The sequence below is a fragment of the Acinonyx jubatus genome, chromosome E2, assembly GCF_027475565.1.
Source record: "Acinonyx jubatus isolate Ajub_Pintada_27869175 chromosome E2, VMU_Ajub_asm_v1.0, whole genome shotgun sequence".
NCBI classification, from domain to species: Eukaryota; Metazoa; Chordata; class Mammalia; order Carnivora; family Felidae; genus Acinonyx; species Acinonyx jubatus.
The window spans coordinates 56,154,204-56,415,247 of record NC_069396.1 but is presented as its reverse complement, the minus strand read 5'-3'; the positions used below and the strand labels follow the sequence as shown (position 1 = coordinate 56,415,247).

At 40.9% G+C, this 261,044-nt stretch overlaps 4 protein-coding genes, 1 long non-coding RNA gene and 1 pseudogene across 9 annotated transcripts; 5 read left to right on the top strand and 1 right to left on the bottom strand.

Annotated features, from left to right (window-relative positions):
- Positions 1 to 6,200: 6,200 nt before the first annotated feature.
- Positions 6,201 to 8,309, top strand: LOC113593337 (vomeronasal type-1 receptor 2-like). The gene has a single exon (XM_053210652.1). The coding sequence runs from the start codon at positions 6,591 to 6,593 to the stop codon at positions 7,785 to 7,787; it is 1,197 nt and encodes a 398-aa protein (XP_053066627.1). The 5' UTR covers positions 6,201 to 6,590; the 3' UTR covers positions 7,788 to 8,309.
- A 27,771-nt stretch (positions 8,310 to 36,080) lies between these two features.
- Positions 36,081 to 260,034, top strand: LOC106980912 (KRAB domain-containing protein 5-like). 3 transcript variants are annotated; one of them, XM_053210702.1, is made up of 8 exons: positions 36,081 to 36,585; positions 47,182 to 47,274; positions 91,457 to 91,600; positions 95,058 to 95,184; positions 95,666 to 95,761; positions 251,247 to 251,373; positions 255,667 to 255,751; positions 259,049 to 260,034. In XM_053210702.1, exons 3-8 carry the CDS (start codon positions 91,586 to 91,588, stop codon positions 259,094 to 259,096), a joined length of 498 nt encoding a protein of 165 aa, XP_053066677.1. In that variant the 5' UTR covers positions 36,081 to 36,585; positions 47,182 to 47,274; positions 91,457 to 91,585; the 3' UTR covers positions 259,097 to 260,034. The 3 variants fall into 3 exon arrangements, with proteins under 3 accessions (XP_053066677.1, XP_053066678.1, XP_026893074.1); XM_053210703.1 differs by lacking the exon at positions 255,667 to 255,751 and having other exon boundaries at positions 36,084 to 36,585; XM_027037273.2 differs by lacking the exons at positions 251,247 to 251,373; positions 255,667 to 255,751; positions 259,049 to 260,034 and adding an exon at positions 136,614 to 137,212 and having other exon boundaries at positions 36,087 to 36,585.
- LOC106980851 (eukaryotic translation initiation factor 4E-like) lies at positions 59,875 to 61,162 on the top strand (annotated as a pseudogene).
- Positions 99,041 to 112,188, top strand: LOC128313240 (zinc finger protein 345-like). Its single transcript, XM_053210621.1, is given in 2 exon segments — positions 99,041 to 99,209; positions 107,963 to 112,188. A coding segment is annotated over 1 exon segment (2,082 nt). The 5' UTR covers positions 99,041 to 99,209; positions 107,963 to 108,075; the 3' UTR covers positions 110,158 to 112,188.
- On the top strand, positions 141,426 to 239,212 carry LOC128313250 (uncharacterized). The gene is made up of 2 exons (XR_008293688.1): positions 141,426 to 141,859; positions 238,423 to 239,212. It is a non-coding gene; the product is annotated as an uncharacterized LOC128313250 (long non-coding RNA).
- LOC106981983 (KRAB domain-containing protein 5-like) lies at positions 216,506 to 238,605 on the bottom strand. 3 transcript variants are annotated; one of them, XM_053210706.1, is made up of 4 exons: positions 238,467 to 238,605; positions 235,484 to 235,610; positions 234,889 to 234,984; positions 216,506 to 216,627 (listed from the first exon to the last, which is right to left on the bottom strand). In XM_053210706.1, the coding sequence occupies exons 1-4, from the start codon at positions 238,479 to 238,481 to the stop codon at positions 216,566 to 216,568; spliced, it is 300 nt and encodes a 99-aa protein (XP_053066681.1). In that variant the 5' UTR covers positions 238,482 to 238,605; the 3' UTR covers positions 216,506 to 216,565. The 3 variants fall into 3 exon arrangements, with proteins under 3 accessions (XP_053066681.1, XP_053066683.1, XP_053066684.1); XM_053210708.1 differs by lacking the exon at positions 216,506 to 216,627 and adding an exon at positions 217,311 to 217,345; XM_053210709.1 differs by lacking the exon at positions 216,506 to 216,627 and having other exon boundaries at positions 234,373 to 234,984.
- Positions 260,035 to 261,044: the final 1,010 nt, after the last annotated feature.

Genomic DNA, 261,044 nt, shown 5'->3' with positions numbered 1-261,044 from the left:
GAATAAATCGAATTTTACTTTTCTTTGTGATAAGAAACATCAAGTTCTGAGGCAAAAAAAAATATTAATGATGCCAACTACAATGTAGTTTTGTTGTTTCTTGGCTCTTATTATGCATGTTGTTATATTTCTGAATATTTGTCTGTTAGTCTATTCATGATCAACATAGAATCTTATAGGGCTAGCTACCTCTTTTTATTTGTTTGTTTGTTTGTTTGTTTGTTTATTTGCTTAATTTTAGAGAGTGCGAGTGGAGGAGGGGCAGAGGGAGACTCTTAAGCAGGCTCCATGCTCCGTGCAGAGCCCAACTCAGGGCTCAAACCCATAACCCTGAGATCATGACCCAAGCCAAAATCAAGAGTCAGACACTCAACCAACTGAGTCACCCAGGCGCCCCTCTTTTTTTTTTTTTTTAGAGTTCTCTTGGCTATCCTTATTTGTATTTTCATCCATAAGAGTTTTGCAGTAACATGCCTAGTTCTGAGAACTAACTGATGGTATCTGTACTGAGGTAAAATTACATTTTTAATCAGCTTAAGGACAACTGATGATTTTTATAACATTGAGTTTTTCTATCCAAGAGCATGATGTAATTTTTTCTATTTGCTTATGTCTACATGCATCTATTTCAGGAATTTTCTATGGTTTTTGTCACATATACTAAAAGTATTTTGTTAGATTTACTCCTAATTTGTATTTATTTATTATTATTTTTAAAAACATATTGAGTACTTAAACACTATATATATAATATATATAATAATATATAAATGTATATATATATATATTTTTTTTTAGAGAGAGAGAGAGAGAGAGTGCACATGAATGGGGTAGGGGCAGAGAGAGAGAGGGAGAGAGAGAATCCCAAGCAGGCTCCACACTGTCAGCACAGAGCCTGATGTGGGGCTCGAATTCATGAACCACAAGATCATGACCTGAGCCAAAGTCAGACACTTAACCAACTAAGCCACCCAAGCACCCCTATTTATTTATTTTTAAGTAAGCTCTACACCCAGGGTGAGATCAAGAGTCTCACACTCTACTGACTGAACCAGCCATGTGCCTCTATTCCTAGTTTATTTTATTGTGTTATTTTATTCTTTAAATAACTGTAATTCCCATCTCAATTGTAACTTGTAAATTATTATTTTTTGTACATTTGTAGATACCTGTTTTTTTGTATGTCAATAATATATTAGTTTACCAAATTATTTTTTTGCTATCAATTCCTTTTGTGTTGCCAAATATACAATTATATCTTTTGCTAACAGACTTTTATATATTCGTTTCAGTTCTTTAAAAAAAATTTTTTTTAATGTTTATTTATTTTTGAGAGAGGGAGACAGAGCACCAGCAGGGGAGGGGCAGAGAGAGAGGGAGACAAGAAGTCAAAGCAAGCTCTAGGTTCTGAATTGTCAGTGCAGAGCCTGAGGTGGGGTTTGAACTCACAAACAGTGGGATAATGACCTGAGCAGAAGTGGGTCGCTTAACCAACTGAGCCACCTAGGCACCCCTCTTTGTTTCAGTTCTTATGCCACTTTAACATGTCCTTGGCTAACCCTTCAATGCAATATCAACGGACTATAAAGTAATTGTGTATGTTTTAGTCTTATTCCTGACCTTAGTGGGAATCTTCCTAATTCATTCTCATGAGAACAATGAATGTTTAGTTTTGTCAAGTTAGCAAAGATCCATCAATTCCTAATTTTGAGTGTTTTAATTTAGCACTTGTTGAATTCTGCCAAGGGATGCTTTTGTGTCTATGAACATGGTCTCCTGATTTTATTTTTCTATCTATAAATACAAGGAATTTTATTAGTAGATTGTCTCATATTTAATCGTTCCTGAATTCAGTACATAAAATGCACTTAATCACAGTTGTGGTTTGAATTGTGTCCCCAGGAATATTTCAAGTTCAATCCCCATCAACCTGTGAATGTGACCTTATTTAGAAATAGGGTCTTTGCAGATGAAATCAAGGTAAGATGAGGTCATACTGAATTCAGATAGACAGAGGTCCAATGATTGGTGTCTCGGAAGAAGGCTAAGTAAAGGCACAGAGGGAAGAAGGTCATGTGATAACAGATACAAAGATTAGAGTTGTGGAGCTGTTGGCCAAGGAACTCCAAGGTTTTCTGGCAGCCAACAGAGGCTAGAAAGAGGCAAGAAAGTATTCCCCCTTAGAGCCTTCAGATAAAGCATGGTCCAAACAAAACAAAACAAGACAAAACAAAAAAAAGGCATGGTCCGCTGGCCACTTAAGCTTTGAACCTCTGGACTCCAGATCAAAGTTCTGTTGTTTTATGCCACCAAATTTTGTGGAAATTTGTTATAGAAGTCCTAGGGAACCATATATTATTTTTATATTATATTAGTAGTAGTATGTTTGCTATATTTTACTTGTTTCTATGTAGTCCTATGTAGAATCTTTTTGTAGTACTGTATTGCTACAAACTTTGTGACGTATTAGTATCGGTATTCTATTTGATTTATAAAATTCGTTTAGAAAATTTAATTCCTCTGCAATGCTCTTAAATAAATAGCAACATCTTGATATTTAAATGTGTTGCAGAACTTTCTGTTAAACAGCCTATCCTTTTTTGTTGTTGTTGTTGTTTGTTTGTTTGTTTGTGAGAAACTGCTTTATAAACTCTCATTCCTCTATGGATATTTTATTATTTAGAAGTTCTATCTCTAGGGGGCCTTGGTGGCTCAGTCAGTTACGAATCCTACTTCGGCTCAGGTCATGATCTCGTGATCGGTGGTTTCGAGCCTCTGTGCTGATAGCTCAGAGCCTGGAGCCTGCTTAGTGTTCTGTGTTTCCCCCCCCCCCCTCTTTCTCTGCCTCTCCCCTACTTGTGCTCTCTCCCTCTCTCTCAAAAACAAATAAATAAACATTAAAAAAAAGTTCTATCTCTACTTAAAAATGGCAAAGCATATTTTCCCAGAAAATTTTTATTTCATTTAGTTAATTTTTATTGAATTGGCCAAATGAAGCAAATGTTTTTGGTTTTGTTTTAATGTTTATTTATATTATTTCTGAGAGGGGGTGAGGGGCAGAGAGAGAGAAGGAGAGAGAGAATCCCAAGCAGGCTCCACACTGTCAGCTCAGAGCCTGACATGAGGCTCACTCTCACAAACCATGAGATCATGACCTGAGCCAAAATCAGGAGTCGGATATGGACGCTTAACCGACTGAGCCACCCAGGGACCCCTTGTTTTTGTTTTTCAAGTCAGTTATTGGTATAATGTTCTTCCTTTTGCACATGCCAAATGGAAAACCCTTTTCAGGTGCTTTGTGAGATTCTATTTCTCTGCCTAAAATTAGATAATGGTGGTACTCAGGGGTCTGCAGATTAATAAAGAATTATATTTTGGATAGACTATTTCCCTAGGGAAGTATGCACTCCAATGAGACACACACACATATATATATATATATATATTTCTCTGCCAGTTCCTCATGCTTCAGACTTCAACATATCCTGTCCACTTCAAGTGAGCCTTTGTCTACCCCCAAGAATCATGACACAGGGGGAGCCTCTCTCAAACCCTCCAATGGTCTCATTAGAAATGCTTACTAGAAACTTGTAATCATTTCCAGGAACTGAAAACCAGGGCAATGTTTTTCAGAATTATTCTCAGCTCCCCAAGTGGGAACCATCGCTGCCACTACAGGTGGAGTGGTAATTGCAGTGCTGCAGGGAGGGGAGGTCTCAGGATCACTACACATATCTCAGGGTTTGGCTGCCCCACTCCTGCATGCACTGGCTGCCAGGACCTTCACATGGAGCCCACTTTCTTGGTAGCAGGAGGGAGTCAGTTGAGGACTTCCAATTTCCAGCTGAGAGGCAGAATCTGCTAGGAAAGATGATGAATCACAAATCTGCGTAGGAGCTCATGTCTCAAAAAGCAGTTCTTTGGGGCTAAAAACTGAGCCAGTGCCAAAGCCACTAGAAGGAAGGTAAGTCCTGAGGCATGGGCTGAATTTGTGGGGAGACTGGAGGCTGCAGGTCCTACAACAGCAACCCCAGACAGCTGCTGATGTAAGTTAATGAAATCCTCACTGAAAGTGGTTCTTGGGATTTGACCAAGTGGCATTAAAATCCTCATTTTGGGGGGTGCCTGGGTGGCTCAGTATGTTAAGTATCTGACTCTTAGCTCAGGTGTTGATCTCAGGGTCATGAGTTCAAGCCCCACATTGGGCTCCACAGTGGGCATAGAGCCTACTTACAAAAAAAAAATCTTTATTTTAATGTAGTCAAAGACTGTAATTTGGACATTAATCTAATAATTAATATGATGTGCAAAGTTCACAGAGAATACTTCAAAAAGACCATACTTACATCAGGAAAAGTCTGTGCATATGATTGTTGGGGAGGAGAGGAAAAAATTTCTTCTACCCTTCTAGGTTCTTTGGCTGATCTAATAATCACATGAACATGACAGATTAACAGGAGAAATTTTTTATTAATGTCTATTTGTTTTTGAGAGACAGAGTGGGGGAGAGAGAGAGAGAGAGAGAGAGCAAGAAAATGAGGGAGGGGCAGAGGGACAGGAAGTCAGAGGATCCAAAGCAGGCTTGTGCTGACAGCAGAGAGCCTGATGTGGGGCTTGAACTCACAAACTGTGAAATCATGACCTGAGCCAAAGTCGGATGCCTAACTGGCTGAGCCACCCAGGCACCCGAAGGAAAGCAAATTTAGTTACAGACACGGGCCCCCTAAGAATATGAGACTCCGGGAACAAGTCAGGCAATGGAGGTTTATTTACCACTCTGAGCCAAGGAATGAGATAGGAGCCGGGGCTTCCAAAGGGAGGAGAGTAATAGGACAATGACAAGAGCAGATGTTCGGTAAGCAGATGTTCACCCTGCCATACAGATAGGTTTTCCAGAAAAAAAGATCTCTCGGACAAAAGTTCCCTTTCTGGGCCAGGCTCCCTATCTAAATTCTTTCAGGTCATTAAGGAGAAGGTAAAAGCTCTTCTGTGTCTTTGGGTTTTATAGACTCTGGCTCCAACTAATCCATATGCCAAAGTAGCACATTTTGGGGAGGCTTGTTCAGAATACCTTCATAATAAGTATGATGGAGCTAATTTATTTGCTCAATTCCCAGCAGAAGCAGCGTGGCTGAATTGCAATTGCTAAAACAGAATTATTTTCTCTGTAATTTGTGTGTGACGTCCTTAATGGAGATGGCAAAATGTGTGTCTACTGAAACTATCTGTGGTCTTTTGATCAAGATGAGATGATTTTGTCACCTGAAATTAAGAAAGGTCCTTTAATGCCAGAGTTGAAGGTTTCAGACAGCAGGAAAACAATTGGGGCTTCAGCAATTTTAAAGCATAAATATTTCTTGTGTTCTTTTTTTCTGGCTTAAAACCATTCCATATTATTACCAGGCTCTCTCTGCTCATCTCTCATCCATTTCAATTTATTGAATGCAAAAGATTTCATGACCCCAAATGACATTTCACATAATTTTTTTTTGCATTTTAATATCTTTCCCAAGTCAAATGTTAAAGTTTCAATTAGTTTTTCTAATGTAATAAGGTTATAGTCGCCTATACTCTAATGAGTATTAAATTACTTTCTACCCTAACATGTTTTGTCACTTACAGTAATATGTTCTATGATTTAGGGCACACTATAATTTTGTGCAATAATTTCTGTGATTACTGCCATTGCACTTAGTCCCTGACAAAAAATGAAGTTTTTCCTCTTAATGTCTTTATATTTTTCCATGTTCAATAAATCCAATCAATCAATCAATATTTTTTTAAAAAGGGGATGCCTGGGTGGCTCAGTTGGTTAAACATCCGACTTTAGCTTAGGTCATGATCTCACTGTTCATGAGTTTGAGCCCTGCATCAGGCTGTGCACTCTCAGCACTGAGCCTGCTTCAGATCTCTGTCTCCCTGTCTCTCTGCCCCTCCCTCGCTCTTGCATTGTCTCTCTCTCAAAAATAAATAAATAAACATTAAAAATAAATAAATAAATAAATTCAATCAAAATGTGGAAAATCATTCAATGCATCTACTCTCATTAAGAGTACTGAATTTTCATTTAAAAGTGTTAGAATATAAAATAAATACATAACCAAATGGCAAATTATTACAACAAAGTTTATACAAAACAATTTTTTTAATGTTTATATATTTATTTTGAAAAGGGGGGTGCAGAGAGGGAGAGAGAGAATTCCAAGTAGGCTCCGTACTGTCAGTGCAGAGCCCAACATAGAGCTCAGTCTCATGAACCACAAGATGATGATCTGAGCCAAAATCAAATGTTGGATGCTTAACTGACTGAGCTACCCAGGCACTCTTAAAACAAAGTAAATTTAAAATGTGACTGTATTTAACTACAACTACAAAATAATGTGGAAATATTATAGATGGCATAATATTAAAAAACAAAATGAGGTAGCTGTGAGAGTGTGGTATGATATTAAGTACCAGTGTCACTGTAATGAGGCTTCCTTGGTTTGATCCCTCACTACAACTTCCCCATACCTAAATTCCCCTTGTCTGTAAAAGGAGAATGATTTTAGTTTCTAGCTCACAAATTTGTGAGTATTAAATATTAGGCTATGCAAAGCATTAATAATAGTGGCTCATGCAGGTGCTCTGGTAAGATACAAATCAAACTTGGTAAATCTCTCCACAAGAAAATACATTACAGACGTGGATTTTTTGGAGGAATAACTGGACATGGAGATTTGGGGATTTCTGTTTCCATGAAAAATGTAGCCCACAACTCATGTTTTTACAGAAAAGCTCTGCGTGTGTATTTTGATGTCAAACTCTTGGAAAATGACAGAATGGCCTTCGGAGATTTGAAATTTGCAATGATCTTCCTGTTCCAGATAGTCGTTGGAGTTTGGGGAAATTTCTTGCTCTTATATCATTCTGTGACCCTTGCCTTCAGTGGATGCAAACCAAGGTCAACCGATTTAATTCTCAGGCACCTGACTGTAGCCAACTCCTTGGTCCTTCTCTCCAGAGGAATCCCAAGGACAATGGCAGCTTTTGGGTTAAGACATTTCCTCAATTATTTTGGATGCAAACTTGTTTTATACATTCACAGAGTGGCCAGGGGTGTGACCATTGGCACCATCTGTCTCCTGAGTGTCTTCCAGGCCATCACCATCAGCCCCAGAAACTCCAGGTGGGCGGAACTTAAAGCCAAAGCCCTGAAGTACATCGTGTCCTTCAATACCCTCTGCTGGGTCCTCCACATGCTGGTAAATTTTATTTTTCCAGTGTTTGCGACTGGCAGATGGAGTAACAAAACCGTCACAACGATGTTCTGTCCTACTCCGCTTCACGACAAAGTCTCAGACTCCACGTATACAGCATTGATAGCCTTTCATGATGTTTTATGTTTGGGGCTCATGTCCTGGGCTAGCGGCTCAATGGTGTTCATCCTGAACAGGCACAGGCAGCGGGTCCAACACATTCATAGGACCAAGGCCTCCCCAAGATCCTCCCCCGAGACCAGAGCCATCCACACCATCCTTTTTCTGGTAAGCACCTTTGTATCTTTGTACACCCTCTCCTTCATGTTTTATGTTTATCTGGCTCTTTGTGATAATCCCAATTGGTGGGTGGTGACCACCTCTATACTAATCACCACAGGATTCCCGACCGTCAGTCCCTTTGTTCTCATGAGCCGTAATCCCACTGTGTACAGGCTCTGCTCTTTCTGCTGTGGAAGAAAGACAGAATTCCCTGATCTCATCAGAAAAATACAAAATGGTTTGTTTGGGGCTGTGTTTAGTCATTGATGAAATCCTCTCACCCAAACCCTCAAGCACAATTATAAACCAGTGTCATCGTAGATAGACTAGTAAATAAGACAGACTGTGATTCTGTCCTAATAATAAGAAGTAAATGTTAGTAGTGGTAGTAAATAAAGTGTTACGTACTTACATAAGTGCAGTTCATCAAAAACTGCTGTGGAGAAATTCAGAGTCCGTGCAATGATAAAATGGTCGTGAAGGCATGTGAGATACTGAAAATGTTTTTGAGTGTCAGTTTCAATCTGATGTATTAAATTTTCCTAAAACTTAACTGGGCATGGAATTGTAAGGACAGTTCCCTAAAAAAGGAATTGCACGTGGGGTGATCCATCCAGAAGGAAGAGAGGCCTGGATGTTAATGCCAATGGCCGGGTGTGAAGCAGGAGAAACGTTACATTTCAGCTCTTGCAGAAATTAAAAGCCTTGTTTTAAATTTTGTCCCTCACCTCCTAAGGTAAATGGTGGTTTGAAACACAGTAGTGGCGGGGCGCCTGGGTGGCTCAGTCGGCTCAGTCAGTTAAGCGGGGACTTTGGCTCAGGTCATGATCTCGCGGTCCATGAGTTCGAGCCCCGCGTCGGGCTCTGTGCTGACAGCTCAGAGCCTGGAGCCTGTTTCAGATTCTGTGTCTCCCTCTCTCTGACCCTCCCCTGTTCATGCTCTCTCTCTCTCTCTCTGTCTCAAAAATAAATAAGTGTTAAAAAAAAATTTAAAAAAAAAAAAGAAACACAGTCGTGGTTATGGTGTAGATTAGCATATGAAAATGTTTTCAGGTAAACAGTGGAAGAATGAGCAATAGGGTCACTAAGAAGAGACAGAAAGATGTTAACGGCTGAAGTTTAAAAGAACAGCAGGCGGGAAGCAACAATTAAATAGAGATTTGGTACATGGGGAAAATAAAGGCATTTCTAGGGTCTGTAGAAGGAAGATTGCCCTGTAAAACCTTGATGCCAATTGGCTGTGTTGACAAGAAAAAGGTTTCAAGATGGACTCCTGAATTTTCAACCCGAGGAAACACATTTGTGGAGGAATTTTCTATTAAGCTTGAAGAAATAGAGGAGGCAAAAGATATGAGTCTGGTTAAGGATGAATTTTGTTTTTGAAATCACAAAGGGCATTAAAATACCTTCAAGGAAAAAATGGCTATGGTCTCAAACATGGGAAATATTGTAATGTAGCTATCTGTAATTATAAGCTGCAAAGTTTTAAAGTAAATGTTCTATTTTAAAATAATTTTAGGGGCGCCTGGGTGGCTCAGTCAGTTAAGCATCCAACTTTGGCTCAGGTCATGATCTCACGGTCCGTGAGTTGGAGGTCCGTGAGTTCGAGCCCTGCGTCAGGCTCTGTGCTGACAGCTTGGAACCTGGAGCCTGCTTCAGATTCTGTGTCTCCTTCTCTCTCTGATCCTCCCCCGTTCATGCTCTGTCTCTCTCTATCTCAAAAATAAATAAACGTTAAAAAATTTTTTTTAAATAATTTTACATTTGTAGGGGCTCGGCTGGCTTAGTTGGTAGAGCGTGTGCCTCTTGATCTTGGGGTCGTGAGCTCAAGCCCCACGTTGGGCACAGAGCTTACTCTAAAAAAAAAAAAAAAGTATTTATTTATTTTCACTAAAAAAGTTTTTTAGGTTCATTTATTTTTGAAAGAGAGAGAGAGAGAGAGAGAGAGGGAGAGAACAGTGCCTGAGTGGGGGAGGGGCAGAGAGAGGGAGACAGAATCCAAAGCAGGCTCCAGGCTCTGAGCTGTCAGCACAGAACCCGATGCGGGGCTCGAATTCATGAACAATGAGATCATGACCCAAGAGGAAGTCAGACACTTACTGACTGAGCCACCCAGGGCCCCCTAATTTATTTATTTATTTACTTTTAGATTTGCAGAAAAGTTGTGAAGATAATACAGAGATGTCTCAAATGCCTTCTATCCAGTCTCCTGTAATGTTACCATTGGATGTTACCGTGGTGCATTTGGTCTTTTTTCTCTTCCAAGGTCCAGTGTGGAATATCACAGTAGACTTTGTCATTGTGTCTCCCCAGTCTTCTCTATGACACTCTCTGAGTCTTTCCTTGGTTTTCAGGACCTTGACAGGTGTGAGAAATACTGGCAAGGCACTATTTTTTAATATATAGTTTATTTGTTTATTTTGAGAGGGAGAGGGAGGGCATGTGCGCATGAGCAGGGGAGGGGCAGAGAGAGGAGAGAGAGAAAATCCTTTTTCTTTTTTTAAACATTTTTTAACATTTATTTATTTTTGAGAGACAGATTATGAGCAGGAGAGAGGCAGAGAAAGAGGGAGACACAGAATTTGAAGCAGGCTCCAGGCTCTGAGCTGTCAGCACAGAGCCCAATGCAAGGTTCCAACCCACGAAATGTGAGATCATGACCTGAGCCGAGGTTGGACACTTAACCGACTGAGCCACCCAGGCGCCCCAGGAGAGAGAGAATCCTAAGCAGACTGTGCACTATCAGTGTAGAGCCTAACTCAGGGCTTGAACTCATGGAGCCCTCACAAATGGTGAGATCATGACCTGAGCTGAAGTCAAGAATCAGATGCTTAACTGACAGGCACCCCATGAATCTATTGTTTTCTTTTTAGAATTTTTTAATTTTTAAAAATTAATTTTAATGTTTATTTATTTTTTAGAGAGAGAGAGAAAGAGAGAGAGAGAGAGAGACAGAGTGGGAGCAGGGGAGGGGGAGAGAGAGAAGGTGACACAGAATCTGAAGCAGGCTCCAGGCTCCAGGCTGTCAGCACAGAGCCCAATGCGGGGCTTGAAACCATGAACCATGAGATCATGACCTGAGCCGAATTCGGGCACCTAACCAATTGAGCCACCCAGGCACCCCTCTGTTTTTCTGTTTTTTGTTTTTTAAATGGGGAGTGTGTGGCTTGCAGATTTCAAAAATGGGTATTTCTAATTTTGGAAATATTTTCATATAATTCTCTTTACATTATGAAACTAATGCAAAGTATCTAGGATTCTACACTTTTAAAAGCAGTAGGGTTAATTTGACCTTATAGATATTGAACTTTGTGCTACAAAATAAAGATATTTTCAGCTCACATGAGCACCAAAATACCTACCATATATTAGATCACAAGGGAGAAAATATATACATATATACTATGTTAGTATATATATATGTTTTTGTGTATATGTATATATAAATATATATACATGGTATTCATATAAATGTAATCATGTGTATATACACACGTATATACATACACACATATACGTATGCATATAATTGTTTCCTATCACTCAATAGTATTGCAGTATTATTCATTAAGGAATTTAAAAATAATACTGATTTCAATAATGGCAAAATGCTTTAATCTTAAAATCTATGCTAATTGTTTCACTGTTTAAAATTATGTAGAACCTATTTTCCATTTCTCTAGTTTAATTCTTGTAATTTATATCCATGAAAAAATCTAGTTGCATATAATTTTTAAAAAGTTTGACTTTAACAGGAGCAATTCCTGTGTTTCCTATGGTAATGGATATACATATATAAGTTTAGAATTACCTTCTTATTGTGTGCTCTACATTGAATCTAGTCTATTGTCTTGTTTTTCTATCTTTTTTTAAAAATTTATTTATTTTTGAGAGAGAGAGAGAAAGAGAGAGACAGAGAGAGACAGAGAGTGAGTGGGGGAGGGGCAGAGAGAGAGGGAGACACAAATCCGAAGCAGGCTCCAGGCTTCAACACGGGGCTTGAACTCACGAGTTGTGAGATCATGACCTGAGCCAACGTTGGACACTTAACAGACTCAGCTGCCTAGGCGCCCTGTCTTGTTTTTCTATCTTAACTCTTCTACATTTCTTTCTTTCTTTCTTTTTTTAAGATTTTATTTTTAAGTAATTTTTACATCCAACCTGGGACTTGAACTCACAACTCTGAGATCAAGAGTCACATGCTCCACCTACTGAGTCACGCAGGTACTTCTCCCAGACCCGTTTTTTTAGAATTTGTGATACCTATTAAAAAACAAAGACATGCGCACAGGTCCTAAGTACGCAGCAAATTTAAGAAATTCCAGAATCTGCATATACTTCTGTATGTAACTCCCAGATAAAGATACAGAAAATTGTTAACACTCAGAAGTCCCTGGTTCCCCTTCTCAGTCACCACCCCAAGGGCAAACACTATTCTAGCCTCTAAAAACACAGATCAGTTTTTCCTGTGTTTCATTTTATATAAACGGTATGGTACAGCATGAACTCTTTTCTATTTATCTTTTTTTATTCAATATGGGTGTTTGTGAATTTATCTATACCGTTGCATGGACCTTGCATTGCCATTATTGTGTAGTATTCCATTGTGTGAACATTAAACTATTGATTTAATTATTCTGTGGGGCGCCTGGGTGGCTCAGTCGGTTGAGCATCCGACTTTGGCTCAGGTCATGATCTTGCAGTTTGTGAGTTGGAGCCCCACATCAGCCTCTGGGCTGACGGTTCAGAGCCTGCTTTGGATCCTCTGTCCCTCTCACCCTGCCCCTCCCTGGCTTGCACTCTCCCAAAAATAAATAAATATTAAAAAAGTAATTATTCTACCATTTATGGGCAAGTGAGTTGTTTTCAGCTTGTGGCTGTTAGAAATAGTGCTGGTATGTAAATCCTAGAACTTGTGTTTTGGTGAGACATTGATACACGTATGAATCTATATTCAGTATATAGTAGTAGGAATAGTAGTGGAATCTTTGGGTCATAGATTTTCATCTTTTCATTTCTCTTAGACACTGCCAAATATTTGTGGACCAGGATTCCAATCAAATGGGACACTGTGGACTGAACCAAGCCTTGGGGGCTTGGGTTCTGGGTGAAACAGTTTGCTAACTCAAGTTCGCCTTCCCTGAACTAGGAAGCCAATTAGAGTGAGAGCTTGATGCAGAGGGAGGAGCTCAGAACCGAGAGAATTTATCTACGGCCCTCGAAAATGGTCAGGAAGAGAGAGAGGTCAGAGGGTTCGCAGGGACCCATGCCTGTGTTTCTCATTGTCCCCAAAGCTGTCAGAACTTTCCTATGGTCCTATTACTGCCACCTGTACTGTTAAAAAACAAAATTCAGGGGCACCTGGGTGACTCAGTTGGTTTAAGCTTCTCTCTCTCTTTTTTTCATGTTTATTTGTTTTTGAGATGGCACACGAGTGGGGGAGGGGCAGAGAGAGGGAGACACAATCCGAAGCAGGCTCCAGGCTCCGAGCTGTCAGCACAGAGCCCAATGTGAGGCTGGAACCCATAAACCATGAGATCATGACCTGAGCTGAAGTCAGACGCTTAACTGACTGAGCCACCCAGGCGCCCCGTGTCTGACTCTTGATTTCTGCTCAAGTCATGATCTCACGGTTCATGAGTTCAAGCCCTGCATCGGGCTCTGTGCTGGCAGCATGGGGCCTGCTTGGGATTTGCTCTCTCCTCTGCCCCTCTCTTTCTGTCCCTCCCTTGCTCGTGCGTGTGCACACGCGCTCTCTCTCTCAAAATTAATTTAAAAAAAAAACACAATTCAACAATTCAAACACAATTTAAAAGATACTATTTTAGGGGCGCCTGGGTGGCGCAGTCGGTTAAGCGTCCGACTTCAGCCAGGTCACGATCTCGCGGTCCGTGAGTTCGAGCCCCGCGTCGGGCTCTGCGCTGATGGCTCAGAGCCTGGAGCCTGTTTCCGATTCTGTGTCTCCCTCTCTCTCTGCCCCTCCCCCGTTCATGCTCTGTCTCTCTCTGTCCCAAAAATAAATAAACGTTGAAAAAAAAATTAAAAAAAAGATACTATTTTATGGTACGTGAATTGGGCATCATCCCATCCAGCAAATAGAAAGGAGCGCTGAGGAGCTGTACAAAATAAAAGACTTCTAGGCAGGAGAGAGCAGGACAAGGAAGTTGTACAAACACAGAGTGGATTGGTGTGGCGAGGCCACCTTTCTTTAAGTAACGGTAGGGGTCTGTGAGGCAGATTACTTCACTAGTGCCGAACAAGTGATTCCACACTGACGGGTTTCAGATCCCATTGCTGGGAGAGGCTGAAACTGCAATTAAGTTAGGGATTAAGTCTTGGTTTGGGAATGTGGGGCTGAGCATAAGTGACCCCAGTTTGGTCCTCTTGTCTCTTTTTTCACAACAGGTACCCATGTCACCATCTTGTTCTCTGTGATGCTGCAGAGGGAGGGGACATTAGGTACAGGGGGGTCTGGAAGCACCAAGTCTGCAGGTTACTTTCATGGATGGAACCAAGCCCGTGGTCCTGATTACTCTCTAGACACGAGGAGCTGTAAGATAAAGAAGGCAGCAGGGATCTTAGGGTGAAGAGCCAAAGGAGAATGAAATCTCCCTAGCATCCTGGGCAGACCCGTGGTAGCCTCACACAGTCCCTTGAATCCCTCCCAAATACTTGCCCAAGGGAAAGTGTAATATTGCTGCAACACCTGACTCTGTGCATTAAAATACGTCGCACTCCCTTAGAAAAAAATAACTCAAATTCGAGTGATCGGGTTTGGGAAGGAAGCTCCCATAACAGTATAGACAGAATCCTTTGGATGCTTTCAACATCCTGTTACTGTTCCTGCTTTAGAATTATAGTAGACATTGATGGGTTGCACTGTATATTTCCCTGTCTTACAAGTTTTAGAGGGAAGTATTCTCATTAGAGAGACGTGCAAGGAGAGAAGTGTTGGTAAGACCAAATCTCCTGCCACATGCCAGTGATGGACACAGCAGAATTTAGCATGGGTACCTCCAACCTTCAAGAGGCAAATTTTTCACTGTTTAGATGATCTTCTCTTTGTTGGTAGTTCTGGAGGTTCAGTCAATACCCTGTCTAGGATGTTATCACATCTCTGCCAGTAGAGTAGCCGGTAAAACATGGCAAAATTGGGGAGCCTGGGTGGCTCAGTCGGTTGAGCGTCCGACTTCAGCTTAGGTCACGATCTCGCGGTTCGTGGGTTCGAGCCCCGCGTCGGGCTCTGGGCTGATGGCTCAGAGCCTGGAGCCTGCTTCCGATTCTGTGTCTCCCTCTCTCTCTGCCCCTCCCCTGTTCATGCTGTGTCTCTCTCTGTCTCAAAAATAAATAAACGTTAAAAAAATTTAAAAAAAAACATGGCAAAATTGAAAGTCTGGGTTACCAATGAAAGGTTATTGGGACTAAGTAAAAATCTACAGTGTTTGAACCTTCCAGCAGTAAAGGAAAAATCTATTTTCTCTTTGGTACCCTGCTCTGGTCTGAATATTTGTGTCCCACCTGATTTTATATGGTAAAACCTAACTCCCACCTTGATGACATGAAGAGGTGAAGCCTTTAGGAGGTGAGTAGGTCATGAGGGCAGAGACCTCATGAGTGGGGTTAGTACCCTTATAAAAATGGCCTAGGGAAGCTCCCTTGCCCCTCCATCATTTGAGTACCTAGCCAGAAAATTCTGTCTATAAACCAGAAAATGGGTTCTCACCAGACACCGAATCTGCCAGTGTCTTGATCTCAGACTTCCCGGCCTCTACCCCTATGACAAAAACAAAAAAAAAAAGTCTGTTGTTGATAAACTACCCGGTCTCTGGCATTCCGTTTTAGCAGCTGAAATAGACTAAGACAAAAATTGGTAATGAGAATTGGGGTACACCTGTGAAACATCCCTAAACCTGTGGCATGGGAACAGCATGATGGATGGGGGCTGGAAGACTGTGGGAGAGCAGGGTAGAAAAAGCCTGCATCAGCACAAAAGGACCAGGAAGGGCGATTCTGGTGACAGCTCAGAAGAGAAGGGGAGACTGTAGGGGGACCTTAGTCTTCTTTTTTTTTTTTTTAATTTTTTTTAACGTTTATTTACTTTTGAGACAGAGAGAGAGCATGAATGGGGGGAGGGTCAGAGAGAGAGGGAGACACAGAATCAGAAGCAGGCTCCAGGCTCTGAGCCGTCAGCCCAGAGCCTGACGCGGGGCTTGAACTCGTGAACCACGAGATCATGACCTGAGCCGAAGTCGGACACTTAACCGACTGAGCCACCCAGGTGCCCCCCTTTTTTTTTTTAATTTTTTTAACGTTTATTTACTTTTGAGACAGAGAGACCTTAGTCTTCTTGAGAACACCTCAGTGGAAATACAGACAGCAGAGGCAGTTCTGGCGGGGTCCCAGACAGACATGAGGAACGCTTTATTAGAAGCTGGAGGACAGGTGTTGCTGTTACAATATGGAAAGCACTTGGCTGAATTGTGTTCCTGCCCTGATGTTTTGTACAGGGTAGACCTTGTGAGCGATGGAATTGGATCTTTGGCCGAGGAAAGGTGTAAGCAAAGTGTCAAAACAATAGTCTGTTTCCTCCTGGCTGCTTCTAGTAGAACGGGAGAAGAGAGAAATGATGTAAATATGGAATTGTCAATCCAGTCTTGGGGAAAGCAGTTTGCCCCATGTCCTCCCTTCTTTTATGGGTCCAAGAAGAGTTATTTTTAATCTGTTCAGTTTTTTACCTTTTGTTAGAATGAAATGGCAACTTTCAAGATCCTTATATGTGGAACTGGAAACCACAAATCCCCATTCTAAAGCCTGTCAAATTTGCAATTAGGTGGCATTAAGTATACTCACTTTTTTTTTTTAATTTTTTTTTTCAACGTTTATTTATTTCTGGGACAGAGAGAGACAGAGCATGAACGGGGGAGGGGCAGAGAGGGAGACACAGAATCGGAAGCAGGCTCCAGGCTCTGAGCCATCAGCCCAGAGCCTGACGCGGAGCTCGAACTCATGAACCGTGAGATCGTGACCTGGCTGAAGTCGGACGCTTAACCGACTGTGCCACCCAGGCGCCCCAACACATTTTTTAAAAAAAAATTTTAATGTTTATTTTTATTTTTGAGAGAGAGAGAGAGAAACAGAGAGTGCAAGCAGGGGAGGGGCAGAGAGGAAGGGAGACACAGAATCCGAAGCAGGCTCTAGGCTCTGAGCTGTCAGCACAGAGCCCAACGTGGGGCTTGAACTCACAAACAGTGAGATCATGACCTGGGCTAAAGTTGGCTGCTTAACTGACTGAGCCACCCAGGTGTGGAGACAAGAGACTCAGAATAGCCAACGCAGTATGGAAGGAGAAGAACAAAGTTGGAGGCCTGACACTACGTGGCTTCAAGACTTATAAAGCTGGAGTAATCAACACAAGGCTATGTTAGTGGAAGAACAACCTGGTAGAGGAATGCACATATTGTGATGAGTACCCAGGGATGTATGGAAGTGTTGAATATTGTACACCTGAAGCTAACGTAACACTGTATGTTAACTAACTGGAACTAAAATAAAAACTTAAAAAAGAATAGACCGATAGATCAATGGAACAGAATAGAGAACCCAGAAAGAGACCCCTCGTAAATGCAGTCAACTCATCTTTCACAATGAAGCAAAGAAAATACCAGTGGAGGAAAGATGGTCTTTTGAGCAAATGGTATTGAAAGAACTGGATATCTGCGTGAAGGAAAATGAATCTAGAAACTGACTTGACACCCTTCACAAAAACAAATTCAACAGGGCACCTGGGTGGTTCAGTTGGTTAAGCATCTGACTCTTGGTTTCAGCTCAGGTCATGATCTTACAGTTTGTGAGTTCGAGCCCCGTGTCCTGCTGGCTCCAAGCACTGACAGCTTGGAGGCTGCTTAGGATGCTCTCTCCCTCCCCCTCTGCCCCTCCCCTACTTGCTCTCTCTCTTTCTTTCTCAAAATAAATAAACAACAGCAACAATAGCAAAACCAAAATTAACTCAAAATGGACACAGACCTAAATGTAGAGTGAAAAATAACAAAACTCTGCATACATAACTGGAGAAAACCTTGATAACCTTGGATATATAATGAATGCTTTTTAAGTAAAACACTAGAGACAATGCATGAATGAAATTATTTTTTTATTAATATTTATTTATTTTTGGGAGAGCACAAGTGGGGGAGGGAGAGAGAGAGGGGAACAGAGGATCCAAAGCAGGCTCTGCACTGACAGTCTGACAGCAGCCAGCTCGAGGTGGGGCTCGAACTCACAAACTGTGAGATCATGACCTGAGCGGAAGACAGACGCTCAACTGACTGAGCTACCAAGGCACCCCAATTTATAAGCTAAACTTCATTAAAACTAAACACTTCTGGGGCACCTGGGTAGCTCATTCAGTTGAGTGTCTGACTCTTGGTTTTGGCTCAGGTCATGATCTCGAGGTTCATGAGGTCGAGCCCCACTTCAGGTTCTGTGTTGACAGCATAGAGACTGCTTGGGATTCTCGGTCTCTCTCTGTCTCTCTGCCCTGCCTCTGCTCTCTTTCTCTCAAAATAAATAAAAAAATTTTTAAAAAATAAGTATCTTGGGATATACTATGAGATACTCATAAATCACCTCATTTAATCTGGAAACTCCCATTTCTTCTCAGTTAAACCTTGCTTGTAGTTTGCTTTGGCTAATAGAGGATTCCTTCTCTGTTGGCCAGACATACTGGCTTTTGCAAGTGGAGGGTTTTTTTGTTTTGTTTTTTTAATGTATATTTGTTTTTGAGAAAGAGACAGAGCATGAGTGGCAGAGGGGCAGAGAGAAAGGGAGACACAGAATCCGAAGCAGGCTCCAGGCTCTGAGCTGTCAACATAGAGCCTGACGTGGGGCTCCAACCACAAACCGTGAGATCATGACCTGAGCTGGAGTCAGACGCTCAACCGACTGAGCCACCCAGGGGCCCCATCCCACAAGTGAAGGTGTTAATCGGGTCTTGGTCTTGTAAGTTTCCGCTGTATTCCGCACTCATGTCAGAGACCTCCTCTTCTTTATCACTTGTCCTTTGCTGTGGAAAACAAAAACAAGAATTGTATAGTTAATATAAGCTCTACTGTCTTAAGACTGTAAAATATAGCCCAGCACAAAGGATAAATGAAACAAAAACTTTCAAAGAAACACAAGACTCAGAAACAATAGCTGTTTTAGTTCTATCAGTGTGTGTCTCCAGAGTGTGTTTATTAGACCAAAAAAAAAAAAAATCATCATCCAGAAATAGATGTATAAGTTTCAAGCAATTAAAAATATTTCTTTATTTTTGGGAATGCCAGCTGGTGCAGCCACTCTGGAAAACAGTATGGAGGTTCCTCAAAAAACTAAAAATAGAACTACCCTACGACCCAGCAATTGCACTACTAGGCATTTATCCACAGGATACAGGTGTGCTGTTTCAAAGGGACACATGCACCCCCCTGTTTACAGCAGCACTATCAACAATAGCCAGAGTATGGAAAGAGCCGAAATGTCCATCGATGGATGAATGGATAAAGAACGTGTGGCATATATATACAACGGAGTATTACTGGGCAATCAAAAAGAATGAAATCTTGCCATTTGCAATTATGTGGATGGAACTGGAGGGTATTATGCTAAGTGAAATTAGTCAGAGAAAGACAAAAATCATATGGCTTCACTCATATGGGGACTTTAAGAGACAAAAAAGGTGAATATAAGGGAAAGAAAACAAAAATAATATAAAAACAGGGAGGGGGACAAAACAGAAGAGACATAAATATGGAGAACAAACTGAGGGTTACGAGAGGGGTTGTGGGAGGGGAATGGGCTAAATGGGTAAGGGGCACTAAGGAATCTACTCCTGAAATCATTGTTGCACTATATGCTAACTAATTTGGATGTAAATTTTAAAAAATAAAAAATAAAATTAAAAAAAATTCTTTATTTCAATGACAATGAAAAATTTCGACACCATCCCTTTTTAATATATTTTAAATTTTTTAATTAATTTATTTTTTAAAGGTTTATTTATTTATTTGGAGAGGGAGAGAGTGCACAAGCAGGGGAAGGGCAGAGAGAAAGTGGGAGAGAGAGAGAATCCCAAGCAGGCTCTGAGCTCCACATTGGGCCTTATGTGGGGCTCAATCTCATGATAGTGAGATCATGACCTCAGCCAAAATCAAAAGTTGGATGCTTAACCAACTAAGCCACATAGGCCCATATATATTTTTTAATTTTTGAAGAATATTTTATTTTTTATGTCATCTCTACCCCCAATGTGGGGCTGGAAGTCACCATCTCCAGATCAAGAATTGCATGCTCTACCAAGTGAGACAGCCAGCCATTTTTAATCTTTAAAAATTTAACTATTAGTGTCTTTTATCTCTTTTTAATTTATCAATTCTGTATTGGTATCTTCTTAACTTTTTTCCAATACTTTACTCAGTTTCAAAACCTGTTACGAACATTATTTTAGGGTTGTCCTCTATAGTTGTATGCTCCACTTAGACAAATTCGAGGTCAGATAATCTGGGGTAATGCTCAGGTTTTACAATTACTGGCAGTTTGCCAAGATATTCTTTTGAGTCATGAAGAATAATACCACTATTGCTCTCATAGATCATTTTTGTGATTTTATGGCTTAATTTATGAAAAGCTGTTAGAACGATATCTAGTACATAGTACATGTTCAAGAAGGATTGTTTCCATTCTTGATATTAGAACCTGTAATTTCCAGGACACCTGACTGGCTCAGTTGGTAGAGTGTGTGACTCTTCAGCTCAGGGTTGTGAGTTCAAGCTCCATGTTGGGCGTGGAGCCTACTTTAAAAGAAAAAAAAAGGGGGACGCCTGGGTGGCTCAGTTGGTTGAGTGGTCTGACTTCAGCTCAGGTCATGATCTTGCATCGGTGGGTTCCAGCCCTTGTTGGGCTCAGTGCTGACAGCTCAGAACCTGGAGCCTGCTTTGAATTCTGTGTTTTCCTCTCTCTCTGCCTGTACCCCTGCTCACGCTGTCTCTCAAAAAATAAAATAAAACGTTAAAAAAAAAAAAGAACTTGTAATTTTCACAGTACCCTTTCAGTTCAAAGTCATCCATGATTCTTTGATCTCTTTCTTATTCAAAAGTGTGGCTCTTGGACCAGAAGTAGAAATGTGGAGGGGCACCTGGTTGCCTCAGTGGAGCATGTGACTCTTGATCTCAGTGTGCTGAGTTGAAGCCCCATATTGGGTGTAGAGATTACTTCTATAAAATTTTTAAAAATGTGGAAACTCAGGAACCACCCCAAAATTTGTGAATCAGAATATAAGTATTAACAAGGTCTCCAGTTCACTGTTATACATATAACATTGGAGAAGTACACTTCTAACTCCTCATGACTTTCTCACTTGAGAATCACACACACTTTTCATGCACTCAAAATGTATATGTCTGTGTTGGTGCCTTAATTTTATAGTTTATGTTTCATAAAAATATAGTATCTACAGTATTTCTGTGGATCTTATATCATCTTTCCTCAGAGTTAGAAACTATAATAGAGAGTAATACTAAGTTAAATTCTCTTTTTTGTTTTTAAGTTTGTTTATTTTTGAGAGGGAGAGAGAGAGAGTGCACACAAGGAAGGGGGAGAGAGAGAGAGAGAGAGAGAGAGAGAGAGAGAGAGAGAGAATCCCAAGCAGGCTCCACACCAGCAGTGCAGAGCCTGATGCAGGGCTCAAACCCACGAACCGTGAGATCATGACCTGAGCCAAAGTTGGCCGCTTAACTGACTGAGCCATCTAGGCGCCCCTATTGTTGTCCGCCTCTTAAAGTCCAGTGTTTTGTTTTGTTTTGTTTTGTTTTTTACCACTAGTTTTTTACCTTTTTTTTTTTTAACTCATTAGTACTCAAAAGTGGAACTCAGGGTATGAAAAATTTAAATGTTCCTCTAACGTACTAAAGATGTTGTCAGAAAACAGTATTTTGGGGAATCACTTTTGAGAACCTTCTACAACATCCTCTCTTCTCTCCTGAGCAAAATACTGGATTGGAAATTGGAGAATCCCCAGCAAGACTCATGAGGGTCATGTTTTGTTTTTGTTTTTGTTTGTTTGTTTCTTTGTTTTCTTAGAAACAGGACTTGCTGTCTCTAAGCCAGACCTGGTCATCTTTTTGGACCAAAAGCAGGAGCCCTGGAATGGGAAGAGAAAGGAGACGGTAGCCACACGCCCAGGTAGCTGGGCATGAATGAAGTGGATGATGGAGGTGAGGTCCAAGGTCAGGGAGAAAGCCCCACCTTAAAATGTGGTTTGAGCAGCTTTGCTTCAGTAACATGATTTTTGAGAACACTAAGTTCATGTCTCTTGCTGTCACAGAGGGACATCTGCCCAACACTTATTGTGCTTGTATATATAGTTTTTTAAGGATTCTCCTTCAGCTCTAGAGTCTTTCATCGCATCCACAGTGAGGACCAGGGTCTCCCTGGGGGCCATGAGAGATTACATGATCTGGCTGCTCTTTGTTGCTCCTGGGTGTCTGGGGGAAATCTGCATATTTCTGAGGAACACTGTGCTAAGCCTTGTCTTATGTCCTTTTTCTCTTTCATGTTGGAAGTGTGTGAAGCGATATCAAGATAATACATTTATGTTGTATTCAGAATTTTGATGGTTAGATTTTCTTATTCTTGTTTTGCAATTCCCTAACAACGTGTTTCCTTGTTTTGTGGAAGGATCCCCAGACTTAGAGAATTGCGCTTTAGGTTTTTACATATATTTTAAGATTTTGGATCACCAATTTGGTATCCTTAAAGACAATGTGGGGATTAATTCAAATGTGTATAAGTCCTGTGTCTATTGCAAACAAAGCTATGTGTGTGTCTGCCTGTATAAGTATTATCCCTACTGTGTTCATGACTTATCTTGCTTATTTCTATTCTTGGTTAATGGTCAAAGTTTGCTTTATTTATCCTGCTTAGGTGAGTAGTCATGAAAATTGTCTTTTTTTTTCTTTAAATGTTTATTTTTTTTAATTTTAAAAATGTTTATTTATGTATTTATTTATTTATGAGAGAGAGAGGGTGTGCAAGCAGGGGTGGGCAATGAGAGAGAGGGAGACTTTGAATCCAAAGCGGGCTCCAGGCTCTGAGCTATTAGCACAGAGCTTGCCTGACACAGGGCTTGAACTCACCAACCATGAGATCATGACCTGAGCCGAACTTGGATGCTCAACCAACTGAGCCACCCAAGTGCCCCAAATGTTTATTTAGTTTTGAGAGAGAGAGAGAGAGAGAGAACATGTATGTGAACAGAGGAGGGACTGAGGGAGGGGGAGAGAGAATCCCAAGCAAGCTCTGTGCTGTCAGCGCAGAGCCCGATGTCGGGCTCCATTCCCCTGAACCATGAGATCATAACCTGAGCTAAGAGTTGGATGCTTAACACACTGAGCCACCCAGGTGCCCAGAAACCCAATACCTGTTAAACAACCACTTCCTGGGGTGCCTGGGTGGCTCAGTTGGCTAAGCATTCAACTTTAGCTCAGGTCATGGTCTCATGGTTCCTGAGTTCAAGCCCCACATTGGGCTTTCTGCGGTCAGCACAGAGGCCCCTTCAGATCCTCTGTTCCCAGTCTCTCTCTGCCCCTCCTCTGCTCACACTCTCTTTCTTAAAATAAACATTAAAAAACCAACCAACCAAACAAACAAACAAAACAATCACTTCTTCATTTCCCTCTACTCTAAGCCCCTGGCAAGAATCATTGTTATTTCCCTACCTATGAGGTTGACTACATACGATTATTCACATAAGTGGTTTCCTATGGCATTTGTGTGTTTTGACTGACTTTAGTCATATGCTTGAATTCTTTCTCTTTAGTTTTTGCATATCTATTACAGGTCTTTTTTTTAAGTGTTTTGCTTTATTTCGTTTTGAGAGAGGAAGCAGGGGAGGAGAGAGAGAGAGAGAGAGAGAGAGAGAATCCAAGCAGGCTCTTCACTGTCAGTACATGGAGCCTGATACAGTGCTGGGACTCATAAATCGCGGGACCAAGACCTGAACTGAAATCAAGAGTCGGTTGCTTAATCAACCAACTGAGCCACCAGGCGCCCCTCTATTACAGGTTTTTGATTGTGTTTACCATTAGGTTTATTTGTAACACACCCTACTCACACAGCAGTCTGTATTAGGTTGATGGTCACTCATGCTTGAACCATTCTAAATTAAAAAAAAAATTTTTGGGGCGCCTGGGTGGCTCAGTGGGCTGAGCGTCCGACTTTGGCTCAGGTCATGATCTCACAGTTCATGAGTTCGAGCCCTGCATCGGGCTCTGTGCTGACAGCTCGGAGCCTGGAGCCTGTTTCGGATTCTGTGTCTCCCTCTCCCTCTCTGCCCCTCCCCCGCTCATGCTCTGTCTCTCTCTCTCTCTCTGTCAAAAATAAATAAAAAATTAAAAAAAAAAAAATAAAAATAAAAAATAAAAAATTTTTTTTAATATTTACTTATTTTTGAGAGAGAGAGACAGAGTGTGAGCAGGGAAGGGGCAGAGAGAGAGGGAGACAGAGAATCCAAAGCAGGCTCCAGGCTCTGAGCTGTCAGCACAGAGCCTGAAGTGGGGCTTGAACTCATGAACTGTGAGATCATGACCTGAGCCAAAGTCGGTCACTTAACCAACTGAGCCACCCAGGTGCCCCTCTAAATTTTTTTTTAATGTTTATTTTTTGAGAGACAGAGAGAGAGAGACAGAGCACGAGCAGGGGAGGGGCAGAGAGAGAGGGAGACACAGAATCCGAAGCAGGCTCCAGGCTCTGAGCTGTCTGCACAGAGCCAGATGTGGGGCTTGAACTCACGAACTGTGAGATCATGACCTGAGCTGAAGTCGGACACTTACCCAACTGAGCCACCTGGGTGCCCCCCATTCTAAAAGCACTAAATTTTGGGGACGCCTGGGTGACTCCGTCGATTAAATGTCCAACTGCAGCCCAGGTCATGATCTCACGTTTCATGGGTTCCAGTCCCACATCAGGCTCTGGGCTGATGGCTCGGAGCCTGGAGCCTGCTTCGGATTCTGTGTCTCCCTCTCTGTCTCCCCCCTCCCCATTCCCACTCTGTCTCTCTCTCGCTCTCTCAAAAGTAAATAAACATTAAAAAAAAATGAAAAAAAAAATAAAAGCACTAAATTTTTACCTACCTACCCATGTTTTATGTATATGACATCATACTTTACATCTTGGAGAAGTTTCCTAAAGATTCTGAGCTTAGTAAATAAACTTCCTTCCCTTACACCTTAGTTGCTCTTCAAATGGTTCCTACTATGCTGCTTCGGCAGGATTGTTTGTTGTTTTGCCCTCCAGCTGTCCCAGAGCCCAGCCTGCCAATTTTTAAAGCTCCCAGTGTTAAGCCCCACTGACTGTAAAAACTTGTGATGTTATGCCCATCTGGTTTTCAAAGCCAGACGTCAGGGGACTCATCTTCTCAGTGCAGGTCCGCTGTGTCTGGCGTGCCTGGTGTGGGGTCTGTTCCTCTCCTTCCTCTATGTGTGTGGTCTTCCTCCCTTTTGTTGTTGATCTGGCTGGCTAGTTTGGTTACCCACCGCCCAGGACTCCACCCTTCCTACCCTTTTTTTTTTTTTTTTAATGTTTATTTTTGAGAGAGAGAGTGAGTGTGAGCTGGGGAGGAAGAGGCTCAGAGAGAGGGAGGGAGACAGAATCCCAAGCAGTGCTCCAACCCACAAGCCATGAAATCATGTCCTGAGCTGACGTCAGATGCTTAACCGACTGAGCCACCCAGGCACCTGCATTCCTACCTTCTTTGATGTGGCCTCCTCTCTACAATTAATTAATTGTAGAGTCTGCTGTAACAGTTTTAGGATTGTTTTCTGGATTATTGACACTGATGTGACTGTCATCTAGGTGTGTCTGTGGGATGAGGTGAGCCTAGGATTTTCCTCTGTCTTCCCATGTTCTCCATATATGGCCATTACTATATTGATATGGTTTCCTTCCAGTTCTAATTTGTGGAGTGTGTGTGTGTGTGGTTTTTTTTTTTTGTATCATTAAATTATGTCGAATATTGTCAAATTCCTTTTCTGTATTCATTGATATGATCATGAGGGTTTTCTTTTTTTTCACCTTAATTCTGTTAAGTCTTAGATTTCTTAAAAAAATTTTTTTTAAAAAATGTTTATTTATTTTTGAGAGAAAGAGAGAGAGGGAGAGATAGAGAGGGAGGTAAGGGCAGAGAGAGAGGGAGACACAGAAAATCCGAAGCAGGCTCCACGTGGGGTTTGAACTCATGAACCATGAGATCATGACCTGAGCTGAAGTTAGATGCTTAACTGACTAAGCCACCCAGGCGCCCCTTGTCTTACATTTCTTAATGTCCCTACATCAACACACCCCTTGAATTCCAAAAAGAATTTCCACATGTTTGTGGTGTATAATTTCAAAATGTGCTTTTGAATTCAGTTTGTTATATATTTTTTGAGAACTTTTGCATCAATATTCATCGTGAGTAGTAGTCTGTAATTTTCTTTGTAGTGTCTTTGTTTGGCTTTGATATCGGCCGATACTAGCCTTATAAAATTACACTCCACTTCCGGAAGTCTTTGATGAGAGGTGACATCATTTACTTATTATTTATTGTTATTATTACTTACTGTTTGCTTGACTTATCTAGTGAATTCATCTGGCTCAGGACTTTTTTTTGTTGGAAGTTTTTTTTTTTAATTACTTTTTCAATCTTCCTAGTAGATATAGATCTGTTGTGATTTTTTGTTTGTTTTAATTTCGTCAAGACAGAGTCCAGGATAGGTTGTATCTTTCTAGAAATTTTTACATACTTTTTTAGTATCCATTTGTTGACATATAATTGTTCATCTTCCCTCAAAATTATTTTATTTCTATGGCATCATTTATAACGTGTCTGTTTTTACTTTTGATTTTAGCTGAGTCTTCTCTCATTTATTCTTAATCTAGATAAGGGTGTGTCAATTTTGATCTTAAAAAAAAACTCTTTTATTGCTATTTTGCTATTTTGCCATACCCCATTTTATTTTTTTTCTGCTGTATTTTAAAATTATGTTCTTCCTGCTAATTTTGGACTTAGATTGTTCTTATTTTTCTACTCCCTTGAGATAAAAGTTTATGTTGTTCACTTGAGATATCTTATCTTTTGATGTAAGCATATGTCACTTAATTTTTTAATTTTTTTATTAAATTTTTTTTTAATGTTTATTTTTGAGAGAGACAGAGTATGAGCGGGGCAGGGGCAGAGAGAAAGGGAGTCACAGAATCCAAAGCAGGCTCCAGACTCTCAGCTGTCAGCACAGAGTCCGACGCGGGGCTCGAACTCACAGACTGTGAGATCATGACCTGAGCTGAAGTCGGACGCTCCACCAACTGAGCCACCCAGACACCCCATCATATGTTACTTTAAACTTCACCCTTGTTATTACTTTCTCTGAATCCCATAAGTTTTGGTATATTGTGTTTCATTTCAAGCATCTCAACATATTTTTTGATTTCTTATTTATTTTTATTTATATCCTATTTTATTTATTTTTATTTCTTATTTATTTTTAGAGGGAGAGCGTGCACCTGGGCACATGTACATGAAGCAGGGGAGGGGCAGAGAGAGGAGGGGAGAGAGAATCTCAAGCCGGCTCCACACCCAGCATGATCCCTCCATCCTGGGATCATGACCTGAGCTGAAATCAAAAGTTAGATGTTCAACTAACTGAGCCACCTAGGTGCCCCTCCTTTTTTACTTCTTTTTCAACCCATTGATTGGGCAAGAATGTGTTGTTCAGGTTCCACATATTTGGGGAGTTTCTAGATTTCCACCTGCTCTTGATTTTTGGATTCATTCAACTGTGGCCATAAAAGAGAAGTATATGATTTCAATCTTCTTAAATGTGTTAATACTTGCTTTGTAGGCAGCTCTTTCTTTTTCTTTTTTTTTTTTCTTTTTCTTTTTTTTAAACTTTTTTAACGTTCATTTATTTTTGAGACAGAGACAGAGCATGAACGGGGGAGGGTCAGAGAGAGAGGGAGACACAGAATCTGAAACAGGCTCCAGGCTCTGAGCTGTCAGCACAGAGCCCGACGCGGGGCTCGAACTCACGAACCGCGAGATCGTGACCTGAGCCGAAGTTGGACGCTCAACCGACTGAGCCACCCAGGCGCCCCGGCAGCTCTTTCTTTTTAAAAAAAAAAAAATTTTTTTTTAACATTTATTTTTTGAGTGGCAGAGACAGAGTATGAGTGGGAGAGGGGCAGAGGGAGAGGCAGTCACAGATTCTGAAGCAGGCTCCAGGCTCCAAGCTGTCAGCACAGAACCCGATGTAGGGCTCAAACTCACAAACCTTGAGATCGTGACCTGAGCCAAAGTCGGATGCTGAACAAACCGAATGAGCCACCCAGATGCCCCTGTAGGCAGCTCTTTTCTGCCTTGGGGTCCTGTTCCCATGCTTTAATAAAATCACCTTTTTGCACCAAAAACAAACAAACAAACAAAAACTCACTTGTTTTGTGAACAAACAGGTTATCTATACTGGAGAATGTTGTTCCATGTCTGATTGAGGACACGATGTATTCTAGTGTAGTTTAGTGGCGTCCTCGGTTTATGTCTGTTATAGCTAATTGTTGTATATTACGGTTCAAGTCCTCTCCTTATTGAACTTCTTTTTTTTCCTGTCAATAGAAATTGGGACAGTGACTTCTCCGACATGATGTGAGGGCTCAGAGCACAAAACGAACACGTCTTACGTGTGCATCCACTGGTGATCCAGAAATTAATTTTCATGGCGGGGGGGATTTCCCTGTGCATCAAGGAATAACCTCAGACACTTTCCCTTGGCTCCTTAGTCACCTATGAACACCTTTTTGGTGGGAAGGAGCAAGTGTCCTATTTCTTCGGAGCTGAGTGACTCAGTCTCTCACGCCAACTAACAACCTAGAAATTGTCCCAAAGCCTGGGTAAAGAGAGCTGGCAGTTACAGTGAAAGCCAGTTTAAATCCCAAGCCAGTTAAAGAGGGTAGCAACCCCAAGCGGTTGTCTAGGTTCCCAGGTTCTAGCGTGGGAAACTGAGGACTGAGACCCGATGCGTGCTCCCAGGGCCCACCACTCCCCCTTTGGGTTCCCAAGGGGACTGCACGCTATGGCGTGTCAGAGCAGGCCCAAGTAATTCAGAGCAGAGTGGGCAGCAGTAAGAACAGGTTCCCAGACCAGTTCTTCCAGTTCCCTTCTTCCCTGGAGAATAGACACATTAAAGCACGGAGACAGAAATTACATCGGCATTAAATCGACTCTCTTTCCCAAAGGAGGAATTTACCAGCCCCCCCCCCCCAAAAGCCACACTGTGCCGCGAAGACTCAATTTTGGGGTATCGCCGTTCCTCAGACTGTCCCTTCGTGGTCGCCACGATGATGCAGGTAGGCTGGGTCCGAGGACCCGCGAAGGGGTCCCGCAGCACCAGCCAGAAGGATGTCTGGCTAAGCACAGATTAGAAATCAAACCCAAGCCAGAAGGAGGTGAGACCAGAGTTTATTGAAGGTACGGAGAGAGCAGGAACAGACGGTATCTATAAGACTCAGAAAGGAAAGGAGAGAGAGAGAGAGAGAGAGAGAGAGAGAGAGAGAGAGAGAGAGAGAGAGAGTCTGTCTTACCTTTGCTTGGGGCCTGGGAATTTTTTTGAGGATTGTGGTCTGGTTTACATGTCCTCTTTGGCATCTGGGAACTGGTTAGAACAAACACAAGGGCACAGATGTCTAGCTTTGGCTGTCTCGAATATGCACGTGATGACTTCCTCTGGTCATTCTACCTGGTCCTTCCTTAGGTGTTATCCATTGTGCTGCAGGACTCCAAAGAAGTCATTAGCTCCTTGCCCCCTACAAGGAGGACGTACACTATTTGCGTTATGAGGCATGCGTAAACTTGGGGGTGCAGGTCCTGGCAAAAATAGAATCAGGAAAAGGAGCAAAAAGCAGATTTTTATGGAGTCCTTCAGGTTTCCTATCTGAGCACTACTTTTTCTATGTCATTCACCAGAACTCTGTCCTGTGGCCACTCTAAACAAAAATATATGCCTATACCACGAGTGGACACATTAGAACATCACTGGTACTCTTTCGTAGCATCTGACACAATGGCCATCACCCATTGCCCTGTAACAAACTTGTTACAAAGAGACCCTGTGATTTAGAATATGCTTTACCCAGATGCACGAGAATTTCATCATGTATGCAAATAATGGCTTATTTTTTTGGAGTGGGCAGGAAGAGCCATAGAACACTGCAATTATGTTATGATCTTATGGTAAAAATTATCGGTGTGGAGGAATAATATTCTTTTACCATTCATAATTATGCTAGCTGGTCAATAGATTTATTGTCTCTTTGACCATAAATCTGTGAGAAATAGATATGATAAAGAAAACTTGGGGGCACCTGGGTGGCTCAGTGGTTTAAGCGTCCGACTTCGGCTCAGGTCATGGTGTCGCAGTACGTGAGTTCGAGCGCCACATCAGGTTCTGTGCTGACAGCTCAGAGCCTAGGGCCTACTTCAATTCTGTGTCTCCTTCTCTCTCTGCCCCTCCCCCACTTGTGCCCTGTCTCCCTCTGTCTCTCAAAAATAAATAAATGTAAAAAAAAGAAAACTAATGTCTGGGCCTTCAGTTAGTAAGGGAATTCTCTAGAGAATTTGGGCTGGAGAAGTAGATTAGTGAGAAGTAACAAGATTTGTTTATACAGACTTCTCAGCTCTAAATTCTTTACCCCTGGTGATAAGAATGTCTCTATCTCTTGGAACTGGGAGGGCACCTTTCCCAAAGGAGACTGATTTCTTGCTTTCTGGAGACTGATGTTGGGTGGGGCGGGGGGGGGGGGGGTTCAGAATGTTGTTTTTGCATTTGCTGTTTCATATATCACTTTTAATTCAAAACAGTATGCCAAAGGAGTACATTTTAGGGCACCCTTGTCCCTTACACAAAGTTAGGAAGACAGACACCTCTTAGGCAGGAAGATCAGAAGCCTTGAGAACTCTCCCTCCAGGCCCCACTCAGATGCCTTCTCTTCTGAAGCTTTGTCTAGGCCTGGCCCCACCCTCATCTCTCCCCTCACTGAACAGATTAGAGGAGGTGAGAGTTTTGGTTTGCAGTTCGTCCTGCATTATAAGCAGCAAGAGTTAGGGGTCCCCAGCAAGAGAAAGGGGAGTCTTTTTTTTTTTTTAAGTCCCCAGCTATTTTCTGTGATCTGTGCCTCACAGGCTCTACTTGGTCTAGCATACTTCGTGCAAAACTTCCTAGGCGGTGTCAGAATTACAGAGCAATGCAAAAACCTTGGTAGTTGAGGATTTTAAGGGAACAAAGGGAAGACAGAAAGTATCAGTCTCTAGCCTTACCATATCAGAGACGATAAATCAGTGGCACATATTTCCAGTGCTGTTTGAAAAGTAAGCAAGGACCTGTATTCCTTTCCTGAGATAAGGGGCCCGAGGCCCCGTTCACTTTGCACTGGGTCTGCAAGCATACTCACTCAGCTCATCACCCCTTCCCCTGGTCTGAGGGTTACCTGGGCTTCATTATAATGTTAAAGTCTCCGCCCTAGGAGACCAGGCTTCAGGAACCTAACATAGGATGCACGTATAGGCATGTTTTCTAAGCATACTTGTGCAACCTCTGCCTGCCTTTACATGGCATGACACAACTCCTCATTCTTACTATTTATCCTAACCCTGAGTAAAAGGAACCCACTCACCCCTGCCCAGGGAGTCACTGCGTTGGGAGTTACTCCCAGTGATCTTTTTATTTGCTGCAAATAAAGTTTCCTCTGTGTGACAACTCCCCCTGGTGTAGGCTGTACTCTACTTGTGACTCACCCAGGAGCAAACTCCCCTTCATTTGGTTATAACAGCTCGGTTGTAGGTGCTCTACCAATACATGAGAGCAAAGAACTGTATGTTTTGGTGCCTAAATTTGTCTTTATTAGATTCCGTGCTTTGAGAGCCTACCCATTCACCACCCTGTTTCCTCTTTCTGAACATCCTATAGTTTCTCAAGTCTTAGTTTTTTTTTTTAATTTTTTAATGTTTATTTATTTTTGAGAGAGAGAGAGAGTGTGTGTGAGAGAGAGAGAGAGAGAGAGCGAGAGAGAAAGAGAGAGAGAGAAAGGGCCAGAGAGAGAGGAAGACACAGAATCTGAAGCAGGCTCCAGTCTCTGAGCTATCAGCATAGAGCCCGATGCAGGGCTCCAACCCACGAACTGCCAGATCGTGACCTAAGCCGAAGTCGGACACTTAACTGACTGAGCCACCCAGGCGCCCCTCAAGTCTTAGTTTTAAATTATTATTATTATTATTTTTTAATGTTTTATTTATTTTTGAGAGAGAGAGAGAGAGAGACCACGAGTCGGGGAGGAGCAGAGAGAGAGGGAGACACAGAATCCGAAACAGGCTCTGGGCTCTGAGCTCACAACGGGGCTCTGAGCCTGACGCGGGTCTCGAACTCACAAACTGTGAGATCATGACCTGAGCCGAAGCTGGACACTCAACCAACTGCGCCACCCAGGCGCCCCTAAAATTATTTTTAAAAATATTTATTTTTGGGGCGCCCGACTTCAGCCAGGTCACGATCTCGCGGTCCGTGAGTTCGAGCCCCGCGTTGGGCTCTGGGCTGATGGCTCAGATCCTGGAGCCTGTTTCCGATTCTGTGTCTCCCTCTCTCTCTGCCCCTACCCCGTTCATGCTCTGTCTCTCTCTGTCCCAAAAATAAATAAACGTTGAAAAAAAAAATTTTAAAAAAAATTTATTTTTGGGCACCTGGGTGGCTCAGTTGGTTGAGTGCCTGACTTTGGCTCAGGTCATGATCTCTCAGTCTGTGAGTTCGAGCCCTGTGTTGGGCTCTATGCTCTCAGCTCAGAGCCTGGAGCCTGCTCGGAAACTGTGTCTCTCTCTCTCTCTGCCCCTCCCCTGCTCATGCTCTGTCTCTCTCTCAAAAATAAATAAACTTTAAAAGAAACTTAAAAAATAATAAAATATTTATTTATTTTTGAGGGAGAAGGGGCAGAGAGACAGGGGGATAGTGGATCCAAAGCAGGCTCTGTGCTGACAGCAGGATGCCTAAGGCAGGGCTGGAACTCATGAACTGCAACAGCATGATCTGAGTCAGAGTCGGATGCTTAACCAACTGAGCCACCCAGGCGCCCCATTACTCAAGTTTTAAGACATGAATACAAATATACATTGTGAAATGATTATCACAATCAAGCTAATGAACATACCCTTCACCTCATATAGCTAACATTTGTGTGTATGTGTGGTGAGAACACTTAAGATGTTCTCTCCTAGTGAATTTCAAGTGTACAATACACTATTAATTATGGCCACAATGATGTGTATTAGACTTGTAACTGACCTATTTAGCGTGGCTCCTACCTCAGGAAATGGACAGGTAAGCCTGCCATGCAGGTGCACTGCCATGGCCAAGTGCTCTGTTCCAGGAAATCCCTACAGGGCTGGACAAATGTAAAGGGTAGCTCCTGGCTGGGTTTGCCAACAGTGTTGCTGAAATAACTCCCATCACCTCCTCACAAGAGAAGTTAATAACTCAAGAGACAAGGGATTGGGCAAAGAGAAAGGGAGAAATTTATTTGTGGGGGGGGGGAAGAGGCAGATGCAAGCCTTAACAACTGGCCTCTCTGCTAACAGGATGGACACCTAGTGTTTTATAGGGAGAGGGTCAGGGGGGCACTTGCGTGAGAATGGGCAGGGAGCACATGGTCATGCGTGGGGGCTGGTATGTGCTCAGCGCCTGATCACGAGCAGCACAGGGGAGGAAGTCTTGTAGGCATTCTGTTGCCATCAGGGCTTTTCTGCCCCAGCCATTGGAATGTCCCGGTCATTTCAAAACATCTTCATCAGTGCCTTAAAGACTGTGCTATAAGAACAATGGGCTTCAGTTGGAGCACGAGTGAAATGGTCTTGTCTATTTTATGGTTGTATTAAACATTTTTTTTAATGTTTTTTAAAATTTATTTTTGAGAGAGAGAGAGAGAACAAGCAGGGGAGGGGCAGAGAAAGAGGGGGACACAGAATTCAAAGCAGGCTCCAGGCTGTGAGCACAGAGCCCCACACAGGGCTCAAACTCACAAGTTGTGATATCATGGCCTGTGCCAAAGTCGGACGCTTAACGACCTGAGCCACCCAGGCACCCCTATTTCTGGTGTTGCCTGTTGGGGTCTGCAATTGAGTTAGAGGGCTGGCTAGCTGAGCTCCAATAATTATTTATCCTGCCTGAGTACCATTTGATTAGCATCTCAATATTTCTTCTGCCCTCAGCGCCTGATAACAAACATGCTAATCTTCACATTTATGATTTTAACTTTTTATGGGTTCCACATATACATACAGAATTGTTTTTTCCTGTGTGTGGCTTATTTAATTTAGCAAAGTGTCCTCTGGATACATCCTGTTGCTGCAAATGGAAATATTTCTTTCACTTTTGAGGCTGAACACACACACACACAACTTCAGAAGTATATTCAGGAGTATATATATATATATATATATATGCACACAAAATACTGTTTTTATTCATTGGAGGAGAGAATATGTGATGTCAAAATAAATCATTTTGTGGGGTGCCTGGGTGGCTCAGTCTGTTGAGCATCTGACTCTTGGTTTCGGCTCAGGTCATGATCTCACAGTTTGTTGAGTTCAAGCCCCACATCAGGTTCTGTGCTGACAGTGCAGAGCCTGCTTGGAATTCTCTCTCTTTGCCCCTCTGTCGCTCACTCTTTCTCTCTCTCTCAAGATAAATAAATAAACTTAAAAAAATAAAGGAATTAAAAAAATCACTTTGCATGTGGATTTTTTTGAGCTGAAGGCAATTAGGACCCAGCAGGCTCAGGTAATGTGATTTTGCCTCTAAGTTAACTGCTAGAAAGAAATTAGATAGGGGACCTCAACCAGGAAGAGAGCTAATACCAGAGATAATTTTTTTATCAGCAAGATTGGCCTGCCTGGTGTGGAAAACCTTTGCTAACATTTGCTCTTTCCTTTTTACTGTGAATTTATTAACCCCTTTTTGAAATTCTAAATCCCACCCCCCCCCCCATTTCTTACGTCAGAATGGCCAATAGGTATCATTTGCTTGTCCTTGAGCCTCCTATCTTTGAGGTTTCTGTAATGAAGAAATTAAATTTGTTTTTCTCCTGTGATTAATCTTTCTTTCTTTTTTACTTTTTCTTTTTTTTTTGAGTAGGCTCCACACTCAGCATGGAGCCCAACATGGGGCTTGAACTCATGACCCTGAGGTCAAGACCTGAGCTGAGATCAAGAGTTAGAGGCTTAACTGACTGAGCCACTCAGGCGCCCTTAATCTGTCTTATGTCAGTTTAATTATTAGACCAGCCAAAGAATCTAGAAGGAAGAGAAAAGTTTTCCTCTTCTACACATTCATCCCAATCAGCAGGACAACTGTAGCGAGACCATTTCATATTTTACAGTGGGAAACCACTTACTATTTTCTAGAATGCCTAGCATAAAGAAAAAAAAAATGACAACACCAAATTCCAGTGAAAACGTCGAGGAATTAGAGTTCTCATATCCTGCTAACGGGAGTGGAAGAGCTACATTCAACTCTGGAAAGCTGCTTGGCAGTTACTTATGAAAATAAACATTTCCCTACCGAAGGGGAGCATTTGGTCACCCGAACACATGCGCCTCTTCCGTTAAGAATTATTTTAGGCTGGTTATTTTAAAGAAACAGACAAAGGAAAAAGTCTGAAATCCGAAGTTCTGGTTTCCTTTTGTAAGAGGCATTTGCATTTATAAAGGAAAGCTCTATTTGTAAGGATGCCTCCCTCTGTAGCCCAGAGAGGGAGAATGTGCAAATCTCCAGAAACTGATCAATGGAGAAAGCATGGATTGAAAGCTGGACAACAACCGTAGGCTTGATCCTCGTGCTCTGCCTGGTCATCTCCCCAAATGCTTCCCAGTAGGATCACGCGTGGGGTTCCCCAAAGCATTACTGCTGCTGCCCACCCCCTCAGATTCCGTCACTCCGTCACTTGGTGTGGGTGGAAACAAGTGTTGTGTTAATGAAGCACTCTCCACGATTCTAAGTGAGGCCAGAGTTAAGCACGAGAGCTTCCCATCATTTTGTGGGAGTTGAGTGCAGGCTTTGGCTCAAGAAGAGGTAACAGGGTCTCCTCTCCATGAGTCGGGGAGGGCCGGTCAGGTCCCTACCGCACGCGTTCCTGCGCTGCAGAACTTGGGGGCCTCTGTAGGAAATGAGGCCCCTTGGAAGTCGCCGGGTGGTCTCTGGGGCCTCTCTCCAGCCCAGCCCCTCCCAAATAGATTGCTGAAGGGTCCCAAGAAAGAATTCAGGGACACATACAGCACAGCAAATGAGTGACACAAACAGGACAGCTTACTGAAACAAAGTACACTCTCAAGATGTGAGAGTAAGAGATCCCCGGGGGGGGGGGGAGGGGGGAGAGAGCTGGGGGCCCTGGGCTTTGGGTTTCCAAGGGTGATTGACAGTTGTTAACTAGGGGGTGGGCTATTTATTACTTGGGGTGGGAATTTCTTGCAAGCAGGGTTTCCGCGCCTTTTCTTCCTTATTTGGTCAGGCGTTTCCTGTCATGGCACCCGCCATCTTGGGCCTGTCTGGTTCGAGCTGGCTTCTCGTGGAGAGCGGCCCGCGTGGGCATCCGCCTCCCCTGCCAGGGGGCCACGCTCCCCTCCCCTCCCCTCCCCTGCAGGGAGCCCGTCGGAACAGACTCAGGGCCTACTGTGGCACCCAGAGGAGGAGAAAGGCAGGGGGTGCTCTCCCAGTAGGAGCTCAGGGAGTTTCTGAAACAGCTCAGGACACAAAGGACCAGGAAGTGGGGCCTCTTCTGCATTTCGGCGTCCTGCCTGCAGGCGAGCGGTTTGCTGCCGCCGCCGAGACGCCCTTCCGGTGCCTCTGAAGGCATTTTCTCCCGGCGCAGCTGCGACTTCTCCGCCAGTGCCTTCGGAGAAAGAGATCTGGAGGACGAGGAGAGGAAAAAAAACCCAAAAAACAAACAAGAAGGAATGGCTGGGTCCCAGGTAAGCCGTGCGGCCCACGTCAGAAGCCGTGTCATCTCTTTGTCCCGAAATTCCGTGCAAGGAGAAGTCGCCAAGGTCGGGGGCGCCTGGGTGGCCCAGTCGGTGGAGCTTTCTGGATTCTGGATTCCGGCTCAGGCCCCGGCCCCGGGGGGGTCGTGGGTTGGAGCCCCCTCCCCCCGCGTCCGGCCGCGGCTGAGCGTGGAGCCTGCTTGAGACTCTCTCGCTCTCCCCCTCCGCCCCTTCCTCGCGCGCGCGCACGCGTGGACGCGCTCGCTCTCAATTAAAAAAATTTTTTTTTTTTTTTTTTTGCAAATGTTGATTACGCTAGTTCTCCCGTTCCTGCCTTGTGAGCGTTTTCACCTATTTTTAGGAAGCTTTTTAAAAAGGATACTGACATTTTGCGCTTTAGAAAACCCTCCTCGGTTCCAGCGCCCTCTTTCCCTTCCCTCCAGCCCGGCTTCCAGCAGGACGTGAACAATTGTCACTCGGAACTGCTGTCTTGCGTGTATCGAAAATGTCCCCTCTGACCGATCCACAGGGAATTGCAAAGTTTTCTGTTGCGGAGGGGGCCGAGTCCTGGGAGATCGGGCAAGGGGAACATTTCACCGTTAGGTCCCATTTGGATGCTTTAACGGCTCTGGGTAGACCAGGATTAGGAAAATGCGGTTAAATAAGCAGAATGGATAAGTTTCCCGGAATAACTCGGAAAGTTCTGGAAAAGAGATAGTCTTCCCTGTTTAGAATGTGAAAGAAAGATGCTCTATTTAAAATACACGATTACGTTACAGGCCGTGGGAGCTCCGTGTGGCTGTAATTTGTATAAATCCCACTGTTTTCTAGTAATTAGATTCATATTCTGATTTACTTTTGGGGGGAACGAGAACACAGCGGTGATCATGTGTCCTTCCGTGTGCCTTAGGCACTGGTACTGGTTTGCTTCATTATGGCTGATGTTAATTAACTTCTTTTCCTTGGCTCATTGCTCTGTGACCGGGTCCTCCTCTACAGCATCGATATTTTCCATTATATCGTTCGTAAGGAGGTTCGGTGGAGTTACTGAAAGGTGCAGAAGCCTTCACGTTTAAACTGCAAACTCTTTTCTTCTTGTAGTTTCTGTTGGAAAATGAAGACTCTCACTTTTGTGAGAGTTGGAGACACTTCTGGCACCGTGTTTCTAAATAATTCAGGCCATTGTCCTGCAAGTTCCCGTTTTATTACATTTTACTCTGCACTCACGTCTCAGACACGCTCTCCTTGTATTTTCAGAAAAAAAGAATCACATTAATTGATTTATGTTTTAGCGCCATAAACTTCTAAAACCTAATATAGCATAAATGATTATTGAAACATTTTTTAATGAAATTCTAGACTCAAAAGCATTAGCTGTTTTTTTTCCAAATTTTTATTCAAATTCTAGGAAGTTTTTATACATATACATGTGTGTGTGTGTATATATATGTATATATGTGATATAGCTGTTTTCTTTATAGCGTTCTGTGTGTTTTCATAGTGTGATTAAAAGACATCATCCACACATGGGTTTATAAGTTTTACGCCATTGGAAATGTTTCTTAATTTAAGTTACCAGGACAGTTTTGTACTGTCACTTTTAATGTGTATATAATTACTTTTTACATGTATGGATCCTGTCTCGTTTCCATCACTCTTCTCAGATTTGACACCTTCATGAACATTGCTTTGGAGTCCTCTCTGTATATTGACCTGTGTGTCATTTTAGATCAACTCTAGGGCAGATAACCTGGATTAAAGCCTAATCCCTTCCATGTACTGGATGGTTGACAAAATATTCTCATAAAAAAGGAAGAATAATATGTTCTGTTAGATTATTAATACTTATTTGTGCATTAATTTATGAAAAAATCGTTAGAATGTCATCTAGTAACTGATATTGTTGGGCCATTTTTGCTATTCTAGTAGAACCTGCAATTGCGTTTAAATGCCTTCAGTTCCCAGTCCTCCAATACTGCTTGGAGTTCTACCTCTTTGTTATTAAAAAATGTATCCCTTGGGGCGCCTGGGTGGCTCAGTCGGTTAAGCGTCCGACTTCAGCTCAGGTCACGATCTCGCGGTCCGTGGGTTTGAGCCCCGCGTCGGGCTCTGGGCTGATGGCTCAGAGACTGGAGCCTGTTTCCGATTCTGTGTCTCCCTCTCTCTCTGCCCCTCCCCCATTCATTCTCTGTCTCTCTCCGTCTCAAAAATAAATAAAGGTTAAAAAAAAAATAAAAAAAAAAAATGTATCCCTTAGCCCACAGGCTACTGCCTGGAAAGAAATGGAGATCCCACCCCAGAACTCAACAGAATCTGCATTCAGGAAGATGTCCGTGCATTATTGTGAAATTCATACTCACATTAGAATTTGCTAAGTTACATCTGTAACCCACGAAAACTTTCCAAGAGACACAACGTATACTCTATGATAGAAATACGGTACTCAAAAATGTGTATGTCTGTGTTGATGCCTTCATTTCACAATTTATCTTGGGTAAACACAGTATATATAGTGGTTTTGTGGATCAGACGCCATCCTCTTAACTCAGAGTTTGAGAATACATCAGAGCATATTACTGGCTTAATTATCTTATGGATAAAGCAGGGAACACACGTAAGCCAGAACTAGTTGTCCTTAATATAATCAAAGTAACATGAGTTCACACCAGGTAAGAGTCACAGAGTGACTTTTAACAAAGTTAAAGGCGAACTTTACCTTTACACCAGGTAAAGTTGTGACACAAAGGGAACTTTATTTGCAGCACATAAGGAGATCCTTGGGAATAACTTCTGAAGCCTTGATTTCCCAAGCAAGGCTGAGTGGGTTCCTTTTATTTAGAGTTAGGATGGATGTTCAGAAAGGGGAGCCTTGTCATATTAGGTAGAGGCGGACATAAGGCCGTGCACATTCCATACGGAAACAGGTCTGTACTTTGTATGTTACATCAATGGGGCTTGTGCTCCTTGGGTGGAGATTTAGTATTATAATGAGGTGAAGATAATTGTCAGTCACCCTAAAGTCCGTCTGCAGGTGTGATTTGGAGGTTAAGCTCACGCTGGTGTCGGTGGCCGGGGCACTGGAGCTCTTTGTCAAGGCACTCATTGCTTGAGGTTCGGAAGTTTCCATTTCCATGATGCGAGGCTATGCCCATCAGGTCTCTTGCCCAAATTGAAAGATAAGCAGGAAGGAAGAGCTGAATGAAAATGTGGGATAAGGTTTCGTTGGGGACATGCAGGTGGGCAGTAGGGTCTAGCTGGTGACAAATCCCTCCTCTGGTTTCATTCTGCCCCTCGTTCTCGAGGGGCAATAGCAGAAGGTCCATCCTGGAGCTATACTTCCTGCTGGGCATGGGCATGGCATAAGGATTGGCTGAGGAGCAGAATTTCCCCTCAGCTAGATTTAAAAAAAAATTTTTTTTTTCAAATGTGTATTCAGTTTTGAGAGATGGAGAGAGACAGCATGAGTGGAGGAGGGGCAGACAGAGGGGGAGAACAGATTCCAAAGCAGGCTCCAGGCTCTGAGCTGTCAGCACAGAGCTGACGCAGGGCGTGAACCCACAGACCGCGAGATCAGGACCCAAGTTGGACGCGTAACCGACTGAGCCACCCAGGCGCCCTCCCTCAGCCAGTTTTAGATCTGCTTGTGGGTCCCCAAGCTCATGTAACCTCGTGTTACTACCGTTTGTAACTTTATGGTCTCTGAGCTTGGACACAAATTGTACCAAATTCGATGCAAGTGTGCAAGGTCCAAACAGCGAGAAGAGCAGTATTTTTTGTTAGTTTCCTTTTGCTATGTGATCTTACTGCTGTTTACTAGGGAAGTTATCCCCCAGGGATGGTCCACTGTGTTGATAGCTTTTGGCATCTCTAGGATAATAGTGACAAGAACTCACATTAAGAGAGTGTTCATTGTGACATCAGACCAGAGGAAGAGGGGGCTAGAACATTATTGTGCTATGTATTAACGATAAGCTGTGGTATTTATTACCCCTCATGGAGAGAGTGATTTAATCTGTTAAACGGGCCTGGCAGCAACCAGTAAGGCTGAAGAAATCAGAACAGAACTAGTATCATACAGATAGTGATTATGTTTTTCTTTTCCTTCTCTCTCTCTCTCTTTTTTAATGTTTATTTATTTTTGAGAAAGACAGAGTGCAAGTGGGGAGGCTCAGAGAGAGAGGGAGACACAGAATCTGAAGCAGGCTCCAGGCTCTGAGCTGTCAGCACAGAGCCCGACGCGGGGCTCGAACTCACGGGCCGCGAGATCATGACCTGAGTTGAAGTCGGTCGCCCAACTGACTGAGGCACCCAGGTGCGCCTCTCTCTCTTTCTTTTAATGTTTATTTATTTTTGTGAAACAGAGTGTGAGCGGGGGAGGGGCAGAGAGAGGGGAGACGGAATCCAACACAGGCTCCAGGCTCTGAGCTGTCAGCACAGAGCCTCACGCGGGGCTCGAACCCACAAACCGCAAGATCATGACCTGAGCCGAAGTTGGACGCTCAACCGACTGAGCCACCCAGGCACCCCTTTTGTTGTTGTTTTTAAACACAATTTTAAGTGTATTTCTTTATTTTGAGAGAGACAGAGCACAAGCTGGGGAGGAACAGAGAGAGAGGGAGAGAATCCCAAGCAGGCTTCCCACTGTAAGCACAGATCCCGATGCAGGGCTTGAACCCATGAACTGCGAGACCGTAACATGAGCTGAAACCAAGAGTCAGATGCTCAACAGACTGAGCCACCCAGGCACCCTGAGATTATTATGTTTTAAATTTGAGGACCTTTATCCATTGAGGTTCTCCTTATTTTGAGAGTGTCTCCAGAACAGAAGTTTCAGGTCAGTGAGTTGCTCACAGGAATATTGTCATCTGGTGCTCTGGCTCCCTGGGCCTCTGTGTAGATACTTTTTTTACTCTAATCTGGTGGATTCGAGAAGGTAGGATGCCTTCTAATTTGAAGGAAGAGCATGTGGTTAGTAGTACTGGGTGGGGCGCTGGCCAAGAGTATAGTCAGGGTAAAAATGGGGTGACCCACTTTTCCAAGTTTTTTTTTAAAGTTTATTTTTGAGACAGGGAGAGGGAGAGGGTGAACAGGGAAGGGACAGAGAGAGGAGGAGGGAGAGAATCCCAGTCAGGCTCCTCACTGTCAGTGCAGAGCCTGATGCAGAGCTCGGAGCTCGAACTCACGAAGTATGAGATCATGATCCAAGCCAAAATCAAGAGCCTGACGCTTAACTGACTGAGCCACCCAGGCATCCTTGTTTTTCCATATTTTGAGGTACATCAGTCTCCAGTTTCATTTGAGTGAAGCTTAGTTTCAGTGGGTAGTGGGAGGAAACCTCTCCATCACCTGCTGGGGATTAATTATTTGCTAAATGGCCGGACTTCTGGCTCTGGAGGGGGGGAGGCAGGTGGAGCATTTTGGAAAGTTCTCCCATACGTCATTTCAAATGGGCTGAGCTTTTAGTTTCTTTATTTTATTATTTTTAAGTTTAAATTTTTTTTTAAATGCTTATTTTTGAGAGAGAGAGATAGAGCATGAGCTGGGGCGGGGGGGGGGGGGGGGGAGACAGGATCTGAAAAGGGCTGTGCACTGACCCCAGAGAAAATGGGCAGAGCTTTCAGTTTGCCTGTTGGGGCTGCTCTGATTCTGGTGAGAGCTATTGGAACTAACTTTAACCTGTTTTCCTGTGTTTCCTGATAACGACTTTGCCAGAGTCTTTTTAGGGTTCTGTTAGCCCATTCTGTCTTCCCAGAAGAAGACTGAGAGGTCTCCAGGCAGAGTGTAAACCTCCACTTGATATTTAAGGGCTTGGCTACCTCAGAAATGATTTTTGATATAAACCAAAAAGGTTGTTCTGGATTGACCTTGGCAACCCAAATCAGGGAATTTTCTCCCTTATTAACGCCCTTTCTGGGGCTCCTGGGTGGCTCAGTTGGTTAAGCGTCGGACTCTTGATTTCGGCTCAGGTCATGATATCGTGGTTCGTGAGTTCAAACCCCACGTCTGGCTCTGTGCTGACAGCTCAGAGCCTGGAGCCCGCTTTGGATTCTGTCTCCCTCTCTCTCTGCCCCTCCCCTGCTCATGGTCTGTCTGTCTGTCTCTCTCTCTCTCTCTCAAAAATAAACATTAAAAAAACTTAAATTATTAAGGTCCTTTCTGCCTCACAGAGAAAGGCCTCAATCCATCCAGTGAATGTATCCACAAACACCCAAAGGTATCTGAACCCTCTGGGAGCAATTTGCCTTACACTAAGGTCCCTTCACCAACCCTCCCCAGACATTGCCCTTGGATTTGAGTTTCTCTAACTAAAGGGTGTACCAAAGGTCTGGTTTATCATTGTTTGCCTACAGTAGGCACATTGATTTGTTATTTTCTCGGTGACTTCCTTCATCGTTGGGGTGCTCATAATCTTTAGTAACCATAGGTATAAGGCTTCCTTACCATGGTGGGTTGAGGCAGGTGCACTCTTCAGGGAGTCTACAGCAGTCTTAGGTACCCAGATTCTCCAGTGGTTATTCATCATCCATCCTCTGGCTGGTGGGAACCATCCATAACCCAGCTTTACAGCCTCTTTTATCTCATTGTGGAAGCAGGACGGAGTGAGCTTACATGGTGGTAGAGAGGGAGTTACTGGAAAATGCAGAATCTCCCCAGACTTTGGTGTCCTTTTGGTGCTGCATCTGCAAAATTATTTTCCTCTGTTTCCTCTGAATTTCCTTTTTGAGGACTCGACGATGAACCACTGCCACTTGTTTAGGTGTGTGTATGGCTTCTAGCAGTCTGAGAATTACCTTGCCATATTTAATTTCTGCATGCTTGGTAGTTAGCAGTCTTCCCTCAACAAAAATGTAATCCTACTTGTCATTACCTTTCTTACCAAAAACACATACTACTTTCCTTCCATATAGACTTGCTTTCCTTACCATTTTTAGCAGTCTCAATTACACATATCAGAATTACAAGTTGTTTTTTTTTTAACGTTTATTTATTTTTGAGACAGAGAGAGAACATGAACGGGGGAGGGTCAGAGAGAGAGGGAGACACAGAATCTGAAGCAGGCTCCAGGACCTGAGCTGTTAGCACAGAGCCCGACGCGGGGCTCGAACTCACAGACTGAGATCATGACCTGAGCCGAAGTCGGACGCCTAACTGACTGAGCCACCCAGGTGCCCCCAGAATTTTAACGTTTAGGGGCACCTGGATGGCTCAGTCGGTTGAGCGTCCGACTTCGGCTCAGGTCATGATCTCATGGTTTGTGAGTTCGAGCCCCACATTGAGCTCTGTACTACCCTCTCTCTGCCCCTCCTCCACTCACACTCAGTTTCTCTCAAAAATAAAGTAAAAACATTAAAAAAAAAAGAATTTTAACATTTAGAAACCTGAATTTCTAGTAAAAAATAAGTACTACCCAATTGTGAACTGTCTGTTGCACCAGAATTCTTTAGATTGGCAAATTTATGAACATATGTCATAATTTCTAGAATAGTTTTTTTGATAGAATTATATATATATATGTAAATGTTTATTAATTTCTAAGAGAGAGAGAGAAAGAGAGAGAGAGGCAGAGCATGAACAAGGGAGAGGGGCAGAGAGAGAGGGAGACACAGAATCTGAAGCAGGCTCCAGGCTCCAAGCTGTCAGCACAGAGCCTGATGCAGGGCTCGAACCCATGATCCGTGAGATCATGACCTGAGTCGAAGTCGGATGTTTAACTGATTGAGCTACCCAGGCGCCCCAAGAACCTTTTTTTTTTTTAAATTTTTTTAACATTTATTTATTTTTGAGACAGAGAGAGACAGAGCATGAACAGGGGAGGGTCAGAGAGAGGGAGACACAGAATCTGAAACAGGCTCCAGCCTCTGAGCTGTCAGCACAGAGCTCGACGCGGGGCTTGAACTCATGGACCGCGAGATCATGCCCTGAGCCGAAGTCGGCCGCTTAACCGACTGAGCCACCCAGGCGCCCCCAAGAACCTTTTAATAAAGCATAAAACATGTGTACTTCCAGACCCAAATTTATCTCTAGTTTCTCTCTAATAAAACGAACAGATAAACCTAATGTTTAATAATCAGTGTTTCAGTATTCTGTCTTCTTTGGAAAAGACTTAGATATCCAGTGAGTTCAAACCAATTTATCATTTACTTGAGCAAAACTTCAGAGTGTTAGATTATCAAAGATTTTGTAAGCTAATTAAACATTCACCTATCAGTCTTTTTACTTATTGAACTTATTTACTCGTTAACAATTACCCATGAAAACTATGGGACAGACCGAATTTTAAGTTCTTTTTGGTGACAAATTGTAACAGATACAACGTGAACATGACTAGTAAATTCAGGTAGAACAAAGGTTAATTATCTCTTATTTTCAATGTTGATAACTCCAAAAGATCTGCCTATTTTAATGAAACCAACAAGCTTAAACTTTAGTTTACAAAAAATGATCCCAGATATGTGAATGTGAAAAACATTTGGCATATATGTATCATATGTATGACATTCTAATATATACACACACATACACACACACACACACGCGCGCGCGCATTTGTCTTTTGAACCGGTTAAATAGAGCTCTTACTTGTTCCAAGTGCCCGCTTTCAGTGACCCAGGGAGTTGCTGTCTCCTTTGTCTGGAGCTAGAAGGAAAGGAGGAAGTACTCAGGGTGGAGATTTAATCTGGGAACAAGAAGCCGACCAAACAACCAGGTGGGATGGAGATTTCAGTCTCAGACCTTAGCTCCTTCTCTGCTGGGTCACTCCCATTTTGCAAGGTTGGACCATCTCAAGCCTGTGAATGGCTGGGTCCTGTGATCTTCCGGGGATGTCTAGACTCAACTTGAAGGAGTATTCAGTTTTCCCCGGGTATTCTGAGCGTTATGCCGTCTTGCCCAGACTTTGTGGGACAGCTCTCCCCATTTACCTCTTAAAGCTGTGCCACAGACCTGGTATGGCTTATCCCAACAGAAATCCTTCTGAGTAATAGTACTCAGAATGGCCACTGGATTTCAGGGGCCGTCAGAACACAAGGCTAGCAGTCATAGGCGTGAAGAGTGAGCGCCCCCTCTGTCCCCCAAGGAATCTGCTTCCTGCCACAGTAACTTGAACAGGTTTAGCCAGAGTGACCTTGTGTTGACCACTGCTTCATCTGTTGGGAACCAGGGAAACAGAGACCAGAACCTGAGAAAGACACATGTGGATTGCCAGATTTGTAAGTGAACTAAAGTGAACTTGCTCCTTGGTGAGTCACAGACAGAAACGACACCAAGCAGAGTTGCCAACACAAGGGAAAGTTTATTTGTAGCAAATAAGGAGGTCACAGGGAATAACTTCTAAAGCCAAGACTCTGGAGCAAGAGTGAATGAGTTCCTTTTATTTAGGCTTAGGGTGAATATTTATTTTTCCCTTTTTTTAAAATTCAAATTTTACTTTATTATTACTATTTTTTAAATTTTTATTTATTTTTGAAAGAGAGACAGAGCATGAGTCGGGGAGGGGCAGAGAGAGAGGGAGACACAGAATCTGAAGCAGACTCCAGGCTCTGATCTGTCAGCACAGAGCCTGACGCGGGACTCAAACTGATGAACTGTGAGATCATGACCTGGGCTGAAGTCGGACGCTCAACTGACTGAGCCACCCAGGCGCCCCTATTTCATTATTATTTTTAAAAAAGTATTTATTCTTGGGGTGGCGGGCAGAGAGAGAGGGGGAAAGAGAGAGAATCTCAAGCAGGCTTAGCACTGTCAGTGCAGAGCCTGATGCAGGGCTTGAACTCACCAACCGTGAGATTTATGACCCGAGCTGAAATCAAGAGTCTGATGGTTATGTGACTGAGTCATCCAGGCGCCCCTAAAATTTAAATTTTAGTTAATGTACAGTGCAATATTGCTTCCAGGAGTAGGATTCAGTGATTCATCACTTCCATACAACACCCAGTACTCATCCCACCAAAGTGCCCTCCCCATCACCCATCTAGCCTGCCCCCCACCCACCTCCCTCTGTCAACCCTCAGTTTGTTCTCTATTATTAAGAGTCTCTTGTGGCTTATTGTCCTCTCTTCTCTCCCCTCCCCTTCTCATATGTTCATCTGTTTTCTTTCTTAAATTCCATGAGTGAAATCATATGATATTTGGCTTTGTCTGATTTATCTTTCTTAGCGTAATACATTGTAGCTCCATTCATGTCATTACAAATGGCAAGATGTCGTTCTTTTTGATAGCTAAGTAATATTCCTCTGTGTGTGTGTGTGTGTGTGTGTGTGTGTGTGTGTGTGTGTGTGTGTACACTCATGCACATGCACACACACATGTCACATCTTTATCCATTCATCACTTGATGGACATTTGGGCTTTTTCCATACTTTGGCTACTGCTGATAGTGCTGCTATAAACATCGGGGTTTGTGTGCCCTTTTGTATCTGTATTTTTGTATCCTTTTGATAAGTACCTAGTGCAATTGCTGGATGGTAGTATAGTTCTATTTTTAGATTTTCTAGAATTCTACAGTGTCCTCTTTTCTCTACTGAGCACAGTCGTGGATGGAAAGTTAGAATCTCCAGCAATACTCATATTCCTTTTTCTAATAAACAGATCTTGTGTCAAAGCCAGACCTGGCCATCTTTTTGGAGCAAGAGAAGGAGCTCAGGGATGTGAAGAGAGAGGAGAAGGTAGCCACACACTCAGGTAGGTGGGCATGAATGAAGCAGATGCCAGAGGAAGGGTTCAAATGTCAAGGAGCAAGGTAGACCTTATATTGTGGTTTAGGCAGCTCTCCTTGAATAGAAATAAGTCTGAGAAGGGTAGGTGTATTTCTCTTGCTGTCACAGAGGGACGCTTCCTGTCCAACACTCATCAGGCTCTTATATCCTCTGAGGATTCTCCTTTAGCTCTAGTGATGGTCCATCATGTCCACAGCATGGACAAAAGCCTCCTCGTGGATGGTGAGGGCCTCCATGATCTAAGTGCTTTTCCATTGCTTTTGGAGGCCTGCGGAAATCTGTGCGTATTTCTGAGGGTCTCTATGTTAAGTCATTTCTAAGTTCTGTTTTGCCTCCCGTCAGAAGTGTATGAGGATGTGGGGGCATATGGGGATTTGGTGCAGCAATCCCAGAAACAGTGGAGACAGATTTCACCTGTTTTCTGCTTTTTGATTTCCGGTCTTAGGGAGGCTTTAAACATAACTGTACAAAACTGAGACTGAGGAATTTCTGCAGATAACAAAGCACCTCCCTAAAATGAGAAAATCTAATGCTTTATTTCACTTCACAGTTTCCTTATTCTTTCTGGACTGACAGTAGAAATTGCAACTCAGTGTGTTCCAATTTCTCAATTGTTAAATAATTCAATGTTTCTATTTGTATCCTAGAGTTCCTACATAGGGTAATGCCATACAGGAGCTGGAACACTTAGAACTTAGAGCACATAAAGTGTGCCTGGGTGTCTCAGTCCTGACCCTTGATCTTGGCTCAGGTTGTGATCTTAAGGTTCCTGGGATCGAGCCCTGTGTTGGGCTCTGTGCTGACAGTGTGGAGCCTGCTTGGGATTCTGTCTCTCCCTTTCTGCCTCTTTCTCTCTCTCAAAAAAAAAATAAATAAACTTAAAAAAAAGAAATGAGTTGCATAATTAGTAAAAGTCTCATATTAAAAAAAATGTTTTGTTCACACATGTAATTTATTTCAAGAAAAATTAATCCTCAGGTTTTTCTTCTTTCCTGAGAGTGTGTCTGAATTTAATCCCCCAAGTTTATTTATTTATAGTTTTTTTAAGTTAATTTTGAGAGGGTGTGCATGCACAAGTGGGGGAGGGGCAGAGAGAGAGGGAGAGAGACAATCCCAAGCGCGGTCTACACTGTTAGCACAGAGCTTGACGCGGGGCTCAAACTCCCAAACCATGAGATCATGACCTGAGCCAAAATCAAGAGCCAGATGCTTCACCGACTGAGCCACCCAGGAGCCCCTCATCTCAGTATATTTTAAGACAGTGTGGGTTCAACTCAGCTATTCATCAGCTGTATATCCTTATATAAATAAATAAAATAAAATTATAAATAAATAAAATTAAATAAATAAATAAAATAAAAAATAAGTAAAATAAAAAAATAAATAAATAAAATAAAATTATAAATAACTAAAATAAAATAAATAAATAAAATTATGTATTTGTATAAATATCACCCATTTATACTTTGCCTGTGACTCATCTTGTTTCTTTCCATGGTTGGTGGTCAGTGAATGTTTTATGTCTAAGTGGGTTGTCATAGTAATGGAATTAATTTCCTCAAATACGGTTTTAGGACTAGAACCCAGTGATTCTTCACTTACATATGACACCCAGTGCTCATCCCAACAAGTGTCCTCCTTAATGCCCAACACCAGTTTAACCTGTCCCCCCACCCACCTCCCCTCCAGCAACCCTCAGTTTGTTCTCTAAATTTAAGAGTCTCTTGTGGTTTGTCTCCCTCTCCGTTTTTATCTTATTTTTCCTTCCCTTATGTTCATCCGTTTTGTTTTTTAAATTCCACATATGAGTGAAATCATACGATACTTATCTTTCCCTGACTGACTTATTTTGCTTAGCACAATACACTCTACTTCTATCCACTAAGTGTCGACTCTTGAGCTCAGTTCAGGTCTTGATCTCAGGGTCCTGCTTTCAAGCTCCGCCTTGGGTGTCGTGCTGGGCCTGAATTTCCTTAAAAAAAAAAAAAAAAAAAGAAATTCTGTAGTGGAAATGAAAACAACTTGTGCAACCTTATTACAACACTACAGGTTTCCATCATTGTGCAGATATTTGTATTTAGCAGAGACCTTTATATTCTCATGTGATTTTAGTTCCTGTATAGAATGCTTTTATTTCAGCTAGAAGGACTCCCTTTAATGTTTCTTGTAGGGCAGAGGTGTTTACTTGGGAAAGCCTCCATTGGTTCCAGGCTCTGAGCTGTCCGTACAGAGCCGGATGCAGGGCTTGAACTCATGAACCATGAGATCATGACCTTAGCTGAAGTCGGACGCCCAACCGACTGAGCCACCCAGGCACCCCATTGCTTCATTTTTGAAAAACAGTTTTGCCAGATACAGTATTCTTGGTTGGTATTTTTTGGTCTTTCTGCCCTTGAATATGTTATCCCATGCACTTCTTTTTATAAGGTCTGCTGAGAAAGCTGCTACTAATCTGATAGGAGCTATCTTATACTAGATGAGCTGTTTTTGTCAAGCTGTTTCAAAATTCTCTTCACCTGTGGTTTTTGCTAGGTTAATAATAATGTGTCACTGTGCTCCTGTCCTGACATTATCCTACTTAGAATTCACTGAGCTCCTTGAATTTGTCTCTTTCTTCCCAGGAAGGTGGGAAGTACAAGGCGGTCTTCAGTAGAGCTCTCTGCTCCCTTTCCCTGCCCTCTCCTTCTGCGGTCCCTTCAGTGTGCCTATCAGTCCACTTGTGGGTGTCCCATGAGTCCCTTAGACCCTTCTTCCACGTTTTTCTTTGCTCCTCTTCATAGATAATTTATTAAAAAAATACTTTTTTTTCTTCATAGATCATGTAAAACAAGATGTTTCGAAGATGTCTGCTTCTGCTTGGTCAAGTCTGTGTTGATTCTTTAGTGTGTTTTTTTAAATGTTTATTTATTTTTGAGAGAGAAAGTGAGAGCACAAGCAATGGAGGGGAAGAGAGAGGGGAACAGAGGATCTGAAGCGAGCTCCATGCTGTCAGAGGAGAGCTCAATGTGGAGCTCGAACTTGTGAACTATGAGATCATGACCTGAGCCAACCCTGGATGCTTAACCGTCTGAGCCACCCAGGCGCTCCGTGTTTATTTATTTTTGAGAGAGAGAGACAGACAGACAGACAGAGTGTGAGTGGGGGAGGGGCAGAGAGAGAGGAAGACACAGGATCTGAAGCAGGCTCCGGGCTCTGAGCTGTCAGCACAGAGCCCGATGTGGAGCTCGAACTCATGAACTGTGGGATCATGACCTGAGCTGAAGTCGGATGCTTAACTGACTGAGCCACCCAGGCGCCCCTGAACTTAATGTGTTTTAGTGAATATAACACTGGATGGTTTTTGATGTGTTAACACTGATGTGTAATAAATGATGGGTTATCCCTACGTTGGCCTTAGCCCGCCCCACCTTCATCAAGGCTGCAGGTAACCAGACAGTAACACAAAGTACACTTGAGCCTTGAACGACGTGGGTTTAAACTGTGGGTACCCTTACAGTCAGATTTTTTTTTTACAATACAGTACTGTAAATGTATTTTCTCTTCCTTCTGGTTTTATTTTCATTTTCTTTTCCTGAGCTTCCTTTATAGTAAGAATACCATATATAACATACATGCTATCTTTGATTGTGTATGTTTTCAGTAAGGTTTCTGGTCAAAAGTAGGCCATTAGAAGTTAAGTGTTGGGGAGTCAAAGTTATACATGGTCAGGTGCATAGGGGCTGGGGACCTCAACCCCCTCATGGTTCAAGGGTCACCTGTACTTGTTAATGCAATGGGGTGGCATCACCAGTAATCCCTTTTCCCAAGGGCCTTAAACCTCAAATTACTTGAGATTATTTTCCCCAAGTTTAGTATTGTACCTTTTCTTCCTTTTTGTAAGTACTGGGACATTGTGATGGTTACGATATAGGCGGTATAGATTTTTTTTTTAATGTTTTTATTTAGTTTTTGAGAGAGAGAGAGAGAGAGAGAGCGAGCAGGGGAGGAGCAGAGAGAGAGGGAGACACAGAATCCAAAGCAGGCTCCGGCTCTGAACTGTAAGCACAGAGCTCAACGCGGGGCTTGAACTCATGAACTGTGAGATCATGACCTGAGCCGAAGTCAGATGCTTAACTGACTGAACCACTCAGATGCCCCTGGAATGAGTATGTTTTTAAAAAAAATAAAATGCAAATCGTAGGTAAACAGCTCAATGGAATTTTGCAACCTGAGTAAATCTCTAAAAACCACTGAGATCAAGAAAGAGAATATTGTTTGTCCTGTAAAATTTTTCTTTAGCTCCTCAGTATAATTTCCCCCAAAGCTAGGCTCTCTTTTTACATGTAAGGTGATAGATTGCTGTCCTCATTTTTGTACTTTATATAAATGTAATCAGGCAACAGGCACTCTTTTCTGTTTGGTTTTTTTCTTTCCATATGTTGTTTGTGAATTTATCTGTCCTGCACGGTATTGTGTATCATTCATTAGAATGGATGGGTCCAATTCCATTGTGTGAATATCAAACAATTAATTGCATCATTTTACTCTTTTTTTAATTAAAAAAATTTTTTTGATGTTTATTTATTTTTGAGAGACAGCAAGTGAGTGAGAGGCAGAGAGAGAGGGGAGACACAGAATCCAAAGCAGGTCCAGCCTCGGAGCTGTCAGCACAGAGCCCGACGCGGGGCTCAAACTCATGAACAGTGAGATCATGACCTAAGCTGAAGTCAGATGCTTAACTGACTGAACCACCCAGGCGCCCTGCATCATTTTACTCTAAATGGGCATGTGGATGGATTTTGGTGTAGGACTGTCATGAATAGTACCGGTCTGTAAAACCTAGAACTTGTCTTTTAGTGGAACGTGCATTATAGGTTGGGAGGGAGTTAGTGGCAATTGCACAGTCTCCCCTTTTGACACAATTTTCCTTAGAAAAACATCAGAGATCAACATGGTTTCCTTCTAGCTGGAGTTTAAGCTCTGCTCTGGACCTTAGGTAGAAGTTTACTTCATACCTCATGAACCAGTCTTCATCTTCAGAATAGGTTAGTTCATTTGAACAGTTGTCTCATTTCAGGGGGTGGTCCTGCAACAGAGTCTTAAAGTTAAGCCTATATTGTGCAAGCAGTCGGGTAATTACTTATTAAGAGGCATTTCTGTGGGAACCAAAGAAAAACACAGCTTAATGCTTGGAGCAAATTATTATTTTTTTTTTAATTTTTTTTTAACGTTTATTTATTTCTGAGACAGAGAGAGAGCCAGAGCATGAGCAGGGGAGGGGCAGAGAGAGAGGGAGACACAGAATCTGAAATAGGCTCTAGGCTCTGAGCTGTCTGCACAGAGCCCGACGCGGGGCTCGAACTCACGGACCGCAAGATCATGACCTGAGCTGAAGTCAGATGCTTAACCAACTGAGCCACCCAGGTGCCCCAATGCTTGGAGCAAATTATAAACCCAGTGTCTGAGTCCTGAGTGCTGTCAGTGAGAGGATTTTTACATGTCAGGCTTGAAGCATCCTCCAATGGGGTAGGCTTGAAGCATCCTCCAATGGGGTAGGAGCGGACGGTGGGAATCTGATCGATTTTTCTGGCTTGTTCTTCAGATGTCTCTGGTGGTTCTTCTGAGTGGCCCACACAGCAGTAGGCAAGAAGATTATGTGAACCCGGGCTGTTGTGGGAATTTCCCTGAGGTCTACCTCAGTTGTCTAGCTTCAGTTTGCAGGGCTTCAGGAAAAAGGGCAATTTTAGTTCTCAGTGATTGCAAGCCAAGAGAATGAGAGAAAATTAGAAACCTTAGTTTGGACAGTCATAGCCAGATTTTTGAGGAAGCAAGTAGAATTCAGGATCCAGCCCAATTTATAGCCAGACAAAAACATTAAGAGACAGTTAATCAGAACTAGAGTCTGACACCCCCAAATATGTGTTACTAAAACAATTTTTTTTCTCCAAAATCACCCTCATTTCCATCAAAGATCTTCAAATGCAGACTAATAATGCATTTATTAAAGAATTCCAAGTTTAACAAATTTGGCCTAATTTACATAAACACAGCAAGAATAGTGCTTGGCCATATAGTTTTGTCTTTTGTTGTTGTTTTGTTTTGTTTTATGTCTGCTTTGCTGGAACTTCCCCTCTCCCCACCAAGATTTTATTTTTAAATAATCTCTACACCCACCGTGGGGCTTGAATTTACAACCCTGAGATCAAGAGTCAAATGCTCCACCAACTGAGCCAGCCAAGTGCCCCTGCTGAAACTTTCTATAAGAAATTTCAGACTGAAATTTCATAGTATCTCGAGACCAGGAGACAGGCCAAATATTTGCCATTACATTTGCTTGCAATACCTGTGATTTAGGTGAATTCCTCTTTTCTTGATGTCTCCCAGGTATCCTGAGGTTCCTGCACCTGTCAGGATGCGACATTCTTTTTTTTTTTTTTTTTTTAACGTTTATTTATTTTTGAGAGAGGGAGAGCATGATTGGGGGAGGGGCAGAGCAGGGGACACAGAGAATCCCAAGCAGGCTCTGCGCTGTCAGCACAGAGCCTAATGAGGAGCTTGAACTCACGAACTGTGAGATCATGACCTGAGCTGAAATTAAGAGTTGGATCTTAACCTATGGAGCCACCCAGGTGCCCCAAATGTTATTACATTTTAACAAGTTGCTAAATTCCCTAAGGCTGTCTTTGTAATCCATGACCTTTCTTTCCCTCTTCTTTTCTGCTTTGTTATTTTCCATAATTTTATCTTCTGCTTCTCTGCCTCATCCATCCTCGTTTTTATGGCCTTCATTTGGGTTTGCATATTGGTTATAGCGTCTTTATTTCAGCCTGACTAGACTTTAGTTCTTTTATCTCTGTAGAAAGAGATTCTTCAGTGTCTCCAGCTAGTATCCTTATAAGTTGTTTTAAATTCTAGTTCGTACATCTTCTATTTGTATTGATTAAATGGAGTGAATTACATCCATCTCATCATTTTGTTCAGGAAAGAAAAGAAAGAAAAACAAAAAGCAAACCAAAAACAAAACCCCAAGAAGTAGATCCTGGCTGTGTTTTGGTCTGCTTATTAAAATAGAGTCTCAGCGTGCCTGGGTGGCTCAGTCGGTTAAGCATCCAAATCTTGATTTTGGCTCAGGTCACGATCTCACAGTTCGCGAGTTTGAGCCCTGCATCGGGCTCAATGCTGACAGTGTAGAGCCTGGTTGGGATTCTCTCATCCCTCTCTCTGTCTCTCTGCCCCTCCCCTGCTTGCTCTCTCTGTCTCTCTCTCACAACAAATAAATGAACTTAAAAAATTATGTAAAAAATAGCATAATACATTTCTCTGGTGTCTTTTAAGTGCTTATTCATAACATGTTCCATGAGAGCATTTTATGACTGATTTAATTAATTTTGTTTGTTCACACTTACAGCCGTGTAATACATGCTAGTGGTTCAAGATAGTTGGTTTTCATGGGTGCACAGTCACAGTGTAAAATTATAGTCCTGTAGAAAGATCTTTTTTTTTTAATTTTCTTTTTATTTTATTTTTTTTTAACGTTTTATTTATTTTTGAGACAGGGAGAGACAGAGCATGAACAGGGGAGGGTCAGAGAGAGGGAGACACAGAATCCGAAACAGGTTCCAGGCTCTGAGCTGTCAGCACAGAGCCCGACGCGGGGCTCGAACTCATGGACTATGAGAACATGACCTGAGCCGAAGTCGGACGCTTAACCAACTGAGCCACCCAGGTGCCCCAAGAAAGCTCTTTTTTAATAAAACATCCCTTTTTATGTATAACTTCTTGGGTTAAATTTTCTGTTGTTCTGGTTATCCAGTTCCATAATAATGTGCTTTCTTTTTCATAGTACTTTTCCACAATATTATTTAGTTGCGTTTTGCTTTTTACCTATATCTTCTGTTTTGGATGACAATTTCAACTCATTACATTTTAAGATATTGTAGGGTTTAACTCAACTATGAATCAGCCATATTTCCTTTGCCAATAAAATTATGTTATGTATTTGCATAATTACCCATAATACTTTGTGACTCCTCTTGTCTGTTTTCTTGGTTAGTGGTCAGTCTATGTTTTATCATGGCTAGATGAGTTATTCTAATCATAGGATGAATTTTATCATCTCTTTTTTGATGAATTTATATTCTCTTTGTGAAAGAAACACTTTTATGAGTTGAGGGTTATTTTAGAAAATATTATATCTCTGTATCAAGTTTAGGTATTACATTTTATCCTTAATTGTGGTCCTAGACAGAGAGCATAAAATCTGCCATGTTAAGCATTAAAAAAATTTGTTTTATTTTTGTTTTTATTTTTTTAAGTTTGTTTATTTTTGAGAGAAAAAGACAGAGAGCGTGTGTGCGCGGGGCAGAGAGAAAGAAAAAGAATCCAAAGCAGGCTCTGTGCTGTCGGTCCCTGTGTACGCAGGGCTCAAACTCACAAACCATGATATCATGACCTGAGCTGAAAACAAGAGTCTGACGCTCAACCGACTGAGCCCCTCAGGTGCCCCACCACGTTAACCATTTTTAACAGTAGAGTCAAGTGTATTCACATTGTTGTAAAACTGATTTCTGGAATGACTTCATTTTCAAACCCCAAACTCAGTACCTATGTTAAACAGCCACTTCTCCATATCCCTCTGCCTGAGCCCCTGGCTGTAACTGTTTTTTCCCCCACAGCCCCCCTCCCCTGACGAGGTTGAGTACATTAGATTACTCTTGTAAATGGAATCCTGTAATATCTGAGATTTTTTTTTAATTAACTTATTTTATTAAAAAAATTTTTTTTTAACGTTTATTTATTTTTGAGACAGAGAGAGACAGAGCATGAACGGGGGAGGGTCAGAGAGAGGGAGACAGAATCTGAAACAGGCTCCAGGCTCCGAGCTGTCAGCACAGAGCCCGACGCGGGGCTCGACCTCATGGACTGCGAGATCGTGACCTGAGCCGAAGTCGGACGTCCAACCGACCGAGCCACCCAGGCGCCCCTCAACTTATTTTAATTAACATAATGCCCTCAGGTTTTACCTATGTTGTATGCTGTGATAACATCTTATTCTTTGTCAAGGCTGAATCATATTCCAGTTCATATATATGCTACATTCCCTTTATTTAGCCATACAAAGACATTTCTCTTGCTTCCCCTGTTACTTGGCTTTTGTAAATAGTGCTGTAATAAACTCGGTTTTGGAGATACCTATAGATCCTTTGATTTCTTCTCCTTGTATCTTTAGAAGTGGGGTGGCTGTGTTATGTGTTAATGTTGTTTGTTTTCCATAGTGGTTGCACCATTTGTAGCTCTTCTGGCAGTGTAGAATGGTTCTGGTTCTTGTCCCAGCCAACATTTGTTGATTTTGTTGTTTGATGGTGGCATCTTAATAAGCGTGAAGTGGTTTTTACTGTGGTTTGATTTGTGTTTCTCTAATACTTAGTGATTTAGAGTGTCTTTCAAATGCTTGTCTATTTGTGCTCTTGGTTTATGTCTACTGAATCCATTGTCTGTGTTTTAATTATACTGTATTTTTCATGTTGCAAGCCTTCTGTCTACATTCTGCAAGTTAACTCCTTATCCGCTAGATTCTTTGAAAAATTTCCTTCCATTGCACAGGTCATCTTTTTGTTCCATAGATTATGTCCTTAGACTTTTTCTGAATTCTGTACATTTTAGTGTGTTATGTTTTATTTCATTTGTCTCCAGATATTTTCTGATTGTTTTTTTGATTTTTTTTTTTTTTTGACCCATTGGTTATTCAGGAGTTTCTTAAACTTCTTCTTCTTTTTTTAAAGTGTATTTATTTATTTTGAGAGACAGCATAAGCCCAAGCAGGGGAGGGGCAGAGAGAGAAATGGAGAGAGAGAATCCCAAGCAGAGCCCAACGTGGGGCTCAAACTCCTGAACTGTGAGATCATGACCTGAGCCAAAATCAAGAGTCTGACGCTTAACCAACTTGGCTCAGTTGGTTGGGGCCCAGGTGCCCCAAGAGCTTCACAAACCATTTAAAATTGATATTGTCAATTGCCTTCAAAATCTCCTACTTAGGACCACCCCTGCACGTACTGTATGTCAGCAACATCCCACACTCTACCTTTTATGTTGTGTACTCTGTAACCTAGATTTATGATTTTTATGCTTTGGTTGAGAACAATCTTAGTAGCAGAAATAACATTGATTAGTGCTACCTCATTACAGTATTCAGGTTTGTGTATTTGTGGCAATATTTACATTTACCGGAGAACTCCGTATTTCCATGTGGTTGTAGTGTTTAGAATCCTTTTACTTCAAGTAGAAGAACTCTCTTTAACATTTCTTGTAGGGCAGATCTAGTGGTAAACTTCCACGGTTTGTACCCGAGAAAGCCTTCTTTTCTCCGTAGTAGAAGAACAGTTTTGCCAGGTAGGGCATTCTTGGTTGACATTTTTTATCTTTCTGCACTTGAATATATTATCCCACGTACCTCTTCCTATTAGGTCTGCTGAGAGCCCTGTTAATGATCTGGTAGGAGCTCTCTTGTACATGATGAATTACATTTGTCATGCTGTTTAAAAATTCTCTATTCACCTGTGCTTTTTGATAGGTTAATTAATTATGATGTGCCACTGTGTTCCTGTCTTGACATTTATCCTACTTTGAATTTGCTGAGTTACTTGAATTTGTCTCTTTCTTCCCATAAATGTGGGAAGTGGAAGGCATTAACTCTTCATGTAAGTTTTATTCTCCATTTCTCTCTTTTCATGGAGAACCCCTTAATATATAATAAATTACTCCCTATCTTAGTGTCCTGCAAGTCCCTTAGGCTCTGTCCTTTTCCATATTTTCTTATGTCAATGGAGAATTTAAAACAAGGGGCCTTTAAGATGTCTGATTCTTTCTTTTCCTTGGTGAATATTGCTTGTGAACCTGTAGCATATTTTTCTTTTTCTTTTTCTTTTTTTAATGTTTATTTATTTTTGAGGAGAGAGAGAGAGAGCATGAGCAGGGCAGGGGCAGAGAGAGAGAGAGAGAGAGACAGACAGAGAGAGGGAGGGAGACACAGAATCCGAAGCAGGCTCCAGGCTTCCAAGCTGTCAGCACAGAGCCCAACACGGGGCTTGAACTCACGAACTGTGAGATCATGGTCTGAGATGAAGTTGGACACTCAACCGACTGAGCCACCCAGGCGCCCCTGTAGTGTATTTTTTTTTTTAATTTTTTTTTAACGTGTATTCATTTTTGAGAGACACAGAGACAGCGTGTGAATGGGAGAAGGGCAGAGAGAGAGGGAGACACAGAATCCGAAGCAAGATCCAGGCTCCGAGCTGTCGGCGCAGAGCCCGATGTGGGGCTCGAACCCACGAACTGCGAGATCATGACCTGAGCCGAAGCCGGACACTCAACAGACTGAGCCACCCAGGCGCCCCTGTAGTGTATTTTTAAATTCAGTCACTGAACTGTTCAGCTCCCAATTTCTTTTTAGTTGTTTTTTATATTTTGTCTGTTGGGATTTTCATTTTGGTCGTGAGTAGTTTTCCAGATATGATTTGTTTACCTATTTGTTTTCTCATTTTTCTCCATGAGCATCTTTATGATTGTTATTTTGAATTCTTTGTCAGATAATTAATATTCTCTAGGGCCAGTTTTGGGTTTTATTTTTGGTCTTTTTTTTTTTTAATTTTTTTTTTTAATGTCTGTTTATTTTTGAGAGAGAGGCAGAGCACGAATGTGGTGGGGAGGAGGGAGTGGTGCAGAAAGAGAGGGAGGCACAGAATCTGAAGCAGGCTCCAGGCTGCACACTGTCAGCATGGATCCTGACGCGGGGCTCTAACCCACAAGCCATGAGATCGTGACCTGAGCCAAAGTCAGACGCTTAACCGACTGAGTCACCCAGGCGCCCCTATTTTTGGTCTTTTGGTTGGAACACATTTTTCTCTTTCTTTGTATACCTTGTGATCTTTCGCTGAGTTTTGGGAATTCAAAAAACCTCTGGTCCCAGGCTTCATGTACTTGCTTTGTACCGCAGAACAAAAATAACAGTCAACTACGCTAATAATCCTGGGGCCTGTCAGACCTAATCTGGGGATGTGTAATGTCTGTGTTTTTGTAATATCCCAGTTAAAAAAGGCTTTGTTGTTTCTTGTTTAGAGCCCATGATACATTACTGTCCCTGGTGTTTGTCTGCAGCTGTAGTCTCTCCAGTGTTTCAGTAAGTACTCAGCTTTTATTCTGAGCAACCACCACGACCATCTGTCTCCCCTCAGTGGAATCCTACAGTATCTGACTTTTTGTGAGTCATTTATTGCACTTAAAATAATGTTTTCAAGGTTTATCTAAGTTGTATCATGTGACAAAATCTATTTCCTTTCCAAAGGTGAAAAGTATTCATGGTGTGCGTATGCTACATTAAACAAATATTTATCTTTGAGAGGGAGAGAGAGGGGCAGAGAGAGGAGAGGGTCTGAAGCAGGCTCAGCACCGTCAGCAGAGAGCTGCTGTGGGGTTTGAACTCACAAGCCATGAGATCATGACCTGAGCCAAAGTCAGACGTTAAAACTGACTGAGCCACTCAGGCCTCCTCCACCATTTATTTTTTTTATTTTTAAAATTTTTTAATGTTTATTTATTTTTGAGAGAGAGAGTGAGAGAGAGAGAGAGATGGAACATGAGCAGGGAGGGGCAGAGAGAGGGAGACATTGAATCTGAAGCATGCTCCAGGCTCTGAGCTGTCAGCACAGACCCCAATGTAGGGCTTGAACTCACAAACCCTGAGACCATGACCTGAGCTGAAGTCGGAAGCTGAACAGACTGAGCCACCCAGGGGTCCCGCTCCTCCACTATTTTTAAAAAATGTTATTTATTTCTTTTGAGAGAGACAGAGTGAGAGGGCAAGGGGCAGAGAGAGAATCCCAAGCAGGCCCCACATTGTCTGTGCAGAGCCGGATGTGGGGCTTGAACTCCGAACTTGAGATCATGACCTGAGTTGAAATCACGAGTCAGACACTTGATGTGACTTGTGTCAGATCAGACACAAGATGGTGACTGTGGAACCGGAAACCACCCCTACTCCTAATCCCCACCCCCTTTCAGAAGAAGAAAAAACAGAATCTAATCAGGAGGGTGCTAACCCAGAACACTGTATTAAACTTCCTTTACAGAACAGATGGGCACTCTGGTTTTTTAAAAATGATAAAAGCAAAACTTGGCAAGCAAACCTTCGGCTGATCTCTAAGTTTGATACCGTTGAAGACTTTTGGGCTCTGTACAACCACATCCAGTTGTCTAGTAATTTAATGCCTGGCTGTGACTACTCACTTTTTGAGGATGGTATTGAGCCTGTGTGGGAAGATGAGAAAAATCAAACGAGGAGGACGATGGTTAATTACATCGAACGGCAGAGACGAAGTGATCTGGATGGCTTTTGGCTAGAGACACTGCCGTGCCTTATTGGAGAATCTTTCGAAGACTCCAGCGGTGATGTATGTGGAGCTGTTGTTAACGTTAGAGCTAAAGGTGACAAGAGAGCAATATGGACCACTGAATGTGAAAACAGAGAGGCTGTTACACATATAGGGAGGGCATACAAGGAAAGGTGAGGACTTCCTCCAAAGATAGTGATTGGTTATCAGTCCCATGCAGACATAGCTACTAAGAGCGACTCCACCACTAAAAACAGGTTTGCTGTTTGAGAAGACACCTTCTGAGTATTCTCATAGGAGACTGCGTCAAGCAGTCGAGATTTGGGAGCTGAACCAAAGCCTCTTCCAAAGTAGAGTGGACTGCATTTAAATTTGATTTCCATCTAAATGTTGCTAAGATATAAGAGAAGTCTCATTCGCCTTTGTCTTGTACTTCTGTGTTCGCTTTTTTTTGTTTGTTTGTTTGGCTAGAGTGTCCACTATCCCAATCAGAGAATTACGGTACACATCATCCCCAGAATCCATGAATGTGTTCCTGGCCCACTCTGTAATAGCTTAGTAGAATTACCATTATAAACACATTTTACACATCCACAATATTTAAAAAAGAACTTGCATTTCTGTAGCTTAAAGGAAAAAAAATTCTGTTTATGTTCCATTCTATGCAGGAGCATATTTTGCTGGTTTGGAAGACTATGATGCATACAGTTTTCTAGCAATTTTCTTTGTTTCTTTTTACAGCATTGTCTTTGCTGTACTCTTGCTGAGGGCTGCTAGATTTTAATTTATTTGTTTCCCTACTTGATAACGTTGGTGATTCTGATTTCAGTTTTTCATTTGTTTTGCTTTTGTTTTTTTCCTCATGTAACATTGGTGAAGGATCCAGGAATATGACACAAACATTAATTTTGTGCAAAAAAAAAAAAAAAAAAAGAGACACTTAACTGACTGAGCTACCCAGGTGCTCCTTCCTTCATGACTATTAATAGACTATAGATGGTTTTCTTTATACAAGGTTGTTGCTCAGAAATCCACCGATCATTCTGTAAAAACTCTCCTGTATCCTCTGAGTTGCTCTCTCTTGTTCCTTTAAAATCTTTTTGTTTGTGATACTTGGCAGTGTGATCGTATTGTGTATCTGTGTGGACGCCTTTTAGTTTATTTTATTTGGAATTCATTGCGCTTCTTGATTTTGTAGGTCTGTTTCTTTCCGCAGAGGAGAGACATTTAAGTCATTAATTGCTCATACAAGCTCTCTGCCCCCTTTTCTTTCTCAGTACCGTATTGGGTCCCCTTGATGCATATATTGGTTGACTTGATGGTGTTCAACGGGTCCCTCAGGCATTCGTCCCATGCCCACATTTTATTATATTTTTATCTAACATGATAATTTTAATAACTTGTCTTCAAGTTTTTTAGTTTTTTATTCTGCTTGATCAAGTCATAATTAATGCCTCTAGTGAATTTTCAAATTCAGTTATTATACTTAGCTCTCATTTTTTGTTCATTCCTTGATTTTCATACTCTTCCAGAATAGTTTCCATATTTTATTTAATTGATTTATTTACTCTTAGCTATTTAATCATCACTTAGATGGTTATTTTGAATTGTGTACCAAGTAATATAGATGCCCATTGCCTATAGCCACTTTCCGCAGATGTATCTTGTTTTTTTTTTTTTTTTAATTTTTTTTTTTTTTAACCTTTATTTATTTTTGAGACAGAGAGAGACAGAGCATGAACAGGGGAGGGACAGAGAGAGGGAGACACAGAATCTGAAACTGGCTCCAGGTTCTGAGCTGTCAGCACAGAGCCCGACGCAGTGCTCGAACTCACGGACCATGAGATCATGACCTGAGCCGAAGTCGGACACTTAACCACCTGAGCCACCCAGGCATCCCTGTATCTTGGTTTTTGGACTGTGCCATGTTTTTCTGTCTCTTTGTATGGTTTTTGATCTCTTGTTGAGATTTGGGAATTTAAACGAGCTATGTCTTCTAGTCTTTTTTTTTTTTTTAACGTTTATTTATTTTTGAGACAGAGAGACAGAGCATGAACAGGGGAGGGGCAGAGAGAGGGAGACACAGAATCCGAAGTGGGCTCCAGGCTCTGAGCTGTCAGCACAGAGCCCGACACGGGGCTCGAACTCACGGACCGTGAGATCATGACCTGAGCCAAAGTCGGACGCTCAACTGACTCAGCCACCCAGGCGCCCCTGTCTTCTAGTCTTTATGGACGTGGTTGTTTTCAGGAGAACACCAGTAACAGCCAGCTGGACTAGAATAATTGTATCTTCTCACACCTGTTTGGTCGTTGTACGTGTAACTTTCCAGTAACCAAAAATTTCTCTCTCTTAAACACGCATGATATCTCGCTCTCCCTGATGTCCATCTTCAGGACTACAGTTTCTCCGGTGCTAACACAGTATTCACCTTTTTGACTCATGACAACCAATGGTGCATTCATGCTATCTGCTGTTCTGTCTTGTACTCTGTGCCATGCAAAACGAAATAAGTTGATGCACTTGCACGAAAAGTCACAGATTGGGACACATCGTCCAATATTCTCTTTGTCTCCAAGGCAAAAAGGAGGGATTGAAAGTTTTCTCACGGTCATCACGTGGTGTGCTAGAGAAGGAAGACAACCCTTATGGGCACATGTGACAAACTTTCCTTCCCTTTTCAATGTGACTGTTCTTGATTTCACCTTTGATGGCTTGTTGTGACCTCTGGATTGGCTTATGGAGTCCCAAAAGTGCTCTTTGGATATATATTGTGTATATATTCATGTCTCCAATGAGGAATGAAGTCCTCATGGTTCCTACTCCATTATCTTGCTGACATTCTCGGATTGATTTTATCTTTGCATATTAGAGTTTATTTATTTGTTAAAATTTTTTTTAATGTTTATTTTTGAGAGAGAGAGAGAGAGAGAGCAAGTGGGGGGCAAGGCAGAGAGAGAGGGAGACACAGAATCCAAAGCAGACTCCAGACTCTGAGCTGTCAGCACAGAGCCCAACATGGGCTCATGAGCATGAGATCATGACCTGAGCCAAAGTCAGACGCTTAATGGACTGAGCTACCCAGGTGCCCCTGCATATTAGAATTTTTAAGTATACTCATCTGCGAGTAGTAAGGGCAATGAGTTTTCTTCTGTGTTATTTGATGTCTTTTATCTTCTCATGACATGCAGGCCTTCCGGCCAAAACCACACATAGAAACTTCATTGCAGAGTCTCAGTGGGGAGACATTCATGTAGTAGTGGCCTTGAGATTTTTCACTTGATAGACTAGGACGATGATGAAGACAGTGAAGGACAGCAGGGATTTTGTGAAGGACATATCCAAACTGAGACAAGTGGCCACAATAAGAATCTTCTTGCCAAAAATGATGAAGGCTATAAAACATTTTGGAAAAATTCCCTTTGTAAGTTGGCTACTTTTCCAAAACAGTGTGTTACTGCACGAGAAGACTCAGACCAAATATCTAAACGTTCAAGTTCATGGAAAGAAAAGTTGGAAAATGTGGAAAAGTACCCAGTGCATGCTGAAAATAATTCTTTGAACCATTTTGAAAATAGGGTTGGGTTGGCTTATCTAGTCAAATATTTCTGAACAGCAGTAATTTAAAAATGCTAAGTGGAATCAATTTGAGAGACCCTTTAGTGAGGGTTCTTTAGTCTTTTACCAACAAATAATCCCTCCTAGTTCAGAAATCTATAAACTTTAGGGGCGCCTGGGTGGCTCAGTCTGTTAAGTGTCTAACGCAGCTCGGGTCATGATCTCGTGGTTCGTGAATTCAGGCCTGTTGTTGGGCTCTCTGCCATCAGTGTGGAGCCCCCTTCAGATTCTCTGTCTCCCTCTCTCTCTCTGCACCTTTCTCTACTTGCTTGCACTTTCAAAAATAAATAAACTTAAAAAAAAAAAAAGAAACCTATAAACATCGTAAATGTGGGATGATCTTGAACCATTCTTCATTGCTCATTGAGCGTCAGAGAATGAATCATCATGAAGAACTTTACCTGTGTAGTAAAACTAGAACTTCAGTGAGTGATGTGGGAAACCAAATCAACTGAAAAATTAAATTTCTTTACTGCTTACGGTCCATTGAAACAGGCAGAGTGACCTTCCTCTGGGAGCTCAGCTGCCTGGATGTTGACACTTTGCTAAGGGAAAAGGGGAATCTTAGCTTAACATTATCCTGACCCCCCAGGATCCTGTTAAGTCTACTTTAACATAGAAAAATTCCTTTGGAAACTTCCTTTGTCTCTAACCTTACAAGATATATGCTGGCAATCATCCTCCAAGCATATGGGCTCTGATGTACATCTGAAGGGTCTCATGACTGATTTTTTACTAAACAGTGGTAAATGACCTTTTCTTACACAAAAGCTAACCCCCTCAGTGTCCTGGAAACCTTGCTTCCAAAATTCTGTAGAGACTTATGCCATCCCTAACCTCCCCCCAATCTGAATGTATATAATCAGTCATCTGTCACAACCCCAGTGCAGCTCTTTCTGCCCATGGGTCCTGTCCCATGCTTCAATAAAATCGCCTTTTTGCACTGAAGACATCTCAAGAATTCTTTTTTGGCCATTGGCTCTGGACCCCAACACTTCAAACCACATCATTTGGTGTCCTAACGTGGGGTTGAGCCTTCTCATTTGGACTCTGAGCCTTGGTGCAAACCTGAGGAGTATTATTTTCTATTCCTTTACTTTCATTTCAGGGGCCTTTCAAGGAGTATGGTCTATTGGAACACTTTCCTATGGATTGCTCAGGCTGCAATCCTCTATCTAGCCCGTGGCTACCCTATGGAGGAGAAAGCCTGCCTTTTGGCTGGAAGTTAGTACCTTGGCTACGATGGTAATAAGGCTCAGAAACTTGATGCCCTCTTTTGTATTCCTTTCCTTATACAAAGTTGTCTGTCTTGGGCACGGGACAGCCACTTGTGACTAGCATTGCTGCCAGTCTTAAGACTCCTATGTGAGTCCTCATGGTTCTAATGTGATCCTCTCCACATCCCTGGTCTAGCTACTTCGGGCTGCAGGACCTGCCCTGGAAGCCGGCCGAAACCAGTACCCGATTGAGTTAAATCCCAAGTGGGGGCCATTTCCTAGAGAGGTTGCTTGTAAAGACTACTTGTGATGGAATGTTGCTTAGACCATGATGGATTTCTATCTTTACCGTTTTCCATCAGTGTCCTCTGCTAACTACTTAGACTACCGAATTGGGTGATTTCCCCTTGTAAAACTGTTTTAGCATTTTCTATGGGTTAGAAAACAGCACAGGGGGATGCAAACTGGCGCAGCTACTCTGGAAAACAGTATGGAGGTTCCTCAAGAAATTAAAAATACAACTACCCTATGACCCAGCAATTGCAGTACTAAGTATTTACCCAAGGGATACAGGTATGCTGTTTTGAACGGGGACGTGCGCCCCAATGTTTATAGGAGCACTATCGACAATAGCCAAAGTATGGAAAGAGCCCGAATATCCATTGATAGATGAATGGATAAAGAAGATTTGGTATATGTATACAATGGAGTATTACTCGGCAATCAAAAAGAATGAAATCTTGCCATTTGCAAAACGTGGATGGAACTAGGAGGTATTATGCTAAGCGAAATTGGTCAGAGAAAGACATACCATATGACTTCGCTCGTGAGAACTTTAAGATACAAAACAGATGAACATAAGGGAAGGGAAGCAAAAATAATATAAAAACAAGGAAGGGGGATAAAACATAAGACATTTAAATATAGAGAACAAACGGAGGGTTGCTGGAGGGGTTGTGGGAGGGGGATGGGCTAAACAGATAAAGGGCATGAAGGAATCTACTCCTGAAATCTTCGTTGCACTATATACTAACTAACTTGGATGTAAATTAAAAAAATAAAAAGATTAAAAATAAAAACAACAGCACAGCCTTCATAGGAAGGCAGTAGTGCAGCCGTCACTAGAAGGCTTGGCCACCATAAGGCACGGTACTTCAGTCCGTTCAACAGGCACCCATCTGTAGCCTAGAGTGCGACGAGGAATGGGGGGAGACTAGCATCCTTCCTACGGGCCCTTTATGGCAGGCAGTGATCGTTCGAAGGATGCCGCCGGTTGCTTTCGACACAAGGAGCTGGGTGGGATTTTCGGTAATGGACCTTCTCTCTTCTTTAGTTCCCAAGGACTTATCCTTGGAATGCCTTTTAACCCACTGGAAACAGTTTGGATTGCAAAGTTTAGGAAAGAACTGATCTATAACACTGTATGGCTTCAGTAGGATCTATCAGATCTCTTCTATAGGAAACTGGGCAAATGGATGGAGGTGTACCCTAGGTTCAGGCCTTCAAGGCTGTAAAGGAGGATCCAGACCTAAGGGCCTGTTGGAGAATGTGTTTGGTTATTAGCCATGCCAGTAAACTCCCTCCTGACATATTGGATGATAATTACCTAAATAGGCCTCCTTCTAACTCAGAATTCAGGTTGCTGGAGGAAACAGGCCATCCCTAGCGAGGGGGACGCTGACCCTCTTTCACTGTTCCTCCTCCTAACAGACTCATGTTACCCTTGTTGTATGGGGGGGGGGGGGCTTCTCCCGCATCCATTTCCGGGGGTAATGGCTAAAACTGGGGCCAAGTGTGGTTAGTCTACCCCAGGATGGGGACTTTAAGGAATATCCCCAAGTAGGTGCCCAAACTCCCATTGTTTTGGGGAAATTCCCTGCCTTTTCCGGCCTGACATGGACAGCATATTTCCACATTGGTGGGGAAAAAAGCAAAACCAAACAAACCATGGTGCCTTCTCATCTGTCCCAGCTGATGAAGTTTAGAACCTTCTTTGTCTGCCTTCTGGTAGCACTTGTGTCTCTTCTGCCTCCCCTTCCCCTTTTCTTGGTAATGGACCTTCTCTCTTCTTCAGTTCCCAGGGACTTTCCCTTGGAATGCCTTTTCACCCACTGGAAACAATTTGGATTACAAAATTTAGGAAAGGACTGATCTGTAACACTGCATGGCCTCAGTGGGCTTTATCAGTTAGATCTCTTGTGCAGGAAATAGGGCAAATGGACAGTTACCCTAGGTCCAGGCCTTCAGGGCTGTAAGTCAGGATCTGGAACTAAGAGGCTCTGGCAGAACGTGTCTGGTCAGTAACCAGGCCAGTTAACTCCCTCCTGACATATCGGAGGATAATTGCCTAAACAGGCCTCCAAATAAACCCAGGTTGCTGGACAAAACACAGGCCATCCCTAATGAATGGGACGCTGACTCTCACTGTTCCTCTTAATAGATGTGGAGGCTTCTCTCCCGTTCATTTTCCAGGCTAATGGCTATAATTGGAGTCAGTATCTCTGGATGCGGACTTTCAGAAAGATTCCCAAACAGTTCCCAAAACTCCCTTTGTTTTGGGGAAATTCCCTGTCTTCTTCAGCCTGACATAGATGGCATATTTCCATTTTGGTAGAAAAAAAACATGGCATCTGCTCATCTGTCCAATCGGCTGAGGTTTAGAACTGGGAGCCCTCTTTCTCTGCCTTCTGGCAGCACCTCGCCTCTTCTGCCTCTCCCTCCTGTTTCTGTACCACTTGGAGTGCGGTCTATATAAGTGGTTCCTATACCATCCTTGGTGCCTCTGGCACCCATTGCCTTCTCCTCTTACCCTTGCTGTCAGGGAGCAAAGAGCATCCCCTTTGGGCCACCCACTTCAGATTTCCCCACCAGTGTCCCAGGTAAAAATTGACAATGGGGAACAAATTGACTTTTCTTTTCTTTTCTTTTCTTTTCTTTTCTTTTCTTTTCTTTTCTTTATTTTTTAAAGTTTATTTTTGACAGAGAGAGAGACAGAGAATGAGCAGGGGAGAGGCAGAGAGAGATGGAGACACAGACTCGGAAGCAGGCTCCAGGCTCTGAGTTGTCAGCACAGAGCCTGACGCGGGGCTCCAACTCACAAACTGCAAGATCATGACCTGAGCTGAAGTCAGATGCTCAACCAACTGAGCCACCCAGGCGCCCCACAAATTGACTTTTTAAAAAAATGTTTGTTTTTGAGAGAGAGACTGATCACGAGGAGGGGAGGGGCAGGGAGGGAGGGAGACACAGAATCTGAAGCAGGCCCCAGGCTCTGAGCTGTCAGCATAGAGCCCGATGTGGGACTTGAATCCACAAACTGCCAGATCATGACCTGAGCCAAAGTCAGACACTTAACTGACTGAGCCACCAGGTGCCCCTAAATTGATGGATTTTTGTGTGGACCCAGGTGGAACATAATTTGGTATTCAAACTTAAGTTTGTGGTTTAGTTAAAATAGACATGTCTAAATTTAGAGTTATCATCATTAAATATGACCCTTTCATTCCACCAATGTTTACTAAAGGTCAAATAAGCTCGTGTTCTCTGTTGCAATTTGTAATAAAAAGGTGACTTAAAGTAATGGTTGTGGTGCCTGGGTGGCTCAGTCAGTTAAGTGTCCGACTTCAGCTCAGGTTATGATCTTGGGGTTTGTGAGTTCGGGCCCTGTGTCGGGCTCTGTACTGACAGCTTGGAGCCTGGAGCCTGCTTCGGATTCCGTGTCTCCCTCTCTCTCTGCTCCTCCCCTGCTCACTTTCTGTCTCTCAATAATAAACGTTAAAAAATTAAAAAAAAAAATAACGGTTAACTTTGTCTCAAAGATTTCATGTGTAATTGTTAAGATAGCTTTCAAAGTTTTTGGTAACCTGAGACTTTAAAACTTTCCTTGGATTGAATTCATTGGATATCTATCTATGTGTTTTCCAAATAGGATAAGGCATTGATTACTAAACATAAGGTATATCTACTGTTGACTTCCTGTTGCTGAGAGACTAAGGATATTTGGGTCTGTTGGTAAACGTGCTTTCTGTTTGATTGATTCATGAATTTTCCATCTAAAGAATTCTGGTATAACAGTTCACAATTGGTTACTACTTAGTTCCCAGTGGAGACTAAAGTTCCTAAGAATGCTACATTCTGCTAAATGTAATTAAGACTGACGGAAGTAAAAGAAGCAACTCTGTATGTAGAAAAGTAGGAGATGTGTAAGAAAAATGTGAGGAATGAAAATACATTTTTGTTGAAGGTAATTTTGTCCTGGTTGTTTGGAGAGCAATGGCTTGGGACAAAATCTGAATGCAAAGGAAAGTTGTAGAAGGTTTGTGAAGAGAGATCTTTGGAAAGGAATTTTATGTGTGGTCAGGATGGACTAAAGTTGAAATGAATAGATTTTTAAAAACCACATTCTGGGGTGCCTGGGTGGCTCAGTCGGTTGAGCATCCGACCTCAGCTCAGGTCATGATCTTGCAGTTTGTGGGTTCGAGCTCCGCGTCGGGCTCTGTGCTGACAGCTCAGAGCCTGGAGTCTGCTTCTGCTTCTGTGTCTCCCCCTCTCTCGCCCCTCCCCTACTTGTGCTCTGTCTCTCTCTCTCAAAAATAAATAAACATTTTTTTTAAAATTAAAAAAAAATAAAAAGCACATTCTGTTTACTCTCTTGTTTAAAAGACAGAGTTTCCTGGATTGTTGGTTTTCTCTTGATAAGAAAATGTAAACAAAATGGTTTTCTTTTTTCTTTGTCAGCCTAGAAAAACCAGTTTCTGTGTTTTGACTTTATCAGGCCTTTGGTGATCCTAATCCTATTTAGGCATGTGCTTTAAAACTTTCTAAGGTTTTAACAAACTTCCCCAAGATTTAGATCTTAAAGGGAATCTTTTTGACTAATTAGTCTTGTTTCGTTGGTATGTTGTAGTTTAAGGTCATCAAGATGTGCAGGTTATGGAGGTGTTTGTGTTCTGTGTCACAGACATCACTGACTTTCCCTGTCAGTTGCACTATAATGAACTCTCAGTTCTTTAACAATGTCAATTTCTGGGTCCTTGTCATTTTAATTGTTCCAGTGCTCTTACAGAGCATATAAGGGGATTCATAAAAAGGACTTTTAGGACAAATACATATCTGTAAGATCTTAAAACTCAAATGGGTAAGAATTTCCAGAACTAAAACGGTTGCATTCAAATTGAAGAATTAGTGGGGCGCCTGGGTGGCTCAGTTGGTTAAACGTCTGACTTCGGCTCAGGTCATGATCTCGCGGTCCGTGAGTTCGAGCCCCTCGTTGGGCTCTGTGCTGACCGCTCAGAGCCTGGAGCCTGTTTCAGATTCTGTGTCTCCCTCTCTCTCTGACCCTCCCCTGTTCATACTCTGTCTCTCTCTGTCTCAAAAATAAATAAAAAAAGTTAAAAAAATAATTAAAAACAAAAACAAATTGAAGAATTAGTAACATGGGACAAAATGAACTAAAAAAAACGATTAGTTTTTATGACTCTTCTTTGAAACATTGCTGGTTCTCTAATGTTTGCTCTTCCAGATTAAGGAAACTTTCTCTTAAGGTATCTATGACTGACAAAAATATGATAAAATATTCCTTTGTGAAGAAATTGAAGCATTTAACTTTTCTCTCTACCTGAACCCTCTGAAATTCAAAAAGTCTCAGTGAGTATGCTTTCTTCCTTGGCAGTCATAGTTATTTGCAAAAGTTCCATAAAGAATCTATTCTCCTTGCAACAGGACACCATTAGAAACATTGGTTATTTTACCAAAGCTTTGACTGGAATGTCATATTTGAGAGGCATGCATAGACTCAGATATGACCAGATGTCTTTAAGGAATTGATGTTGACTTTATGAAACACGGAGCCAATGGTGCCTCTTGGGGATGTTGGCCTGATACCTTCTTACAAAGTTCCCAGCAGCCTCACCAGGTGAGTAGAGAATGTCACTTCCTGGCGAGTGCAGGAATCTGAGGATATCTTGGGGATCTTGAGCAGAGGAATTCACCCAAATATTGCAGGCATGTTTGGTGGCAAGTACTTGGCTTGGCTTCTGGCCTAGACAGGCTACTAAAAGTTCAATCTAGATTCCTCATGAGAAGTTCAAGTAAAGCAAATTAAACAAACAACTTTTTTTTTTAATGTTTATTTTTGAGACAGAGAGCACAAGCAGGGGAGGGGCAGAGAGAGACACACACAGAATCCTGCAGCAGGCTCCAGGCCCTGGGCTGTCAGCACAGAGCCCGATGTGGGGCTTGAACCTGTTAACTGTGAGATCATGACCTGAGCCAAAGTTGGACGCTCAACCGACTGAGCTACCTACGTGCCCCCCAAAAAGACTTTTTTAAATGTTTATTTTTGAGAGAGAGAGAGAGAGAGCGAAAGAACAGAGCACGAGTGGGGAAGGGGCAGAGAGTGGGGGAGACACAGAATCCAAAGCAGGCTCCAGGCTCTGAGCTGTCAGCACAGAGCCTGATGCAGGGCTTGAACTCACAAACAGCGAGATCATGATCTGAGCCGAAGTTGGACCTTAACTGACTGAACCACCCAGGCGCCCCTAAGTAAAACGATTTTAAAAGATCTGTATGGTCAATGACTATTCTTACTGAGTTTATGTAAATAATAGGCCAAGTTTGTTAAAAATTGGATTTGTTTTTCAATCAAATTAGTCCTCATTTGGCTCCCTCTGGAAATAAGGGTGATTATGGAGAGAAAAAACTATGTTTCAATAACTGATCTTTACGGATATTCAGTTCTGGTTGTTTGTTGTTTGCCCAGGCCGGACAATTTGAGGTGAACTTCAGAGAAATTGACACAATAGCTCATGTATAGACAGTCTTCATGCCTATTATTCTCTGGGGATAACAGGACTCTGTGGATATGTGAATATGTGAACAGCTGGAAAATGGGATAGATTCCTCAATAATTACGTCACTCAGCTATCACCTTGATCAGTTCTGTGTGGCTGGAATGGAAAAATTTCTCCTTAAAAGCCAGAGCGTACCCCACTCCGTGGGGTTAACTATGGACTTGTGGGCATAATGGATGACTAAACTTTCCTTATGATTGGACTGGATGGTGTACTTGGGGATGCCCTGATCTCCTGAGACAAGTCTTCTCGCACTTGTCAGTGATTCCTCATAATTAGGATACTGGTAAGGCTAGACCTCAAAGAGAGCTTCTTGATGGTTTTATTCCTTAGTCCTATTTGTCCCAGGAACCACCTCTGTTGATGTACAATTCCAAATAGAGGCTTTATCCAAGTACACAACAGCCCTCCTGGTAGAAGAAGCCTCGAAACTTAACAGTGGGACAGTCCCTGACAATAATGACTCCACATCAGGGCCAGAGTGCTTTGAGACCAAAGGCCACCAGTGGATGATGGGAGGTCGACTTACTAAATACCAGGCTATGCTCTTAGATATACCTCAAATAATACCTAACACTTGTCAAACTTAATTTTTTTTAATGTTTAATTTTGAGAGAGCGAGCGGCGTGTGGGCGCGAGTGGGGGAGGGGCGGAGAGAGAGAGAGGGGAACAGAGGATCTGAAGGAGGCTCACTGATTTCAGTGCTGATGATGTGGGACTCGAACTCATGAGCCGTGAGATCATGACACGAGCTGAAGTTGGATGCTTAACCGACTGAGCCACCCAGGCGCCCCTGCAGAAATTTCATGGGAGAAAAGGGCATAGGAAAAGCTGGATAGACTGTAGTCAGTCTGACTCAAACTGTTGAAGCCAAAGCCCTCCCAGCAAATAGATCTGCCCCAAAAGCAGCGATAACAGCACTCGTCTGTGCTTTAAAATTGGCATAGGACCTCAAAATATACTAAGTGTGCCTTCCTAATCTTACATGGGGCAATTTGGAAGAAAAGGGGATTATAATCAAGTCATAACAACTCCCCAGTCAAATATGGGCCCTAAGTGATTACTCTTCTTGAGGTTGTACACCTGTTGACGGAGGTGACTGTTATTCGCCTCAAAAGACAGCAAAAAGATATGGCCTTAGGATCTAAAGGAAACAATTTGGCAGGCCCTGCAGCCAAGTGGGCAGCACCAAATAAACAAATGCTAAGTCTTAAACCAGTCTAACTCCAGTAAAGTCCATAACATCAGTCTATTCAACACCGAGACATTCACATAGTCCAGGAACGAGTATGTTCAAAAAATGCACACGACTGGCTTGTTAATAGTGAGGGAAAAATCTTTATCCCCCCCACCTCCACCAAATAGCCAATGGAAGGTAAAACAGGGTTTACACCAGGCTTCTCATTTGAGTAGAAAGGCCATCGAGGTGACAAAAACCTTGCTAGGAGAAATTGTCCCTAGACTTGGATGACTTTGGTCTCCACAAAATGACAACAGACGATCTTTTTTAGTGTACAGATAACTTAGCAAACAGCTCAGGCCTTAAAAAATTAATTGCTATTTACTTTTGGCCTGGTATCCACAGTGCTCTGGAAAGGTGGCCCTCCAAAACCAAATGGCCCGTGATATCCTAACTGTAGTTCAAGGAGGCCCAGAATTAGATGATGAGCCCTGAATGGGACCCAGTGTGTGTGTGGCTCTAACTTGTGGCCATGGCTTCACCCAGGCTGGATAAGCCCCTGTACTTTGGGTTTTGCCTGGATGCATGGACCATTAGCAACCCAGCCGACCTTCTAAGTGTAAAACAACAGTGGACATGTTCTGTTTCATTGGCATGACCACCTTTGATCCCTCTTTGGGACTGGAGGATGTTGTTTGCTACATGGAAATAAGTACGTGGTCAAAGCCTTAAATGACACTCAAAGTAGCATTTCCCTGTTAAATACTGAAGGGACACAAATGCATAAGGCAGTTTTACAAAATAAAATGGCATTAGATGTTTTAACTGCTGCAGAAACGGGGACATGTGCTATCACAAAGACAGTGCTGGGCATACATTCCAGATTACTACAAACATATTTCTGGGTTTCTAACAGATGTGAATGCTCAAGTTGGCCCTTTAAATGATCCCTCTCTTTCCTTTAACGATTGGTCAAACTCTTGGATTCGAAGAAGATTTATGTCAACTATCAAAGGACTCTTTTTTGAGCTGCTTTTTCTTGTTGGTGTTCTAATCAGGTTTTGTTGATTTTTCCCATGTCTCTCCTCCACCTGGTGCCCAGACTCTTTGACTGCCATAGCTTCAGTCTGACAGATGATCCTTTCCACTTGAGAAGGTCCATACATGCGGTCTCCCTTGGACTCAGCTGCCTCTGGCTTTTTTAACTCCTATATATATAAGTCCCCAACTGACCAGTGTTGACTCATAGGTAGGGACATCTCTATGTCCCTTATTTGGCAGGAAGAAGCTACAGAAGATGAGACATTCCACCCTCATCACACTTAAAGATTTAAGGGTAAAGATTGTTAAGGGGGAATAATGGGGGAAACAAAGGCAATTAAAAAATTTCTTCACTGCCCACAGCCCCTTGACAAGTCCTTGAAACAAGCAGATTGACATTATTCTACGAGTTCAGCTGCCTTGATGTTGACACTTTGCTAAGGGAAAAAGAGAATTGTAGCTTAACATTATCTGCCCCCTCCCCCACCCCCTGCCCCCACAGGATTCTGTAAGTCTATTTTTTTAAAAAAAGTTTTTTTTTAACGTTTATTCATTTTTGAGAGACAGAGACAGAGTGCGAGCAGGGGAGGGCAGAGAGAGAGGGAGACACAGAATCTGAAGCAGGTTCCAGGCTCTGAGCTGTCAGCACAGAGCCCGATGTGGGGCTCGAACCTACGAACCATGAGATCATGACCTGATCCGAAGTCATATACTTAACCGACTGAGCCACTCAAGCACCCCCCTGTAAGTCCACTTTAACATATAACAGTTCCTTTGGAAACTTCCTTTATCTCCACCCCCACCCCAAGATCTATGTTGGCAATTATCTTCCAAGCTTATGACCCCCTGATATACATCTGAAGGGTCTTATGACTGAGTTTTTACTAAACAGTGGTAAATGACCTTTATTCCTAACAGCAGCTAGCTCCCTCAAGGTCCTAGAAACCTTGCTTCCAAAATTCTTTAGAGACTTACGCTATCCCTAACCCCCTCCAACCGGAACGTATATAATCAGTCATCCATCAACCCCGGTGCAGCTCTTTCTACCCATGGGTCCTGTCCCCGTGCTTTAATGAAAACAACTTTTTGCACCAAAGACAACTCAAGATTTCTTTCTTGGCCACTGGCTCCATCCCCAACACTTCAAACCACATCAGTGAGGACTCAAACCTCAAAAAGTACCAGGGCCTTTATAAATGGAGAGAGATCAGATCAATGCTGTTTATCTGAGAAAAAGTTTAACCAGGGCTCAAATTTTTTTTTTTTTTAAGTTTTATCTGTTTTGAGAGAGAGAATGCAAGTGAGAGAGGGCCAGAGAGAGAATACTAAGCAGGCTTCACACTGCTAGTGCAGAGCCTGATGAGGGGCTTGAACCCACGAACCATGAGATTATGAGCTGAGCCGAAGTCGGATGCTTAACCCACTGAGCCAGCCTAGGCGCCCCTAAAGATTTTAAGTAATCTCTATCTACATCCAATGTAGGGGTCAAACTCACAACCCCGAGATCAAGAGTTGTATGCTCTACTGAGTCAGCCCGGTGCCCCGTTTTCTTCATAACTTAAATGAATTCCTGGATGTTACTGAGGGCCAGATGCTGTCGAGTGACCGATTACTGAACTTTCTCATGCCTAAATTAGTGACAGTGGATAGTAAGTGGGGTACTGGGTGATGGAAATACTGAGGACATGTCTTGAAAATGTCACATGGCAGAGATGAGGAAGCCTCCTGGACACTGTAACAGGCAGAATCAGCAAGGTGAGTGCAGTGGTTCCATAGAGCACCAGTATGCCAGGTGCATAACCCCAACATAGGTTTAATTCGCTGTAGATGGATGACCTTCCAGTGATGCAGACGTTGCTGGCAGGTATGTCCCTCACTCCCACTCAGCCCCGTGATTAGTACCGTCTCATGGTCTGGGCTCTGTGCCAGGGACCGATTAGTTGAGGAGCAGGCAGTGAGCATTTCTGCTTCAAACAGCGCACCCAATCTTGGGCCAGAAATCTCCATGTTCCTTTACAGCTCTTGCTGCCCTTACACATGTTGGGTATGGAGTGGAAATAATTTCTGAGTTGTTTAAACCAATATTATGATGGTGGTGGGTAGCAGGTGGTGCTCACATTTAACATTGATAGAATGAAAATATAATAATTTCATTTTGTAGCTGTTAGTTTCTGTTCAGCTATACCAAGAAAAGAGTAACACTTGTATTAAATAAGAAAGAGAGGGAGCAATTGAGCGACATGCAGAGGGAGGGAGAGAGAGAGAAGTGGGACTTATCCCAAGGGGGGGCTCACCCAGTGTGGGGCTGAGCTCACCCAATACAGGACTCGAACTCACGAACGGTGGGATGATGACCTGAACCAGTGTCAGATGTTTCACTGACGCACCCGGGCACCCCTGTGTTTATCCTTGATTTCTCATGGCCTCAATAGGATTACCCACCATCAGGCATCAAACTGTGTCTCATGCATTAAGAAGGAATAAGGAAAGAGTCTGATAGTACATACAAATTTTGATTTGAGGTCATTTCTAATAAATTCAGGGAAGTCCTGCCTCCATAGACCCTTCTCCTCCATCTTATTAACCAGAGCTCTCCTGTAGCCACTGAAAGCAAAATCGCCTTTAGCACTAATGGACACAAACTCGTCATTGAAAATGACCATTTTTGCCTCCAGTGTGTCCCAGGATATGACTCAATGGCCATCACCTTTGGCACTGAAACAAGGTGTTAAAAAAAGGTGATCAAATTTAGAATGTACTTAACCCAGATGGAAAATTTCATCATGTATGCAGACAGATTGCTAATTCTTTATAGATGGGCTTGAACAGATATTCAACCCTGCACTTTAAGTTATTTAGGACTTTAGGGAAAACGTTGTTGGGGAGAAATAATTTCCTTTACCATTCAAGGTTCTTTTAGCTGGTCTAAGAATCAAATTGACTGAGACCAGTCATAGGAGACAAAAATCTCAAAGTTTAATTACATGCACATAAAAGCCCAATAATGAAATTGAAACCCATAGAAATAACCAATGCAAATAGTTTTTATACTTTGTAGAGAAAGAGACAATAAGTCTGTGAGGATTTGACAGCATAAAGGAAACCGCTGTTTGGGCCTTCAGGTAGTAAGGAATTAAGTGGAAATTGTGTAGTGGTAATAAATTAATGAAAAGTAAGGTTTGTTCATGCAGACCTCAGCTGTTTTCTGTCTTTGGTGACAGAATGTTTCTTTACCTCTTGGTGCTGGAAAGGTATCTATTACATGGAGACTGATGTTTCTGTTTTGCAATTAAATGTGAGTCAGTGTTCTTTTTGCATAGGCTGTTTCTTTTCTTTTTAATTTTTTTTGATGTTTATTTATTTTTGAGAGAGAGAAAGAAATAGAGCACGAGCAGGGAAGGGCAGAGAGAGAGACATACACAGAGTCCAAAGCAGGCTCCAGGCTCTGAGCTGTCAGCACAGAGCCTGATGTGGGGCTCAAACCCATGAACAGTGAGATCATGACCTGAGCCCAAGTCAGACACTCAACCGACTGAGCCACCCAGGTGCCCCAGGTGTAGGCTGTTTTGTAAGTGTCTTTAATTTCAAAATAATCAACAGGAGCACATTTTAGGGCAGCTCTTAAAATGTCATTGTCCCCTATACAAAGTCAGGAAGACAGAACTGGAAATATACCATAAGCAGGGAGATCAGAAGCCTAGAACCTTTATCCCCCCACAACCCCCACCTTCTGAAAATTTTCCAGGTCTGGCCCTACTCTGGGCTCTCCCTTCACACAAACAGATTAAAGGAGATCAAAAATTTGCTTGGCTGCCTATTCCCAACTGCAAAGTAAGTACTCACTTTTTGCTGAAACCCAAGTGCAGATATATAGGAACAGAGAACTACATATTTTGGTGCCTAAATTTCTGTCCTTTTTATTAAATTCTCTGCTTCTTGTGTTTCCTCTTTCAGCATCTTCTTTTCCATTCATGAATATCCAGTTGTTGTTGAAGGTTTAGAAAGTAAATATCCGTATATATTCTTAAGTTGTAACCCGAATGTGGTTTCACCTTTTGGTGGGGGTTGAGCCAAAAGACACCACCAAGCCAAAGAATAGGAAAAAGACAGGTTTTCCTTGCAACAAATAAGAACCCCAAGGACATTTCCTAAAATGGTGACTCCCCCAGACAAAAGACTTGGGGGAAGTTTTAAGCTAGTGGCATATGCATATTTATGAAGGGGCCTGGCAAAGGACATTTTAGTATACGCTCACTCAAAAGTCATCCCACGTTGGCAAGAGTCCAGATCCTGGTTGATTGAAGTCACAGGGCCACCGTGGGTGGTCATCATCCATTCTGTGGCTCTTTCAGTCTGGTATTTGGATGCTCAGAGGGGTTTAATTCCCCCAAAACCATTCAAGAATGTGTGTGAAGTCCATCTTTACTTTGGAAACAGCAGTGGAAGTTTTGCCGTGGGTTTATTATCTTTGTTATGACTAGACTATCTCCTGGCCTGGTAGTGCATATTTGTTTTTCCATTTGGCTGCCTTAAAATCATTAACTACTGATGTCTACTTTTCTGCAATTTTGACATATCCCAGGACATTCACCAAACATGTGCTTTGGGTAAGTAGTGCTGGTATAGATCCTAACATGGCTGGGGCTCTAAAGGGACTTGTCTTATGTTAGGAAATCTATGCCTTGTCTTCCTTTTTCTGTAGACCCCTAACCTTATCTGCCTACAGAACGATTACCACAATCCACCTAATGAGCCTATCCCTCAGCCCACAGAGTGAAGAATTTTCTGTGTGTGCTGAGGACACTTTAGATGCTCTCTCCTAGCAAGTTACAAGTGTCCAATACATTATAGTCACTCTGCTGTTACAGGAGAAGTCCAATACTTACTCATCAGCATGAGTGAACCTTGTAACATTCAACTTCAAAAATGAATACTACTGGGGTGCCTGGGTGGCTCAGTCGGTTAAGCGTCCAGCTTCGGCTCAGGTCATGATCTCGAGGGGTGTGAGTTTAATCCCGCTTCGGGCTCTGTGCTGACAGCTCAGAGCCTGGAGCCTGCTTCGGATTCCGTGTTTCCCTCTCTCTCTGCCCCTACCCCCTTGTGCTGCCTCTCTCTCTCTCACACACAAATAAATTAACATTAAAAAAAAGAAAAAAACCTACCAGTTATTTTACCAGCAGGAGAAGGGTTTATTTGAGAATAACAAAGAATTGTAATTAGGGATATATGTATGGGCTGTGGCAAAACCATAGGCAGGTCCAGGGAAGAAACAAGAGACATGCTTTTTTGAAGAGACAGGAGTAAGTTGGGAAGTCTGTTGTAAACTCGAAGTCCTTTAGACTAAATTGGTATTTTGAAGGACGGTGGATTTTCATTGGTTGAGCTGTTGGCTGGGAGAAATGAGAAAAACATCTCTTCCTGTGGCTGGAATAGTAGAGTATAAGCTACCTCCAAGGTCAGGTTTGTGGAAGGTCAAGACCTTCTCTTTGGATCTGCCATTGACTATGAGTGATAGGGTTTGAGAGCTCTCCCTGCTGAAACTTCCTGACTCCATTTTAGTGAGGGTTCCCACTACTTTCTCATTTTCTTTCCTTTTTTTTTTTTTTTTTTTGACGTTTATTTATTTTTGAGACAGAGAGAGACAGAGCACGAACGGGGAGGGGCAGAGAGAGAGGGAGACACAGAATCGGAAGCAGGCTCCAGGCTCTGAGCCATCATCAGCCCAGAGCCCGACGAGGGGCTCGAACTCACGGACCGTGAGATCGTGACCTGAGCTGAAGTCGGACGCCTAACCGACTGAGCCACCCAGGCGCCCCTCCTTTCTTTCTTTCTTTTTTTTTTTCTCTTAACATCCATTTTTGAGAATGAGAGAGACAGCGTGAGTGGGGGAGGGGCAGAGAGAGTGGGAGACAGAATCCGAAGCAGGCTCCAGGCTCTGAGCTGTCAGCCCAGAGCTTGATGCAGGGCTGAAATCCATGGACCACGAGATCATGACCTGAGCTGAAGTTGGATGCTTAACCGACTGAGCCACCCTGGCGTCCCTAACTTTCACATTTTCATTGGACCACTATCTCAACATTTCTAATACTCTCATCCTTGCTTTGATGATTTGAACTTTTTGAAGATTCTATGTGATTTCATGCAGTATTCTTTTTTTCTTTCTGTGTGCTGTATTTAATTCCACACAATATCCTCCAGTTTGTATGGACCAAGCCCAGGCTGCCCCATGACAGGCCGCTTTGGCAGAAAGCTCATTTTGAGTTAAAAAGCAATCTGCATCCAACAGATTCAGGAAATGTCTTTATCTCCCGCTTCATTGCCTAAAAAGAATTTAGATAGAGAAACTGCCCCAGGATGATTGCTGTCACCACACACAAATATACTGTGACATCAACTAGGTGTGATTAACAGTGAGGAACCTAGTATGGCCCGTTGGAGCAAAGTCCTCTATGCCCTATTTGTTTTTGAGTGGCTCAGAGAATATTTGTTTACCAAATATTTCCTCTCTTTCATCTTTCATTGAAGTGCCTGCCTTCTCTTTAAAGTCCCAGGCTCCTACTTTTCTTCTTCTCCTCAAATACGTATTAATTTATTTTGTCAGTCTTTGCAATTTTTACATGTGTGTGGAATCTCTGTACATACAGTTCAGATTTTACATTCTCCGGGTCTATCTCATGGCAATTTGATTCTTTAAAAAATTTTTTTAAAAAATATTTATTTTTTTTTGAGAGGGGAGAGAGACAGAGCATGAGCAGGGGAGGGGCGGAGAGAAAGGGAGACACAGATTCCGAAGCAGGCTCCAGTCTCCAGCTGACAGCAGAGAGCCTGATGCGGGGCTTGAACACACAAACCCCAAGATCATGACCTGAGTCAAAGTCAGATGCTCAACTGACTGAGCTATGCAAGTGCCCCGCCAATTTTATTCTTAGTCAACAGTCTGAACTTCTTAAGTTCCAGTTCAGGCTTTTGTATCTTCCTCTAATCCATATTTTGCTCCAATCTTATATAATCAGTGTTAAGGAAAAAACAAAACAAACAGAAAGGCAGGGCCCAGCATCTGTATTCTGGGGGAAATATGGGACACCTATTATCAAGCCCAAAAGTATGATGAAGATTAACTCACATACATGTTCCTGAGGTTCCCAGCACAGCACCATGTAACCTGTGTGTGTGCGTAGAGTGAGAGCTTAATGAACAGTTAATAACGTATCTATGTTATTGTCCAAATATGGTCTTTCTCAGACTATAACTGTTCTAAGCACTACAGTGGCTGCACACATATAACCCACTGACCTATCCTCGCTAGCTTATACCTTGACTAATTGTAGCTTCTTTGAGATTTCAACAGACCACTGATGCCTGGGAGACAAGGAACCCCATGTTCCTAGAAGATCAAACTTGACCATGGTAGGCAGTGGCCTTTTCTGATGCCAGCAAGTCTTGAGATCATATCGAGAATCATTCAGCGCTGTAGCATTCTTCCCCTGCACGTCAGTGTTCATTAGTTCCGTGTGCCTCCCCCTTAGAAACTCCCTGCTTGCTGTGTGACTTTGTAGATAGTCTTTGGACATAAGTCCACCATCTTCACCACTTGCCAGTCTCCTGAAAGAAGCAGATTTTCCTTTCCAACTGTGAAAATTGGTAATGGGATACCTCACTAAAATAGAGTCGGGGGGTTTGGCAGGAGGAGCTCTCTCTCCATACCACTGGTAGTCGTCTGCAGACCCAACAAGAAGGGGTGGACTTGATCTTGCTCATGGGTGCTACTCCTCTATTCCAGCCGAAGGAATAGACGCCTTCCTTATGCTTAAAAAATACTTTCTGGAGCACCTGGGTGGCTCAGTGGGTTAAGCGTCTGACTTCAGCTCAGGTCATGACCTCATGGTTCTCGAGTTCGAACCTTGCATCCAGCTCTTTGCTGTCAGTGTGGAGACCACTTTGGATTCTCGGTCTACCTCTGTATCTGCCCCTGGCTCAAACCCCACTCCCCCACCTCTCACTCTCTCTCAAAAAAAGAAATAAAAAATACTTTCCTTCTGCTTGGGCATCTGGCGGACTTAACCAGAGGTAATTTAGAACTCCGGTGGCCATTACTGGATTCTTTGAACTTTCCAAAGTTACTTTAATCAAAGCTGAGTTGCACAACTGTGATTCTGAAATCAACAAGACGGAATAGGATTTCTATTTTTGTATTTTGAAGGTTCCAAACCCTATCAAGAATGTGATATTGCCTCATTCTAACATATATATATAATTTTTCAATGAAATAAGGTAAGCAAACAATTAAAAGGATAAAAAAGAGTTGCTGATTTTTAGTTTTCTCCCCCACCTGCGATGTCAACAGATACTAACTAGGAAGCCACTTGTGCTCAGGCCCCACCTCCAGTACCATCTTCCTCTGCCCTCTCCCTTCCACATCTCCACTCTCATTCCATCCCTTTGCTGCACCTTCCTTTTCCTCTGAAGTTCACTCTGCTGCCTCCTCTCATGAACCTATTAAAACCTGCCCCTTTAAAGATGAGTCCTCTGAGGACCTAGGTCGACCCAAAGTTTCTTATGTTCTCTGGAGTAAGGCTGAACTTGGAGCCACAGTGAAAGAATTCCCTAAAGTGACTGAGGATGCCCATAATTGGTGAAGAATTTAACATGGTGATCCAACCTTCCAAACCTGGTTTCTCAACAACCTGGTTATTGGTGAGGGCCAGGCCATACACTGGATGGGAACATCCAGTGGGAGCATCATTAATAGGGCCTAAAGAAAGACTGCTGACTTTAGGCAAGACGTTAGAAGCGTCCCTGGAAGACCCCACCTATCGATTATAATGGCTTTTCCCAATCCTGTGGATCGGAACAAAATTCAGTCTTGTACACAAAAGCCCTATGAATCCCTTCATGATGATTACAATGAAGTCCAACTTCCTCCCTCCCTTCCCCTCCCTTCTTTTCCCCTCTCTTCCCCCCCATCTTCCCTTCACTTATGCCTCCTCCTCCCTCTTCCCCTCCCCTCCCTTCCCCTACCTCTCCTCTTTCCTTCCCTCTCCTCCCCAGCATTTAAACTCTATTTAGTTAACATACAGTGGAATATTGGTTTCAGGAATAGAATTCAGTGGTTTATCACTTAACATACAATATCCAGTGCTTGTCATAACAAGTGCCCTCCTTCATGCCCATCACCCATCTAACAGATTTCCCACCCACCTCCCTCCATTAACCCTGTTTGTTCTCTATAATTAAGAGGGAATTGTGATTTTTTTTCTTTTTTTGATCTTAATAGTAGAATTTAGTGATTCATCACTTATAACACCCAGTGCTCATCCCATCAAGTGCCCTTCTTTATACCCATCACCCATTTAGCCCATCCCCCCACCCAACACCCCTCCAGCAACCCTCACTTAATTTTCTGTATTTAAGAGTCACTTGTCCTTTGCCTTCCTCTGTTTTTATCTTCTTTTTCCTTCCCTTCCCCTATGTTTATCTGTTCTGTTTCTTAAATTCCACATGAGTGAAATCATAGGATATTTATCTTTTTCTGAGTGACTTATTTTGCTTAGCATAACTCTAGTTCCATCCATATTGTTGCAGATGACAAGATTTCATTTTTTTTGATTGCCGAATATATGTATGTACCAATATGCATTCCCACCAGGAGTGCAAGAGGGTTCCCCTTCTCCACATCCTTGCCAATACCTGCTGTTTCCTGAGTTGTTACTTTTAGCCAGTCTGACAGGTGTGAGGTTTTGATTTGTATTTCCCTGATGATGAGTGATGTTGAACATCTTTTCATATGTTGGTTGGCCATCTGGATGTCTTCTTTGGAAAAGTGTCTATTCATGTCTTTTGCCCATTTTTTTCACTGGATTATTTGTTGTGTGGTGAGCTTGATAAGTTCTTTATAGATTTTGGATACTAACCCTTTATCTAAAATGTCATTTGCAAATATCTTCTCCCATTCCATCGGTTTCCTTTTAGTTTTGATGATTGTTTCCAAGTCCAACATTTCTTTAAAGAAAATTCTAGTCTTTAGATGTGGAATTCACCCATATAGTAGTATTTAACTATGTTATGTAAATGGACTGATCCAGGATCTTTCTTTTTTAGTTACAAGGACCAAGATGGAACTGGACATTATGAACTTTGCAGACCAATTTGTTCTCACCCTTAGAGAAAAGATGGCTAAAATTTTCAGTATTCAATCCAGCAAATGAATACCCCTAAACAAAACTAGAAGCCTTGCTTCCACAATTAATGTAAGGAACCAGGACATTGGAAAAATGAATGTTACAAATTTAAGAGCCTAAGGTACCTTCAGCTCTTTTTTAGCCAACTTTTCCTTTCTTTCTTTTTTTAAGTTTATTTATTTTGAACAAAAGAGCGAGAGTGGGAGAGGGACAGAGAGAGAATCCCAGGCAGATTCTGCACTTTCAACACAGAGCCAGATGTGGGGCTTGAACCCACGAACCGTGAGATCATAACCTGAGCTGAAACCAAGATTCAGACACTTAACCAACTGAGCCAGCCAGGTGCCCCGCAAATGCATGATTTGTGAATTTAAAACCTTACAGAGTATTTTGGATAACACGTGTGGTTCTAAACAGTTCCTTAGAGATAACAATTCCGTTTTAAAGTGTTTTTGGGGGTGCCTGGGTGGCTCCATTGGTTAGGTGTCTGACTCTTGATTTCGGCTCAGGTCATGACCTGATGGTTCTTTGGTTTGAGCCACGCATCAGGACCTGCGTGGACAGTGTGGAGCTTGCTTAGGATTCTCGCCTTCTCTCTCTGCCCCTCCCTACTTCTGTTCTCTCTCTCTCTCTCTCTCTCACACACACACACACACACACAATAAAGAAATAAACTTTAAAAATATGTCCTTGAAGGTTTGTTATTCTTTCAAAACTTAACTATTGCTTCATGTTTATGTTCCCAAATACGCTAGGTTGTTTCGTTCAGCGCCCTTGCATAATATTACACTATTCTGCCCCATAGCAGAGAGAGGGAGCGAGCCTGCATGAGCATGGGGAGGGGCAAAGGGAGGGAGAGAATTTTACGTGGGCTCCATCCTTGGAGCCTGGTGGGATCATGAACTGAGCTGAAATCAAGGGTGGGACGCTCAATCTACAGAGCCACCCAAGTGCACCTAAAACATTGGTTTTATGCAGAATTTCAAGGTCTAAAATTTGTCTGATTTTTGTTTTAGAATTCCTGAACAATGCTTTCTTTTGTATGATAGGTTCCATAACATGAATTAATTTTTTCTTTTTGTTTTTTTTATCTATGTTTTATGTTTGTGCATAAGTTTTCAACTCAGTGCATTTTACCACAGTGTAGGGTTTAAATCAAATTGAAATCAGCTATATATCAATTCCCAATAAAGTTATGTATTTTTCTATATAAATATTACCCATACATTCTTTGCTTATGACTCACCTTGTTTCTTTCTCTTGGTTAGTGGGTCAGTGGTTGTTTTGTTCATTATGTATTTATGGATGAACGTATATGACTTTTGTGAGAGAAATACCTTCTTGAATTGAAGGTAATGTTTTAAAACTCAACTTGGTTGTATCAACTTTAGGTTTTGGGTTTTTTTGTTTTTTGTTTTTATGTTTAGTTTTTTAGAGACCGAGAGTATGCGTGCATGCCAGAGAGATACAGAGAGGGATTGAGAGAGAGAGAGAGGGAGAGAGAGAGGGGGAGAGAGAATCCCGAAAGCAGGCTCTGTACTGTCAGCACAGAGCCCAATCTGGGGCTGCATCTCAGGCACCATGGGATCATGACCTGAGCTGAAACCAGGAGTCAGATGCTTAACCCACTGAGCCACCCACACTCCCTTCAGCTTTAGGTTTTATATTTTACTTTTTTTTTTTAATGTTTATTTATTTTTGAGAGAGAGAGAGAGAGAGAGAGAGAGAACAAGCAGGAGAGGGGCAGAGAGGGAGGGAGGGAGGGAGAGAGAGAGAGAGAGCGAGCAAGAGAAAGAGAATCCAAAGCGGGCCCCAGGCTCTGAGCTGTCAGCACAGAGCCCAATGTGGGGCTTGAACCCACGAACCATGAGATCATGACCTGAGCCGAAGTTGGACGCTCAGTCGGAGCTTAACCGACTGAGCCACCCAGGCGCTCGTATATTTTACTCTTAATTGTGGTTGAAAACCTAAGTCCTGAAATTTATCTTTTTAACCATTTTGAACTGTGGTGTTAAGAATATTTACATTATTACAAAATGAATCCCTTTGAATTTCTCGTCTTACAAAAATGAAACTGAATACCTGTTACACAACTACTTCCACATTTGTATCTTTTTTTTTTGTTGTTTTGTTTTAATCTATTTATTTTGAGAGAGAGAGAGAGAGAGAGAGAGAGCAAGCATGAGCCAGGGAGGGGCAGAGAGAGAGAGAGAATCCCAAACAGGCTCACAGATCACTGTCCTCACAGATCCCAATGTAGCTCTCAAACCCATGAACCCTGAGATCATGACATGAGCTGAAACCAGGAGTTGGATGCTTAACCTACTGAGCCACCCAGATGCCCCCTTCCACATTTGTATCTATTCTAAACCCCAGGCAATTACATTTTGTTCCTTTCTTACTTTTTTGTTGCCACATTCCTTGTTTTCTCCCTTCCTTCATTCCTTCCTTTTTTCATGAGGTTCATTCCATTAGGTTAGTCACGTTAGTAATTCAGTGTCTGTGTGTCTCATTCATTTATTTCACTTAGCATAATGTCCTCACATTTGAAGTGTGTTGTTTAATTTGAAAGGATCTATTTCCTTTTTCAAGGTTGAGGATTATTCCGGTAATTTGGAGACCGTGTTTGAGATGTCCGTGCACTGCCTTCTCGGTGTTGGCCTCCCTGACGAAAATCCCTTTCTGGTTTTGCCACCACTCATTGCTCTGCTGTTAGCTGGTGTTCAGGGATGGGGTGCAAGAGCACGTGTCTCCAGGGTCCCAATCAGATCAGGTTTGGTCACTTGCTCCTGACAAAATCCAAAGGCAGAGAGACGAGAGGTGGTGAGACAAAGGAAGTTATTTCAGGGAGGCAGACACTGGGAAGATGGCTGACTAATGTCTCAGATTGTCTCCAATGTGCTAGAAATACTTCCAGGTTTATATAAGGGAAACAGGGGGGCAAAAGTGAGTGGGTGCCTGCAGGTTGACAGTGAAGGTTAAATCTGTCATTGTCTGGGAGTCAGTCCAGGGTGGGGTCTTTTGGCTCAGGGCAGTGCTTGTGGCTTGAGGGGTAATTCCAGTTCCCCTGAGGGATACTTTGTCCTCAGGGTCTTCCTCCTGAGCCAGGAGACAAGCTGGAAAGAACCCAGTGAGGAAGTTTGAGGTCAAAATTGAGGCAGCAAAAGTCCTCTGTCTTGCCCTTGGATTTGGTCAGCCATGAGTGGCAGAACTGGGTCTGTCTGGGGCCACTGGAACGAGGCGCTCCTGCACCCTTGGGTCCTGCTTACAAAGTCATTACCACAAAAGATCTAATAAACATCCCATACCTCCCACAATTAAGATTTTCTGTGTGGGGGCACCTGGGTGGCTCAGTCGATTGAGGGTCTGACTTTGGCTCAGGTAATGATCTCACGGTTTGTGAGTTCGAGCCCCGCGTCGGGCTCTGTGCTGACAGCCTGGAGCCTGCTTCAGATTCTGTGTCTTGCTCTCTCTCTGTTCCTCCCCTGCTCACGCTCTGTCTCTCTCTGTCTCAAAAATAAAAGTAAAACATTAAAAAAAAAAAAAGATTTTCTGTGTGTGTGTGTGTGTGTGTGTGTGTGTGTGTGGTGATGCTATGAAAATGTTGGGGTTCGGGAGTGAACAGACAAGAAAGAATTCTGGTCTTCAGTGCAAAGAGTGTGGTTTTAATAAAGCTCGGGGACAGGACCTGTGGGCAGAAAGAGCTGCACTGAGGTTAGTAGGAGTGGCTGAGGATATACTTTCAAGTTGGGAGGGGGTTAGGGACAGCCTAAGTCTCTGAGGAATTTGGAAGCAAGGTTTCAAGGAACTTGAGGGTCTAGATGTTATTAGGAAAAGGTCATTTATTACTGTCTAGTGAAGCCTCAGTCATGAGACCCTTCAGATGTGTATCAGTGGGCCATAAGCTTGGAGGGTAATTGCTACCATATGACTTGGGGAGTAGAGATAAAGGAAGGTTCCAAAAGGGTTTTTATGTGTTGAAGGAGAATTTACAGGATCCTGGAGTGGGGCTAATGTCACACAAAGGTTGCCTTTTGCCCTTGGCAAAGTGTCCACATTGAGGCAGGTGAGTTCCTGGAGGAAAAGCCACTCTGCCCGTCTCAACGACTTGTCAGTGGGCTGTGAGTCGTAAGAAAATAGTATTTTTTTCTTTTGCCTTTGTTCTCCACATCAGTGAGAACACTTGGATAGCCTCTTCTAGCAAATTTCAAGCGTAAACACACTAGTATGAGCTCTGGTCATCGAGATGTAAACGTGCAGTGCTTACTCATCCTGCATTAAGTAAATCTTGGACCAGTTGAATCAATGTCCGAGTATTTCCCTGTCCTCAGCCCCTGGCAACGAACATGCTAATCTTTTATAATTTTTGTCTCTTTTAGATTCCACATATATGTGATTTCCTACAGTATGTATTTTTCTGTGTGCGGCTTATTTAACTTGAGAAAAGGTGCTTTAAGTTTATTTTGTTGCTGCATAAGGAAGGATTTCCTTTATTTCTGAGGCTGATATACATCCCAAGAATAAATTAGATGAGGGACCTCTCTACCAGGAAAAGAGCTAATACCAGAGATTAACTTTTTTTTTTGAGATTAACTTTTTATATCATAAATAATTGCTTGCCTGGCATGGCAAACGTGTAACAAATATTTGTTTTCTTTTTCCTGTGAATGTATTTCCACCTTGTTGTAATTCTAAATCCCTACCCCCTTCTGCTTAATTCAAAATGGCATATAAGCATCAGCTGCCTGTGTTTGAGCCTGGTATCTTTGAGGTTCCCGTAATTAAGAAATTAGTTTTTTTCCTTTGTGAACCTGTCTTACATCATTGCAATTATTAGACCCACCAAAGAAGAGAGAACAGATGGAGAAAAATGTTTTCCTCTCCTGCACATTCATTCTGTTTTCAAAAACTGACCTCTGTGCTTCAGAGTCAAAAATAATAGCGTGAAGACAGAGTTTGGGATAAGACAGAGTTGGGGAACAGTAGCTTTCTTGCTTTGGGAGGCTGAGGAGGCTGAGGCTGGCTAGGGCCTTCAGAGCTGCAAGCCCACCCAGAGGCAGGGGCTGGGGGTTTGTAGGGAAATACAGGATCCATCCGGTTTCGACAGGAATTGTTTGTGTTGCCTGCCTTGTTCATCAGGTTTTCTGGGTGGTACCGGCTTCCTGAAGAAAAAGGCTAAATGAAAAGGGAGGAGGGGAGGTTTGTGGAAGAGAGGAAAAATTGGTATTTCGTTTAATGTCAAGACTTACTGATGCTTTAATGCAGTCATTTTGATTTTTGTTCAGCATTATGCTTTTAAGCGTATTCGACAGCTGTAGTAAGATCACTTCATGTTTTACAGTGAGAAAGCCCTGAATATTTTCTGGAAAGGCTAAAATAAAGGAAAAAGGATAACCCCAAATTAACACGAAAATTGGGAGGATTTAGAATTCCCATGTGTTACTGATGGGAGTGGAAAATACACGTTCGCTTTGGAAAACTGGCAGTGACTTAGGAAAATAAACACTTCCCTACTGAAGGGGGGGGGAAGCATTTTGTCAGCACAAAATATGTCTCTTTGCCCTAAGGATTATTCTCGGCTGGTTATTTTAAAGATCCAGCAGACAAATGAAAAGCTCTGAAACCTGGTGTAAATTTCCTTTTGTAAGAGGCATTTGCATGTATAAGGGGAGGCTGCATTTGAATGAGTGTCTCCCTCCGTGTAGAGAAAAGGGGGAGAATGTGTAAATCTCCAGAAACTCTGATCAGTGGAGGGGGCGTGGATTTAAATCTGGGTGACAATACCCATGGTTACTGATTTTTGCTTGGTCACTTCTCCAAATGCTTCCCAATAGGGTCACGTGTGGAGTTTGAAAAAAGGTATCAGCTGCCCTCCCCCTCCTATTCTGTCAATTGGTGTGGGTGGGAAGGATAGCAATTTTTTATTTGTTTTATTTTTATACATGCACGGTATTTTTTTTAAGAGAGGGGAGAGAGCGCTTGCGCAGGCGGGGGGGGGGGAGGGGCAGAGGGCGAGCGAGAATGTTAAGCAGGCTCCACGCTCCGAGCTGAGACCGACGCGTGGCTCAATCCCACCACCCTGGCATCATGATCTGAGCTGAAATTAAGAGCGGGACGCTAAACAGCTGAGTCTCCAGGCGCCCCAAGTATTTTTTTTTTTTTTTCTTAATTTAGAGCGAGAGAGAGAGAGAGAGAGACAGCGTGAGTGGGGGAGGGACAGAGCTAGAGAGAATCTTCAGCAGGCTCCCTGCTCCGCGTGCAACCCACAACCGGCTGGATCCCACGACCCTGGGATCATGACCTGAGCCGAAATCAGGAGTTGGAGGCAGAACCCACGGAGCCACCCTGGCGCGCCTCCCAACTGTTATTTTAATTAACTGCATCAGGTGATTCAGAATGAGGCCAGGGTTACGCGGGGCGGCTTCCCATTAATTTATGAACGTTGAGTGCAGGCTTTGGCTAAAGGAGAGGTAATGGGGTCTTCTCTGTAGGAGTTGGGGAGGGTGAGGTCCGTGCAGCACACGTTCCCATGCTGCAGTCTAATTTGGGGGTATCTGTGGGAGAAGAGGCCCCCTGCAAGTAGAGAAGGGGAAACTCAGAGCTAGGTCTCCAAGTGGGAGCTCAGAGTTCCTGAATAGCTCAGGACATAAAGGACTAGGAAGTTGGGCCGTTTTTGCATTACAATGTCCTGCCTGCAGGCGTGCAGTTAACTGGTGAAGAGGCTGTGTTGGTGGCTTTAAAGGCATTTTCTTCCTGATGCAACCGTGATTTCATCACTGAAATCAACCGAGCAAGAAATCTAGCGGACGAGGTGGAAGAAGAAGAAAATGGCCAGTTCTCAGGTAAGCCTGGCGTCCCACGTCAGAAGCCGCGTCCTCTTTCTCTCCTGAAATTCTGTGCTTTTAGAAATTGCAAATGTTGGTTCCTCTAGTCCTGATATTTCTGCTTTGTTTTCACCTGATTTTTTAAACCTTTTCAAAAATCATACTCCAGTTTAGGTCTTTAGAACACTGTTCCTGTATATTCCAGAGCCTTCTCTGTCCCCTTTGCGACCTGGGTTCCAGGAGGGCCTCGACAGTTGTCACTTGGAGTTAAAGTCCTGCAAGTATTGAAAATATTCCTTGTGACAGATCCCCAGGGGAAATTGGGGAGTTCAAAATTCCTATTGCTGATGGGGTCTGGCCCTGGTAGTTCATTCAAGGAAAAAAAACACTTCCCATTTAGGTCCACTTTGGATGCTTTATCAGCTCTGTGTAGATCCCGGACTAAGAAAATGAACATAAATACAAGATGGATATGAGGCCCAGAATAACTCCGAGAGTTCTGCAAATAAAAAAGGGCAGGCTTGGTCTTTAGAATGTGAAAAAGCTACTCTATTTAAAATATACCAGGTATTATAGGACATGGAAACGATATGTGATTGAAATTGGGATAAATCCACTGTTTTTTTTCATAATTAGATTTATCTTCTGATTTACTGTTAGGGAGCCACAAGAACACGCCAGTGATCATGTGACTTTCGGACACATCAAATCGTTTCCTTACAGCTGATGTTCTGTTGTTTAACTTGGCGCGGTGTTCTCCACCAGATTTCATTCACATATTCCCTTGTTTCATAAAGGACCTTAGATGGATTTGCTGAGCGATGTGCAGAAACCATCACATTTAAACTGGAAACTTTTTTCTCCTGAGTTTCTCTTTGCTTGTAGTTTCTGTTAAGGAGAACAAAGGCGAAAAAAACGTAGATACAATAAAATTTCCTGGCAACTTGCAGGTAGAGGCAAAAAACAACAACAATCTTAGCTTGACCATAGCAAGACCTTCAGGATCCCTTAAGTCCTCTTTAACATGTGAAAATTCCTGTACAAGCTTCTTACATCCCCAGAATTTAAAAGTAGATGATTATTTCTCTTCACTGTCTCAGTGCAGGTCCTGTCCCCATGCTTTAATGGAAGCAGCTTTTTGTAATGACTGTGTCTCAACAATTCTTCTTGACTTCTGGTTCCCGGGCCCACCCACATCGCCTCAGTTTACACACTTGTGTAGTAGAGATAGTGACTTCTGGGAATGGAGGTTCTAATTCAGTCAGACCTCCGTCCTGTAGGCTTCTATTTTACTCTACGCTCTTGTCACAGGCATCTCTTCTATTTACTTTCTGTTTTCAGCAAAAGAAGAACCACAGAATAAACATGTTTGAGTGTCTTAAAATCATGAAATAGATCCAAAAGGAGGATTGAAACAAAAGTCTTTGGTGAAATACTATGTTGTGGGATCCTTGAGCACAACTGTCAAGAAACAATTCTTGAGACGTTTTATGGTGCATGTTACTGATTATATTTCAGTAGCTTGGGAACAGGAACCTTGGGCAGAAAGAGCTGCAGGTTGGCTGTATGCAGCTGGGGGTTATCTGCAAAGTGCTCAAGTGGGAGGGGACATGTGGGGAGTATTAGATCATCAGTGTTTCTTGGAATTTCTACTTGGAAAGCTACTTTTGCAAGATTTTTCTGGTGCTTATCATTCATTTCGATACTAGCCATCGATGAGATGTATAAGCAGCCAGGAGACCCTGTAAGAATGCAGCAACCAGCACGTATTTGATCCTTAAGGAATCTATGCAGGCTAGAGAGCAGCTTTCTGGGCTGACGGTGAACAGTTTACTGCTTCTATCCATCACCATACTGGACTCAGATATAACAATTATTTCATTCTGTGTGTTCGTGTTGCCGTTGTGAATAAAAGAAGCATTGTCAGGCACAAAGAGATGAGTTTTATTGTCATTGAAAATGTTTAAGTCACCATGACCGTTTTCTACTCTGTCATTTTTAATGTGTATTTAATTACTTTCTAAATAAATGTATGGATGTGTGCAGGAAATGTAAAAAGGTACATCAATTTTGTGTGGATTGCTTGTTTCCATCACTCCTCAGGTTTGACACCTTTATGAACAATTTTATAGGGTCCTCTCTGTATACTGACCTGTGTGTCATTTTAGATCAACTGTAGGGCAGATGACTTGTAGGGCAGATAACCTGGGTTACAACCTGATCCCTTCTGTATATTGGATGTTTGACAAAATACTCCATGAAAATAAAAGAATAACGAGTTTGTTCTCTTAGAGTATTATTTATATTTCATTAGTTTACGAGAAACTTAGATGCTCACTGATAAGTATGAAATGCTCAGAAAAAATTGTTGGCTTTCTTGCTATTCTAGTAGAACCTGTAATTGCCATAAAACTCATTCAGTTACCAGCCCTCCAAGAATTCTTGCCTTGGAGTTCTACCTTTGTTATTCAAAAATGTATCCCTTGGCCCAAAGGCTAATGCCTTGTTAGAAATGCAGACTCAGATACCACTGCAAAAGTCCTGAACGGAACCTGCATTTTAACAAGATCTTTAATACACGGTATTAAAGTAGTGAAAGTAGTGAAATTCTCATTCACCTTAGAATTTGGTAAGCATATTTGTAACTCACTCAAACTTTCCATCTAAGAAATAGACACAACTTCTATATGATACAAATGCAGTATTTAAAAATGCATATTCCTGTATTGATGCCTTTATTTCACAAATCCTCTTGGGTAAACACACAGTGTTTACAATGTTTTTGTGAATCATATACCAGCCTGTTATCTCAAAATTAGAGAATACATGAGAACATATTACTGTCTTAAAAATCACTGCATAAAGCGAGAAATTCTCCTAGGCCAGAACCAGCTCTCTTAATATAACTACTAACATGAGTTCATTCTTTGCTGACTCACAGAGAGAAACTACACCAGCTGGGGTTGTCACGTAAAGGAAACTTGATTTTCAGCAAATTAGGAGAAAGAGAATAATTTCCAGAGCAGAGGCTCACTGAGGAATGGGGAATGGTTTCCTTTTATTTAAGATTAGGGTGGATATTGAGAAAGGAGATCCTTGCCGTCATATGTAGAGGTGAGTAATGGCAACTGTCACTCCTTGGGTTACTCTTTAGTCCATCTGCAATAGGTGTGAGTCAGGGGCTAAGTTCATATTGGGCCAGCCCAAGCTCTTCCTCGGGGCAGTCATTACCTTTTGTTGGATACTTTCTGTTTTCCCATAGGAGACTGAGTCCATGGGGGGTTTTGCCTGAAGTAGAAGATGGTAGAAAGAAGAGGTAAAGGAAATTGAGGGATTTAAGATCAGTGGGAACAAGCAGGTAAGCAATGAAAGTCAGGTCTTGGGGTCCAGCTGGTGACATTAACTCCCTCTTTCATCTTAGGTACCATTATGACCTCTGCCTGTGGTCACTTGGTAACTGTGGTATTCATTGCAGGAACTGCTGACGTTCAGGGATGTGGCCATAGAATTCTCTCAGGACGAGTGGGGATTCCTGAACGTCGTTCAGTGGGAACTGTACAGGGATGTGATGTTAGAGAACTACGGACACCTCCTTTTCTTGGGTGAGGATAACTCCTTCCAGACTTCCCAAACCACACTCAGGGTTTTGCTCCTTCCTTTGAAAAAGCTTCCTCTTTGCATGACTGGGATTCAGATCCCTGCAGTGAAGGAAAGAAGTAGGGGTTTGTAGATGTAGAGAAATACCTTCCTGATGTTTCCTTTTCAGCTTTAGCCTCCCCTTTCATGTAAGATCTTCATTTCTGTAGATTAGCGGCAATTATAAACATTGAATGGCATAAAATGGTACCTCCCACATGTTTGACTCCAAGTTCTCCCTCTTACTGTATCTAGTATTTGGAAGTGGAGGTCAAGATCTGAACATTGGAAATCCTTCCTGCATGCTGTAAAGGGACTTTTGGGCAATGGCTTTGGGAAATCATTTCCTAAAATTCTACACAGTGGCCTCTCTCGTCCGCTGAGCACAATAGTGGGTCGAAAGTTAGAATCCCTGTCAATACTCTGTTCCTTTTCTCTAATAAACAGGTCTTGCTGTGTCAAAGCCAGACCTGGTCATGTTTTTGGAGGAAAAGAAGGAGCTGTGTGATGTGAACGAAAAGGAAACCATAGCCACACCCCCAGGTAGGTGGGGATGAGTGAAGCAGATGACAGGTGAGGACCAGTCGTGAAGGAGGAAGATAGGCCTTAAAATGTGGTTTGAGCAGCTCTCCTTGAATGGAAATTAGCTAGTTTTATGTCTCTCACAGCGAGCCATCTGCTGTCTAACACCTCCAGCTCTTACATTCTTTGAGAATTCTCCTTCAGCTCCAGTGATGGTCCATCATGTCCACAGTGAGGGCCAGGAGGAGACTCCCCTTGGAGTATGAGGGCCTGCATATTCTGAGAGCTTCTCCATTGCTTTGAGGGCCCTGGGGAAGTTTCCATATTTCTGACGAACTCTATTCTAAGCTATTTCTAGGTTCTGTTTTGCCTCATGTGAGAAGTGTGTCAGGATAGTGGTGGCCATATTGGGGTTTGGTGCATAAACTCCGAGAACACTGGAGACAGATATCACATGTTTTCTTGTTTAACCTTTCCAATGTTATGGAGGCTTTAATCTTAATCATACAAAACTGAGACTCAGTAATTTCATCAGATAACAAAGCACCTCCCTAAAATAAGAAAATCTAATCCTTTATTTCACGTCAAAAGTTCATTTGTCTTTCTGTTAACTAAAATTAGGAATTTTCACTCTGCATTCCATTCCTCAATGGTGAAATAATTTAATGTATCTATGTGTATCCTAGAATTCCTACAGAAATTAATGCCCCAGGGGAGCTCCAACATTTAGAGCTTAGAACTCACAGCCTATCATAAAATCTCAATTATCACCATATTTCTTAATAATTGCATCATTTTATAATTTTATTTTATATAAGTTCTTGTGATTTTGTCATTTGTGTTCTTGTTTTCTGATTAGTTATATATGAGACTAATCACTAAATTTAAAAAGCCTTTTTTTTTTTTTCTTAATGTTTATTTATTTTTGAGAGAGAGGGAGACACAGAATCTGAAGCAGGCTTCAGGCTCTGAGCCGTCAGCACAGAGCCAGATGTGGGGCTCAATCCCACAAACCATGAGATCATGACCTGAGCTGAAGTCGGACACTCAACCGACTGAGCCACCCAGGCGCTCTGTTAATCTCTGAATTTTTAGATCAAAAGTTCTGATAGGCCATTGGCATATGCTTATAAGAAGTAAGGTGGATAATTAGTAAAACTGCCATATTTTAAAAAGCTTTTTTTGTAATGTAATTTTACTTCAGTAAAAAATAACCAATAATAGGTTTCTCTTCTGCTTTCCTCAGAATGTTTCTGAATTTAATCCCCAATATTTATTTTTCATAAAGTGATTGTCAACATATTTTACAGCTCTGGTGGTGTTTCATTATTTACAAATAAAAGAGGTTTATTTTGTCTGCTTGGTTCTAAAGAATGGATTATAGCCTCACATTCTGTGTAAGAGGAGGAATATTCTAATAACATAATACAATTTTTTAATGTCTTTTCAGTGCTTATTCGTAATATTCTTCATTAGAACTTTCCATGGTTGCTTTTAATGAATACTGTTTTTCATTTTACCATTGAGGAAGTCCTACCAGTAATTGAAAATGCTATTTTCTTAGGGGTACACAGTCATAGTTTAAAATTATAGTTATATAGAAGGTTGCCTTTTAAAAATTCATCTATTTAAAAAAAATTTTTTTTAAGTTTATTTTATTTTGAGAGAGAGAGAAAGAGCATGCAAGCAGGGGAGAGGCGTGGGGTGGGGGAACAGAGGATCTGAAGGAGACTCTACGATGACAACAGTGAGCCCAACATGGGGCTTGAACTCACGAACCACGAGATCATGACCTGAGCCGATGTCAGACACTCAACCGACTAAGCCAGCCAGGCGCCCCTCAACTATTTTTTATGTAGAATTTTTTTGGGGTAAATTTTGTCTTATTATGGTTTTGCAGTTGTGAATAATGTGTTTCCTTTGTTGGGCTCTTCCACAACACTATTTAGTTGTGATTTCATTTTTGCCTGTGTATTTTGTGGTAGGATGACAATTTTCAACTTAGATTTTAAGATACTGTGAGTTTAACTCAAGTATGAATCCACTTTATGCACTTTACCAGTAAAATTATGTATGTATTTGTATAAATATCGTGCACACATACTTCGTGACACACGTTGATTTTTTTCCCTTGGTTAATGTTCACTGAATGTTGTATCCTGTATACATGAATTGTCCTAATAGTATAATATTCTTCCCCTAAGGTCTACTGAGAATCCTACCAATAATCTTACAGGAGCTCCCTTGTATGAGATTCCTTTGTCATACTGTTTTGAAATTCTCTGATCACCTGTGAATTTTGATAGATTAATTATAATGTGTTAGTGGATTCATGTCTTGACATTTATCCTACTTAGAACTCATTGAGCTTCTTGAATTTGTCTCTTCTTGCCACATATGTTGGAAGTAGAAGCCTGTAGTTCTTCCTGTAAACTCTGCCCCCTCTCACTCTCCTCTCCTTATGAGGTTCCCTTAATGTATTTCTGGGTTCACTTGGTGGTGTCCCATGAATCCCTAGACTCTGTCCTTTTCCACCTTGTTCTTAGCTCCTCTCAATAGATCATTGACCAAGGGGTCTCTCAGTTAATCTGATCTTTCTTCTGCTGGATCACATCTGTTGGTGACCCCGTGGTGTATTTTTAAATTCCGTGATTATACCCTTCAGCTCCCAGTTTCTAGGGTGATTGATTGTTATACTTTTCATCTCTTTGGGTTTACATTTTGGTCATGCATAGTCTTCCTGACATCATTTAGTTCCCTGTTTTCTCTCCTCCCACGAGCATCTTCGTGATGGTTATTTGAATTCTTGGTCAGGTAATTAATAGTTCTTTTTTAATTTAGGGCCAGTTTTGGAGATTTATTTTATTCCTCTGATTGGAGTAGTTTTTCTACTTTGTATGCCTTGTGATCTTTTGTTCACATTTGGGAATTTAAGAAATAGCCTCTGAGCCCATTCTCCTGAACTTGATTTGTACAGGAGAACCCAAATCACAATAATCCTGGTGCTTGTCACATGTATTCTGGGCATTTGTGTTGTCTGAGTTTTTGTTAATTTCTCAGTTTACAGAGGTGGAGTTACTTCTTTAGAGCCTGTGATACCTTCCCCTCTCTGTCTTCAGCTCTGTAGTCTCTCCAATGTCTGGACAAATGCTCTCCTTGGGACTCAGCAGCCACCACAGTGTATCATTGGGTTCTCTCATTCTGTGTCACACGTGACAAAAAAACAAGTCCCCGGGCAGCTGCAAAGCAGCCAGATTATTGCTCCCACACAGTTCACGTAGGTCTTTCTTTCCTGAGCAGAGTTGAGACTTTTCTCACGGTCTTGCCCACGGAGTGCCAGGGAGAGTGAGCAGCTGTTGTGCACAACTGTCAAAAACTTTCCTTGTCCCTTCAGTGTGGTTCTTCTTCATTCATACTTGAATGCTTGTGCTGTGTTCTCCTAACTGGCTTCTAGAGCACTGAAAAAAGGGTAATGTGGTCAATTTTGTCTCCATGGAGGATCAAAGTCCTGATGCTTCCTATTTCTCCATTCTCCTAATGTCCTATGATGGGGGTTAATTTCGCACGTCAGTATTTTAATGACCATGCATATGAGTTTAGTAAGCAAGGTAACCTGTTTTGTATCTTTTCGTTGTGTCTCTCTGTAACCTCTTAGGCTTGTTGGCAAAGACAGGCAAAGAAGATTTGTTCTATAGAGTGCTGGGAATATATGGAAGCTGTTGCCCAAGTATTTATACTTAATGACAGGGATGATGATGGGGGTTGGTAAAGGGAACGAAGGATGTTCTGATGGATATAACCAAGCTGGGACAGTTATCCATAATGACATCCCTACTGCCAGAAGAGATCAAGGGTGTAAAACACTTCAGAGAACTGCACTTTAAGTCTGTTATATTTGCAGAGCAATGTCTTTGAACACAAGAACCAAAATCCATTTTTTAAACATACACATTCTCTTAAAGGACATTTGGAAAATCTGAAAGGCACCCAATCCGTCCTGAAAGTAACCATTTCAAACATAAAATTGGATTAATCGTTCACCGAGACATTTTGAAATGTTAGACTTTTTTTTTTTTTTTGAAATGTTAGACATTTCAAAATGAGGATAAAAATTCTAAATACGATTGATTTGAGAAAGTCTCTTCGGTGGGTTTCGTATTCCTCCACTAACACATAATCCCTTGTTCCAAAGTCTCTAATCTTGGTAAACGTGGTAGCATCTTTAACCAGATTTCACTGCTCAATAGTTATCACATAATACTTAGTTTGCAGCAAGTTTTCATGTGTTGTGAACATAGGGAGATCTTTAGTGAGGACTGCATCTTCCGTAACTAGTGAGGTATTTATAACGGAGACCTAACTTACCCATACAGTGAATCTGGGAAAATGCTAATCAAGGGTCAAATCCTAATAAACATCAGAGAACTCAGTCTGCAAAGAGCCCACATAAAAATAATAAATGTGGGGAAGTCTTTTACGAAAGTTCAAATCTTACTATGTACCACTGTATCCTTACTAAAGAGAAGACTTACAAATGTAGTAACTTTGGCAAAGCCTTTAACTTCAAAACCCACTCAATGGCAGAGATTTTACTCACTCGTTTATTCATTCATTTAAAGAGAGAGCGTGTGCGCAAGTCGGGTGGGGGGAGAGAGAATCTTAAGCAGCGTCTTAAGATGGAGCCCCTTGTGGGGCTTGATCTCCGGACCTTGAGATCATGACCTGAGCTGAAATCAAGATTCAAACACTTTACCATCGGATCCAACCAAGCTCCCCAACAGCACAGATTTTATAATGGGAAGAAATATTACACATCTACAAAATGTGGCAAAGCAGTAAAGTACTACTCAAAACTTCCAACCCGAAGTAGAACGTAGTGGGAAGAAGGCTGCCAAATGTAAACTATGATGTGACAAAGCCTTTAAACAGAACTACAGACTTTCTGAACATGAGACAACACATAATGGAGGAAAACCCTAAACTGCAAAGAATGTGGCAAAGCTGTTAACTCCTGATCAAAAGTTTTCAACAAGAGGTAATAACATCCTGGGGAGATACCTTGGGCTCCATGTCCCAAACCAAGATCATTACCTGAGCTTGAGATCAAGAGTTGGACTCTAAACACACTGAGCAAGTCAGGTGTCCCTACTTTTACTCTGAAATCATCTCACGCTATGCCTGTGTTACTTCCGTGCATGCAAAATGATTTGATTGTTGAGGGGCTCTTTTATGTTGAGGAATACACTCGTGCCTACATTTCGTTTCTTTTTCCTTTTTTTTTTTTTTTTTTTTGTTGACAAAGAGGGCACAAGTGAGGGAGGGGCAGAGAGAAGTGGGGTTTATGCTCACCCATTGGGGGACTTGAACTCATGACCTGAGCCAAAGTCAGACGCTTAACTGACGGATCCACCCAGGCACCTTCGTACCTACTTTTCCATGAAAGATCAAGGAGGCTGTTGTGTATATTGACTGTACAAAGGGGGGTCCACGTGGGGATCCTGTTTGTGGTTGACGTGTAAGAGTGACAAAGTCAGCATGAAGTAAGTGTTCAGGGCATCATTCTTTGCGTTAAAGTAAGACCGAGAAACTCAATTTTAAATAGTTTTGCCAGTTGCCGTTTAAGTAGGAAACATTGGAATTGCATCAAAATATGGATGTCTTCAAAATGGCCATTCGTGGAAGTCAAGAATATTAATTATGTGGTTGACATAAAGAAATGTTCACAAATATCTGAGGAAAGATTGGCTAACTTTTCCCGTAAAAGGGTGTAAAATTATCGTACATCCACATGTACTTGATTATTAGCCTCCGTTTGTAAAGCATGGGAAGCAGAACTCACAGATCATTCTATCAGAAGAAGAATGATTCTCTTTTATTTCTTTAATTTTTTTTAAGTTTATTTTATTTTGAGAGAGAGAAAGGGTCCCAAGCAGGCTCTCCACTGACAGCACAGAGCCTGATGCAGGGCTCGAAGTCGCAAACTATGAGATCATGACCTTAACCGACGTCAGACACTTAACCAACTGAGCCACACAGGCGCCCCAAGAAAGACTCTTGAATGCTTATAATGGGTATTTGACCAAGACTCCTACTGTGATCTTGTAGTGGTTTGCTGAGAGTGCTTTTGAAATTAAAAGAATTCTAAGCCATACCGACTGAATTCTCAATCGCTATTTATAAAATTTTCCTATTTTTCTTTGCTCTTGTTTCTGTGAGCATAGAGAACACAGATTTTTCTGGTTTTGATATGTGCAGAATGCAATAGGTTATATTAAGCTAAAGATAGGTTTTGGAGTCCCAGAACTAACTAGAAAGAAGTTCACGTGTGCCTATGTTTGTGGGTGTTTGTACCTAGATCTTCAGTAGGAAAGGAAATATTGCATCAAAAGAGATAATTTCCAAATTTCAAAACTGATGATTTTAGGGGCGCCTGGGTGGCTTGGTTGAGTGTCTGACTTCAGCTCAGGTCATGATCTCACTTTTCGTGAGTTCAAGCCCCACATCAGGCTCTGTGCTGATGGCTCAGAGCCTGGAGCCTGGTTCAGATTCTGTCTCTGTCTCTCTGCCCCTCCCCTGCTTGCACTCTGTCTCTGTCTTTCTCTAAAATATATTAAAAAATTGATGGTTTTCTAGCAAACAAAAATGTTAAGAGATACCTAATGGGAATAATTTTCTCTACATCGTATTGAAGTTATTTCTCTTAAATCTCATGTATCTCGGTTTGAAAATCTCTCCAGGCAAATCCTGTCTTGTCTACCTAGCTATTAATTGTATAACATCTCTGTTTTCCTTGTTCGGCTGTATATTAGTTGTTGCTCATATAACTTGCTCAGGGATTTTTAGAACAGTTTGCACAAAATGATGTGTTCAAAATTAATTTGAATATGGAAAGAATTGTTCAGGGAGTATATCCAATTCCATATAGTTTAATTGCTACATTTCACTTCTTCCTTCTGAATTGGAGAAGAACACTAAGAAAGATTTCTTTAGGGGACAGGGTGGTTCATTCAGTTAAGCCACTGATTCTTGACAACTCAGGTTGTGATCTCGGGGTCCTAAGATCCAGCCCCACGTCAGGCTCTATGCTGAGTATGGAGTCTGTTTGGTATTCTCTGTCTCTACCCACCCTCTCTCCCTCTCTGTCAAAATACACAAACATTAAAAAAGATTTCTTTAGTTACTGGTGTTTTTGCTTCTTGGAAGTGGCATCATCCAAGTTATTCACACTTTACTGTAACAATTTGATTAGGTGAAGAATTAATATTCTAATGTAGATACTGGGATTTGGATTTACCAAGATTTTTATGTTTTTACTTGTATTCCATTTTTTGTATTTTTCCTTATATTCTATTTAAAATTAAAAAAAAAAAACGTTTATTATTTTTGAGATTGAGAGAGAGACAGCAAGCAGGGAAGGGACAGAGAGAGGGACACACAGAATCAGATGCAGGCTCCAGGCTCTGAGCTGTTGGCACAGAGCCTGACGCGGGGCTTGAACTCATGGACCGCGAGATCGTGACCTGAGCTGTAGTCAGCTGCCCAACTGACTGAGCCACCCAGGCGCCCCTCCTTATATTCTATTTTTTATTATTTATTATGTTTTCCTGTATTCATACTAAGAAACTAATTTGACATTTAATTCTTCTTTTCTGTGAACACTGTGCTCAGTCACGTATTGCTTTAGCTAGAAATTAGAGCATGCTCTTTTTAAAACCATGGTTTATTTTATTTTATTATTTTCTTATTAAAAATTTTTTTAATGTTTATTTTTGAGAGAGAAAGCGCCAGCGCGTAAGCGGGGGAGGGGCAAAGAGAGAGGGAGTCACAGAATCCCAAGCAGGCTCCAGGCTCTGAGCCGTCACCACAGAGCCCAGTGTGGGGGCTTGAACTCACGAACCGTGAGGTCGTGACCTGAGCTGTAACTGAACCACCCAGGCACCCCATTTTTATTCCTTTCTTGAAATTTGGAATTTTTGTGTTTTATGTTTTATCCTCAGTTACCTCTTGTAGTGGATCAGTTCTGTGGTTTAATTGTGTTTCCATTCCCACAGTCACTTTGAAACCTGTGCATCTCCTCGAAGGTTGTGTCTGTACAACGGTCTGCGTGTTTCTCTTAGGTGAATTCACAGGCAGGCAGTCTGGGCTAAAACTCAGGTTCTGCTATTACTGAAGTTTTGTCAAGAGAGTCTTTTGAAAGATGAACAGTTCTCATAGGTTACTGTGGATTCATGGGTACGTTTATGAAAAAGTGTTATAATGGTATACAGTGTGTAGGAAATGTTCGAGAACCATTGTTTCTGTTCTCGACGTTAGAAGTTGTAATTTCTAGGGTCACCTGGGTGGCTCAGTCGGTTAAGTGTCCGACTTCGGCTCAGGTCATGATCTTGCGGTCTGTGAGTTCGAGCCCCGCGTCGGGCTCTGTGCTGACAGCTCGGAGCCTGGAGCCTGTTTCAGAGTCTGTGTCTCCCTCTCTCTGACCCTCCCCCGTTCATACTCTGTCTCTTTCTGTCTCAAAAAAAAAAAAAAAAACTTGTAATTTCTACAATAGTCTTTAAGTTCACAGTCATCCACGATTTCTTCTTTTTTTATGTTTATTTTTGGAACCTAAAACTGTGGCTCTTGGGGCATCTGGGTGGCTCAGTCCTATAAGCATCCGATTTTGGCTTAGGTCATGATCTCGTGGTTCATGAGTTCAAGCCCCGCATTGGGCTCTGTGCTGACAGCTCAGAGCCCTGGAGCCTGCTTTGGACTCTGTCTCTCTCTTTCTGCCCCTCCCCCACTCATGCTCTGTCTCTCTCTGTCTCTCAAAAAATGAATGAACGTTAAAAATTAAAAAGAAAAGAAACAAAAATATGGCTCTTGAGCCAAAGGTTGGCATCACTTTCAAGCTTATAAGAAATGTGGAGACTTGGAACCCACCTACAAATCCAAAGCAGAATATGAATTTTAACAAGATTGCCACTTTGTTCTCATACACGTTAACACTGGAGAAGTACGCATGTGACTCACCTACGTGTTTCCATTCCTCTATGCTTCTCTTTATGTTTGTAGTTCATTATTTTTATAGCTACGGATTTGTAGTTGCTTTCAATCAGGAAGTATGCTGCCAGCAACATGATCTCGATGTATTTTCAGGATTGCTCTGTGTATGTGTCATTCTGTAAAATCCATATAAATGTTAGGACAGACTTTGATCTTCCTGCCAAAAATGCGTTGGGATTTGATGGAAATTGTGTTACTTTCAGTCTTATGTTTTTGCTTATTCTGATCTCTATTTATTTTTAATTTTTCTTTGTCATTTCCTTCCTCAGCTCTGTTCTTTTCCTACTTCCTTGTAGTGTAGTGTTAAGTTGTTTATCTGAAATTTTTCTTTTTTTTTATTTTAATGTTTGTTCATTTTTGAGAGAGAGCACGCAAGCTGGGGAGGGATAGATTGAGAGAGAGGGAGACACAGACAGAATCTGAAGCAGGCTTCATGCTCCCAGCTGTCAGCATGGAGCAGGACTCGAACTCATGAACTGTGAGATCATGCCCTGAGCTGACGTTGGATGCTTAACTGACTGAACCCAGGTGCTGCTGAAATTTTTCTTAACATAAGCATTTATAGCATAAAAAAGTTTGAAAATGGGTTTCCTAGCAGGGAAAATTAGCAGAAATAAACAATACAAGGAATGACCAAAAAAATAAAATAACAGAAAAAAGAAATAATGATTTTTGAGGATTTTCTTAGATCATGTCATCTGTGAACAGATAGTTTTACTTTTTATATTGGATTCCTTTTTTGTATGTTTTCTTGCCTAACTGTTCTGACTAGAATATTCCAGTACTTTGTCGAACGGAAGTGGTGAAGTTGCTTCCTTACCGTGTTTATGATCACACAGGAGAAACTTTCAGTCTTTTATCTTTGAATATGTTAGATTTCAACTTTTGTAAGTTTGTGTTCTTTATTAGGTTGAGGTAGTTTCCTTCTGTTCCTACTTTTGAGTGCTGTAAATCATGAAACGCTTTCCAGTATGCTCACACACTCTTGTTCTGCGACAATTAAGAGCATCATGTCCTGTTTGATCTTCTCTTGGTTAATGTGCAGTCTTAAATTTCTTGATTTCTGTAAGTTGAAACACCCTTGAGTTACAGGAAGAATTCCCACTTGATTATGTTGTAAAATATTGAAGTGTGCTTTTGATTCATTTTGCTTTAATTTATTGTGGACTTTGTACTGAATATTCCTCACAGGTAGTACTTTGTAATCTTGTCTACTTGTAGTGTCTTCCTTTGGCTTTGATAACCAGGTGATTGTCGTGTCACAGAGAGTGTTTTGATAATTTATCTTCATTTCTTGGAAATGTTGGAGGAGATTGGAAGCACGCTCTCATTGTTTCATCTGTTTCTCATTAAATGAATCATCTGGCAGAGGACCTTTCATTGTTGAAAGTTTGTAGAAATTTCTTTAGTAGGACTCGTGGGTGGCTCAGTTGGTTAAGTATCAGACTTCAGCTCAGGTCATGATCTCGAGTCCTGGGTTCGAGCCTTGCATCAGGATCTGCGTTGACAACCTGGGGCCTGGTTGAAATTCTCCCTCCCTCTCTGTCCCCTCCCCCCCACTTTCCTTTCCCTCTCAAAACAAATAAATAAGCTTAAAAGAAAAATAACATTTCTTTATCAATCTAATCTACTTAGCTGTTGGCAGGTTGAGATTTTTTTTTTTTAATATATATATAGGGGCGCCTGGGTGGCTCAGTGAAGCGTCCGACTTCAGGTCATGATCTCACGGCCCGTGGGTTTGAGCCCCATGTTGGGCTCTGTGCTGACAGCTCAGAACCTGGAGCCTGATTTGTATTCTGTGTCTCCCTCTCTCTCTCTGCCCCTCCCCAGCTCGCATTCTGTCCCTGTCTCAAAAATTATATATATTTCTTATTTTATTTTATTTTTATATATTTCTCCATGATGGAGTCGGGTATGTTACACCTTTTGAAATTTATACTTATTTTTTTACAAGTAAGTTTTTTTTAAAGTTTATTTATTTTGAGAGAGAAAGAGAGTGCAACTTGGGGAGGAGCAGAAAGAGGAAGACAAGAGAATCTCAAGCAGGCTCTGCACTGTCAACATGGTGTCCAACATGGGGCTGGAACTCCTCAAACTGTGAGACCATGACCTGAGCTGAAACCGAGTCAGACATTAAACTGGCTGAGCCGCCCAGGCTCCCCAGAAGTCAATTTAATTTAATTTAATTTAATTTTTTTTTAGAGTGAGAAAGTACAGGGGTGGGAGAGCAGGGGAGGGGCAGAGATAGAGGGAGAGCATCTTAAGCAGACTCCACACTCCTCAGGCAGCCCCAGGTGGGCCTCTGTCTCACAACCCTGAGATGTTGACCTCAGCCATTTCAGATGTTTAACCAACTGAGTCATTTGGGCACCCCATATACACCGGTTCCTTCTTTTTTTTTTTTTTTTTTGGATACCTATTTGTGGGCATGGTCACCTCTTATAATTATTTTTGTTTCTGTCATATCAGTTTTTTTTAAAAAAAAAATTTTTTTTTTAACATTTATTTTTCAGACAGAGAGAGACAGAGCATGAACAGGGGAGGGTCAGAGAGAGAGGGACACAGAATCTGAAACAGGCTCCAAGCTCTGAGCTGTCAGCACAGAACCCAACGCGGGGCTCGAACTCACGGACCGCAATATCATGACCTGAGCCGAAGTCGGACGCTTAACCGACCGAGCCACCCAGGCGCCCCTCTGTCCTATCAGTTTTAATGTGTCTGCTTTCGCTTCTGATTGTACTTGGTCTTCTCTGTCCTTCTTTGCTGATTTAGTTACAGGTCTGTCATGTTTGTTGATCTTTTCTGAACACCGGCTCCTTTTCTTGTTGACACTGTCCCCTTTTTGCTATATCCTGTTTTGTTCATTTGTGGTTGATGTTTAGATTTCCTTCCTTCCGCTAACTTTGTTCTCAAACGGTACTTCTGACTTTTTGCCATATAGAAAAGCGACGTGTACTACAGGTGACGGTACTCCAGAATGATCTCTTAGGCTACGTGGTCAGCACGTTATATGCAAATTTCTGTGTGCCGGCAGAATGAGGTCCTGATGATTGCTTCTCAACCGTCTTGCTGAAGTTCTCCGATCGATTTTAATTTTGCATGTTAGAACTGGTCAGTGTATTTATCTGACAGTAGTTGGATAAAAATGATTTTATTTTTCTGTTATTTGATCTCTTTCAGCCGTATCTTCAAATGACACCCAGAGCTTGCTGCCAAAGCCGTGCATAGAATCTTGTTTTCAGAATGTGTCACTGGGTAGATATAAACAGAGTGCCCTTGAGAATTTACACTTAATGATAGACTGGGACAATGATGGAGAGAGTGCAGAGCATCCGAGATACGAAGGACGTATCCAAACAGAGATAACTGCCCATTATGAGAATCTCACCGCCCCAGACGGTGAAGGATATAAAACATTCTGGACGACATCCCTTTTTAAGTCAACTACTTCTGCAAAGCCTTGTGTTTCTGTAAGCAATGGTTCAAATCCAATGATCAAAGATACGTATATGCAGAATCCAAATTTGGAAAATCTAGAAAATTACCTAGTCCAGGCTGAAAATAATTATTTGAACCATTTTGAAAATAGGTTTGCATTGACCTTTCAGTCCAATATTTCTGAAAATCAGGGATTTAAAAATGAAGAAAAAAGCGCTATGTGGTATCAGTTTGAGAGTTCCTTCACTGAGGAGTCAACCCTGCAAAACTACCAGAGCATTTTCAATGAAAACATAATTGCTCAATACAGTGAATCTGAGAAGATATTTATCCAGGGGTCAAATGTTAATAAACATCTGATTACTCATTTTCCAGAGAACCATTTTGAGTGTAATAAATGGGAAGTCTTTTATCAAGGCTCCAACCTTATTATACATAAGAGTATGCATATGGGAGAGAATCCTTATAAATATAATGAATGTGACAAAGCTCTCAACCAGACCTCCAATGTTATTGATCATCAGAGAATGCATGTGGGAAAAAACTCATACAGACGTAATAAACCTGGGAACATGTATAGTCAGTCATCAAGACTGTATATACATAAGACAATTGGTGCTGGAGAGAAAAGTTACATTTGTAACGAATGTGGCAAGGTCTTTATCCACCACTCAAGCCTTACTCAACATCACAGAATTCATACTGGAGAGAATCTTTACAAATGTAATGAATGTGGAAAACTCTTTACCAGGCACTCACATCTTACTGAACATCACAGGATCCATACAGGAGAAAAACCGTACAAATGTCAAGAATGTGGGATGGCCTTTACCCAGCATGCAACCCTTGTTGGTCATTACAGAGTTCATACAGGTGAGAAACCTTACCAATGTAAAGAATGTGGCAAGACCTTTAAATGGCACTCAATCCTTAGTAAACATTACAGAACTCACACTGGAGAGAAACCTTACATATGTAAAGAATGTGGCAAGGCCTTTAGGCAGCACACAACCCTTACTCACCATTACAGAACTCATACTGGAGAGAAACCTTACCAATGTAAAGAATGTGGCCAAGCCTTTATCCAGCACTCCAACCTTACTCAACATCACAGAATTCATACGGGAGAGAAACCTTACCAATGTAATGAATGTGGCCAAGCTTTTAACCATCACTCATACCTTACCCAACATCACAGAATCCATACTGGAGAGAAACCTTACCAATGTAAAGAATGTGGCCAGTCCTTTAACCAGCACTCGAACCTGACTCGACATCACAGGATTCATACTGGAGAGAAACCTTTCAAATGTAAAGAATGTGGCCAGGCCTTTAACCAGCACTCACATCTTAATCAACATCACAGAATCCATACTAGAGAGAAACCTTTCCAATGTAAAGAATGTGGCCAGGCCTTTAACAGACACTCAAACCTTACTCAGCATCACAGAATTCATACAGGAGAGAAACCTTTCCAATGTAAAGAATGTGGCCAGGCCTTTAACAGGCACTCATACCTTACTCGACATCACAGAGTCCATACTGGAGAGAAACCTTACAAATGTAAAGTATGTGGCCAGGCCTTTAACAGGCACTCAAACCTTACTCGACATCACAGAATTCATACTGGAGAGAAACCTTACAAATGTGAAGAATGTGGCCACACCTTTATCCAGTATTCACATCTTATTCAACATCACAGAATACACACTTAAGAGAAACCTTACCAAAGTAAAGAATGTGACCAAACACTTAATCTCTGGTTAACCTTTACTCATTATCACGGAATTCACACTGGAGCAAACCTTACAAATCTAAAGAATGAGAAAACTATTAAGGACTTCTCAGCCCTTACTCCACATCAGAGAATTCTATTGGAGAGGAACCATACAAATGTCAAGAATGTAGGCCAACCTTTAAGCAATGCTAAACCCTGACTCCTGAACAGAGAAGTTATACTGGAGAGGAGTTTGCAAATATGAAGAATTTGGGAAGCCCTTTAATCAGAGGTCAAGCCTCATTCAACATCACAGAATTAATACTGGAGGAAAAATTTACCAATGTAAAGAATCTGGTAAGACTTTTAGGCTCAACCCTACTGAGCATCACAGACTTTATGCTGAGGAGAAACATTACAGAAGTAAAGAATGTGGCAATCCTGTAGCCGAAACTCACAATTTGTTCAACATCATAGCTATCTTAACAGTTTAGAAACCGTAACATGTAGAGAAAGTTGCAGTGCCTTTAACCGGAATCCAAATGCACACCAGATTCAATCCCTGAAAATGTAATGAATGAGCAAAGACCTTCATTTTAATGTACATTTTAGCAAACACCAGAGTGCATAGAGGAAAGTGACTTGAAAGATATAAATATTTAGGAAAATATTTAATTGAATATCAAATGTCAATAGAGGTGACAAATCAAGTGGCTAGCATTATGTCAGTCAACCTATTTAGACATTACATCAAAATACTCATTATAAGTAAAAATACAAAGCTAAACACTTAGATAATATATATGCTAATATGCTTCAAAAGCTTAAGTGGATGGATTTTTGCATAGGTATAATTAATTTCAATGTGTTTTTTTTTCTTACATTGACCCTGAGATATTTGACTAGCAAGTATTATTGTATTTCTGCTCTCAAATCGCAGAATTCATTCCTAGTGGGTGTGTGAAAGTATGTGGCTGATTGTTGATGCATCAAAGATATGAGATGTCTTTCATTAGGTGGGACTCCTGCATACCTAAATTTTCATGGAAGATGGAGGACAGTCTGATGTACAATATGAAGAAAATCTAAATGGAGATGCTATTTATGCTTATAATGAGATAGGTGTTCAGACCATCAATCTTCTCCATTTATTTAAAGTAAAACCTTTCCCGAATATGATAAGTATTTTTTATTTTACCAACTGGTATTTAAGAAAAAAGACATGGCAGTCTTGTAAAATACTGGCGTATCTTCATAACAGCTAAAATTCGATGTAGAGAATGTCAGTTGATGTGGTTGAAATGGATCAATCCTCGCAGATGTCAGAAAGGATAGCAAATGCTTCCCCCAAACGGCATATGATTTTTAGATAGACATTTTTTAAGAAGGACCTCAGGCCTGAAAATTATGGAAAGTACTATTTCCACATCATTATATCAGGAGACCCATGCTTTTTGAATGCCTGTATTCTGTATTTTGAAGAAGGGTTATAGAGTGGATTTGGAATGCATTACTTAGTCTATTTGTGAACTTAATATATTTTAGTTACTAAAACATAATGGTTTTTAACGTGTTCGCATGGATGTGTAATGAATGAAGTATTATCCCACCACCAATGTTAACCTATCTCATTTTTATTTAAGGTTGTAGGAAACTGATGATATGTATCACGTATTTGTAATGGAGTGGAATAATACACCTAGAAATCCATTTTCTCAGTGGCTTCAAAGTTTAAATAATGTGTGATTATTTTTTCCCTAGTTTCTCAATTGTATCATTTTCTCCTTTTCGGGACTAGTGGGATAGTACACGGATATATTATAGATTATATAGAGGTATTATAGACCGTTTAGCCCAAGGACTCCTTGTTGGTGCCACTTGGCAGCCATTTTGTATAGCCAGTAGTTTCGCAGGGACTTGAACTAACACCGGCCTTTTCTCACTAGTATGGTCCCTAGATAACACCCTGTAGAGTCACAAGTTAGTGTAACTTTTTTTTTTTTTATTGTTTATTTATTTATTTTGAGAGAGAGAGGGTGAGGGGCAGAGAGAGACGGAGACAGAAAACCCCAAGCAGGCTCTGTGCCAGCAGGGCAGAACCCAACCTGGGCCAAACTCACAAGCCTTAAGATCATGATATGAGTCCTTTAGCGGATTGAGTCACTCAGGCGACCCCTAGTGTAACTTCTGATATAACTTCTTCCCCCCCCCCCCCCAACTTTTCCCCTTGTGTGTCCCTTAGAGAAGATTCCCACAGAATTTACCTAAACCTATTGTAGTCAAGGACCCAATCTGGACCTTGCGCAGGGATTCTAAAGTACCACATTATGGCCCCAAATAAAGGTATGTGCCCCCAGTCATGGGGGGGAATGTTTTGATACTTAACATGAGGTAAGCATGTATGTATGACAATACTGGTTGAGTAGTAGATACCCATAAGTAGGGAAACATTCCAATGGGAGTGATATAGCCCCAGGTAAGAGCTAGATAACAGGATGAAGAATTGGCATAAATTCTGCCTGTGGAGAGAAGACACTTGAGTTACACAACTGACTCTCTGCATTTCAAAAAATAAAGCTTCTATTTTGTTTTATTTCCTAGTTATCTCTAGATCTCCAGTTCTGTTTTTCCTCATTTTTGTTTCCAGCTACATAAGCATCAAAAACATTTTCTGCCTGTGTTGGCAGCTAGAATGTCCTCACTGAAATCCTAAATGCGATCATAGAGATGTTTGGCCAGTGGGACACGGTACTTTTTTTTTTTTTATTAAATTATTTTTTTAACGTTTATTCATCATTGAGAGAGAGAGACAAAGCGTGAGCTGGGGAGGACTAGAGAGGGGGAAACAATCCAAAGCAGGCTCCAGGCTCCGAGCTGTCAGCACAGAGCCCGATGCGGGGCTCAAACTCAAACTGCAAGATCATGACCCAAGCCGAAGTCGGTTGCTCAACCAACTGAGCCACCCAGGTGCCCCCAGTGGGACACAGTATTAATTCAGACATTTAGCACTGGGATGTGGAATGAGAATATAAGTAAAACGTGACCATGACACCATCTTTAGAGAGATAAGACCTATGAAATGAAAATGTGAGGTACCCTTTCAATGTGGCAAGGGAACTGGAGGTGGCTCCCTTTTGTCACCAAAGTCATAGTCAGCTCTTGGTGGTGTCATCTAATGAGTAAATGTCACAGAGATGAGGATTTTGGAAATGGGGTGAGTTTCTGAGGATTAAGAAATTCATCTTTTATCTTCATGATTCAGTCGAATTGTGTGTTACTGAAGAACAGATTTTGGATGGCAATTACTGTGATTGCTCAGACATAGATCAGTGACAGTGGATGGAGGAGGGGGTAATGAATGGTGCACAGGTGTGGGCCTAGCTATAAAATGTCACATATAAGAGTAAATTTTGGAGATGAAGCCTTCCGGACACTAATAGGATCAGCAAGTCATGTGCTGTGGTTGGTCTCATCAAAGCACTAATATCCCAGGTATATAAGCCCATTTATGGTTAGATCCACTCTACGTGGGTGACGTTTTAGGGAAGCTGATGCATTGCTGTGAGGGACCTTCCTGTCTTCCGTCAGCCCATGATGAGTATAGTTCTGTGTTCTGATTCTTTCCAAGGCACAGAATTGTTGAAGTTGGAGAATTAGTGGCAGTGAGCATTTTTGATTCAAACAGTCCAGCACAAGTGTTCACTGACTAACGAACGAACAAGAAAGATACCGTCTATGTACACAGCGGAATATTACCCAGCCATAAAAAGCAATGAAATCTTGACATTTGCACTGACCTGGATGGAGGTAGAGTATTGTATAAACGAAAAAAATCAGAGAACTACCGTCTGATTTCAGTCGTGTGTGATAAAGAAACAAGCAAATGGGGAAAAAAGAAGCAAATCAAAAAATAGACTTAACTATATCGAAGAAACTGATGATTACCAGAATAGAGGTGGGTGGGTGGGGGCACGGGTTAAATAAGTGGTGGGAGTTACAGAGCGCACTTGTGTTGAGCACTGGGTGTTGTATGGAATTATACAATCACTTGTACACCTCAAACTAATATAGTGTATGTTAACTAACTGGAATTTAAATAAAACCTTTAAAAAATAGTTGTGTTTTTTGCAGATTTAAGCAAACATTTTCTCTTAACTGACTTGCAGGAGTTTAACAAAACCTACCTTGTAAACAAATTGAAACATTTATCTTTTCTCCCTACGGGTTGCCTCCAGAATTCAGAAACTCTCAGTGACTATTAGCAATAGTTGATTTGTTCTCATATAAATGCCTCATTTAATAACACTACTTGAAACTACAAGGCTTAGTTTGAAAATACAGCTGAATCCTTGCCTCGTGAAACTTCGACTAATTAAACTGACCTATTGTCAGGACTACAGTACCAGATCGAGGGTGTGAAAAATCTACCAGGTCAAGTTTTAATATGTGAACTACCATAGAAGTTGCAGATGGGGGAACTGAAGTGGTTTAGGACAACCTGCTCCGCCTGCCCCCACCCCTCCTCTCAGCCACAATATGCGACTTTGTCCCATTGATAATTTGAGGTGAAGGTACTTTGAACTTGTGGGCTCAAGAGAACTTTCCCCCTCCCTTAACCACACAGAAGAGTCTAAGTTGTATGGCTTTTCCCACAGTAAGAGTTACTAACCAAGATAAAGTTATCTGAGTGACACATCTGTGAGGTAGGACAAGCCTCTAGTTACCAAATATATACTCTTCTCACCCTGTGAAGTGCATTCCTTTCCTAGGAAGCTCCAGGCGCCTACCCTCTTTTCCTTAGTTCTGGATGACATAAGTGCCTCATCTTGCCTGACAGTCTTCGGAATTTCCACCTCTATGTGGCTTCCCTGTATATACACCTATTAAATTTGATGGTCTGTTAACCTGTCTCATGTCAATTTGATTCTTAGTCCAGCTAGAAGGATCTTTGAGGCAACAAGAATCCTTGTTCTCCAACAGGATTTGACTTAAATGCCTCATTTCTTGGCATTCCATTTCAAGTAGAAAAACATGGTGGAGCAGTAGGAAGTACTTCTAGAGGAGTTGGTTTTTTGAGCTCAGTTTTTGCCACGATTTCAGAGGGTTCCTTATTTACTGCATTGATACTATCTTGTGTTTTTTTTTTTTTTTAAACTTACAAGAAGCAGTCAAAATATGTGTCCCACTCGATTTGTTTAGTTGAATAGATGGCTCTCTGGAGGTGGTTGCATAAGTACACACGTTAAGTATTTCAAGGGTCCTCATTCAGGCCACTTGAGCATTCAAATCATCCTTAGTACAACTCTATTTAGATATTGCAAACATGTTCTCCATGTGTGTTAAACACGAGTTCCCACCAGATTGTTGGAAGGTCTCCAACAACTGTCTCCATCCTTTCCCCCATTTTAGTGATTTATTTTGATTCCTAGTGGGTTTAGGTGCTCAACACTACCTAAGGGGTTTTAGCTGTGAATGAATGTGCTAACTAGAGTGATGTTGCTCCTCCAAAAATTTGCTCCTGGAATTGGTTCATTATATTTTGTGTCTTGGTTTTCTCTGCATTTAGCCTGCCTAAATTCAAAGTGCTCAGCATGTTAAGTGGCTGATTCTTCTATGGTTCCCCTGAGAGAGTAACTAAATTATTTGTGACATGAATGGGAATCCCTGTGGGATGGCTGCAGGGTGCTGTTGACTCTGTCCCTGTCTAATGAGAAGAGCTAATGTCCTTTGTCTTGGGATTCATTCAGAATCTCATCTACAGAATGCATCAAGCATTTACATTGGCAAGACTGAAGAATTTTAAATTTCTTTTTTTTAATGTTTATTTTAGAGAGAGAGAGTCAGAGCACAAGGGGGAAGGGGCAGAGAGAGGAGACACAGAATCCAAAACAGGTTCCAGGCTCTGAGCCATCAGCACAGGGCCCAATGTGGGGCTTGAACTCATGGACTGTGAGATCATGACCTGAGCCAATTTTGGACGCTTAACCAACTGAGCCACCCAGGCACGCCAAGACTTTTAAATTTCTTTAAAAAGATTTTTTTTTAACATTTATTTATTATTGAGAGACAGAGAGACAGAGCAGGATCATGGGAGGGGCAGAGAGAGGGAGAGACAGAATCTGAAGCAGGCTCCAGGCTCTGAGCTGTCAGCACAGAGCCTGACGCGGGGCTCGAACTCACGGACCGTGAGATCATGACCTGAGCCGAAGTCAGTCGCCCAACCAACTGAGCCACCAGGCGCCCAAAGACTTTTAAATTTCTAAGAGGAAGAGTCATCTCTGCCACAGACCTGCAATCTGTTTTTTCCTGACTCTACAGTGTATGGCGGCCATGCAGTATTACAAAGGAAAATGATCATCTTTATTAGAGTCCTAACTGAACACCAGCGTATTGTGTAACATGCGGCTAATGGACTGCACATGGGGAGTTAGATCAGAAACAGTCCCCATTGCCAGTCAAGAAACAACACAAGCACAGACCCAGAACCACAAAGCCTCTTAGATTCTGAAACCAGAAGAGTACAAGTCCTCACCAAAATGAGTTTCTGATGAAACTCTAATAAAAAATGTCTGGTGTCATCACATACTGTTTATCAAAAGAGGTTTTTCCAGTCTGATGCCTTATTTCTCTCACTGGACAATGAAAGCATCATAGTCAAGTTATTTCACATCTTCCTTCATGGTCTCCTTAAAACTAAATTTTTGATGCATAGTCCGCTTAAATCTTTTTTTTTGTTTGTTTTGTTTTGTTTTGTGACGGTTTAATTATAAATTTTATCTTGTACTTGTAAAATAGAACAATTACTTCTGGCTTAAAGTTTTGCTTAGGTACGTATTTGTAGGTTGAGGCCAAACAGACACAATTTTGGGAAGGTGACCTTTCTGGTGTGTCTATTTCAGAACAAATGCAAAAGGGTTACAAATTAATATTTGAGTCCTAAAAAACCCCTTCCTTTATAAACGCATTATATTTGTTCCTCCTATAATGGGATATAGCAAACTAAAAATTTATATATATAGTATGTCAGCATTTCCTAGTAACTTCTCTTGAATCTATTTTTGTTTTTAGAATTATTTTTAGTTGAAAAAAATTTTTAATGTTTATTTTTGAGAGAGAGAGAGAGGGAGACACAATCTGAAGCGGACTCCAGGCTCTGAGCTGTCAGCACAGGGTACGATGCAGGGCTTGAATCCGCAAACCGCAAGATCATGACCTGAGCTGAAGTTGGACGCTTAACTGACTGAGCCACACAGGCACCCCATTATTTTTAGTTTTTTAAGTTTTCTAATATTTATTTTTAGAGGGGGGAGAAGGGGCTGAGAGAATCTGATGTAGGGCTCAATCTCACAGCACCCTGAGATCATGACCTGAGCCAAAATCGAGTCAGACACTTAACCAACTGAACCACCCAGGTGCCCTATTTTTAAGATTGAATGTTGTACAGCTGGGCAGTTATATTCCTCAGGCCAATACCATCTAGACTATATAAATGTATAAAATAAAATTTAAAATTCATTATTCTTCTATATTCAAGACTAAAGCACATAAATGCTAGTGTAGGGCTCAGAGGTGAAATATATTTCTCTTCAGTATTTGAGAAAATACGAAATCCTTTGAACAAAATCCAAGAAACATAATAATCCTAGCTGGTGACATTAAGGATAAAGGACCTCATTCACTCCTTCACGCAGTGATTTGTTGGTCCCAACTGATTTCCAAATTGGATCACTGTAGTGAGTTATCTATGCTGGAAACTCTGAAAGTCAGCTCTGGGATCCATATTTGTTTTGTGTTCTGCTCTATCAGCAAGAACGATAAATTTGATGGTATGATATTGGACGTGTCAGGAGCTTTAGTGACCGAGCAAAATGACGTCTCACTTTACTGTGACCTGTTTTCACTGTGTGTACTTTATGTATCTAATAATTATTTCACTACAAATTAAATTCTTGTTTCTTCATCTGTATTGTTATATATCTAATATTTTATTGCCGTGCAAATCAAATTGTGTATTACGAAAATCTCTCTGGATTTAAGCAGGTTTGAAATGTTATGTTACAAAAAAACATTTACAGTTAGCATTCAGCCTTCCATTGCACTTCATTGCCTTACTATTAGGATAAGTTAAATTCGAACACTTCTATTGTCCCCCAGCTCATCACAAATAATAGAAATGGTATGATTTTATGGCCTAAAGTGAAAGTGGAAAAAAAAGGAATAGAAAAATGATAGCAGATCTCTTTAAAAAAAAAAAAAAAAAAAAAACGCCATAGATCAACCAGATCTGCTCAGTGGTGAGTGTCTCAAAACTGTCCCCAGAACAAGTTTCTAGGAAGTTCCTGGATGGTGTGAGAAATAAGCCCCTCAACCCAATCAAAGGAGGGATGAGGAGACTCAGATCACAGTGAAGAAAGGCTTTACTCAACGTACTTGCAAGAGTGGTTTCTGCAGGATAGGCACACAGGGCACAGTCACAGCAGACAGTTTATCTCCTAGCATGCAAGTCCCTCCCCTGATTCTTCATTGGCTGAGCACTACAGGTAAGTCCCTCCCCTGGTTCCTCATTGGCTGAGCATTACAGAGGTTACAGCCTTACCCAAAGTTGCTTGTGCCCAGGTAGGGCAAAAAGTAGTCTGACTCAAAAAAGGGTGCATTCTCTGAGGTGACACAGGGACTTTCAGTCCCTCCTCCCTCTGTTCTTTGGCTCATGCTTATTGCAAAACCCACAAAAATAAGACCACTAAATGGAGAGGGGAAGAAGAACAAGGAAGTGAAGTGTCTGAGCATTTGGGACTCCAATGTGGGGGGAGGGGGGAGTCTGTACATATTTCCAATATGTTGTAAACCTATTATTAATTAGACTGCACAGCTTTTATTTGGTATTTCTGAAAATGATTCATCTCCCTTCTCACAATGGGACCTTGAGATGCCCCCACTGGCAGGGGCCAATGGATCATGGGCAGAACATCCACATGGGACTGGATTCCCTTTATGCTCACCAAAATAGTAACCAAAGCAAATGAGTTTGTCCACCATGTGCAGCAAGCCATAAAATCATACACTGGCCTTTTGCAGTGAACCAATTTAAGCTGTTTATTTGTGTGGACCCACCCAGGAGAAGGAGGAGCTAATGCTCAAAAGTCTTGAACTCCCCAGTGGCTTGCAAGTGAAGGCTTTTAAGGGGAAAATTGAGTTCAACAGTCCTCTGATGAGACAGAGCATGGGCTAGATTCAGGCCCCCTTAACATTGACCATGAAATCCAACATTGTTTGACTCCCTCCATTAGGGAAAAAAACAAAAACAAACAAACAAACAAAACTCTGCATCTCGAGTAGTTTATGTTGCAGGACTTCAGAGGGAGGATGCTTACTATGAACACTGGCAAAGACTGGTCCAAACCAGCGTGCGCCAAGATGGACTCTCCCTGACCTCTACACTTTTCTTTGTGCTGTGTCCCTTGTGACACTTTCCTTTGTGCTGCGTCCCTTCTTCTCAGGCACAAGATGCAATGAAACCTTGCCTGAAACTTCAATTTGGTTTGTGATCAATTTCTCTTGCTTAGAGAGCCCAAGGGCACAGTTTGGTTCATTGGCACTGAAAAGGTGGATGCCATCGATTGGAGACCCCTGAGGCCATGTTAGGAGATGTTACTTGATAACTTCTGCTGCCACTTTACCTGATATCATAGAGGTGTATTCCATCTCAAAAAACCGTGAATCAGAAAAGTGTCTTTTTTCTTTATGTTAAAGGTTTTATTGGATGCATCTGGTAGTTATATCTGCAAGGTAGTGCTGATTAATCCCTTGTAAACTAGTGGGGTTACATTCCTATTTCTTGAGTCGAGACTACATGTTCCTTGGCTGGTACATCTGTGCCTGGGGGCAGTATGACCTGTGCATTCTTTCATCTGAACTGACAAGATCAATGCCGGTGGCTTCATTGGACCAATTGTGTGTTGATACTCTCAGGGAGTGTGAATTTATTTCCGCTTTCAGGTCCTTCTACCTGGACAGAGAATCCAACTGAAATGAGAGATTAACAGGAGAAGATCAAATTAATGTAGTAATAGTAAATGTTCAAAAAGGATTGTAGCTTCCATTTTTCATATTCTAGTAGAACCCATAATTGCCATAAAAATCATTCCATTCAAGGGGCTCCTGGGTGGCTTATTCAGTTGAGCTTCCAACTTTGACTCAGGTCATGATCTCACGGTTCGTGAGTTCGAGCCCCATGTCTGACTCTGTGCTAACAGTGTTGAACCTGCTTGGGATTCTGTTTCCTTCTCCTTCTCCTTCCTTGTCTCTTCCTCTTAAGTAGGCACAATGCCCAACATGGGGCTTGAACCCACAACCCTGAGATTAAGAGTTGCATGCTCTTGGGGGCGCCTGGGCGGCTCAGTCAGTTAAGCGTCTGACTTCGGCTCAGGTCATGATCTCATGGCTTGTGAGTTTGAGCCCTGCATCAGGCTCTGTGCTGAGAGCTTGGAGCCTGGAGCCTGATTCAGATTCCCTCTCTCTCTCTCTCTCTCTCTCTCTCTCTCTCTCTCTCTGACTCTCCCCTGCTCACATTCTGTCTCTCTCTCTCAAAAGTAAATAAACATTAAAAAAAATTTTAAAAAAGGGATGCCTGCTTCAGATTCTGTGTCTCCCTGTCTCTCTGACATTCCCCTGCTTGTGTTCTCTTTCTCTCAAAAATAAATAAATGTTAAAAAAAAATCATTCCATTCAAACTCCTCAAATAACAATGTTTTGGGGAAATTATTTTCTAGAATTCTATAATAGCCTTTCTTCTCTAATGAGGACAATATTGGATTGAAAATTAAAGAATCTGTAACAAAACTCACATTCCCTTTTTTTTTTTTCAAAAACTTTTAATGTTTATTCATTTTTTTTGAGAGACAGAGAGACAGAGTGCAAGCAGGGTAGGGGCAGAGAGAGAGGGAGACACAGAATCCGAAGCAGGCTCCAGGCTCTGAGCTGCCAGCACAGAACCCAACGCGGGGCTTGAACTCATAGGCTGTGAGATCATTATCTGAGCCAAGTCAGATGCCCAACCTACTGAGCCACCCAGGTGCCCCTGTTACTTCTATTTAAATAAAAAAAAAAAAGTTTATTTATTCTGAGAGAGAAAGAGAGAGCAGGTAAGCATGAGCAGGGAACAGACAGAGAGAGAGAATCCCAAGCAGGATCCATACTGTCAGCATAGAGCCTGACACAGGACTCTATCCCAGGAACCATGAGATCATGACCTGAGCTGAAATCAAGAGTCAGATACTTAAATGACTGATCCACCGACGTGCCCTTGTTGTTGCTTGTAAAGGATGAATTACAGCCTTGGCATTCTGTGTAAAAGTGGGAGTGTCTCTAGTAACATTCTGTAGTGTCATTTAATGCTTGTAAAATTTTTATTAGAGCATTTTATGATTCAGTGAAAAGAATTTTCTGAGCAATTTATGGCATATAACATGCTACTGTTTCAAATGCTTGCTTGAGTGCCCACTCTGTTTAAAAATTATAGTTAGGGGCGCCTGGGTGGCTCAGTCGTTAAGCCTTCAACTGCAGCTCAGGTCATGATCTTGCAGTTTGTGAATTTGAGTCCCACGTTAGGCTCTGTGCTGACAGCTTAGAGCCTGGAGCCTGCTAAGGATTCTGTGTCTCCCTCTCTTTCTCTGCCCCTCCCCTGTTCACACTCTGTGTCTGTCTGTCTCTCTCTCTCTCTCAAAAACAAACATTAAGAAAAATCTTAAATTTATGGTATCTAGAAGGATCCTTTTATAAAATTATGGTATCTAGAAGGATCCTTTGTATGCTTTATTCAGAATTTTTTCAGTTAACATTTTACTTAATCTTGTTTTGCAATCCAATAACAAAGCTTTCTATTTTTTAAAGTTTATTTTGAGAGAGAGAGAGAGAGAGAGAGAGAGAGAGCATACGCATGCCCATGAGCAGACGAGGGGCACAGAGAGAGGGAGAGCATGAATTCCAAACACTGTCAGCATAATCCACACTGTCAGCATGGAGCCCCACACAGGGCTCAATCCCAGGAACTGCGAGATCATGACCTGAGCTGAAACCAAGGGTCAGATGCTGAACTGAGTCAATCACCCAGGCACCCCAGAGCTTCCTTTTTAATGATAGTTGCCACATCATTAATTAATTGTGCTTTTGTTTTTTATCTATGTTTTGTAATCTTGAATAACAATTTTCATTACAGTTGAGGACAGTGTAGGGTTTAATTCAAATAGCAATCAGCCATATGTCACTTGCCAATAAAATTATGTGTAAATTTATTTGTGTAAATATTACCCGTACATTGTTGTTTCATGACTTAACTTTGTTTGTTTGTTTTTTGGTTAGTTGTCGGTGGTTGTTTTATCCTGTTTTATCCCGGGTGAGTTGTCATAATAGAATTAATGTCATCATCTATTTGGGAATGAATTCATATTCTCTTTGGGAGAGAAACATCGTTTTGAATTGAACGTCATTTTGTTAAACTTTTATCTCTGTATCAATTTTAGGTGTCATAAATTATTATTAATTGTGGTCCAAAATATATGCCATGAAATTTACCATTTTAACAGTTTTTAACTGAAGTATTAAGTGTATTTACATTATTGCAAAACCCACCTCTTGAATTTTCTCATCTTGCAAAACTGAAACTCCATATCTGTTAAAGCAGCCACTTCCACATTTGTCTCTACTCTAAGCCGCTTGCTTGCCCTTCCTCCCTTCCTTCCTTCCTTCCCTCCTTCCTTCCTTCTCTCTCTCCCTACCTCCCCCCTTTTCCTTCCTTCCTCCCTTCCATCCTTCCTTCCTTCCCTCCTTCCTTCTCTTTCTCTCTCCCTCCCTCCCTTTCCTTCCTTCCCTCCTTCCTTCCTTCTTTCTCTCTCCCTCCCTCCCTTTCCTTCCTTCCCTCCTTCCTTCCTTCTTTCTCTCTCCCTCCCTCCCTTTCCTTCCTTCCTTCCTTCCTTCCTTCCTTCCTTCCTTCCTTCCTTCCTTCCTTCCTCCCTTCTTCATGAGGTTCAAGACATTAATTTAGCCACTTAAATGAAATCATACTGTATCTCTCTTTGTGACTCATAGATTTCACTTAATATAATATCATCACTTTTTAACCATGTTGTATAAAACGACAAGATGTGTTTCTTTTTTCAAAGCTGAATATGATGCTAGTGCATTTAAATGCTATATTTTCTTTATCCATTCATGAACATTTCTGTTGCTTGCATTTATTAGCTTTTCTGAATAATGCTGCTGCCCATCTGCTTGTGCAAATATCTCTTGCGGATCCTATTCTGAATTCTTTTGATTATATAGTCTCAAGTGGGATGGCTGGATCACGCGATAACATGATTTCAAAAGTTGTGAGGAAACTCCAGTCTGTTTTCCATAGTGGTCGCACCATTTGTATTTCCTCTAGCAGTCCATAGGGTTCCAATTTCTCCTCTTCCTTTCCAACACATGTAGCTTTTTTGTTCTTGTTTAATAGTGGGGGTGAACAAGTATGAAGTGACAACTCACTGTTTGATTTGTATTTCTCTAATGAATAATGATTTTGAGCATCTTTCCTGTGCTGGTCCATTTGTGTACCTTCCTTGGATTATGCCCATTCAATCCTTTGTCCAGTTTTTAATCATGCTAGTTGCTTTGTGTTTGTTGTTGCAAGAGTTCTCTATATATTCTAGATGTTAATTCATTATGCTCTGGAGGCTCTGCGAAAAATTTCCTTCCATTTCTCAGGTTGCCTTTTCACTGCACTGTTTCCTTAAAATTACTTTCTCTGGTTTCCATATGTGTGAATATATTGCATTTGATTTCCTTAGTCTCAAGGTATTTACTGGTTATTATTTTTTTTTAATTTCATTTTGACCCATTGATTGTTTCAGAGTGCATTGTTCAATTTCCAAGTATTTGTGGAATTTCCATTTTTCCACCTGCTATTCACTCTTAGTTTCTTTATGTGGTGGTCAAAGAAGACACTGGTATGATTTCATCATCTTAAATTTGTTAACTTGCTTTGGGGACACTTGGGTGGCTCAGTTGGTTAAGCATCTGACTCTCAATCTCAGCTCAGGTCTTGATATCAGGGTTGTGAGTTCAAGCCTCTACTTAAAAAAAAAAAAAATTCAAGAAGGCCTAAGCAAATTTGTTAACTTGTTTTGAAGGCAAACAGATTGTCTCTAATAGAGGATGTTCCGTGTGTGATTGAGAAGATTGTGTATTCTGTTCTTGCCTGGTGGAGTGATCTGTGTTACGTCCATTATATGTAATTGGTCTATAACATTGTTCAAGTACTCTCCTTCTTGGACTTGAATGTGGTCCTTCTATCCAGTTAAATCGAGGTATTACCCTCTGCTACTGTGCTGATGCTGTGTATTTCTTGCTTCACTTCTGTCTTTTGGGCTTCATATATATGAGATCTCTGGTGTTAGGTACACACATAATTGTTCTAGTACCTGGGTAATTTCATTCTTTTATCTACATATAATGTCGTTTTTTCTGTTCTGACACTCTATGAACTTAATGTATATTTGTCTGATATAAGTATGGCCACCCATGCCCTCTTTTGGTTTCCATTTGCCCGAATTGTCCTTTAAAAAATTTTTATTTTTACATTTATTCATTTTTAAGAGACAGAGACAGAGCACGAGTGGGAGAGGGGCAGAGAGAGAGGGAGACACAGAATCCGAAGCAGGCTCCAGGCTCTGAGCTGTCAGCACAGAGCCCGACGCAGGGCTCAAACTCATGAACCATGATTTCGTGACCTGAGCCAAAGTCGGAAGCTTAACCGACTGAGCCACCCAGGCGCCCCTGTTTATTTGTTTTTAATGGAAGGTGGTAAAGCATCCCTGTGGGTTCTGTCTGGAGCTTTCTGCTAGTCCTTAAAAAATCCTGAATTCTAGTTTTTTCCAGTATCTAGCAACAACTCCCCAAATTAACATCTTTAACTTTTTCCTTTTTGCCTTGGAATCATGAGAACTAAAACTTCTTTTTTTGAAGCTCTGCAAGCTGAAGCTGAGGAAAAATTACCACAACAGGTTACCTATGGGGAAGCTGCTCGCTGTATGAACCGCTCAGAAAGTTCATCACAACACCTGATACCATCATGAGAGACATTCTAAAATTTTTCAATGTTTATTCATTATTTTTGAGAGAGGGAGAGAGTGAGTGAGCAGGGGAGAGGCAGAGAGAGAGGGAGACACAGAATCTGAAGCAGGCTCCAGGCTCTGAGCTGTCAGCCCAGAGCCTGACACTGTGAGATCATGACCTCAGCCGAAGTCAGATGCTTAACCAACTGAGCCCCCCAGGCACCCCAGAAATATGCTTTTACCTCCTTTTACTTGCATCTTATGTGTGTCCTTAGATTTAATGTGACTCTTTTATAGCCAGGAGGATGTTGGATCTTGTGTTTTACTCACTCAGCCAATTTATGCCTTTTAATGCGGGGGTGGGGGAGTTTAATCTACATACAAAGTAATTCCTGAAAGAGAAGGACTATGGCTGCTATTTTCTCATAGATTTCTGTACTTCTTGTAGCTATTTTATCCCACCTTTCTTTTCTTCCTGTGTCCCGTTATGTTTCTTTGATGTTTGTAATGACATAACTTGATACCATTGTCATTTCCTTTTTATGTCTTCTACAGTTTTTTTTTTTGTTTGTTTTTTTTGTTGGTTACCATGGGGATTACTTAAAACCTCCCAAAGCTGTAAGAAACCATTTTAACCAGATATTGGCAGTAGCATACAAAACTCTACTACTTGGTGTGTCTGGGTGGCTCAGTCGGTTAAGCATCTGACTTCAGCTCAGGTCATGATCTCGTGGCTCATGAGTTCAAGCCCCACGTCCTGCTCTGTGCTGACAGCTCAGAGCCTGGAGCCTGCTTCAGATTCTGTGTCTCCCTCTCTTTCTGTCCGTCCGCTGCTCGCACTCTGTCTCTCTCTTAATAATGAATAAACATTAAAAAAAAAAAACTCTATTACTTATCCTGTCCATCCTTGCACCCACTTTATGTCACCAATAACCCCAATTCTCTCTTTTATGTGGTGTAGTCTATAATTTCGATACATCATTTTATACTTTCATTTTATTTTTTAAATTTTTGTCGTATAAAAAGAAGCAATTTGTGCTCCCTCAATTAAACATTCTAGGTTTCTATCTTTGTGTAAACATTTGCCAGAGAGCTTTATCGTATCATGTGGTTTTAGTTACTGTTTGGAGTCGATGCATTTTAACCAGAAAGACTTCCTTTAATGTTTCTTGTAGGGCAGGTCTAGTGGTTTTTACCTGGGGAATTCTTCATTTCTCTATTTTTGAAGGACAGTTGTGCCAGATGCACCACCTTTGGTTGATAGTTTCTGATCTTTCAGGACTTAATATATTATCTCATGTACTTCTTCATGTAAGTGCTGCTGAGAGACCATTCATATTCTTAGAGGAGCTCTGTTGCACAAGGTAAGTTGCTTTTCTCATGCTGTTGCAAAATTCTCTTTTCACTTGTGATTTTTTTAATTAAAAATTTAACAAAAAGTTTTTAAACGATTTTATTTATTTTTGAGAGACATAGTACGAGCACGGGAAGGGGAGAGAGAGAGACAGAGACACAGAATCTGAAGCGGCTCCAGGCTCTGAGCTGTCAGCACAGAGCCCGATGTGGGGCTCAAACCCACCAACCGTGAGATCATGACTTGAGCTGGAGTCGGAGGCTTAACCGACTGAGCCACCCAGGCGCCCCATGTGATTTTTTTTTAATGTTTGTTTATTTTTGAGAGAGCTCAAGTGGGGAAGGGGTGAAGAGAGGGGGACAGAGGATCTGAAGTGGACTCTGCTCTGGAAGCAGACAGTGCACTGCGGGGTTTGAACTCACTAACCACAAGACCATAACCTGAGCTGAAGTTAGACACTCAACCGACTGAGCCATCCAGGTGCCCCTCATTTGCAATTTTTGATGTTAATTATAATGTGCCACTGTGCCCATGTCTTGACATCTATCCTACTTAAAATTCACTGAGCTTCTTGGATATGTGTCTTTCTTTCCACAGTTGTGAGAAGGATAAGCCAGTAGCTCTTTATGTAAGTTCTCTGCCCCCTTTCACTCTCCTCGCCTTAGGGGGTCCCCTTAACATATATATTCTGAAAGGGAAGGACTTTCAGAATATATTCATCCACTTTTGGTGTCCCATAAGTCCCTTAGACTCTGTCCTTTTTCACATGTACTTTGCTCCCCTCAACGTATGATTTGGGGCATCTGGGTGGCTCAGTCAGTTGGGCCTCTGACTTCGGCTCCGGTCATGATCTTACAGCTCGTGGGTTCGAGCCCCGCTTCAGGCTTTGTGCTGACAGCTGGGAACCTGGAGCCTGCTTCAGATTCTGTGTCTCCCTCTCTCTCTCTGCTCCTCCCCTGCTCACATACTGTCTCTCTCTCTCTCAAAAAATAAACATTAAAAAATAAAAATAAAAAAAAACCCAAGGGGTCTTTAAGTTGTTTTATTCTTTCTTCTGTTTGATCGAGTCTGCTGACCCTTTAGTGTACTTTTAAATTCAGTTATCGTACTTTCAAGGTCCCAATTTCTGTTTGGTTGTTTTTTTATACTTACTTTCTGTCTCTTTGGATTCTCATTTTGGTCATGCATAATTTACCAGATATCATTTTAGTTACCTGTCTGCTTTCTCCTCTTCCTTCGTGAGCACCTTTATGATAGTTATTTTGAATCCTTTCTCAGGTAATTAATAGTTCTTTGTTAATTTAGAGCCAGTTTTGAAGTTTTATTTTGTTCCTTTGATTGGACCACATTCTTCTGTTTCCGTGTATGCCTTGCGATCTTTTGCTGAGGTTTGGGAATTTAAAAACCAGCCTCTGGTCCCAGGATATAGGCACTTGCTTTCTATGGAGAATAGAAATAACAGCCACTTGTGTAGTAAATCTGGGGCCTGTCAAACATATGCTGGGATGTGTAATGTCTGGGTGTAATTAAAGAAGTGTTTGTTGTTTCTTGTTCGGTGCACACCATGCATCCCTCTCCTGACGTTGCTCAGCTCTGCAGTCTCGCTGGTGTTTGAACGAGTACTTACCTGTTCTGAGGGTGGACAATACAATGCATCAAGAGGGTGTTCCCATTCCCTCAGCCCTCCACATCATGCATGAGACGGGCAGCCGCCATGAAGCCAGATTATTGCCCACACACATCACTCATATCTTCCTCTCCTGAGCAGAGTTGAGAGTTTTCTCATGGTCTTGTCAGAGAGTGCCAGGGAGAGAGAGCAGCTTTGGTGAGCAAGGGTAACAGATTTTCTTTCTTTTTTCAAACTGGTGGTTTTTCATTTGTGCTAGCCTGGAGGTGCCGTGTTCTCTCAACAGGCTTCTGGAGCACTCAAAAAGGCAATTTGGTGAGTTTGTATCTCCACAGAAGAGGAAAGTCCCGGTGCTTCCCTTTTCTCCATCTTCCTGATGTCCTATGATGGATATGAATTTTTTACATTAGCATTTTAAAGTATATACAGGTAGGTGTAGCAAGTGGGATAATTTCTTAGGTACTTTCTCAGTTATGTCTTCTTATGAAACCTGGGATATTTTTTAAATGATTTTTTAAAAATTAAATAATAAATGTTTATTTATTTTTGACAGAGAAGAGAGAGAGAGAGCAAGCATGAGCAGGGAAGGGGCAGAGAGAGACACACACACACAGAATCCAAAGCAGGCTCCAGGCTCTGAGCTGTCAGTACAGAGCCCGACACAGGACTCAAACTCATGAACTGTGAGACCATGACCTGAGCCAAAGTCGGACGCTCAACCGACTGAGCCACCCAGGTGCCCCAATAATTTTTTTAATGTTTATTCACTTTTGAGACAGAGAGAGAGAGAGAGAGAGAGACAGAGAGAGAGAGAGACAGAGAGAGAGAGAGATTGAGAATGAGCAGGGAAGGGGCAGAGAAAAAGGGAGACACGAATCCAAAGCAGGCTCCAGGCTCCAAGCTGTCAGCACCAAGCCAGATGTGAAGCCTGAACCCACGAACCATGAGATCATGACGTAGGCAGAAGTTGGATGCTCAAAGCCAACTGAGCATCCCAGGTGTGCTGTGACACCTGGGAGTTTTGACAAAGACAGGCAAAGAAGATTTATTCCATAAAGTGCTATTGGGAAGATATGGAAGCTGTGACTTTAAGAAAGCACAGTTCATGAAAGAGAAAGTGATTGAAGGGAGTGAAAGGCAGAATGAAGGTTATTATGGGTATAAGTAAACTTCTATGATGGACTCCTTACTGCCACAAGAGATGGGGTATAGAAAACATTTTGGGCAAAACCTGCTTTAAGACAGGTATGTTTGCAGAACAATGTCTTTATGAACACAAAGACCCAACTCCATTTCTTAAACGTACATATTCTCTGAGAAGAAATTTGGACCTTCTGGAAAGTCACCTGGTCCATACTGAAAGTAATGATTTGAACCATTTCAAATACAGGAAGGATTAATTATTCAAACTTTTCTTAATGTCGGAAAATTTTAAATGAAGATCAAAAGTCTAAAACAGGGGCATCTGGGTGGCTCAGCTAAGCGTGCGACTTTGGCTTAGGTCATGATCTAGCGGTCCGTGAGTTCGAGCCCCATATTGGTCTCTGTGCTGACAGCTCAGAGCCTGGAGCCTGCTTTGGATTCTGTGTCTCCGTCTCTCTCTGCCCCTTCCCCACTTGTGCTCTCTCTCTCTCTCTCTCTCAAAAACAAAAACATTAAATTTTTTTTTACAAATCCTTAAAAAATTAAACAACATAAATATATAGCACTTTTGGGGCACCTGGGTGGCTCAGTCAGTTGGGTGTCCAACTTCAGCTCAGGTCATGATCTCGCATGGTCTGTGAGTTTGATCCCCACGTGGGGCTCTGTGCTGACAGCTCAGAGCCTGGAACCTGTTTCAGATTCTGTGTCGCCCTCTCTGTCTCTGCCCCTCCCCCACTCAAGTTCTGTGTCTCTCTGTCTCAAAAATAAATAAGCATTAAATTTTTTTTAATTAAAAAAAGGAAATATCAGAAAGTCTTTTATCAAAGCTGAAGCTTTTTTGTATGTCATTGTATCCTTATCAAAGATTTATAAATGTAGTAAATGTGGCAAAGCTTTTAAATGGTTTTCAAAATTCACTCAAAAGCAGAGATGTCACACTGGGGAGAAACCTCACAAATGTACAGAATGTGGCAAAGCCTTTAATTAGCAAGCAAGCCTTTCTTAACATCAGAAAACACATACTGGGAAGAAATCTTACAGATGTAAAGAATTTCGTGAAGCTTTTAACCATTGCTTAAATTTTCTTTGACATCAGAGTATATGTACCCAGGAGAAATCCAACCAATATACAGGCTATAGCAAAGCCTTTCACCAAAACTACAACCTAAGTAAACCGAAGTAAACATCAGTGAGTGCTTACTAGGGACAAAACTTACAAATGTAAAGAAGGTGGCAAAGCCATTCCATGGAACTCAACATCAACTCATCAGAGGGTGTATCCTGGAAAGAAACCCTAGAAATGTAATGAATAGGGGAATACTTTTGTTTTAAATATACATTTCAGATAAGAAGAGGCTCATATAGCATTAAAAACCTCAAATATGTAAAAAATTGGCACTGTATATAATGAAAAAGAAATTCTGAATAAACATCTGAGAATTCATAGTGAAAAGCACTAAGCCTATTACCACTTTAAAGACAATAATCTAAATCATAATATTTATTGTAGAGAATAACCCAAAGTTAAAACACTTAGATCATTTTTAGGAGAGTCTTCAAAATGCATGGTTAGAGGCTCTACCCCTGTGCAGTTGAAATAGGTGTATTGTACTTGATTTCCCCAAATTTAACTGTTATTATAGACTGCTCTTGACCAGAAACCTTACTGAGAACATAAATAGTTTGATTGACACATATTTGGAATGTGAAAAGTAAAACCAAGGGAACCATAACTCTCAGATCATTACATCAGAGGAAGAAGACTGGTTGTTGAATGCTTGTAGTCTGTATTTTGACCAAGGATCCTACAGTAATTTTGCAGTGATTTATATGCATATAAATATTACAAATATTCATATTTATTTATATTTATAGTATATATTTTAAGGTTTATTTATTTATTTTGAGCAAGAGAAGAGCAAGCAGGGGAGGGGCAGAGAGAGAGGGAGAGAGAGAATCCCAAGCAGGCTCGGTGCTGTCAGCACGGAGTCAGACGTGGGGCTTGAGCTCACAATGAACTTGATATATATAATTTTTTTATTTAAAAATATTAAACTTTTTTTAGTGTTTATTCATTTTTGAGATAGAGAGAGAGAGAGCAGGGGAGGGGCAGAGAGAGAGGGAAACACAGAATCTGAAGCAGGTTCCAGGCTCTGAGCCATCAGCACAGAGCCTGATGCGGGGCTCAAATCCACAAACCACGAGATTATGACCTGAGCCGAAGCCCGATGACACTTAACTGACTGAGCCACCCAGGTGCCCCAAACTTGATATATTTTAATTAGTAAGCCCGAACGGATTTTCATGTGTTAGCACTGATGTGTAATGAATGAATTGTTTTCCTTGTACCAACCTTAACCCACTACATATTAAACAAGGTTGTAGTAAAGAGACTGTAATGACAAAGTACTGTTGACCCTTGAACACCATGGGTTCGAACCCATGTCCATGTTGCATGTCCACTGACAGGCATATTTTTTTACAGTAGAGTACTGTAAGTTCATTTTCCTTATGGTTTTCTTAATAACATTTTCTTTTCTCTACCTTATTTTATCATAATACCATATATAAAGCATATAATATAGATAATATGTGTTCATCTTGGGTTGTTTTGATATTTCTTTCAAGTGAACAAACATGGGACAGTGCTGAGTATGTAGCAGCTATAGTGTACTTAGGAAGATAACAGTATTCCATTGGGAGTAATGTTACTGCCCCAGGTCGGAGATGAAAAACATCCAGATGAAGTATTGGTATGAATTCTGCTTGTGGAAACAGGACATCTGTCCCTGGGCTGCACTACTGACTCTGAACCAGGAAGGTAAATTCTATTTGTTTTCTTTCCAAATCATCTCCAGTTCTTCTATGTCTCTTCATCTCCAAATCCCAGCAGCCTATGCATCACAGCTGCCCCCCTTCCACATCAGTCACTCAGGTCCTTTTAGGTTCTCATGAGTAGTTTGGAATTTTTCTGAGCAATGATCTTTAAACAGATCATTGGAGGTCATGTTTAAAATTTAAATACAATGTTGTCACCTCTTCATTGAGATAAGAGGACAGAGGTGTCAATGTGTCAATGGGCCACAGGTTTAACTCAGGCACTTGGCACTGAGACAGTTATGAAGGCAGATGAATCATAATGATGGTATCCTTTGAGGGGAACATAGGTCTACTGAAAGCAAATATGGAGAACTATTGAAATGTGGGACACAAATGGTAGGGAGTCTCTTTTAGTCACTGAAAGGGCTTAGGAAGCTACGTGTGATCAGCAAATGTGACAGAGATGGAGACTTGGGAAACGACGTGGGTTTCAGAGAAGTCAGATCCTTTCTTCATGATTTCATATGTCCCTGTTGCAGTGCTGAGGACAGGTGATGTTGGATGACAGAGATTACTGTACTTTTCAGGCTAACATCGGTGGCAGTGGATGGAGAGGGGTTGCTGGAAGATGGAAACGTTGTGGGCATAGCTTTCCCATGTCACATGGCAGAGTAGATGCTGGAAATGAGGAAGCCTTCTGGACGCTGGCAGGATCAGGAGGTGTGTGCTGTCCTTCCACAAAGCACTAGAATCTTAGGCACAGAACCCCAACATCAGTCTGATCCACTGTAGATGGATGACGTTCCAGTGAAGCTGATCCACAGCTGGCAGGAAACTCAGTTCTGCTTGAGCCCCATGATGGGTGTTCTACTGTGAGGATTGTGCAAGGTACTGATGAGTTGGGGGGCAGTTCATCAGCATACATTTCTGCCTTGGACAGTCCACCTAGTTTTTAGGCTAGATGCCCCTATGTTCATTCACCTCATACTTTATTTTTATCCCATCCTATGTGGAGCATTTCTGTCAGTTGTGGAAACTGAGATCATGAAGTTGGACAGCAGGCTATGCTCACATTTAACATTGGCATAACTGAAATATAATAATGGGGGTGCCTGGGTAGCTCAGTTGGTTAAGCATCCAACTCTTGCTTTCAGCTCAAGTAATGATCTCACCATTGTCAGATCTAACCCTGTGTCAGGCTCTGTGCTGACAACCCGGAGCCTGCTTGGGATTCTCTCTCTTTCTCTCTCTCTGTCTCTGCCCTTACCCACCCTCTCTCAAAATAAATAAATAAACTTAAAAAAAGAAATATAATGATGCATTTTTGGGTAATTGCTGCTTTGTGTTCAGCTATACCATGAAAAGGCCAATGTGTACTTATAGAAAAGAAGATGCATCATTTGGGTTATGTATACAGTGAGTAGGTAGATGTTTATATCTGATAAAGTGGCTCATACACCTTAGGGTGTGCTCTAGTTTTTCTATTTCTTCCTTGTGGTATTGTCCACCTGCAGACATTGTGCTCACACTTGCTCTCTCATGGCCAAAGATGCTTGCCCCACTGTCAGCCACCAAACTGTGTTGCACGCAGCAAAGACGGAGTGTAAATCTGATGGGACTTAGGGAATGTGTTTTCCAACCACTCCTTTTTCAGAGGGAAGGTCTTCCCTTTAAGGCACTTTTCTCTTCATCTCATTGAGAAGAACACTGCCATGTCACAACTCTAAGTAACAACTTATCTGTAACACAGGTGGACACATGAAATTTTGGGAATGGCCAGTGTTGCCTGAAGTATTTCAAGGCATCTGACACAAAGGACACCATGCCTTGAACTGGAATCAGATGTTCTGGAAACAACCTGAAATTTAGAGCAGGCCTACCCAGATTCACAATAATTTTATCATGTATGCAAATGGAGGACTAATTCCTCAGGGCTGGGCATGAAGAGCTGCTTAAGCCTGCGATTGGTCATGCTGTTATAGTAAAAATCATTAAATGCAGATTCATAGTGAGAAGAACTCTATATTCAACTCTATTACAAGTTATAGCATCTATTCAGGCTTGGCTATATGTGTTTCAAATGTTATTTGATGAAATATTTGAATAAATTCCCATTTACTCTAAGTTGGATTATTTTGATGAAAGAATGTGAAGACCAGTGTATTTGGGGGGTGATCTCAGGAAGCTCAGGGAGGGTCTTGAGAGAAGTAAGACATGGAAGACAAAAAAAGCCAGAAGAACCTATGATAAGGTCAGGTATACTTATGAATAAAGAAAATGTGCATGTTGTGTGCATGTGTGTGTGCGTGTGTGTGTGTGATATCACTAACATCGCCACAAATAGATGGTTTCAAAGAGTTACTTAACTCATGGATGACCTGTGACTCAGTTACTGCACAGGTTGTAAAATTTATCTTGCGTGAGGGTCCTCTGGTGTACTTGTAAGAATTTCAGATTTCTGAGCCATTTTTTCCCATGTCACCATTTTTTTTTTTAACGTTTATTTGTTTTTGAGACAGAGAGAGACACAGCATGAACGGGGGAGGGGCAGAGAGAGAGGGAGACACAGAATGGGAAGCAGGCTCCAGGCTCTGAGCCATCAGCCCAGAGTCCGACGCGGGGCTCGAACTCACGGACCGAGAGATCGTGACCTGAGCTGAAGTCGGACACTTAACCGACTGAGCCACCCAGGCGCCCCTCCATGTCACCATTTCAATAGTCTGGGCTGTAGCCCCCAATTTTCCATTCTCATAAGTTCTCAGGTGATGCCAGTGGGGCCTGTTTTGGGAATGTACTTTGAGAATGAAAATCTGGGTGCATAATTATGGTTGTCATCTTCAATAAAGTTATGAGTGCATCAAGAATGCAGTTAAAAGCACAGATGATCATGAATTATTTATGGGGGGGGACCCTGGTCTTGGTTCTCCAGATGTGAAAGTGGGCTCATATGTAGGCTGGGCTTCTCCTGTGTTTTAACCCTGGAAGTCAGACTTGTGTATCTGGTCCTCAGTAGTCAATTAAATTTCCACTCAGGTCATATGTGTGTTTCCAGGGCTGGAATGTACACTCTCAAGTCTCAGACCATGGAGGTTCCATGTGAAGACTTCTGGGTGAAGCATTGATTGTCAAACAGAGGAGAGAATCAAAGAACAGGTGTTTTTTCTGGAAGGCCATTTCAATTCCTCCTGTTGCTGTAGGTACCCAGGTTCAAATGTTGACCCTACCAATATTTAGATGATCACTAAATCTTTCTTGAACTAAATTATTTTGGTCAGTTGTAAAGAAAAGAAAAAACCTATTGTTTATTTTCTATGAAGGGAAAAACCCTGTCTTTCCCTACTGCGTTTCTCTCCTGTGTGTTACTCTTACTACACACACAGAACAATTTACTTCTTAGACTTCTGGTCATAAATATGGGGTGGGAGCTTTCCCCACAACTAGCAAGTCTCTAATACCACCTGGATATCCTGCAGTTTAACTCAATTTAAACACTGTTTACCCAGAGATGTTGTTAGGCCCTACAGGTAAGAGCACAGTCCCACAAGACTGCTCCCAACCCTCCCCTCACATACTTTCAGATACTATTCAAAAGCTCAGGCTATTACCCATATTTGTGAATGGCTGGTTGTAGATTAGATATTCTGATAATCTCTTCCTTGGGTTCCATCAACTTGCTGGAGAGGCTTGAAGACCTCAGGGAGACATTTATGCTTACTAGATTATTAAAGGATATGATAAAGGATACAGATGAACAGCCAGATGAAGAGATATGTAGTGTGAGGTTGGAGAAGTTCCCCCGCTCAGGAGCTTTTGTCCCCGTGAAGTTAGGGTGTGTCACCCTCCCTGTGTGAATGTGTTCAGCAGCCTGGAAACTGCAGACTCCATGCTATTGGGATTTAATGGGATTTTCTTCATGTAGGTATGACCAGTCATTAACTCCATTTGCAGCTTTTCTCCCTTCTCTGGAGTAAGGGGTGGGGGGAGATGAATGTAAATGTTCTAAGCTTCTGATCATAGTTTGGTCTTTCTAGTGGCCAGCCCCCTCCGCCCCCCCCCCCCCCGGAGCCCACCTAGAGTTGTTTCCATAGAACAAATGATGCATCTAGTGCTCTTATCACTTAAGATAAGTGATAATTATATTAGTCCAAATTCATAAAATCATGAACGTTAAAATCATTAGAACAAAGCATTAATGACAGTAGACCATACAGTGCAAACACTATATAACAACTTGGTGAGAACTGTAGATTTCATTTTTTACGGAAAAGGTAGCCCACAAGTCATGTTTCTATGCTGATTTTTTTCTGGTTTTGAATGTAAATATTGAACCCTGGAAAATGGCAGCTGAGAATGTGACGGAATGATCTTCCTGGTCCAGATCTTCACTGGACACCTGCAGGATTTCTACCTCTTATGTCATCATTTTACTTTACTGTGGTGGAACCAGGGCAAGTTTGAGAGGTTTTTATGAGTCATCTGAATGTAGCCAAGTGTTGGTCATTCCTTCTAGTGGAATCCCAGACACCTTGGCAGCCTTTGGTTTGAAACATTTTCTCTATGATTTTGGATGCAGACTTATATTCTAGTTTCAGAGTTTCCAGAGGTGAGTCCATTACCAACTCTGGTCCTTGACTGTCTACCAGGCCATCACCACCAATCCCAGGAACTCCAGGTGGGCAAAGCATTAAGTAACAGTCCCACATTCCATTGGCCCCTCCAATATCCTCTGCTGGATCCTACTTGACCTGGTAAATATCACAGTTGCTATGTATGTGTGTGACAAGAAGAACAAGAAATAGATCAGAACACCTAGTATCAGACCCTGTTCTGCTATACTTTGTAGCAAACACATAGACTTACTCTCTGCAGCATTCAGATGTACCCCAGATGTTTTCTCCTTAGGACTAATGGTTTTCATTCTGTGCACAAGCCAAGGGGCCAACATATTGATAGGAACAGTATCATACCTAGATCCTCCCCTGAGATAACAGCTACCCCAAGCATTCTTGTCCTAGGGACCATCTTTGTAATTTTTTATACATTCTCTTCCATTTTTGTAATTTTTCTCTTTTTCCTTAGACTATATGGAGGGAAGTGAACACCTGAGCCTTAATCAATGTGTGTCTCCCAACTGCCCGTCCCTTTATTCTTTTGAGAAATGACTACTGTGTTTCCATGTTCTTCTCTGTATCCTGGAGGAATTACAGGACTTCCTCATCTCATGAGAAAAGTGTAGTCTGTTTTTCTCATGAGAAAGTTTCTAGTCTGTTTTTCTCCATGTCAGTCAACATATATTCAAGCCTCACAGAGTGTATGTACAATTACAAGCCAGTCACATTGTATGTAAAACTGTGAATAATACAGAGAATCTATTTTAGTAATAAATGATAAATTATAGCCATACAATGAATCCTTTAATAATTATTATATAATTATCCATACAACTATGTTGTATTAATGGTTCCAGTAGATAAGGTCAGAGTCCAATCACGAATGAAAGAGTTTCTCCTGAAAGAATTCAGAGATACACGAAATATCTTCGAATGTGTATCTTTCAACCTGAGATATTATCTATGCCCAACATTTACCTGAGCATGGGGTTCTGAAGACAGTTCCACAAAATGGTTAACATGTTTGGGTCCTTCCAGAAACTAGTGTTACTGATAGTGCAGAGTCTCTAAGTGGCAACAAGCATAGGCCTTGAAACCTGCCACAGTAGGTCCTGCATTAATCCAAACTAAGGAGAGGAGAAGATCCTTTAAGAATGCAAGGTTAAGACTCAAAATATCTAGAACCATGACCACAACTACAGCTACCTGCAACTTCTGTTAACTGCAGTAGAGGCTTTTTACTCCAGAGAGCCCTGCTCAGGGAGAGAAAACATCCCAACTGCATCAGGGATACTGCTGTACCAGGACAGGCCTATGCTCTACCTGATGGCCCAGACTCAGCATAAGGTTTCTGGTACCTGGATCCCTGTGGGGGCATCAGGTCAGTCTCAATGGGGACATTCCCTCCAGTACTAGGGACTCTTAGGAATATTTGCGGATGTCCTGTATAGACTGGGGTTAGGTTGGCACCAGAATCTGAATCTGCTTCCATCTCAGAGAAAGAGGAGTCAGCCAGGGTTCCCTCCTCCCTCTATAGAAGGAATCTCCTTCATGGTGCCCAGGTGGGGGTCATTTCAGGTTCCTGGTACTGTGGTAAAGAACACTGAAAAAGTATAGGGATGCAAACAGAGTATTTCCATGGCATCTGGTCATTAGAAAAAAGATGGGGGCGCCTGGGTGGCTCAGTTGGTTAAACGTTGAACTCTTGATTTTGGCTCAGTTCATGATCTCAAGGTTTGTGGGAGCCCCCTGTTGGGCTCTGTGCTGATAGCTCAGGGCCTGCTTGGGATTCTTTCTCTTCCTCTCTCTCTGTCCCTCCCTGCTCACTCTCTCACTCTCTCTCAAAATAAATAAACATTAAAAAAAAAAAAAAGCAGATGAAAAGTCACGATCTCTACCATGCAGGAAATTTTAGGTTGGAGTAAGTGGGTACATTGTTGAATTTAGGATTGTGGAGTCAGTGAGTGGAAGAGGTGGGAACACAGGGGCCTTTGCTGAAGTTGGGCCACTTCCCTTTCTGTGTTGTGGTGTGAGTTCTGGTGTCACTTCTGATGGGTCATCTGTGGACCAAAGAGTTTTTATTAACAGTAGTAGTAGCATTTATTTTACATTCTTGTTAGGAATACAAGTTTTCTAATTGTCCCAGAAAATTGTAAGTGTTCATGTTAAGTTGCTTTTTGTTTTATTTTTATGAAATAGACAGGAAGTAGACTAAATAGGTTAAAATAGTATGAACTCCTGCTCTTTGGGTTAGGGTTAGGACTGACAGAGCAGGAAGTACCCAAGAGGGAGGAAGAATCTTCAGGCAGCTCCCTCCCTCCCCCAAACCAGATCCACTCCCTTCTGAGACTGCGTTCAGGTCTGGCCTGGCTCTGGGATCTCCTCTCTTCCCAGGATAGATTAGAGGAGGTCAGATTCTGAGTGGCTGCTCCTTTCATCTCTCTGGGGCCAGTGCTCACAATTCCCAAAACTCAGAATCCAATGAATGGGAGCAAAAGACTATATATTTTAGTGCCTTCATTTCTGTTTTTATCATTAAATCCTGTGCCTTTCACAGGATGCGTGAGTGAGCCTTTCACCCAGAATCCTGTTTTCCATTCGCGCAGGTTTAGTAGTCTCAGGTAACAAAATAGAAATACATGTATGCATTATGATAGGATTAAAACAATCTAGCTAATTAACATGCCCACCAACTTATATAGTTAGGATTTTTGACTTCTGATTTTTTAATTTTTGTTGAGAACATCTAAGACATACTCTCTTAGCAAATTTTTTATAAGTTTTTTTGTTTTGTTTTGTTTTGTTTTGTTTTTGAGAGACAGAGACAGAATACAAGCAAGGAGGAGGAGAAGAAAGAGGGAGACACAGAATCCAAAGCAGGCTCCAGGCTCCAGGCTCAGTACAGAGCCTAACACGGGGCTCGAATCCATGAACTATTGAGATCATGACCTGAGCCAAAGTCAGCTGCTTAACTGACTGAGCCACTCAGGCACCCCTCTTTAGCAAATTTCAAGTATAACAGACATATAATTATGTGTGGTCTCCATGCTGTATTTAGATCTCCAGAATGTATTCATCCTGTGTAACTGAAATTTTGTGCCATGTGACCAACATATCCCACTCCGCCCTCAGCCAGCTCCTGGCCATCACACTTCTACTCTGCTTTTAGGAGTTCAGTGTTGTTAGATTCCAGATATAATTGAGATAGTGCAGTATTTGACATTTTGTGTGGCTTATTCCACTTAGCATAACATCATCCAGGCTCACCTACATTGTCCCTTCCATTTTCATAAGGAAAATGTATATATATCTTGTATATAGATAGATAGATATTATATATTATACATTATTTATGATACATAATATATTGTAACATAAGTAATTATATAATAATTATATGTATATAGGTAACAAAATGTATAAGTAATTTAAGTAATTATATAATAAGTATATGACATATATATAGTATATAAATATATATCAAAAAATATAATACATATATATATATATCTATCACATTTTCTTTAACCACCCTTCCTAGAAAGCAGGGAAAATACAGTGAGATGACACTTCCTATTTTCTAAAAGGACTAAACTAGGGGGGAAAAAAAAACAACAAAATTGCTAACACCAATGTGAAGGAATTAAAATAATCATATATTGCTGATGACAGTGTATTACGTACAGAACTGGCGTTTAATTATAAACTCAAACATATTTCTATCCTGCTAAGAAAATGTAAACACAACAATGAAAATTCTCTGAATTTCTAATCTACCCTTCTTTTCTCTATTTTTTCATTCATCCATATTTTGGTTCTATACCAACTTTTTTTTTTTTTTTTCAGTTGATAGGGAAACAGAAGAGGCAGATAGGTGGGGGACCAGTATCTACATATTCGTGGTTATTATAGGACACCTGGTACCCAGTCTGCAGGGGACTATGTGGATTAAGTCACATCATATATGTGAGGTACCCAGCGTGGTGCACCATAACTTCCTTGTGAACACAAAATTAATGCTCAGTAAACACCGCAGTAATCAATGTATACATGTATTTTCCAAATAGAGTCTGGCTTAGACATTAGAGCATTCCAGAGCCTTCTTTCAGTAAACTTTAAAGCGCTGTGAAAGCATGTGGTCCTACAGGATAGTGATGGTGGTCTTTGCTGGGAACCAACAGTAAACTGACAACGGTGGAAAGTAAGTGATGAACTCTTGGCTGGGAACTCAGCAGGAGTTGTTTGTGTTGAGTCAGATGGTGGCTGTGGGCGGCTCAGGTGTGCTGTGCCTGCATTCTCTAGTGTAGTGCCACTAAACATGGGTCTCAGGAAGCAGCATGAGCACTAACAAGGAACTGGTGGAAGATGCCGATTCATGGACCCCATTCCAAACCTGCGGAATCACCATTTCTTCTATGGGACCTGGACACCACATGATTTATATGCACATGAAAATCTGAAAGCACCGAACTGCTTATGAGCCTGGGTTCACAATAAGCATCCCATGGTGAGATTTAAGAACCAGTATCACCTGTGCCCTCTGCCGGAGTCTGTCTATTGGTCAGGGTGAGAGCATCGGTGCTGCTTTAACTATGAGCTCCAGGTGACTTCTCAGGTGAGGCCAGGGTGATGCACGAGGATTCGCAGATGTATCTGGAAGGGCTGCGTCGGCCTTTCAGTAGAAAAGACGACGATAGTCTGTTCGGCGTGGACTTGGAAGGGGCAAGTTAGTGCAGCCCACTTTCTCTGAGCTGTGGCAGGATGTGTGGCTGTCTGTGGGAGGGGAGGACATCTGAAACTGGGAAGGAGAAACTCACAGGTAAGTGTCCACGCAGGAACTTTTTTTCTGAAGCTTTCCTGCGACAAAGTCAAGGAGAAGGCAGCGTTTTGTGCATTTCAAGATGCTGCTAGCTCTGAGGTGAAGACAGCAGAAGGGGAGGCTGTGCTGAGGCCTTTAAAGGGGAGGGGGAGGGAGGAGGAGGGAGGTGTCAGAAGGTCCCCTGCAGTGCTGTGACTGATGGGCGTTTATGCATTTATTTTACACAGCGTGATTCTGGATGGCCAGTCCCCGATCCCCGTCTGCTCTGTGGTTCTCTGTGTTGTGGGAGGTGCCGGACTCAGGTCCTTGGGGCGGGGTTCACCTGAATTCTGTTTGTGCGCATGTGTGAAGTTTTGGCACTAGGAAAAGCAGAAACGGGAGAGGGCATCAAAAACACTGGATAAGAACATAATCCTGAGGGAGGACTGGTTGCCAGCTCGTCTGAACTATGAACTCAGTTGTGAGTACTTGGTTGAAATGGGATTCAAGGCTGGTGAAGGGAGGAGCACAGGATTGCAGGCTTTAGTCCTGAGCGGGGCGTTGTGTGCCGGAGGTCTTTTGCGCGCGTGTGCGTAACTGGTGGGAAACTGCGCAGGCGCTGTGGGGAGCCATTACTGGGGTGAAGTCGGGGCAAGTGAGGGCAGAGTCCTCTTTGTTTCTTGTGCGCATGTGTGAAGGCGATCAAGGCGGGGCAGGGAAACGAGCCTGTTCCTTGCCCCGTTGGAAGTGGGCGAAATGTTTAGGCCACGGGAGGAAAGTGCTTAAAATGAAAGGTGGTACTGTGTAGTGTTAAGAGATGAACGGATGTACGTTCAAACTTTCAAGAATTAATCTGACGCGTTAATCTGTCGATTCAAATAGTTATGCATGCTCCGCTTATAGGAAATAGTGGTAAGGTTTTTACAGAGAGGATGTGGAAGCAGAGCAAGGAGAATGATTGGACATGCCTTAAGCGTTTGCCTTATTTTGAAGGCCTAGTTGGCTGTAATTGTTTGTTGTTAAGTTCATTTTCTTCCACTCCAGGGCAGTGACTGAATTAAGTTGTGGTTCGCTTACAGAGGCTACGGAGGCATTAGTCACCTCAGGCTATGGCTTCCCCGTTTAACAGTGGAAACACAGTTAGTAGGATGTTAAGCTTTCCCCTACCCCTTGTTAGCTACTGTCTACCCCTCATAAGGATGTGCAGTCATGATGGGGCAACAGTCTGAGGTCCCAGAACCACCCAGTTAAGTCACATGTGTACAAATCAAAGATCCACATTTCATGATATGTGTGATAGCAGAAGACAGAAACATTCAACTATGTAACTGTATAAGCAAACCAGGCGGTGTGCGCCAGGAGTCCTCTGCGCACGTGCAGAACTAGCGGAAACCTCTATGTGCGCAGGCATTGTGGGGAGCTATTACCAAGAGTGAAGTCTGGGTAAGTGAGGGGAGGTTCATTGGTGTCTGATGCGCATGTGCAAAAGTGGGACGTGAAGGACAGGGAAAGAGGTCACGGACTCTTATGCCCACAATGGAAGTGGGTAAGATATTCATGCCATGTGAGAAAAGTGGTCAAAATGGAAGGTGATACTGTGTGGTGTTAAATGATGAACTGATATGTAAATTCACATTTACAAGAGTTCATTTGGCCAGTTAAAATGATCTATTCAGAGGTTAGGCATACTCCACTTGTAGAAGGTAGTGATGAGGTTTTTACAGAGAAGATGTGGAAGCAAAGCAGAGAGAGTGTTTGGCTGGATATACCTTAAGCATTCGCCTTATTTTTGAAGCCCTAGTTGACTGTAATTGTCCTTAAGTTCATTTTCTTATGTTCCAGTGCAGTGACTGTGAATCAAGTTGTGATTTGCTTACAGAGGCTACTGAGGCATTAGAACCACTTCAGGCTGTGGCTTCCCTATTTAATTTCTTTGACAGTGCAAACCTAGTTGATAGGATATCACAGGTTTTTTTTTTTTTTTTCAGATTAATTTATTTTTTAATTTACATCCAAGTTAGTTGGCATATAGTGCAACAATGATTTCAGGAGTAGATTCCTTAATGCCTCTGCCCCATTTAGCCCATTCCCCCTCCCACGACCCCTCCAGTAACTCTCAATTTGTTTTCCATATTTATGAGTCTCTTCTGTTTTGTCCCCCTCCCTGTTTTTATATTATTTTTGTTTCTCTTCCCTTATGTTCATCTGTTTTGTCTCTTAAAGTCCTTATATGAGTGAAGTCATATGATATTTGTCTTTCTCTGACTAATTTTGCTTAGCATAATACCCTCCAGTTCCGTCCTCGTAGTTGCAAAAGGCCAGCTTTGCAAAAGTTGCTGGCTTTTACCATAAGACTGTAAATAACTGCAGGTTTATGCAGCTCTTCATCAGCAGATGTATGTAGAATAAATTTGCATGTAGAATAAATCCCTGTGCATGAAGTTTAAGGATATTCTAAATTCTAAGGGCTAATTTCAGGGCAAAGTGTGATGGCCTTTTTGTTAAATGCTGTGAAACAGTGCAGAGAACGAGAGCCATTTGCAAATATCTTATGTGTCCACCAGTGCTACGATTTCTTTTTCTTTTTTTTTCAATATATGAAATTTATTGTCAAAATGGTTTCCATACAACACCCAGTGCTACGATTTCTAATTGGACTAACCCATATATCACAATTCTGGTCAAAAACTTGGAGGGAGTAGTGACTTGGGGAAGAGGGCCTTCCCTGAATGAAAACAGAAGACTTCAGATCCAATTCTCTAAGTCCTATCAGATTTCCATTGCCTCCTTTGCTGCATGGAACATTGTTTGATGCATGTTGGTGGGGCAGGTACGCTGGGGCATGAGTGAGCAAGTATGAGGACAGTGATGGGCACAGAAAATGCCAGAGGGAAGAAATGAAAAATCAGAGTACGCTCTAGGGTGTCTGAGATTTTTGTTGTTGTCCATTATCTGTAAATTTTTTCTTTATTATTAATTTATAAAATTTACATCCAAGTTAGTTAGCATATAGTGCAACAATGATTTCAGGGGTAGATTCCTTGATGCCCCTTACCCATTTAGCCCATCCCCCACCCACAATCCCTCCAGTAACCCTCTGTTCTCCATAATTGAGAGTCTCTCATGTTTTGTCCCCCTCCCTGTTTTTACATTATTTTTGCTTCCCTTCTCTTGTGTTCATCTGTTCTGTGTCTTAAAGTCCTTACAAGAGTGAACTCATATATTTCTTTCTCTAATTTTGCTTAACATAATATCCTCTAGTTCTATCCATGTAGTTTCAATTGGCAAGATTTCATTCTTTTTGATTGCCAAGTAATAATCCATTGTGTGTGTATGTATGTATGTGTGTGTGTGTGTGTACATATATATATATATATATACACACACACACACACCACATCTTCTTTATCCATTCATCCATCGATGGACATTTGGGCTCTTTCCATACTTTGGCTATTGTTGACAGTGCTGCTAGAAACATTGGGGTGCATGTGCCTCTTTGAAACAGCACACCTGTATCCCTTGGATAAATACCTAGTAGTGCAATTGCTGGATTGCAGGGTAGTTCTATTTTTAATTTTTTGAGGAACCTCCATACCGTTTTCCAGAGTGGCTGTACCAGTTGGCATTCCCACCAGCAAGTCAAGAGAGATCCTCTTTCTCTGCATACTTGCTAACGTCCATTGTTACATGAGTTGTTAATGTTAGCTATTCTGACAGGTGTGAGGTGATATCTCATTGTGGTTTTGATTTGTATTTTCCCGATGATGAATGATGTTGAGCATTTTTTCACGTGTCGGTTGTCCGTCTGGATGTCTTCTTTGGAGAAGTGTCTATTCATGTCTTTTTCCCATTTCTTCACTGGATTATTTGTTTTCTGGGTGTTGAGTTTGAGAAGTTCTTTATAGATTTTGGATATTGACCCTTGATATATCGTTTGCAAATATCTTCTCCCATTCTGTTGGTTGCCTTTTAGTTTTGCTGATTGTTTCCTTTGCTGTGCAGAAGCTTTTAATTTTGATGAGGTCCCAATAGTTTATTTTTGCTTTTGTTTCCCTTGCCTCCAGAGACATGTTGAGTAAGAAGTTGCTGGGGCCGAGGACAAAGAGGCTTTTGCTTGCTTTCTCCTCTAGGATGTTGGTGGCTTCATGTCTTACATTCAGGTCTTTCATCCATTTTGAATTTATTTTTGTGTATGGTGTAAGAAAGTGGTCCAGGTTCATTTTTCTGCATGTCGCTGTTTTCCCAGCACCACTTGCTGAAGAGACTGTCTTTATTCCTTTGGATAGTCTTTCCTGCTTTGTCAAAGATTAGTTGGCCATACATTTTTGGGTTCTCTGTTCTTTTCCCTTGATCTGAGTGTCTGTTTTTGTGCCAGTACCATACTGTCTTGATAATTACAGCTTTGTGATACATCCTGAAGTCTGGAATTGTGATGCCTCCAGCTTCGATTTTCTTTCTCAAGATTGCTTTGTCTATTTGGGGTCTTTTCTGGTTCCATACAAATTTTAGGATTGTTTGTTCTAGCTCTGTGAAGAATGCTGGTGTTATTTTGATAAGGGATTGCCAGTTTTTTAATCCATTAGCAAGAGCAATTTAGAAATTGACCACCCTTTGTAAGAATGCACAGTCATGGTGGTGCAACTATCTCCTGTCCCAGAACCACCCAATTAAGTCACAGGTGTACAAATCAAAGTTGCAAATTTCATGCTGTGTGTGATAGCAGGAGATTGGTACATTCAACTGTATAAGTGTATAAACAACGGTGTTGTGTTTACAATTACTGTGGGATATGATGTGTTTTAGGAATGCAGTAAATCCTTTCTACTAGTGTGAAAACATCCATCTTCTTGTAACATTGGTTAAAGAAAGCAATAGATTGACAGTAAGTCTGTTATGATGATATTCATGTAAACATTGAAGCAAGTACAAATTATTTTAGTTTGTGGGTTAAAGAATTTCTTTTTTTTTTAAACATGAAATTTGTTGTCAAATTGGTTTCCATACAACACCCAGTGCTCATCCCAAAAGGTGCCCTCCTCAATACCCATTACCCACCCTCCCCTCCCTCCCCCCCCCCCCATCAACCCTCAGTTTGCTCTCTGTTTTTAAGAGTCTCTTATGCTTTGGCTCTCTCCCTCTCTAACCTCTTTTTTTGTTTTTCTTCCCCTTCCTCACGGACTTCTGTTAAGTTTCTCAGGATCCACATAAAAGTGAAAACATACGGTATCTGTCGGTCTCTGTGTGACTTATTTCGCTTAGCATAACACTCTCCAGTTCCATCCACATTGCTACAAAAGGCCATATTTCATTCTTTCTCATTGCCACGTAGTATTCCATTGTGTATGTAAACCACAATTTCTTTATCCATTCATCAGTTGATGGACATTTAGGCTCTTTCCATAATTTGGCTATTGTTGAGAGTGCTGCTATAAACATTGGGGTACAAGTGCCCCTGTGCATCAGTACTCCTGTATCCCTTGGGTAAATTCCTAGCAGTGCTATTGCTGGGTCATAGGGTAGGTCTATTTTTAATTTTTTGAGGAACGTCCACACTGTTTTCCAGAGCGGCTGCACCAATTTGCATTCCCACCAACAGTGCAAGAGGGTTCCCGTTTCTCCACATCCTCTCCAGCATCTATAGTCTCCTGATTTGTTCATTTTGGCCACTCTGACTGGCGTGAGGTGATATCTGAGTGTGGTTTTGATTTGTATTTCCCTGATGAGGAGCCACGTTGAGCATCTTTTCATGTGCCTGTTGGCCATCTGGATGTCTTCTTTAGGGAAGTGTCTATTCATGTTTTCTGCCTATTTCTTCACTGGATTATTTGTTTTTTGGGTGTGGAGTTTGGTGAGCTCTTTATAGATTTTGGATACTAGCCCTTTGTCTGATATGTCATTTGCAAATATCTTTTCCCATTCCATTGGTTGCCTTTTAGTTTTGTTGTTTCCTTTGCTGTGCAGAAGCTTTTTATCTTCATGTGGTCCCAATTGTTCATTTTTGTTTTTAATTCCCTTGCCTTTGGGGATGTGTCAAGTAAGAAATTGCTATGGCTGAGGTCAGAGAGGTCTCTTCCTGTTTTCTCCTCTAGGGTTTTGATGGTTTCCTGTCTCACATTCAGGTCCTTTTTCCATTTTGAGTTTGTTTTTATGAATGGTGTGAGAAAGTGGTCTAATTTCAATTTTCTGCATGTTGCTGTCCAGTTCTCCCAGCACCATTTGTTAAAGAGACTGTCTTTCTTCCATTGGATATTCTTTCCTGCTTTGTCAAAGATTAGTTGGCCATACGTTTGTGGGTCTAATTCTGGGGTTTCCATTCTATTCCATTGGCCTATGTGTCTGTTTTTGTGCCAATACCATGCTGTCTTGATGATGACAGCTTTGTAGTAGAAGCTAAAGTCTGGGATTGTGATGCCTCCTGCTTTGGTCTTCTTCTTCAAAATTCCTTTGGCTATTCGGGCCTTTTGTGGTTCCATACAAATTTTAAGATTGCTTGTTGTACCTTGGAGAAGAATGCTGGTGCAATTTTGATTGGGATTGCATTGAATGTGTAGATAGCTTTGGGTAGTATTGACATTTTAACAATATTTGTTCTTCCAATTCATGAACCTTGAATGTTTTTCCATTTCTTCATATTTTCTTCAATTTCCTTCATAAGCTTTCTATAGTTTGCAGCATACAGATCCTTTACATCTTTGGTTAGGCTTATTCCTTAGGTATTTTATGCTTCTTGGTGCAATTGTGAATGGGATCAGTTTCCTTATTTGTTTTTCTGTTGCTTCATTGTTAGTGTATAAGAATGCAACTGATTTCTGTACATTGATTTTGTATCCTGCGACTTTGCTGAGTTCATGTATCAGTTCTAGCAGACTTTTGGTGGAGTCTTTGGGGTTTTCCATGTATAATATCATGCCATCTGCAAAAAGTGAAAGCTTGACTTCATCTTTGCCAATTTTGATACCTTTGATTTCCTTTTGTTGTCTGACTGCTGATGTTAGCACTTCTAACACTATGTTAAACAACAGCAGTGAGAGTGGACATCCCTGTTGTGTTCCTGATCTCAGAGGGAAAGGTCTCAGTTTTTCCCCATTGAGGATGATACTAGCTGTGGGATTTTCATAAATGGCTTATGATGTTTATGTTCCTTCTATCCTGACTTTCTCGAGGGTTTTTATTAAGAAAGGATGCTGAATTTTGTCAAATGCTTTTTCTGCATCGACTGACAGGATCATATGGCTCTTTTCTTTTATTAATGTGATGTATCACATTGATTGATTTGCGAATGTTGAATCAGGCCTGCAGCCCAGGAATGAATCCCACCTGATCATGATCCCACCTGATCATTGTTTTTGTATGCTCTTGAATTCAATTTGCTAGTACGTTATTGAGAATTTTTTCATTCATATCCATCAGGGATATTGGCCTGTAGTTCTCTTTTTTTTCTGGGTCCCTGTCTGGTTTAGGAATCAAAGTAATGCTGGCTTCATAGAATGAGTCTGGAAGTTTTCCTTCCCTTTCTATTTTTGGAATAGCTTGAGAAGGATAGGTATTATTTCTGCTTTAAATGCCTGGTTGAATTCCCCAGGGGAGCCATCTAGGCCTGGACTCTTATTTGTTGGGAGATTTTTGATAACTGATTCAATTTTTTCGCTGGTTATGGGTCTGTTCAAGTTTTCTATTTCTTCCTGTTTGAGTTTTGGAAGTATGTGTGTGCTTAGGAATTTGTCCATTTCTTCCAGGTTGTCCAGTTTGTTGGCATATAATTTTTCATAGTATTCCCTGATAATTGCTTGTATTTCTGAGGGATTTGTTATAATTCCATTTTCATTCATGATTTTATCTATTTGGGTCATCTCCCTTTTCTTTTTGAGAAGCCTGGCTAGAGGTTTATCAGTTTTGTTTATTTTTTCAAAAACCAACTCTTGGTTTCATTGATCTGCTCTATAGTTTTTTTAGATTCTGTATTGTTCATTTCTGCTCTAATCTTTATTATTTGTCTTCTGCTAGGTTTGGGGTGTCTTTGCTGTTCTGCTTCTAGTTCCTTTAGGTGTGCTGTTAGATTTTGTATTTGCGATTTTTCTTGTTTCTTGAGATAGGCCTGGATTGCAATGTATTTTCCTCTCAGGACTGCCTTTGCTGCATCCCAAAGCATTTGGATTGTTGTATTTTCATTTTCATTTGTTTCCATATATTTTTAAATTTCTTCTCTAATTGCCTGGTTGACCCATTCATTCTTTAATAGGGTGTTCTTTAACCTCCATGCTTTTGGAAGTTTTCCAGACTTTTTCCTGTGGTTGATTTCAAGTTTCATAGCATTATGGTCTGAAAGTGTGCATGGTATGATTTCAATTCTTGTATACTTATGAAGAGCTGTTTTGTGACCCAGTATGTGATCTATCTTGGAGAATGTTCCATGTGCACTCGAGAAGGAAGTATATTCTGTTGGTTTGGGATGCAGAATTCTAAATGTATCTGTCAAGTCCATCTGATCCAATGTATCATTCAGGGCCCTTGTTTCTTTATCGATCCTGTGTCTAGATGATCTATCCATTGTTGTAAGTGGAGTATTAAAGTCCTCTGCAATGACCACATTCTTATCAACAAGGTTGCTTATGTTTGTGATGAATTGTTTTATATATTTGGGGGCTCCTGTATTTGGCGCATGGACATTTATAATTGTTAGCTCTTCCCAATGGATAGACCCTGTAATTATTATATAATGCCCTTGTTCATCTCTTATTACAGCATTTAATTTAAAGTCTAGTTTGTGTAGATAAAAGCATAGCTATTCCAGCTTTCTTTTGACTTCCAGTAGCATGACAGATAATTCTCCATCCCCTCACTTTCAGTCCGAAGGTGTCCTCAGGTCTAAAATGAGTCTCTTGTAGACAGCAAATAGATGGCTCTTGGTTGTTTTTTTTTTTTTTTTTTTTTTTAATCCATTCTGATACCCTATGTCTTTTTGTTGGAGCATTTAGTCCATTTTAATTCAGTGTTATTGTAGAAAGATATGGGTTTAGAGTCATTATGATGTCTGTAGGTTTCATGCTTGTAGTGATGTCTCTGGTACTTTGTCTCACAGGATCCCCCTTAGGATCTCTTGTAGGGCTGGTTTAGTGGTGATGAATTCCTTCAGTTTTTGTTTGGGAAGACCTTTATCTCTCCTATTCTCAATGGCAGACTTGCTGGATAAAGGATTCTCGGCTGCATATTTTTTCTGTTCATCACATTGAAGATTTCCTGCCGTTCCTCTCTGGCCTGCCAAGTTTCAGTAGAGTGATCCGTCACGAGTCTTATTGGTTTCCCTTTATATGTTAGAGCACGTTTATGCCTAGCTGCTTTCAGAATTTTCTCTTTATCCTTGTATTTTGCCAGTTTCACTATGATATGTCGTGCAGAAGATTGATTCAAGTTACATCTGAAGGGAGTTCTCTGTGCCTCTTGGATTTCAGTGCCTTTTTCCTTCCCCAGATCGGGGAAGTTCTCATCTATGATTTCTTGAAGGACACTTTCAGCACCTTTCCCTCTCTCTTCCTCCTCTGGAATAACAGTTATGCGTAGATCATTTCTCTTTGTGCATCACTTAGTTCTCTAATTTTCCCCTCATACTCCTGGATTTTTTTATCTCTCTTTTTCTCAGCTTCCTCTTTTCCCATAATTTTATCTTCTGGTTCACCTATTCTCTCCTCTGCCTTTTCAGTCCGAGCCCTGGTCATCTCCATTTTATTTTGCAGCTTGTTAATAGCATTTTTTAGCTCCTCCTGGCTGTTCCTTAGTCCCTTGATCTCTGTAGCAATAGATTCTCTGCTGTCCTGTATACTTTTTTCAGGCCCAGTGATTAATTTTATGACTATTATTCTAAATCTTTGTTTTGTTATATTGCTTACATCATTTTTGAGCAGTTCGTTAGCTGTTGCTACTTCCTGGAGTTTCTTTTGAGGATAATTCTTCCGTTTTGTCATTTTGGGTAGTCCCTGGAGTGGCGTGGAGCTGCAGGGCTCTTCCCCTGTGCTGTCTGGGGTAACTTGTGTTGGTGGGTGGGGCTGCAGTCAGACCCAATGTCTGTCCCCTGCCCACTGCTGGGGCTACAGTCAGACTGGTGTGTACCTTATCTTCCCCTCTCCCAGGGGCAGGACTCACTGTGGAGTGGTGTGGCCCCTCTCTGGGCTACTTGCACACTGCCAGGCTTGTGGTGCTGCTTCTGTGGGATCTGGTGTATTAGCTGGGCTGGATCCTCAAGGTGCACAGGGGTGGGAGGGGCAGACTCAGCTCACTTTGCCTTTGGTGGTCTGCCTCGGGAGGGCCCCTGTGGCACCAGGAGAGAGGCAGACCTGTCAGAGGGTTGGATCCACAGAAGCACAGTGTTGGGTGTTTGAGCGGTGCAAGCAAGTTCCCTCATGGGAACTGGTTCCCTTTGGGATTTTGGCTGGGGGGTGGGTGAGGGAGATGGCGCTGGTGAGCGCCTTTGTTCCCTGCCAAGCTGAGCTCTGTCCTCCAGGGCTCAACAACTCTCCCTCCCATTGTCCTCTACCCCTCCTGCTCTCGGAGCAGAGCTGTTGACTTATAACATTCCAGATGTTAAGTCCTGTTGGCTGTCAGAACACATGCTGTCCAGCCCCTCCATGTTTGCAAGCCAGACTCAGGGGCTCTGCCTTGCCAGGCGGTCTGCCCCTCCACCACCCTGGCTCCCTCCCGCCAGTCCGTGTAGCACACACCGCCTCTCTGCCCTTCCGACCCTCTTCTGTGGGCCTCTTGTCTATGCTTGGCTCCGGAGAGTCTATTCTGCTAGTCTTCGGGCAGTTTTCTGGGTTATTTAGGCAGATGTGGGTGGAATCTAAGTGGTCAGCAGGATGCAGTGAGCCCAGTGTCCTCCGACGCCGCCATCTTCCTTCTGACTCCTAACAAGTTTCAAATGAAATTTCAGGGGCACCTGGGTGGTTCAGTTGGTGAAGTACCTGGCTCTTGATTTTGGCTCAGGTCATGATCTAATAGGTCATGTGCTCCTTGCACTGATAGTGAGGAGCCTATTTGGGGTTCTCCCTGTCCCTCTCTCTCTCTGCCCTTCCTGTGCACGCTCTCTCTCTCAAATAAATAAACTTCAAATGAAACTTCACCTACACTCTTGGGGTGCCTGGGTGGCTCAGTTGGTTAAGCTTCTGACTTTTTTCAGGTGATGATCTCATGGTTCTTGGGTTCGAGCCCTGCATTGGGCTCTGTGCTGACAGCTCAGAGCCTGGAGCCTGCTTTGGATTCATTCCCTCCCCTCCCCTCCCCTCCCCTCCCCTCCCCGCTCATGCTCTGTCTCTCTCTGTGTCTCCTAAATAAACGTTAAGAAAAAAAGTTCACATGCACTCTGAAACTACACAAGAAGGAGGAATCCCTCAAACCAATGAGTTGTTCTATCTGAACACCAAACTATTACTAAATGGAGGTAATTAATGGATATTTTTATTTATTTAAATATTTGGTAGGTTTGGGGCACCTGGATGGCTCAGTCAGTTAATTGTCTGACTCTTGATTTCAGCTCAGGTCATTATCTCATGGTCAATGAGTCAGGTTCGTGTGGACAGCACAGACCCTGCTTGGAATTCTCTCCCTCTCTGTGCACTCTCTGTCTCTGTCTGTCTCTCAAGAAACATTAAAAAAAAAGTTTACCTGTGATTCTTTACTGTGTATTCCATTGAAAAGCTTACTGGGTATTTTATAGAGGTGAGGTTATTGACTCATGGGCTTAAATTAGAAACTTGACAATTGTGAATCAAATGCAAATGCGGTAATTAATGAGTAGGAGAATGAATTAATGACCTCCAATTGATCCCCTGCAAATTCCATCACCCCAGATCCAACCCTTCTCTCCACCCATCTCCATCCCCCCATTGTGACCTCAGTCTCTGTACCCCCCACGACATGTGGGTATCCATGAGACCCGACACTCTGCTTCCAAAGGATCCGTCTAGGTTTCCTCATTGCTTTTCTACATTCGTCTTGTTCACTTTGGACCTCAGTACCAATAAACCTCTTTTTTGCCTGATTCTAGAGCCTTTAATCCAAACTTCCTTCCATTGTCCCCCAAACCTCCGACCTCCGTTCCTTCTTCCTCCATTGCCATTTATTTCCCCACCCCTTAATTCTAATGTGTCAGCTCATTTATTGTGTCTTTTATGTCCACTGCCTTCAATATCCCAGCCATCATTTATCAGGAGTCCTTCATTTCCTCATGACCCTGCACCCATTACCCCCAGCCCTACACTTCCTGATACTTTCTCATCGGTCCTTAAGCCTACTGATGCCTACTGTTCTCCCAGCTCTGATGATCTGCCTCCACTCACATTTATTTCCTGTGCACATTGTTCCTCAGGCATCTTCTTGTCTTCTTATCCTTTATCTCTGGTTAGAGCACTGAATACCCCCAGGACTCCATTCATAAGCAACTGTCTCCCTTCCATCCCTGTGTTCTTTAGCCCTTCATAGACAGAAAGGTTTGACCTTTGTCGAAGGCCTTTGACCCAACCTTGCCTCCTAACTCTTTTTGCCAATTAATTTCTCATCCATTATCCCCCTTCTTGCCACGATTACCTTCACCCTCTTATTCCCTCAGTACACGTATCCCTCCTCTCTTTAATGTCCCTGCATACACTCCACTCCCAACCTCAAAACCCATAGTGCACTTTAACCCCTCAGTGACATTTAACTACCTAGTGCCTTTTAGCCATGTTGTGGATTACGTAGTGTGCCTCAAATAAATAGACTCAAGTCCTAACCCTCAGTATCTGTAATTGTAATCTTATTGAGCAACAGGATCTTTGCAGATCTAATCCAGTTAAAATGCAGTCATACTGGTTTGGGGTAAACCAAATTCAATGACCGCGGTCCTACTGAGAAGAAGGAAGTTTAGACAGACACAGAATGGTGTGTGATGATGAGAGCAGGGACTAAGAGATGCATCTAGAAGCCAAGCCAGGTTAAGGATAGCTGACAGTCCCCAGAGGTTAGAAAGAGGAAAGATTTAATTCTTAAGATAAGGTGTGCCCCTGCCAGCTCGAATTCAGACTTCTTTTTTTAATTTTTTAAATGTTCATATTTTATTTATTTATTTTTTAAACATTTATTTATTTTTGAGACAGAGAGAGACAGAGCATGAATGGGGGAGGGTCAGAGAGAGAGGAAGACACAGAATCCAAAGCAGGCTCCAGGCTCCGAGCTGTCAGCACAGAGCCCGACATGGGGCTCGAACCCACAGACTGCGAGATCATGACCTGAGCCGAAGTTGGACGCTTAACTGACTGAGCCACCCAGGCGCCCCTGTTCATGTTTTATTTTTGAGAGAGCGAGGATGAGCAGGGGAGGGGAAGAGAGAGAGGGGGACAGAGGATATGAAGCAGGTTCTGTGCTGCCCGCAGTGAGCCTGATGCAGGGCTTGAACTCACGACCTGAGATTGTGACCTGAACCGAAGTTGGACACCGAACTGACTGAGCCACTTAGGCACCCCTTGACTTCAGACTTCTAAGAACATCTGGAACTGTGAGACAGTAATTTTTCAGTGTGTTTAGACACCCAGGTGTGGTAATGTGTGACAGCAGCCCTAGGACCCTAATACATGTCCCGTTCTCTCTTCCCCTGTGGCTCTTTGACCCCAAGCCCCCAGGCTCTCTGCAGCTCCATTTATCCCTCTGCGTCTTTTGCCTGTGTCTTCTTTCTTACCCCACCGTATCCCTTCATGTCTTCGTGTCATGCACTGCACCCTAGAATGGGAATTCACTTTGTGAATATGGTCCTGGTGAAAGCTTGCTCTGTTGGAAGGAGTGTAAAGAGTGGAAAGAGCTTTTGTTTGCAGACATCTAGAGGGTTGTAGTTGATCTTTTTCCACATACAAACACTTTGTGGAGATACACTCCCCCATGTGGCTGAATGAGATTTTGTGAACCTGAGTGCGACTGTGAGATTGTGTCCTCATAAGTGTGTTTCATCATGAGTGTGTGGGTTGTGAGGCAGTCTCTATATGGTATATGGTCTGCATGGATGTTGGTGAATGTGGGACTAAGTGTGTGAGTATATAGGTGACTACGTGTGAGTATATGTGATTGTGTATTTGAATGTTTGAGTGTTAATGGAGGCTTGTATTTGTACCTGTCCATGTGTACATATGGTCTGTGTGTATAGTAGAATATAGTTATCCCCTATAACAACTTTAATCCATGCCTTGGCGATTGTGGTGACTTTGGAAAGGAGACCGGGATCAAATGTGGATTTGCGTCCTTGAAATCTGAAAGGATCAAATAATTTTTAATATTTGTTCAATATTAGGAAGTTAATGCCAACTACAAAAAAAGTGAGAAAGATAACTATTCAGTAGTCTTTATGTATAAATGCCCTTCACTGATTTTTTTTTTTAAATGGCAGAATCTGCTTACTAAACCTTTTCCTGTGGTGTTTTGTTTTGTTTTTGTTTTTGTTTTTGAGAGGCTCTTTTAGAACATTCATGCTCTTTATGAATATTCTGTTTAGAATTCTTTTTAATCCTGGGATCAATATTGTTAGATTATATTTTCCCACCACATGTTCATTTTATTTAATTTGCAAATTGATTTTCATTTGTTCAAATTAGCATAACAGAAATTATTGTCATTTCATTTTAATTGGTCTATTCCTGAGTCTATCGAGTTGTTTGATTGCTTTTCTCTACTTATGAATCATGGCACAGCTCAGTGGTCTGAAGATTAGGAAAGAACTGAAGTTCCAGTAGAAGAATTTCTCAGGAAAACCTAGAATCCACTGACACACACAAGCTTGGTGCCCATCCCTCATGTGTCAGACTTGAGCCTGGTCTGCTTCCCTCCATATGAGAGCATTTTTGCTCTCCAGGGATGATGGAAGAGAAACCCTTTCTCCTGAACACTCGTAACAGTCTGGTTGTAGTGTGTGACCTCATAATAGAAACTGGTAATTGGTAATTAGCAACTGACAAAAATATTTTACTTTTTATTTATTTTTGAGAGAGGGAGGGAGGAGGAGCGGAGGGGCAGAGAGAGGGAGACTGAGGATTCAAGGTGGGTTCGGTACTGACAGCAGAGAGCCTGATGTGGGGCTTGAACTCAAAAACCATGAGATTGTGGCTTGAGCTGAAGTCGGACGCTTAACAGACTGAGCCATCCAGGCGCCTCATGAGAAAACTATTTTGGAAAATATTCTAGGCTCCACAAGCTTCGAACCTCATTGTGGCAGAGGATCATATATATATATCATTATATATATATATATTTATGTCCTATATATATCATTATATATATCCTATATATCTATTTATATAATTTTACATACATATGTATATGCTGTGTATATCACTCTATATATCAGTATTAGTAGGTCAAAGTGATCTGTCTACTTCTTTGAATGCATAATATCTTGAATCAGGCTTACACTGTTGTTCCAGAGAAAGCTGTATTAAAATATTTCCTAAGAGTGGAGGAATATTCATTACGTTCCCATTGGAATCCAAAAGTCACAAACTCCCCATAGACAAAGACTTCCTCTCCTTAAGTGACTATGCAAAACCTTCAGATTTAATAACAACTTTATTACAGACTTTTTCACTTTGAAGATCATGAGTGCAAACCCTTAAAAGTCCTAATACTTATATGGTCAATTGATATAATCACTAAATAAAGCAAAACAAATTGCCTTTGATCCAAGACACTGTGTATAAGTTTCTCATATTCACTAGATACCTTTAAAAGATCAGCAAGTAAATCAGGGTTTGCTCTCCTTTAATGTAAGTTCATATATGGCCATTTTCATACAAATAAAATTTAAATATGCTAAGGTTCCTCCATAACTTCATACTTCAAATGAATGTCCTCTCTCTCGGATGGATGGTATGTTGACCCACCATTTCTCTGCTACCTTTGTGTGTCCATTTTTTCTTCAGTTTCTTGAATGATCATCTTCTATGTGATTCCTTATTGATAAAATTGTCCTAAATTCCCATTCCTAATTAACATCTGGGACATTTTGATTTGTCGCATTGAAAGTTACACACTCAGATATTTCTCTGTCATCTCCAGTTTGTTTTAGCACCTAATGTTTTATTAATGTATAGACTCTGGACTTTTCCACTGTAAGCATTAATAACATTAGAATTCTACAAGTCGACAACAAACACACAGAATTTCATTTACAATTGCTATTACAGTTTACTTTTCATTACTGGGGCAAAGCTCAATCTGTCTTGGTCACTGCTTGCCCGTAATGTGTTAAAAGAACTTAGGACTTGGCAGGAGACGAATGAATATAACATCAGAACGTTGTGTAAAACCTAGAATTCACATCTCTCTGATTATATTAGGAGGATTTGTATTCCTTCTCCAGTCCCAACAGAGCCCAGATAGATTGGAGTCATGACTCATGAGAAGAAAGGGGAGGACAGTTGGGAAACGTGCAGCAAATATGTGCAGAGATGTTCACCAGCAGTGATTGGGGTTATTAACAAGAGCAATATACACCTGGAAGATGGAGGGGAGGCTGTACAATGATATAAGGGTGCTCAAAAAGACAAGGATACTCTGGGTAGCTCTCGTCTCTGGGGACCTGATTTCTATGAAAGTGTTGGACTTGCTTCTTGTGTCAGGACAGCATAAAAATCGTGGAGCCACTGCCCCAGATCAGCCCCAGAGGTGTAACACCAGGGAATTATAACCATGCACAAATAGTGACATTGTGATTTCTCTATGAAATTTAGCAGAACAGTATCCAAAATATTTCTTCTTGATGATATTTTTCCTGTTCAGTTGGCCAGCCACAAATTATAGGGCAAATCTAATTTATCAGCATATGAAGCATCCTCTTAAGGGACATATAGGCCTGCATGTACTTGGGAGATTGCACTTTAAGGTCTGCCCACCTGGAGTTCCAAGGACTAATCATGATGGCCTGAAAGACACTCAAGAGGCAGGTGGTGCCAATGGACACACCCCTGCCCCCTGCAAACAAATTTCCATCCAAATTCGTTGAGAATATCTGTCAGCCCCAAAGCTGCCATTGTCTAGATGACTCCAAAGAATAACCAAAGAGTTGTCTATGGTCAGGTGTTTGAGAATCAGATCTGTGGACCTCAACCCGTTCCCAGTGGAATAAAAGGATATAATGGGAAAGAAGAAAGAAATTCCTCAGGATTTCAACTAACGTCTGTAATAGAAATATAAGTCCTGTTGTCAAGTGGCTGGAGGCCATTCAGCTGGCTTCCAGATGACTGAGATTCACCTTCATGTCCACACAGTCCTACATGGAAATGTGAGGCAGGACTTATATGGAGCACATCAACTGAAGCTGAGATTTCACATTTACTACTAGTTCCCACTGAAAAAGAAATTATTAAAATATAAGTCCTTTTGTTAAGAGGCTTCCAATCCTTGACCATATAAGACTTTAACTATTTATATGGGGGCACCTGCATGGCTCACTTGCTTAAACATCTGACTTTGGCTGAGGTCATAATCTTGCGTTCATGGCTTTGAGTCCCTCATGGGGCTGTCTGCTCTCAGCACAGAGTCTGCTTTGGTTCCTCTGTACCCCCCTTCTCTGTCTGCCCCTCCCCCACTCATGTATGCTCTCTGTCTCAAAAATATTTAAAAAATGAAGAATTTATATGAGTCACTGGTATGAACACTGTACACGTATTTTTAAAATCTTCGTAACTCCTTAATATAGGCCCACATGTAGTTTTCATTTGCAGAGGAAAATGAAGTAGGCACACAATGTTTAGCCAATATGTGAAAATGCATACACTGCTTAGGGGCAGAGTGGCTGGGGTTGTAGCAAAGATGATACTCTTATCTACTGTGCTATGCTAATAAATCATGACAGCTGGGTTTTCAAATAATTTATAGGGTTATTTAGTTTCTTATACCTTGACATTTTAGTTTAGGTTGATAGTTTTTCAACAGTTTTTTTCACGAGTTTTGTTTTGTTTTGTTTTTGGTATAAACATTCTGCAGATCAATATCAACTAGGGAAAAAGACTTGGGATTCTTATTAAGTTAGGTGAACTATTGCGGTAGAATAGGAAAAAGAATCTGCCCCATGACCAACTTGGATTTAATGAAAGCAGAATGACTCAATTATTTAATAAGACTCATTTGCTTGTATGCCAGGGTCAAAGTACAATGTTATATATCACAGTAATGGAACAATAATGTCACATAGGGTATCACATCCTTTGTTTCACTAACTGTAAGACCTGAAACTTCAATCTTTTATATACTCTTGTGTAGAAATGAAGTTTTGACTATTTTCAGATCACTTATTTCTCTATTCACACTTGAGGTAAATGAAACTTTCACCAATTGAGTGAGATGTGTGAAGTCTTGTGAATGGTAGAAAGTTGTGGAGAAATGCATGTTGAACTCGGGCTTGACACTAAGGTATTTTTAAACCAGAGAAAACATCACAAAATGCATATGAGCCTGACAGCAGCTCTATGAAACACATGGTGCAAAGTTTTTTCTGAATGCTCTTTATTTCCTACCTTCAACAGTCTCTCCATAATCATCACAAAACAGATACTCCGGTAGAGACAGAATCAATGTCCCCTTTACGTGCATCCTAACCCATAGTTAGAGAAAAATATTTTTATTTTAGAAACTTTCATTCAGAGACCGTTCTTGTATAAGATTACATGATTCCAAAAGATCAATCTGAGTCATGATTAGAAGCATGGATGTATTGCAGACACCCTTTGGTAATCCTGAAAAGTTAGTCAAAATAAACTCAAGAGATAGATTTAAGAAATGTAATCCTTAAGCATCTTAAAAATCAGATTTTATTACTTGGATTAAACACGAAAAAACACTGCCAGTAAGGAGTACAGTAAATTACATTAAGAGCCATCAGGGATTGGGGCACCTGGGTGGCTTAGTCAGTTCAGGATTGATCCTTGGCTCAGGTCATGATCTTACAGTTTATGGGTTTGAGCCCCTCATTGGGCTCCATGCTCTTAGTGCAAAGCCTGCTTAGGATTCTCTCTCCTCTCTCTCTGATCCTCCCCCACTCACACTTTGTCTCTCTCTCAAAATAAACTTAAAAAAGCCACTGGGGATTGCTATAGCGTCAAAAGCCCCATTCTCTCTACCAGCTCAGCTCATGCCTCAGGAATTTTCTTTATTCCTATGCAGCTTTTGAAGTGGAGTACAGTCTACCCCAGAATTCCATTTACTGACATGATCACTTACCCAGCTTGTTAATCTGCCTCCTTCCCTTACAGACTCTGTCCCTCACACTGAAACAGATAATATACTAGTGCCAGGAAGGTGTACCTAGTGTGAGGGTTGCAACTGCCCTTGCATGTGTGACAGGGAGGCAGCCAGACCCTGAGATACGGGTTTGTGATTCTATGACCTCATCTCCCTTCAGAACTGCAATTATCAGGGTGTCTGGGTGGTGTAGTCGATTAAGCATCTGACTTCTGCTCAGGTCATGATCTCACGGTTTGTGAATTCGAGCCCCATGTCATTTCCTGTAGTGCAGGCTTGGGGAACTGGAAGCTTTTATGGGGGGGAAGAATCCCTGTTGGTAACTACCAAAAACCATCACAACCTTCTGTTAGCATCTGTAAAGAGACCATTGTGGAGTTTAGGAGAGGCTCATTTTTTGCTTGATACCTGCAGGCAGACAGGATCTCCTATAGAGAAAAGGCAGTTCTGACATTTGACATGTGGTGGACTGAAAATGTAGCTCACTGACTGACTAGATTCCCTGCTTTGCTGAGCTGTTATTCTCCTGAAAAATGAATTCTTTACTAATTGGCAGACACAGAGGTGTACTATCTCTTAATTTGTGAGCAGAAACTTGGAATCTGACAACATACTTGATAGGGGTATTCAATGAGATATAAGTGAAAGGAGAACATGAAGCCACTCATGTGCATTAGAAATTATTAGATTCACTGCACAGCTCAATGCCAGTGAATTTTAAAGTTAGATGGTTAAAAATATTTTTTTTTGTGGGAAAATGTGATTGAGCAATATTGACCTCAATAATACAGGAAATCTAAATAAAACCATATCCACAAAAGAAAGAGAAGAAAGAACTAAACAAATGAAAGCACCATCATTAGATAGTTTTACAGATAGAATCTCCCCTTTAAAGAATATAAAAATTCAATTTTTCTCACTCAGTTCAGGAGGATTGAATAATTACCACACTCCTCTATACTTGTTGTTGAAACTAAAGTCATGGGCACTCATTACTATTATAAGAAATGAAATATAAAATCTGAGTTCACACCAGGGCACCTGGGTGGTTTAGTTGGTTAAGCATCAGGCTCTTGGTTTTGGTTCAGGTTATGAGATGGAGGTTGGCATCTGGCTCTGAGCTGGGTGTGGAGTCTGCTTAAGATTCTCTCTCTTTCCCCTCCTTTGGCCTTCTCCCCTGCTCGTGTGTGCTCTCTCTCTTTAAATATATATAAAATAAATATATGCCAACCTTGGTATTTCCAACTCGAAATTTGATTCTGGTTCACTGTGTAATTATCCTTGATTTCTAAGTCAGGAATTGGAGTCATGAGGGTGGAGAAATCACACTTAAACATAACACACTCGTGGACATGCATCCACACAACCAAAACCGGTCACTTACACATACATACACATGACCCTATGCTCTCTATCACAGCACTGTCATCCACACATTTACCATGACAGCATGTTCATATGTGGAAGAATAGTAATGCCTCCAGGACACAGGCTGAATGAAAAATGGCGCCTTTTGCACCTTTTATACTCTTTCTAAACCTGCAAAAACCACCAGGACAGCGTTCACAATGTGTATCATTTAAAGAGTGCAGTGACCATTGCCTCTTCAGGATGAGGTGCATGGCAGGAAAGCTGGAGTGTATAACAATGTAAGTGTAAGAAAGTGCAGGGTAAGAAAGAAGACACAGAAAGGGAAGCATAGGGAAAGATGGAACCCAGGGAGCATGGTGGTGAGGGACAGAGGGTACAAGGGGAGAGTGCAGATGGTCAAAGAATGGGGCTGAAGGGCACAGAGATTAAATCAGAGTGGGGCCACCTAGGTGGCTCAGTCGGTTAAGTGTCAGACTTTGGTTCAGATCATGATCTCCTCGTTCATGAGTTCGAGTCCCACAATGGGTTCTGTGCTGTCAGTGTGCAAAGACTGCTTCAGATCCTCTGTCTCCCTCTGTCTTTGCTCCCCCTGCCCCCCCCATCACACTCCTGTTATTTTTATCTCTTAAAAATAAACATTAAAAAAAACTATTGGGGGTTTTGAGGCCACAAGGGACAACCTATGCAAAGAAGTTAAATGGGGGACATTGGATGCTGAGGGCTAAAAAAAAATGCAGAGAATTATGGTAGCAAAGGGGATTACAGGGAATACTTCAACAGCACAAAAGACAACTGCATACTCTTTGTCTATACACATTGAAATTCGCCATGTAACCACATCTTCTTTCTCTGTGTATGTTTTTAGCATTTATTATGTGAGAATAATGTTGACCTTAAAAAGAAAAGTTATTTTGCCAGCAAAGTGGATCCATTTGGGAAAAGCAGAGAATTGCAAATAGGGACAAGCAAGCTATGGCAAACAGTAGCAAAGTGTGGAGAACAAAGTAGAGGAACACACTTTTCTAGAGGCATGGGGTTGGGAGGGCTGTTATAAACAAAATGTCCATTGGAGCAAACTGGGTGTTTGAAGTGTAGTGGCTTCTCATTGGTGAGTTGGGGCAATGTCTTGTTGGCTGGGCTGTTGACAGGCAAGGAGAAATCCTTTCTTCATCTTGCAGAGGAAGTAGAGTATAGGCTTCTTCCTGTTGGGGTCTGCAGTGGTAAAGCATGGGAGCGCCCCCTTCTGGCTGGCTGACTCAATTTCCGTGAAGTTTCCATTATTTAGTTTTACAGTAACATATAGGCATCTTGGTATCTTTCCCCTTCCAGCATCAGAATATTTTTCTCCTAACAAGAAGATCATTCTCATACATAACCACAGTATACTCATCACAGTCCAAACATTACCACTGCTATTATATATTCCTCTAGTAGGGAGTCTGCATACACATTTTCTCCCAGAGGTGCAATCATGGCTTATCTCCATGTTTTCATCTCCAGGATTCAATCATGGTACAAGGATTGCATTAGTCATCTTGACTCTTTTATCTCTAATATCTTTCCCCTGGAACAGTTCCTCCCCCCCCCCCCCCAATGTTGTGTGACACTGACAGTTTTGTGGAATGCACATCCCTGGTTTCTCACAATGTCCTGTAGTGTGAATTTTTCTTACTGTTTATCTTTAGAATCCAGTTCCAAGGATGAGTAACACTACTATACATACAATCCTATAACCCGCTTAGAATCTCACACCACAGTTGGATGCTACAGGTATTTTCCATTTGGGGTGATGCTTGGTTATACTAGAGACAGCCTGTCTGGGTCTGCAGGGCATAACAGAAAACTGTCAGATCAAGTTTCCTCTAGAAAAACTCAGACCAAGTGGTGGCCCCACCCTGGCCCTTCTCCCACACTCTCCCACGGCTCTGCCTTTCTAGAACAGCTCAGAGAACCACAGAGTTCAGGGCAGCCCCATTGCCTGATGGTCCAGGATTGGTGCTATCTCCTGACACCCGACTCAGAGAGAGGACCTAAATTTTGTGAGTGCATTTGTATCTTTCTGGCTAAAACATGTGCTTCAGGAGTACCTTGCAGCAACCCATCTTCCACTTTTAGCAAGCGTATTGATTGTCCTTCAAGGTGGAAACACACAAAATACATGAATGCAAGTGAATTCCCAAATCTCAAAATCTCTATTCTCTCCTTTGTCTTTTGCTTCTTAGACAAAAAGCCTTTTCTCTATCCTTCCCTTGTTCTTTTTTGAAAAGATGTCTTATTTATGGGGTGCCTGGGTGGTTCAGTCAGTTGGGCATCCGACTTCAGCTCAGGTGATGGTTTTGTGGCTCATGGGTTTGAGCCCCGCATCGGGCTCTGTGCTGACAGCTCAGAGCCTGGAGCCTGCTTAGGATTCTGTATCTCCTGCTCTCTCTCTTCCCCTCCCCTACTCATGCATTTTCTCTCTTTTCTTGTTCTTTTTTGAAAAGATGTCTTATTAATGGGGTGCCTGGGTGGCTCAGTCAGTTGGGCATCCGACTTCAGCTCAGGTGATGGTTTTGTGGCTCATGGGTTTGAGCCCCGCATCGGGCTCTGTGCTGACAGCTCAGAGCCTGGAGCCTGCTTAGGATTCTGTATCTCCTGCTCTCTCTCTTCCCCTCCCCTACTCATGCATTTTCTCTCTTTTCTTGTTCTTTTTTAAAAAGATGTCTTATTAATGGGGTGCCTGGGTGGCTCAGTCAGTTGGGCATCCGACTTCAGCTCAGGTGATGGTTTTGTGGCTCATGAGTTCGAGCCCTGCATCGAACAGCTCAGAGCCTGGAGCCTGCTTAGGATTCTGTATCTCCTGCTCTCTCTCTTCCCCTCCCCCCACTCATGCATTTTCTCTCTCTCTCTCTCTCTCTCTCTCTCTCTCTCTCACTCTCTCTCTCTCTCTCAGAAATAAATAAAAAACTCCCTCTTTATTTTGAGAGAGAGACAGCATGTGCATGTGTACATGAGTGGGGGAGGGGCAGAGAGAGAGGGACTCCCAAGCAGGCTCTGTGTTGTCATCTAGGACACAGGGCTCAATCTCATAAACTGTGAAATCACAGCCTGAGCCAAAATGAAGAGTCTTAACTGACTGAGCCACCCAGGCTTCCTTATCCTCTTCTTACTTATTTTCTCTCTCATGCAGGATCATTAGGATCAATAAAGTAAACAAAGAGACACAGAGACAGAGAAACTTTGCCCCCAGAATTTGTGGGCCAGCATCCAAGGCCCAGCACCCGGGGAAAGATGTAGATATGTAGTAACCAACTCCCATGGTAATGTCAGGATTGACTCACATAATGTGAAGTTCCCACACTATGTGCATCTTTCCACGTATGTGAGTGGATAGTAGATGCTCTATTTATGAATTTGTTTACTAAAGTATAGTTGACATACAATGTTACATTAGTTGCAAGTACACAATACAGACACTGGACAAGTTATGTTATGCTGTGCTCAGCATAAGTCTAAGCATATCTGTCATCATACGACACTATTAAAATATCGTTGCCTGTCTTTGCTGTGCTGTGCCTTTCATCTTCATGACTTTTTCATTCTGTAACCGGAAGGCTGTGCCTCCTACTCCCCCATTTTGCTATACCCTCTTCCCCTCCCTTCCCTTCTGGCAACCACCAGTTTGTTTCCAGAGACATTTATTTGATAAAAAAAAAAAAAATGGATGAATGAATGAATGTTGTTTCCCAAATACAGCCTTGTTCAGACACTACAATTGTCTCTTGTTCCCTCTCATTTTACAAAGGGCCAACTGAGAGCATGATCTCTTAAGGAAGTGTACAGACTTGTAGTGGGAACAAATAATATTTGTGTTGAAATATGTGGGTTAGTGAAACAGGCTCTAGTTTTCTCTGCCTTTTACTAAATCATAGCAACTATAAGTGGGGTCTGAGGTGACTAGCATCAGAACCATCTGAAGATGTGTACAAGTTCATTAGATTTATTCCCTTAGTAAATTTAAGTATGCAATGCATTATTATAACTATGGTCACCATGCTGTATATTAGGTCTCCAGAACTTATGAAAGTTTGTACCCTTGACAAACATTTCCCATTTCCCCCTGGCCCTTACCACCATAAAAAAGGAAGAAAGAGGGGCGCCTGGGTGGCGCAGTCGGATAAGCGACCAACTTCAGCCAGGTCACGGTCTCGCGGTCCGTGAGTTCGAGCCCCGCTTCAGGCTCTGGGCTGATGGCTCGGAGCCTGGAGCCTGTTTCCGATTCTGTGTCTCCCTCTCTCTCTGCCCCTCCCCCGTTCATGCTCTGTCTCTCTCTGTCCCAAAGATAAATAAAAAAAAAAAAAAAGGAAGAAAGAACTCTATGTGCAGTGAAGGATATGATAATTAGCTTGGTGTGGTAATCATATCACCGGGTATACATATACCAAAGTACCATTTGTATAACCTAGGCATATATAGTTTTTGGTCAGTCATATTTCAGTAGAGCTGAAACTAAGTAAAATTAGTTCCTGAGTTACAACAGAAAAAAGTATGAATTCATGGGCCCCACCTTGGACCAGCTGAATGTGGAGTTATTTCTAGAGTGTATTGTAAGCCCTGGGACAGTGAATGGGGTCATTGCTGAAGCATCAGCGATGTTCTGGTCTCAAGGCTGTAAGATGTGATAGCACCATGAGAACAGAGCCCCATGATCTCCCAGGGGCCAGTCAGGAGACTGACCCACTGTAACGACCTACCAGTTCTTGAAACCGCACATCTTTCCTGCATGCTTCCCCATAAACACCAGATGTGTGTTGGGTCTCTGGCTGATGCTCTTTGTGTTTTGCTCCCATGCTCTGACATTTTTTGATGTTTATACCTGGTGAGCATGGAATAAAGATTATGTGCAGTTTGTTGCTGCTGCTCTCTTGCTAGCAGAGGCAGCCCTGCATGTCCACTCAGTCTAAGTGTCTGAGAACTTTGTCTTCAGTGCGTGGCTACAAGCGGTGCCCAAACAGGGACCAGCAGAATCGACTAGCTCCCAGATACATACCTCCTCTCTCAAGCCCAGAAAGGGAAAAGGATGTTCTCTCATTCAGGTAGGAACTACTGGCACGCGATGCCCATAATGCTTATTTAGGTAGGATCCGGCGGCATTTGTTGCCTAATCTTTCCTGTTCCAATCAGGTGTGCAGAACCCCTCATCTTCTTGTCTCTTTTACTTGTGTTTTCATGATCGCCTGTCATGGGAGTTTCACTATCTAAACAGCAGAAGTAACTCCATATGCTTTTGCACTCATCAGGATGTAAAGGCCCAGACAGAGATTCAACCCAGTTGCTTTTTATAATTTATCAGCAATGCCCACGATCCTCCACTAAGGGGTCCCTTAAAGTGGCCAAATGGGGGCATGTAAGGCACTGCTTGAAAAGTGCTCTTCCGGGGCCCCTGGATGGCTCAGTCGGTTAAGCGGCCGACTTCGGCTCAGGTCATGATCTCACACTCCGTGAGTTCGAGCCCCGCGTCGGGCTCTGTGCTGACAGCTCAGAGCCTGGAGCCTGCTTCGGATTCTGTGTCTCCCTCTCTCTCTGCCCCTTCCCTGCTCATGCTCTGTCTCTCTCGGTCTCAAAAATAAATAAACATTAAAAAATTTTAAATAAAAAGTTTATTAAGAACAAGAGCTGCTCCTATCACTCAGGACATTCCAAGGGATTTAGGAACTCTGTCACAGATGAGATCGAAGACCAAATGTTGGACCGAAAGATGCCTCTAGTGCTCTTTTCACTTAAGGAACTACAAGGATATTAGGGGGCGCCTGGGTGGCTCACTAGTCAGTTAAGCGGCTGACTTCGGCCTGATCTCACGGTTCGTGGGTTCAAGCCCCGCGTGGGGCTCTGTGCTGACAGCTCAGAGCCTGGAGCCTGTTTCAGATTCTGTGTCTCCCTCTCTCTGACCCTGCCCCGTTCATGCTTTGTCTCTCTCTGTCTCAAAAATAAAATAAATGTTAAAAAAAAAAAAAGTGCTCTTGGCCCGGTAATGATCTCTCATTTACATACTTGGAACTTAAGCCACATTGCCATTCATGCTTTACAAAAAAAAAACCCTGATAAAAATAGTTGGCAGGACTTAATCCCCCTGCCCCCTTATTCACCTACCTCCTCCACCTCCTGTTACGGCTAGGACCCCAAAACACGTAGCCCCTGGCACATTGCCAAATATGTTTAAAGCCCTAACTGAAATTAATGCAGGACCCTCCTCTTCTTCCGTCTTCTCCTCTGGCCCCGCCAGAGGATCCTACATTAATGCCCTCAACTCCCTTCACTTTTTTGGTAGGATGCATGTTGAAAGAAAGACAAGAACAGGAAGGTTTTGCTATGGCCTTCCCCATTCCACGGGCTCAAGGTCAGGCACCTCAGCATGATCACCTCCTTTTCTAGATGTTTAAGGACCTCCACAAAAGCAAATGTCGAAATGGACTCTCAATCACCTTTACCAAGGGAATTAGGGATGGAATAGGGGGAGGATACCCTTGGGGTTCAATATTCCTTCTGGTTGCAAGAATTTAAAGATGCCTTACAAATTAGAGCTATGGAGAATTTAAAGAATGGAATACCTATTGAAATGGACATGCTTTTGGGAGAGGGTCCCTATATGACTGTAGAGGCTCAAATAAACACAGACGATAGAACTTTTCTCCAGATCTCAGATGCAGCATCTAAAGCTTGATGCTGTATCCCTGATGCTCAGACACCCATGGGTTCCTTAGCCACCATCCAGCAAGGCACAAATGAGCCCTATATGTCCTTTATTAAAAGATTATAGGGGCGCCTGGGTGGCGCAGTCGGTTAAGCGTCCAACTTCAGCCAGGTCACGATCTCGGGGTCCGTGAGTTCGAGCCCCGCGTCAGGCTCTGGGCTGATGGCTCAGAGCCTGGAGACTGTTTCCGATTCTGTGTCTCCCTCTCTCTCTGCCCCTCCCCCGTTCATGCTCTGTCTCTCTTTGTCCCAAAAATAAAATAAACGTTGAAAAAAAATTTAAAAAAATAAAAGATTATAAACTGCTATCTTAAGGTAGGTTGCTAGCACGGATGCTCAAAATGTTTTAACTCTTCAATTGGCATATGAAAGTACTAACCAGGATTGCTAGAGATCCTTGCTCCCTTAAAGGGATGGAACCCTAATATTGCTAAAATGATTAAAACTTGTCAAAATGTGGGGACTGAATCTTATAAAGCTGTGTTACTAGCCTCAACACTAAAACTCCCAAAATATTTTAAATATGGAAAACGAAACCGCCCTATTCAAAAAATGCCAAAAATGTAAAAAAAAAAAAAAAAAAAAAGGATTTCGTTGGGCCAATCATTGTAGATCGAGAATAGATTCCCGGGGTGCCTGGGTGGCTCAGTCGGTTAAGCATCCGACTTCGGCTCAGGTCATGATTTCACAGTCCGTGGGTTCGAGCCCCGTGTCGGGCTCTGTGCTGACAGCTCAGAGCCTGGAGCCTGTTTCGGATTCTGTGTCTCCCTCTCTCTCTGACCCTCCCCGGTTCATGCTCTGTCTCTCTCTGTCTCAAAAATAAATAAAACATTAAAAAAATTTTTTTCTTTGGGCCAATCAATGTAGATCAAGAATAGATTCCCAAGGTAACCCTATTCAGGGAAACTTGAGGAGGGACACAGACTCCCCTGCCCTGAAACAAAACGGGAGTCAGGCATCCCAAGTTCAGAACATGGATGCCAGGGAATGGATTCCCAAATCAATAAATAACCCCTTCGATCAAAACCTAGCCTAATCTCAGATCTCCTGGCTGCCACCTGCTTCATTTATACGTGGTAAATTTAACTGGTCCTACACCGATGAAATCAACGGTACTCTTTTATGTACTACCGGGCCATATATTTTCTTACTTGCATCTACAAGTCCAGATTTTAATGAGGTACATGGTATTTTCACAGGGAACAAAACATGGGTGACCCCTTGTTTCTCCACTACACACACATCACATTTACATATAACCTTTGTCTACACAGCTAAATAAAAGGCAAAGCTCAGATGCCAATCCAATTAAATCAGCCTTGGCAGGGGAGGGGGGTGTCCCCACTGCAACAGCTTGTCTCTGCATTACAAGAAAAAGAAAGAGAACCAAAACGTTTCTAGGCATTTTGTTGGTGGCTGTTTTGGCCATTACGGCACTAGCAGCAACAGCTGCCTGAGCAGACACCTCTCTAGCCATCTCCTTACAGACCACACATCAAATAAATCAATATATGCAAAATACCACATTAGATTTAGAAGAACAAGTGAGAGGGGCGCCTGGGTGGCTCAGTTGGTTGAGTGTCCGACTTCGGCTCAGGTCATGATCTCAGGGTCCGTGAGTTCGAGCCCCGCGTTGGGCTCTGTGCTGATAGCTCAGAGCCTGGAGCCTGCTTCGGATTCTGTGTCTCCCTCTCTCTCTGACCCTCCCCCGTTCATGCTCTGTCTCTCTCTGTCTCAAAAATAAATAAATGTTAAAAAAAAAATTAAAAAAAAATAGAAGAACAAGTGAGAATTGATCAATAAGTCCTTGCCCAACTTCAGGCATTCAAGGCCACTGTTGTCTGGGTAGGGGACCATCAACAGGTATTGTGGACCCGACCACAGCTTATATGTGACTTTGGTTTCACAACCTACTGTATCACTCCCACTTTATTCAATGAGTCCAGGGGCCAAATGCATAGACATCTTAATCAGGCATTTGGCTCACCCCTAAATGTCTCCATTGACAATGTAAAAATCAGGTTGCAAAAACAACTATGAGAGCTTCAGTGAGAAGGCCCACAGGACACAATTGACATCCTCAATGATATTTTTAACTGGATCAACCCCAAAAGACTGGTTGTGAGAAAATCTACACCTCATCCATTGAACTGAAGTCCAGTTGTATATGGAGTACATCTTGTGGAGTATTCATTATAAATGAGAGAAAAATGCTTACGCTTCAACTGAGGTATAACCCAGAACTTTGGCCTTGTGATCAGACAGACACTTTCCAGTGTGGTTCCAACAGCTGTTACTAGTGCAACATTTCTTTTTTGGACAAATATTTCAAATACTTCTGAATGAGAAGTTATGTTCTTTTATATTTACAATATGAATCCCTCTCTACAGAAACATACACTCGTATTTTCCTAGCTATAGAATTTTAAAACTTTTATAAATGCAGGGATGTATATGTAAAAGTATGCATGCCATTTTATGTGCATTTTTGCCATAACATGATGTAGATTTTCTCCTGTTATATTTTAGAGATGTTTTTACTAGTACTAAAAATAAAATGAGTACATACTTTAAAATATCCATGTATTTTCTTTTTTTTTTAATGTTTATTTTTGAGAGAGAGTGAGTGACAAAGTGCAAGTGGGCTAAGGCAGAGAGACAGGGAGACACAGAATCTGAAGCAGGCTCCAGGCTCTGAGTTGTCAACATAAAGCCCATGCAGGGCTCAAACCCGTGAACTGAGAGATCATGCCCTAAGCCAAAGTCAGATGCTCAACCACCTGAGCCACCAAGGCACCCCATAAATATGCATGTATTTTCTTATTGATCACATGTAAGTCATTTTTAATTTCCTCCATAGAAAGAATGCAGTGATGTGTTTCAGACAAATTTGTATATGTTGATTTCTGTGGATCGTAGAACATGAACTGTAGTTACTGCTTCAGAAGTGAATGAATTGAAATTTTTTATAGTATTGGACAGGAGCTCTTCCCTAAAGTTGCACTTATACCCTATTTTATGAATAATGTGTGAGTTTTTCCTCCTGGCCTCACAAACACTCTTTATTACCTCTCATTTCAATTTCAGCTATCATAAGGCTAAAAGTGATGTCTGTGTATTTATTTGTATTCCACTTTTTTGAGTTTATTTTTGAGAGAGCGAAAGAGAGAAAGCACAAGTGGGGGAGGGGCAGAGAGAGAGGGGGAGAGAGAGAGAATTCCAAGCAGGCTCTGTGCTGTCAGCACAGAGCCTAATGCAGGGCTTGAACTCACAAATCATGAGATCATGACCTGAGCTGAAATCAAGAGTCAGACACTTAACCAAGGTGCCTGCCCCTGTGTTCCACTTTCTAGCTACGAAACTGAGCAGTTTTCATTATGGAATATTCATGTGTATTCTATCAATTAACTTTTCCTATAGTTAGAAAAATAAGCTTTCAGTTGCAGAGGTATTTTTTATTTTCTAATCCTATTTAACAAAAAAATCAAACATTTCTAATTTATAAGATTGCTTAACTCTTTTCAGAAATTATTTGCAGTTTTTTCCATTTCGATTAGTTGATATTAAAGTTTGACTCAAATGACCCTGTATCACTTACTTTACACAGTCCATTTTGGAGAACACAGTAATTTCCTGCAAATTTTGGAGGTGCTTTTTTCTACTCTCCAATGTCTGTCTCCAGACAGTCTTCAGATTCTCTAGAATCAACCTCAGCTCTTCCCTGGGTCTCCAGCCTCCTGGTCATCTTTGTAGACTTCAGACTTGCCAGCTCTCCAATCGTGTTAGCCAATTGATTAAAGAAATCTTCCCATCTCACTATATATGTAGAGATATATAGAGAGACAGAGGTCTATTTCTATATATGATAGGCTATATCTATATTTTAATACTTATTAAAATATATTAGGGGCACCTGGGTGGCTCAGTTGGTTAAGCGTCCAACTTTGGCTCAGGTCATGGTCTCACAGGTCATGAGTTTGAGTCCTGTGTTGGGCTCTGTGCTGACAGCTCAGAGCCTGGAGTCTGCTTCAGATTCTGTGTCTCCCTCTCTCTCTCTCTCTCTGCCTCTCCCCTGGTGGCCCTTTGTTGCTCTCTGTCTCAAAATACTAAATAAACATTAAAAATTTAAAAAGCATAAAATATATTAAAAATACAAAACTAGGCACATAGATATCCATTCTGTTGATTTTGTTTCTTTGGAGAAAACTAATACAGAATTTAGTATATGTACATTTTCTTCATCCAACGTCAAAGTGTTGAATTTAACTCATACTACTAATTATACATGTTATGTCTAATTTGACAAAACTTCCTTCCCATGTGCTTTTCAAAATTGTTTTTTATGTCATCATACAAATTAAAACAGAGGAGAAAGTTAAATTCTAAATTCCATTTGAAATCTTACACGTGTGTGTGTGTGTGTGTCTGTGTGTATGTTTAATATTTAAATTTATGCAGTCTTTGAGATTTATCTAGGCAACTGACAATGGACACCAGTTACTTCCATGTCTTGGTTATTATGAATAATGTGGCATGTTGCTTATGTTTCACATATTTGTGAGTTTTCTAGTTTTGTACTTGTAATTGACTTCTAGTTTCATGCCATTGTGGTTGGAAGAGATGCTTGACAGGATTTCAGTCTTAAATTTATTAAGGTTTGTTTTGTGGACCAACATATAGTCTATACTGGAGAATGTTCCATGTGCACATGAGAAGAATGTGTTTTCTGGTGCTGTTGGATGCAATGTTGTAAGTCCATCTGCTTAATGTCACTGAAGTCTGAGGTTTTCTTACACATTTTCTGTTGGGATAATCTATTATTGTAGGTGCAGTATTGAAGTCCCCCACTGTTATATTGCTGTCTCTTTCTCTGATCTTGTCTGTTAATAGTTGTTTTACATATTTAGGTGCTTTTATGTTGGGTACATAAATATTTATAAAAGTATATCCTTTTCATTGAATTGATCCCTTTATTTTTTTTAAGAGAAAGCAGGCTATATTTATTTCAAAAACTATAAAAGATACAGTCTATCTTTTTTTTTCAATATATGAAATTTATTTTCAAATTGGTTTCCATACAACACCCAGTGCAAGAGGGTTCCCGTTTCTCCACATCCTTGTCAGCATCTGTAGTCTCCTGATTTGCTCATTTTAGCCACTCTGACAGGCATGAGGTCTCCACCCTCATTCTATCCTTTTGTTGCACCTTACTTTTGCTCTGAAGTGCCCTCTGTGTTCTCATCTCCTGAGTCTATTAAAACCAGCTCCTTAAAGTTGAGTCTTCTGAGGATCTAAGTGGACCCAAGTTTCCTAGGTTTCCCGGAGTAAGGCTGTACTTTGAGCCATAGTGAAAGAGTTCCCTAAGTGACCAAAGACCCCCATGGGTTTGCTGAAGGACTTAACATAGTTATTCATACTTACCAAGATGATTTCTCCGATTTATATCAATTGGTCCACCTGTTTGTTGGTGTGGGGTAGGCCAAACTTGGGATGAAACTAGTCCACTGGGAACATCATAAATAGGATTTAAAGAAACAGACTGCTGACTTTTGGCAGGATGCTAAAGAAGTCACTGGAAGACCCCTCCAATCCGATCCCAAACCCGTGGATCGGAAAAAAATTCAGGCTTGTACACAGAAGTCTGATGAATTCCTTCATGATGACTATAGTCAAATCCAACTTGTCTTTAAAGAAAATTTTGATCTTTAGATGTTGAATCCACCCATGTAGCATTAACTATGTTTATTAATGGACTATTTCAGCATCTTTCCCTTTTAGTTAAAGGACCAGGATGGAGTGGGACACTATGTCCAACCATATTTAATTAACCTGGCAGACCAGATTGCCCACAGCCTGGATAAGTCACCTAGAGAAAGATGGCTAAATATTTTCAATATTCAACTCCAGCAAATGAATGCCCATAAACAAAACTGGAAAGCCTTTTTCCTGCAATTACTGCAAGGAACCAGGACATTGGAAAAAAAGTGTTATAAATTTAAGAGCCTCAGGCACCTTAAGCTCTTGAGCTGACTTTTTCAGTGTCTTCCTAATTCACAATGGCAGTACTCTAATGAACTACAGGGGCTCTTTCCAACCCTCCATCTCAGTTTGCTTGGAGAAACCACTCTCCACATTGGGAATAAATCTGTGTCTGCCTTACTGACTTCTGAGCTGCACTCTTCGTGCTCAAATCCAGTGCTACAAGCAACCCCTGCCTCAGAGAACTAAAACAGTCCAAAGAATACAGGTCTTCAATAAATATCCATGGGTCCCTGTCAATGAACCTATTTTTTGTATCTAGGCCCTTTGAGCATTACATACCCATTTCTCAGTTCATCTGCCCCAATTCATTTACTGGGATTTCTTCAAAAAGTAGCATGCAAGAATTTCTTTCTCGGGGCGCCTGGGTGGTACAGTCAGTTAAGCGTCCAACTTCATCTCAGGTCATATCTCACGGTTTGTGGTACTGAGCCCCGCGTTGGGCTGTGTGCTGACAGCTCAGAGCTTGGAGTCTGCTTTGTATTCTGTGTCTCCCTTTCTGTCTGTCAAAAATATAAACATAAAAAAATAAAACTAGTCTATTTATTTTGAGAGAGAATGAAAGAGCAGTGGAGGCACACACAGAGAGGGAGAGAATGAATCTCAAGTGGGATCTTAGTTGTCAGTGAAGAGCCCAGTGCAGGGTTCTGTTTCACAAACTGTGAGATCATAACCTGAGCCAAAATCAAGAGTTGGATGCTTAACTGACTGAGCCACCCAGGTGCCCCAAGGGGAAAAGAATTCTAGAATTTGACAGTAGTAAGCTCAATTGGAAACAAAGGGGAAATAAATGATGCTTCAATGTGTTTTCTATGTCTCTGATGGCACAATAGCTCAGGTTAGGGGTTCTGAGTATTTATTCCTACTGGATCAGCTACCATTCTCTTTATGAAGAAAATGTTCAACTGATATTGGCACAATCCACAGTGCACCTACCATTAAGATTCAACTAGATGCCCCCCACCAAATCTCTGCCTAGAATTACTGCCCTACAATTAGTGCCTGAGGGTACCAAACCCATAATGGAGCATTGTAAGTCTCAGGGCCCTCTTATTCCCTACACCAGTCCATGTAACACCCCTGTTTTACGGCTGAGAAAACTGAAAGGCTGAGGATGAAAGTTTTTCCAGGACCTCTGAGCAATAAATAACACTCTCATCTGTCAACATCCTGCTGTTCTCAACCCTCATATGCCAGTAACATCCATTCCCACTAAAATTTTCAGTGTAATTGACCCATGCAGTGCTTTTAAAAAAAATTCCAGTTGATAAGGATAGCCAGTATCTTTTTACCTTCACTTGGGAGGAAAGGCAACACACCTGGTCAGTAATGCCTCAGGGTTCGACAGAGGGTCCATCCTATTTGTCACAAACCTTGAAGGTCGATTTGAATGACATAAAGTTTTCTGCAGGCTCTCCTGTATATGGTGTATATATGATTTACTTATCTGCTCACTTCTCAAGCTTGTTCACATGAAGACATCTTGTACCTGTTGAAACTTTTGGCATTAAAGAGACATAAAATCTCCTCCGCCCCCCCCCCCCAAAAAAAGAAAATATTGCCATTTGCTCAGATTCAGGTTACATATTTAGGGCACCTGCTCTCAGAACAAGGACTACATTTGGATCCAAGTAGAAGTGAAGACATCCTGAATTTCCCCAATCCTAAAAGTAAGCACCAATTATGAGGATTTCTTGGAGCTTTCTGGTTATCTGAAATTGGATTCTCCTTTAGGTCTCAGCCTGCATATACTTTACTAAAAAAACAAACAAACCTAATCCTATTATTTTGAAAGGAGGGGATGACATAGGCTTTGAGACTTTAAAGGAAAGTCTAAACAATACCCCTACTTGGACATCTGAATTATCAATTTCCTTTTTTCCATTTTGTATATGTTACAGAGGAAATGGCCTTGGAATGCTCACCCAAAAACGTGGGGACTGTTATTGCCCAGTAGGGTATTATAGACATTGACTGGACCCTGTGGCATGGGGATATCATTTCTGCCACTGCCCTTTAGTTAAGGCCACTGAATAAACAGTCATAGGGTCCCCTTTGACAACATTGTGCTCCCAAACTCCAGGGAATGGATTCTTGAATCCATGTAACATGTCTAAAGAAAGCACCGGAACCTAACTGGACCAACACACCATCTGATGATATGAAAGTAAAGATTTCCTGGAATTAAAACAGACAACATCTGGGCTGACAGCTTTCCCAGGATGTCCAGGCTAGACCTATGTAATTTTTCTCAATACTTTTTTTTTCACTCTCTTTTCTGGAAAGAAAATGCCCTTTTCCTCAACTTCCCAATCTCTTGCAAAAGGAGGAACGTCTTTTGATTATGGCCTTTTCAGAAAAAGCCTCATTATGATCCTGTGAGCATTTCTGAAGGATTAGAAGATGAGAATTCACAGTTGTTGTTTTTTCCCCCATAACTATGAACCTACTCTGGATTCTTATCCAAATGCATGGTTTTGGAATTTAAAACTTCACAGAGTATTATGGATAACACATGTGGTTTTAAACAGTTCCTTAGAGATAACAGTTCTGTTTTAAAAGGTCTTTGAGGGGTGCCTGGGTGGCTCAGTTGGTTAAGCATCTGACTTTTGATCTCAGCTCAGATCTTGATCTCAAGGTCATGCATCCAAACCCCATGCTGGGTGTGGAGCCTACTTAAAAAGTCTTTGAAAATATGCTATTCTTGCAAAAATTTCATTAACTATTGCTGCATGTTTATACATGTAGTGTATGTTCCTGAATATGCTAGGTTATTTCATTCAGTGCACTCCCATAGTATTACACTACTTTGCCTCATAGCCACTTTAAGAGATGACTTCCAGAAGGTTTTCATAGAGAGAAACATTTCTTCCCTAAGTTCAGAAAAATGCTAGTAAATATTTCAGGACCCTTTCAGACCTAGGGTCCTGGTTTAGAACCAACATACAGTTTGGAATTATCAGTTGCTTTTGATTTGTAATTGCTATCAATCTTTTACAAGAAAGGTGTACCCAATAAGTTGATGGTGGCTAAATACTTAGTCTTGAGAAGTTACAAACTTCAGATGTGAGTCACCTGAGAGTTTTTTCTTTCTAACCACGCCCCCCCCCCCAACACTCAAATGTGGCTTCAGTGATTTCCAACTGCTGAATACTTTCCTTTGTGACCTGAGACATGACAACCAGGAAGCCTTCCTGGCCCTGAGAGACAAAACCACTCAATATAATGAACCAGACTGTTGGTCAGTGATGCTTTCAAGGAAAGATCTCGATCATCAAGGAGGAATGTGAAACTTAATAATGGAAAACCTCACTAAAACAGTCTGCGGCTTTTGGCAAGGGGAACTTAAAGCCCTTATATTTAGCGTAATAGTGGGAACACTATATTAATACATATTAAATTTCTCTAGTGTCTTTTAAATGTTTAGTCATTAAACTGTTCCTTTAAACTGTTGCGTTTCCTGTGGAATGTTCCTGCCCTACAATATACACCCATGATTCCTAGTGTTTGACCGTAATAAGTTCACAGTCATGGTTAAGACTTACATTATATGGAAGAAATCTTGTTAGTAGTACATCTGTGTCGTATCCAGAATTGAGGTGGTGAAGTTTGTCTTGTTTTTCCATTTGCAACTGCGTGTCTTCTGTTTTTGTTAGGATCCACAATATTAGTTTTTGTGCTTTAGTTTTTCACGCATATACAGGATAAGTTTCTTTTTGTAAGTTGTAAGTTTCCTTTTGTCTCCCTGTGTGTAGCAGAAAGCAAAAGAATGTAAATCTCTAGAAACTCTGATCAGTGGAGAAGGTAGGGGTTTAAATCTGGACAACCATAGCCTTGGTTACTGTGCTTTGCCTGGTCACCTCCCCAAATGCTTCCCAATAGGATCATATGTGGAGTTTGAAAAATGCTCATATCTTGTGCTGTCCCCCACAGATTCCATCAATTTTTGTTGGGTGGAAAGGACAGAGTTCTTCAAGTGCTCCAGGTGATCTAAATGAGGCCAGGGTTAAGCAGGAAGGCTTCCCATCAATTTATGAGAATTGAGTGCAGGCTTTGACTCAAGGACCCTTTAACGGGGTCTCTGCTTCAGGGGGAGGGTCAGGTTCATAAAGCACACTGTTCCTATGCTATAGCAGAATTTGTGGGTGTCTATGGGAGGAGAAGCCACCTGAAAGCAGAGAAAGAAAGCTCAGGGATTGATCTACAAGTAGAAGCTCAGAGTTTCTGAATACCTCCTGACACAAAGGACCAGGAATTTTGCATTACTAAGTCCTGCCAGTGAGCAGTTCACTGGTGAAGAGGCTGTGTTGGTGGCTTTAAAGACATATTCTCCCGATGCAGCTGGGATTTCACCACAAAACCCACCCAAGAAATAAATCTAGAGAATGAGGTGAAAGAAGAAGAAATGGCCAGTTCTCAGTTAAGCCTTGTGTCCCACGTTGGAAGCTGCATCATCTTTTTCTCCCAAAATTCTATGCATTTAGAAATTGCAAATGTTGATATTTCTACTTCTGATATTTCTGCCTTATGTTTTCACCTAATTTTTAAATCTTTTCAGAAATGATACTCAAGATTAGGTCTTTAGAACTCACTTCTTCCCTGTAAACTAGAGACTTCTCTCCATTCTCCAACCTGGCTTCCAGTAGGGCATCAACAGTTGTCACTTTTAATTAAAGTCCTGCAAGTATGAAAATACTCCCTTTATGACAGATCCATAGGGGAAGGTGTTGAGTTTAAGATTCCTGTTGCTGATGGGGTCTTGCTGATGGGGTCTAGTCCTGGGACTCAAGGAAAACTGTTCCCAGGGCACCTGGTTGGCTCAGGTCATGATCTCATGTTTTGTGAGTTCAAGCCCTACATCGGGCCCTGTGCTGACAGGGAGCCTGTTAGCTTGCTTCAGATTCCGTGTCTCCCTCTCTCTCTGCCTTTCCCCTGCTTGCTCACTCTCTCTCTCTCTAAAAAGAAAGGAAGAAAGAAAGAAAAAGGAAGAAAACAAAACTGTTCCCATTTAGAATTGATCTGGATGCTTTATCAGCTCTGTGTAGACCAGGATGAAGAAAATGAACAAATGCACAGGACAGATATGAGGCCCAGATTAACTTGGAAAGTTCTGGGAAAAAAAGGCATTCTTAGTCTTTGGAATGTGAAAAAGATACTCTTTAAAATATAGTAGCTATTGGGAATGCAAGCTGGTGCAGTCACTCTGGAAAACAGTATGGAGGTTCCTCAAAAAATTAAAAATACAACTACCCTGTGACCCAGCAATTGCACTGCTAGGTATTTATCCAAGGGATACAGGTGTGCTGTTTTGAAGGGACATATACACCCCAATGTTTATAGCAGGACTATCAACAATAGCCAAAGTATGGAAAGAGCCCAAAATGTCCACCAATGGATGAATGGATAAAGAAGATGTGGTATACATAAACAATGGAGTATTACTCGGCAATCAAAAAGAATGAAATCTTGCCATTTGCAACCACGTGGATGGAACTGGAGGGTATTATGGTAAGCAAAATTAGTCAGAGAAAGACAAATATCATATGACTTCACTCATATGAGGACTTTAAGACACAGAACAGATGAGCAAAAGGGAAGGGAAGCAAAAATAATATAAAAACAGGGAGGGGGACAAAACATAAGAGACTTAAATATGGAGAACAAACAGAGGGTTACTGGAGGGGTCGTGGGAGGCGGGATGGGCTAAATGTGTAAGGGGCATTAAGGAACCTACTCCTGAAATCATTGTTGCACTATATGCTAACTAATTTGGATGTAAATTAAAAATAAAACAAAAAAAAATATATAGCAGCTATTATAGGACTATAATGGGATTGGAATTTGGATAAATCCACTGAATTCTCATAATTAGATTTATATTTTGACTTACTGTTTGGCGGCCACAAGCACGCACCAGTGATCGTGTATCCTCAGAGTGCCTTAGGCACTGATAGCAAATTGTTTCCTTACAGCTGATGTTACCTTCTTTTATTGGCATCGTGTTCTCTGCCAGATTTCTCTCCTGTAATATTCATATTTTCCCTCTTATCATTCATAAGGATCTTAGGTGGATGCATTGAGAGATGTGCAGAAACCATCACATTTATTATTTTTTTTAGATCTTCAAATTTACTTTGAATTTTGTTTTTTAAAACCATCCTTGACAAATACATCAGTGAGGAATTGCATTCAGCTCCTAATAACAGAGATGCACCTAAAGTGAGTGAGTAGTCCGAGGATAGTATAGTGGCTTCTGAAGTTACTAGGGACTTGGGCTTCCTTGATCTTTTCCCTTTACTATCCCCTTCCCCCCGCTTTACCCCTAAATATAATTTGTCAAGTTAGCTAACATACAGTATATACAGTGTGCTCTTGGTTTCAGGAGTAGATTTCAATGACTCATTGCTTACATACAACACCCAGTGCTCATCCCAACAAGCGACCTCCTCAATGCCCATCACCGATTTCCCCCCCTCCACTCCCCCCATCAACCCTCAGTTTATTCTCTGTATTTAAGAGTCTCTTATGGTTTGCCTCCCTCTCCATTTGAAACTGTTTTTCCCCCTTCCCTTCTCCCATGTTCTTCTTTTAAGTTTCTCAAATTTCACATATGAGTGAAAACATATGGTATCTTTTTCTGACTGACGTATTTCACTTAGCATAATACCCTCCAGTTCCATCCACGTTGTTGCAAATGGTAAGATTTCATTCTTTCTCATTGCCAAGTACTATTCCATTGTGTATATAAACCACGTCTTCTTCTTTTTTGAAATGGTATATACCATATTTATTAATTCAGAATTGCTAAAGTTTATTCAAATTCTCCAATTGCTCTTTCTCACTTGGAGAATGTTCTGTTTTTTTAAATTAATTAATTAATTTACACCCAAGTTACCATATAGTGCAACAATGATTTCAGGAGTAGATTCCTTAGTGCCCCTTACCCATTTAGCCCATCCACCCTCCCACAACTCCTCCAGCAACCCTCTGTTTGTTCTCCATATTTAAGAGTCTCTTATGTTTTGTCCCCCTCCCTGTTTTATATTATTTTTGTTTCCCTTCACTTATGTTCATCTTTTTTGTCTCTTAAAGTCCTCCTATGAGTGAAGTCATATGATATTTGTCTTTCTCTAATTTTGCTTAGCATAATACCCTCCAGTTCCATCCACGTAGTTGCAAATGGCAAGATTTCATTCTTTTTGATTGCCAAGTAATACTCTATTGTGTGTGTGTGTGTGTGTGTGTGTGTGTATACACATACACACCACATCTTTATCCATTTATCCATTGGTGGACATTTGGGCTCTTTCCATACTCTGGCTATTGTTGATAGTGCTGCTGTAAACTTTGGGGTGCATGTGCCCCTTTGAAACAGCACACCTGTATCCCTTGGATAAATACCTAGTAGTGCAATTGCTGGGTCACAGGGTAGTTGTATTTTTAATTTTTTGAGGAACCTCCATACTGTTTTCCAAAGTGGCTGTACCAGTTTGCATTCCCACCAGCATTGTAAAAGAGATCTTCTTTCTCCACGTCCTTGCCAACATCTGTTGTTTCCTGAGTTGTTAATTTTAGCCACTCTGACCAGTGTGAGGGGGTATCTCAATGTGGTTTTGATTTGTGTTTCCCTGATGATGAGTGACATTGAGCATCTTTTCATGTGTCTGGTGACCATCTGTATGTCTTCTTTGGAAAAGTGTCTATTCATGTCTATTCATGTCTTCTACCCATTTCTTCACCTAATTGCTTGCTTTTTGGGCATTGAATTTGGTAAGTTCTTTATAGATTTTGGATACTAACCCTTTATCTGATATGTCATTTGCCATATCCATCGGTTGCCTTTTAGTTTTGCTGATTGTTTCCTTTGCTGTGCAGAAACTTTTTATCTTGGTGAGGCTCCAATAGTTCACTTTTGCTTTTGTTCCCCTTGCCTCCAGAGATGGGTTGAGTAAGAAGTTGCTGTGGCCGAGGTCATAGAGGTTTTTGCCTGCTTTCTCCTCTAGGATGTTGATGGCTTCCTGTCTTACATTCAGGTCTTTCATCCATTTTGAATTTATTTTTGTGTATGGTGTAAGAAAGTGGTCCAGGTTCATTTTTCTGCATGTCGCTATCCAGTTTTCCCAGCTCCACTTGCTGAAGAGACTGTCTTTATTCCATTGGATATTCTTTCCTGCTTTGTCAAAGATTAGTTGGCCATACGTTTGTGGGTCCATTTGTGAGTTATCTATTGTGTTACATTAATCTCATTGTCTGTTCTTGTGCCAGTACCATCCTGTCTTGATGATTACAGCTTTGCAGTGCATCTTGAAGTCTGGGATTGTGATGCCTCCAGCTTTGGTTTTCTTTTTCAAGATTGCTTTGGCTATTTGGGGTCTTTTCTGGTTCCATATAAATTTTAGGATTGTTTGATCTCTGTGAAGAATGCTGGTGTTATTTTGGTAGAGATTGCCTTGAATAAGTGAATAACTTTGGGTAGTATTGATATTTCAACAATATTTGTTCTTCCAATCCAGAAGCATGGAATATTTTTCCATTTTTTTGTGTCTTTTTCAATTTCTTTCATAAACTTTCTGTAGTTTTCAGTGTGCAGATTTTTCACCTCTTTGGTTAGGTTTACTCCCAGATATTTTATGATTTTTGGTGCAATTGTAAATGGGATAAATTCGTTCATTTCTCTGTTACTTCATTACTGGTTTATAGGAATGTAAGTGATTTCTGTGCATTGATTTTATATCCTGTGATTTTGCTGAATTCGTAGATCAGTTCTAGCAGATTTTTGGTGGAATCTTTTGGGTTTTCCATGTAGAGTATCATGTGATCTGCGAAGACTGAAAGTTTGACTTTCTCCTGGCCGATTTGGATGCCTTTTACTCTTTTGTGTTTTCTGATTTCTGAGACTAAGACTTCCAGTACTATGTTGAACAACAGTGGCAAGAGTGGACATCCCTGTCGTGTTGCTGACCTTGGGGAAATCTCTCAGCTTTTCCCCATTGAGGATAATATTAGCAGTGGGTCTTTCATATATGGCTTTTATGATCTTGAGGTATGATCCTTCTATTTGTACTTTGTTTTTTATCAAGAAAGGATGCTGTATTTTGTCAAATGCTTTCTCTGCATCTATTGAGAGGACCTTGTGGTTCTTGTCCTTTCTTTTACTATATGATGTATCACATTGATTGTTTTGTAGGTATTGAACTAGCCCTGCATTCCAGGTATAAATCCCACTTGGTTGTGGTGAATAATTTTTTTAATGTATTGTTGGATCTGGTTTGCTAGTATCTTGTTGAGGATTTTCACATCCATGTTCATCAGGGAAATTGGTCTGTAGTTCTACTTTCCCACACTTTTCTATGGTCTACTTAGTAGATAAGACAACTGAAAGACCCCTTGTTTTAAACTATTTTTTTTATTCTGTTTGATCAAGTCTGTTGCTGACCACTTACTTAGTGTATTTTTAAATTCAGTGATTGTACTCTTCAGCTCTCAATTTCTAGTTGATTATTGTTATAATTTCTGTATGTTTGGATTTTCATTTTGGCCACACACAGTTTTCCTGATATCATTTAGTTACCTAGCTGTTTTCTCTTCTTCCTCCAGGAGTATCTTTATGATGGTCATTTGAATTCTTTGTCAGGCAATTAATAGTTCTTTATTGACTTAGGACAAGTTTTTGAGATTATTTTGTTCCTCTGATTGGAACATGTCTTTCTATTTCTTTGACTGCCTTGTGATCTTTTGTTAACATTTGGGAATTAAAAACACTGCCTCTGTGCTCAGGCTTATGGGCTTGCTTTTACAGAGGAACTCAAATTATAGTAATGCTGGGGACTGTCACATATGTTTTGGGCATTTGTAATGTCTGAGTTTTGTAATTTCCCAGTTTAATAAAGCGTAGTTACTTGAGAGCACATGATAACTTCCTCTCTCTGCAGCTCTATTGTCCCACCATTGTTTGAACAAATGCCACATTTTATTGGAGCAGTCACCAGAGCGCATCCACAGGGTGCTCTCATTCCCTGCATTTTCCATGTCATGCACGACAGAAGTCTCTCAGGCAGCTGCAAAGAAACTAGATCATTGAACAAACACATCAGTTTTATCAGTCTTGCCATGGAGTGCCAGGGAGAGTGAGCAGATGTTGTGGGCAAGTGTCGCAAACTTTCCTTGTCTCTTTGATGTGGCTCCTTGTTTGTACCTTCCTGGGTGTGCCATGTTCTCCCAACTGGCTTGTAGAGCACTGAAAAAGATAATTTGGTACATTTTTTACTCATGGAAGAACAAAGTCCTGGAACTTCCTATTTCTCTATTCTGCTGATGTCCTATGATGGGTACTAATTTTGTGCTTTAGCATTTTCACGTATATGTATGTGAGTGTAGGAAGTGGGTTATCTTATTTTATATATTTTGCTTGTATCTTTCCATAACACCCTTGGCTTGTTGGCAAAGGCAAGCACAGGAGATTCATTCCATAGACTGATGTTGGAAAGATATGGAAGCTGTGGCCCTGAGTATTTATACTGAATGGGGACAATAATGGGGGGAGTAAAGGGCAGAAAGGATGTTAGGATGGATATAACCAAACTGAGACAATTACCCAGAATGAAATCCTCACTGCCCGAAGAGATCAAGGATATAAAACAATGGGGGGGGGGGGAGTCAACGTTAAGCCAGTTATATTTTACACAATGCTGTCTTTGAATGCAAAGACCCAAATCCATTTTTTAAACATACATGTTTTCTGAAAGGACATTTGGAAATTTTGGAAAGTCACCTAATCCATGGTGAAGGTAATCATTCAAACCATTTCAGATATAAGAATGGATTAATCATTCACTGAAACATTTCTGAAAATTAGATATTTTAAAATGAAGATGAAAATTATAAGTGTGATTGATTTGAGAAGTCCTTTTTGGAGGGCTCACTTTTCTTCCACCAACACATGATCCCTCCTTGTTCCAAAGTCTCTAATTTTGATAAACACAGAAGGGTCTTTATGCAAACATCACAGTTCAATAGTTATCACATAATACTTAATTTGGAACAAGTTTTTATGTGTTGTGAATTTAGGAAGATCTTTAGTGAGGACTCCATCTCCCATAATTACCGAGGTCTTTATAATGGAAACAGAAATTAACAATGCAGTGAATCTGGGTGAAATGTTAAGGGTCACATCCTAATAAACATCAGAGAACTCAATTTCCAGACAACAGTATAAAAGTAATAAATGTGGGAAAGTCTGTTACAAAAGCTCAAATCTTATTATACAGCATTGTATCCTCACTGGAGAGAAGACTTAGAAATGTAGTAACTATGGCAAAGGTTTTAACTTGTGTTTAAACTTATTCAACAGCAGAGATTTTATAATAGGAATAAAACTTAAAAATGGATAACATGTGGCAAAAGCACTAACTACCCTCTCAAAACTTACCAACCTAAGGTAATATATAGTGGGAGATGGTTGACAAATGTAAAATAGAATGTGACAAAAACTTTAAGCAGAACTGCAAACTTTCCGAACATCAGAGGGTGCATACTAGAGAGAAACCATAAAATTTAAAGAAGGTGGCAAAGCATTTAACTCATAAAACATTCAATGTGAGATAATACATCCTGGGAAGATATTTAAAATTGTCAGGAATATTGGCAAGACCTTTATCTGGAACTGAGTCTTGTGTATATAGTCTTTATGATCTTAAGGTATGCTGGTTCTACCCTTACTTTCTTGTGGGTTTTTATCAAGAAAGGATGCTGTATTTTGTCAAATACTTTTTCTGCATCTATTGAGAGGATAATGTGATTCTTACCCTTTCTTTTATTATGTGATGTATCACATTGATTGATTTGTGGGTATTGAACCAGCCCTGCATCCTAGAAATAAATCCCACTTCATCATGGTGAATAATTTTTTTAATGTATTGTTGGATCTGGTTTGCTAGTATCTTGTTGAGAATTTTTTGAATTCATGTTCATCAGGGTAATTAGTCTGTAGTTCTCCTTTTTAGTGGGGTCTTTGGTTTTGGAATCAAGGTCATGCTGGCCTCATAGAATGAGTTTGGAAGTATTCCTTCCATTTCTATTTCTTGGAACAGCTTCAAGAGAATAGGTGTTAACTCTTCTTTAAATGTTTTGTAGAATTCCCCTGGAAAGGCATCTGGCCCTGGACTCTTGTTTGTTGGGAGATTTCTGATTACTGATTCCATTTCTTTACTGGTTATGAGTCTGTTCAAATGTTCTGTTTCTTCCTGTTTCAGTTTTGGTAGTTTATATGTTTCTAGGAGTTTGTCCTTTTCTTCCAGATTGCCCAATTTGTTGGCATATAATTACCCATAATATTCTCTTATTATTGTTTGTATTTCTGTGGTGTTGGTTGTGATTTCTCCCTTTTCATTTGTGATTTTATTTATTTGGGTCCTTTCCTTTTCGTTTTGGTCAAAGTGGCTAGGGGTTTATCGATTTTGTAAATTCTTCCAAAGAACCAGCTCCTGGTTTCACTGATCTGTTCTGTTTTTTTTTTTTTTTATATCATTGATTGATACTCTTATCTTTATTATTTCCCTTCTTCTGGTTTTGGGATTTATTTGCTATTCTTTTTCCAGCTCTTTTAGGTGTAAGGTTAGGTTGCATACCTGAGGCCTTTCTTCCTTCTTTTAAAAACTTAAAAAAAAAAAATATATATATATATATATATATATATATATATATATATTTTTTTTTTTTTTTTTTTTTTTTTTTTTTGAGAGAGAGCATGAGTAGGGGAGGGGTAGGGAGAGAGGGAGACACAGAATCTGAAGCAGGCTCCAGGCTCTGAACTGTCAACACAGAGCCTGATGCAGGGCTAACCCACAAATCACGAGCCTAATGACCTGAGGTGAAGTTTTCATTTTCATTGACTTTAATGGACTTTTAAATTTCCTCTTTCATTTCTTTTTAAGCCATTCTTTCTTTAGTAGGATGTTCTTTAATCTCCAAGATTTCATGGGCTTTTCAAATTTTCCTTGTGGTAGATTTCAAGTTTGATAACGTTGTGATCTGAAAATATGCAAGGTATGACCTCAGTCTTTTTTCTTCCTTCCTTCCTTCCTTCCTTCCTTCCTTCCTTCCTTCCTTCCTTCCTTCCTTCCTTCCTTTCTTTCTTCTTTCTCTTGTTGAGAGCTGGTTTGTGACCCAGTATGTGATCTATTCTGGAGAATGATCCATGTGTACTCTAAGAATAATGTGTATTCTGTTTTAGGATGGAATGTTCTGAATATATCTGTTAAGTCCATCCAGTCTAGTGTGTCATTCAAAGCCACCGTTTCCTTGTTGATTTCCTCCTTAAATGATCTGTCCATTGTTGTAAGTGGGGTATTGAAGTCCCCTACTAATTATTACGGTATTATCAGTGAGTTTCTTCATGTTCATGATTAATTGATTTATATATTTTTGTTCTAGCATGTTGGGGGCACAAATATTCACAATTGTTAGATCTTCTTCGTGGATAGACTCCTTAATTATGATATAATGCCCTTCTTCATCTCTTGTTACAATCCTTATTTTAAAATCTAGTTTGTCTGATGTAAGTATGGCTACTCCAGCTTTCTTTTGACAGCCATTAGTATGATAGATGCTTCTCTATGTCTACTTTCAATCTGCAGATGTATTTAGGTCTAAAATGAGTCTCTTGTAAGCAACACATAGATGTGTCTTGTTTTCTTATCCATTCTGATACCCAGTGTCTTTTGAATGGAGCATTTTGTCCATTCACATTTAGAGTGAGTACTAAAAGGTAGGAATTTAGTGCCGTTGCATTGCCTGTAGAGTTGGTGTTTCTGGTGATGTTCTCTGGGCCTTTCTAGTCTTTGTTGCTTTTGGTCTTTTTGTTTTGTTTCATCTTTCTCCACTCAATGAATCCCCTTAAAATTTTTTGCAGGGCTGGTTTAGTGGTCATGAACTCCTTTAGTTTTTGTTTGGGAAACTCTTTATCTGTCTTTCTACTTTGAATGACAGCCTTGCTGGATAAAGAATTCTTTTTTATTTTATTTTATTTTATTTTATTTTATTTTATTTTATTTTATTTATTATTTTTTTAATATATGAAATTTATTGTCAAATTGGTTTCAATACAACACCCAGTGCTCATCCCAAAAGATGCCCTATTCAATACCTATCACCTACCCTCCCCTCCCTCCCACCTGCCATCAATCCTCAGTTCTCAGTTTTTAAGAGTCTCTTATGCTTTGGCTCTCTCCCACTCTAACCTCTTTTTTTTTTTTTCCTTCCCCTCCCCCATGGGTTTCTGTCAAGTTTCTCAGGATCCACATAAGAGTGAAACCATATGGTATCTGTCTTTCTCTGTATGGCTTATTTCACTTAGCATCACACTCTCCAGTTCCATCCACGTTGCTACAAAGGGCCAGATTTCATTCTTTCTCATTGCCACGTAGTACTCCATTGTGTATATAAACCACAATTTCTTTATCCATTCATCAGTTGATGGACATTTAGGCTCTTTCCACAATTTGGCTATTGTTGAGAGTGCTGCTATAAACATTGGGGTACAAGTGCCCCTATGCATCAGTACTCCTGTATCCCTTGGGTAAATTCCTAGCAGTGCTATTGCTGGGTCATAGGGTAGGTGTATTTTTAATTTTTTGAGGAACCTACACAGTGTTTAGGATAAAGAATTCTTGGCTGCAAATTTTTCTGATTAAGCATGTTGATTGTATCCTGCCACTCCTTTCTGGCCTGACAAGTTTCTGTTGATAGGTCTGCTGTAAACCTGATGTGTCTTCCCTTATAGGTTAAGGAATTTTTTTCCCTTGCTGCTTTCATAATTCTTGCCTTGTCTGTGTATTTTGTGTGTTTGACTATGATATGCCTTGGTAAAGGTCGTTTTTTTGTTGATTCTAATGGGAGTTCTCTGTACTTATGGTAGTTTGATGTCTGTGTTCTTCCCCATATTAAGGAAGTTTTCCACTATAGTTTGCCCACATAAACCTTCTTCCCCATTTTCTCTCTCTTCATCTTCCGGGACTTCTATGATTTGGATGTTACTCCCTTTTAATAAATCACTGAGTTCTCCAAGTCTTGTGTCATGATCTTTTGCCTTTGTTTCCCTCTCTTTTTTCTGCTCATTATTCTCCATAATTTTATCTTCTATATCACTGATTCGCTGTTCTGCTTCATCCATCCTTGCTGTAATGGCATCTATTCAATGCAATAATTGCATCTTGGTTATAGCATTTTTAAGTTCAGCTAGGCTAGATTTTATTTCTTTTATCTCTGAAGAAAGGGATTCTGTGGTGTCTTTTATGCTTTTTTCAACCCCAGCTAGTTTTCTTAATATCATGGTTCTAAATTCTAGTGTAGACATCTTATATCTGTGTTGATTAAGTCCCTATCATTTTTTTCTGTTCTTTCTTTTTGGGTGAATTCCTTCATTTTGTCTTTTTGGAGGAAAAAAAGTTAATAAAAAATATAAAGAAATTTAAAACAAACAAAAAAATCAAATAAAGGAAACTAGATTCTAGGTGTGTTTCAGTCTGCTTGTTGAAAGAAGCTTGATAGAATAGAGAAAAAAGGGAAGGGAAAGAAAAAAGGAAAATATTTAAAAATTAAAAAAAATTATAGAATAAGGTATTATAGAATAAAACAATGAAAATAAAGAAAATAAATATTTTAAAAAATAAAAATAATAAAAATAAATTTTTCTTTATTCAAGGAAGAGAAAGAAAATAAAGAAAAAAAACAATTTAAGCAAAAACAGAAGTAAAGAAAAAGAATAAATGAATCAGCAAACAGAATGAAATCCAAACGAAGTCACATACAGTTTTCCCTAGAACTGAAACTACTAAACACTTTATAGTCTGTATCCTAAGCAAGTGGAATGACTTGTGCTGGACTTCTAGGGTATGTGCTTGGAAGGGGAAGTTGGGCGGGGCTTTGTTTAATGGCTCCCTTCTCCACTAAGTGGCACTGCTTAGCTTACTGGAGTGGATCAGTGTGCATGTGCACATGAATGTGCATGGGAGAGGTGGAAATGGCTTCACCCAGTTCCCTAGTCTTTGGTACAGGAAATTTGCACTCTCACTGACCTTCGATCAAGCACTCCTTCTTTTTGTCTCAGGCCTCCCTCCACTCCCTGTCTCTACCCTGTCCATGTTCAAGCTGTCTGCCTGCCAGGTGGTACCTCCCTCCAGAGTTTTATCTCACATGGACTTGTGTTTCAAAACACCACACTTCAGCAACTCCTGCGGTTTGGACCTAAACTGACTTTCTAGGGGAGGGTCTTGCTGAGCATTGGCTGAGTGCCAGCTTGCCCCAGAAAATGTTCATGCGATCATGCAGTGGTAAAGTTTCCAAGATTATGGCCAACACATAGCCAGCTTCAGGTTTAACTGCACTCGGTGTCTTTGTCCCAATACCAAGAAATGTGGCTGCTCTCTGGGGTCTCCTGGGACTTTTGCCTGTGGGGAGGCCATATGGCCTCTACCAAATGCCCTCTAAGCAGGGGAACTGCTTTTTCCCATGTGGCACATGGACCCCTCAGGCCGTGCTGTGTGCTCTTGGGGTTTTGCCTACTTCCTCACCAGAGCACCACCAGGCACTGAGCTCTGAAACATCAGCCGCTGCCCTCCAGTGCTTATAGAATCCTGGTGGTGTTGAAACCCCCTCCTTTCTTCCCATCAATGGTTTTGGGGAACATTTTTTGTTCAGTTCCCTGTGAAGGTTTTCACTCTTTGTTTTTCTCTCCAGCTACTTTCGGGGAGGGGGAGTGCTTTTCTTCACAATCCCAATGTATCATACTCTCCCTCTTTCTCTTTGTCTCTCTGTCCTCTTTCTATAAAAATGGTTCCCTACTCTATGTGGCTTTTCTCTTCCTCAGTTCACCTCTGCAGATCATGTACCTGCCGAGTTTTGTGGCTAAAGTTAGGCAGATAGTTGTGTTAATCTTCAGATCAATTTCCTAGGTGTTCAAAATGGTTTGGTGCTGATCTAGCTTCATTTCAGGGATGAGATAAGTGCAGGCTCTCCCTGCTGCTTTGCCATTTTAACTCCTCCAGTCCACATCTTCTATTTCCATTCATCAGTTGATGGACATTTGGAGTCTTTCCATACTTTGGCTATTGTTGATAGTGCTGCTATAAACATAGAAGTGCATGTGACCCTTCAAATCAGCATTTTTGTATCCTTTGGATGATTTCCTAACAGTGCAATTGCTAGGTCATAGGGTAGTTCTATTTTTAATTTTTTGAAAAAATTCCACACTGTTTTCCATAGTGGCTGCATCAGTTTGCATTCCCACCAACAGTGCGAGAGGGTTCCCCTTTCTCCACATCCTTGCCAACAGGTTTCCGGAGATGTTAATTTTAGCCATTCTGATAGGTGTGAGGTGATATCTCATTATTTTGATTTATATTTCCCTGATGATGAGTTATGTGGAGCATCTTTTTACGTGTCTGTTTGTGATAAGTTCTTTACACATTTTGGATATTAATCCTTTATCCAATATGTCATTTGCAAATACCTTCTCCCATTCTGTCAGTTCCCTTTTAGTTCTTTGTTTCCTTTTCTACTTAGAAGATTTTTATTTTGATGAGGTCCCAATAGTTCAGTTTTGCTTTTGTTTCCCTTGCCTCCAGAGACATATTGAGTTGCTGCGGTTGAGGTCAAAGAGATTGCTGCCTGTTTTCTCTTCTAGGATTTTGATGGCTTCCTGTCTCACATTTCCTTTAGGTCTTTCATCCATTTTGAGTTTATTTTTGTATATGGTGTAATAAAATGGTTCAGTTTCATTCTTCCTGTTGCTGTCCAGTTTTCCTAGCACCATTTGTTAAAGAGACTATTTTCCATTGGATATTCTTTCCTGCTTTGTCAAAGATTAGGTGGCAATATATTTGTGGGTTTATTTCTGGGTTCTCTATTCTGTTCCATTGATCTATGTGTCTGTTTTTGTGCCAATACCATACTGTCTTGATGATTACAGCTTTGTAATACAGGTTAAAGTCTGGGATTGTGATGCCTCAAGCTTTGGTTTTCTTTTTCAACATTACTTTGGATATTTGGAGTATTTTGTGGTTCCATACCTACTTTAGGATTGTTTGTTCTAGCTCTGTGGAGAATGCTGGTTCTATTTTGATAGGGATTACATTGAATATGTACATCACTTAGGGTAGTATTGACATTTTAACAATATTCTTCCACTCCATGAGCATGTAATGTTTTTCCATCTGTTTGTGTCTTCAAGTTCTTTCATAGTTTCTATAGTTTTCAGTATACAGATCTTTTGCCTCCTTGGTTAGGTTTATTCCTCAGTGTTTTATGAGTTTTAGTGCAATTATAAATGGAATCGATTCCTTGATATCTCTATTGCTTCATTATTGGTGTACAGAAATGCACCTGATTTCTGTACATTGATTTTATATCCTGCGACTTTCCTGAATTCATGGATCAGCTCTGGAAGTTTTTTGGTAGAGTCTTGTGAGTTTTCCATGTAGAGTATCATGTCATCTGTGAAGAGTGAAAATTTGACTTTTTCTTTGCCAACTGGGATGCCTTTTATTTTATTTTACATTTATTTATGTTTGAGAGAGCACAAGTGGGGGAGGGGCAGAGAGAGAGAGACACAGAATCCGAAGCAGGCTCCAGGCTTTGAGCCAACAGCACAGAGCCTGATGTGGGGCTCGAACCCATGAACCATGAGATCATGACCTGAGCTGAAGTCAGTCGCCTAACCAACTGAGCCACCCAGGCGCCCCAGGATGCCTTTTATTTTGTATTGTTTTCTGATTGCTGAGGCTAGGACTTCCATCACTATGTTAAACAACGCTGGTGGGAGTGGACATCCCTGGGGTATTCCTGACCTCAGGGAAGACTCAGTTTTTCCCCATTGAGGATGATATTAGCTGTGGGCCTTTCATGTATGGCTTTTATGATGTTAAGGTATGTTCCTTCTATCCTGACTTTCTTGAGGATCTTTATTCAGAAGTGTTGCTGTATTTTGTCAAATGCTTTTTCTGCATCTATTGACAGGATTATGTGGTTCTTATTCCTTTCTTTTATTAATGTGATGTATCCTGTTGATTGATTTGTAAATATTTAGCCAGCCCTGCAGTCTAGGAATGAATCCCTATTGTTGACCTGAAGCCTTACCTAGAACATTGCCAGTGAATCATCGCATTCTTTTCTTTGTTGTCTGTCTTATAAATGGTATTGTTATAATTAAGTAAGCTTGAGAAAACAAAAGATTAAGGAACCTATAATGAAAACATATTTACAGTAGTTCATTGGATTTATATTTAAAATAATCTGTATAAATGGATGCACACTGTTTAAACCCATGTTCTTGAATGATCAGCTATATTTTGGAGATGCCTGAAAGGATCAAGGGGTAATGGATATCTGGAGAAGGATAATTATTCTTTTCTTCTATCGACCATATCTGAGGGTTTTTTTTTTGCATGGCATATTTTATTATTAAAATTTTTTTTAATGTTTAGTTACTTTTGAAACAGAGACAGAGCGAGAGCAGGGGAGGGACAGAGAGAGAAGGAGACACAGAATCTGAAGCAGGCTCCAGGCTCTGAGCTGTCAGCACCGAGCCGGATGTGGGGCTCCAACTGACAAATGGCAAGATCATGACCTAGGCCAAAGTCGGAAGCTCAAACGACTGAGCCACCCAGGCGCCCCTGCATGACATATTTTATTAGTTTTACTCATAGATCATCTCATGCTATGGCTTTATTGCTTATGTCATGCAAAATGATTTGACTGTTGTCTCACAGACACGAGGGGCTCTTTTATGATGGGAAATGCATGCTGACCTACTTTGACTTGGAAGATTAAGGACACTGTTAGGTACTACATGTGAAGGAAATCTACATGGGGATGCTTTTTGTGATTGATATATAACAATGATATCAGTCACCAAGAAGTATTCAGGGTATTATTCTTTGCATGCAAGTGAGACAGAAACATTCTGAATTTAAATGTTTTTCCAGTTAGTGTATAGAAAAAATACAGTAGCAGCTCATAAAGATCTGAGTATATCTTCATAATAGCATTTATTACAAGTGAAGAATATTAGTTATGTAGTTGGAATAAAGAGATTTTCACAGATATCTGAGGAAAGTATAGCTAACTCTTCTGTAAAGGGGTGAAAGATGATTATCAATCTACTTTTACTCAATAATTAGCCTTAATTCGAACATCATGGAGAGTACAACTCACAAATCAATACATATGGGGAAAAAGAATGATTCTTGAAAGACTTTAATGTGCATTTTGACCAAGGATCATACAGTGATTTTGCAGTGGTTTCTTAAGAGTACATTTGAAATTAATATATGCTCATTAATAAGCCGGAATGGATTTTAATATGTTAACTCTGATTTATAATGAAAGAAGTGGTGTCCTACTGCAACCTTAGCCTGCCCCATCTTCATCAAGGTTGCAAGTAAACAGGAACACAAAGCACACTTGACCCTTGTACAACATGGGTTTGAACTGTGTGAGTCCAACTTACAGGAAGATTTATTTATAGTACAGTAGTGTAAATGTATGTACTCTTCCTTTTGATTTCCTTAATATTTTCTTTTGATGAGTTTCCTTGATGGTAGGAAAACCATAATGAACACGTATAAAATGTGAAGTATATTTTAATTGACTACTTTTCTTCTCAGTAGTAGGCTATTAAAATGATGTGTTGGGGAGTCAAACTTGTACACGGATTTTCAACTGCGTGGGTGGTGGGTACATTGAACCCCTGCATTCAAGAGTCACTGGTACTTGTTTAAGCAGTGGGATGCTATCACTAATGATCTCTTTGCCCAGTGGCCTTAAACCTCAAATTATTTGAAGTTAATTTTCCCAAAGTTTACATATTATATCTTCCTTTTTGTAAGTGATGGGGCATTAGGAGCTTTTAATAAGGATGACATAGGAGTATTATTGAGAATGTAGCTGAACTATTCCCGGATACTGCTGCTTTGCAATCCATTTTGTATAAACAGTCTGGCTGCAGGGGGTTTGAACTGACTCTAGCTCCACCCAGTAGCAAACTCACTAGATAACAGCCCCACAGTCACAAGCAAACAGAAGTTCCTGATAGGAGTTCCCTAATCATCATTTGTATAAGAGTGTCCACTCTCAGTATATGCATTCACCTTGCACATCCTTTGGAGAGGACCCCTGCAGAAAGCATCTGCCATTCTCCACTGATTTTGAGGTCAACTGTACATTCTAGACTTAGCCCAGGAGCTCCACAGCCCTCCAACCATGCACCCCCAAAAAGGCATCTGCCCAGTTCCTGACATTCTCTCTGCCTGCACTCAACCTTAACCTCTACATCTTGCCCCTCATGACATATTGTACACATCCTCCATGGCCTATGAGTAGTAAATTGTTTCTTTTTTGTTTATTGATCCTTGGCTCACAAAATAATGCACAGCGGTTCTACTTAACAACTGCTAATTAAACAAATTCACTACAAATCCAAGACCTCTCTACAGATTCTTAGTCACGATTTGAAATCTTAACCTATGTGTTTTGTTCTGTTTTTTTTTTTTAGTGTAGTTTTTGTGAGCATATGGAACCCAGATTTTTACAGTTTTGAAATGCACAGAATGCAATATATTATGTTAAGCTAAAGATGGATTTTGGAATAACAGTACTAATAAGGAAGAAGAATGCGTGTGTATGCAAACCAAGGTCTTTAGAGGGAATGGGAATATTTGTTGAAATGAGGATATTTTAAATCTCAAAACTGATAATTTCCTGACAACCAAAATGTTATGGATTTATAAAAACAGGAATACTTCTCTACATTGTTTGTATTGAATTTATGTCTCCTAAATCTCTGCCTATCTTGGTTTGAGAATCTCCCCATGCAAATCCTGTCTTGTCTACCTTGTTAATATTCTTGTAGAATCTATTCTGTTTCCACATTCCATGAACTTTTGCTTCTATGAGTGGCGCAGGGATTTTAAGATTCTCTTGCATGAAATGACATGGTGTTCAAATATTAATTTGAATATGGGAGTAATTCTATAGGGAGCATATTAAATTCCATGTAATTTATTTGATACATTTCCTTCCTACTCAATGGGAGAAGAACACTGAATAAGATTTCTTTAGTTACTATTCCTTTCCCTTCTTGGGAGTGACCTCATCCAAGATATTCACTTTAGTGAAAAAATTTGATGAGGTGAAAACTTGGAGATTCATGAGTCATGGGTTGTGTTCACCTTTATTTGAAGGAAACAAACATGCACAGTGCTGAGGGCTTAGTAGATGTTCTAAATGTAGGAAGAAAACAGTATTCTGTTAAGAGTGATGATGCAGCCCAAGATAAGAGGTTAAAAAAACATCTAGGCTGAAGCATTGGCATAAATTCTTCTTATGGGGAAGGACATCTGACCTAGGCTGCACAAGTGACTCTGAATTATAGAAGGATAAATTTTACTCATTTTCTTTCCAAATCTGCTCTGGTTTGTCTGTCTCCTCATCTCCATTCCAATGATGTAGCCATCACAACTTTTCTTTCCTGTGTTAGATAGATTCTCCCCCTGCCATGAAATCCATGCAGGCTCTTCTTGTTTCTTAGTAGCTTATAGTTTTCAAAAAATTTTATTTCATCATCTTAGGGAGACAAAAAGAGAGAATGGAGAAGGGACAGAGTAGGGAAGAGAGAGAACCCCAAGCAGGATTTGCACTGTCAGCACCGAACCTGATGCAGGGCTCAAACTCTCAAACCATGAGATCATGACCTGAGCTGAAGTCAGGTGCTAAACTGACTGAACCACCCAGGCACCTCTAGAATTTTTTAATATAATGGGAAATGGTTGCTAATTGGATCAATTGAGCCATCTCTAATATTTCAGTACAGTCTTATCACCACTTAAATAGAAGGAACAGGAAAACAATCGTCTACAGGATTACTTAGGCAATTGGTATGGAGAGAGTTATGAGGACAGATAAAACATTAGGATAGTATGCTTTGAGAGGAAGATAGATCCTACAAAAACAAATGTGGAAAGCTCCTGAAATGTGATGAAAGCTCTGACAAGAAGCTCTCTTTGATCGCTGCAAGATCATAGGACAATTCTTGTGATGAACAAATGTGACGTAGATGGGAACTTGGGAACCAACCTGGTGGTTTTCTGGGATCGAGGGATGTCAGATCCTTTTCTCATGATTAAACAATTTTCTAGTGGTACTTTGGAGCAGATGCTGTTGGGTGCTATAGATAACTGCACTTTCCCAGGCCCAGTTTTGTAGAGGTTGATGGAGTGGGGAACATTATGGGCATAGCTTGAAGATGTCACATGACAGAGTTGGTGTTAAAGATGCAAAAGGCTACTGGACACTAATAGAACCAGCAAGGCATATGGGTAGTTCCTCAAAGCACCGGCATCCCAGGTATATAAGCCCAACATAGGTCTGATCCATTGTTGATGGGTGACCTTCCAAGGATCCTGACCCACAGCTGGCAGAGACCTCCCTCACATCCACTTAGCCCTGTGTTGAGTATAGTCTTGCTCCAAACTATGTGCAGAGCACTGATTCCTTGGGAAGCTGGTCACCAGTCACTGGCACTGAGCATATTTCTGCTCTAAACAGCCTTCCCAGTTTTTAGGCTAGATGTCCCTATGTTGTTTCATGGCCTAGGCTGTCCTTGCACCCATTTGGACCTGAGTGGAAAGAGGATTTTTATCAGTTGTAGAACCCAATAAAATAAAGTAGGGTAGCATGCTCTACACACCTTTCACATTGGTTCAATGGAAGGACAAGAATTCATTTTCAATACCTGTTATTTTGGGGTATTGAGATTTCCCCAGTGATGTCTAATGTGAATAGTTGCCAGCTGAGCTTACTCTGAGAAGTACTTACTCTGAGAAGTATCTACATTGTTACAAACGGTAAGAAAGGACAACAAAAGCAGAAACATCTGGTTACCATGGTGGAAGAGGGAGGGAGAATGGGCAAAATTGGTAAATGGGATAGGGAAGGACAGGCTTCCAGTTAGGGAATTATATCATCATGACTTATTAAGACACAACACAGGGAATACATTCGATGGTATTATAACAGCACTGTATGGTGACATATGGTAGCTCACTTGTGGTGAGCCTAATTAACCCTGTAGAGTTGTCAAATGACCAAGTTGTACATCTGAACTGCTGTAACATTGTGTGTCAAGTATACTTGAAGAGAACACAGAGAAAACAAACTAGATACCAATCCACATGTACATGTATAGGTCAAACATTTTGTTAAGAAGTTGTCTGTAACGAAAGCTAGCCTACTCTCTAAATCATGCTCATCCTAGGTGTTCATAGTAAGATGCAGACTTAGGAAAGCTAATTTATCTTTATCAAAATGGAGATAAAGGTAAATTGCTGGAGGACAGGCAGGCCATGGGAGAGGGGAGAGTGTGTCCCGCTGAGTGGAAAGGTGAATAGGAACATCTGAGGAGTCTGGAGTCCTCATTGGCTGAGAAGCCCAGGAGATACATGAAGAACAGTGATTTCTGTGAAAGCTTCTCAAATTGTTTGCCCTGCCGTGTGCTCTTTCTCATCTCTCCTCTCCTAAAGTGCCTGTAATAATAGGTACATGTCTTCTGAAGGCTTTTCTGTATAAGTGGGTCCTTTTGGGAAAATGCCAAAGAGCAACTAAACTTCATGTCTATGCTCATTTTAGTCAAAGTGAGATTTTGGGTAGGAACCTGAGTTGAAAACACAAGACATCCTGTAGCATGAAGCTGTGGGAGTTACTAAAAGGACAGGGAAAACTTGATATTTTTAAAGGCTATGGAATTGATGGGCGCCAAGCTAAGATTGCAACTTTGCAATCAGAAGCAGTTGTACCTGCATTACTGGGTAAAAGAGGCAACTATTTCCAAGAATATGTTTGGCATGGTGACTAGAAGAAGGAGAAATAAAAGTGGTTGACCAAGTTCTCCATGCAAGGATGGAGGCAGCTTGAATGAAAAGAGGAGAGAGAAGGGCCTTAGGCTCACCTATTTTGTCCTCTTCCCCGTGTTTAAGCATCCTTTGAAACTGTTCATTTCCTGTGATGCAGGCCTGTGACATACGTTCTACAGCCTAGAAGGGGCAGTGAACTTCTGATTATAGAAGTATTTTGTGATTTTGTTTCATTTTGTAAACACACTTAGTGCCCATGACTGAACTCAAGCTGGATTTTGTGGACACTTGATTGAACCTGTTGGTTCCCACTTGAGGTGTGCCTCTTCCCTCTCTTTTTCTACCACCTCGAAAGGATTCACATTTTTATCGTTCTTTGGTTAAACCTGAGAGACAAATGAGGTTAGGGAGCCATAGATTCAGTTGGCATTAAATAAACTCTGCCTTTCCTCTTCTATCTGACTGGATGAATAACATTTGTTTTTTTTATTTTTTTTATTTTTATTTTTATTTTTTTTGGGGGACAGAGAGAGACAGAGCATGAACGGGGGAGGGGCAGAGAGAGAGGGAGACACAGAATCGGAAACAGGCTCCAGGCTCCAAGCCATCAGCCCAGAGCCCGACACGGGGCTCGAACTCACGGACCGCGAGATCCTGACCTGGCTGAAGTCGGACGCTTAACCGACTGCGCCACCCAGGCGCCCCAAACATTTGTATGGAGAGGTACCTTGCTCTGGGCACACTGAGGAAAGAATACAAGAACATCCTGAGATGAAAAAAACATCTCATCCTGAGAGAAAAACATTAGACATCAGTCAGCAGGAGAACTGGGACTCCTGTCAACATGTTTGCACGTTTACTTTTAGATTGTGATTTACTTACTTGCTGCTCTGGACATGTATTTCCCAGCAGTTATTATATGCCCTTTCAAGAATGCTAGGCACCTGACACCTTTTGTGAATCATCACGGGTCTCTGCACTTCATTTGCTCTCTGCTCTCAGCAAGATCCCTCCATGATAGGTTAATATTTTTTCCCATGTAACGTTAAATCCCTTGGGAGGATTTACTGAAAGATGTGCATAAATCACCTCATTGAAGCTGGAAATTCGCTTCTGTGAGTCATGTTGTTTTTAGTCTCTTTAGAAAATGAAGGCTCTCTCTTATGTTTGCTGGAGATACTAGTGTAGGAAGTGGAATTTGTAAATCAGTCAGGCCTTGCTGCTGAAAGTTTCCATTGGATTCTATACTCATGTCACAGATGGACTGTCGCTTATCACTTCGCTGTTGCTCTAAAAAAAAAAAGCATCATATATACACAACTGTCTTAAATATGTAAAATATAATTCAGCAGAAAAGACCAATGAGACAGAACTTTGAAAACCCTAGGGAATTCACAAATAATAGCTATGTCCATTATATCAATGTGTTGTTCTCTGTGGTGTGTTGGGGGGACGCAAAAAGCTTCCACCACAAATAGATCTGTATGTTTTAAGCCCCTGAAAACATTTTTTGGTTTCAGTGACCAAAACAGTTTAATTCTATCACACTTGTTTTTTTTTTTTTTTTTTTTTCATTTGTAATTTTCATATTTTGTGTTGTATCTTTACTGCCCTCTTTTGGTTGATGAGTTCTGTGGTTCAGTGGTGTTTGTGTTACCTCTTTCACTTTGGAACCTACTCTGAACCTTCTTTTAGGGTTTCCTCTGTATAGTGGTCTGTGTGTTCCATTAGACAAATTCAAAGTCAGACAATCTGAGCTAAAACTCAAGCTCCACTATGACTACAGTTTTTCCAACATATTCTTGTGAAAGATGAAAATCACATCAGACGTTCACATCGGTCACCATGGATTCCTGGGGGAATTTATGAAAAAGTGTTAGAATGGTTTGTACTGTGTAGGAAATGTTCAAGGAAAATTGTTGTTACTGTTCTTGAGGTCACAATTTGTACTTTCCACAATAATCTTTAATTTCAAAGTCATCATGATTGTTCCTTTTTTCTTTTTTCCTTTTTTGTTTTCTTTTGGAATTAAAATCATGTCTCTTGAAATTACTATGTAGCGTCACTCGCAATTTGAGAGAAATATGGAAATTCACACTCCAGTCAGAAATCAAAGTCACAATATGAATTTAATGAGGTCTTCAGTTCATTGTCATAAACATTAACGTGAAGAAGTCAGGTCTAGCTCGTCATCACTTGTCCATTATTCTATGCCTGTCATTGTGTCTGAAGGATGTTATGTTGATAACTATGGCTTTGTAATATGGTTTATTTTTTTATTTTTATTTTTTAGAAGACCGATCCTTTTATTATTTTATTTTTAAATATTAAATCTACTGTCAAATTGGTTTCCATACAACACCCAGTGCTCATCCCAAGTGGCCTCCTCAATGCCCATCGCCCACCCTCCCAGCCCCATCAACACTCAGTTTATTCTCAGTTTTTAAGAGTCTCTTATGGTTTGGCACCCTCCCTCTCTAACTTTTTTTTTCTTCCCCTCCCCCATGGTCTTAAGTTTCTCAGGATTCACATAGGAGTGAAAACATATGGAATCTGTCCTTTTCTGTATGACTTATTTCACTTAGCATAACACTCTCCAGTTCCATCCACGTTGCTACAAAAGGCCATATTTCATTCTTTCTCATTGCCAAGTAGCATTCCTTTGTGTATATAAACCACAATTTCTTTATCCATTCATCAGCTGATGGACATTTAGGCTCTTTCCATAATTTAGCTATTGTTGAAAGTGCTGCTATAAACATTGGGGTACAAGTGCCCCTATGCATCAGTACTCCTGTATCCCTTGGGTAAATTCCTAGCAGTGCTATTGCTGGGTCATAGGGTAGGTCTATTTTTAATTTTTTGAGGAACCTCCACACTGTTTTCCAGAGCAGTTGCACCAGTTTGCATTCCCACCAACAGTGCAAGAGGGTTCCCGTTTCTCCACATCCTCGCCAGCATCTATAGTCTCCTGATTTGTTCATTTTAGCCACTCTGACTGGCGTGAGGTGGTATCTCAGTGTGGTTTTGATTTGTATTTCCCTGATGAGGAGCAACGTTGAGCATCTTTTCATGTGTCTGTTGGCCATCTGGATGTCATCTTTAGAGAAGTGTCTATTCATGTTTTCTGCCCATTTCTTCACTGGATTTTTTGTTTTTCGGGTGTGGAGTTTGGTGAGTTCTTTATAGATTTTTGGATACTAGTCCTTTGTCTGATATGTCATTTGCAAATATCTTTTCCCATTCCATTGGTTGCCCTTTAGTTTTGTTGTTTGTTTCCTTTGCAGTGCAGAAGCTTTTTATCTTGGTGAGGTCCCAATAGTTCATTTTTGCTTTTAATTCCCTTGCCTTTGGAGATGTGTCCAGTAAGAACTTGCTGCGGCTGAGGTCAGAGAGGTTTTTTCCTGCTTTCTCCTCTAGGGTTTTGATGGTTTCCTATCTCACATTCAGGTCCTTTATCCATTTTGAGTTTATTTTTGTGAATGGTGTGAGAAAGTGGTCTAGTTTCATTCTTCTGCATGTTGCTGTCCAGCAGCAGGTTGCTCTCCCAGCACCATTTGTTAAAGAGACTGTCTTTCTTCCATTGGATATTCTTTCCTGCTTTGTCAAAGATTAGTTGGCCATATTTTTGTGGGTCTAGTTCTGGGGTTTCTGTTCTGTTGGTCTATGTGTCTGTTTTTGTGCCAATATCATGCTGTCTTGATGATTACAACTTTGTATAGAGGCTAAAGTCTGGGATTGTGATGCCTCCCGCTTTGGTCGTCTTCTTCAAAATTACTTTGGCTATTCGGGGTCTTTTGTGGTTTTATACAAATTTTAGGATTGCTTGTTCTAGCTTGGAGAAGAATGCTGGTGCAATTTTGATTGGGATTGCATTGAATGTGTAGATAGCTCTGGGTAGTATTGACATTTTAACAATATTTCTCCAATCCATGAGCATGGAATGTTTTCCATTTCTTTATATCTTCTTCAATTTCCTTCATAAGCTTTCTATAGTTTTCAGCATACAGATCTTTTACATCTTTGGTTAGGTTTATTCCTAGGTATTTTATGCTTCTTGGTGCAATTGTGAATGGGTTCAGTTTCTTTGTCTTTCTGTTGTCTCATTATTAGTGTATAAGAATGCAACTGATTTCTGTACATTAATTTTGTATCCTGCGACTGCTGAATTCATGTATCAGTTCTAGCAGACTTTTGGAGTGTATTGGGTTTTCCATGTATAATATCATGTCATTTGCAAAAAGTGAAAGCTTGACTTCATCTTTGCCAATTTTGATGCCTTTGATTTCCTTTTGTTGTCTGATTGCTGATGCTAGAACTTCCAACACTATGTTAAACACCAGAGGTGAGAGTGGACATCCCTGTCGCATTCCTGATCTCAGGGGGAAAGCTCTCAGTTTTTCCCCATTGAGGATGATGTTAGCTGTGGGATTTTCATAAATGGCTTATGATGTTTAAGTATGTTTCTTCTATCCCGACTTTCTCGAGGGTTTTTATTAAGAAACGATGCTGAATTTTGTCAAATGCTTTTTCTGCATCGATTGACAGGATCATATGGTTCTTTTATTAATGTGATGTATCACATCGATTGATTTGCAAATGTTGAACCAGGCCTGCAGCCCAGGAATGAATCCCTCTTGATCATGGTGAATAATTCTTTTTATATGCTGTTGAATTCGATTTGCTAGTATCTTGTTGAGAATTTTTGCATCCATATTCATCAGGGATATTGGCCTGTAGTTCTCTTTTTTTACTGCATCTCTGTCTGGTTTGGGAATCAAAGTAATGCTGGCTTCATAGAATAAGTCTGGAAGTTTTCTTTCCCTATTTTTTGGAACAGCTTGAGAAGGATAGGTATTATCTCTGCTTTAAATGCCTGGTTGAATTCCCCAGGGGAGCCATCTAGGCCTGGACTCTTATTTGTTGGGAGATTTTTGATAACTGATTCAATTTTTTCGCTGGTTATGGGTCTGTTCAAGTTTTCTATTTCTTCCTGTTTGAGTTTTGGAAGTGTGTGTGTGCTTAAGAATTTGTCCATTTCTTCCAGGTTGTCCAGTTTGTTGGCATATAATTTTTCATAGTATTCCCTGATAATTGCTTGTATTTCTGAGGGATTGATTGTAATAATTCCATTTTCATTCATGATTTTATCTGTTTGGGTCATCTCCCATTTCTTTTTGAGAAGCCTAGCTAGAGGTTTATCAAATTTGTTTATTTCTTCAAAAAACCAACTCTTGGTTTCATTGATCTGCTCTACAGTTTTTTTTTTTTTTAGATTCTATATTGTTTATTTCTGCTCTAATCTTTATTTCTTCTTCTGCTGGGTTGGGGTGTCTTTGCTCTTCTGCTTCTAGTTCCTTTAGGTGTGCTGTTAGCTTTTGTATTTGGGATTTTTCTTGTTTCTTGAGATAGGCCTGGATTGCAATGTATTTTCCTCTCAGGACTGCCTTCACTGCATCCCAAAGCATTTGGATTGTTGTACTTTCATTTTCGTTTGTTTCCATATATTTTTAAATTTCTTCTCTAATTGCCTGGTTGACCCATTCATTCTTTAGTAGGGTGTTCTTTAACCTCCATGCTTTTGGAGGTTTTCCAGACTTTTTCCTGTGGTTGATTTCAAGTTTCATAGCATTATGGTCTGAAAGTGTGCATGGTATGATCTCCATTCTTGTATACTTATGAAGAGCTGTTTTGTGACCCAGTATGTGATCTATCTTGGAGAATGTTCCATATGCACTCAAGAAGAAAGTATATTCTGTTGCTTTGGGATGCAGAGTTCTAAATGTATCTGTCAAGTCCATCTGATCCAATGTATCATTTAGGGCCCTTGTTTCTTTATCGATCCTGTGTCTAGGTGATCTATCCATTGTTGTAAGTGGAGTATTAAAGTCCCCTGCAATGACCACATTCTTAACAAGGTTGCTTATGTTTGTGATTGTTTTATATATTTGGGGGCTCCCATATTTGGCGCATAGACATTTATAATTGTTAGCTCTTCCTGATGGATAGAGCCTGTAATTATTATATAATGCCCTTGTTCATCTCTTATTACAGCATTTAATTTAAAGTCTAGTTTGTCTAGATAAAAGCATCGCTATTCCAGCTTTCTTTTGACTTCCAGTAGCATGACAGATAATTCTCCATCCCCTCACTTTCAATCTGAAGATGTCCTCAGGTCTAAAATGAGTCTTGTAGACAGCAAATAGATTTTTTTTTAATCGATTCTGATACCCTATGTCTTTTTGTTGAAGCATTTAGTCCATTTACATTCAGTGTTATTATAGAAAGATATGGGTTTAGAGTCATTGTGATGTCTGTAGGTTTCATGCTTGTAGTGATGTCTCTGGTCCTTTGTGGTCCTTGCAACATTTCACTCACAGAATCCCCCTTAGGATCTCTTGTAGGGCTGGTTTAGTGGTGATGAATTCCTTCAGGTTTTGTTTGGGAAAACCTTTATTTCTCCTTCTATTCTGAATGACAGGATTGCTGGATGAAGGATTCTTGGTTGCATATTTTTCCTGTTTATCACATTGAAGATTTCCTGCCATTCCCCTCTGGCTTGCCAGGTGACAGTAGATAGGTCTGCTACTACCCCTATGTGTCAACCTTTTTATGTTAAGTCCTGTTTATCCCTAGCTTCTTTCAGAATTCTCTATTTATTCTTGTATTTTGCCAGTTTCACTATGATATGTTGTGCAGAAGATCAATTCGAGTTACTTCTGAAAGGAGTTCTCTGTGTCTCCTGGATTTCAGTGTCTATTTCCTTCCCCACTGGGGAAGTTCTCAGCTATGATTTGTTCAAGTACTCCTTTGGCCCCTTTCTCTCTTCTTCTGGAACTCCCATGATATGAATTTTGTTCCATTTCATTGAGTCACTTAGTTCTCTAATTCTCTTCTCATGATCCAGAATTTTTTAATCTCTTTTTTTCTTGGCTTCATCCTTTCCCATAACTTTATCTCTCTTTTACCTGTTCTCCCCTCTGCCTCTTCAAGCCATGCTGTGACCACCTCCATTTTATTTTGTACCTTATTTATAGCATTTTTAATTAATCATTACTATTTTTTAACTCCTTGATCTCTGCAGCAATAGATTCTGTCTTTTTTCAAGCCCAGCGATTAATCTTATGACTATTATTCTAAATTCTTGTTCAGTTATATTGCTTATATCTGTTTTAAGCAATTCTTTTGCTGTCATTTCTTCCTGGAGTTTCTTTGGAGGAGGATTCTTCTGTTTCATCATTTTGGGTAGTTTTGTCTCCTTTATGTATTTAAAACCTTGTTATGTGCTCTGCACCTGTGAGCACTGCCCTATTAAAGGGGGGGGGGGGTCGTCATACACTGTCCAGGGCCTGGCCCTTTAGGAGCTGTTTTTTGGAGAGTGTTAATTGCTCTCTGTTGTTGTGACTTTGGTTATTTTATTTCGTGACTCGTAGGGATGATTTGGACCCTCCACCAGGTGTGCTTTGATTTGTTCCTTGACATAGCCCTGGAAAGGAAAACAGACAGCAAACAAAAACACACAAATAAATAATACAAAGGAAGAAAAAAACCCAAAGCAAAAAACCAGAAACACCAGCTACAAGCAAAGAACAGGGTGGTGGTGGTGCTGATGGAAGAGCACATACAAAGAGAGAAGTGACAGGGCAGGGAAAAATAATGGTTGAAATGATGGAATCTTCACAGATATCAGGAAGAGAATAGCTAACTCTTTCCTAAAATGACATGCCATTGTATTTTCACTTTTAAGGCCTTTAAGAGTTTTAGTATGCAACATACGCTGTTAACAACTTAAAATAGGCTCTTGTAAGATGTCTTCATAGAGCCTCATTATAACCACAAAGCAAAAACCTGTAGTAGATACACAAAAGAGAAAAGAACTGAAGTTTACCATTCTAGAAAATCATCAAATTACAAAGGTAAAGAGCAAATGAGGAAGAAAGGGGCCAATGATTCTAGAACAGCTGGAAAACAAGGAGGAGAATGACAACAGTAACTCCATACCTGTATCAACTCCATACCTGTATCAATACTTAAATGTAAAGGGACTAAATTCTCCAATCAGAAGATATACATTGGCTGGATGGAAAGAAATACAAGACCCAACTGTATGCCTCCTTCAAGAGACTCTAGATTTGGAAACACACTCAGATGTAAGTCTAGGCGGGGAAAAAGATATTTCATACAAATGGAAACCACGAGAAAGTGGGGGTAGCTATGCTTACATTAGACAAAATAGATTTTAAGATTGCTCTAAGACACAGTGAATGTCAGTATAAAATAAAGGGATCACTTTCTGAACATTTTTAGTTAAGTGGTTGACAGAATGGCAGTAAAGTTTTCCCCAATTTTGGTTTTGAAGGGCACAAATATGTGTGTGTGTGTAACTATATACATGAATACATATATCTCATGTAGTCTTACCACTTTTAAAACCAACACCTTTTCACATGAATGGTGATGTTTGTCCAGCTACCTCAATTGCAGCTTGTATAATTTTTAAAAATGTTTACTTATTTTTGAGAGAGAGAGGGAAACAGAGGATTGAAAGCAGGCTCTCTGCTCACAGCAGAGAGCCTGATGCTGATCTTGACCTAATGAACCATGAGACACGACCTGAGCCAAAGTTGGACACTTAGCTGACTGAGCCACCCAGGCACCCCTAGCTTGTGTAGTGTTTATGAACATCTCTATCTTCTGTCTCCCTTGAATGGTTAGTTGAGATTCAAAACCTATTTCTGTGTTTAGAGAGTTGGGGACAAAAAAGAACACTGGATGACAATTTGAGAAAAATGTATTGCTTCCAGAATTTGATGGGTGTGGGGAAATACTGTTGGAAAGAAAATCTTGGTAATTTACTCTACCAAGCAGGCAATTGATCAAAACCAACTTGCACAGGTTAATAAATCTTTTTCACAGTATTTTTTTCTAACATCTTGCTATTATACGTTGCATATTTTTTCATGTTATTTAATTTACATTGTTATCTGCTTTTTAAAGTTGCCAAATAGATTATTTGTCCTTTCAGATAGGTTAGTATAATACCCCCTCAGTAAGATTTCTGATATTAATTTCTGGGAAGTTTGTATACAATTGCAAATGATTGACTTTTTATGGGTCATTTTTGCAATATGGATTTATTTCAGGTTGGGTTCTTTCTGAAATGTAAGGCTTTCTTATGAGAAGATATACATTCTACTTAGTTCACACTTTTTAGACTACATTATATGGACAAAATGTTTTATACATCATATACATATTCACTAAATATAAAACATTTATTCCTTTAATGTTGGAGAAAGATAGCAACAAACATATACAAACCTACAGCTTTAATGTAACAGAAATGAGAAGTACAATTGTTAGCTTTTTGGTCCTTGAAGTAAATAATAATCTCTTTGTGCATTGGAATATTGTTGCTTTGACCAAAATTTGGATACATGAGTCACTTACTTTTAAAAAAGTAATTTTGTTTGAAGATATATCTATTTGCACAACAATAAAAGATCACTATATAACTTGCTTTCCCTAATAAAAAGAAAATTAAATAAAGGAGTCTATAAAGGAGTCCATTCAATAAAAGCATATAAATACTTATGCACCGATGATAAAAGCACCTAAATACATAAAGCAACTATTAGCAAACAAGACGAAGTAGACAGTAATACAATAGCAGGGGACTTTGATACTGCACCTTGAATAATGGGTAGATTATTCAGACAGAAAATCCATAAGGAGACCTCAGACTTCAGTGACATTAAGCAGATGGAGTTACAAATATCCATCCAATAGCAAAAAAAACCCAAAACAAATGAAAAAACATTCTCACGTGTATGTGTAACATTATCTGGTACAGATTATATGTTGGTCCACGAAAACAGTTTTAATAAATTTAAGACTGAAATCTTGTCAACCATCTTTCCTGACTACAATAGCATGAAATGAAGTCAATATTCACTAACGTAAAAAATAACATGCACCATAACAGCCAAGACATGGAAATAACATGTCCATTGTCAGAGGAGTAGATAATGTGGTGTATATATACAATACATATTGTCTATGATGAACAAGACTATTGCCTATTTGAAAATTGGTATAATGGGAAGCGTTAAAAAATTTTATCACAAAAAATTTATAGTTGTGATGTGATGTGAATATTAACTTATATATTGCAAAACATGTTAACATAATGTTAAATGTCAGTATCTCACTGAAAAAAAGTTAAACAGATGAGTGGTCACTTAGTCATAAGGATAAGAGGGTGGTGATAGCTGAAGAGTATGAGGTTTCTTTAGGAGGTGATGAAATGTCCTAAAATTAACAATGGCTTGCTTGCTTCTACATATGAATTGGTTAAAAACCATCAATTGTACATATTAAGTAGGTAAATTATTCAACATGTAAATTATATCCTAATCTGTATAAAAAGAACCTCAAATAAATTTCTGCACAAGACCACCTGGTATTAAGGACAAATATCAAAGACTACATAAATTCAAATATTCATTAAACACATAAGTGTAAAATTTCAAATGGAGTTTAGGATTTAACTTCTGTTTTCATTTTTGTGCTAATACAATGTTTATTTTTAAGAGGGAGGGAGAGAGTGCGTGCAAATAAGCGGGGGGAGGGGCAGAGTGAGAGGGGAACAGTGGATCCAAAGGAGGCTCTGCACTGACAGCAGAGTGCTTGATGTGAGGCAAACTCCTGAACCATGAGATCATGACCTGATCCAAAGTCAGACACTCAACCAATTGAGCCACTCAGGTGCCCCACAAAAATAATTTTGAAAAGCACATGGGAAGGAAGGTTTTTCAAATTAGACATGACATGTATAATTATTTGCGTGAGTCAAGTTCAACAGTTAGATTTTGGATGAAGGAAATGTACATATGCTAAAATCCATATTAGTTTTCTCCAAAGAAATAATCAATAGAATGGATATCTATATATGTATTTTTGTATCTATATTTCTATAGACCTATATAGAAGTATGGCTTATCATATATAGAAATAGGTATCTATCTCTCATTATATGTCTGCATATATAGAGAAGAGGGGAAGACTTCTTTAATGAATTGGCTAACATGGTTGTGAGAGCTGGAAATTCTAAAGTCTGCAAAGACCAGTAGGCTGGAGACCCAGCAAAGAGCTAATGTTGAAGTTTGAGAATATGGAGACAGTCTGGACACAGACATAGGTGAGTAGCAAAAAGCACTTCTGAAATTTACAGGTAATTACTATGTTCTCTAGAATGGACCGTCTAGCAAGTGGTGTGTGCTTACTTGGTAAATATAATCTTATAAATTAGAATATTGTGACTGTATGAGAATACACAGCATTTTCAAGTATGCACTAGTGTATATCTTCCACTAAAGACAAAAATCAGGATTATGGTACGATGTATACATTTAACAATATAATCTAGGCTGATACAACGTGTGCCCCTGGAAGTAAGCAGCACTGCCACCTTAGGTGGAGATGTGTGGCATGAAAATGAGGAGTGATACAGTGGGGGTAAGAAAGAGGGCACAGAGATAAATGGAGTTGCAAAGACCCTAGATGCTTGGGGTAATAGAGGCACAGGGAAAGAGAAGACGGGACCTGTGTTAGTTTCCTAGGGCTCCTGTCACACAGTACCACAAGTTAGTGTCTAAACACACTGAGAAATTACTGTCTCACAGTTCTGGAGGTTCTTAGAAGTTTGAACTGTTGGCAGGGCCATACTTTATCTCAAGAATTGAGTCTTTCTTCTAACTTCTGGGGACTGTCAGCTCTCCTTGGCCTAGGCTGGACAGTAGATGCATCACTCAGTCCCTGCCTTCATCATCACACATCCTTCAGAGTGTCTCTAAATTTTCCTCATAAGGATACCAGTTATTGGGTTAGAGTTGACCTGATTCTAGTATGACCTCATTTTACTTGATTACATCTGCAAAGATCCTATTGCCCAATAAGTTTACATTTACAGGAACTTGAGGGTTATGACTTAAGCATATATATTTGAGGCACACTATGTAATCCATAACAGGGCTAAAAGGGACTAGTTAAATGTTATCAAGGGTTAAAGTGCAGTACAGGATTTAAGGTTGGGGTGTATACAGGGACATTAAGTATATGATTGATATGTTTGGAGAGGGAGTAAGAGGGTGAAGGAAATCCTAGGAAAGGGATCATGGATGAGGAAAACATTGGGTCAAAGGCACACAAACCTTTCTGCCTATGAAGGGTTGAAGAACAAGGGGGTAGAAGGAAGATAGTTGGCTTGTGAATGGAGTCTTGGGGGTATTCAGTGCTCCAAACCGAGATAAAGGGTGGGAAGGAAAGATGATGTGTGGAGAACATAAAGGGCACCATCAGAGTTTGTCCAACAGTGGGCATCAGTAGGCTGAAGGGCCCATGAGAAAGTATCAGGGAGTATAGGTTTGTCGGTATTAGGTGCAGGTTCATGAGGAAACTAAGGACTCCTGATAATTGATGCCTGGGACATTGAGGGCAGTGGACATAAAAAATGGGCTGAAGTCATTGGAATGGGAGGGAAGATAAATGGCAATGGAAAAAGGAGGATGTTTGGGCTGAGGGTGCTAGGATCAGGCAAATCAGGTTTTATTGGTCTAGAGGTCTAAAGTGCACCTATAAATAAGTAAAATTCACCTTATAGATGAACAGTGAAGAAGACTAGGAGGGTCATTTGCAGGGAAAAAGTTAGGTTTCATGCAAATCTAATGGTCCCAGGGATAGAGAGATTGAGGTCACAGGAAGGGTAGAGAGGAGGCAGGAGAAGGAGAGATCTGGGGTGATGAAATTTGCAGGTGTTCATGTGGAGGGCACAAATTCATCCTACTCATTAATTCTCTGATTTACATATGACACAATTTATAATTTCAGCACATAAGGCAATAACTTACTTCTATAAAATACCCAGTAATCCTTTCAATTGAATAGACAGTAAAGGACCACAGGCAAAATTTGAGTAAACAGTGAGACTCAACATTTTCGCTTCTTTGAGGATACCATGCGCAAGGTTTGACCATGGAAGAGATCATGTGGAAACCATGAGAAGAAAGTGGATTCTGCCAACAATCTCAAAGGTCCTGGGAGTGACTGGTGACCTAGAGGCTCCTGAGAAGATCCAATACCTCATGAAACTTTGATTTTTAACTACATAGGGCCCTAAACAGAAAGCCCAGCCAAGTCCACTGAAATTCAGACTTGTTAATAACAGAATTACTTTTTTATTACTTTCCTACCTATGTGCAACTGAATATGATAGTGATAGAAAAGAACTCCACACAGGCATATCATTAACTGTAAAATGAAAATTATAAACTTCAGATCTTGAGACATAACCATTGGTGAGATTGAGTTAAATCATCCCTCTTATGCAATTTCACATATACTCTGAAATTGCATAACACACACAGACACTAAAATATTTTGTACCTGGTTCAATGTTATTGTCATATGAGACTTACTGTGGATCAAATTGTTTACCTTAATGCTACACGAAGGGGTCTTTTCACACTACTAGAAATGGATTTACTGCAACACAAAAACACATCATACCTCACGGTAATTGTAAAGGAGACCTTGTTGCAACATTCATGTTTATGGAATTATGCAATTGAATATTACCCTTGCAAACTGATATTAAAAAAAAACCTAAAATATACTACTAACTACATGTCCTCTGTTAAAAAGGGAAGCCATTAGAATCAGGTGGCTCAACTGTTTCAGATTCTGTGTCTGTCTATGCCCCTCCCCCACTCATGCTCTGTCTCCCTCTGTCTCAAAATAAACATTAAAAAAAAGAATCAGGTGGCTCAAATGCCTCAGCAGCTTCTGTAGGCAAACCATAACTTAATTTACCGTCAATGCTCTGGTTAGAAGAAAAGAACAATTAGTCAACAAGGCCTTCCAAAAATAAGGCAACTGCTTAAGGTATATCCAATCAAACACTATCCTTCCTGTACTTCCACAGCCTCTCTATAAAAGCCTCACTGCTAGCTCTTGCAGGTGGAGCATGCCTAAACACTTGAACAGGCAAATAACTGGTCAAATTAACTCTTGAAAATTGGAATATACATCAGTTCATCTTTTAATACACACAGTATCACCTCATTTTGAGCACTTTCTCATGAGGCATAAACCTCCATCCCACGTTGTAAACGGGCAGCTGACGCCGTGTGACATCTTTCCCTCCCCGCCCCGCCCACTTTTGCACATGCACATTAGCTACCAATGCGACTCTACCTTCACTTGCCCAGACTTCACCTTTGTTAATGGCTTCCCACAGTGCCTGCGCAGATAGTTTCCCACCCAGTGCTATACATGCACAGAGAGGACTTCTGGCACACACAGCCCCGCTCAGGACCAAAACCTGCAGTCATGTGCTCCTCCCTTCATCAGGCCACGTATCCAGAACACCAGCATTGAATCCCAACTCAACCGTGCACACACCTGAGTTCACAGTTCAGATGAACTGGGACCAGTGTGTATGAACAGACTAGTTGTCCCTCTGATCAGTGTTGTTATTACACCTAGTTTTTGATACCCTCTCCTGCTTCTGTCTTTCCTAGTAGCAAAACGCCACATGTGCACAATAAGAATGCAGGTGAGCCCCTCAAAGACCTGAGTCCAACACCTGCCACAATGCAGAAGACTCCATAAAAATGATGTATCTAAATTGTAGAATACAGCACATAAAATAGAGAAGTTGGGATAAGGGTGACAAAGTGGGTACAGAGGTGGAAGTGACAGGTAGTAGAGTTTTGTAGGCTATTACCAATATCAGGTTAAAATGGTTTGTTACAGCTTTGAGAGATTTTTATTCCCATGATCAACAAACAAAGAACAAACTTACAGAACTCATAAAAAGGAAATAAGAATAATATCAAAGAATGTCATTACAAACATAAAATAAACATAATGGGACACAGAGGAAAAGTGGGATAAAATAGCCACACGAATTACAGAAAACTGAAACAGCAGCAGCAGTCCTTCCCTCTCAGTAATTATTTTGACTCTAAGTAAATTAAACTCCCTTCATTAAAAGACACAAATTGGCTGAGTGAATAAAACACAATATCCAACAACCTCCTGTCTACAAGAGAGTCACATTAAATCTAATGACACACATAAGATGCAAGGAAAAGTATGTAAAAGGATCTCATGCAAATGGAAACCAAAAGAGGGCATGAGTGACCATGCTAATATCAGACAAATACAAATTAAGTTGATGGAGAGTCAGAAAGGAAAAAAAGGACTTTGTTTTGAAATGAATGAAATTCCCCAGATACTATAACAATTATAAGTGCACCTAATATCAAAGATCCCATATATGTGATGTACACAAGATAGAATTGAACCAAGAAATAAACAGCATCATAAAAATAGAGGTTAATACCTCACTTCAACTGGATACAAAGACCACATTCAAGTTCAATAAGGACAGCACTTGAACAATATTACAGGCTAATTGCATATAATGGACATATACAGACCACTCCACCAAACAAGAGCAGAAATCACACATGGAGCATTCTCTACTCGAGACAACCTGTTAGTTTACAACACAATTCATAAGAAACTTAAGATGAAAATCAGACAGTATCTTTTTGACCACAATGGAATGAAACTAGGAATGAATAGCAGATGGAAAATTGGAAATTCCACCAATATTTGGAAATTGAACAACATACTCTTGAACAACCAGTGGGTGAAAATGAAATTAAAAAATAACCAGTAATTATGTGGAAACTAATGAAATAAAACACAAAATATTGAAGCATATAGCATTCAGAGAAAATTATTCTAAAGAAACATTCAGTGATAAAAAGTCAACCTGTGTAATAAAAGGACATTTTTTTTTTTGCAAAGCCTCTAGAGCAAAAGGAATTAATATCTATTATATAGAAAGCACTCATGCAACAACAACCATAAAGTATCTAGCATGACAAAGGATTTAATGGATATAATCCAAGGAAAATATACAAATGGATAGACATATGAAAGATGCTCAAAATCACCATTCATTAAAGAAATACAAATCAAACAGTGAGTTATTACCTCATGCCTCTTTGGATCCCACCGTTAATCAAGAACAACAAAAACTACATGTGTAGGAAAGGACGAGGAGAAAATGGAACTCTTATGCACTGCTAGAAGAAACACAAATGGCTCAACCATTATGGAAAACAGAATGGAGGTTTGTTGAAAATTTCAAATTGTATTATTATATGATCTAGCCATCCCACTTGAAAATATATAACCAAAAGAATTCAAAGTAAGATGTGCAAGACATATTTGCACAGGCAGATTCATAGCAGCATTATTTAGAAAAGCCAATGATAAATGTGACAGAAATGTGCAAGAATGGATAAAGAAAATGTAGAGTATACATACACTGGAATAATATTAGCCTTTGAAAAAAAGACACATATTCTCACATTATACAACATGGTTAAAGCATGATGATATTATGTTAAGTGAAATAAACAACTCAGAGAAATACACCATGATTTCAGTTAAGTGACTAATGTCCTGAACCTGATAAAAAAGGAAGAAAGGAAGGATGGAAGGAAGGAAGGAAAGGAGATGACAGACTGAAAGAAAGATTGATTGCCAGGGGCTTAGACTAGAGACAAATATATAACTTGTTTAACAGGTATTAAGTTTCAGTTTTGCAAGATGAGAACATTTCAGAGATTGGTTTTGCAGTAATGTAAGTACACTTAACACTACAGTTAAAAAAAAGGTTGAAATGGTAAATTCTATGGCATATGTTTCTGACTAAAATTATGGATAAATCATGATACCTAAAATTGATAATGATGACTTAAAAAAAGTTACCTTCAATTCCAAAATGTGCTTGCTTCACAAAGAGGATATAAATTCATCCACTAATAGATGATGACGATAATGCCATATGACAGCTTATCCAGGATAAAACAGCCATTGACAACTAAGAAAAAAGAAAAGTCATGAACCAACAATGTATGGGTAATATTTACACATACAAATACACATATAAATTTATTGGCAATTGACAGTGGCTGATTCCTATTTGAAGTAAAACCTACACTGTCCAAATGTACTCAACTGAAAATTGTTATCCAAAAATATAAAACATACATTTAAAAAAACAATTACTATTGTGGCAACTATCATTAAAAAGGAAGATTTGTAGAAAGGATAAGGACAATATGATCCTCTCAAGAGATGGAGAAAAAGCATATGAAAAAATACAGGATCCTTTCTTGATAAAAATTCTCAAGAAAGTAGGAATAGGGGCGCCTGGGTGGCTCAGTTAGTTGAGCATCTGAGTGTTGATTTTGACTCAGGTCATGATACCAGGGTTGTGGGATCAAGCCCTGCATTAGGTGCTATGCTGATAGCACAGAGCCTGCTTGGAATTCTCTCCCCCCACCCCTGCTCTCTGCCCCTCCCCTGCTCATGCTCTTTCTCTCCCGCTCTCTCAAAATAAATAAATAAACTTGAAAAGTTATATACAAATATAAAAAGTAGGGATGCAAATATACCTCAACAGCATAGAAGTCATATACAGAAGACTCACAACTATCATCCTCAATGGGGGGAAACTGCGATCTTTTCCCTTAAGGTCAGGAACACAACAGGGATGTCCACTCCCACCACAGTTGTTTAACACAGTACTGGAAGTCCTAGCCTCAACAATCAGACAACAAAGAGAAAAGGCATCTAAATTACCAAGGAAGATGTCCAACTTTCACTCTTCGCAGATAACATGATACTCTATGTAGAAATCCTGAAAGACTCCACCAAAACATTGCTAGAAGTGATACATGAATTGACAAAAGTTGCAGAACATAAAATCACACAGAAATCTGTTGCATTGCTAGAGGCGCCTGTGTGGCTCATTTGGTCAAGTATCCAACCCTTCATTTGGGTTAGGTCATGATCTCATGGTCCCTGAGTTCAAACCCTGCATCAGGCTCTGTGCTGTCAGTGTGGAGCCAGCTTAATATTCTCTCTTTCTCTCTGCCTCTCCCCCTTGCATGCATGTTCTTTCTCTCCCTTAAAATAAATATGAAAAGAAAAGAAAAATCCATGCATTTCTATACACCAGTGATGAAGCAGCAAAAAGAGGAAGCAAGGAATTGATCCCAGTTGCAATTGCACCAAAAATCATAAGATACCTAGGAATAAACCTAACCAAAGTTTGCATTCTGAAAACTGTAGAACACTTATTAATGTAATTGAAAAACACTCAAAGAAATGGAAAAGCATCCCATGCTCATGGTTTACAAGAATAAATGCTGTTAAAATGTCTGTACTATCCAAACAGCCTTATCCCTAATCCCCTTCAATGCAATCCCTAACAAAATAATACCAATACAAATTTTTCACAGAGCTAGAACAAACCATTCTATATTTGTAGGGAACAAGGAAGGACCCCAAATAGCCAAAGTAATGCTGAAAAAGAAAAGTAAAGCGAGAGACATCACAATTTTGAACTTTGGGCTGTATTACAAAGCTGTAATCATCAAGAGAGTATGGTATACTGCCACAAAAACAGACACATAAACGGAAGAGAGAAAACACAGAAATTGACCCACAACTATAAAGCCAACTAATCTTTGACAAAGTAGGAATGAATATCCAGTGGAAAAAAGTCTCTTCAATAAATGGTGTTGGGAAAACTGGACAGAGACATGCAGAAGAATGAACCTGGACCACTTTCTTACACCATACACAAAATAAATTCAAAATGGATGAAAGACGGGGCACCTGGGTGGCTCAGTCGGTTAAGCATATGACCTCAGCTCAGGTCATGATCTCAAGGTTCATGAGTTCAATCCCCAAATGGAGCTCTGTGCTGAGAGCTCAGAGCCTGGAGCCTGCTTCACATTCTGTGTCTCCCTCTCTCTGCCCCTCCCCAGCTTGAACTGTCTCTCTCTCTCTCAAAAATAAATACACATTAAATAATTTTTAAAAAATGGATGAAAGACCTAAATGTGAGACAGGAAACCATCAAAATCCTACAGGAGAACATAGGTAGCAACTTCTTTGACATGGTCTGCAGCAACTTCTTACTGGACACATTGCCAAAGGCAAGAGAAACAAAAGCAAAAATGAACTACTGGGACCTCATCAGGATAAAAAGCTTCTGCACAGCAAAAGAAATGGTCAACAAAACAAAAAGACAACCTACTAAAGAGAAGAAGATATTTGCAAATGACAGAAAACTAGTAACCAAAATATATTAAAAAACTTATCAATCTCAATACCCCCCAAAATAAATAACCCAGTTAAGAAATGGGTAGGAGACATGAACAGACATTTTTCAAAGACATCCAGATAGCCAACAGACATATGAAAAGGTGTTGAACATCACTCATCATCAGGGAAATACAAATCAAAACCACAATGAGATACCACCTCATGCCTATCAGAATGGCTAAAATTAACAAGTCAGGAAACAACAGATGTTGGTGAGGAGGCAGAAAAGGGGAACTCTCCTGCACTGTTGGTGGGAATGCAGACTGGTGCAGCTGCTATGGAAAACAGTATGGAGTTTCCTCAAAAAGTTAAAATTACATTCAGCAATTGCACTGCTAGGTATGTATCCAAAAGATACAACAATGCTGATTCGAAGAGGCACATGCACCCTAATATTTGTAGCAGCACTATCAACAATAACCAAACTATGGAGAGAGCCCAAATGTCCATTGACTGGTGAATGGATAAAGAAGACATGGTATGTATACATGGTGGAATATTATTCAGCCATCAAAAAGGATGAAATCTTGCTATTTCCAAGGATGTGGATGGAACTAGAGTGTATTATGCTAGGTGATATAAGTCAGTCAGAGAAAGACAAATACCCTATGAATTCCCTCATATGTGGAATTTAAGAAGCAAAACAGATGAATGTGCTAGAAGGGAAGGAAAAATAAACTGAGTTGAAAATAGGCGAATCATAAGAGTCTTTTAACTATAGAGAACAAACTGAGGGTTGGTGGAGGGGAGGGAGTGCAGGGATGGGCTAAATGGATGCTGGGCATAAGGAGGGGACTTGTTGTAATGAGCACAAGGTGTCATATGTAAGTGATGAGTCACTGAATACCACTCCTGAGAACCAATGCTACACTATATGTTAACTAACTTGAATTTAAATAAAACCTTGGAAGAAAAAAAAGATCATAATTTAAAATAAAGCTATTTTTGTTTTACAAAAAAAGGAAGTTTGTTATTGAACTGGAATTCAAGACTAAGGGAAATTGTAACCAAAAAACTTCTGAATAAAAGATATTCTATTATAAAAGGATCCTTCCTAATAACTATAATTTTAAACTGACACTATGCACTCAAGAAAAACAAGCATTTGAAGCACTACATGTGTTATGACATAAATTGCCCAGAACGGGGCACCTGGTGGCTCAATCAGTTGGTTTGGCTCAGGACATGATCTCACAGTTTGTGGGATCCAGCTTTGCCTTGGGCTCCTCACTGAGATCAGAGAGCCTGCTTGGGATTTTCTCTGTCTCTGCCTCTCCCCCACTCATAGGCATGCATGTGCTCACTCTTTTTCTCAAAATAAATAAACATTAAAAAAATAAATTTCTCAGAAAATTCATTACAGCCAATCATAAAATGCTGTAATAAAATTTTTATAAGCATTTAAATGACAATAAATGATTAAGAGATAATCTCACTTTTACACAGAATGTCAAGGATATTTTTCATCCATTGGAAGCAACAACAAGAAGACGACGACATTTTTGAATAAGAAATACCATGAGTGTGTAAACTATGCTGAACATCACTGCTATGTATGTGTATATATGTGTATGTATGTACATGTATATATAAACCTTTGGGTATTATACCACAGTTAGGATACATTTTGAGAAAAATGGATGAAAATGTTGATGATTAATATTTGCCTCAAGGGAAGTTTATATTTATGAATAAACATTGTAATAAATATAAGGTTTTTAGTAATTATTGAGCTCACTTCTTATAAAACATATACACATTCAAGCATGTTAGGATCTAAAATCACAGTTGATAGACAACCTGGAAGAAATGGACAAATTCCTAAACACCCACACACTTCCAAAACTCAAACAGGAAGAAATAGAAAGCTTGAACAGACCCATAACCAGCGGAGGAGTTGAATCAGTTATCAAAAATCTCCCAATAAATAAGAGTCCAGGACCAGATGGCTTCCCAGGGGAATTCTACCATACATTTAAAATAGAGATAATACCTATCCTTCTCAAGCTATTTCAAAAAATAGAAAGGGATGGAAAACTTCCAGACTCATTCTATGAAGCCAGCATTACTTTGATTCCTAAACCAGACACCCAGTAAAAAAAAAAGAGAACTACAGGCCAATATCCCTGATGAATATGGATGCAAAAATTCTCAATAAGATACTAGCAAATCGAATTCAACAGCATATAAAAAGAATTATTCACCATGATCAAGTGGGATTCATCCCTGGGCTGCAGGCCTGGTTCAACATTTGCAAATCAATCAATGTGATAAAAGATTAATTAAAAATAAGATTAATAAAAGATCATTAATAAAAGATAAGAGCCATATGATCCTGTCAATCGATGCAGAAAAAGCATTTGACAAAAATCAGCATTGTTTCTTAATAAAAACCCTCGAGAAAGTTGGAATAGAAGGAACATACTTAAACATCATAAAAGCCACTTATCAAAAGCTAACAGCTAATATCATCCTCGGGAAAAACTGAGAGCTTTCTCCCTGAGATCAGGAACACGACAGGGATGTCCACTCTTACTGCTGTTGTTTAACATAGTGTTGGAAGTGCTAGCATCAGCAATCAGACAACAAAAGGAAATCAAGGGCATCAAAATTGGCAAAAATGAAGTCAAGCTTTCACTTTTTGCAGATGACATATTATACATGGAAAACCCTCAGACTCAACCAAAAGTCTGCTAGAACTGATACATGAATTCGGCAAAGCTGCAGGAATCAATGTACAGAAATCAGTTGCATTCTTATACACTAACAATAAAGCAACAGAAAGACAAAGAAACTGATCCCATTCACAATTGCACCAAGAAGCATAAAACACCTAGGAATAAACCTAACGAAAGATGTAAAAGATCTGTATGCTGAAAACTATAGAAAGCTTATGAAGGAAATTGAAGAAGATATAAAGAAATGGAAAGACATTCCCTGCTCATGGATTGGAAGAATAAATATTGTTAAAATGTCAATACTACCCAAAGCTAACTACACATTCAATGCAATCCCAATCAAAATTGCACCAGCATTCTTCTCCAAGCTAGAACAAGCAATCCTAAAATTTGTATGGAACCACAAACGGCCCTGAATAGCCAAAGTAATTTTGAAGAAGACGACCAAAGCAGGAGGCATCACAATCCCAGACTTTAGCCTCTACTACAAAGCTGTCATCATCAAGACAGCATGGTATTGGCACAAAAACAGACACATAGGCCAATGGAATAGAATAGAAACCCCAGAATTAGACCCACAAAAATATGGCCAACTAATCTTTGACAAAGCAGGAAAGAATATCCAATGGAAAAAAGACAGTCTCTTTAAAAAATGGTGCTGGGAGAACTGGACAGCAACATGCAGAAGGATGAAACTAGACCACTTTCTTACACCATTTACAAAAATAAACTCAAAATGGATAAAGGACCTGAGTGTGAGACAGGAAACCATCAAAACCCTAGAGGAGAAAGCAGGAAAAGACCTCTCTGACCTCAGCCACAGCAATTTCTTACTTGACACCTCTCCAAAGGCAAGGGAATTAAAAACAAAAATGAACTATTGGGACCTCACCAAGATAAAAAGCTTCTGCACAGCAAAGGAAACAACAAAACTAAAAGGCAACCAACGGAATGGGAAAAGATATTTGCAAATGACATATCGGACAAAGGACTAGTATCCAAAATCTATAAAGAGCTCACCAAACTCCACACCCGAAAAACAAATAATCCAATGAAGAAACAGGAAGAAAACATGAATAGACACTTCTCTAAAGAAGACATCCAGATGGCCAACAGGCACTTGAAAAGATGCTCAACGTTGCTCATCAGGGAAATACAAATCAAAACCACACTTAGATATCACCTCACACCAGTCAGAGTGGCTAAAATGAACAAAACAGGCTATAGATGCTGGTGAGGATGTAGAAAAACACGAACCCTCTTGCACTGTTGGTGGGAATGCAAACTGGTGCAACTGCTCTGGAAAACAGTGTGGAGGTTCCTCAAAAAATTAAAAATAGACCTACCCTATGACCCAGCAGTAGCACTGCTAGGAATTTACCCAAGGGATACAGGAGTGCTGATGCATAGGGGCACTTGTACCCCAATGTTCATAGCAGCACTCTCAACAATAGCTAAATTATGGAAAGAGCCTAAATGTCCATCAACTGACAAATGGATAAAGAAATTGTGGTTTATATATACAATGGAATACTACCTGGCAATGAGAAAGAATGAAATATGGCCTTTTGTAACAGCATGGATGGAACTGGAGAGTGTTATGCTAAGTGAAATAAGTCATACAGAGAAAGACAGATTCCATATATTTTCACTCCTATGTGGATCCTGAGAAACTTAACAGAAGACCATGGGGGAATGGAAGGAGAAAAAAATGGTTAGAGAGGGAGGGAGCCAAACCATAACAGACTCTTAAAAACTGAGAACAAACTGAGGGTTTATGGGGGGTGGAAGGGAGGGATGGGTGGGTGATGGGTATTGAGGAGGCACCTATTGGGATGAGCATTGGGTGTTGTATGGAAACCAATTTGACAATAAATTTCATTAAAAAAATAAAATCTCAGTTGAATTTCAGAAAACACTAATTAAAAAATGAAAACATAGAGAACACAGTCACAGGATCTTCATATATAAGCAAGACAAAATTAGAAAATCATTCTTATTAAGAAACGTAACAATCAACTTCTGTCATGAAGGAAAAATGGAACTTAAAAAATCGCTTAGCATAGAGTTCCTGAGAAAATTGTACAGATTTCCCAAGACCTGCAAAAGCCATAGAAAAGCAGACAGATCATGGAGGCCCTCACAGGTTATGGCAAGTTCTTTGCCCCTCACTGTGAATATGATGGAAGACCAAGGGAGAAGAAGAGAATTTTAGAGGATGTAAAAGCTTGGCGCAAATTAGATAGGATTGTATATCGGTTACAGCAAGATTAATGAACTGAAGCTTCTCAAAAGTTATTTCCATTCGAACCACATTATAAGGTGTGGTCTCCTCCTTCACCTTTGGACCTGTGTCATCTGCTTAATTCATTCCCACCTAACTGTATGTAAAGCTACTTTCTCTTCACATCCCAGGGCTTCTTCTTTGCTCCAAAAAGGTGACCATGTCAGGCATAAGATATAGCAAGACCCATTTATTTTAAAAATAGGAATATGAGTTTTGTTGGTAATCCTCTAATTTTCAATCCAGTTTGTCCAGAGAAGACAATGTAGAATTCTAGAAAATTATTTCCCAAAACACTGTTATTTCTTGAGTTTGAATGGAATGATTTTCATGGCAATTGTAAGGTCTACTGGAATACGAAGAATGACAACATTCATTTTTAAACATTAGTCATTAGATAGCATTATAACAATTTTTATAAGTTAATACAAAAAAAGAGACACCAAAAAATTTGAGACCAACATTTTTTTCTCTTTTATGACAGCTAAACAACCAATAAGTGGAAGAAAATAGCTGTTAACCAAGGTTATCTTAGAGTTTATCTAACATGACACACAGCTCTATATGCAAAGACTATGGTAAAGCAATGTTCTGTAGGGGCCAAGGGCAGGCTGTCCCAAGAAGGGACACTTTGGCATGAAAACTTTTGGGGGTTAAAGCAATTGACATACTGTAGGCCCAAGAGAATAAAAAAATCCTTATTTACATTTATTTATTTTTTCAGAAACAGAGTGAGACAAAGCATGAGCAGGGGAGGGACAGAGAGAGAAGGAGACACAGAATCTGAAGCAGGCTCCAGGCTCTGAGCAAGCCGTCAGCCCAGAGGCTGATGTGGGGCTCAGAGCCTGATGCAGGGCTCGAACCCATGAATTGTGAGATCATGACCTGAGCCAAAGTGGGATGCTCAACCGACTGAGCCACCCAGGCGCCCCAAGAGAATTTTTAAAAAGTAGGTTACATGCTCAGTGTGGAGCCAAATGTGGGGCTTGAACTCAAGACCAGGAGATCAAGACCTGAGCAGAGATCAAGAGTCAGATGTTCAACTGACTGAGCCACACAGATGCCCCCCACCGCACCCCAAAGAAACTTCTTCCCCTCTCTTAACTATACAGAAGAATAAAAACTTGGGGTCGTTCACAGAGTATTATTACCAGAGATAAATTTTATCTGAGTCACCCATTTGTGTGAAAAGGCAAACATCTAATTACCAAAAATCTGCTCTTCGTATCGCCCTGTGAAGGGCATTTCTCCACCTCAAAGCCCCAGACCCTCCTCCTTACTTCAGGATGACATGTATACCTCAAATTGCTTGACTCTTTTTGGGATTTCCATGTCTGTGAGGGTTTCTTGTACTTATAAAACTTAATTTGCCCTCCTCCTGTTAATCTGTCTCATTTCAATTGGATTCTTAGTCTAGCTGGAAGGTCCTTGAAGGGGATAGAAATTTGTGCTAACAGTATTAACACCAAATTGATCTAATGAAGCCAGCATTGATCTTGTCAGTTCAGATGAAAGAATGCACACTTCACGTCATATTGCACGGCCATACCAGACGGGGAACATGTAGCCCAGACTCAAGATACAGGAAGGTAACCCCACTAGTTTACAAATAGTTATTCAATACAGCACTATAACTACCGCATGTACCTAACTGAACCTCTAATATAAAGAAGAAAGATATTTTTCTGACTCAAAGGCTTTTGAGATGGAATACATCTGTGGGGTATCAGGTAAAGTGGCAGCAGAAGTTATCAAGTAACGTATGCTAACATGGCCTCATGGATCTCCAATCAACGACATCCACCTTCTCGGTGATATTGAACCAAACCATGCCCTTGAGCTTTCTAAGCAATAGAAATGGATAATAAACTAAATCAGAGTTTCAGGCAAGGTTTCTTTGGGGATTATGCTGGAGAAGAAGGGAGAAAGCACAAAGGAAAGTGTCCTCAGTCAGACTCCCCAAGTAGAGGTCAGGGAGAGTCCATCATGGCAGACCCTGGTTTGGTCCAGTCTTTGCCAGTGTTCATAGTAAGCATCCTCTGAATTACTGCAACACAAACTATTCAATAGGCAGAGAGTTTTAGCTTGCTTTCTTTTCTTTTATCTTGGCAGCCAAAGAGTGCTGGATTTCATGGCCAGTGTTGCGGAGGCATGAGTCTAATCTCTGCTGTATCTTGTCAGAAGAAGGCTTGAACTCAGCTTTCCCCTTATAAACTTTCACTTGCAAGCCACTGGAGACTTTAGGACTTTTGAACATTAATTTCTCCTTCTCCTGGGTGGGGCCACACAAATAGCTTAAATTGGTTCCCTGCAAGAGCTCAGTGTATGATTTTATTGGCATACTGTGCACGGTGCACAAACTCTCATTTGCTTTGGGTACTATTTTGGTGTGCATAAAGGGAACCCAGTCCCATGTAGATGTTCTGCCCATGATTGTTTGACCCCTGGACAGTGGGAGCATCTCAAGGTCCCATCCAGCAGCTGACCAGATCTTGTTGGCCTATGGCACTTTAATTTTTTTATTTTTGAGATCCACTATAATTATCCTTTTTTCTTTTTCCCAGTTTCATCTTAGAAGTGTATGCAATTTCTATGATCTGTAATGAGCTAAGGACAATACATGTGTTCAAATTCACCTTATTTGAAAAGGCACTGAAGGATGATGGAAGGCTGAATTCTAACTGTAGATATTTTTGTTTTTTGTAACATAGCATTTTCTAATCTGCTTAAATCCAGAGAGATTTTTATTACACAATCTTGTTTGCATCTCAATAAAATATTATATATATAACAATACAGGTGAAGAAACAAGAGCTTAGTACGTAATGAAATAAATATTAGATACACAAATCACATATAGTGAAAAATGGGTCACAATAAAGTGGATACATCATTTTGCTCAACCATTAAAGAAAGCCCTTGACATGTCCAATTTCACACAATCAAAATTTTCAATCTTGCTGATTTAAGCAAAACACAAAACAAGTAAAGATCACAGGGCTGACTTTCAGAGGTACCAGCATAACTTATTACAGTGATCAATTTGGAAAACAGTAGGGACCAGTAAATCACTGCATGAAAGAGTGAATGAAGTCCTTTTTCCTTAGTGTCAGCAGGTAGTATTATTGTTTCTTAGATTTTCTTCAAAGGACTTCTCATTTTCTCAGATATTCAAGAGAAATATATTGCACCTCTGAGCCCTGCACAAGGATGTATGTGTTTTGCTCTTGAATATAGAAGACTGATGAGTATCAAAAATGTATTTTATAGGCTTTTACAGTCTGGATAGTATTGGCCTGAAGTGTATAACTGCCCAGCCTGTATAATGCTGGATATTAAAAATGGATTCAAGAGAAACTACTAGAAAATGCTGACATATTATAAATACAGTTGTTATTTTGATATATCCCAGAACCCGAAGTAATGCATTTATAAAGCAAGGAGTTTTTTAGGATTCTAGTATTTGTGACCCTTTTCTGATATTAGACATATCACAAATGTCACCTGCCCAAGACTCTGCATTTGGTTTCAAACAACAAAGCTATACATAAGCAAATATAAGTCGAAAGCAACTGTTACATTTTAGGCACAGAATAACATTTAGAATTAAGCTATCATGAACACACACAACACACACACACAAGAGGAGTTCAAAAATATTGAGCATATCAAAAAGTTAGCTGTAAGATGACTATGAAGGAAAATGCGAAATGACTCAAGTATGGTTCTTTCATTTTGCAATGAGAGAAATTAAGCCTCTTCCTGGGAAAACCTCTCTTGGTAAATAACTTAGGACAACACCAGAGAAATTTCTTATTACTTTGCTGCAGTTTCATCATAAACTCATTTTGGTGAGGACTAGTCCTTTTCTGGTTACGAAAGTTTACAGAATCTGAGAGGTCTTATGGTTCTGGATCTGTGATTATATTAAAAATTTTTTGTTTTTGTCTTTTTTTTTCTGTTTGTTTTGGCTAGCAATGGGAAATGAAATTTCTGATCTAGCTCTCCATGTGCAGTCCATTAGGCTGTATGTTACACAATAAGCTGGTGTTCAGTTAGGACTCTAATAAAGGATGATCATTTTCCTTTGGAATACTGCATGGCCACAATACACTTTAGAGAGTCAGGAAAGCACAGATTATTGGTCTGTGGCAGAGATGACTCTTCTTCTTAGATTTTTAAAATTCTTCACAGTGTTGTCAATGTAAATGCTTGACGCATTCTGTACATGAGATTCTGAATGAATCCCAAGACAAAGGACATTAGCTCTTCTCATTAGACAGGGGCAGAGTCAACAGCACCCAGCAGCCATCCCACAGGGATTCCCATTCACCACACAAATAATTTAGTTGCTCTCTCAGGGAAAGCATCAAAGAATCAGCCACTTAACATGCTGAGCACTTTGAATTTAGGCAGGCTAAGTCCAGAGAAATATACAAAATACACAAATACACAAAATACGATCAACCAACTCCAGGGCGACATCTGCAGGAGGAAAGTCACTCTAGCAATTCATTCACAGCTGAGACCCCTTAGATTGTGCTGAGCATTTAAACCCACTAGGATGGAAAATAAACCATCACAATGGGGAAAAAGGATGGAGAACCACCTTCCAACCATCTGGTGGGATCGTTTAACACACATGGATGACATATTTGCAAATACCTAAATAAATAGAAAATTATACTAAGGATGATTTTTAAAAGTTTCTTTGAAATGTTTTTTGAATGAGAGAGACAGAGGCAGAGAGAGAATCCCAAGCAGGCTCCACACTCAGCATGAAGTGCAACCTAGGCCTTAATTTCTCACTCATGACATCATGACCTGAACCAAAATCAAGAGTTAGACGCTTAACCGTTTGAGCCACCCAGGCACCCCTACACTAAGGATGATTTGAATGGTCAAAGAGAACCCTTGAAATACATAATTTGTGTATTTATACATCCACTTCCAGAGAGCCATCTACTCAACTAAACAAATCGAGTGAGATGCATATTTTGACTGCTACTTAGAAGCTTTTAAAGAAAACACTGACAAGATAGTATCCATACAGGAAAAAAATACGGAACCTTCTGAAATAGTGACAAAAACTGAGCTCAAAAATATCAACTCCTCTAGAAGACTTCCTACTGCTCCACCATGTTTTTATACTTGAAATGGGATGCCAGGAATGAGGTATTAAAGTCAAATCCCCTGTCAAGAACAAGGATTCTTGTCACCTCAAAGATACTTCTAGCTGGACCCAGAATCAAATTGATGTGGCACAGACTGACAGGAGAAAATCAAATTTAACAGGTGTATATACAGGGAATCCACATAAACATGGAAATTCCAAAGTCTGTCAGGCAAGATGAGGTACATATGTCAGCCTGAACTAAATAAAAAGGGGTAGAGGCCTGGAGCTTCCTGGGAAGGAATGCATTTCACAGGATGATAAGAACACCAGTTTCATAATTAGATGATTGTCCTACCTCACAGAGGTAGGTCACTGAGATAAACTTTGGCTCTGTTAGTAACTCTTACTCTGGGAAATATACCTCAATTTAGATTCTTCTGTATGGGTAAGGAAGGGATAGTAAGGTTCTCTTGACCCTGCAGGTTCTCAAGTACCTTCATCTCAAATTATCCACAGGACACTGTGGCATATTGTGGCAGTAGGAGGTGGAAAGGCTGTCCTAAACCCCTTCCATTCCCCCCATATGGAATTTCCTTGGGAGTTTCATGTAGTAAAAGTTGATGTGATAGATTCTTTCATGTCAATGATCTAGCATTTTAATCATGACAATAGATACGTTAGTCAAACTCATTTTAGGAGGCAACGAGATAGGTATATTTTCCAAGTTAGCCCTGTGGTTCAAGTAATTTTAATAAATGATGCATTTATGTGAAAACAAACCAAGAACATTAGATCAACAGTTAACCCAGTTTCTGACTTCTAAGGGTAAACCAGTAGAGCAGATATCTAGATGTCAGACCTGAACCATCTTCAGATACAGTGAAGGCAGGCAGGGGCAACCTGACAAATCTTCCTGGTATAGTTCAAATGTCTCTGGCAATATAGACTAATACTGTCTATATTTGAGCTATTACAGCAATTTCTTTAAAAATTTTTTAATTTTTTTTTTTTTTTTGAGAGAGTGAGAGCAAGCCAGGGAAGGGCAGAGAGAGGAGGAAACACAGAATCTGAAACAGGCTTCAGGCTCCAAGCTGTCAGCACAGAGCCCAATGCGGGGCTTGAACTCACAAACCATGAGATCATGACCTGAGATGAAGTCGAGACGCTTAACTGACTGAGCCACCCAGGTGACCCTGTTATGGCAATTTCTTTACATAAAATTACATATATTAAAGTTTTCAGAGCTTCAGGAAAAAAGACAGTTTTGGTTCTCAAATGATTCCAAGTCAGAAAGGTAGGAGACAGGGGTGCCTGGGAGGCTCAGTTGGTTAAGCATCCGACTTTGGCTCAGGTCATGATCTCGTAGTTAGTGAGTTTGAGTCCTGTGTTGGGCTCTGTGCTGACAGCTCAGAGCCTAGAGCCTGCTTTTTTTTTTTTTTTTTAATATATGAAATTTATTGTCAAATTGGTTTCCATACAACACCCAGTGCTCATCCCAAAAGGTGCCCTCCTCAATACCCATCACCCACCCTCTCCTCCCTCCCACCCCCCATCAACCCTCAGTTTGTTCTCAGTTTTTAACAGTCTCTTATGCTTTGGCCTAGAGCCTGCTTCTAATTCTGTCTATCTCTCTGTTCCTCTCCTGCTCACACTCTGTCTCTCTCTTAAAAATAAACATTAAAAAATAAAAAAAAAACACAGGAGACAAATCAAATGTTACTTTGGGGGGTTCCACATGGGTGGCTCAGTTCATTAAGCATCTGACTCTTGTCTTTGGTTCTTGACTTTGGTTCAGGTCATCATCTCACTCTTCCTGGGATGGAGCCCTGCTTTGGGTTCTGTGCTGACAGTGGAGAGCTTGCATGGTAACCTCTCTCTCCCTCTCTCTCTGTCCCTCCCTCACTCCTGCACTCCCTCGAAATAAATAACCAAATATATTTTTTTAAATGTTACTTGGGGATTTGTAGCCAGGCATTGGAGGACACTAGAAGAAATCGGGATCTCATCCAGTTTATGATGAATAGTATTGAAATCTATTATCTACAGAGAGATGTTATTGAAACATTTTTCTGGGTAACAACCCCTATTCTTAACAAACATAGTCAAATAAACACTAATTTGATTGCAAACTAAATTTAAGAAAAAACAACAACAACATAGCTTGCTTATTTACGTAAGTGCAGCAGAAACAGATGTTTGACCTATAGAGATTCTTTAAAACCAGCTTTACGGGAACTTTTCATAAGGAATCACTAGGTTGAATTTTTTTTTTAAGTTAAAAACAAAACAAAACAGAACAAAACACATAGGTTAAGACTTCAAATAGTGACTAAGAATCTGTATAGAGGTCTTAGATTTGTAGTGAATTTGTTTAATTAGCAGTTGTTAAGTAGAACGGCTGAGCATTATTTTGTGAGCCAAGGATCAATAAACAAAAAAGAAATAATTGACTACTCATAGAGCATGGAGGATGTATATAATATGTCATGAGGGGCAACATGGAGTGGTCAAGGTTGAGTACAGGCAGAGAGAATGGCAGGAAATGGGGCAGAAGCCTTTTTTGGGGTGCATGGTTGGAGGGCTGTGGAGCTCCTGGGCTAAGTCTAGAATGTACAGTTGACCTCAAAATGAGTGGAGAATGACAGATGCTCTCTGCGGGGGTCTTCTCTAAGGGATGTGCAAGGTAAATATACTGAGAGTGGGCACTCTTATACAAATGCTATTGGGGAATTCCTATCAGGAACTTCTATTTGCTTGTGACTGTGGGGCTGTTATCTAGTGAGTTTGCTATTGGGTGGAGCTACAGTCAGTTCAAACCCCCTGCAGTCAGCCTGGTTATATAAAATGGATTCCAAGGCAGTAGTATCATGCAATTTCCCATTCTCACTCTCAATAATACTTCCATATCATCCTTATTAAAAGCTTCTAATGCCCCATCACTTACAAAAAGGAAGGTATAATATATAAACTTTGGGAAAATTAAGTTCAAATAATTTGAGGTTTAAGGCCACTGGGAAAATAGATTATTAGTGATATCACCCCACTGCTTAAACAAGCACAAGTGACCCTTGAATAAGGCAGGAGTTTAGATTGTAGCCTGACACAGGGCTCAATCTTATGACCCTGAATTCATCACCTGAGCCAAAAATCAAGACTCAGATCCTCAACAGAGTGAGTCACTCAGGCACCCTGGAGGTAGAGATGTTGAAAGATTAGTTTCAATTCAAAAAAACGATTCTCTCATGCAAGGAGAATATAAAGTCACCAATAATAAATGATGAAATTTTCTATCATGACAACTCACCAAGACATTAGTTATCTATTATTATGACAATTCACCTAGAGATGATAAAACATTCACTGACTACTAACTATGGAAAGACATAAACAAGATGAGTCACAAGTATTTATGGGTCATATTTTTACAGAAATACATACATAGTTTTACTGGTAAAGGGCATGGTTGATTCAGAGTTGACTTAAACTCACATGGTCTTAAAATGTAGATGAACATTGTCATCTGTAATGAAAAATGAACACAGGCAAATGAAAATACAACTAACTAATGTATGGAAAGTCCCATATAAAAGAAAGCACTTATAGAATGCAAAACCAGAATAAGACAAAATTTAAACCCTAACAGTGTACATCAAAGAAATAGATTAATCCTTTCAAAGGAAAACTACTATATAACTATAATTTTAAACTGTGTCTATTGACCAATGAAAAAGGAGCATTTGAATTATTGGCATGTCTTCATTGACAGTAAAACAGGAAAGTATTCATTAAAATCATCCATAAAAGTGGGAATGCAAGCTGGTGCAGCCACTCTGGAAAACAGTATGGAGGTTCCTCAAAAAACTAAAAAAAACACTACCCTACAACGTAGCAATTACTCTACTAGGCATTTATCCAAAGGGTACAGGTGTGCTGTTTTGAAGGGACACAAGCACCCCCATGTTTATAGCAGCACTATCAATAATACCCCAAGTATGGAAAGAGCCCAAATGTCCATCTATGGATGAATGGATAAAGAAGATGTGGTGTATATATACAACGGAGTATTACTTGGTAATCAAAAAGAATGAAATCTTGCCATTTGCAGCTACATGGATGGAACTGGGGGGTATTATGCTAAGTGAAATTAGAGAAAGACAAAAGTCCTATGACTTCACTCATAGGAGGACTTTAAGAGAAAACTGATGAACATAGAGAAGGGAAACAAAAACAATACAAAAACAGGGAGGGGGACAAAATATAAGAGACTCACAAATATGGAGAAGAGAGGGTTGCCAGAGGGTTTGTGTGTGTGGTGGGATGGGCTAAATAGATAAGGGGCACTAAGGAATCTACTCCTGAAATCACTGTTGCACTATATGGTAACTAATTTGGATGTTAATTTAAAGAAAATTAATAATAAAATTTTTAAAATGTAAAAAAAATTAACCATACAAGGCTTTAATGAAAAATTTTACAGTAAGCACTTAAAAGATATTAAAAATATATTATTTTCTTAATATATTCCTCTTCTTACACAGAGTGTAAGGGTATAATCCATTCTTTAGAACCAAGCTAACAAAAAGCTTTCCTTTCTGAATAAACAAACAGTGCCAACGTAAAATACACTGACAATCACTTTATAAACAAATAAATACTTGGGATGAAATTCAGATACGTTCTGAGGAAAGTAGAATAATCTCATGATTAATTTTTTTCCTGAAGTAAAATTACATATATGAAGAATCCCTTATTATATATATGGAATTTTACTAATTATCTACATTACTTCCTTTTTTAAAAAATGTGTATTTATTATTGAGAGCAAGAGAGCACATGGGCAGAGGAAGGACAAAGAGAGGGGACAGATGATCTAAAGCATGGTTCCACCTGACAGCAGAGAGCACCATACTAGGCTCAGATTCACCAAGTGTGAGGCCATGAACTGATCCAGTCCAATGCTCAATTGACTGAGCCACTCAGGTGCCCCATACCTCATTTCTTATAGGGCACATACACATGTCATACAGAAGTTTTGATTCAAAACAGAGGTGCATCTCCTATACCATTAATAGAGAGTGAAACACATATGAAAAAGTCACAGGAACTTCCTACAAGACAAAATTACAAAATGATGCAGTTACTAGGGAATAAAGGTAATGATGGAGACTTTATTATAGGTTGTGAGATCTAACTTCTCAATGTTCTAGCTCCCTTATGGCATTAATATGTAGGAATGCTAGGATACACATAGATACATTAAATTATTTCACCACTGAGCAATGGAACACATGGAGTGGATTTTTCAAATTTTAGTTAATACAAAGACAAATTAACTTTGATGTGAAAAAAAGGATTATATTTTCTCATTTGAGGGACTTGTTCTGTGATCTTATGAAATTACTGAGCCTCAGTTGTGCACAATTCAGATAAAATCCTCTGGAACTTTGGAAATCCTAAACCAGAAAACATGTGATCTCTGTCTCCAGTGTTCCCAGGACTTCTGCATCAAACCCCAATGTGCCCACCACTACCTTGACACAATTGTCACAAGAAGAAAAACAGAATTTAGAAATGACTTAGCATAGAGTTCCTCACAATTACAGAGAGATCCTCTAGGGCTCTCACAGCAATGGAAAAGCTCTCAGATTATGGAGGTCCTCACCGTGGATATGGCAGACCTTCCCTGGAGCTGAAGGAAAATCCTTGAAGAATCAAAAAGCATGATTTGTTAGTTACCAGATGTCCCTCTGTGAGAGGGAAAGACATAAAACTCGGCTTCGCAAATGAATTTCTATTCAAGGAGAGCTACATGAACAAAATTTTAAGATCTATTTTCGTCCTTCACATTTGGACCTCACCTGTGTCATGTGCTTCACTCCCACCTACCTGAGTGTGAGGCTACTGTCTCCTTTCTCTTCACACCCCACAGCTCCTCCTCTTGCTCCAAAACGATGACCAGGTCTGGTTTTGATACAATGAGACCTGTTTATCAGAAGAAAGGAATAGAAATACTGCTGGAGATTCTACCTTTCAACTCAGTATTGTACTCAGCAGACAAGAGAGGACAATGAAGAATTCTAAAAAATGATTTCCCAAACACTGTTGCCCAAGAAAGAGCCCCTTTAGAACATGCAGGAGGAGCTTTAAATATTCACATCATGACCTGCCTTCCAAGTGCTACCAACAAAATAAGCAGTAAAAGTTGGAGTTTAAGATGTGGGCTATACCATCTTTTGCCACTCAATGTTTAGAATTGCCATCAATCTACAGAAATGATGATGGCACCTTTAAAAAGGGAGGCTGAAGTTGAAAAGAAAACATCATGAAGATATTTCTCTACATCTACAAATCCCCATTTCCTTCCCTTGCTGCAGGGATCTGAATCCCAGTCATACAAAGAGGAAGCTTCCAAGAGACAGTCTTCAAAGGAACGAACAAAACCCGAGCTGGGTTTGGGAAATCTAGAAGGAGATATCCTCACCCAAGAAGAGGAGGTGTCCATAGGTCTCTAACATCACATCCCTGAACAGCTCCCTCTGACTGTGATTCAGGCATCCCCACTCCTCCTGAGAGAATTCGATGGCCACGTCCCTGAAGGTCAGCAGTGTCTGCAATAAAAACCACAGTTATGAAGTGGCCATTGGCAGAGTTCATAATGGTACCTAAGATGCAAGAGGGAGTAATGTCACCAGCTAGACTCCAAGAGTTGTTCTTCACTGCTTACCTACTTGTACCCATGGACCATACTCCATCATTTTACTTCACCTCTTTTTTCTACCTTATCTTTTACTTCTGGCAAAACACCCTATGGGCACAGTCTCCTGTCATGGAAACAGAAAACATTCAACAAAATGGAATGACCGCCCCAAGGAAGAGCTTGGGCAGGCCAACTTTGCGCTTAACCCCCGACTCATACCTATGCAGATGGACGACTGGGTTAACTCATGGAGTGAGGACTGTTACCTTGACCCCCCGTGCAATACCCAAATCTCCACCCAAGGGGGAGCACAAACCTCATTTACATAACACACAGCCTATATACGGAAGTGTTTTCTTAAGGCACGTATGCCGCCTTATGCCCAGTTCGGGAAAATGACATGGCTCCACTTCCTAATTGTCCACCCGAATCTTAAATAAAAGGAAATAATCACGCCCCTCCCTCTTGCTCTGTGCATCTCTCCTTTGGAAGCTATTCCCTCTGATCTGCTTATTGGCTGCAAATCAAGGTTCCTGTGTGTGACAACCTCAGGTGCTGCACTTTCTATCTACGACTCTATTATATTTGAGGATTTTAACACACAAACATGTCAAGTATGTGAATCTTGTTTTCATTTCCTGAAAATATAAAGCAGTAAATAGAAGGGTATTTCTGTGACCAAAGTGTGGAGGTAAACTTCCTTGGACTTTCTTTCATTTTTTGTCATTTTATCATGTTTTGCTGTTTTCTCCTTTTTTTTCTCCACCTGGTGATGAGACCCTTTCAGTGGCAGAACTTCAAGGGGACAGATTACTCTTTCTAATCACAGAAACTCCCACATGTTATCAACTCTAAAGGCAGCTGCCTTGCCTTTCCAACTCCTGCTAAATTCTCAACTGGCCAACCTTCACTCATCGGTAGGAACTGATTCAGCAGGAAGAAACTACTGAAGAGGAGACCTTCCATCTTTAACAACCTTAAAGATGTAAAGGCTGTAATTTGTTCAAGCAGGGAAATGTGACCATCAATTAAATTTCCTTACACCTTGGAGCCAATGATAGGCACCTGCAGACAATGCAGAATATGCCCTTCCTCAAGGAAATAACTGCTTTCATTCCTCAAAGTTTAATTTTTATTAAATACTTGAGACATGCAGAATATGACATTCTTTCATCAATGGGCATCAAGGTAGGTGTAAGGAAATTTAATGGAAGCTACATTTGTTTTGGCTTTGTTCTCCTCACCAGAAACTGCAAGCAAAGAGAAACCCAGAAGAATACAGTTTCCAGCTGAAATGTGATGGCTTCTGCACATTGCTCAGTAAATCTAAGATCCTTAGCAAAGATCGTGTGGGGGGTGAGGGGGGGAAAAGGATGAATGTTATAAGGGAGAGATCTGGCAGAGTGAACCAGGCCAGTTAAAGAAGTGAACACGAAGTGTAAGGAAACAAATTGCTATCAGTGCCTAAGACACACCAAAGGACACATGATCCCTGGTGTGTTCTGTTGGCCCCCAAACAGTGAATCTGATAGTCTAATTATGAGAGAATACAGTGGATTTATACAAACTTCAGTCACATATACTTTCAGTAGAGGCTGCTTTGAGGCAAACAGGCTTGAGCACCAGATTGTAGAGGAGTCCACAGGGCCCACCTGGCTGAAGAGAGGCAGGCCCAACAGGTGACCTGCCTTAAAATATCTATAGGCCCTAACGAACTAACAAATGGGTACTTACAACCAGGCAGCATTACCACATGAGGGCAAATTCCATAAGTCACCATACAAACTCATCTTCCCCCTGCAAAATCAGCCCCAAGTCACTGCCTCAAGGCAGGAGCCTCTCCTCTGCTGTGCTTCCCACCACTCCCTTGAGGTGTATTCATAAATCTAATGTCTTATTCTGCCAGAGGTGAATTCTTTTCACCACTCATGCCCTCGGCTTCCACAGGATCAGTGACCCATATTTGGGAGCCCCCATCTGAATGGGAGAAGCACCACATTTAGACGGCTGTTTCCTTGTCCTGTATGTCTAGTATATTTTAAACCCAGTTTCTTTTTCACATTTTAAAAACCAAGACTTCCCACCTCTCCCCCACCCACCCAGTTTTTAACTTTCCAAGTTGTTCTGGGCCTTGTATCAAGACTGTGTATTTTGTATTTATTTTTTAGTGCAAAAAGTTGGTCTCATTATGGTATAAGGAGAGGACCTGTGGGCACCAAGAGCCACAGTGGGGTTGTGAAGAGTGGACTACTGCAGCCAGGGGAGGGAAAGGCAAAAGGAGGTCTCCAGAAGATTCCCATATGCTAAAGAGGACTCGTAAGATACTGGGGGGCTTGTATTTTTCATTTTCTTCATCCTGCTCTACAGACGGGTACTAAATGGGGAACTAAAGGGGAACGGTTCTCCTCGACTGAAATCCCAGCACCAGACCCCATCAGCAACAGGAATCTTGGACTCAACAACTTCCCCTTTGGATCTGTCCTAAAGGGAATGTTTGCAATACTTGCAGGACTTTAATCTCAAAGTGACAAGTGTTGACGTCCTAGTGAAAGCCTGGTTGGAGAATGTAGAGAAGACTCCTGGTTATAGGGGAGAAGAGTTCTAAAGACCTAACCTTGAGTATCGTTCCTGAGAAGGTTGTAAAGCTTTGGTGAAAACATAAGGCAGAAACACCAAACACAGAGAAATCAACATTTGTGGTTTCTAAATGCATGGAATTTTAGGGGGAAAAGATGACACGGCCTCCGACCTGGAACACCAGGCTTACCTGAGAGCTGGCCATTTCTTCTTCTTTCCCCTCGTCCTCTAGATTTCTTTCTCAGAAGGTATTTGTGGAGAAATCACAGCTGCATCAGGAGAAAATGCCCTTAAGGCACCAACAGAACGTCTTCACCAGAAAAGTGCTCACTGGCAGGCAGGACTTTGAAATGCAGGAGGACCAAACTTCCTAGTTTTTTGTGTCAGGAGCTTTTCAGAAACGGAGACTACGTACTTGGAGCCCAACCTCTGAGTTTTCCTTCTATAGTTTCAGTGGCTTCCACTCCCACAGACACCCACAAATTCTGCTACAGCATAGGAACGGTGTGCTACGCAGACCTAATCCTCCCACACTCACGTAGAGGAGACCCTGTAACCTCTCCTTGAGCAAAAGCCTGCACTCAAATCTCATAAATTAATGGGAAGCCTTGCCAACTGACTCTGGCCTCAGGGAGAATCACCTGGAGCACTTAATTAAGCCAACACTGTTGTTTCAATCCACACCAATTGACAGAATCTGAGGAGGGGGGCAACAGCAAGGGTCGGTTTTGAAACGCCACATGGGATCCCTTTGGGAACCATTTGGGGAAGTAAGGAAGGCTATGGTTATTATCCAGGTTTAAACCCATTTCTTCTCCAGTGATCAGAGTTTCTGGACATTGGAAAAAAGAGAGTTACAAATTTAAGAGCCAAACACACCTTCAGCTCTTTAGCCGACTTTTTCCATGTCTTCCTAATTCCCAATGACAGAGCTCCCAGGAACCACAGGCATCTTCCTAGTCCTCCCTGTCAATTGGCTTGGAGAAACTACTCTGTACCTGGGCATAAACTTGTCTTTGTCCTTATTGACATCTGAGCTACACTCTTAGTGCTCAAACCCAGTGCTACCAGCAGCCCCTGCCTCAGAGAACTAAAACAGTTAAAAAAACATGGGTCTCCCATAAATAGCAATGGGTCCCAGTCTATGAATTTATTCCTTTCTGTCTAGGTCTTTTGAGCATTACACACCCATTTATCCTTAGTTCACTTGCCCCAATTCATTTACTAGACTGAGATTTCTTTGGAAAATATCATGCCAGAAATTCTTTTTGCCACCAAGGGAAAATATCTAGAATTTGACAGTAGTAACCACATTTGGAAAGAAGGGGAAATAAATGACATTTCAACATGTTTTCTAAGCTCTATCTCTGATGGCACTTTAGCTGAGGTTAGTGGTACTGATCAAATGATCAGTCCTATTCGATGAGCTACCAACCTTCTTGTGAGGAAAATGTTCAACTGATATTGGCACACTCCACAGTGCATCACTCATCAAGCTTCAAATAGATCCGTCAAAATCTCTGCCCTAAATTAATCATTGCCCCATAAATAAGGAAACCCAACAGGACACCAAGCACATAATAGAGGAATACAAGGCTTAGGCCCTAGATCAATGGTCACACTCAAGCCATCTTGGGCCACAGCTGCATCGAAGGCCAGGACTTCGGACCATGGCAGCCATGGGGTCAGGGGCTGGAGAGCATGGGGTGGAGGTTCCAGGGGATAGGAGGTTCCTGGGAAGGAGAGTCCTGGCAAGGGAAGGGGATACTAGTCCCTGTATGACCCCTATTGTACCTGAGAGAAAACCCAAAGGCTGAGGATGGAAGTTTGATTAGGACCCCTGAGCAAAAAATAACATTGCTATCTGTCTTTATCTTTTGTTGCCAACATTCATCCACTAGTGATGTCGATTCCCACTGAAAACTGATTGTTCCCTGAAACACCCATGCAGTCCTTTTCAAAATAGTCCAGTTGATAAGGATAGCCAGTATCTTTTTACCTTCGCTTGGGAGGAATGGCAATACACCTGTTGAGTAATGCCTCAGGGTTCCACAGAGGGTCCATTCTATATGTGACAACCTTAAATGTTATACTACATGACAGTAAGTTTTCTGCAGTGTCTCCCATGTTATAGTATGTACATAATTTCATTCTCTGCTGCCCTTCTCAAGGTTCTTTGCATGACACCAGCATACACCTGTGAAAACTTGTGGCTTTAAAGAGACATCAGGTGCCCAAAGAAAAATTGCAGTTTGCTCAAAACCAGCTTAGATATTTAAGTCACCTGCTGTCAGAACAAGGACTACATTTCAAGACATCCTGGAAATCAAAAACCTGAAACTAAGTACCAATTCTGAGACTCTCTGGGACTGTTTGTTCATTTCTGAAGTTTGATTCCATACTTCTCTCTTACAGTTGAAAGTGCATATGCTTTACTAAAACAGGACAAACCTTACCCAATTATTTGAAAAGAGGGAGATGACACAGTAATTGATACTTGAATGAAAAGTCTAAATCTATAAAAGCTTCTCAAAGTCAACACCCACAAATCAAGCAACCCAGATAAGAAATGGGCAAAAGACATGAATAGACAGTTTTTGAGAGAAGATAGCCAGAATGCTAACAGACACATGTAAAGATGATCAACATCCCTCATCATCATGGCAACACAAATCAAAACACGGACGAGATAGCACTTCCCACCTGCCAAAATGGGTAAAATTAACAACACAAGAAACCACAGGGGTTGGTGAGGATGAAGAGAAGGGGAATCCTGTTGCACTGTAGGTGGGAAAGCAAAGTGGTGCAGCAGCCATTCAGGAGAACAGTATGAGGTTTTAAAATAACTAAAAATGGAATTAGAGGTGCTTGGGTTCCTCAGTTGGTGGAGGGTCTAACTCTTGATTTTGCTCAGGTCTTGATCTCAGAGGCATGGGTCAAGCCCCACATGGGGCTCCAAAGTGAGTATGGAGCCTCTCTTCCTCTCTCTGCTACTCCCACACTCACACTTGCTCACAATCTCCCTCAAATAAATAAACATTAAAAACAAAGAAAAACTTTGTGTCAGTTCATGGTGGCCAAAATAGGAAACTTGTATGATTTAACTCTTCCTCAATTTCTTAAGACTTTTTTTTTTTTTTTTGCAGACTCTGCACATCATCTATACTGGATGATGATCCTTATACCTCAGATATTTTGCCTTTAGCACTCATTGATGGTTTCAGCTGTGCATGCACAAGCTGAGGGACCAACCTACTGATAGGAAAAGTATCACAAGTAGATAGTCTCCTGAAATAGCTACCAAACATCCTTGTCCTAGGGAGCGTCCTTTATACCCGGTAACTTTTTATACCCTGTCTTCCATCATTACAATTTTTCTCTTTTTCATTAGGCCACCTGGAAGCAAGTAAACAACTGGGGCTTAATCAAGGCATTTCCCCCAACTGTCAGGACATTTATCTTGAGAGACAATCACTATGTGTTCAGGCTCTTCTCTGTAGCCTGGAGAAATTACAAAACCTCCCCATCTCATGAGGAAAATATAGTCTGTTGTTCTTCCTGTCAGTGATTTATATATTCATGCCTCCAAGAGTGTTATGTTCAATTACACGTCAGTGACCTTGTAAGTAAAATTGTGACTAAAGTAATCTATTCTAGGGATGCTTGGGTGGCACAAGTCAGTTAAGCCTCAGAGTCTTGATCTTGGCTAAGGTCCTGTTTTCATGGTTTGAGTTCCAGCCCCACATCAGGCTCTGTGCTAAAGGTGTGGAGCCTGCATGGGATTCTGTCTTCCCTTCCCTGTCCCCTCCCCCTCTTTGCTCTTTCTCCCTCTCTCTCTCTCACACACACACTGAATAAATTAATTAAAATAAACAAAAAATGTAATCTATTCTAGTAATAAATAATAAATTACAGGCATAAAATGAACCCTTTTATAATTATCATATAAGTAGCTGTTCAATATGTTGTTAATGGTCCCAGCAATAAGGCCAGAATCTTATCAGTAATATAACAGTTTGTCCTGTAATATTGAAGAAATACTTTAAATTATCTTTGAATGTGTAACTTTCAATATGAGAGATTATAGTTGTCCAACATTTATCTGGGCATGGGGTTTGAAGACTGTTGCACAAAGACAGTTCAAAGGTCCTTCAAGAAATACGGTTAAGGGAAACTGTTTCTGAATTTTAATGTGACTGACCACAGGTGAAGGTGTAGGGAAAGCTAGGTTTTAGGGAATGCAGGCATTCGAGACCAAGTGTTGAACATTGTGCCTTGTGTCCTAGGAGAAATGTTGACGTCTTGATAGATGAAATGCTCAAGGAAATCCATTAGCATGATTAAGTGTTTTCAGTTATAATTGTAATAGTGAACTGCCTAGGACAGAAGAAAATGCAGGTGGATGTGTCAGCTGATACATATAAAAAGAATGGTGGTAGGTAGTCAGTAATTAATAGACATTTCCAGTTTGAGGAACTGAAATGGATAGATGTGCTGAAGTTCACTTGGTCTATATTGAGCTTTGATGTCAATTGACTCTTTTGAAAATAAACAGGTTACAAGGATTGTTTTTGCCAGTCTCAGTTTTATTAAAAATGTTCACTTACTTGAGAGAGAGAAAGAGAGGAGAGAGAGAGAGAGAGAGAGAGAGAGAGAGCAAGTGAGAACCAGGGAGGGGCAGAGAGAGAGGGACAAAGAGAATCCCAAACAGGCTCTGCACTGTCAGAGCAGAGCCTGATGTGCAGCTTGATCTCACAATCCCTGATCTCACAAACAAAACCAAGAGATGCTCAACCAACTGAGCCACCCAGTCTCATGTCAATTTCTTAGTTCAACCTGAACAACCGGAAAGGGACAGGAATTCTGACACCCCCAAAAGGGGATAGGACATTCTTGCTCCATAGGAGTTTCAGGAGCCAACCCATTCATCACCCTGTTTTCTATTTCTGAACATCTAGAGGTCAGTCAAGTGTTAAAAAGTAAATATACATAGACTTTGTGAAATGGAAAGAGGACCCAGCAGTGCCTTCCACTGTCTCTCTTTTGACCTTCGTCTGTCCTTTCTAGCTGATTCCATTCTTCTTTCCAGGTCAGCATTTAGCTGAGGAAGAAGCCCCAGCAGGCAAAGCATCCCAGGATGGGAAAGGAAACTACCCCCTCCAGCAACAGGCACTGCCCTGAGCCAGCAAGACCCCACATGCCTCACAGCAATGCAGTCATTGGCCTGGCCTTCACCACCTGCATGTACCACCACCCTTCGTCCTACATTTTCTTTATATAAACGTGGAAGGATTTTCAGCAGGTTGGGGACAGTGTTTGAGATGTTGGTCACCTCTCTTCTCAGTGTTGGCCTCCGTGAAGAAAATCTCCTTCTTGTTTTATCACCATTCATCTCGCCGGTGTTCTTGCCGACTCCGGGGGTCCCACACAGACCGGTTTGGCCACTTACCACTGACAAAATCCAAAGGCAGAGAGATGAGAGGTGGCGAAACACGAGAGGAAGTTATTTCAGGGAGGCTGACACTGCAAAGATGGCTGAATAACGTCTCAAGGACTGTCTCCAAAGTGCTGGATACACTTCCAGGTTTATGGAAGGGAAAAGGGGAGAGGTGGGTGGAGGGGCAAAAGGAGTCAGGACCTGCAGGTAGACAGTGAAGTCTGTCATTGTCCTGGAGTCAATCCAGGGTGGGGTCTTTCTGGCTCAGGGCAGTCTTTGAGGCGTGAGGGGTAGTTCCAGTTCCCCTGAGGGATACTTTGTCTTCAGGGTCTTCCTCCTGAGCCAGGAGACAAGCTGGAAGGAACCCAGTGAGGAAGTCTGAGGTCAAAATTGAGGCAGCAAAAGTCCTCTGTCTTGCCCTTGGATTTGGGCAGCCATGAGTGGCAGAACTGGGTCTGTCTGGGGCCACTGGAACCAGGTGCTCCTGTACCCTTGGGTCCTGCTTACAAAGTCATTACCACAATCTATCCAATAAACATGTCCCTCATCTCCCATTGTTAATACGTGTGTGTGTGTACATGTGTGTGCCGAGAACACTTCCGATAGCCTCTCTTAGCAAATCTCAAGGGTACAATACACTAGTATTAACCATACTCACCGAGGTGTAAACATTCACTGCTTACACATCCTGTGTTATTAGTGCTTTTTGCCACTTGACCAACATCTAAACATTTCCCCCATCCTCAGCCCCTGGCAACAAACATGCTAATCTTTAATAATTTGCCTTTTTTAAGATTTGCATGTATGTGATTTCATACAGTATATATTTTTCTGTGTGTGGCTTATTTAACTTAACAAAATATCTTCTAGCAACCTCTAAGTTGCTGGAAATGGAAAAATGTCCTTCTTTTCTGAGGCTGATACATATACCAAGAATAAATTAGATGAGGGACCTCTACTAGGAAGGAGTTAATAGCAGAGATGAACCTTTAATTTTTATTTATTTTTTTAAATAGTTTATTGATTTATTTTGAGAGAGAGAGCGAGAGAGAGAAACAGAGAGAGAACGAGCAGGGTTGGAGCAGATAGGGAGACAGAGGATCTGAAGTGGGCTCTGTGCTGACAGCAGAGAGCCCGATGTGGGGCTCAAACTAACCAACTGCTAGTTCATGACCGAAGCCAAGGAGGGACACTTAACTGACTGAGCCATTCAGGTGACCCCTGCGATGAACATTTTATAGAGTTATCTGCCTGGCAGGGCAAACATATGTTTGATAAACATTTGCTCTTTCCTTCTTCTTTGAATGCACTTCCTACTTTTTGAGATGTAAATCCCTATCCCCTCCTCCTTAATTCAAAATGGTATATAAGTATCAACTGCCTGACTTTGAGTCTCATCATCTTTAAGCTTCTCATAACTAAGATGTTATTTTTTTTTCTGTCTTGTGACCGTGCCTTATATCAGTTTAATTGATAGGCTGGCCAAAGAATAGAGAACAGATGAAGGAAAATGTTTTATTCTTGTACACATTCATTCTGCTGTTAAAAACGACCTCTGTTCTTCAGAGCTAAAATATAATGGGAAGACAGAGTTTGGGCAAAAGAGGAATAATACCTTTATTGTTTTGTCAGGCAGAAGAGGCTGAAGTAGGTTAAAGCCTTCAACCTTGCAAGCCCACCCAGAAGAGGCTGGGGTGGGGGGCGTTTATAGGGAAATACACGATCCATAGATTTTGACAGGAATTGTGTTTGTGTTGCCAGCCTTTGTCATCATATTTCCAGTGTGGGCCTTGGTTCCTTAAAGAAAAAAAAAAGGGGGCGGGGCATAAGAAGGGATAAGGAGGGGTTTCTCCAAGAGAAAAAAAAGTTACTTAGTTTAATAGCAAGGCTTGCTGTTGGTTTCATGCCACCATTTTGATTTGTTCAACTTGATGTTTTAAGGGGCTTCAGTTTCAGGCAGCAGGACAACTGAAGTTAGACCACTTCATATTTTACTGTGACAAACCAGTCAATATTTTCTAGGATGGCTACAATAAAGACAACAGGATAACACCAAATTTCAGTGAAAATAATGAAAAATTAGAAATCTCATATATTGCTGTAAGGAGTTAGAAAAATACATTCACTTGGGAAAACTGTTTGGCAGCGACTTGCAAAAATAAGCTTTGCTACTGAAGGGGAGGGTTTTATCCTTCCAAAATGTGTCTCTTTGGCCTAAGGATTACTTTAAAGGAACAGACAAAGGAAAAGCTGTGGACCCAGTAGAGGTTTGCTTTTGAAAGAGCCATTTGCTTTTATAAAGGAAAGCTTCATTTGTGAGGGTGCCTCCCTCTTCTGCAGGGGAAAGAGGAAGAATGTGTAAATCTCCAGAAACTCTGGTCAGTGGAGAAGGCATGGATTTAAATCTGGACAACGACCATAGCCATGATACTCTTTTTTGTCTTGTCACCTCCCCAAAACCTTCCCAATAGGATCAACTTGTGGAATTTCAAAAAATGATCAGATCCGGTGCCCTCCCCCTCAGATTCTGTCCATTGGGGTTTGTTGAAACAATGATGATGTTTTAGTTAAGTGCTCCAGGTGATTCTAAGTGAAGCCAGGAAGAAGCACGAAGATTTCCCATTAATTTAAGAGAGGTGAGTGCAGGCTTTGACTCTAGGAGAGGTACCAGGGTCTGCTCTATGGGAGTTGCAGAGGATCAGGTCCATGTAACAAAGTGTGCCAATGCTGTAGCAGCATTTGTGGGGGTCTGTGGGAGGAGAAGTCCTGTGACAACAAGGAAGGAAAATTCAGAGATTATTCTCCAAGTTGGAGCTCAAAGGTTTTGAATAGCTCCTGATACAAAGAACTAGGAGGTTGGGCCTTTTCTGCATTACAAAGTCCTGCCTGCAGGCGATCAGTTTACAGGTGGAGAGGCTGTGTTCCTGGCTTGGAAGACATTTTCTCCTGATACAGCTGTGAGATCTCCAGCAAAATCTTCGGAGAAGAAATCTAGGGGACCAGATGAAAGAAGAAATGGCCAGTTCACAGGTAAACTGTGCATCCGAGGTCAGAGCCCGTGCCCTCTTTTTCTCTTGAAAGTCCATGCTAACTGAAATTGCAAGTGTTGGTTTTTCTAGTTCTGAGATTTCTGCTTTATTTTTTCACCTAATTTTTAACCTTTTCCGATGATACTCAAGGTTAGGTTTGTAGAACACTCTTCCATTGCATCGCTGAGCCTTCTCCCCCTTCTCCAACTCCAAATTAAAGTTATGCAAGTATTGAAAATATTCCCTTTGTGAACCAACTACAGGGGAAGGCGTTGAGTCCAAGATTCCTATTGCTGATGGGTCTGGTCCTGGGTTAGCACTCAAGGAAAATAATTCCCATTAGGTCAGATCTGGATGCTTTATCACCTCTCTGGAGACCAGGAGGAAGAAAGTGCACAAATACACAGGATGGATATGAGGCCCGGGTTAACTCCAAAGTTGTCTGATAAAAAGAAGACTTTTGCTCTTTAGAATGTAAAAAAGATACCCCATTTTCAGTTTATTTCATTACAATTGATTTCATTATTGCTGATATGAAATGCTTTAACTTGGCTTTGTGCTCTCTACTAGATTTCTCCTCTATAACGTGCAAATTTCCCTTCTCACTTGTAAAGGTTTTAGGTAGATTTCCTGAGTGGTGTTCAGAAACCATCCCATTTCAACTAGAAACCTCTTTCTTCTGAGTTTCTCTTTGCCTGTAGTTCTGATGAAAGGAATGGAGGCGAAAGAAATGTCGATAGGATTAAATTTTCTTACAGCTTGCCATCCATTGATAAACACTAGATATAGGCAGAGTATGACATTGCTCAAGGAATTCACAATTGCCTTCATGTGAATGCTTTGCTAGAGGCAAAAGGGAAGCTTAGCTTGAGGAGAGGCAGACTGCCAGTATTCTGTATGTCTTCTTGACTACCTGGAAATGCTTTAGAAACTTCTTTTATCTCTATGCCTCCAACTTAAAGCATATCATCAGTGTCTCCTCACAATCCTACTGCAGCCCTTGGTGCCACAATTCCTCTCTCTGTGCTTTCATGAAAACAGCTTTTTTGACCAAAGAGGGCTCCAGAATCCTTTCTTGACCCCTTCTCCCAACCCACATCCCAGCAGTTTCCACTGGACAATGAAGGCCCTCACCTTTGTGTAGTAGAGATATTGACTTCTGGGAATGGAGGTTCTAAATCACTCAGACCTCCATCCTGTAGATTGTTAGTTTACTCCACACTCTTGATGCAAATCTATTCATCTATTTACTTTGTATTTTCAGAACAAGAAGAATCCCATAGTTTACATGCTTGCACCTTAGAATACTGAAGTAGAATAGAGCAGAAATGAGGATTGAAACAAAAGCTTTTAGTGAAACAGCATATGGTGAGATCATCAAGCACAATGGTCAAGAAACTATTCTTCAGATGTTGGATGATGCAAGATAGTTTATTGGAGTAGCACAGAGTCTGGACCTGTGGGCAGAGAGAGCTATACTGTGGCTTCATGAAGCTTATATGTCTTGGGGAGGAGGGTACATGCACGCAGTATAAGATCACAAATGTTCCTTTGAATTTTTTTTTAAGTTTATTTACTTATTTTGAGAAGGAGATAGTGCACGTGAGGGGGGAATAGGGAAAAATTGGGAGAGAAAGAGAATCCCAAGCAGACTCCACACTGTAGCAGCACGGAGTCCTATTCAAGGTTCGACTCAAACTGTGAGATTATGACCTGAGCCAGAACCAAGAGCTGGAGGCTTAACCCATTGAACCACTCAGGTCCCCTTTCCTTTGAATTTCCTTTGAATTTCTAATTGTAACACTGCTGCAGGATTTCTCTGGTGATTACCGTTCACTTCAATGTTAGTTATTGAGGACATGTATAGGCAGTCAGGAGACCCCTTCAGAATGTAGCAAGCAGCAGTTACTGGATGCTTATTAAACCATGCAGGCTGTAGGTCAATCTTCTGGGCTAAAGGTGAACATTTTTCTCTTTGTATCCCTCATCATACTAGACTCAAATAATAGCTGTCTATCATTCAACGTGTTTGTGTGAATAAGAGACAAGCATCAGTATCCAAAACTAGGTTTACGAGTTTAATGTCACTGAAAATGTTTCTTAGTTACCATGACCATTTTCTACTCTTCACTTTTTTTTTTTTTTTTTTTTGGTTTATTTGTTTTGTGTATGAGTGAGAGTGAGATCGAGAGAACACAAATGGATAAGGGGCAGAGAGAGGGAGAGAGACACAATTCAAGCACGCTCCCTGTTATCATTGCAAAGTCCAATGTAGGGCTCAAACTCAGGAGCCTTGAGATTACAACCTGAGCCAAAATCGAGAGTCATATGATTAACTACCTGAGCCACCCAGGTGGCCGTTCACTCTATCACTTTTATTGTGTATGTAACTACTTTCTAAATGTATGGATATGTGCATGAAGTGTAAAAAGATCAATTTTGTGGGGACACATTCTTGTTTCCATCATTCTTTTCAGCTTTGACACCTGGTATGAACATTGCTTTAGGATCCCCTCTGGATATCAGCCAGTGTGCCATTTTAGATCAACTCTAGGTCAGAGAACCTGGGTTAAAACCTAGTCTCTTCCATGATAATTCTTTATTTTCCATTAATATATGAAAAATGGGTAGGTGCCTTCTACTAAGTAGGAAATGCTCAGAAAGGCTTGTTGTTGCCTATTTTGCTATTCTAGTAAAACCTGTATTTGTTACAAAACCCATTTAGTTCCAAGTATTCCAAGAGTTCTTGCCTTTGAGTTCTTGCTCTTTGTTATTTAAAGATCTATTCCCTGGCCAATAGGCTAATACCTTGTTAGAAATGCAGAATCTAGGGGTGCCTGGGTGGCGCAGTCGGTTAAGCCTCCGACTTCAGCCAGGTCACAATCTCGCGGTCCGTGCGTTCGAGCCCCGCGTCAGGCTCTGGGCTGATGGCTCGGAGCCTGGAGCCTGTTTCCGATTCTGTGTCTCCCTCTCTCTCTGCCCCTCCCCCGTTCATGCTCTGTCTCTCTCTGTCCCAAAAATAAATAAAAACGTTGAAATGCAGAATCTAGGGACACTTGGATGCCTCAGTCAGTTAAGCATCTGACTCTTGATTTCAGCTCAGGTCGTTAGCTCATGATTCCTGAGATGCACCTCCAAGTCAGACTCTGCACTGACAGTGGGGACCCTGCTTGGGATTCTCTCTCTCCCACTCTGGTGACCATCTCCCCTCTCTGTCTGTCTCTCTTTCAAAATAAGTATATAAACTTAAAAAATAAAAAGTTTTCCAATACACCGTTGTGAAATTGTAATTCATATTAGAATATGCTACATACATTGTAACACAGCTTGACTTTCCATCTAAGAAAGAGACACCAGGTATACTATGTGATGTGAATATAGTATTTAAAAATGTGGATGCCTTTGTTGATGCCTTCATTTTATGAATTCGCTTGAATAAACACAATATTCATACTGGTTCTTACCTCAAAGTTAGAAAATACATGAAAGCATATTATTGTGTTGAAAAAGATCTTTCTGCAGAAAGCAGGAAACCCCTCTAAGTCGGAACCAGTTTTCCTAAAGTACCTGAAGAAACAGGAATTCACTTCTTGGTGAGTCACAGATAGATTCTGTACCAGCTGGGGTTGTCAGGCAAAGGAAATATGAATTTTAACAATTAAGGAGATCACAGGGAATCACTTCCAAAGCAGAGACCCTGGGAAGGGAATGGCTTCATATATAGTCAGAGTGAAGAATTAGAGGGAGAGCCCATCATCTTATGCAAAGGTGGTGATAAGGTTGCACTTGGCCCTGAAGAAAACAGTTGTATACAGGGGCGCCTGGGTGGCTCAATTGGCTGAGCATCCAACTTCAGCTCAGGTCATGATCTTGCAGGCTGCATGCTCGAAATCTTGCGGTTTGTCAGTGCGATCCCTGCATTGGGCTTTGTGCTGACAACTCAAAAGCCTGGAGCCTGCTTCTGATTCTGTGTCTCCCTCTCTGTCCCTCCCGTGCTCGTGCTCTGTCTGTCTCTCTCTCAAAAATAAATACACATTCGATTTTTTTCTTTTTTAAAGCAAACTCTTCTATACATACTCTGGATGTTACATAGTAAATGAGGTTTGTGCTCGCTCTTAGGTGGAGAGTTTAGCATTATAATGAGGTCATGGTAACAATCCTCTCCCCGTGGTTGACACCACTGTCTACTTGCTTAAGGAGTGAGTCAGGGGATGAGCTGAGACTGGGTGGGTATAAGCTCTTTCTCAGATGACATACCTTTTGTTGTATATGTTCTGTTTCCATCACAAGAGACGATGGCCCTGGGGTATTGCTGCCTGAAGTAACAGATAAGGTTGAAAGAAGAAGTGAAATAAAATGAGGGACTAAGGGTAGTGGGTATCAACAAGTAAGCAGTGAAGGTCAGGCCTTGGGGTCCAGCTGGTGACATTAACTCCCTCCTGCATCTTAGGTACCATTATGAACGCTGCCTATGGCTACTTGGTAACTGTGGCATTTGTTGCAGGGACTGCTGACCTTCAGGGATGTGGCCATAGAATTCTCCCAGGACGAATGGGGATGCCTGAACCAGAGTCAGCGAGAACTGTACAGGGATGTGATGTTAGAGACCTGTGGACACCTCCTCTTCTTGGGTGAGGATAACTCCTTCCAGACTTCCCAAACCACACTCGCGGGTTTGTTCCTTCCTTTGAAGACTGTCTCTTGGAAACATCCTCTTTGCATGACTGGGATTCAGATCCCGGCAGTCAGGGAAAGAAGTAAGGATTTGTAGATACAGAGAAATATCTTCATGAGGTGTCCTTTTCAGCTGTAGATTCTCCTTCTTTAAGGTTAGGTAAGAGCATCATCATCTATAGATGAGTGGTAATTGTAAACATTGAGTGGCATAAATTGGTACTGCCCACGTATGCTCCCAACTGCTACTCATTCCTGTAGTGGTAGTACTTGAAAGTGAGGTCATGATGTGAACACTGGAAATTCCTCTTGAGTGTACTAAGGGGCTGTTGGGCCACAGCATTTGGGAAATCATTTTCTAGAATTCTGCACTGTCCTCTCTTGTGTACTGAGCACAATATTGGGTTGAAAGATAGAATCTGAGAAATAGTTACATTCCTTTTTTTTCTTAATACCAAGTGTCACTGTGTCAAATCCAGACCTGGTCATTTTTTTGGAACAAAAGAGGGAGCTCTGGGATGTGAAGAGAAAGAAGACTAGCCTGACCCCTAGGTTGCTGGGCTTGAATGAAAAAGATGACAAAGGTGAAATGTAAACAGGGTGAAGCTAGACCTTAAAATGTGGTTGGAGTAGCTCTCCTTGAATGGGAATTAGTTTAAGAAGCCTAGTATTATGTCTGTCCCTCTCATGGCAGGACATCAGCTATCCAACACACCATGCTCTTACATTCTCTAAGGATTCTTTCTTCAGTTCCAGTGATGGTCCATCATCTCCACAGTGAGTGCCAGGAGACTCCCCTTGGAGCTTGAGGGTCTCCAAAGTCTGAGAGCTTCTCCATTGCGTTGAAGAGCCTGGGGAATTCTCCCTATTTCTGAGACATTCTATCCTAAGCCATTGCCAATTTCTGTTTTGCCTCCTGTGAGACGGGTGTCAGGGTAGTGGTGGACATACTGTGTTTGGTGCCCAAATCGCAGGAACACTGGGGACAGGGATCACGTGATTTCTGGTTTATGCTTTCCAATGCTACTGGGGCTTTAATTCTTTTCTTAAATTTTTATGTTAGTTTATTTTTGAGCGAGCGAGAGAGGGAGGCAGAGCCATTGTGGGGGAGGGGCAGAGAGAGAGGGGCACAGAATCAGAAGCAGGCTCCAGGCTCTGAGCTGTCACCACAGAGCCTGATGTGGGGTTCAAACTCACAGATCATGAGATCATGACCTGAGCTGAAGTCGGATGCGCAACCAACTGAGCCAGCCAGGCGCCCCACTGAGGCTTTCATCTTCATCGTACAACACTGAGATTGAGTACTTTCATCAGGTAAAAAAAGCACTTTCTAAAATGAGAAAATCTCATCCTCTGTTTCACTTCAGAAGTTCATTTTTCTTATGAACGATAAGAAATTTCCAATTTATGTCTTCCATTCCTCAATGGTGAAATAATTTGTCCATGTGTATTCTAATATTCCTACCAACATTAATGCCACAGGGGAACTAGAACATTGAGAACTTAGAACTCACAGCCTGTAATGAAGTCTCAATGGTTACATTATTTCTTAGTAACTTCATCATTTTCAACTTTTTTTCTTGTATAATAGCAAATTCCTTTGTCTTTGTCATAAACGTTTTCACTTTCTGAAACGTTTTTTCAATTTCTTCATGAGATTCATTTCTGATTCATTAGATCAAAATTCTGACATGGCGTGTGCCTCATGAGGTATGAGGTAGATCATTTGGGTTGACCTGTTGGTCCTGCAGAGTTTTCCTGATATCATTTAGTTACGTGTTCCCTCTTCTTCCTCCAGGAGTCTCTCTAAGATGATCATTTGAATTGTTTGCCATGCTTTATTGGCTTGATATTTGAATAAAATGGATATTTTCATGTTGGCATGTAGACACTGATTACATATTTGTTCTGGACGTTTATTTCACAGCTGTCATATGTGTCCTTTGAGGAATGTTAGGCACTTGATCCCAATGTGACCCATTACAGGTTCCTTATTTCCTGTGTGCTCTATGCTGGATCCCTCCACTAGAAGGTGGATATATTTTCTCTGTTATCATTAAGTATCTTTACAGGAAGATGTACATAATCATCTCATTTATTCTGGAAGCTTCCTCTTTCATTTCACTTTGTTTGTTGTCTGATTTGGAAAATGAAGGATTTCTTTTATGTGTGCTGTAGGAATTGCTGTTTGAAGTAGAGATTGTGAATCAGGGCTCAGTCCTGTAAATTTCCATTGTATTCTGCCTGTGTGACCCATAGATACTCTTCCTTACCTCTTTTCTGTTGCTCCAGAAAAAGAAAATATGCATCATATGTGTTCAAATGCCTTCAAATTGTAAAATGTAATCCAGCACAAAAGATAATTGAGACCTAGACTTTCAATGCTATAAAAGACTCAAAAACAATACCCATTTCTATTTGTGAGTGTGTATGTTTGTGGTGTTAGCAAGTCACAAAACCCTTCTCCCCCAGTAGATGTATAAGCTTTACTCATTGAAAACATTTCTTAGTTTTAAGGAGAGTAAACATTTTATTCTATCACTTTTATTCTTTTGTATTCAATTAGTAATATTCGTATTTTATGTGGTATCCTCACTTTTCGCTTTATGTTACTCAGTTTTGTGGTTTTATCATATATGTGTTACCATTGTCATGTTGAAACTTTCTGTGAACCTTCTTAAAGGATGATCTCTGTATAATGGTTGGTGTGTTTCTCTTAGGCGAATTAAGTCAGATAATCTGGATAAAGACACATACTATACTATTACTGCAATTTTGCCACATATTCTTTTGAAAGATGAAAAACAATACTATTGTTCTCATAAGTTACTGGGATTGGTGGGTGAATTTATGCAAAACTGTTAGAATGGTTTGTACTGTGTAGTAAGTGTTCAAGGAGAATGGTTGTTTCTGTTCATGATATGAGGAGTAGTAATTTCCTCATTATTCTTCAAGTTCAAAGTCCTCCGTGATTTCTTTTTTTTTTTTTTTTTCTTCTTGGAATATAGAAGTGTGGTTCTTGAAGTGAGGATGTTGGCATGAGTTTTAGGCTTGTGAGAAATGTAGAAACTCAGGCCCCACCTAAAAATCCAAATCAGAATGTGAGTTTTAAGAAGATGCTCTGTTTGTTTTCATACACATTGACATTGAAGTGCACGTGTAGGTCACCATCACTTTTTCCTTATTCTGTGTCTCTGTTTTCTTCTGTAGTACATTATTTTGATAAGTGATTTTATAGTATGTTGTAAATCAGGAAGTGTGGTGCCACCAGAGTACTCTGTTTCAAGATTATTGTGGGTATATATTATCCTGCAATACCCATGTGAATGTTCCATTTGGTTGTGATCTTTCTGCCAAAAATGTCATTGGGAATTTGATGGAGGTCGCAAGATCAGTAGATCACTTAGAGTGTACTGACAGTTGGGTAATTTTAAGTATTCCAATGTAAGAACATGGATGTGTTTTCACTTCTTTCTATTCTTCACAATATTTTATAGTTTTCATTTCACTAGTTTTGACCTCTAGCATTATTATAAGTCTTAAGAAGTTTATTCTTTGTGAAAATAATATAACTGTAATTGTATTTTGGGGGGAATTGTTCTTTGTTGTGTATAAAGAATGAATTTTTGTGTGTTGGGTTTGTAACCTCCAATTTTATAAAATTTGTGTGAGTTTGAATAAGTTTTTCAAAATGAGGAATCTTCAGGGGCACCTGGGTGACTCCATTGGTGGAGTTTCTGACTGTTGATTTGGCTCAGGTCATGATCCCAAGGTCATGGGATCAAGCCCTGCCTCAGACTTCACACCGCATGGAGCTTGCTTGAGAGTCTCTGCCTCCTTGTGCCCCTCTCCCTAGTTGCACAAACTCTCTCCAATAAAATAATTAAAAATAAAAAAAAATAGGGATTCTTCAGAGAAAAAGAAGATCGTATCGTGACAGACTAGGAGTACCCTACCCTCATCACATCCCACACACACATCTAGATAACCACCAAGCCATCCTGAGTATCCCAAAAAGCAACCTTAAGACTGACAGAGGAACTACTCAGCTAATGAGAGAGAAGAGGCACATCGAAGATTGTAGGAAGTATAGAGATTTGGTTGGGGGAGCAACAGATTATAGTGCTGCTGAAAGCAGGAGCTGTGGTTGTGGAGTAAGGTAGGAGAGTGGAGCCCAAAGGAGAACATTTCCCTAGTGTGATTGTCTTGGAAAATGAGAAGACCTTCATTTTGTGTGTTCTTGCAAGCAGTGTGGCTTCAAGCCTCGAGTTTTCAAGATCAGCAAGCTTGGCTGAGAAAGATCCTACAGGGCACTGCACTGCTCCTGAACAGAAGGTAGGCCCACAACTTGAGGGTAGACAGCATGGAAACAGCAATGTGAAGAGCATTTGGGGCACACATGAGTGAGATTATTTGATATCCTAGGGGGCCCTTCAATGAGGTGCATGATGAGAACAAATGAGCTGGCTGGTTCTATTTCCTTCCCATCCTCCTCAGCAGGAACACAGAGCACCCTGAGAGAAAGGGCACAGCGGGGACACTGGCTGTCTGCCTTGCTTACAACAAGCCCCAAGCCCCTATCCTCTGGTGGGACTGCCCATCTCAGTCAAGCCTGACTCAATCCCAGCAAGGCTGTCCCTTCCCCAAGAGACTTGCTTAAGCTGTTTCCCACACCTCATGTGACCACACAGTTCTGTAGGGCCTCAGTTCTGGTAGAGGTGATGTCAGGTCTCATCTCACAAGCAGCCCACAGCATAACTAGTTAAAATTCAATCCACTGAGGACAGGGTCCAAACCCTGGAAAGGAGAGCCTCGGCAGACCACTGGCCAGAACGATAGAGCAGGAGACCTAACTGGATGTTTTAACATACAGAGGGTGCCAGAGACTTAGACAAAATGCCAAGATGGAAGATTTTATCCATAATGAAAGAACAAGTTATGGCCACAGCCAGAGTTCTAAGTGAAACCTTTGTCAGTAACATTCTCAATAGTAAACTGAAGGAACTAGATTATGGATACTCACTGGGCTTGTGAAAAGACAACAGCAGTGAGGCTCTTAACACAGAGACAAGAGGCTCAACAAAGGATGAGAGATGCAGAATGCAATAAATGAGATGAGAAACACATTGATTCAATGAACAGCAGGTTGGGGGAATTAGAGCAGCAAATTAGTGACCTTGAAAACAAAATAATGGAAAATAGTGAAGCTTAAGGTGGAGAGAGTGAGACAGACAGACAGAGAGAGGAGACTTAGGCAACATGTAATAGACTTAGGAAATCAGGGGCTCCATCAAAAGTGAAAACATTTATATTACAGGGGTCACAGAAGAAGACGAGAAAGGGGGTTAGAGAAGTTATTTCAGGGAATAATATCGAAGGCATCCCTAATCACTTGAAGGAAACAGACCTGCAGACTCAGGAGGCACAGAACTCCACTGAAATCACCAAAAGGAGGCCAGCACCAAGACATCTTGGAATCAAGTTTGCAAACGATGACGAGAATGACAAAATCTTAAAAGCAGCAACGTGGAAGAAGTATTTCACCTACCATGCCAGTTCAAGATTTCTCAACAGAAACTTGGCAAGCCTGATGGGGGGACAAGGTAGATTCAAAATGCTGAATGGGGAAAATATGCAGCTAGGAATACTGTATCCAGGAAGACTATCATCCAGACTAAAGGGGAGAAAAGCGATTTCTAGTCAAACAGAAACTAAAGGAGTTTGTGACCACTGGAAAAGCCCTCCAAGACATGTTCAAGGATAGTCTTTGAATGCAGAGGAGTCAAAGGGGCTCAGACTCACAAAGTGTCTGATCAGGAGCCACTTGAAAACCAAGTGTCAGACAATTAACCGACTGAGCCAACCAAGCGCCCTCAATTTGGTCTCCTTTTATGTATTTTTTCTTGCCTAATTGTTGTGAAGAGTCCCAGTACTGTGTGGAATGAAAGTGGGAGAGTGACTTCATTACCTTGTTTCTGATCCTATAGGAGGAGCTTTTGGTCTCCTCATTGATTATGTTAGATTTCAGCTTTTCACACATACCTGATCTTTATTTGGTTAAGTTTCCTTTGATTTCTCCTTTATTGAGTATCTTTAATCGTGAAATGGTGTCCAATATGCTCACTTCCTGTCCTGTATCAATTGAGATTATCCTCTCTTTGTGATCTTTAGTCTGTAATGTGCAGTCCCAACTCAATAGTTTGCCATATGGTGAAACACCCTTGAATTTCAGGAAGAATTCCCAGTTGATTGTGTTGTAAAATGGTAAAATGTGCTTTTGATTCAGTTTGGTTTTTGTTTATTTGTTTTGAGAGGGAGAAGGAGGAAGAGGAGAATGGGAGGGGCAGAGAGTGAGGAGGAAAGAGGATCCCAAGCAGGTTTCACAGTCTGCAATGAGCTGGACATGGGGCCTGTTCTCCCAACTGAGATCATGACATGAGCTGAAGTCAAGAGTTGGGTGCTTAACTGACTTAGGCACCTAGGCTCCCCTATTTGCTTATTTTTATGGTGGACTTTTATGAATATTCCCCACAGATAGTAATTCATATTCTTGTATACTTGTCGCATCTTCCTTTGGCTTTGATAACCTGTTAATGCTCATATGATCAAGTGGTTTCATAATCTCCCTTCTCTTCCCTCCCTGGAAATGTTTGGGGAGATTTCTAGTACGTTGTCATGTGTGTCTATGAATGATCTTGTGAATTCATGTGGCACAGGACTTCCTTGTTGGGAGTTTATTTATTACAGTTTTAATCTACTTAGTAGTTGTAGATCTGTTGACTTTATTCTTTTTTTCTTTTTTTTGAGTGTGAGAGAGTCAGTGAGTGGGGGAGCAGGCAGAGGGAGAGAGAGAGAGAGAGAGAGAGAGAGAGAAAATCTTAAGCAGGCTTCTTGCTTAGGGCAGAGCCTGATATGGGGGTCCATCACAGGACCCTAAGATCATGACCTGAGTCGAAATCAAGAGTTGGACACTCAACTAATTAAGCCACTCAGGTTTCCCTTTCATCATGTTCTTTAATCCATGATGATGTCAGGTAGGTTATACCTTTTTTGAAATAGGTACTTTTATTTTTTTATTTTTTGGATACATATTTGTTAGCATGTTATTATCCTTTTTCCCAATTATAATTACTTTTATTTCTATGATATCACATGTACTGTGTCTTGTTTTACTTCTTCACTTCTGATTTTAGGTGAACTTCAATTTTTCATCCTTAGTTGATGGTGGTATAGGTCTGTAAAATTTTTGGGTTATTTGTAAAAACAAACTGGTCCTGTTGTTTTATTCCTACTTTTTCTATATCGTATTTTCATCATTTCTGTTTGAGTTTTAAATTAAATGTCCTTCTAAATTTTGGCTCATAAAGTACTTTCCTGATTCTTTGTGGCATAGGAATGTGATTTGTGCTACACCATTGAACAACTACAGAATGATCTATTAGGCTATGTCTTCAGCACGTTGTGTGTAAATTTCTGTGTCAAGGAAGAATGAAGTCCCGATGAATCCTTCTCAACCATCTTCCTGACATTCTCTGACTGATTTGAAGGTTGTATATTAGAAGTTGTCAGTACATTCATGTGAGAGTAGTAATTGGAATGATGTTCCTTTTTTTGTTATTTGCTATCTTTCAGCTATATCTTCACATGGCACCCAGAACCTCCTGCCAAAACCATGCATAGAAACCTCTTCACAAAATGTGTCACTGGGTACAGGGAAACATCATGCCTTTGAGAATTTACACTTAATGATAAACTGGGACAGTAGTAGAAAGAATGAAGTGCATCAGAAGTTTCATGAAGGACGTGGTCCAATTGAGAGGACTGCCCATAACAAGAACTTCACGGCCACAAGCAGTGAAGGACATAAAACATCTTGGAAAACCACCCTTTTTACATCCACTATTTGTGCAAAGCAGTGTGCATCTGTAAGCAGAAATCCCAATCAAACATGCAAACATACATATTTGTGCAACGAAAATTTGGAACATTTGGAAAGTTACCTCGTCCACACTGAAAACAATGCTTTGAACCATTGTGAAAGTGGGATTGGATTGACCTTTCAGTCAAATAGTTCTAAAACTCAGAGATTCAAAAATGAAGATGAAAGGCCTAGGACATCTCAATTTGGGAGGTGCTTCACAGAGGAGGTGACCCTACAACATTACCAGTACATTTTCAATGGAGATACACTGGCTCAATACAGTGAATCTGAGACACAGTCTAACCAGGGATCCCATATTATCAAATGTCTGAGGACTCCTCTGCAAGAAAACCATTTTGAACCTAATAAAGATGAGGAAGTTTTTTACCCAAACTCCAAATGTACCAATAGTAAGGGTACACAGAGGGGAGAAATTACTTCTAAATATGATGAATGTGGGAAAGCTCTGAAGCAGTCCTCCAGTATTGCTGATCATCAAAGGATTCGTGTGGGGGAGAACCCATACACAGGTAACGAATCTGGAAACATGTTTAGTCAATCATTAAGTCTAAATACCTGTAAGACAAGTGGTACTGGAGAGAAAAGGTACATTTGCAAGGAATGTGGCAAAACCTTTGACAGGCACTCAACACTATCTCAACATCAGCAAACACATACTGCAAAGAAAATTGACAAATGTGAACAAGGTGGTCAAACCATTAAGGGTGGGTCATCACTTCACGCACACAGTCAAATCCATACTGCACAGAAACCTTACAAATGTCAAGAATGTGGCAAGGCCTTTAACCAGCAATCATCCCTTACTCAGCATCACAGAATCCACACTGGAGAGAAACCTCACAAATGTCAAGAATGTGGCAAGGTCTTTAGCCAGCAATCATCCCTTAGTCAACATCACAAAACGCATACTGGAGAGAAACCTCACAAATGTCAAGAATGTGGTAAGTCCTTTAAATGGCACTCATACCTTAATCAACATCACAGAATTCATACTGGAGAGAAACCTTACCAATGTCAAGAATGTGGCAAGGCCTTTAGCCAGCAATCATCCCTTACTCAGCATCACAGAATGCATACTGGAGAGAAACCTTACAGATGTCAAGAATGTGGCAAGGCCTTTAGCCGGCAGTCATCCCTGAGTAAGCATCATAGAGTGCATACTGGAGAGAAGCCTTACCAATGTCAAGAATGTGGCAAGGTCTTTAGCCAGCAATCGTGCCTTAGACAGCATCACAGAATGCATACTGGAGAGAAACCTCACAAATGTCAAGAGTGTGGCAAGGCCTTTAGCCAGCAATCATCCCTTATTCAACATCATAGAATGCATACTGGACAGAAACCTTACCAATGTCAAGAATGTGGAAAAGCCTTTACCCGTTCCTCACTACTCACTCAACATCACAGAATTCATACCGGAGAGAAACCTCACAAATGTCAAGACTGTGGCAAGGCCTTTAGTGAATACTCAACCCTGACTCGGCATCACAGAATCCATACTGGGGAGAAACCTTACCAATGTCAAGAATGTGGCAAGTCCTTTATCCAAAACTCACACCTTAGTAAACATCACAGAACTCATACTGGAGAAAAACCTTACAAATGTCAAATGTGGCTAGGCCTTTAAGGTGTATTCACAGTTTACTTGACATGAGAGAATTCATGCCAGAGAGAAACCATACAAATGTC

What these genes read in the sequence shown, in the direction of transcription:
- LOC113593337 (XM_053210652.1), top strand. Translation starts at nt 6,591, where the DNA reads ATGCAAAGCATTAATAATAGTGGCTCATGCAGGTGCTCTGGTAAGATA.
- LOC106980912 (XM_053210702.1), top strand. An exon ending in TGGACACCTCCTCTTCTTGG is followed by an intron (nt 251,374 to 255,666) that starts GTGAGGATAACT and finishes TCTTGCAAGCAG; the next exon opens with TGTGGCTTCAAGCCTCGAGT. An exon ending in GCACTGCTCCTGAACAGAAG is followed by an intron (nt 255,752 to 259,048) that starts GTAGGCCCACAA and finishes GCTATCTTTCAG; the next exon opens with CTATATCTTCACATGGCACC.
- LOC106981983 (XM_053210706.1), bottom strand. An exon ending in TGGACACCTCCTCTTCTTGG is followed by an intron (nt 234,985 to 235,483) that starts GTGAGGATATCT and finishes TCTGATAAACAG; the next exon opens with GTCTCATTGTATCAAAACCA. An exon ending in GACAGTAGCCTCACACTCAG is followed by an intron (nt 216,628 to 234,888) that starts GTAGGTGGGAGT and finishes CTTTTTTCTTAG; the next exon opens with TTGTCAATGGCTGTTTTATC.